Consider the following 288,358-nt stretch of genomic DNA (forward strand, 5'->3'; position numbering starts at 1 on the left):
TAACGTTTCAGCCTGATTGGACCTTGTTTTCACACAAATGGACCCAGAATGAAGTGAAATTGTGCTTCGTGCAACATAATTCTGGGTGCCATTTACAAACCATAAGTGCTAATAACTCCATTCCTTTTTGTGGTTGTAGGGGCTGTTGATTGGAGTACACTAAAACAAACCTGATATCTCTAGGACATTCAGAAGCCAAGTTATAAGCCCACAAATGTGTAACTGGACTACTTCTTTAAATTGACACCAGATCCGGTGACCTTTGGGACATGGTTTGACCCCCTTAGGAAAGTGCTATCATCATGAAACGTTCAGATCACTTACAACTCAATAGATTCTACCTTCTTGTAACGTTTCAGCCTGATTGGACCTTGTTTTCACACAAATGGACCCAGAATGATGTGAAATTGTGCTTCGTGCAACATATTTCTGGGTGCCATTTACAAACCATAAGTGCTAATGACTCCATTCCTTTTTGTGGTTGTAGGGGCTGTTGATTGGAGTACAATAAAACAAACCTGATCTCTCTAGGACATTCAGAAGCCAAGTTATAAGCCCACAAATGTGTAACTGGACTACTTCTTTAAAGTGACACCAGGCCCGGTGACCTTTGGGACATGGTTTGACCCCCTATAGGAATGTGCGATCATCATGAAACGTTCAGATCACTTACAACTCAATAGATTCTACCTTCCTGTAACGTTTCAGCCTGATTGGACCTTGTTTTCACACAAATGGACCCAGAATGATGTGAAATTGTGCTTCGTGCAACATAATTCTGGGTGCCATTTAAGAACCATAAGTGCTAATGACTCCATTCCTTTTTGTGGTTGTAGGGGCTGTTGATTGGAGTACACTAAAACAACCCTGATCTCTCTAGGACATTCAGAAGCCAAGTTATAAGCCCACAAATGTGTAACTGGACTACCTCTTTAAATTTACACCAGAACCGGTGACATTTGGGACATGGTTTGACCCCCTATAGGAATGTGCGATCATCATGAAACGTTCAGATCACTTACAACTCAATAGATTCTACCTTCTTGTAACGTTTCAGCCTGATTGGACCTTGTTTTCACACAAATGAACCCAGAATGATGTGAAATTGTGCTTCGTGCAACATAATTCTGGGTGCCATTTACAAACCATAAGTGCTAATGACTCCATTCCTTTTTGTGGTTGTAGGGGCTGTTGATTGGAGTACACTAAAACAAACCTAACCTCTCTAGGACATTCAGAAGCCAAGTTATAAGCCCACAAAGATGTAACTGGACTACTTCTTTAAAGTGACACTTGGCCCGGTGACCTTTGGGACATGGTTTTACCCCCTATAGGAATGTGCGATCATTTGAAAAGTTCAGATCACTTACAACTCAATAGATTCCACCTTCTTGTAGCGTTTCAGCCTGATTGGACCTTGTTTTCAAACAAATGGACCCAGAATGAAGTGAAATTGTGCTTCGTGCAACATAATTCTGGGTGCCATTTACAAACCATAAGTGCTAATGACTCCATTCCTTTTTGTGGTTGTAGGGGCTGTTGATTGGAGTACACTAAAACAAACCTAACTTCTCTAGGACATTCAGAAGCCAAGTTATAAGCCCACAAAGATGTAACTGGACTACTTCTTTAAAGTGACACCAGGCCCGGTGACCTTTGGGACATGGTTTTACCCCCTATAGGAATGTGCGATCATCTTGAAACATTCAGATCACTTACAACTCAATATATTGTACCTTCTTGTAGCGTCTCAGCCTGATTGGACCTTGTTTTCACACAAATGGACCCAGAATGAAGTGAAATTGTGCTTCGTGCAACATAATTCTGGGTGCCATTTAAGAACCATAAGTGCTAATGACTCCATTCCTTTTTGTGGTTGTAGGGGCTGTTGATTGGAGTACACTAAAACAACCCTGATCTCTCTAGGACATTCAGAAGCCAAGTTATAAGCCCACAAATGTGTAACTGGACTACTACTTTAAATTGACACCAGAACAGGTGACATTTGGGACATGGTTTGACCCCCTCAGGAAAATGCTACCATCATGAAACGTTCAGATCACTTACAACTCAATAGATTCTACCTTCCTGTAACGTTTCAGCCTGATTGGACCTTGTTTTCACACAAATGAACCCAGAATGATGTGAAATTTTGCTTCGTGCAACATAATTCTGGGTGCCATTTAAAAACCATAAGTGCTAATGACTCCATTCCTTTTTGTGGTTGTAGGGGCTGTTGATTGGAGTACACTAAAACAAACCTAACCTCTCTAGGACATTCAGAAGCCAAGTTATAAGCCCACAAAGATGTAACTGGACTACTTCTTTAAAGTGACACTTGACCCGGTGACCTTTTGGACATGGTTTTACCCCCTATAGGAATGTGCGATCATCTTGAAAAGTTCAGATCACTTACAACTCAATAGATTCCACCTTCTTGTAGCGTTTCAGCCTGATTGGACCTTGTTTTCACACAAATGGACCCAGAATGATGTGAAATTGTGCTTCGTGCAACATAATTCTGGGTGCCATTTACAAACCATAATTGCTAATGACTCCATTCCTTTTTGTGGTTGTAGGGGCTGTTGATTGGAGTACACTAAAACAAACCTGACCTCTCTAGGACATTCAGAAGCCAAGTTATAAGCCCACAAAGGTGTAACTGGACTACTTCTTTAAAGTGACACCAGGCCCGGTGACGTTTGTGACATGGTTTGACCCCCTTAGGAAAGTGCTATCATCATGAAAGGTTCAGATCACTTACAACTCAACAGATTCTACCTTCCTGTAACGTTTCAGCCTGATTGGACCTTGTTTTCACAAAAATGGACCCAGAATGATGTGAAATTGTGCTTCGTGCAACATAATTCTGGGTGCCATTTACAAACCATAAGTGCTAATGACTCCATTCCTTTTTGTGGTTGTAGGGGCTGTTGATTGGAGTACATTAAAACAAACCTGATTTCTCTAGGACATTCAGAAGCCAAGTTATAAGCCCACAAATGTGTAACTGGACTACTTCTTTAAATTGACACCAGATCCGGTGACCTTTGGGACATGGTTTGACCCCCTTAGGAAAGTGCTATCATCATGAAACGTTCAGATCACTTACAACTCAATAAATCCTACCTTCCTGTAACGTTTCAGCCTGATTGGACCTTGTTTTCACACAAATGAACGCAGAATGATGTGAAATTGTGCTTCGTGCAACATAATTCTGGGTGCCATTTAAAAACCATAAGTGCTAATGTCTCCATTCCTTTTTGTGGTTGTAGGGGCTGTTGATTGGAGTACACTAAAACAAACCTGACCTCTCTAGGACATTCAGAAGCCAAGGTATAAGCCCACAAATGTGTAACTGGACTACTTCTTTAAAGTGACACCAGATCCGGTGACATTTGGGACATGGTTTGACCCCCTTAGGAAAGTGCTATCATCATGAAACGTTCAGATCACTTACAACTCAATAGATTCTACCTTCCTGTAACGTTTCAGCCTGATTGGACCTTGTTTTCACACAAATGAACCCAGAATGATGTGAAATTGTGCTTCGTGCAACATAATTCTGGGTGCCATTTAAAAACCATAAGTGCTAATGTCTCCATTCATTTTTGTGGTTGTAGGGGCTGTTGATTGGAGTACACTAAAACAAACCTGATCGCTCTAGGACATTCAGAAGCCAAGTTATATGCCCACAAATGTGTAACTGGACAACTTCTTTAAATTGACACCAGATCCGGTGACCTTTGGGACATGGTTTGACCCCCATAGGAAAGTGCTATCATCATGAAACGTTCAGATCACTTACAACTCAATAGATTCTAACTTCCTGTAACGTTTCAGCCTGATTGGACCTCGTTTTCACACAAATGAACCCAGAATGATGTGAAATTGTGCTTCGTGCAACATAATTCTGGGTGCCATTTAAAAACCATAAGTGCTAATGACTCCGATCCTTTTTGTGGTTATAGGGGCTGTTTAATTGGAGTATACTAAAACAAACCTGATCTCTCTAGGACATTCAGAAGCCAAGTTATAAGCCCACAAATGTGTAACTGGACTACTTCTTTAAAGTGACACCAGATCCGATGACCTTTGGGACATGGTTTGACCCCCTTAGGAAAGTGCTATCATCACGAAACGTTCAGATCACTTACAACTCAATAAATTCTACCTTCCTGTAACGTTTCAGCCTGATTGGACCTTGTTTTCACACAAATGAACCCAGAATGAAGTGAAATTGTGATTTGTGCAACATAATTCTGGGTGCCATTTAAAAACCATCAGTTCTAATGACTCCATTCCTTTTTGTGGTTGTAGGGGCTGTTGATTGGAGTACACTAAAACAACCCTAATCGCTCCAGGACATTCAGAAGCCAAGTTATAAGCCCACAAATGTGTAACTGGACTACTTCTTTAAATTGACACAAGATCCGGTGACCTTTGGGACATGGTTTGACCCCCTTAGGAAAGTGCTATCATCAAGAAACGTTCAGATCACTTACAACTCAATAGATTCTACCTTCCTGTAACGTTTCAGCCTGATTGGACCTTGTTTTCACACAAATGAACCCAGAATGATGTGAAATTGTGCTTCGTGCAACATAATTCTGGGTGCCATTTAAAAACAATAAGTGCTAATGACTCCAATCCTTTTTGTGGTTGTAGGGGCTGTTGATTGGAGTATACTAAAACAAACCTGATCTCTCTAGGACATTCAGAAGCAAAGTTATAAGCCCACAAATGTGTAACTGGACTACTTCTTTAAAGTGACACCAGATCCGGTGACCTTTGGGACATGGTTTGACCCCCTTAGGAAATTGCTATCATCATGAAACGTTCAGATCACTTACAACTCGATAAATTCTACCTTCCTGTAACGTTTCAGCCTGATTGGACCTTGTTTTCACACAAATGAACCCAGAATGATGTGAAATTGTGCTTCGTGCAACATAATTCTGGGTGCCATTTAAAAACAATAAGTGCTAATGACTCCAATCCTTTTTGTGGTTGTAGGGGCTGTTGATTGGAGTATACTAAAACAAACCTGATCTCTCTAGGACATTCAGAAGCAAAGTTATAAGCCCACAAATGTGTAACTGGACTACATCTTTAAAGTGACACCAGGCCCGGTGACCTTTGGGACATGGTTTTACCCCCTATAGGAATGTGCGATCATCTTGAAACGTTCAGATCACTTACAACTCAATAGATTCTACCTTCCTGTAACATTTCAGCCTGATTGGACCTTGTTTTCACACAAATGGACCCAGAATGATGTGAAATAGTGCTTCGTGCAACATAATTCTGGGTGCCATTTACAAACCATAAGTGCTAATGACTCCATTCCTTTTTGTGGTTGTAGGGGCTGTTGATTGGAGTACACTAAAACAAACCTGATCTCTCTAAGACATTCAGAAGCCACGTTATAAGCCCACAAATGTGTAACTGGACTACTTCTTTAAATTGACACCAGATCCGGTGACCTTTGGGACATGGTTCGACCCCCTTAGGAAAGTGCTATCATCATGAAACGTTCAGATCACTTACAACTCAATAAATTCTACCTTCCTGTAACGTTTCAGCCTGATTGGACCTTGTTTTCACACAAATGGACCCAGAATGATGTGAAATTGTGCTTCGTGCAACATAATTCTGGGTGCCATTTAAAAACCATAAGTGCTAATGACTCCATTCCTTTTTGTGGTTGTAGGGGCTGTTGATTGGAGTACACTAAAACAAACCTGATCGCTCCAGGACATTCAGAAGCCAAGTTATAAGCCCACAAATGTGTAACTGGACAACTTCTTTAAATTGACACCAGATCCGGTGGCCTTTGGGACATGGTTTGACCCCCTTAGGAAAGTGCTATCATCATGAAACGTTCAGATCACTTACAACTCAATAGATTCTACCTTCCTGTAACATTTCAGCCTGATTGGACCTTGTTTTCACACAAATGGACCCAGAATGATGTGAAATAGTGCTTCGTGCAACATAATTATGGGTGCCATTTACAAACCATGAGTGCTAATGACTCCATTCCTTTTTGTGGTTGTAGGGGCTGTTGATTGGAGTACACTAAAACAAACCTGATCTCTCTAGGACATTCAGAAGCCAAGTTATAAGCCCACAAATGTGTAACTGGACTACTTCTTTAAATTGACACAAGATCCGGTGACCTTTGGGACATGGTTTGACCCCCTTAGGAAAGTGCTATCATCATGAAACGTTCAGATCACTTACAACTCAATAGATTCTACCTTCCTGTAACGTTTCAGCCTGATTGGACCTTGTTTTCACACAAATGGACCCAGAATGATGTGAAATAGTGCTTCGTGCAACATAATTCTGGGTGCCATTTACAAACCATAAGTGCTAATGACTCCATTCCTTTTTGTGGTTGTAGGGGCTGTTGATTGGAGTACACTAAAACAAACCTGATCTCTCTAGGACATTCAGAAGCCAAGTTATAAGCCCACAAATGTGTAACTGGACTACTTCTTTAAATTGACACCAGATCCGGTGACCTTTGGGACATTGTTTGACCCCCTTAGGAAAGTGCTATCATCATGAAACGTTCAGATCACTTACAACTCAATAGATTCTACCTTCCTGAAACGTTTCAGCCTGATTGGACCTTGTTTTCACACAAATGAACCCAGAATGATGTGAAATTGTGCTTCGTGCAACATAATTCTGGGTGCCATTTACAAACCATCAGTGCTAATAACTCCATTCCTTTTTGTGGTTGTAGGGGCTTTTGATTGGAGTACTCTAAAACAAACCTAACCTCTCTAGGACATTCAGAAGCCAAGTTATAAGCCCACAAAGGTCTAACTGGACTACATCTTTAAAGTGTCACCAGGCCCGGTGACCTTTGGGACATGGTTTTACCCCCTATAGGAATGTACGATCATCTTGAAACGTTCAGATCACTTACAACTCAATAGATTCTACCTTCTTGTAGCGTTTCAGCCTGACTGGACCTTGTTTTCACACAAATGGACCCAGAATGATGTGAAATTGTGCTTCGTGCAACATAATTCTGGGTGCTATTTACAAACCATAAGTGCTAATGACTCCATTCCTTTTTGTGGTTGTAGGGGCTGTTGATTGGAGTACACTAAAACAAACCTGATCGCTCCAGGACATTCAGAAGCCAAGTTATAAGCCCACAAATGTGTAACTGGACAACTTCTTTAAATTGACACCAGATCCGGTGGCCTTTGGGACATGGTTTGACCCCCTTAGGAAAGTGCTATCATCATGAAACGTTCAGATCACTTACAACTCAATAGATTCTACCTTCCTGTAACATTTCAGCCTGATTGGACCTTGTTTTCACACAAATGGACCCAGAATGATGTGAAATTGTGCTTCGTGCAACATAATTCTGGGTGCCATTTACAAACCATCAGTGCTAATAACTCCATTCCTTTTTGTGGTTGTAGGGGCTTTTGATTGGAGTACACTAAAACAAACCTAACCTCTCTAGGACATTCAGAAGCCAAGTTATAAGCCCACAAAGGTCTAACTGGACTACATCTTTAAAGTGACACCAGGCCCGGTGACCTTTGGGACATGGTTTTACCCCCTATAGGAATGTGCGATCATCTTGAAACGTTCAGATCACTTACAACTCAATAGATTCTACCTTCTTGTAGCGTTTCAGCCTGACTGGACCTTGTTTTCACACAAATGGACCCAGAATGATGTGAAATTGTGCTTCGTGCAACATAATTCTGGGTGCTATTTACAAACCATAAGTGCTAATGACTCCATTCCTTTTTGTGGTTATAGGGGCTGTTGATTGGAGTATAATAAAACAAACCTGATCTCTCTAAGACATTCAGAAGCCACGTTATAAGCCCACAAATGTGTAACTGGACTACTTCTTTAAATTGACACCAGATCCGGTGACCTTTGGGACATGGTTTGACCCCCTTAGGAAAGTGCTATCATCATGAAACGTTCAGATCACTTACAACTCAATAAATTCTACCTTCCTGTAACGTTTCAGCCTGATTGGACCTTGTTTTCACACAAATGAACCCAGAATGATGTGAAATTGTGCTTCGTGCAACATAATTCTGGGTGCCATTTAAAAACCATAAGTGCTAATGACTCCATTCCTTTTTGTGGTTGTAGGGGCTGTTGATTGGAGTACACTAAAACAAACCTGATCGCTCCAGGACATTCAGAAGCCAAGTTATAAGCCCACAAATGTGTAACTGGACAACTTCTTTAAATTGACACCAGATCCGGTGGCCTTTGGGACATGGTTTGACCCCCTTAGGAAAGTGCTATCATCATGAAACGTTCAGATCACTTACAACTCAATAGATTCTACCTTCCTGTAACGTTTCAGCCTGATTGGACCTTGTTTTCACACAAATGAACCCAGAATGATGTGAAATTGTGCTTCGTGCAACATAATTCTGGGTGCTATTTACAAACCATAAGTGCTAATGACTCCATTCCTTTTTGTGGTTATAGGGGCTGTTGATTGGAGTATAATAAAACAAACCTGATCTCTCTAAGACATTCAGAAGCCACGTTATAAGCCCACAAATGTGTAACTGGACTACTTCTTTAAATTGACACCAGATCCGGTGACCTTTGGGACATGGTTTGACCCCCTTAGGAAAGTGCTATCATCATGAAACATTCAGATCACTTACAACTCAATAAATTCTACCTTCCTGTAACGTTTCAGCCTGATTGGACCTTGTTTTCACACAAATGAACCCAGAATGATGTGAAATTGTGCTTCGTGCAACATAATTCTGGGTGCCATTTAAAAACCATAAGTGCTAATGACTCCATTTCTTTTTGTGGTTGTAGGGGCTGTTGATTGGAGTACACTAAAACAAACCTGATCGCTCCAGGACATTCAGAAGCCAAGTTATAAGCCCACAAATGTGTAACTGGACAACTTCTTTAAATTGACACCAGATCCGGTGGCCTTTGGGACATGGTTTGACCCCCTTAGGAAAGTGCTATCATCATGAAACGTTCAGATCACTTACAACTCAATAGATTCTACCTTCCTGTAACATTTCAGCCTGATTGGACCTTGTTTTCACACAAATGGACCCAGAATGATGTGAAATAGTGCTTCGTGCAACATAATTCTGGGTGCCATTTACAAACCATAAGTGCTAATGACTCCATTCCTTTTTGTGGTTGTAGGGGCTGTTGATTGGAATACACTAAAACAAACCTGATCTCTCTAGGACATTCAGAAGCCAAGTTATAAGCCCACAAATGTGTAACTGGACTACTTCTTTAAATTGACACCAGATCCGGTGACCTTTGGGACATGGTTTGACCCCCTTAGGAAAGTGCTATCATCATGAAACGTTCAGATCACTTACAACTCAATAGATTCTACCTTCCTGTAACGTTTCAGCCTGATTGGACCTTGTTTTCACACAAATGAACCCAGAATGATGTGAAATTGTGCTTCGTGCAACATAATTCTGGGTGCCATTTATAAACCATAAGTGCTAATGACTCCATTCCTTTTTGTGGTTGTAGGGGCTGTTGATTGGAGTACTCTAAATCAAACCTGACCTCTCTAGGACATTCAGAAGAAACGTTATAAGCCCACAAAAGTGTAACTGGACTACTTCTTTAAAGTGACACCAGGCCCGGTGACCTTTGGGACATGGTTTGACCCCTATAGGAATGTGCGATCATCATGAAACGTTCAGATCACTTACAACTCATAGATTCTACCTTCTTGTAATGTTTCAGCCTGATTGGACCTTGTTTTCACACAAATGGACCCAGAATGATGTGAAATTGTGCTTCGTGCAACATAATTCTGGGTGCCATTTACAAACCAAAAGTGCTAATGACTCCATTCCTTTTTGTGGTTGTAGGGGCTGTTGATTGGAGTACACTAAAACAAACCTGATCTCTCTAGGACATTCATAAGCCAAGTTATAAGCCCACAAATGTGTAACTGGACTACTTCTTTAAATTTACACCAGATCCGGTGACCTTTGGGACATGGTTTGACCCCCGTAGGAAAGTGCTATCATCATGAAACCTTCAGATCACTTACAACTCAATAGATTCTACTTTTCTGTGACGTTTCAGCCTGATTGGACCTTGTTTTCACATAAATGGACCCAGAATGATGTGAAATTGTGCGTTGTGCAACATAATTCTGGGTGCCGTTTACAAACCATAAGTGCTAATGACTCCATTCCTTTTTGGGGTAATTGGGGCTGTTAATTGGAGTACTCTAAAACAAACTTGACCTCTCTAGGATATTCAAAAGCCAAGTTATAAGCCCACAAAGGGTATAACTGGACTACTTCTTTAAAGTGACACCAGGCCCGGTGACCTTTGGGACATGGTTTGACCCCCTTAGGAAAGTGCTATCATCATGAAACGTTCAGATCACTTACAACTCAATAGATTCTACTTTTCTGTGACGTTTCAGCCTGATTGGACCTTGTTTTCACATAAATGGACCCAGAATGATGTGAAATTGTGCTTTGTGCAACATAATTCTGGGTGCCGTTTAAAAACCATAAGTGCTAATGACTCCATTCCTTTTTGGGGTAATTGGGGCTGTTGATTGGAGTACTCTAAATCAAACCTGACCTCTCTAGGACATTCAGAAGAAACGTTATAAGCCCACAAAAGTGTAACTGGACTACTTCTTTAAAGTGACACCAGGCCCGGTGACCTTTGGGACATGGTTTGACCCCCTATAGGAATGTGCGATCATCATGAAACGTTCAGATCACTTACAACTCAATAGATTCTACCTTCCTGTAACATTTCAGCCTGATTGGACCTTGTTTTCACACAAATGGACCCAGAATGATGTGAAATAGTGCTTCGTGCAACATAATTCTGGGTGCCATTTACAAACCATAAGTGCTAATGACTCCATTCCTTTTTGTGGTTGTAGGGGCTGTTGATTGGAGTACACTAAAACAAACCTGATCTCTCTAGGACATTCAGAAGCCAAGTTATAAGCCCACAAATGTGTAACTGGACTACTTCTTTAAATTGACACCAGATCCGGTGACCTTTGGGACATTGTTTGACCCCCTTAGGAAAGTGCTATCATCATGAAACGTTCAGATCACTTACAACTCAATAGATTCTACCTTCCTGAAACGTTTCAGCCTGATTGGACCTTGTTTTCACACAAATGAACCCATAATGATGTGAAATTGTGCTTCGTGCAACATAATTCTGGGTGCCATTTACAAACCATCAGTGCTAATGACTCCATTCCTTTTTGTGGTTGTAGGGGCTTTTGATTGGAGTACACTAAAACAAACCTAACCTCTCTAGGACATTCAGAAGCCAAGTTATTAGCCCACAAAGGTCTAACTGGACTACATCTTTAAAGTGACACCAGGCCCGGTGACCTTTGGGACATGGTTTTACCCCCTATAGGAATGTGCGATCATCTTGAAACGTTCAGATCACTTACAACTCAATAGATTCTACCTTCTTGTAGCGTTTCAGCCTGACTGGACCTTGTTTTCACACAAATGGACCCAGAATGATGTGAAATTGTGCTTCGTGCAACATAATTCTGGGTGCTATTTACAAACCATAAGTGCTAATGACTCCATTCCTTTTTGTGGTTATAGGGGCTGTTGATTGGAGTATAATAAAACAAACCTGATCTCTCTAAGACATTCAGAAGCCACGTTATAAGCCCACAAATGTGTGACTGGACTACTTCTTTAAATTGACACCAGATCCGGTGACCTTTGGGACATGGTTTGACCCCCTTAGGAAAGTGCTATCATCATGAAACGTTCAGATCACTTACAACTCAATAAATTCTACCTTCCTGTAACGTTTCAGCCTGATTGGACCTTGTTTTCACACAAATGAACCCAGAATGATGTGAAATTGTGCTTCGTGCAACATAATTCTGGGTGCCATTTAAAAACCATAAGTGCTAATGACTCCATTCCTTTTTGTGGTTGTAGGGGCTGTTGATTGGAGTACACTAAAACAAACCTGATCGCTCCAGGACATTCAGAAGCCAAGTTATAAGCCCACAAATGTGTAACTGGACAACTTCTTTAAATTGACACCAGATCCGGTGGCCTTTGGGACATGGTTTGACCCCCTTAGGAAAGTGCTATCATCATGAAACGTTCAGATCACTTACAACTCAATAGATTCTACCTTCCTGTAACATTTCAGCCTGATTGGACCTTGTTTTCACACAAATGGACCCAGAATGATGTGAAATTGTGCTTCGTGCAACATAATTCTGGGTGCCATTTACAAACCATAAGTGCTAATGACTCCATTCCTTTTTGTGGTTGTAGGGGCTGTTGATTGGAGTACACTAAAACAAACCTGATCTCTCTAGGACATTCAGAAGCCAAGTTATAAGCCCACAAATGTGTAACTGGACTACTTCTTTAAATTGACACCAGATCCGGTGACCTTTGGGACATGGTTTGACCCCCTTAGGAAAGTGCTATCATCATGAAACGTTCAGATCACTTACAACTCAATAGATTCTACCTTCCTGTAACGTTTCAGCCTGATTGGACCTTGTTTTCACACAAATGAACCCAGAATGATGTGAAATTGTGCTTCGTGCAACATAATTCTGGGTGCCATTTACAAACCATAAGTGCTAATGACTCCATTCCTTTTTGTGGTTATAGGGGCTGTTGATTGGAGTATAATAAAACAAACCTGATCTCTCTAAGACATTCAGAAGCCACGTTATAAGCCCACAAATGTGTAACTGGACTACTTCTTTAAATTGACACCAGATCCGGTGACCTTTGGGACATGGTTTGACCCCCTTAGGAAAGTGCTATCATCATGAAATGTTCAGATCACTTACAACTCAATAAATTCTACCTTCCTGTAACGTTTCAGCCTGATTGGACCTTGTTTTCACACAAATGAACCCAGAATGATGTGGAATTGTGCTTCGTGCAACATAATTCTGGGTGCCATTTAAAAACCATAAGTGCTAATGACTCCATTCCTTTTTGTGGTTGTAGGGGCTGTTGATTGGAGTACACTAAAACAAACCTGATCGCTCCAGGACATTCAGAAGCCAAGTTATAAGCCCACAAATGTGTAACTGGACAACTTCTTTAAATTGACACCAGATCCGGTGGCCTTTGGGACATGGTTTGACCCCCTTAGGAAAGTGCTATCATCATGAAACGTTCAGATCACTTACAACTCAATAGATTCTACCTTCCTGTAACATTTCAGCCTGATTGGACCTTGTTTTCACACAAATGGACCCAGAATGATGTGAAATAGTGCTTCGTGCAACATAATTCTGGGTGCCATTTACAAACCATAAGTGCTAATGACTCCATTCCTTTTTGTGGTTGTAAGGGCTTTTGATTGGAGTACACTAAAACAAACCTAACCTCTCTAGGACATTCAGAAGCCAAGTTATAAGCCCACAAAGGTGTAACTGGACTACATCTTTAAAGTGACACCAGGCCCGGTGACCTTTGGGACATGGTTTTACCCCCTATAGGAATGTGCAATCATCTTGAAACGTTCAGATCACTTACAACTCAATAGATTCTACCTTCTTGTAGCGTTTCAGCCTGATTGGACCTTGTTTTCACACAAATGGACCCAGAATGATGTGAAATTGTGCTTCGTGCAACATAATTCTGGGTGCCATTTACAAACCATAAGTGCTAATGACTCCATTCCTTTTTGTGGTTGTAGGGGCTGTTGATTGGAGTATAATAAAACAAACCTGATCTCTCTAGGACATTCAGAAGCCACGTTATAAGCCCACAAAGGTGTAACTGGACTACTTCTTTAAATTGACACCAGATCTGGTGACCTTTGGGACATGGTTTGACCCCCTTAGGAAAGTGCTATCATCATGAAACGTTCAGATCCCTTACAACTCAACAGATTCTACCTTCCTGTAACGTTTCAGATTGATTGGACCTTGTTTTCACACAAATGGACCCAGAATGATGTGAAATTGTGCTTCGTGCAACATAATTCTGGGTGCCATTTACAAACCATAAGTGCTAATGACTCCATTCCTTTTTGTGGTTGTAGGGGCTGTTGATTGGAGTACATTAAAACAAACCTGATCTCTCTAGAACATTCAGGACCCAAGTTATAAGCCCACAAATGTGTAACTGGACTACTTCTTTAAATTGACACCAGATCCGGTGACCTTTGGGACATGGTTTGACCCCCTTAGGAAAGTGCTATCATCATGAAACGTTCAGATCACTTACAACTCAATATATTCTACCTTCCTGTAACGTTTCAGCCTGATTGGACCTTGTTTTCACACAAATGGACCCAGAATGATGTGAAATTGTGCTTCGTGCAACATAATTCTGGGTGCCATTTACAAACCATAAGTGCTAATGACTCCATTCCTTTTTGTGGTTGTAGGGGCTGTTGATTGGAGTATAATAAAACAAACCTGACCTCTCTAGGACATTCAGAAGAAACGTTATAAGCCCACAAAAGTGTAACTGGACTACTTCTTTAAAGTGACACCAGGCCCGGTGACCTTTGGGACATGGTTTGACCCCTATAGGAATGTGCGATCATCATGAAACGTTCAGATCACTTACAACTCAATAGATTCTACCTTCTTGTAATGTTTCAGCCTGATTGGACCTTGTTTTCACACAAATGGACCCAGAATGATGTAAAATTGTGCTTCGTGCAACATAATTCTGGGTGCCATTTACAAACCATAAGTGCTAATGACTCCATTCCTTTTTGTGGTTGTAGGGGCTGTTGATTGGAGTACACTAAAACAAACCTGATCTCTCTAGGACATGCAGAAGCCAAGTTATAAGCCCACAAATGTGTAACTGGACTACTTCTTTAAATTTACACCAGATCCGGTGACCTTTGGGACATGGTTTGACCCCCGTAGGAAAGTGCTATCATCATGAAACCTTCAGATCACTTACAACTCAATAGATTCTACTTTTCTGTGACGTTTCAGCCTGATTGGACCTTGTTTTCACATAAATGGACCCAGAATGATGTGAAATTGTGCTTTGTGCAACATAATTCTGGGTGCCGTTTACAAACCATAAGTGCTAATGACTCCATTCCTTTTTGGGGTAATTGGGGCTGTTAATTGGAGTACTCTAAAACAAACTTGACCTCTCTAGGATATTCAAAAGCCAAGTTATAAGCCCACAAAGGTGTAACTGGACTACTTCTTTAAAGTGACACCAGGCCCGGTGACCTTTGGGACATGGTTTGACCCCCTTAGGAAAGTGCTATCATCATGAAACGTTCAGATCACTTACAACTCAATAGATTCTACTTTTCTGTGACGTTTCAGCCTCATTGGACCTTGTTTTCACATAAATGGACCCAGAATGATGTGAAATTGTGCTTTGTGCAACATAATTCTGGGTGCCGTTTAAAAACCATAAGTGCTAATGACTCCATTCCTTTTTGGGGTAATTGGGGCTGTTGATTGGAGTACTTTAAATCAAACCTGACCTCTCTAGGACATTCAGAAGAAACGTTATAAGCCCACAAAAGTGTAACTGGACTACTTCTTTAAAGTGACACCAGGCCCGGTGACCTTTGGGACATGGTTTGACCCCCTATAGGAATGTGCGATCATCATGAAACGTTCAGATCACTTACAACTCAATAGATTCTACCTTCTTGTAACGTTTCAGCCTGATTGGACCTTGTTTTCACACAAATGGACCCAGAATGATGTGAAATTGTGTTTCGTGCAACATAATTCTGGGTGCCATTTACAAACCATAAGTGCTAATGACTCCATTCCTTTTTGTGGTTGTAGGGGCTGTTGGTTGGAGTACATTAAAACAAACCTGATCTCTCTAGGACATTCAGAAGCCAAGTTATAAGCCCACAAATGTGTAACTGGACTACTCCTTTAAATTGACACCAGATCCGGTGACCTTTGGGACATGGTTTGACCCCCTTAGGAAAGTGCTATCATCATGAAACGTTCAGCTCACTTACAACTCAATAGATTCTACATTCCTGTAACGTTTCAGCCTGATTGGACCTTGTTTTCACACAAATGAACCCAGAATGATGTGAAATTGTGCTTCATGCAACATAATTCTGGGTGCCATTTACAAACCATAAGTGCTAATGACTCCATTCCTTTTTGTGGTTGTAGGGGCTGTTGATTGGAGTACACTAAAACAAACCTGATCGCTCCAGGACATTCAGAAGCCAAGTTATAAGCCCACAAATGTGTAACTGGACAACTTCTTTAAAATGACACCAGATCCGGTGGCCTTTGGGACATGGTTTGACCCCCTTAGGAAAGTGCTATCATCATGAAACGTTCAGATCACTTACAACTCAATAGATTCTTCCTTCCTGTAACATTTCAGCCTGATTGGACCTTGTTTTCACACAAATGGACCCAGAATGATGTGAAATAGTGCTTCGTGCAACATAATTCTGGGTGCCATTTACAAACCATCAGTTCTAATGACTCCATTCCTATTTGTGGTTGTAGGGGCTGTTGATTGGAGTACACTAAAACAAACCTGATCTCTCTAGGACATTCAGAAGCCAAGTTATAAGCCCACAAATGTGTAACTGGACTACTTCTTTAAATTGACACCAGATCCGGTGACCTTTGGGACATGGTTTGACCCCCTTAGGAAAGTGCTATCATCATGAAACGTTCAGATCACTTACAACTCAATAGATTCTACCTTCCTGTAACGTTTCAGCCTGATTGGACCTTGTTTTCACACAAATGAACCCAGAATGATGTGAAATTGTGCTTCGTGCAACATAATTCTGGGTGCTATTTACAAACCATAAGTGCTAATGACTCCATTCCTTTTTGTGGTTATAGGGGCTGTTGATTGGAGTATAATAAAACAAACCTGATCTCTCTAAGACATTCAGAAGCCACGTTATAAGCCCACAAATGTGTAACTGGACTACTTCTTTAAATTGACACCAGATCCGGTGGCCTTTGGGACATGGTTTGACCCCCTTAGGAAAGTGCTATCATCATGAAACGTTCAGATCACTTACAACTCAATAGATTCTACCTTCCTGTAACATTTCAGCCTGATTGGACCTTGTTTTCACACAAATGGACCCAGAATGATGTGAAATAGTGCTTCGTGCAACATAATTCTGGGTGCCATTTACAAACCATCAGTTCTAATGACTCCATTCCTTTTTGTGGTTGTAGGGGCTGTTGATTGGAGTACACTAAAACAAACCTGATCTCTCTAGGACATTCAGAAGCCAAGTTATAAGCCCACAAATGTGTAACTGGACTACTTCTTTAAATTGACACCAGATCCGGTGACCTTTGGGACATGGTTTGACGCCCTTAGGAAAGTGCTATCATCATGAAACGTTCAGATCACTTACAACTCAATAGATTCTACCTTCCTGTAACGTTTCAGCCTGATTGGACCTTGTTTTCACACAAATGAACCCAGAATGATGTGAAATTGTGCTTCGTGCAACATAATTCTGGGTGCTATTTACAAACCATAAGTGCTAATGACTCCATTCCTTTTTGTGGTTATAGGGGCTGTTGATTGGAGTATAATAAAACAAACCTGATCTCTCTAAGACATTCAGAAGCCACGTTATAAGCCCACAAATGTGTAACTGGACTACTTCTTTAAATTGACACCAGATCCGGTGGCCTTTGGGACATGGTTTGACCCCCTTAGGAAAGTGCTATCATCATGAAACGTTCAGATCACTTACAACTCAATAGATTCTACCTTCCTGTAACATTTCAGCCTGATTGGACCTTGTTTTCACACAAATGGACCCAGAATGATGTGAAATAGTGCTTCGTGCAACATAATTCTGGGTGCCATTTACAAACCATAAGTGCTAATGACTCCATTCCTTTTTGTGGTTGTAGGGGCTGTTGATTGGAGTACACTAAAACAAACCTGATCTCTCTAGGACATTCAGAAGCCAAGTTATAAGCCCACAAATGTGTAACTGGACTACTTCTTTAAATTGACACCAGATCCGGTGACCTTTGGGACATGGTTTGACCCCCTTAGGAAAGTGCTATCATCATGAAACGTTCAGATCACTTACATCTCAATAGATTCTACCTTCCTGTAACGTTTCAGCCTGATTGGACCTTGTTTTCACACAAATGAACCCAGAATGATGTGAAATTGTGCTTCGTGCAACATAATTCTGGGTGCCATTTACAAACCATAAGTGCTAATGACTCCATTCCTTTTTGTGGTTGTAAGGGCTTTGGATTGGAGTACACTAAAACAAACCTAACCTCTCTAGGACATTCAGAAGCCAAGTTATAAGCCCACAAAGGTGTAACTGGACTACATCTTTAAAGTGACACCAGGCCCGGTGACCTTTGGGACATGGTTTTACCCCCTATAGGAATGTGCAATCATCTTGAAACGTTCAGATCACTTACAACTCAATAGATTCTAACTTCTTGTAGCGTTTCAGCCTGATTGGACCTTGTTTTCACACAAATGGACCCAGAATGATGTGAAATTGTGCTTCGTGCAACATAATTCTGGGTGCCATTTACAAACCATAAGTGCTAATGACTCCATTCCTTTTTGTGGTTGTAGGGGCTGTTGATTGGAGTATAATAAAACAAACCTGATCTCTCTAGGACATTCAGAAGCCACGTTATAATCCCACAAAGGTGTAACTGGACTACTTCTTTAAATTGACACCAGATCTGGTGACCTTTGGGACATGGTTTGACCCCCTTAGGAAAGTGCTATCATCATGAAACGTTCAGATCACTTCCAACTCAACAGATTCTACCTTCCTGTAACGTTTCAGATTGATTGGACCTTGTTTTCACACAAATGGACCCAGAATGATGTGAAATTGTGCTTCGTGCAACATAATTCTGGGTGCCATTTACAAACCATAAGTGCTTATGACTCCATTCCTTTTTGTGGTTGTAGGGGCTGTTGATTGGAGTACATTAAAACAAACCTGATCTCTCTAGGACATTCAGAAGCCAAGTTATAAGCCCACAAATGTGTAACTGGACTACTTCTTTAAATTGACACCAGATCCGGTGACCTTTGGGACATGGTTTGACCCCCTTAGGAAAGTGCTATCATCATGAAACGTTCAGATCACTTACTACTCAATAGATTCTACCTTCCTGTAACGTTTCAGCCTGATTGGATCTTGTTTTCACACAAATGAACCCAGAATGATGTGAAATTGTGCTTCGTGCAACATAATTCTGGGTGCCATTTAAAAACCATAAGTGCTAATGACTCCATTCCTTTTTGTGGTTGTAGGGGCTGTTGATTGGAGTACACTAAAACAAACCTGATCTCTCTAGGACATTCAGAAGCCAAGTTATAAGCCCACAAATGTGTAACTGGACTACTTCTTTAAATTGACACCAGATCTGGTGACCTTTGGGACATGGTTTGACCCCCTTAGGAAAGTGCTATCATCATGAAACGTTCAGATCACTTACAACTCAACAGATTCTACCTTCCTGTAACGTTTCAGATTGATTGGACCTTGTTTTCACACAAATGGACCCAGAATGATGTGAAATTGTGCTTCGTGCAACATAATTCTGGGTGCCATTTACAAACCATAAGTGCTAATGACTCCATTCCTTTTTGTGGTTGTAGGGGCTGTTGATTGGAGTACACCAAAACAAACCTGATCTCTCTAGGACATTCAGAAGCCAAGTTATAAGCCCACGAATGTGTAACTGGACTACTTCTTTAAATTTACACCAGATCCGGTGACCTTTGGGACATGGTTTGACCCCCGTAGGAAAGTGCTATCATCATGAAACGTTCAGATCACTTAAAACTCAATAGATTCTACTTTTCTGTGACGTTTCAGCCTGATTGGACCTTGTTTTCACATAAATGGACCCAGAATGATGTGAAATTGTGCTTTGTGCAACATAATTCTGGGTGCCGTTTAAAAACCATAAGTGCTAAAGACTCCATTCCTTTTTGGGGTTGTAGGGGCTGTTAATTGGAGTACTCTAAATCAAACCTGACCTCTCTAGGACATTCAGAAGAAACGTTATAAGCCCACAAAAGTGTAACTGGACTACTTCTTTAAAGTGACACCAGGCCTGGTGACCTTTGGGACATGGTTTGACCCCCTATAGGAATGTGCGATCATCATGAAACGTTCAGATCACTTACAACTCAATAGATTCTACCTTCTTGTAACGTTTCAGCCTGATTGGACCTTGTTTTCACACAAATGGACCCAGAATGATGTGAAATTGTGCTTCGTGCAACATAATTCTGGGTGCCATTTACAAACCATAAGTGCTAATGACTCCATTCCTTTTTGTGGTTGTAGGGGCTGTTGGTTGGAGTACATTAAAACAAACCTGATCTCTCTAGGACATTCAGAAGCCAAGTTATAAGCCCACAAATGTGTAACTGGACTACTCCTTTAAATTGACACCAGATCCGGTGACCTTTGGGACATGGTTTGACCCCCTTAGGAAAGTGCTATCATCATGAAACGTTCAGCTCACTTACAACTCAATAGATTCTACATTCCTGTAACGTTTCAGCCTGATTGGACCTTGTTTTCACACAAATGAACCCAGAATGATGTGAAATTGTGCTTCATGCAACATAATTCTGGGTGCCATTTACAAACCATAAGTGCTAATGACTCCATTCCTTTTTGTGGTTGTAGGGGCTGTTGATTGGAGTACACTAAAACAAACCTGATCGCTCCAGGACATTCAGAAGCCAAGTTATAAGCCCACAAATGTGTAACTGGACAACTTCTTTAAAATGACACCAGATCCGGTGGCCTTTGGGACATGGTTTGACCCCCTTAGGAAAGTGCTATCATCATGAAACGTTCAGATCACTTACAACTCAATAGATTCTTCCTTCCTGTAACATTTCAGCCTGATTGGACCTTGTTTTCACACAAATGGACCCAGAATGATGTGAAATAGTGCTTCGTGCAACATAATTCTGGGTGCCATTTACAAACCATAAGTGCTAATGACTCCATTCCTTTTTGTGGTTGTAGGGGCTGTTGATTGGAGTACACTAAAACAAACCTGATCTCTCTAGGACATTCAGAAGCCAAGTTATAAGCCCACAAATGTGTAACTGGACTACTTCTTTAAATTGACACCAGATCCGGTGACCTTTGGGACATGGTTTGACCCCCTTAGGAAAGTGCTATCATCATGAAACGTTCAGATCACTTACAACTCAATAGATTCTACCTTCCTGTAACGTTTCAGCCTGATTGGACCTTGTTTTCACACAAATGAACCCAGAATGATGTGAAATTGTGCTTCGTGCAACATAATTCTGGGTGCTATTTACAAACCATAAGTGCTAATGACTCCATTCCTTTTTGTGGTTATAGGGGCTGTTGATTGGAGTATAATAAAACAAACCTGATCTCTCTAAGACATTCAGAAGCCACGTTATAAGCCCACAAATGTGTAACTGGACTACTTCTTTAAATTGACACCAGATCCGGTGGCCTTTGGGACATGGTTTGACCCCCTTAGGAAAGTGCTATCATCATGAAACGTTCAGATCACTTACAACTCAATAGATTCTACCTTCCTGTAACATTTCAGCCTGATTGGACCTTGTTTTCACACAAATGGACCCAGAATGATGTGAAATAGTGCTTCGTGCAACATAATTCTGGGTGCCATTTACAAACCATAAGTGCTAATGACTCCATTCCTTTTTGTGGTTGTAAGGGCTTTTGATTGGAGTACACTAAAACAAACCTAACCTCTCTAGGACATTCAGAAGCCAAGTTATAAGCCCACAAAGGTGTAACTGGACTACATCTTTAAAGTGACACCAGGCCCGGTGACCTTTGGGACATGGTTTTACCCCCTATAGGAATGTGCAATCATCTTGAAACGTTCAGATCACTTACAACTCAATAGATTCTACCTTCTTGTAGCGTTTCAGCCTGATTGGACCTTGTTTTCACACAAATGGACCCAGAATGATGTGAAATTGTGCTTCGTGCAACATAATTCTGGGTGCCATTTACAAACCATAAGTGCTAATGACTCCATTCCTTTTTGTGGTTGTAAGGGCTTTTGATTGGAGTACACTAAAACAAACCTAACCTCTCTAGGACATTCAGAAGCCAAGTTATAAGCCCACAAAGGTGTAACTGGACTACATCTTTAAAGTGACACCAGGCCCGGTGACCTTTGGGACATGGTTTTACCCCCTATAGGAATGTGCAATCATCTTGAAACGTTCAGATCACTTACAACTCAATAGATTCTACCTTCTTGTAGCGTTTCAGCCTGATTGGACCTTGTTTTCACACAAATGGACCCAGAATGATGTGAAATTGTGCTTCGTGCAACATAATTCTGGGTGCCATTTACAAACCATAAGTGCTAATGACTCCATTCCTTTTTGTGGTTGTAGGGGCTGTTGATTGGAGTATAATAAAACAAACCTGATCTCTCTAGGACATTCAGAAGCCACGTTATAAGCCCACAAAGGTGTAACTGGACTACTTCTTTAAATTGACACCAGATCTGGTGACCTTTGGGACATGGTTTGACCCCCTTAGGAAAGTGCTATCATCATGAAACGTTCAGATCACTTACAACTCAACAGATTCTACCTTCCTGTAACGTTTCAGATTGATTGGACCTTGTTTTCACACAAATGGACCCAGAATGATGTGAAATTGTGCTTCGTGCAACATAATTCTGGGTGCCATTTACAAACCATAAGTGCTTATGACTCCATTCCTTTTTGTGGTTGTAGGGGCTGTTGATTGGAGTACATTAAAACAAACCTGATCTCTCTAGGACATTCAGAAGCCAAGTTATAAGCCCACAAATGTGTAACTGGACTACTTCTTTAAATTTACACCAGATCCGGTGACCTTTGGGACATGGTTTGACCCCCGTAGGAAAGTGCTATCATCATGAAACCTTCAGATCACTTACAACTCAATAGATTCTACTTTTCTGTGACGTTTCAGCCTGATTGGACCTTGTTTTCACATACATGGACCCAGAATGATGTGAAATTGTGCTTTGTGCAACATAATTCTGGGTGCCGTTTACAAACCATAAGTGCTAATGACTCCATTCCTTTTTGGGGTAATTGGGGCTGTTAATTGGAGTACTCTAAAACAAACTTGACCTCTCTAGGATATTCAAAAGCCAAGTTATAAGCCCACAAATGTGTAACTGGACTACTTCTTTAAAGTGACACCAGGCCCGGTGACCTTTGGGACATGGTTTGACCCCCTTAGGAAAGTGCTATCATCATGAAACGTTCAGATCACTTACAACTCAATAGATTCTACTTTTCTGTGACGTTTCAGCCTCATTGGACCTTGTTTTCACATAAATGGACCCAGAATGATGTGAAATTGTGCTTTGTGCAACATAATTCTGGGTGCCGTTTAAAAACCATAAGTGCTAATGACTCCATTCCTTTTTGGGGTAATTGGGGCTGTTGATTGGAGTACTCTAAATCAAACCTGACCTCTCTAGGACATTCAGAAGAAACGTTATAAGCCCACAAAAGTGTAACTGGACTACTTCTTTAAAGTGACACCAGGCCCGGTGACCTTTGGGACATGGTTTGACCCCCTATAGGAATGTGCGATCATCAAGAAACGTTCAGATCACTTACAACTCAATAGATTCTACCTTCTTGTAACGTTTCAGCCTGATTGGACCTTGTTTTCACACAAATGGACCCAGAATGATGTGAAATTGTGCTTCGTGCAACATAATTCTGGGTGCCATTTACAAACCATAAGTGCTAATGACTCCTTTCCTTTTTGTGGTTGTAGGGGCTGTTGGTTGGAGTACATTAAAACAAACCTGATCTCTCTAGGACATTCAGAAGCCAAGTTATAAGCCCACAAATGTGTAACTGGACTACTTCTTTAAATTGACACCAGATCCGGTGACCTTTGGGACATGGTTTGACCCCCTTAGGAAAGTGCTATCATCATGAAATGTTCAGATCACTTACTACTCAATAGATTCTACCTTCCTGTAACGTTTCAGCCTGATTGGATCTTGTTTTCACACAAATGAACCCAGAATGATGTGAAATTGTGCTTCGTGCAACATAATTCTGGGTGCCATTTAAAAACCATAAGTGCTAATGACTCCATTCCTTTTTGTGGTTGTAGGGGCTGTTGATTGGAGTACACTAAAACAAACCTGATCTCTCTAGGACATTCAGAAGCCAAGTTATAAGCCCACGAATGTGTAACTGGACTACTTCTTTAAATTTACACCAGATCCGGTGACCTTTGGGACATGGTTTGACCCCCGTAGGAAAGTGCTATCATCATGAAACGTTCAGATCACTTAAAACTCAATAGATTCTACTTTTCTGTGACGTTTCAGCCTGATTGGACCTTGTTTTCACATAAATGGACCCAGAATGATGTGAAATTGTGCTTTGTGCAACATAATTCTGGGTGCCGTTTAAAAACCATAAGTGCTAAAGACTCCATTCCTTTTTGGGGTTGTAGGGGCTGTTAATTGGAGTACTCTAAATCAAACCTGACCTCTCTAGGACATTCAGAAGAAACGTTATAAGCCCACAAAGTGTAACTGGACTACTTCTTTAAAGTGACACCAGGCCCGGTGACCTTTGGGACATGGTTTGACCCCTATAGGAATGTGCGATCATCATGAAACGTTCAGATCACTTACAACTCAATAGATTCTACCTTCTTGTAATGTTTCAGCCTGATTGGACCTTGTTTTCACACAAATGGACCCAGAGTGATGTGAAATTGTGCTTCGTGCAACATAATTCTGGGTGCCATTTACAAACCATAAGTGCTAATGACTCCATTCCTTTTTGTGGTTGTAGGGGCTGTTGATTGGAGTACACTAAAACAAACCTGATCTCTCTAGGACATTCAGAAGCCAAGTTATAAGCCCACAAATGTGTAACTGGACTACTTCTTTAAATTTACACCAGATCCGGTGACCTTTGGGACATGGTTTGACCCCCTTAGGAAAGTGCTATCATCATGAAACCTTCAGATCACTTACAACTCAATAGATTCTACTTTTCTGTGACGTTTCAGCCTGATTGGACCTTGTTTTCACATACATGGACCCAGAATGATGTGAAATTGTGCTTTGTGCAACATAATTCTGGGTGCCGTTTACAAACCATAAGTGCTAATGACTCCATTCCTTTTTGGGGTAATTGGGGCTGTTAATTGGAGTACTCTAAAACAAACTTGACCTCTCTAGGATATTCAAAAGCCAAGTTATAAGCCCACAAATGTGTAACTGGACTACTTCTTTAAAGTGACACCAGGCCCGGTGACCTTTGGGACATGGTTTGACCCCCTTAGGAAAGTGCTATCATCATGAAACGTTCAGATCACTTACAACTCAATAGATTCTACTTTTCTGTGACGTTTCAGCCTCATTGGACCTTGTTTTCACATAAATGGACCCAGAATGATGTGAAATTGTGCTTTGTGCAACATAATTCTGGGTGCCGTTTAAAAACCATAAGTGCTAATCACTCCATTCCTTTTTGGGGTAATTGGGGCTGTTGATTGGAGTACTCTAAATCAAACCTGACCTCTCTAGGACATTCAGAAGAAACGTTATAAGCCCACAAAAGTGTAACTGGACTACTTCTTTAAAGTGACACCAGGCCCGGTGACCTTTGGGACATGGTTTTTACTCCCTATAGGAATGTGCGATCATCATGAAACGTTCAGATCAATTACAACTCAATAGATTCTACCTTCTTGTAATGTTTCAGCCTGATAGGACCTTGTTTTCACACAAATGAACCCAGAATGATGTGAAATTGTGCTTCGTGCAACATAATTCTGGGTGCCATTTACAAACCATAAGTGCTAATGACTCCATTCCTTTTTGTGGTTGTAAGGGCTTTTGATTGGAGTACACTAAAACAAACCTAACCTCTCTAGGACATTCAGAAGCCAAGTTATAAGCCAACAAAGGTGTAACTGGACTACATCTTTAAAGTGACACCTGGCCCGGTGACCTTTGGGACATGGTTTTACCCCCTATAGGAATGTGCGATCATCTTGAAACGTTCAGATCACTTACAACTCAATAGATTCTACCATCTTGTAGCGTTTCAGCCTGATTGGACCTTGTTTTCACACAAATGGACCAAGAATGATGTGAAATTGTGCTTCGTGCAACATAATTCTGGGTGCCATTTACAAACCATAAGTGCTAATGACTCCATTCCTTTTTGTGGTTGTAGGGGCTGTTGATTGGAGTATAATAAAACAAACCTGATCTCTCTAGGACATTCAGAAGCCAAGTTATAAGCCCACAAATGTGTAACTGGACTACTTCTTTAAATTGACACCAGATCTGGTGACCTTTGGGACATGGTTTGACCCCCTTAGGAAAGTGCTATCATCATGAAACGTTCAGATCACTTACAACTCAACAGATTCTACCTTCCTGTAACGTTTCAGATTGATTGGACCTTGTTTTCACACAAATGGACCCAGAATGATGTGAAATTGTGCTTTGTGCAACATAATTCTGGGTGCCATTTACAAACCATAAGTGCTAATGACTCCATTCCTTTTTGTGGTTATAGGGGCTGTTGATTGGAGTACATTAAAACAAAACTGATCTCTCTAGGACATTCAGAAGCCAAGTTATAAGCCCACAAATGTGTAACTGGACTACTTCTTTAAATTGACACCAGATCCGGTGACCTTTGGGACATGGTTTGACCCCCTTAGGAAAGTGCTATCATCATGAAACGTTCAGATCACTTAAAACTCAATAGATTCTACCTTCCTGTAACGTTTCAGCCTGATTGGATCTTGTTTTCACACAAATGAACCCAGAATGATGTGAAATTGTGCTTCGTGCAACATAATTCTGGGTGCCATTTAAAAACCATAAGTGCTAATGACTCCATTCCTTTTTGTGGTTGTAGGGGCTGTTGATTGGAGTACACTAAAACAAACCTGATCTCTCTAGGACATTCAGAAGCCAAGTTATAAGCCCACAAATGTGTAACTGGACTACTTCTTTAAATTTACACCAGATCCGGTGACCTTTGGGACATGGTTTGACCCCCATAGGAAAGTGCTATCATCATGAAACGTTCAGATCACTTACAACTCAATAGATTCTACTTTTCTGTGACGTTTCAGCCTGATTGGACCTTGTTTTCACATAAATGGACCCAGAATGATGTGAAATTGTGCTTTGTGCAACATAATTCTGGGTGCCGTTTAAAAACCATAAGTGCTAATGACTCCATTCCTTTTTGGGGTTGTAGGGGCTGTTAATTGGAGTACTCTAAATCAAACCTGACCTCTCTAGGACATTCAGAAGAAACGTTATAAGCCCACAAAAGTGTAACTGGACTACTTCTTTAAAGTGACACCAGGCCCGGTGACCTTTGGGACATGGTTTGACCCCTATAGGAATGTGCGATCATCATGAAACGTTCAAATCACTTACAACTCAATAGATTCTACCTTCTTGTAATGTTTCAGCCTGATTGGACCTTGTTTTCACACAAATGGACCCAGAATGATGTGAAATTGTGCTTCGTGCAACATAATTCTGGGTGCCATTTACAAACCAAAAGTGCTAATGACTCCATTCCTTTTTGTGGTTGTAGGGGCTGTTGATTGGAGTACACTAAAACAAACCTGATCTCTCTAGGACATTCAGAAGCCAAGTTATAAGCCCACAAATGTGTAACTGGACTACTTCTTTAAATTGACACCAGATCCGGTGACCTTTGGGACATGGTTTGACCCCCGTAGGAAAGTGCTATCATCATGAAACCTTCAGATCACTTACAACTCAATAGATTCTTCTTTTCTGTGACGTTTCAGCCTGATTGGACCTTGTTTTCACATAAATGGACGCAGAATGATGTGAAATTGTGCTTTGTGAAACATAATTCTGGGTGCCGTTTAAAAACCATAAGTGCTAATGACTCCATTCCTTTTTGGGGTTGTAGGGGCTGTTAATTGGAGTACTCTAAATCAAACCTGACCTCTCTAGGACATTCAGATGAAACGTTATAAGCCCACAAATGTGTAACTGGACTACTTCTTTAAAATGACACCAGGCCCGGTGACCTTTGGGACATGGTTTGACCACCTATAGGAATGTGCGATCATCATGAAACGTTCAGATCACTTACAACTCAATAGATTCTACCTTCTTGTAACGTTTCAGCCTGATTGGACCTTGTTTTCACACAAATGGACCCAGAATGATGTGAAATTGTGCTTTGTGCAACATAATTCTGGGTGCCGTTTAAAAACCATAAGTGCTAATGACTCCATTCCTTTTTGAGGTAATTGGGGCTGTTGATTGGAGTACTCTAAATCAAACCTGACCTCTCTAGGACATTCAGAAGAAACGTTATAAGCCCACAAAAGTGTAACTGGACTACTTCTTTAAAGTGACACCAGGCCCGGTGACCTTTGGGACATGGTTTGACCCCTATAGGAATGTGCGATCATCATGAAACGTTCAAATCACTTACAACTCAATAGATTCTACCTTCTTGTAATGTTTCAGCCTGATTGGACCTTGTTTTCACACAAATGGACCCAGAATGATGTGAAATTGTGCTTCGTGCAACATAATTCTGGGTGCCATTTACAAACCAAAAGTGCTAATGACTCCATTCCTTTTTGTGGTTGTAGGGGCTGTTGATTGGAGTACACTAAAACAAACCTGATCTCTCTAGGACATTCAGAAGCCAAGTTATAAGCCCACAAATGTGTAACTGGACTACTTCTTTAAATTGACACCAGATCCGGTGACCTTTGGGACATGGTTTGACCCCCGTAGGAAAGTGCTATCATCATGAAACCTTCAGATCACTTACAACTCAATAGATTCTACTTTTCTGTGACGTTTCAGCCTGATTGGACCTTGTTTTCACATAAATGGACGCAGAATGATGTGAAATTGTGCTTTGTGAAACATAATTCTGGGTGCCGTTTAAAAACAATAAGTGCTAATGACTCCATTCCTTTTTGGGGTTGTAGGGGCTGTTAATTGGAGTACTCTAAATCAAACCTGACCTCTCTAGGACATTCAGATGAAACGTTATAAGCCCACAAAAGTGTAACTGGACTACTTCTTTAAAGTGACACCAGGCCCGGTGACCTTTGGGACATGGTTTGACCCCCTTAGGAAAGCGCTATCATCATGAAACGTTCAGATCACTTACAACTAAATAGATTCTACTTTTCTGTGACGTTTCAGCCTGATTGGACCTTGTTTTCACATAAATGGACCCAGAATGATGTGAAATTGTGCTTTGTGCAACATAATTCTGGGTGCCGTTTAAAAACCATAAGTGCTAATGACTCCATTCCTTTTTGAGGTAATTGGGGCTGTTGATTGGAGTACTCTAAATCAAACCTGACCTCTCTAGGACATTCAGAAGAAACGTTATAAGCCCACAAAAGTGTAACTGGACTACTTTAAAGTGACACCAGGCCCGGTGACCTTTGGGACATGGTTTGACCCCTATAGGAATGTGCGATCATCATGAAACGTTCAGATCACTTACAACTCAATAGATTCTACCTTCTTGTAATGTTTCAGCCTGATTGGACCTTGTTTTCACACAAATGGACCCAGAATGATGTGAAATTGTGCTTCGTGCAACATAATTCTGGGTGCCATTTACAAACCAAAAGTGCTAATGACTCCATTCCTTTTTGTGGTTGTAGGGGCTGTTGATCGGAGTACACTAAAACAAACCTGATCTCTCTAGGACATTCAGAAGCCAAGTTATAAGCCCACAAATGTGTAACTGGACTACTTCTTTAAATTTACACCAGATCCGGTGACCTTTGGGACATGGTTTGACCCCCGTAGGAAAGTGCTATCATCATGAAACCTTAAGATCACTTACAACTCAATAGATTCTACTTTTCTGTGACGTTTCAGCCTGATTGGACCTTGTTTTCACATAAATGGACGCAGAATGATGTGAAATTGTGCTTTGTGCAACATAATTCTGGGTGCCGTTTAAAAACCATAAGTGCTAATGACTCCATTCCTTTTTGGGGTTGTAGCGGCTGTTAATTGGAGTACCCTAAATCAAACCTGACCTCTCTAGGACATTCAGAAGAAACGTTATAAGCCCACAAAAGTGTAACTGGACTACTTCTTTAAAGTGACACCAGGCCCGGTGACCTTTGGGACATGGTTTGACCCCCTATAGGAATGTGCGATCATCATGAAACGTTCAGATCACTTACAACTCAATAGATTCTACCTTCTTGTAACGTTTCAGCCTGATTGGACCTTGTTTTCACACAAATGGACCCAGAATGATGTGAAATTGTGCTTCGTGCAACATAATTCTGGGTGCCATTTACAAACCATAAGTGCTAATGACTCCATTCCTTTTTGGGGTAATTGGGGCTGTTAATTGGAGTACTCTAAAACAAACTTGACCTCTCTAGGATATTCAAAAGCCAAGTTATAAGCCCACAAAGGTGTAACTGGACTACTTCTTTAAAGTGACACCAGGCCCGGTGACCTTTGGGACATGGTTTGACCCCCTTAGGAAAGTGCTATCATCATGAAACCTTAAGATCACTTACAACTCAATAGATTCTACTTTTCTGTGACGTTTCAGCCTGATTGGACCTTGTTTTCACATAAATGGACGCAGAATGATGTGAAATTGTGCTTTGTGCAACATAATTCTGGGTGCCGTTTAAAAACCATAAGTGCTAATGACTCCATTCCTTTTTGGGGTTGTAGCGGCTGTTAATTGGAGTACCCTAAATCAAACCTGACCTCTCTAGGACATTCAGAAGAAACGTTATAAGCCCACAAAAGTGTAACTGGACTACTTCTTTAAAGTGACACCAGGCCCGGTGACCTTTGGGACATGGTTTGACCCCCTATAGGAATGTGCGATCATCATGAAACGTTCAGATCACTTACAACTCAATAGATTCTACCTTCTTGTAACGTTTCAGCCTGATTGGACCTTGTTTTCACACAAATGGACCCAGAATGATGTGAAATTGTGCTTCGTGCAACATAATTCTGGGTGCCATTTACAAACCATAAGTGCTAATGACTCCATTCCTTTTTGGGGTAATTGGGGCTGTTAATTGGAGTACTCTAAAACAAACTTGACCTCTCTAGGATATTCAAAAGCCAAGTTATAAGCCCACAAAGGTGTAACTGGACTACTTCTTTAAAGTGACACCAGGCCCGGTGACCTTTGGGACATGGTTTGACCCCCTTAGGAAAGTGCTATCATCATGAAACGTTCAGATCACTTACAACTAAATAGATTCTACTTTTCTGTGACGTTTCAGCCTGATTGGACCTTGTTTTCACATAAATGGACCCAGAATGATGTGAAATTGTGCTTTGTGCAACATAATTCTGGGTGCCGTTTAAAAACCATAAGTGCTAATGACTCCATTCCTTTTTGAGGTAATTGGGGCTGTTGATTGGAGTACTCTAAATCAAACCTGACCTCTCTAGGACATTCAGAAGTAACGTTATAAGCCCACAAAAGTGTAACTGGACTACTTCTTTAAAGTGACACCAGGCCCGGTGACCTTTGGGACATGGTTTGACCCCCTATAGGAATGTGCGATCATCATGAAACGTTCAGATCACTTACAACTCAATAGGTTCTACCTTCTTGTAACGTTTCAGCCTGATTGGACCTTGTTTTCACACAAATGAACCCAGAATGATGTGAAATTGTGCTTCGTGCAACATAATTCTGGGTGCCATTTACAAACCATAAGTGCTAAAGACTCCATTCCTTTTTGTGGTTGTAGGGGCTGTTGGTTGGAGTACATTAAAACAAACCTGATCTCTCTAGGACATTCAGAAGCCAAGTTATAAGCCCACAAATGTGTAACTGGACTACTTCTTTAAATTGACACCAGATCCGGTGACCTTTGGGACATGGTTTGACCCCCTTAGGAAAGTGCTATCATCATGAAACGTTCAGCTCACTTACAACTCAATAGATTCTACATTCCTGTAACGTTTCAGCCTGATTGGATCTTGTTTTCACACAAATGAACCCAGAATGATGTGAAATTGTGCTTCATGCAACATAATTCTGGGTGCCATTTACAAACCATAAGTGCTAATGACTCCATTCCTTTTTGTGGTTGTAGGGGCTGTTGATTGGAGTACATTAAAACAAAACTGATCTCTCTAGGACATTCAGAAGCCAAGTTATAAGCCCACAAATGTGTAACTGGACTACTTCTTTAAAGTGACACTAGGCCCGGTGACCTTTGGGACATGGTTTTTACTCCCTATAGGAATGTGCGATCATCATGAAACGTTCAGATCAATTACAACTCAATAGATTCTACCTTCTTGTAACGTTTCAGCCTGATAGGACCTTGTTTTCACACAAATGAACCCAGAATGATGTGAAATTGTGCTTCGTGCAACATAATTCTGGGTGCCATTTAAAAACCATAAGTGCTAATGACTCCATTCCTTTTAGTGGTAATGGGGGCTGTTAATTGGAGTACTCTAAAACAAACCTGATCTCTCTAGGACATTCAGAAGCCAAGTTATAAGCCCACAAATGTGTAACTGGACTACTTCTTTAAATTGACACCAGATCCGGTGAGCTTTGGGACATGGTTTAACCCCCTATAGGAATGTGCGATCATCATGAAACGTTCAGATTACTTACAACTCAATAGATTCTACCTTCTTGTAACGTTTCAGCCTGATTGGACCTTGTTTTCACAAAAAAGAACCCAGAATGATGTGAAATTGTGCTTCGTGCAACATAATTCTGGGTGCCATTTAAAAACCATAAGTGCTAATGACTCCATTCCTTTTAGTGGTAACAGGGGCTAATAATTGGAGTACTCTAAAACAAACCTGACCTCTCTAGGATATTCAGAAGCCAAGTTATAAGCCCACAAAGGTGTAACTGGACTACTTCTTTAAAGTGACACCAGGCCCGGTGACCTTTGGGACATGGTTTGACCCCCTCTAGGAATGTGCGATCATCATGAAACGTTCAGATCACTTACAACTCAATAGATTCTACCTTCTTGTAACGTTTCAGCCTGATTGGACCTTGTTTTCACACAAATGGACCCAGAATGATGAGAAATTGTGCTTCGTGCAACATAATTCTGGGTACCATTTACAAACCATAAGTGCTAATGACTCCATTCCTTTTTGTGGTTGTAGGGGCTGTTGATTGGAGTACACTAAAACAAACCTGATCTCTCTAGGACATTCAGAAGCCAAGTTATAAGCCCACAAAGGTGTAACTGGACTACTTCTTTAAATTGACACACGATCCGGTGACCTTTGGGACATTGTATGACCCCCTTAGGAAAGTGCGATCATCTTGAAACGTTCAGATCACTTACAGCTCAATAGATTCTACATTCTTGTAACGTTTCAGCCTGATTGGACCTTGTTTTCACACAAATGAACCCAGAATGATGTGAAATTGTGCTTCGTGCAACATAATTATGGATGCCATTTACAAACCATAAGTGCTAATGACTCCATTCCTTTTTGTGGTTGTAGGGGCTGTTGATTGGAGTACACTAAAACAAACCTGACCTCTCTAGGACATTCATAAGCCAAGTTATAAGCCCACAAATGTGTAACTGGACTACTTCTTTAAAGTGACAACAGGCCCGGTGACCTTTGGGACATGGTTTTACCCCCTATAGGAATGTGCGATCACCATGAAACGTTCAGATCACTTACAACTCAATAGATTCTACCTTCCTGTAACGTTTCAGCCTGATTGGACCTTGTTTTCACACAAATGAACCCAGAATGATGTGAAATTGTGCTTCGTGCAACATCATTCTGGGTGCCATTTAAAAACCATAAGTGCTAATGACTCCATTCCTTTTAGTGGTAATGGGGGCTGTTAATTGGAGTACTCTAAAACAAACCTGATCTCTCTAGGACATTCAGAAGCCAAGTTATAAGCCCACAAATGTGTAACTGGACTACTTCTTTAAAGTGACACCAGGCCTCCTTGACCTTTGGGACATGGTTTTACCCCCTATAGGAATGTGCGATCATCATGAAACGTTCAGATCACTTACAACTCAATAGATTCTACCTTCTTGTAACGTTTCAGCCTGATTGGACCTTGTTTTCACACAAATGGACCCAGAATGATGTGAAATTGTGCTTCATGCAACATAATTCTGGGTGCCATTTAAAAACCATAAGTGCTAATGACTCCATTCCTTTTAGTGGTAACGGGGGCTGTTATTTGGAGTACTCTAAAACAAACCTGACCTCTCTAGGATATTCAGAAGCCAAGTTATATGCCCACAAAGGTGTAACTGGACTACTTCTTTAAAGTGACACCAGGCCCGGTGACCTTTGGGACATGGTTTGCCCCCTATAGGAATGTGCGATCATCATGAAACGTTCAGATCACTTACAACTCAATAGATTCTACCTTCTTGTAACGTTTCAGCCTGAATAGACCTTGTTTTCACACAAATGGACCCAGAATGATGTGAAATTGTGCTTCGTGCAACATAATTCTGGTTGCCATTTACAAACAATAAGTGCTAATGACTCCATTCCTTTTTGTGGTTGTAGGGGCTGTTGATTGGAGTACACTAAAACAAACCTGATCTCTCTAGGACATTCAGAAGCCAAGTTATGAGCCCACAAAGGTGTAACTGGACTACTTCTTTAAATTGACACCAGATCCGGTGACCTTTGGGACATTGTTTGAACCCCTTAGGAAAGTGCGATCATCTTGAAACGTTCAGATCACTTGCAACTCAATAGATTCTACCTTCTCGTAACTTTTCAGCCTGATTGGACCTTGTTTTCACACAAATGGACCCAAAATGATGTGAAATTGTGCTTCGTGCAACATAATTCTGGGTGCCATTTACAAACCATAAGTGCTAATGACTCCATTCCTTTTTGGGGTTGTAGCGGCTGTTAATTGGAGTACCCTAAATCAAACCTGACCTCTCTAGGACATTCAGAAGAAACGTTATAAGCCCACAAAAGTGTAACTGGACTACTTCTTTAAAGTGACACCAGGCCCGGTGACCTTTGGGACATGGTTTGACCCCCTATAGGAATGTGCGATCATCATGAAACGTTCAGATCACTTACAACTCAATAGATTCTACCTTCTTGTAACGTTTCAGCCTGATTGGACCTTGTTTTCACACAAATGGACCCAGAATGATGTGAAATTGTGCTTCGTGCAACATAATTCTGGGTGCCATTTACAAACCATAAGTGCTAATGACTCCATTCCTTTTTGGGGTAATTGGGGCTGTTAATTGGAGTACTCTAAAACAAACTTGACCTCTCTAGGATATTCAAAAGCCAAGTTATAAGCCCACAAATGTGTAACTGGACTACTTCTTTAAAGTGACACCAGGCCCGGTGACCTTTGGGACATGGTTTGACCCCCTTAGGAAAGTGCTATCATCATGAAACGTTCAGATCACTTACAACTAAATAGATTCTACTTTTCTGTGACGTTTCAGCTTGATTGGACCTTGTTTTCACATAAATGGACCCAGAATGATGTGAAATTGTGCTTTGTGCAACATAATTCTGGGTGCCGTTTAAAAACCATAAGTGCTAATGACTCCATTCCTTTTTGAGGTAATTGGGGCTGTTGATTGGAGTACTCTAAATCAAACCTGACCTCTCTAGGACATTCAGAAGAAACGTTATAAGCCCACAAAAGTGTAACTGGACTACTTCTTTAAAGTGACACCAGGCCCGGTGACCTTTGGGACATGGTTTGACCCCCTATAGGAATGTGCGATCATCATGAAACGTTCAGATCACTTACAACTCAATAGATTCTACCTTCTTGTAACGTTTCAGCCTGATTGGACCTTGTTTTCACACAAATGAACCCAGAATGATGTGAAATTGTGCTTCGTGCAACATAATTCTGGGTGCCATTTAAAAACCATAAGTGCTAATGACTCCATTCCTTTTAGTGGTAACAGGGGCTAATAATTGGAGTACTCTAAAACAAACCTGACCTCTCTAGGATATTCAGAAGCCAAGTTATAAGCCCACAAAGGTGTAACTGGACTACTTCTTTAAAGTGACACCAGGCCCGGTGACCTTTGGGACATGGTTTGACCCCCTCTAGGAATGTGCGATCATCATGAAACGTTCAGATCACTTACAACTCAATAGATTCTACCTTCTTGTAACGTTTCAGCCTGATTGGACCTTGTTTTCACACAAATGGACCCAGAATGATGAGAAATTGTGCTTCGTGCAACATAATTCTGGGTACCATTTACAAACCATAAGTGCTAATGACTCCATTCCTTTTTGTGGTTGTAGGGGCTGTTGATTGGAGTACACTAAAACAAACCTGATCTCTCTAGGACATTCAGAAGCCAAGTTATAAGCCCACAAAGGTGTAACTGGACTACTTCTTTAAATTGACACACGATCCGGTGACCTTTGGGACATTGTATGACCCCCTTAGGAAAGTGCGATCATCTTGAAACGTTCAGATCACTTACAGCTCAATAGATTCTACCTTCTTGTAACGTTTCAGCCTGATTGGACCTTGTTTTCACACAAATGAACCCAGAATGATGTGAAATTGTGCTTCGTGCAACATAATTATGGGTGCCATTTACAAACCATAAGTGCTAATGACTCCATTCCTTTTTGTGGTTGTAGGGGCTGTTGATTGGAGTACACTAAAACAAACCTGACCTCTCTAGGACATTCAGAAGCCAAGTTATAAGCCCACAAATGTGTAACTGGACTACTTCTTTAAAGTGACAACAGGCCCGGTGACCTTTGGGACATGGTTTTACCCCCTATAGGAATGTGCGATCACCATGAAACGTTCAGATCACTTACAACTCAATAGATTCTACCTTCCTGTAACGTTTCAGCCTGATTGGACCTTGTTTTCACACAAATGAACCCAGAATGATGTGAAATTGTGCTTCGTGCAACATCATTCTGGGTGCCATTTAAAAACCATAAGTGCTAATGACTCCATTCCTTTTAGTGGTAATGGGGGCTGTTAATTGGAGTACTCTAAAACAAACCTGATCTCTCTAGGACATTCAGAAGCCAAGTTATAAGCCCACAAATGTGTAACTGGACTACTTCTTTAAAGTGACACCAGGCCTCCTTGACCTTTGGGACATGGTTTTACCCCCTATAGGAATGTGCGATCATCATGAAACGTTCAGATCACTTACAACTCAATAGATTCTACCTTCTTGTAACGTTTCAGCCTGATTGGACCTTGTTTTCACACAAATGGACCCAGAATGATGTGAAATTGTGCTTCATGCAACATAATTCTGGGTGCCATTTAAAAACCATAAGTGCTAATGACTCCATTCCTTTTAGTGGTAACGGGGGCTGTTATTTGGAGTACTCTAAAACAAACCTGACCTCTCTAGGATATTCAGAAGCCAAGTTATATGCCCACAAAGGTGTAACTGGACTACTTCTTTAAAGTGACACCAGGCCCGGTGACCTTTGGGACATGGTTTGACCCCCTATAGGAATGTGCGATCATCATGAAACGTTCAGATCACTTACAACTCAATAGATTCTACCTTCTTGTAACGTTTCAGCCTGAATAGACCTTGTTTTCACACAAATGGACCCAGAATGATGTGAAATTGTGCTTCGTGCAACATAATTCTGGTTGCCATTTACAAACAATAAGTGCTAATGACTCCATTCCTTTTTGTGGTTGTAGGGGCTGTTGATTGGAGTACACTAAAACAAACCTGATCTCTCTAGGACATTCAGAAGCCAAGTTATGAGCCCACAAAGGTGTAACTGGACTACTTCTTTAAATTGACACCAGATCCGGTGACCTTTGGGACATTGTTTGAACCCCTTAGGAAAGTGCGATCATCTTGAAACGTTCAGATCACTTGCAACTCAATAGATTCTACCTTCTCGTAACTTTTCAGCCTGATTGGACTTTGTTTTCACACAAATGGACCCAAAATGATGTGAAATTGTGCTTCGTGCAACATAATTCTGGGTGCCATTTACAAACCATAAGTGCTAATGACTCCATTCCTTTTTGGGGTTGTAGCGGCTGTTAATTGGAGTACCCTAAATCAAACCTGACCTCTCTAGGACATTCAGAAGAAACGTTATAAGCCCACAAAAGTGTAACTGGACTACTTCTTTAAAGTGACACCAGGCCCGGTGACCTTTGGGACATGGTTTGACCCCCTATAGGAATGTGCGATCATCATGAAACGTTCAGATCACTTACAACTCAATAGATTCTACCTTCTTGTAACGTTTCAGCCTGATTGGACCTTGTTTTCACACAAATGAACCCAGAATGATGTGAAATTGTGCTTCGTGCAACATAATTATGGGTGCCATTTACAAACCATAAGTGCTAATGACTCCATTCCTTTTTGTGGTTGTAGGGGCTGTTGATTGGAGTACACTAAAACAAACCTGACCTCTCTAGGACATTCAGAAGCCAAGTTATAAGCCCACAAATGTGTAACTGGACTACTTCTTTAAAGTGACAACAGGCCCGGTGACCTTTGGGACATGGTTTTACCCCCTATAGGAATGTGCGATCACCATGAAACGTTCAGATCACTTACAACTCAATAGATTCTACCTTCCTGTAACGTTTCAGCCTGATTGGACCTTGTTTTCACACAAATGAACCCAGAATGATGTGAAATTGTGCTTCGTGCAACATCATTCTGGGTGCCATTTAAAAACCATAAGTGCTAATGACTCCATTCCTTTTAGTGGTAATGGGGGCTGTTAATTGGAGTACTCTAAAACAAACCTGATCTCTCTAGGACATTCAGAAGCCAAGTTATAAGCCCACAAATGTGTAACTGGACTACTTCTTTAAAGTGACACCAGGCCTCCTTGACCTTTGGGACATGGTTTTACCCCCTATAGGAATGTGCGATCATCATGAAACGTTCAGATCACTTACAACTCAATAGATTCTACCTTCTTGTAACGTTTCAGCCTGATTGGACCTTGTTTTCACACAAATGGACAAAGAATGATGTGAAATTGTGCTTCATGCAACATAATTCTGGGTGCCATTTAAAAACCATAAGTGCTAATGACTCCATTCCTTTTAGTGGTAACGGGGGCTGTTATTTGGAGTACTCTAAAACAAACCTGACCTCTCTAGGATATTCAGAAGCCAAGTTATATGCCCACAAAGGTGTAACTGGACTACTTCTTTAAAGTGACACCAGGCCCGGTGACCTTTGGGACATGGTTTGACCCCCTATAGGAATGTGCGATCATCATGAAACGTTCAGATCACTTACAACTCAATAGATTCTACCTTCTTGTAACGTTTCAGCCTGAATAGACCTTGTTTTCACACAAATGGACCCAGAATGATGTGAAATTGTGCTTCGTGCAACATAATTCTGGTTGCCATTTACAAACAATAAGTGCTAATGACTCCATTCCTTTTTGTGGTTGTAGGGGCTGTTGATTGGAGTACACTAAAACAAACCTGATCTCTCTAGGACATTCAGAAGCCAAGTTATGAGCCCACAAAGGTGTAACTGGACTACTTCTTTAAATTGACACCAGATCCGGTGACCTTTGGGACATTGTTTGAACCCCTTAGGAAAGTGCGATCATCTTGAAACGTTCAGATCACTTGCAACTCAATAGATTCTACCTTCTCGTAACTTTTCAGCCTGATTGGACTTTGTTTTCACACAAATGGACCCAAAATGATGTGAAATTGTGCTTCGTGCAACATAATTCTGGGTGCCATTTACAAACCATAAGTGCTAATGACTCCATTCCTTTTTGGGGTTGTAGCGGCTGTTAATTGGAGTACCCTAAATCAAACCTGACCTCTCTAGGACATTCAGAAGAAACGTTATAAGCCCACAAAAGTGTAACTGGACTACTTCTTTAAAGTGACACCAGGCCCGGTGACCTTTGGGACATGGTTTGACCCCCTATAGGAATGTGCGATCATCATGAAACGTTCAGATCACTTACAACTCAATAGATTCTACCTTCTTGTAACGTTTCAGCCTGATTGGACCTTGTTTTCACACAAATGGACCCAGAATGATGTGAAATTGTGCTTCGTGCAACATAATTCTGGGTGCCATTTACAAACCATAAGTGCTAATGACTCCATTCCTTTTTGGGGTAATTGGGGCTGTTAATTGGAGTACTCTAAAACAAACTTGACCTCTCTAGGATATTCAAAAGCCAAGTTATAAGCCCACAAATGTGTAACTGGACTACTTCTTTAAAGTGACACCAGGCCCGGTGACCTTTGGGACATGGTTTGACCCCCTTAGGAAAGTGCTATCATCATGAAACGTTCAGATCACTTACAACTAAATAGATTCTACTTTTCTGTGACGTTTCAGCTTGATTGGACCTTGTTTTCACATAAATGGACCCAGAATGATGTGAAATTGTGCTTTGTGCAACATAATTCTGGGTGCCGTTTAAAAACCATAAGTGCTAATGACTCCATTCCTTTTTGAGGTAATTGGGGCTGTTGATTGGAGTACTCTAAATCAAACCTGACCTCTCTAGGACATTCAGAAGAAACGTTATAAGCCCACAAAAGTGTAACTGGACTACTTCTTTAAAGTGACACCAGGCCCGGTGACCTTTGGGACATGGTTTGACCCCCTATAGGAATGTGCGATCATCATGAAACGTTCAGATCACTTACAACTCAATAGATTCTACCTTCTTGTAACGTTTCAGCCTGATTGGACCTTGTTTTCACACAAATGAACCCAGAATGATGTGAAATTGTGCTTCGTGCAACATAATTCTGGGTGCCATTTACAAACCATAAGTGCTAAAGACTCCATTCCTTTTTGTGGTTGTAGGGGCTGTTGGTTGGAGTACATTAAAACAAACCTGATCTCTCTAGGACATTCAGAAGCCAAGTTATGAGCCCACAAATGTGTAACTGGACTACTTCTTTAAATTGACACCAGATCCGGTGACCTTTGGGACATGGTTTGACCCCCTTAGGAAAGTGCTATCATCATGAAACGTTCAGCTCACTTACAACTCAATAGATTCTACATTCCTGTAACGTTTCAGCCTGATTGGATCTTGTTTTCACACAAATGAACCCAGAATGATGTGAAATTGTGCTTCATGCAACATAATTCTGGGTGCCATTTACAAACCATAAGTGCTAATGACTCTATTCCTTTTTGTGGTTGTAGGGGCTGTTGATTGGAGTACATTAAAACAAAACTGATCTCTCTAGGACATTCAGAAGCCAAGTTATAAGCCCACAAATGTGTAACTGGACTACTTCTTTAAAGTGACACTAGGCCCGGTGACCTTTGGGACATGGTTTTTACTCCCTATAGGAATGTGCGATCATCATGAAACGTTCAGATCAATTACAACTCAATAGATTCTACCTTCTTGTAACGTTTCAGCCTGATAGGACCTTGTTTTCACACAAATGAACCCAGAATGATGTGAAATTGTGCTTCGTGCAACATAATTCTGGGTGCCATTTAAAAACCATAAGTGCTAATGACTCCATTCCTTTTAGTGGTAATGGGGGCTGTTAATTGGAGTACTCTAAAATAAACCTGATCTCTCTAGGACATTCAGAAGCCAAGTTATAAGCCCACAAATGTGTAACTGGACTACTTCTTTAAATTGACACCAGATCCGGTGAGCTTTGGGACATGGTTTTACCCCCTATAGGAATGTGCGATCATCATGAAACGTTCAGATTACTTACAACTCAATAGATTCTACCTTCTTGTAACGTTTCAGCCTGATTGGACCTTGTTTTCACAAAAATGAACCCAGAATGATGTGAAATTGTGCTTCGTGCAACATAATTCTGGGTGCCATTTAAAAACCATAAGTGCTAATGACTCCATTCCTTTTAGTGGTAACAGGGGCTGTTAATTGGAGTACTCTAAAACAAACCTGACCTCTCTAGGATATTCAGAAGCCAAGTTATAAGCCCACAAAGGTGTAACTGGACTACTTCTTTAAAGTGACACCAGGCCCGGTGACCTTTGGGACATGGTTTGACCCCCTCTAGGAATGTGCGATCATCATGAAACGTTCAGATCACTTACAACTCAATAGATTCTACCTTCTTGTAACGTTTCAGCCTGATTGGACCTTGTTTTCACACAAATGGACCCAGAATGATGAGAAATTGTGCTTCGTGCAACATAATTCTGGGTACCATTTACAAACCATAAGTGCTAATGACTCCATTCCTTTTTGTGGTTGTAGGGGCTGTTGATTGGAGTACACTAAAACAAACCTGATCTCTCTAGGACATTCAGAAGCCAAGTTATAAGCCCACAAAGGTGTAACTGGACTACTTCTTTAAATTGACACACGATCCGGTGAACTTTTGGACATGGTTTTACCCCCTATAGGAATGTGCGATCATCTTGAAAAGTTCAGATCACTTACAACTCAATAGATTCCACCTTCTTGTAGCGTTTCAGCCTGATTGGACCTTGTTTTCACACAAATGGACCCAGAATGATGTGAAATTGTGCTTCGTGCAACATAATTCTGGGTGCCATTTACAAACCATAAGTGCTAATGACTCCATTCCTTTTTCTGGTTGTAGGGGCTGTTGATTGGAGTACACTAAAACAAACCTGACCTCTCTAGGACATTCAGAAGCCAAGTTATAAGCCCACAAATGTGTAACTGGACTACTTCTTTAAAGTGACACCAGGCCCGGTGACCTTTGGGACATGGTTTTACCCCCTATAGGAATGTGCGATCATCATGAAACGTTCAGATCACTTACAACTCAATAGATTCTACCTTCTTGTAACGTTTCAGCCTGATTGGACCTTGTTTTCACACAAATGAACCCAGAATGATGTGAAATTGTGCTTCGTGCAACATAATTCTGGGTGCCATTTAAAAACCATAAGTGCTAATGACTCCATTCCTTTTAGTGGTAATGGGGGCTGTTAATTGGAGTACTCTAAAACAAACCTGATCTCTCTAGGACATTCAGAAGCCAAGTTATAAGCCCACAAATGTGTAACTGGACTACTTCTTTAAAGTGACACCAGGCCCGGTGACCTTTGGGACATGGTTTTACCCCCTATAGGAATGTGCGATCATCATGATATGTTCAGATCACTTACAACTCAATAGATTCTACCTTCCTGTAACGTTTCAGCCTGATTGGACCTTGTTTTCACACAAATGAACCCAGAATGATGTGAAATTGTGCTTCGTGCAACATAATTCTGGGTGCCATTTACAAACCAGAAGTGCTAATGACTCCATTCCTTTTAGTGGTAACGGGGGCAGTTAATTGGAGTACTCTAAAACAAACCTGACCTCTCTAGGATATTCAGATGCCAAGTTATAAGCCCACAAAGGTGTAACTGGACTACTTCTTTAAAGTGACACCAGGCCCGGTGACCTTTGGGACATGGTTTGACCCCCTATAGGAATGTGCGATCATCATGAAACGTTCAGATCACTTACAACTCAATAGATTCTACCTTCTTGTAACGTTTCAGCCTGATTGGACCTTGTTTTCACACAAATGGACCCAGAATGATGTGAAATTGTGCTTCGTGCAACATAATTCTGGGTGCCATTTACAAACCATAAGTGCTAATGACTCCATTCCTTTTTGTGGTTGTAGGGGCTGTTGATTGGAGTACACTAAAACAAACCTGATCTCTCTAGGACATTCAGAAGCCAAGTTATAAGCCCACAAAGGTGTAACTGGACTACTTCTTTAAAGTGACACCAGGCCCGGTGACCTTTGGGACATGGTTTGACCCCCTATAGGAATGTGCGATCATCATGAAACGTTCAGATCACTTACAACTCAATAGATTCTACCTTCTTGTAACGTTTCAGCCTGATTGGACCTTGTTTTCACACAAATGGGCCCAGAATGATGTGAAATTGTGCTTCGTGCAACATAATTCTGGGTGCCATTTACAAACCATAAGTGCTAATGACTCCATTCCTTTTTCTGGTTGTAGGGGCTGTTGATTGGAGTACACTAAAACAAACCTGACCTCTCTAGGACATTCAGAAGCCAAGTTATAAGCCCACAAATGTGTAACTGGACTACTTCTTTAAAGTGACACCAGGCCCGGTGACCTTTGGGACATGGTTTTACCCCCTATAGGAATGTGCGATCATCATGAAACGTTCAGATCACTTACAACTCAATAGATTCTACCTTCTTGTAACGTTTCAGCCTGATTGGACCTTGTTTTCACACAAATGAACCCAGAATGATGTGAAATTGTGCTTCGTGCAACATAATTCTGGGTGCCATTTAAAAACCATAAGTGCTAATGACTCCATTCCTTTTAGTGGTAATGGGGGCTGTTAATTGGAGTACTCTAAAACAAACTTGACCTCTCTAGGATATTCAAAAGCCAAGTTATAAGCCCACAAAGGTGTAACTGGACTACTTCTTTAAAGTGACACCAGGCCCGGTGACCTTTGGGACATGGTTTGACCCCCTTAGGAAAGTGCTATCATCTTGAAACGTTCAGATCACTTACAACTCAATAGATTCTACCTTCCTGTAACGTTTCAGCCTGATTGGACCTTGTTTTCACACAAATGAACCCAGAATGATGTGAAATTGTGCTTCGTGCAACATAATTCTTGGTGCCATTTAAAAACCATAAGCGCTAATGACTCCATTCCTTTTTGTTGTTGTAGGGGCTGTTGATTGGAGTATACTAAAACAAACCTGATCTCTCTAGGACATTCAGAAGCCAAGTTATAAGCCCACAAAGGTGTAACTGGACTGCTTCTTTAAAGTGACACCAGGCCCGGTGACCTTTCGGACATGGTTTGACCCCCTATAGGAATGTGCGATCATCATGAAACGTTCAGATCACTTACAACTCAATAGATTCTACCTTCTTGTAACGTTTCAGCCTGATTGGACCTTGTTTTCACACAAATGGACCCAGAATGATGTGAAATTGTGCTTCGTGCAACATAATTCTGGGTGCCATTTACAAACCATAAGTGCTAATGACTCCATTCCTTTTTGTGGTTGTAGGGGCTGTTGATTGGAGTACACTAAAACAAACCTGATCTCTCTAGGACATTCAGAAGCCAAGTTATAAGCCCACAAAGGTGTAACTGGACTACTTATTTAAAGTGACACCAGGCCCGGTGACCTTTGGGACATGGTTTGACCCCCTATAGGAATGTGCGATCATCATGAAACGTTCAGATCACTTACAACTCAATAGATTCTACCTTCTTGTAACGTTTCAGCCTGATTGGACCTTGTTTTCACACAAATGAACCCAGAATGATGTGAAATTGTGCTTCGTGCAACATAATTCTGGGTGCCATTTAAAAACCATAAGTGCTAATGACTCCATTCCTTTTAGTGGTAATGGGGGCTGTTAATTGGAGTACTCTAAAACAAACCTGATATCTCTAGGACATTCAGAATCCAAGTTATAAGCCCTCAAAGGTGTAACTGGACTACTTCTTTAAATTGACACCAGATCCGGTGACCTTTGGGACATGGTTTTACCCCCTATAGGAATGTGCGATCATCATGAAACGTTCAGATCACTTACAACTCAATAGATTCTACCTTCTTGTAACGTTTCAGCCTGATTGGACCTTGTTTTCCCACAAATAAACCCAGAATGATGTGAAATTGTGCTTCGTGCAACATAATTCTGGGTGCCATTTAAAAACCATAAGTGCTAATGACTCCATTCCTTTTAGTGGTAACGGGGGCTGTTAATTGGAGTACTCTAAAACAAACCTGACCTCTCTAGGATATTCAGAAGCCAAGTTATAAGCCCACAAAGGTGTAACTGGACTACTTCTTTAAAGTGACACCAGGCCCGGTGACCTTTGGGACATGGTTTGACCCCCAATAGGAATGTGCGATCATCATGAAACGTTCAGATCACTTACAACTCAATAGATTCTACCTTCTTGTAACATTTCAGCCTGATTGGACCTTGTTTTCACACAAATGGACCCAGAATGATGTGAAATTGTGCTTCGTGCAACATAATTCTGGGTGCCATTTACAAACCAGAAGTGCTAATGACTCCATTCCTTTTTGTGGTTGTAGGGGCTGTTGATTGGAGTACACTAAAACAAACCTGATCTCTCTAGGACATTCAGAAGCCAAGTTATAAGCCCACAAAGGTGTAACTGGACTACTTCTTTAAATTGACACCAGATCCGGTGACCTTTGGGACATTGTTTGACCCCCTTAGGAAAGTGCGATCATCTTGAAACGTTCAGATCACTTACAACTCAATAGATTCTACCTTCTTGTAATGTTTCAGCCTGATTGGACCTTGTTTTCACACAAATGGACCCAGAATGATGTGAAATTGTGCTTAGTGCAACATAAATCTGGGTGCCATTTAAAAACCATAAGTGCTAATGACTCCACTCCTTTTTGTGGTTGTAGGGGCTGTTGATTGGAGTATACTAAAACAAACCTGATCTCTCTAGGACATTCAGAAGCCAAGTTATAAGCCCTCAAATGTGTAAATGGACTACTTCTTTAAAGTGACACCAGGCCAGGTGACCTTTGGGAAATGGTTTGACCCCCTATAGGAATGTGCGATCATCATGAAACATTCAGATCACTTACAACTCAATAGATTCTTCCTTCTTGTAGCGTTTCAGCCTGATTGGACCTTGTTTTCACACAAATGGACCCAGAATTATGTGAAATTGTGCTTTTGCAACATAATTCTGGGTGCCATTTAAAAACCATAAGTGCTAATGACTCCATTCCTTTTTGAGGTAATTGGGGCTGTTGATTGGAGTACTCTAAAACAAACTTGACCTCTCTAGGATATTCAAAAGCCAAGTTATAAGCCCACAAAGGTGTAACTGGACTACTTCTTTAAAGTGACACCAGGCCCGGTGACCTTTGGGACATGGTTTGACCCCCTTAGGAAAGTGCTATCATCTTGAAACGTTCAGATCACTTACAACTCAATAGATTCTACCTTCCTGTAACGTTTCAGCCTGATTGGACCTTGTTTTCACACAAATGAACCCAGAATGATGTGAAATTGTGCTTCGTGCAACCTAATTCTGGGTGCCATTTACAAACCATAAATGCTAATGACTCCATTCCTTTTTGTGGTTGTAGGGGCTGTTGATTGGAGAACACTAAAACAAACCTAACCTCTCTAGGACATTCAGAAGCCAAGTTACAAGCCCTCAAAGGTGTAACTGGACTCCTTCTTTAAAGTGACACCAGGCCCGGTTACCTTTGGGACATGGTTTGACCCCCTATAGGAATGTGCGATCATCTTGAAACGTTCAGATCACTTACAACTCAATAGATTCTACCTTCCTGTAACGTTTCAGCCTGATTGGACCTTGTTTTCACACAAATGAACCCAGAATGATGTGAAATTGTGCTTCGTGCAACATAATTCTTGGTGCCATTTAAAAACCATAAGCGCTAATGTCTCCATTCCTTTTTGTTGTTGTAGGGGCTGTTGATTGGAGTATACTAAAACAAACCTGATCTCTCTAGGACATTCAGAAGCCAAGTTATAAGCCCACAAAGGTGTAACTGGACTGCTTCTTTAAAGTGACACCAGGCCCGGTGACCTTTCGGACATGGTTTGACCCCCTATAGGAATGTGCGATCATCTTGAAACGTTCAGATCACTTACATCTCAATAGATTCTACCTTCCTGTAACGTTTCAGCCTGATTGGACCTTGTTTTCACACAAATGAACCCAGAATGATGTGAAATTGTGCTTCGTGCAACATAATTCTGGGTGCCATTTAAAAACCATAAGCGCTAATGACTCCATTCCTTTTTGTGGTTGTAGGGGCTGTTGATTGGAGTATACTAAAACAAACCTGATCTCTCTAGGAGATTCAGAAGCCAAGTTATAAGCCCACAAAGGTGTAACTGGACTACTTCTTTAAATTGACACCAGATCTGGTGACCTTTGGGACATGGTTTGACCCCCTTAGGAAAGGGCTATCATCATGAAACGTTCAGATCACTTACAACTCAATAGATTCTACCTTCCTGTAACGTTTCAGCCTGATTGGACCTTGTTTTCACACAAATGAACCCAGAATGATGTGAAATTGTGCTTCGTGCAACATAATTCTGGGTGCCATTTACAAACCGTAAGTGCTAATGACTCCATTCCTTTTTGAGGTTGTAGGGGCTGTTGATTGGAGTACACTAAAACAAACCTGATCTCTCTACGATATTCAGAAGCCAAGTTATAAGCCCTCAAAGGTGTAACTGGACTACTTCTTTAAAGTGACACCAGGCCCGGTGACCTTTGGGACATGGTTTTACCCCCTATAGGAATGTGCGATCATCATGAAACGTTCAGATCACTTACAACTCAATAGATTCTACCTTCTTGTAACGTTTCAGCCTGAATGGACCTTGTTTTCCCACAAATGAACCCAGAATGATGTGAAATTGTGCTTCGTGCAACATAATTCTGGGTGCCATTTAAAAACCATAAGTGCTAATGACTCCATTCCTTTTAGTGGTAACGGGGGCTGTTAATTGGCGTACTCTAAAACAAACCTGACCTCTCTAGGATATTCAGAAGCCAAGTTATAAGCCCACAAAGGTGTAACTGGACTACTTCTTTAAAGTGACACCAGGCCCGGTGACCTTTGGGACATGGTTTGACCCCCAATAGGAATGTGCGATCATCATGAAACGTTCAGATCACTTACAACTCAATAGATTCTACCTTCTTGTAACATTTCAGCCTGATTGGACCTTGTTTTCACACAAATGAACCCAGAATGATGTGAAATTGTGCTTCGTGCAACATAATTCTGGGTGCCATTTACAAACCAGAAGTGCTAATGACTCCATTCCTTTTTGTGGTTGCAGGGGCTGTTGATTGGAGTACACTAAAACAAACCTGATCTCTCTAGGACATTCAGAAGCCAAGTTATAAGCCCACAAAGGTGTAACTGGACTACTTCTTTAAATTGACACCAGATCCGGTGACCTTTGGGACATTGTTTGACCCCCTTAGGAAAGTGCGATCATCTTGAAACGTTCAGATCACTTACAACTCAATAGATTCTACCTTCTTGTAATGTTTCAGCCTGATTGGACCTTGTTTTCATACAAATGGACCCAGAATGATGTGAAATTGTGCTTAGTGCAACATAATTCTGGGTGCCATTTAAAAACCATAAGTGCTAATGACTCCACTCCTTTTTGTGGTTGTAGGGGCTGTTGATTGGAGTATACTAAAACAAACCTGATCTCTCTAGGACATTCAGAAGCCAAGTTATAAGCCCACAAAGGTGTAACTCGACTGCTTCTTTAAAGTGACACCAGGCCCGGTGACCTTTCGGACATGGTTTGACCCCCTATAGGAATGTGCGATCATCTTGAAACGTTCAGATCACTTACATCTCAATAGATTCTACCTTCCTGTAACGTTTCAGCCTGATTGGACCTTGTTTTCACACAAATGAACCCAGAATGATGTGAAATTGTGCTTCGTGCAACATAATTCTGGGTGCCATTTAAAAACCATAAGCGCTAATGACTCCATTCCTTTTTGTGGTTGTAGGGGCTGTTGATTGGAGTATACTAAAACAAACCTGATCTCTCTAGGAGATTCAGAAGCCAAGTTATAAGCCCACAAAGGTGTAACTGGACTACTTCTTTAAATTGACACCAGATCTGGTGACCTTTGGGACATGGTTTGACCCCCTTAGGAAAGGGCTATCATCATGAAACGTTCAGATCACTTACAACTCAATAGATTCTACCTTCCTGTAACGTTTCAGCCTGATTGGACCTTGTTTTCACACAAATGAACCCAGAATGATGTGAAATTGTGCTTCGTGCAACATAATTCTGGGTGCCATTTACAAACCGTAAGTGCTAATGACTCCATTCCTTTTTGAGGTTGTAGGGGCTGTTGATTGGAGTACACTAAAACAAACCTGATCTCTCTACGATATTCAGAAGCCAAGTTATAAGCCCTCAAAGGTGTAACTGGACTACTTCTTTAAAGTGACACCAGGCCCGGTGACCTTTGGGACATGGTTTTACCCCCTATAGGAATGTGCGATCATCATGAAACGTTCAGATCACTTACAACTCAATAGATTCTACCTTCTTGTAACGTTTCAGCCTGAATGGACCTTGTTTTCCCACAAATGAACCCAGAATGATGTGAAATTGTGCTTCGTGCAACATAATTCTGGGTGCCATTTAAAAACCATAAGTGCTAATGACTCCATTCCTTTTAGTGGTAACGGGGGCTGTTAATTGGCGTACTCTAAAACAAACCTGACCTCTCTAGGATATTCAGAAGCCAAGTTATAAGCCCACAAAGGTGTAACTGGACTACTTCTTTAAAGTGACACCAGGCCCGGTGACCTTTGGGACATGGTTTGACCCCCAATAGGAATGTGCGATCATCATGAAACGTTCAGATCACTTACAACTCAATAGATTCTACCTTCTTGTAACATTTCAGCCTGATTGGACCTTGTTTTCACACAAATGAACCCAGAATGATGTGAAATTGTGCTTCGTGCAACATAATTCTGGGTGCCATTTACAAACCAGAAGTGCTAATGACTCCATTCCTTTTTGTGGTTGCAGGGGCTGTTGATTGGAGTACACTAAAACAAACCTGATCTCTCTAGGACATTCAGAAGCCAAGTTATAAGCCCACAAAGGTGTAACTGGACTACTTCTTTAAATTGACACCAGATCCGGTGACCTTTGGGACATTGTTTGACCCCCTTAGGAAAGTGCGATCATCTTGAAACGTTCAGATCACTTACAACTCAATAGATTCTACCTTCTTGTAATGTTTCAGCCTGATTGGACCTTGTTTTCATACAAATGGACCCAGAATGATGTGAAATTGTGCTTAGTGCAACATAATTCTGGGTGCCATTTAAAAACCATAAGTGCTAATGACTCCACTCCTTTTTGTGGTTGTAGGGGCTGTTGATTGGAGTATACTAAAACAAACCTGATCTCTCTAGGACATTCAGAAGCCAAGTTATAAGCCCACAAAGGTGTAACTCGACTGCTTCTTTAAAGTGACACCAGGCCCGGTGACCTTTCGGACATGGTTTGACCCCCTATAGGAATGTGCGATCATCTTGAAACGTTCAGATCACTTACATCTCAATAGATTCTACCTTCCTGTAACGTTTCAGCCTGATTGGACCTTGTTTTCACACAAATGAACCCAGAATGATGTGAAATTGTGCTTCGTGCAACATAATTCTGGGTGCCATTTAAAAACCATAAGCGCTAATGACTCCATTCCTTTTTGTGGTTGTAGGGGCTGTTGATTGGAGTATACTAAAACAAACCTGATCTCTCTAGGAGATTCAGAAGCCAAGTTATAAGCCCACAAAGGTGTAACTGGACTACTTCTTTAAATTGACACCAGATCCGGTGACCTTTGGGACATGGTTTGACCCCCTTAGGAAAGGGCTATCATCATGAAACGTTCAGATCACTTACAACTCAATAGATTCTACCTTCCTGTAACGTTTCAGCCTGATTGGACCTTGTTTTCACACAAATGAACCCAGAATGATGTGAAATTGTGCTTCGTGCAACATCATTCTGGGTGCCATTTACAAACCATAAGTGCTAATGACTCCATTCCTTTTTGAGGTTGTAGGGGCTGTTGATTGGAGTACACTAAAACAAACCTGATCTCTCTACGATATTCAGAAGCCAAGTTATAAGCCCTCAAAGGTGTAACTGGACTACTTCTTTAAAGTGATACCAGGCCCGGTGACCTTTGGGACATGGTTTTACCCCCTATAGGAATGTGCGATCATCATGAAACGTTCAGATCACTTACAACTCAATAGATTCTACCTTCTTGTAACGTTTCAGCCTGAATGGACCTTGTTTTCCCACAAATGAACCCAGAATGATGTGAAATTGTGCTTCGTGCAACATAATTCTGGGTGCCATTTAAAAACCATAAGTGCTAATGACTCCATTCCTTTTAGTGGTAACGGGGGCTGTTAATTGGAGTACTCTAAAACAAACCTGACCTCTCTAGGATATTCAGAAGCCAAGTTATAAGCCCACAAAGGTGTAACTGGACTACTTCTTTAAAGTGACACCAGGCCCGGTGACCTTTGGGACATGGTTTGACCCCCAATAGGAATGTGCGATCATCATGAAACGTTCAGATCACTTACAACTCAATAGATTCTACCTTCTTGTAACATTTCAGCCTGATTGGACCTTGTTTTCACACAAATGAACCCAGAATGATGTGAAATTGTGCTTCGTGCAACATAATTCTGGGTGCCATTTACAAACCAGAAGTGCTAATGACTCCATTCCTTTTTGTGGTTGTAGGGGCTGTTGATTGGAGTACACTAAAACAAACCTGATCTCTCTAGGACATTCAGAAGCCAAGTTATAAGCCCACAAAGGTGTAACTGGACTACTTCTTTAAATTGACACCAGATCCGGTGACCTTTGGGACATTGTTTGACCCCCTTAGGAAAGTGCGATCATCTTGAAACGTTCAGATCACTTACAACTCAATAGATTCTACCTTCTTGTAATGTTTCAGCCTGATTGGACCTTGTTTTCATACAAATGGACCCAGAATGATGTGAAATTGTGCTTAGTGCAACATAATTCTGGGTGCCATTTAAAAACCATAAGTGCTAATGACTCCACTCCTTTTTGTGGTTGTAGGGGCTGTTGATTGGAGTATACTAAAACAAACCTGATCTCTCTAGGACATTCAGAAGCCAAGTTATAAGCCCTCAAATGTGTAAATGGACTACTTCTTTAAAGTGACACCAGGCCAGGTGACCTTTGGGAAATTGTTTGACCCCCTATAGGAATGTGCGATCATCATGAAACGTTCAGATCACTTACAACTCAATAGATTCTTCCTTCTTGTAGCGTTTCAGCCTGATTGGACCTTGTTTTCACACAAATGGACCCAGAATGATGTGAAATTGTGCTTTTGCAAAATAATTCTGGGTGCCATTTACAAACCATAAGTGCTAATGACTCCATTCCTTTTTGTGGTTTTAGGGGCTGTTGATTGGAGTACATTAAAACAAACCTGATCTCTCTAGGACATTCAGAAGCCAAGTTATAAGTCCACAAATGTGTAACTGGACTACTTCTTTAAATTGACACCAGATCCGGTGACCTTTGGGACATGGTTTGACCCCCTTAGGAAAGTGCTATCGTCATGAAACGTTCAGATCAATTACAACTCAATACATTCTACCTTCCTGTAACGTTTCAGCCTGATTGGACCTTGTTTTCACACAAATGAACCCAGAATGATGTGAAATTGTGCTTCGTGCAACATAATTCTGGGTGCCTTTTACAAACCATAAGTGCTAATGACTCCATTCCTTTTTGTGGTTGTAGGGGCTGTTGACTGGAGAACACTAAAACAAACCTAACCTCTCTAGGACATTCAGAAGCCAAGTTATAAGCCCACAAAGGTGTAACTGGACTGCTTCTTTAAAGTGACACCAGGCCCGGTGACCTTTGGGACATGGTTTGACCCCCTATAGGAATGTGCGATCATCTTGAAACGTTCAGATCACTTACAACTCAATAGATTCTACCTTCCTGTAACGTTTCAGCCTGATTGGACCTTGTTTTCACACAAATGAACCCAGAATGATGTGAAATTGTGCTTCGTGCAACATAATTCTGGGTGCCATTTACAAACCAGAAGTGCTAATGACTCCATTCCTTTTTGTGGTTGTAGGGGCTGTTGATTGGAGTACACTAAAACAAACCTGATCTCTCTAGGACATTCAGAAGCCAAGTTATAAGCCCACAAAGGTGTAACTGGACTACTTCTTTAAATTGACACCAGATCCGGTGACCTTTGGGACATTGTTTGACCCCCTTAGGAAAGTGCGATCATCTTGAAACGTTCAGATCACTTACAACTCAATAGATTCTACCTTCTTGTAATGTTTCAGCCTGATTGGACCTTGTTTTCACACAAATGGACCCAGAATGATGTGAAATTGTGCTTAGTGCAACATAAATCTGGGTGCCATTTAAAAACCATAAGTGCTAATGACTCCACTCCTTTTTGTGGTTGTAGGGGCTGTTGATTGGAGTATACTAAAACAAACCTGATCTCTCTAGGACATTCAGAAGCCAAGTTATAAGCCCTCAAATGTGTAAATGGACTACTTCTTTAAAGTGACACCAGGCCAGGTGACCTTTGGGAAATGGTTTGACCCCCTATAGGAATGTGCGATCATCATGAAACATTCAGATCACTTACAACTCAATAGATTCTTCCTTCTTGTAGCGTTTCAGCCTGATTGGGCCTTGTTTTCACACAAATGGACCCAGAATTATGTGAAATTGTGCTTTTGCAACATAATTCTGGGTGCCATTTAAAAACCATAAGTGCTAATGACTCCATTCCTTTTTGAGGTAATTGGGGCTGTTGATTGGAGTACTCTAAAACAAACTTGACCTCTCTAGGATATTCAAAAGCCAAGTTATAAGCCCACAAAGGTGTAACTGGACTACTTCTTTAAAGTGACACCAGGCCCGGTGACCTTTGGGACATGGTTTGACCCCCTTAGGAAAGTGCTATCATCTTGAAACGTTCAGATCACTTACAACTCAATAGATTCTACCCAGAATGATGTGAAATTGTGCTTCGTGCAACCTAATTCTGGGTGCCATTTACAAACCATAAATGCTAATGACTCCATTCCTTTTTGTGGTTGTAGGGGCTGTTGATTGGAGAACACTAAAACAAACCTAACCTCTCTAGGACATTCAGAAGCCAAGTTACAGCTCCTCCAGGAGAGAGGCCCAAGCAAGACGCGCCCAGAGGAGTGTCTTGCCACGTGTCACCACTGGGTCTGATTGAGCACCTCCAGGAGAGAGGCCCCAGCAAGACGCGCCCCGAGGAGCGTCTTGCCTTATGTCAGCACTCGGTCTGACTGAGCGCCTCCAGGAGATAGGCCCAAGCAAGACGCGCCCCGAGGAGCGTCTTGCCAAATGTCACTACTCGGTCTGACTGAGCGCCTCCAGGAGGGAGGTCCAAGCAAGACGCGCCCCGAGGAGCGTCTTGCCACATGTCACTACTCGGTCTGACTGAGCGCCTCCAGGAGAGAGGCCCAAGCAAGACGTTCCCAGAGGAGCGTCTTGCCACATGTCAACACTGGGTCTGACTGAGCGCCTCCAGGAGAGAGGCCCAAGCAAGACACGCCCCGAGGAGCGTCTTGACACATGTCAACACTGGGTCGGACTGAGGGCCTCCTTGAGAGAAGCCCAAGCAAGACGCGCCCCGAGGAGCGTCTTGCCACATGTCAACAATGGGTTTGACTGAGGGCCTCCAGGATAGGGCCCAAGCAAGATGCGCCCGGAGGAGCGTCTTGCCACATGTCAACACTGGGTCTGACAGAGGGCCTCCAGGAGATAGGCCCAAGCAAGATGCGCCCGGAGGAGCGTCTTGCCACATGTCAACACTGGGTCTGACAGAGGGCCTCCAGGAGAGAGGCCCAAGCAAGACGCGCCCCGAGGAGCGTCTTGCCACATGTCACCTCTGGTTCTGACTGAGCGCCTCCAGGAGAGAGGCCCAAGCAAGACGCTTCCCGAGGAGCGTCTTGTCACATGTCAACACTGGGTCTGTCTGAGCACCTCCAGGAGAGAAGCCCAAGCAAGATGCGCCCCAAGGAGCGTCTTGACACATGTCAACACTGGGTCTGACAGAGGGCCTCCAGGAGAGAGTCCCAAGCAAGATGCGCCCGGAGGAGCGTCTTGCCACATGTCAACACTGGGTCTGACAGAGGGCCTCCAGGAGAGAGGCCCAAGCAAGACGCGCCCCGAGGAGCGTCTTGCCACATGTCACCTCTGGTTCTGACTGAGCGCCTCCAGGAGAGATGCCCAAGCAAGACGCTTCCCGAGGAGCGTCTTGTCACATGTCAACACTGGGTCTGTCTGAGCGCCTCCAGGAGAGAAGCCCAAGCAAGATGCGCCCCAAGGAGCGTCTTGACACATGTCAACACTGGGTCTGACAGAGGGCCTCCACGAGAGAGGCCCAAGCAAGACGCGCCCCGAGGAGTGTCGTGCCACATGTCAGCACTGGGTCTGACTGAGCGCCTCCAGGAGAGAGGCCCAAGCAAGACGTGCCCCGAGGATCGTCAGGCCACATGTCACTACTCAGTCTGACTGAGCGCCTCCAGGAGAGAGGCCCAAGCAAGACGCGCCCCGAGGAGCGTCTTGCCACATGACAACAATGGGTCTGACTGAGGGCCTCCAGGAGAGAAGCCCAAGCAACACGCGGCCCGAGGAGCGTCTTGCCACATGTCAGCACTCGGTCTGACTGAGCGCCTCCAGGAGAGAGGCCCAAGCAACACGCGCCCCGAGGAGCGTCAGGCCACATGTCACTACTCAGTCTGACTGAGCGCCTCCAGGAGAGAGGCCCAAGCAAGACGCGCCCCGAGGAGCGTCTTGCCACATGTCAACAATGGGTCTTACTGAGGGTCTCCAGGAGAGAAGCCCAAGCAAGACGCGCCCCGAGGAGCTTCTTGCCACATGTCAGCACTCGGTCTGACTGAGCGCCTCCAGGAGAGAGACCAAAGCAAGACGCGCCCCGAGGAGCGTCTTGACACATGTCAACACTGGGTCTGACAGAGGGCCTCCATGAGAGAGGCCCAAGCAAGACGCGCCCCGAGGAGTGTCTTGCCACATGTCAACACTGGGTCTGACAGAGGGCCTCCAGGAGAGAGGCCCAAGCAAGATGCGCCCCGAGGATTGTCTTGCCACATGTCACCACTTGGTCTGACTGAGCGCCTCCAGGAGAGAGGCCCAAGCAACACGCGCCCCGAGGAGCGTCAGGCCACATGTCACTACTCAGTCTGACTGAGCGCCTCCAGGAGAGAGGCCCAAGCAAGACGCGCCCCGAGGAGCGTCTTGCCACGTGTCAACACTGGGTCTGATTGAGGGCCTTCTGGAGAGAGGCCCAAGCAAGACGCGTCCCGAGGAGCGTCTTGCCACATGTCAACAATGGTTCTTACTGAGGGCCTCCGGGAGAGAAGTCCAAGCAAGACGCGCCCCGAGGAGCTTCTTGCCACATGTCAGCACTCGGTCTGACTGAGTGCCTCCAGGAGAGAGGCCAAAGCAAGACGCCCCCCGAGGAGCGTCTCTCCACATGTCAACACTGGGTCTGACTGAGTGCCTCCATGAGAGAGGCCCAAGCAAGAAGCTCCCCGAGGAGCGTCTTGCCAAATGTCACTACTCGGTCTTACTGAGCGCCTCAGGGAGAGAGGTCCAAGCAAGACACGCCCCGAGGAGCGTCTCTCCACATGTCAACACTGGGTCTGACTGAGTGCCTCCATGAGAGAAGCCCCAGCAAGACGCGCCCAGAGGAGCGTCTTGCCACATGTCACTACTCGGTCTGTTTGAGCGCCTCCAGGAGAGAGGCCCAAGCAAGACGTGCCCCGAGGAGCGTCTTGCCACATGTCAACAATGGGTCTGACTGAGGGCCTCCAGGAGAGAAGCCCAAGCAAGACGCACCCCGAGGAGCGTCTTGCCACATGTCAACACTGGGTCTGACTGAGCCCCTCCAGGAGAGAGGCCCAAGCAAGACACGCCCCGAGGAGCGTCTTGACACATGTCAACACTGGGTCTGACTGAGGGCCTCCATGAGAGAAGCCCAAGCAAGACGCGCCCCGAGGAGAGTCTTGCCACATGTCAACACTCGGTCTGACAGAGGGCATCCAGGAGAGAGGCCCAAGCAATATGCGCCCCGAGGAGCGTCTTGCCACTTAAACCCACAACCTAGCTCTGAGGACAGAGGGACTTTATTTAAATTAGTACTTAATGGAAACGATACATAATGATACATAAGAGCCATGTCACACATTCAGCCTAGGAATAGTAGCATTCTGCACTATTAAAAATATACACATCAATTGCTCGAATCCCATTGTTGCAAAGTAAAACTCTAATAAAACTCTAGTCTGACATTAACAGAGAAGACTTAGTGTATGTACTACAAATACAGCATTAGGATTTAGAGTGGACCGTGCACCTTGTGAACCATCAGAGGCTTATGACGCAACATATCTTCCAGTTGCTATTAGACAAGTTATAATTCTCGACCATTTTTCGGAACTGGTTTCTTGGGTCCGTGAGTAAATGCCATTAGTCCTTAATGGAAACGATACATAATGATACATAAGAGCCATGTCGTACATTCAGCCTAGGAATAGTAGCATTGTGCACTATTAAAAATATACACATCAATTGCTCGAATCCGACTGAGGGCCTCCAGGAGAGAGGCCCAAGCAAGATGCGCCCGGAGGAGCGTCTTGCCACATGTCAACACTGGGTCTGACATAGGGCCTCCAGGAGAGAGGCCCAAGCAAGACGCGCCCCGAGGAGCGTCTTTCCACATGTCAGCACTCGGTCTGACTGAGCGCCTCCAGGAGAGAGGCCCAAGCAAGACGCGCCCAAAGGAGCGTCTTGCAACATGTCAACAATGGGTCTGACTGAGCGCCTCCAGGAGAGAGGCCCAAGCAACACGCGCCCCGAGGAGCGTCAGGCCACATGTCACTACTCAGTCTGACTGAGCATCTCCAGGAGAGAGGCAAAAGCAAGACGCGCCCCGAGGAGCGTCTTGCCACGTGTCAACACTGGGTCTGATTGAGGGCCTTCTGGAGAGAGGCCCAAGCAAGACGCGCCCCGAGGAGCGTCTTGCCACATGTCAACAATGGGTCTTACTGAGGGCCTCCAGGAGAGAAGCCCAAGCAACACGCGCCCCGAGGAACTTCTTGCCACATGTCAGCACTCGGTCTGACAGAGCGCCTCCAGGAGAGAGGCCAAAGCAAGACGCGCCCCGAGGAGCGTCTTGACACATGTCAACACTGGGTCTGACAGAGGGCCTCCATGAGAGAGGCCCAAGCAAGACGCGCCCCGAGGAGTGTCTTGCCACATGTCAACACTGGGTCTGAATGAGCGGCTCCAGGAGAGAGGCCCAAGCAAGACGCGCCCCGAGGAGCGTCTTGCCACGTGTCAACACTGGGTCTGACTGAGCGCCTCCAGGAGAGAGGCCCAAGCAAGATGCGCCCCGAGGAGCGTCTTGCCACATGTCACCACTGGGTCTGACTGAGCGCCTCCAGGAGAGAGGCCCAAGCAAGACGCACCCCGAGGAGCGTCTTGCCACATGTCACTACTCGGTCTGACTGAGCTCCTCCAGGAGAGAGGCCCAAGCAAGACGTGCCCCGAGGAGCGTCTTGCCACATGTCAACAATGGGTCTAACTGAGGGCCTCCATTAGAGAAGCCCAAGCAAGACGCGCCCCGAGGAGCGTCAGGCCACATGTCAACACTGGGTCTTACTGAGGCTCTCCAGGAGAGAGGCACAAGCAAGACGCGCCCCGAGGAGCGTCTTGCCACATGTCAGCACTCGGTCTGACTGAGCGCCTCCAGGAGAGAGGCCCAAGCAAGAAGCGCCCCGAGGAGCTTCTTGCCACATGTCAACAATGGGTCTCACTGAGGGCCTCCAGGAGAGAAGCCCAAGCAAGACGCGCCCCGAGGAGCGTCTTGCCACATGTCACTACTCGGTCTGACTGAGCGCCTCCAGGAGAGAGGTCCAAGCAACACGTGCCCCGAGGAGCGTCTTGCCACAGGTCAACAATGGGTCTGACTGAGGGCCTCCAGGAGAGAAGCCCAAGCAAGAAGCGCCCCGGGGAGCGTCTTGCCACATGTCAACACTGGGTCTGACTGAGCGCCTCCAGGAGAGAGGCCCAAGCAAGACACGCCCCGAGGAGCGTCTTGACACATGTCAACACTGGGTCTGACTGAGGGCCTCCATGAGAGAAGCCCAAGCAAGACGCGCCCCGAGGAGAGTCTTGCCACATGTCAACACTGGGTCTGACAGAGGGCATCCAGGAGAGAGGCCCAAGCAATACGCGCCCCGAGGAGCGTCTTGCCACATGTCAACAATGGGTCTGACTGAGGGCCTCCAGGAGAGAAGCCAAAGCAAGACGCGCCCCGAGGAGCTTCTTTCCACATGTCAACAATGGGTCTTACTGAGGGCCTCCATGAGAGAAGCCCAAGCAAGACGCGCCCCGAGGAGTGTCTTGCCACATGTCAACACTGTGTCTGACTGAGCGCCTCCAGGAGAGAATCCCAAGCAAGACGCGCCCCGAGGAGCGTCTTGCCACGTGTCAAGACTGGGTCTGAATTAGCGCCTCCAGGAGAGAGGCCCAAGCAAGATGCGCCTCGAGGAGCGTCTTGCCACGTGTCACCACTGGGTCTGACTGAGCTCCTCCAGGAGAGAGGCCCAAGCAAGACGCGCCCAGAGGAGCGTCTTGCCACGTGTCACCACTGGGTCTGATTGAGCACCTCCAGGAGAGAGGCCCCAGCAAGACGCGCCCCGAGGAGCGTCTTGCCTTATGTCAGCACTCGGTCTGACTGAGCGCCTCCAGGAGATAGGCCCAAGCAAGACGCGCCCCGAGGAGCGTCTTGCCAAATGTCACTACTCGGTCTGACTGAGCGCCTCCAGGAGGGAGGTCCAAGCAAGACGCGCCCCGAGGAGCGTCTTGCCACATGTCACTACTCGGTCTGACTGAGCGCCTCCAGGAGAGAGGCCCAAGCAAGACGTTCCCCGAGGAGCGTCTTGCCACATGTCAACAATGGGTCTGACTGAGGGCCTCCAGGAGAGAAGCCCAAGCAAGACGCGCCCAGAGGAGCGTCTTGCCACATGTCAACACTGGGTCTGACTGAGCGCCTCCAGGAGAGAGGCCCAAGCAAGACACGCCCCGAGGAGCGTCCTGCCACATGTCAACAATGGGTCTTACTGAGGGTCTCCAGGAGAGAAGCCCAAGCAAGACGCGCCCCGAGGAGCTTCTTGCCACATGTCAGCACTCGGTCTGACTGAGCGCCTCCAGGAGAGAGACCAAAGCAAGACGCGCCCCGAGGAGCGTCTTGACACATGTCAACACTGGGTCTGACAGAGGGCCTCCATGAGAGAGGCCCAAGCAAGACGCGCCCCGAGGAGTGTCTTGCCACATGTCAACACTGGGTCTGACAGAGGGCCTCCAGGAGAGAGGCCCAAGCAAGATGCGCCCCGAGGATTGTCTTGCCACATGTCACCACTTGGTCTGACTGAGCGCCTCCAGGAGAGAGGCCCAAGCAACACGCGCCCCGAGGAGCGTCAGGCCACATGTCACTACTCAGTCTGACTGAGCGCCTCCAGGAGAGAGGCCCAAGCAAGACGCGCCCCGAGGAGCGTCTTGCCACGTGTCAACACTGGGTCTGATTGAGGGCCTTCTGGAGAGAGGCCCAAGCAAGACGCGTCCCGAGGAGCGTCTTGCCACATGTCAACAATGGTTCTTACTGAGGGCCTCCGGGAGAGAAGTCCAAGCAAGACGCGCCCCGAGGAGCTTCTTGCCACATGTCAGCACTCGGTCTGACTGAGTGCCTCCAGGAGAGAGGCCAAAGCAAGACGCCCCCCGAGGAGCGTCTCTCCACATGTCAACACTGGGTCTGACTGAGTGCCTCCATGAGAGAGGCCCAAGCAAGAAGCTCCCCGAGGAGCGTCTTGCCAAATGTCACTACTCGGTCTTACTGAGCGCCTCAGGGAGAGAGGTCCAAGCAAGACACGCCCCGAGGAGCGTCTCTCCACATGTCAACACTGGGTCTGACTGAGTGCCTCCATGAGAGAAGCCCCAGCAAGACGCGCCCAGAGGAGCGTCTTGCCACGTGTCACTACTCGGTCTGTTTGAGCGCCTCCAGGAGAGAGGCCCAAGCAAGACGTGCCCCGAGGAGCGTCTTGCCACATGTCAACAATGGGTCTGACTGAGGGCCTCCAGGAGAGAAGCCCAAGCAAGACGCACCCCGAGGAGCGTCTTGCCACATGTCAACACTGGGTCTGACTGAGCCCCTCCAGGAGAGAGGCCCAAGCAAGACACGCCCCGAGGAGCGTCTTGACACATGTCAACACTGGGTCTGACTGAGGGCCTCCATGAGAGAAGCCCAAGCAAGACGCGCCCCGAGGAGAGTCTTGCCACATGTCAACACTCGGTCTGACAGAGGGCATCCAGGAGAGAGGCCCAAGCAATATGCGCCCCGAGGAGCGTCTTGCCACTTAAACCCACAACCTAGCTCTGAGGACAGAGGGACTTTATTTAAATTAGTACTTAATGGAAACGATACATAATGATACATAAGAGCCATGTCACACATTCAGCCTAGGAATAGTAGCATTGTGCACTATTAAAAATATACACATCAATTGCTCGAATCCCATTGTTGCAAAGTAAAACTCTAATAAAACTCTAGTCTGACATTAACAGAGAAGACTTAGTGTATGTACTACAAATACAGCATTAGGATTTAGAGTGGACCGTGCACCTTGTGAACCATCAGAGGCTTATGACGCAACATATCTTCCAGTTGCTATTAGACAAGTTATAATTCTCGACCATTTTTCGGAACTGGTTTCTTGGGTCCGTGAGTAAATGCCATTAGTCCTTAATGGAAACGATACATAATGATACATAAGAGCCATGTCGTACATTCAGCCTAGGAATAGTAGCATTGTGCACTATTAAAAATATACACATCAATTGCTCGAATCCGACTGAGGGCCTCCAGGAGAGAGGCCCAAGCAAGATGCGCCCGGAGGAGCGTCTTGCCACATGTCAACACTGGGTCTGACATAGGGCCTCCAGGAGAGAGGCCCAAGCAAGACGCGCCCCGAGGAGCGTCTTTCCACATGTCAGCACTCGGTCTGACTGAGCGCCTCCAGGAGAGAGGCCCAAGCAAGACGCGCCCAAAGGAGCGTCTTGCAACATGTCAACAATGGGTCTGACTGAGCGCCTCCAGGAGAGAGGCCCAAGCAACACGCGCCCCGAGGAGCGTCAGGCCACATGTCACTACTCAGTCTGACTGAGCATCTCCAGGAGAGAGGCAAAAGCAAGACGCGCCCCGAGGAGCGTCTTGCCACGTGTCAACACTGGGTCTGATTGAGGGCCTTCTGGAGAGAGGCCCAAGCAAGACGCGCCCCGAGGAGCGTCTTGCCACATGTCAACAATGGGTCTTACTGAGGGCCTCCAGGAGAGAAGCCCAAGCAACACGCGCCCCGAGGAACTTCTTGCCACATGTCAGCACTCGGTCTGACAGAGCGCCTCCAGGAGAGAGGCCAAAGCAAGACGCGCCCCGAGGAGCGTCTTGACACATGTCAACACTGGGTCTGACAGAGGGCCTCCATGAGAGAGGCCCAAGCAAGACGCGCCCCGAGGAGTGTCTTGCCACATGTCAACACTGGGTCTGAATGAGCGGCTCCAGGAGAGAGGCCCAAGCAAGACGCGCCCCGAGGAGCGTCTTGCCACGTGTCAACACTGGGTCTGACTGAGCGCCTCCAGGAGAGAGGCCCAAGCAAGATGCGCCCCGAGGAGCGTCTTGCCACATGTCACCACTGGGTCTGACTGAGCGCCTCCAGGAGAGAGGCCCAAGCAAGACGCACCCCGAGGAGCGTCTTGCCACATGTCACTACTCGGTCTGACTGAGCTCCTCCAGGAGAGAGGCCCAAGCAAGACGTGCCCCGAGGAGCGTCTTGCCACATGTCAACAATGGGTCTGACTGAGGGCCTCCATTAGAGAAGCCCAAGCAAGACGCGCCCCGAGGAGCGTCAGGCCACATGTCAACACTGGGTCTTACTGAGCGCCTCCAGGAGAGAGGCACAAGCAAGACGCGCCCCGAGGAGCGTCTTGCCACATGTCAGCACTCGGTCTGACTGAGCGCCTCCAGGAGAGAGGCCCAAGCAAGAAGCGCCCCGAGGAGCTTCTTGCCACATGTCAACAATGGGTCTCACTGAGGGCCTCCAGGAGAGAAGCCCAAGCAAGACGCGCCCCGAGGAGCGTCTTGCCACATGTCACTACTCGGTCTGACTGAGCGCCTCCAGGAGAGAGGTCCAAGCAACACGTGCCCCGAGGAGCGTCTTGCCACAGGTCAACAATGGGTCTGACTGAGGGCCTCCAGGAGAGAAGCCCAAGCAAGAAGCGCCCCGGGGAGCGTCTTGCCACATGTCAACACTGGGTCTGACTGAGCGCCTCCAGGAGAGAGGCCCAAGCAAGACACGCCCCGAGGAGCGTCTTGACACATGTCAACACTGGGTCTGACTGAGGGCCTCCATGAGAGAAGCCCAAGCAAGACGCGCCCCGAGGAGAGTCTTGCCACATGTCAACACTGGGTCTGACAGAGGGCATCCAGGAGAGAGGCCCAAGCAATACGCGCCCCGAGGAGCGTCTTGCCACATGTCAACAATGGGTCTGACTGAGGGCCTCCAGGAGAGAAGCCAAAGCAAGACGCGCCCCGAGGAGCTTCTTTCCACATGTCAACAATGGGTCTTACTGAGGGCCTCCATGAGAGAAGCCCAAGCAAGACGCGCCCCGAGGAGTGTCTTGCCACATGTCAACACTGTGTCTGACTGAGCGCCTCCAGGAGAGAGGCCCAAGCAAGACGCGCCCCGAGGAGCGTCTTGCCACGTGTCAAGACTGGGTCTGAATTAGCGCCTCCAGGAGAGAGGCCCAAGCAAGATGCGCCTCGAGGAGCGTCTTGCCACGTGTCACCACTGGGTCTGACTGAGCTCCTCCAGGAGAGAGGCCCAAGCAAGACGCGCCCAGAGGAGCGTCTTGCCACGTGTCACCACTGGGTCTGATTGAGCACCTCCAGGAGAGAGGCCCCAGCAAGACGCGCCCCGAGGAGCGTCTTGCCTTATGTCAGCACTCGGTCTGACTGAGCGCCTCCAGGAGATAGGCCCAAGCAAGACGCGCCCCGAGGAGCGTCTTGCCAAATGTCACTACTCGGTCTGACTGAGCGCCTCCAGGAGGGAGGTCCAAGCAAGACGCGCCCCGAGGAGCGTCTTGCCACATGTCACTACTCGGTCTGACTGAGCGCCTCCAGGAGAGAGGCCCAAGCAAGACGTTCCCCGAGGAGCGTCTTGCCACATGTCAACAATGGGTCTGACTGAGGGCCTCCAGGAGAGAAGCCCAAGCAAGACGCGCCCAGAGGAGCGTCTTGCCACATGTCAACACTGGGTCTGACTGAGCGCCTCCAGGAGAGAGGCCCAAGCAAGACACGCCCCGAGGAGCGTCTTGCCACATGTCAACAATGGGTCTTACTGAGGGTCTCCAGGAGAGAAGCCCAAGCAAGACGCGCCCCGAGGAGCTTCTTGCCACATGTCAGCACTCGGTCTGACTGAGCGCCTCCAGGAGAGAGACCAAAGCAAGACGCGCCCCGAGGAGCGTCTTGACACATGTCAACACTGGGTCTGACAGAGGGCCTCCATGAGAGAGGCCCAAGCAAGACGCGCCCCGAGGAGTGTCTTGCCACATGTCAACACTGGGTCTGACAGAGGGCCTCCAGGAGAGAGGCCCAAGCAAGATGCGCCCCGAGGATTGTCTTGCCACATGTCACCACTTGGTCTGACTGAGCGCCTCCAGGAGAGAGGCCCAAGCAACACGCGCCCCGAGGAGCGTCAGGCCACATGTCACTACTCAGTCTGACTGAGCGCCTCCAGGAGAGAGGCCCAAGCAAGACGCGCCCCGAGGAGCGTCTTGCCACGTGTCAACACTGGGTCTGATTGAGGGCCTTCTGGAGAGAGGCCCAAGCAAGACGCGTCCCGAGGAGCGTCTTGCCACATGTCAACAATGGTTCTTACTGAGGGCCTCCGGGAGAGAAGTCCAAGCAAGACGCGCCCCGAGGAGCTTCTTGCCACATGTCAGCACTCGGTCTGACTGAGTGCCTCCAGGAGAGAGGCCAAAGCAAGACGCCCCCCGAGGAGCGTCTCTCCACATGTCAACACTGGGTCTGACTGAGTGCCTCCATGAGAGAGGCCCAAGCAAGAAGCTCCCCGAGGAGCGTCTTGCCAAATGTCACTACTCGGTCTTACTGAGCGCCTCAGGGAGAGAGGTCCAAGCAAGACACGCCCCGAGGAGCGTCTCTCCACATGTCAACACTGGGTCTGACTGAGTGCCTCCATGAGAGAAGCCCCAGCAAGACGCGCCCAGAGGAGCGTCTTGCCACATGTCACTACTCGGTCTGTTTGAGCGCCTCCAGGAGAGAGGCCCAAGCAAGACGTGCCCCGAGGAGCGTCTTGCCACATGTCAACAATGGGTCTGACTGAGGGCCTCCAGGAGAGAAGCCCAAGCAAGACGCACCCCGAGGAGCGTCTTGCCACATGTCAACACTGGGTCTGACTGAGCCCCTCCAGGAGAGAGGCCCAAGCAAGACACGCCCCGAGGAGCGTCTTGACACATGTCAACACTGGGTCTGACTGAGGGCCTCCATGAGAGAAGCCCAAGCAAGACGCGCCCCGAGGAGAGTCTTGCCACATGTCAACACTCGGTCTGACAGAGGGCATCCAGGAGAGAGGCCCAAGCAATATGCGCCCCGAGGAGCGTCTTGCCACTTAAACCCACAACCTAGCTCTGAGGACAGAGGGACTTTATTTAAATTAGTACTTAATGGAAACGATACATAATGATACATAAGAGCCATGTCACACATTCAGCCTAGGAATAGTAGCATTGTGCACTATTAAAAATATACACATCAATTGCTCGAATCCCATTGTTGCAAAGTAAAACTCTAATAAAACTCTAGTCTGACATTAACAGAGAAGACTTAGTGTATGTACTACAAATACAGCATTAGGATTTAGAGTGGACCGTGCACCTTGTGAACCATCAGAGGCTTATGACGCAACATATCTTCCAGTTGCTATTAGACAAGTTATAATTCTCGACCATTTTTCGGAACTGGTTTCTTGGGTCCGTGAGTAAATGCCATTAGTCCTTAATGGAAACGATACATAATGATACATAAGAGCCATGTCGTACATTCAGCCTAGGAATAGTAGCATTGTGCACTATTAAAAATATACACATCAATTGCTCGAATCCGACTGAGGGCCTCCAGGAGAGAGGCCCAAGCAAGATGCGCCCGGAGGAGCGTCTTGCCACATGTCAACACTGGGTCTGACATAGGGCCTCCAGGAGAGAGGCCCAAGCAAGACGCGCCCCGAGGAGCGTCTTTCCACATGTCAGCACTCGGTCTGACTGAGCGCCTCCAGGAGAGAGGCCCAAGCAAGACGCGCCCAAAGGAGCGTCTTGCAACATGTCAACAATGGGTCTGACTGAGCGCCTCCAGGAGAGAGGCCCAAGCAACACGCGCCCCGAGGAGCGTCAGGCCACATGTCACTACTCAGTCTGACTGAGCATCTCCAGGAGAGAGGCAAAAGCAAGACGCGCCCCGAGGAGCGTCTTGCCACGTGTCAACACTGGGTCTGATTGAGGGCCTTCTGGAGAGAGGCCCAAGCAAGACGCGCCCCGAGGAGCGTCTTGCCACATGTCAACAATGGGTCTTACTGAGGGCCTCCAGGAGAGAAGCCCAAGCAACACGCGCCCCGAGGAACTTCTTGCCACATGTCAGCACTCGGTCTGACAGAGCGCCTCCAGGAGAGAGGCCAAAGCAAGACGCGCCCCGAGGAGCGTCTTGACACATGTCAACACTGGGTCTGACAGAGGGCCTCCATGAGAGAGGCCCAAGCAAGACGCGCCCCGAGGAGTGTCTTGCCACATGTCAACACTGGGTCTGAATGAGCGGCTCCAGGAGAGAGGCCCAAGCAAGACGCGCCCCGAGGAGCGTCTTGCCACGTGTCAACACTGGGTCTGACTGAGCGCCTCCAGGAGAGAGGCCCAAGCAAGATGCGCCCCGAGGAGCGTCTTGCCACATGTCACCACTGGGTCTGACTGAGCGCCTCCAGGAGAGAGGCCCAAGCAAGACGCACCCCGAGGAGCGTCTTGCCACATGTCACTACTCGGTCTGACTGAGCTCCTCCAGGAGAGAGGCCCAAGCAAGACGTGCCCCGAGGAGCGTCTTGCCACATGTCAACAATGGGTCTGACTGAGGGCCTCCATTAGAGAAGCCCAAGCAAGACGCGCCCCGAGGAGCGTCAGGCCACATGTCAACACTGGGTCTTACTGAGCGCCTCCAGGAGAGAGGCACAAGCAAGACGCGCCCCGAGGAGCGTCTTGCCACATGTCAGCACTCGGTCTGACTGAGCGCCTCCAGGAGAGAGGCCCAAGCAAGAAGCGCCCCGAGGAGCTTCTTGCCACATGTCAACAATGGGTCTCACTGAGGGCCTCCAGGAGAGAAGCCCAAGCAAGACGCGCCCCGAGGAGCGTCTTGCCACATGTCACTACTCGGTCTGACTGAGCGCCTCCAGGAGAGAGGTCCAAGCAACACGTGCCCCGAGGAGCGTCTTGCCACAGGTCAACAATGGGTCTGACTGAGGGCCTCCAGGAGAGAAGCCCAAGCAAGAAGCGCCCCGGGGAGCGTCTTGCCACATGTCAACACTGGGTCTGACTGAGCGCCTCCAGGAGAGAGGCCCAAGCAAGACACGCCCCGAGGAGCGTCTTGACACATGTCAACACTGGGTCTGACTGAGGGCCTCCATGAGAGAAGCCCAAGCAAGACGCGCCCCGAGGAGAGTCTTGCCACATGTCAACACTGGGTCTGACAGAGGGCATCCAGGAGAGAGGCCCAAGCAATACGCGCCCCGAGGAGCGTCTTGCCACATGTCAACAATGGGTCTGACTGAGGGCCTCCAGGAGAGAAGCCAAAGCAAGACGCGCCCCGAGGAGCTTCTTTCCACATGTCAACAATGGGTCTTACTGAGGGCCTCCATGAGAGAAGCCCAAGCAAGACGCGCCCCGAGGAGTGTCTTGCCACATGTCAACACTGTGTCTGACTGAGCGCCTCCAGGAGAGAGGCCCAAGCAAGACGCGCCCCGAGGAGCGTCTTGCCACGTGTCAAGACTGGGTCTGAATTAGCGCCTCCAGGAGAGAGGCCCAAGCAAGATGCGCCTCGAGGAGCGTCTTGCCACGTGTCACCACTGGGTCTGACTGAGCTCCTCCAGGAGAGAGGCCCAAGCAAGACGCGCCCAGAGGAGCGTCTTGCCACGTGTCACCACTGGGTCTGATTGAGCACCTCCAGGAGAGAGGCCCCAGCAAGACGCGCCCCGAGGAGCGTCTTGCCTTATGTCAGCACTCGGTCTGACTGAGCGCCTCCAGGAGATAGGCCCAAGCAAGACGCGCCCCGAGGAGCGTCTTGCCAAATGTCACTACTCGGTCTGACTGAGCGCCTCCAGGAGGGAGGTCCAAGCAAGACGCGCCCCGAGGAGCGTCTTGCCACATGTCACTACTCGGTCTGACTGAGCGCCTCCAGGAGAGAGGCCCAAGCAAGACGTTCCCCGAGGAGCGTCTTGCCACATGTCAACAATGGGTCTGACTGAGGGCCTCCAGGAGAGAAGCCCAAGCAAGACGCGCCCAGAGGAGCGTCTTGCCACATGTCAACACTGGGTCTGACTGAGCGCCTCCAGGAGAGAGGCCCAAGCAAGACACGCCCCGAGGAGCGTCTTGACACATGTCAACACTGGGTCGGACTGAGGGCCTCCTTGAGAGAAGCCCAAGCAAGACGCGCCCCGAGGAGAGTCTTGCCACATGTCAACACTCGGTCTGACAGAGGGCATTCAGGAGAGAGGCCCAAGCAATGAGCGCCCCGAGGAGCGTCTTGCCTTATGTCAGCACTCGGTCTTACTGAGCGCCTCCAGGAGAGAGGCCCAAGCAAGACGCGCCCCGAGGAGCGTCTTGCCACATGTCAACAATGGGTTTGACTGAGGGCCTCCAGGATAGGGCCCAAGCAAGATGCGCCCGGAGGAGCGTCTTGCCACATGTCAACACTGGGTCTGACAGAGGGCCTCCAGGAGAGAGGCCCAAGCAAGATGCGCCCCGAGGAGCGTCTTGCCACATGTCACCTCTGGTTCTGACTGAGCGCCTCCAGGAGAGAGGCCCAAGCAAGACGCGCCCCGAGGAGCGTCTTGTCACATGTCAACACTGGGTCTGTCTGAGCGCCTCCAGGAGAGAAGCCCAAGCAAGACGCGCCCCGAGGAGCGTCTTGCCACATGTCAACAATGGGTCTGACTGAGGGCCTCCAGGAGAGAAGCCCAAGCAAGACGCGCCCCGAGGAGCGTCTTGACACATGTCAACACTGGGTCTGACAGAGGGCCTCCAGGAGAGAGGCCCAAGCATGACGCGCCCCGAGGAGTGTCTTGCCACATGTAACCACTGGGTCTGACTGAGCGCCTCCAGGAGAGAGGCCCAAGCAAGACGCGCCCCGGGGAGCATCAGGCCACATGTCACTACTCAGTCTGACTGAGCGCCTCCAGGAGAGAGGCCCAAGCAAGACGCGCCCCGAGGAGCGTCTTGCCACATGTCAGCACTGGGTCTGACTGAGCGCCTCCAGGAGAGAGGCCCCAGCAAGACGCGCCCCGAGGAGCGTCTTGCCTTATGTCAGCACTCGGTCTGACTGAGCGCCTCCAGGAGAGAGGCCCAAGCAAGACGCTCCCCGAGGAGCGTCTTGCCACATGTCAACAATGGGTCTGACTGAGGGCCTCCAGGAGAGAGTCCCAAGCAAGATGCGCCCGGAGGAGCGTCTTGCCACATGTCAACACTGGGTCTGACAGAGGGCCTCCAGGAGAGAGGCCCAAGCAAGACGCGCCCCGAGGAGCGTCTTGCCACATGTCACCTCTGGTTCTGACTGAGCGCCTCCAGGAGAGAGGCCCAAGCAAGACGTGCCCCGAGGAGCGTCTTGTCACATGTCAACACTGGGTCTTTCTGAGCGCCTCCAGGAGAGAAGCCCAAGCAAGACGCGCCCCGAGGAGTGTCTTGCCAAATGTCAGCACTCGGTCTGACTGAGCGCCTCCAGGAGAGAGGCCCAAGCAAGACGCGCCCCGAGGAGCGTCTTGCCACATGTCAACAATGGGTCTGACTGAGGGCCTCCAGGAGAGAAGCCCAAGCAACACGCGGCCCGAGGAGCGTCATGCCACATGTCAGCACTCGGTCTGACTGAGCGCCTCCAGGAGAGAGGCCAAAGCAAGACGCGCCCCGAGGAGCGTCTTGACACATGTCAACACTGGGTCTGACAGAGGGCCTCCATGAGAGAGGCCCAAGCAAGAAGCGCCCCGAGGAGTGTCTTGCCACATGTCAACACTGGGTCTGACAGAGGGCCTCCAGGAGAGAGGCCCAAGCAAGACGCGCCCCGAGAAGTGTCTTGACACATGTCACCACTTGGTCTGACTGAGCGCCTCCAGGAGAGAGGCCCAAGCAACACGCGCCCCGAGGAGCGTCAGACCACATGTCACTACTCATTCTGACTGAGCGCCTCCAGGAGAGAGGCCCAAGCAAGACGCGCCCCGAGGAGCGTCTTGCCACGTGTCAACACTGGGTCTGATTGAGGGCCTTCTGGAGAGAGGCCCAAGCAAGACGCGCCCCGAGGAGCGTCTTGCCACATGTCACCACTTGGTCTGACTGAGCGCCTCCAGGAGAGAGGCCCAAGCAACACGCGCCCCGAGGAGCGTCAGGCCACATGTCACTACTCAGTCTGACTGAGCGCCTCCTGGAGAGAGGCCCAAGCAAGACGCGCCCCGAGGAGCGTCTTGCCACATGTCAACAATGGGTCTTACTGAGGGCCTCCAGGAGAGAAGCCCAAGCAAGACGCACCCCGAGGAGCTTCTTGCCACATGTCAGCACTCGGTCTGAATGAGCGCCTCCAGGAGAGAGGCCAAAGCAAGACGCGCCCCGAGGAGCGTCTTGACACATGTCAACACTGGGTCTGACAGAGGGCCTCCATTAGAGAGGCCCAAGCAAGACGCGCCCCGAGGAGCGTCTTGCCACGTGTCAACACTGGGTCTGACTGAGCGCCTCCAGGAGAGAGGCCCAAGCAAGACGCGCCCCGAGGAGCGTCTTGCCACATGTCAACACTGGGTCTGACTGAGCGCCTCCAGGAGAGAGGCCCAAGCAAGACGCGCCCCGAGGAGCGTCTTGCCACATGTCAGCACTGGGTCTGACTGAGCGCCTCCAGGAGAGAGGCCCCAGCAAGACGCGCCCCGAGGAGCGTCTTGCCTTATGTCAGCACTCGGTCTGACTGAGCGCCTCCAGGAGAGAGGCCCAAGCAAGACGCGCCCCGAGGAGCGTCTTGCCACATGTCAACAATGGGTCTGACTGAGGGCCTCCAGGAGAGAGGCCCAAGCAAGATGCGCCCGGAGGAGCGTCTTGCCACATGTCAACACTGGGTCTGACAGAGGGCCTCCAGGAGAGAGGCCCAAGCAAGACGCGCCCCGAGGAGCGTCTTGCCACATGTCACCTCTGGTTCTGACTGAGCTTCTCCAGGAGAGAGGCCCAAGCAAGACGCGCCCCGAGGAGCGTCTTGTCATATGTCAACACTGGGTCTGTCTGAGCGCCTCCAGGAGAGAAGCCCAAGCAAGACGCGCCCCGAGTAGCGTCTTGCCACATGTCAACAATGGGTCTGACTGAGGGCCTCCAGGAGAGAAGCCCAAGCAAGACGCGCCCTGAGGAGCGTCTTGACACATGTCAACACTGGGTCTTACAGAGGGCCTCCAGGAGAGAGGCCCAAGCAAGAAGCGCCCCGAGGAGTGTCTTGCCACATGTCACCACTGGGTCTGACTGAGCGCCTCCAGGAGAGAGGCCCAAGCAAGACGCGCCCCGAGGAGCGTCAGGCCACATGTCACTACTCAGTCTGACTGAGCGCCTCCAGCAGAGAGGCCCAAGCAAGACGCGCCCCGAGGAGCGTCTTGCCACATGTCAGCACTGGGTCTGACTGAGCGCCTCCAGGAGAGAGGCCCAAGCAAGACGTGCCCCGAGGAGCGTCTTGTCACATGTCAACACTGGGTCTTTCTGAGCGCCTCCAGGAGAGAAGCCCAAGCAAGACGCGCCCCGAGGAGTGTCTTGCCAAATGTCAGCACTCGGTCTGACTGAGCGCCTCCAGGAGAGAGGCCCAAGCAAGACGCGCCCCGAGGAGCGTCTTGCCACATGTCAACAATGGGTCTGACTGAGGGCCTCCAGGAGAGAAGCCCAAGCAACACACGGCCCGAGGAGCGTCATGCCACATGTCAGCACTCGGTCTGACTGAGCGCCTCCAGGAGAGAGGCCAAAGCAAGACGCGCCCCGAGGAGCGTCTTGACACATGTCAACACTGGGTCTGACAGAGGGCCTCCATGAGAGAGGCCCAAGCAAGACGCGCCCCGAGGAGTGTCTTGCCACATGTCAACACTGGGTCTGACAGAGGGCATTCAGGAGAGAGGCCCAAGCAATGAGCGCCCCGAGGAGCGTCTTGCCTTATGTCAGCACTCGGTCTTACTGAGCGCCTCCAGGAGAGAGGCCCAAGCAAGACGCGCCCCGAGGAGCGTCTTGCCACATGTCAACAATGGGTTTGACTGAGGGCCTCCAGGAGAGAGGCCCAAGCAAGATGCGCCCCGAGGAGCGTCTTGCCACATGTCACCTCTGGTTCTGACTGAGCGCCTCCAGGAGAGAGGCCCAAGCAAGACGCGCCCCGAGGAGCGTCTTGTCACATGTCAACACTGGGTCTGTCTGAGCGCCTCCAGGAGAGAAGCCCAAGCAAGACGCGCCCCGAGGAGCGTCTTGCCACATGTCAACAATGGGTCTGACTGAGGGCCTCCAGGAGAGAAGCCCAAGCAAGACGCGCCCCGAGGAGCGTCTTGACACATGTCAACACTGGGTCTGACAGAGGGCCTCCAGGAGAGAGGCCCAAGCATGACGCGCCCCGAGGAGTGTCTTGCCACATGTAACCACTGGGTCTGACTGAGCGCCTCCAGGAGAGAGGCCCAAGCAAGACGCGCCCCGGGGAGCGTCAGGCCACATGTCACTACTCAGTCTGACTGAGCGCCTCCAGGAGAGAGGCCCAAGCAAGACGCGCCCCGAGGAGCGTCTTGCCACATGTCAGCACTGGGTCTGACTGAGCGCCTCCAGGAGAGAGGCCCCAGCAAGACGCGCCCCGAGGAGCGTCTTGCCTTATGTCAGCACTCGGTCTGACTGAGCGCCTCCAGGAGAGAGGCCCAAGCAAGACGCTCCCCGAGGAGCGTCTTGCCACATGTCAACAATGGGTCTGACTGAGGGCCTCCAGGAGAGAGTCCCAAGCAAGATGCGCCCGGAGGAGCGTCTTGCCACATGTCAACACTGGGTCTGACAGAGGGCCTCCAGGAGAGAGGCCCAAGCAAGACGCGCCCCGAGGAGCGTCTTGCCACATGTCACCTCTGGTTCTGACTGAGCGCCTCCAGGAGAGAGGCCCAAGCAAGACGTGCCCCGAGGAGCGTCTTGTCACATGTCAACACTGGGTCTTTCTGAGCGCCTCCAGGAGAGAAGCCCAAGCAAGACGCGCCCCGAGGAGTGTCTTGCCAAATGTCAGCACTCGGTCTGACTGAGCGCCTCCAGGAGAGAGGCCCAAGCAAGACGCGCCCCGAGGAGCGTCTTGCCACATGTCAACAATGGGTCTGACAGAGGGCCTCCATGAGAGAGGCCCAAGCAAGACGCGCCCCGAGGAGTGTCTTGCCACATGTCAACACTGGGTCTGACAGAGGGCCTCCAGGAGAGAGGCCCAAGCAAGACGCGCCCCGAGAAGTGTCTTGACACATGTCACCACTTGGTCTGACTGAGCGCCTCCAGGAGAGAGGCCCAAGCAACACGCGCCCCGAGGAGCGTCAGACCACATGTCACTACTCATTCTGACTGAGCGCCTCCAGGAGAGAGGCCCAAGCAAGACGCGCCCCGAGGAGCGTCTTGCCACGTGTCAACACTGGGTCTGATTGAGGGCCTTCTGGAGAGAGGCCCAAGCAAGACGCGCCCCGAGGAGCGTCTTGCCACATGTCACCACTTGGTCTGACTGAGCGCCTCCAGGAGAGAGGCCCAAGCAACACGCGCCCCGAGGAGCGTCAGGCCACATGTCACTACTCAGTCTGACTGAGCGCCTCCTGGAGAGAGGCCCAAGCAAGACGCGCCCCGAGGAGCGTCTTGCCACATGTCAACAATGGGTCTTACTGAGGGCCTCCAGGAGAGAAGCCCAAGCAAGACGCACCCCGAGGAGCTTCTTGCCACATGTCAGCACTCGGTCTGAATGAGCGCCTCCAGGAGAGAGGCCAAAGCAAGACGCGCCCCGAGGAGCGTCTTGACACATGTCAACACTGGGTCTGACAGAGGGCCTCCATGAGAGAGGCCCAAGCAAGACGCGCCCCGAGGAGCGTCTTGCCACGTGTCAACACTGGGTCTGACTGAGCGCCTCCAGGAGAGAGGCCCAAGCAAGACGCGCCCCGAGGAGCGTCTTGCCACATGTCAACACTGGGTCTGACTGAGCGCCTCCAGGAGAGAGGCCCAAGCAAGACGCGCCCCGAGGAGCGTCTTGCCACATGTCAGCACTGGGTCTGACTGAGCGCCTCCAGGAGAGAGGCCCCAGCAAGACGCGCCCCGAGGAGCGTCTTGCCTTATGTCAGCACTCGGTCTGACTGAGCGCCTCCAGGAGAGAGGCCCAAGCAAGACGCGCCCCGAGGAGCGTCTTGCCACATGTCAACAATGGGTCTGACTGAGGGCCTCCAGGAGAGAGGCCCAAGCAAGATGCGCCCGGAGGAGCGTCTTGCCACATGTCAACACTGGGTCTGACAGAGGGCCTCCAGGAGAGAGGCCCAAGCAAGACGCGCCCCGAGGAGCGTCTTGCCACATGTCACCTCTGGTTCTGACTGAGCTTCTCCAGGAGAGAGGCCCAAGCAAGACGCGCCCCGAGGAGCGTCTTGTCATATGTCAACACTGGGTCTGTCTGAGCGCCTCCAGGAGAGAAGCCCAAGCAAGATGCGCCCCGAGGAGCGTCTTGCCACATGTCACCACTGGGTCTGACTGAGCGCCTCCAGGAGAGAGGCCCAAGCAAGACGCACCCCGAGGAGCGTCTTGCCACATGTCACTACTCGGTCTGACTGAGCTCCTCCAGGAGAGAGGCCCAAGCAAGACGTGCCCCGAGGAGCGTCTTGCCACATGTCAACAATGGGTCTGACTGAGGGCCTCCATTAGAGAAGCCCAAGCAAGACGCGCCCCGAGGAGCGTCAGGCCACATGTCAACACTGGGTCTTACTGAGCGCCTCCAGGAGAGAGGCACAAGCAAGACGCGCCCCGAGGAGCGTCTTGCCACATGTCAGCACTCGGTCTGACTGAGCGCCTCCAGGAGAGAGGCCCAAGCAAGAAGCGCCCCGAGGAGCTTCTTGCCACATGTCAACAATGGGTCTCACTGAGGGCCTCCAGGAGAGAAGCCCAAGCAAGACGCGCCCCGAGGAGCGTCTTGCCACATGTCACTACTCGGTCTGACTGAGCGCCTCCAGGAGAGAGGTCCAAGCAACACGTGCCCCGAGGAGCGTCTTGCCACAGGTCAACAATGGGTCTGACTGAGGGCCTCCAGGAGAGAAGCCCAAGCAAGAAGCGCCCCGGGGAGCGTCTTGCCACATGTCAACACTGGGTCTGACTGAGCGCCTCCAGGAGAGAGGCCCAAGCAAGACACGCCCCGAGGAGCGTCTTGACACATGTCAACACTGGGTCTGACTGAGGGCCTCCATGAGAGAAGCCCAAGCAAGACGCGCCCCGAGGAGAGTCTTGCCACATGTCAACACTGGGTCTGACAGAGGGCATCCAGGAGAGAGGCCCAAGCAATACGCGCCCCGAGGAGCGTCTTGCCACATGTCAACAATGGGTCTGACTGAGGGCCTCCAGGAGAGAAGCCAAAGCAAGACGCGCCCCGAGGAGCTTCTTTCCACATGTCAACAATGGGTCTTACTGAGGGCCTCCATGAGAGAAGCCCAAGCAAGACGCGCCCCGAGGAGTGTCTTGCCACATGTCAACACTGTGTCTGACTGAGCGCCTCCAGGAGAGAGGCCCAAGCAAGACGCGCCCCGAGGAGCGTCTTGCCACGTGTCAAGACTGGGTCTGAATTAGCGCCTCCAGGAGAGAGGCCCAAGCAAGATGCGCCTCGAGGAGCGTCTTGCCACGTGTCACCACTGGGTCTGACTGAGCTCCTCCAGGAGAGAGGCCCAAGCAAGACGCGCCCAGAGGAGCGTCTTGCCACGTGTCACCACTGGGTCTGATTGAGCACCTCCAGGAGAGAGGCCCCAGCAAGACGCGCCCCGAGGAGCGTCTTGCCTTATGTCAGCACTCGGTCTGACTGAGCGCCTCCAGGAGATAGGCCCAAGCAAGACGCGCCCCGAGGAGCGTCTTGCCAAATGTCACTACTCGGTCTGACTGAGCGCCTCCAGGAGGGAGGTCCAAGCAAGACGCGCCCCGAGGAGCGTCTTGCCACATGTCACTACTCGGTCTGACTGAGCGCCTCCAGGAGAGAGGCCCAAGCAAGACGTTCCCCGAGGAGCGTCTTGCCACATGTCAACAATGGGTCTGACTGAGGGCCTCCAGGAGAGAAGCCCAAGCAAGACGCGCCCAGAGGAGCGTCTTGCCACATGTCAACACTGGGTCTGACTGAGCGCCTCCAGGAGAGAGGCCCAAGCAAGACACGCCCCGAGGAGCGTCTTGACACATGTCAACACTGGGTCGGACTGAGGGCCTCCTTGAGAGAAGCCCAAGCAAGACGCGCCCCGAGGAGAGTCTTGCCACATGTCAACACTCGGTCTGACAGAGGGCATTCAGGAGAGAGGCCCAAGCAATGAGCGCCCCGAGGAGCGTCTTGCCTTATGTCAGCACTCGGTCTTACTGAGCGCCTCCAGGAGAGAGGCCCAAGCAAGACGCGCCCCGAGGAGCGTCTTGCCACATGTCAACAATGGGTTTGACTGAGGGCCTCCAGGATAGGGCCCAAGCAAGATGCGCCCGGAGGAGCGTCTTGCCACATGTCAACACTGGGTCTGACAGAGGGCCTCCAGGAGAGAGGCCCAAGCAAGATGCGCCCCGAGGAGCGTCTTGCCACATGTCACCTCTGGTTCTGACTGAGCGCCTCCAGGAGAGAGGCCCAAGCAAGACGCGCCCCGAGGAGCGTCTTGTCACATGTCAACACTGGGTCTGTCTGAGCGCCTCCAGGAGAGAAGCCCAAGCAAGACGCGCCCCGAGGAGCGTCTTGCCACATGTCAACAATGGGTCTGACTGAGGGCCTCCAGGAGAGAAGCCCAAGCAAGACGCGCCCCGAGGAGCGTCTTGACACATGTCAACACTGGGTCTGACAGAGGGCCTCCAGGAGAGAGGCCCAAGCATGATGCGCCCCGAGGAGTGTCTTGCCACATGTAACCACTGGGTCTGACTGAGCGCCTCCAGGAGAGAGGCCCAAGCAAGACGCGCCCCGGGGAGCGTCAGGCCACATGTCACTACTCAGTCTGACTGAGCGCCTCCAGGAGAGAGGCCCAAGCAAGACGCGCCCCGAGGAGCGTCTTGCCACATGTCAGCACTGGGTCTGACTGAGCGCCTCCAGGAGAGAGGCCCCAGCAAGACGCGCCCCGAGGAGCGTCTTGCCTTATGTCAGCACTCGGTCTGACTGAGCGCCTCCAGGAGAGAGGCCCAAGCAAGACGCTCCCCGAGGAGCGTCTTGCCACATGTCAACAATGGGTCTGACTGAGGGCCTCCAGGAGAGAGTCCCAAGCAAGATGCGCCCGGAGGAGCGTCTTGCCACATGTCAACACTGGGTCTGACAGAGGGCCTCCAGGAGAGAGGCCCAAGCAAGACGCGCCCCGAGGAGCGTCTTGCCACATGTCACCTCTGGTTCTGACTGAGCGCCTCCAGGAGAGAGGCCCAAGCAAGACGTGCCCCGAGGAGCGTCTTGTCACATGTCAACACTGGGTCTTTCTGAGCGCCTCCAGGAGAGAAGCCCAAGCAAGACGCGCCCCGAGGAGTGTCTTGCCAAATGTCAGCACTCGGTCTGACTGAGCGCCTCCAGGAGAGAGGCCCAAGCAAGACGCGCCCCGAGGAGCGTCTTGCCACATGTCAACAATGGGTCTGACTGAGGGCCTCCAGGAGAGAAGCCCAAGCAACACGCGGCCCGAGGAGCGTCATGCCACATGTCAGCACTCGGTCTGACTGAGCGCCTCCAGGAGAGAGGCCAAAGCAAGACACGCCCCGAGAAGTGTCTTGACACATGTCACCACTTGGTCTGACTGAGCGCCTCCAGGAGAGAGGCCCAAGCAACACGCGCCCCGAGGAGCGTCAGACCACATGTCACTACTCATTCTGACTGAGCGCCTCCAGGAGAGAGGCCCAAGCAAGACGCGCCCCGAGGAGCGTCTTGCCACGTGTCAACACTGGGTCTGATTGAGGGCCTTCTGGAGAGAGGCCCAAGCAAGACGCGCCCCGAGGAGCGTCTTGCCACATGTCACCACTTGGTCTGACTGAGCGCCTCCAGGAGAGAGGCCCAAGCAACACGCGCCCCGAGGAGCGTCAGGCCACATGTCACTACTCAGTCTGACTGAGCGCCTCCTGGAGAGAGGCCCAAGCAAGACGCGCCCCGAGGAGCGTCTTGCCACATGTCAACAATGGGTCTTACTGAGGGCCTCCAGGAGAGAAGCCCAAGCAAGACGCACCCCGAGGAGCTTCTTGCCACATGTCAGCACTCGGTCTGAATGAGCGCCTCCAGGAGAGAGGCCAAAGCAAGACGCGCCCCGAGGAGCGTCTTGACACATGTCAACACTGGGTCTGACAGAGGGCCTCCATTAGAGAGGCCCAAGCAAGACGCGCCCCGAGGAGCGTCTTGCCACGTGTCAACACTGGGTCTGACTGAGCGCCTCCAGGAGAGAGGCCCAAGCAAGACGCGCCCCGAGGAGCGTCTTGCCACATGTCAACACTGGGTCTGACTGAGCGCCTCCAGGAGAGAGGCCCAAGCAAGACGCGCCCCGAGGAGCGTCTTGCCACATGTCAGCACTGGGTCTGACTGAGCGCCTCCAGGAGAGAGGCCCCAGCAAGACGCGCCCCGAGGAGCGTCTTGCCTTATGTCAGCACTCGGTCTGACTGAGCGCCTCCAGGAGAGAGGCCCAAGCAAGACGCGCCCCGAGGAGCGTCTTGCCACATGTCAACAATGGGTCTGACTGAGGGCCTCCAGGAGAGAGGCCCAAGCAAGATGCGCCCGGAGGAGCGTCTTGCCACATGTCAACACTGGGTCTGACAGAGGGCCTCCAGGAGAGAGGCCCAAGCAAGACGCGCCCCGAGGAGCGTCTTGCCACATGTCACCTCTGGTTCTGACTGAGCTTCTCCAGGAGAGAGGCCCAAGCAAGACGCGCCCCGAGGAGCGTCTTGTCATATGTCAACACTGGGTCTGTCTGAGCGCCTCCAGGAGAGAAGCCCAAGCAAGACGCGCCCCGAGTAGCGTCTTGCCACATGTCAACAATGGGTCTGACTGAGGGCCTCCAGGAGAGAAGCCCAAGCAAGACGCGCCCTGAGGAGCGTCTTGACACATGTCAACACTGGGTCTGACAGAGGGCCTCCAGGAGAGAGGCCCAAGCAAGAAGCGCCCCGAGGAGTGTCTTGCCACATGTCACCACTGGGTCTGACTGAGCGCCTCCAGGAGAGAGGCCCAAGCAAGACGCGCCCCGAGGAGCGTCAGGCCACATGTCACTACTCAGTCTGACTGAGCGCCTCCAGCAGAGAGGCCCAAGCAAGACGCGCCCCGAGGAGCGTCTTGCCACATGTCAGCACTGGGTCTGACTGAGCGCCTCCAGGAGAGAGGCCCAAGCAAGACGTGCCCCGAGGAGCGTCTTGTCACATGTCAACACTGGGTCTTTCTGAGCGCCTCCAGGAGAGAAGCCCAAGCAAGACGCGCCCCGAGGAGTGTCTTGCCAAATGTCAGCACTCGGTCTGACTGAGCGCCTCCAGGAGAGAGGCCCAAGCAAGACGCGCCCCGAGGAGCGTCTTGCCACATGTCAACAATGGGTCTGACTGAGGGCCTCCAGGAGAGAAGCCCAAGCAACACGCGGCCCGAGGAGCGTCATGCCACATGTCAGCACTCGGTCTGACTGAGCGCCTCCAGGAGAGAGGCCAAAGCAAGACGCGCCCCGAGGAGCGTCTTGACACATGTCAACACTGGGTCTGACAGAGGGCCTCCATGAGAGAGGCCCAAGCAAGACGCGCCCCGAGGAGTGTCTTGCCACATGTCAACACTGGGTCTGACAGAGGGCCTCCAGGAGAGAGGCCCAAGCAAGACGCGCCCCGAGAAGTGTCTTGACACATGTCACCACTTGGTCTGACTGAGCGCCTCCAGGAGAGAGGCCCAAGCAACACGCGCCCCGAGGAGCGTCAGACCACATGTCACTACTCATTCTGACTGAGCGCCTCCAGGAGAGAGGCCCAAGCAAGACGCGCCCCGAGGAGCGTCTTGCCACGTGTCAACACTGGGTCTGATTGAGGGCCTTCTGGAGAGAGGCCCAAGCAAGACGCGCCCCGAGGAGCGTCTTGCCACATGTCACCACTTGGTCTGACTGAGCGCCTCCAGGAGAGAGGCCCAAGCAACACGCGCCCCGAGGAGCGTCAGGCCACATGTCACTACTCAGTCTGACTGAGCGCCTCCTGGAGAGAGGCCCAAGCAAGACGCGCCCCGAGGAGCGTCTTGCCACATGTCAACAATGGGTCTTACTGAGGGCCTCCAGGAGAGAAGCCCAAGCAAGACGCACCCCGAGGAGCTTCTTGCCACATGTCAGCACTCGGTCTGAATGAGCGCCTCCAGGAGAGAGGCCAAAGCAAGACGCGCCCCGAGGAGCGTCTTGACACATGTCAACACTGGGTCTGACAGAGGGCCTCCATGAGAGAGGCCCAAGCAAGACGCGCCCCGAGGAGCGTCTTGCCACGTGTCAACACTGGGTCTGACTGAGCGCCTCCAGGAGAGAGGCCCAAGCAAGACGCGCCCCGAGGAGCGTCTTGCCACATGTCAACACTGGGTCTGACTGAGCGCCTCCAGGAGAGAGGCCCAAGCAAGACGCGCCCCGAGGAGCGTCTTGCCACATGTCAGCACTGGGTCTGACTGAGCGCCTCCAGCAGAGAGGCCCCAGCAAGACGCGCCCCGAGGAGCGTCTTGCCTTATGTCAGCACTCGGTCTGACTGAGCGCCTCCAGGAGAGAGGCCCAAGCAAGACGCGCCCCGAGGAGCGTCTTGCCACATGTCAACAATGGGTCTGACTGAGGGCCTCCAGGAGAGAGGCCCAAGCAAGATGCGCCCGGAGGAGCGTCTTGCCACATGTCAACACTGGGTCTGACAGAGGGCCTCCAGGAGAGAGGCCCAAGCAAGACGCGCCCCGAGGAGCGTCTTGCCACATGTCACCTCTGGTTCTGACTGAGCTTCTCCAGGAGAGAGGCCCAAGCAAGACGCGCCCCGAGGAGCGTCTTGTCATATGTCAACACTGGGTCTGTCTGAGCGCCTCCAGGAGAGAAGCCCAAGCAAGACGCGCCCCGAGTAGCGTCTTGCCACATGTCAACAATGGGTCTGACTGAGGGCCTCCAGGAGAGAAGCCCAAGCAAGACGCGCCCCGAGGAGCGTCTTGACACATGTCAACACTGGGTCTGACAGAGGGCCTCCAGGAGAGAGGCCCAAGCAAGAAGCGCCCCGAGGAGTGTCTTACCACATGTCACCACTGGGTCTGACTGAGCGCCTCCAGGAGAGAGGCCCAAGCAAGACGCGCCCCGAGGAGCGTCAGGCCACATGTCACTACTCAGTCTGACTGAGCGCCTCCAGCAGAGAGGCCCAAGCAAGACGCGCCCCGAGGAGCGTCTTGCCACATGTCAGCACTGGGTCTGACTGAGCGCCTCCAGGAGAGAGGCCCCAGCAAGACGCGCCCCGAGGAGAGTCTTGCCACATGTCAACACTCGGTCTGACAGAGGGCATTCAGGAGAGAGGCCCAAGCAAGACACGCCCCGAGGAGCGTCTTGACACATGTCAACACTGGGTCGGACTGAGGGCCTCCATGAGAGAATTCCAAGCAAGACGCGCCCCAAGGAGAGTCTTGCCATGTATATGGGCGGTTGCGGCGGTTTGCGCATTTTCTATCTACCCTCCGCTAATATGACTCTGTGGTCTGTCTCCTGAGATGGTGCGGTTGGAACTTGCGAGAGTGCACTATCGACGGTCGGCGTTTCCATTTCGTCAACTGCCATTTTCAGCCGCTGGCAAACGGCCGTCGACGGTCGATGCGAGACACCAACATAACGTTAGACCGCGACCCTCATGCCAGTTTTCTGTAGTACTGGTTGTAGTTTCTGGTGCATACTCGAAACGCCATTACGATCACAATTACGTTGATTAATAAATCCAGTGTTGTAGCGACTGCAGCCAGCGCCGTCGCGCAACTTGTGTCGGTGTTGTCTCTCGATACTTTCATTCGTATCCGAGCGTATGCAGAATCTACGGATCTGGTGAAGTTGCTTGTCACTAGCTTGCGCACGTTTGATATGGCACTTTGCGCGAGACTCGCACAACCTGCAGTGGCGACCGTCGCGTCAGTGCAAAGTTTTTACAATATATCGCTCGCAACATCGTTTGTCTTTTGCTGTACACTGCGCACACTGGCCGCGAGGTCGCGGAGAGGGTCTTCGTTACGAGCTACTCTGGTAGCTCCGTGGTTGATGAGGACGATCATCTTTAGCAATAGTTCATCTCGAAGCGCAACGATGGTGAGGGCGACGGGTTGATCGGTTCCGCCTTCAGGCCACACGGTTGCCGCTAGATTGCCCAATGCCACACACGCAGACGAACCCTGTACACACTCAATGACCCGTGTGCGATCGTTGATTTCTGCTAGTACGTTTGCTAGGTCTACGTGCTTCCACGGATCGGGCGTGGGCACGCGCTTGTTTTTAGAGGCGTTTTCGCGCAGCCTCTACCCTGCACGACCGCTCGTGGCCGCACTAGCTATATTTATCTTTATTTGTTTCACACACACACACACACACACACACACACACACACACACACACACACACACACACACACACACACACACACAGGCCCTTGCGTGCAAACCCCGGTCAGGCCTGCAGTGTACACATCAGAGACATGATGTGCTTTCACAGAACTGAGGTTGTTCATTACTAAATGACTTTTACAGGAATATTGTTATTATACTATTCAACAGGTTGATCATAATAATGTGTATTAAACCCACAACCTAGCACTGAGGACAGAGGGACTTTATTTAAATTAGTACTTAATGGAAACGATACATAATGATACATAAGAGCCATGTCATACATTCAGCCTAGGAATAGTAGCATTGTGCATTATTAAAAATATACAGATCAATTGCTCGAATCCCATTGTTGCAAAGTAAAACTCTAATAAAACTCTAGTCTGACATCAACAGAGAAGACTTAGTGTATGTACTACAAATACAGCATTAGGATTTCGAGTGGACCGTGCACCTTGTGAACCATCAGAGGCTTATGACGCAACATATCTTCCAGTTGCTATTAGACAAGTTATAATTCTCGACCATTTTTCGGAACTGGTTTCTTGGGTCCGTGAGTAAATGCCAAATGAGATGATAGTCCTTAAGTAAGTTCCTGGCGATCCCATGTCACGCTCTTGCCCATCAGCCGGTGAATGCTGAGACGGAACTCGATGAGAGTGATGTATTTTTTAAGTGCTCCGAATGTACTTCTAACAAGCGTGCGATTCACTTCGTGAGTAAACCGCAGCTGCAGCTGATTCAAACAGTCGAGCCAACTTTCTACATCACAATATGCATTTTGTAGTTAGTCGAGTTACCTTTTGTGTGGCGCATGCACGGGTCGTTAGCGTCCAGCTCCCAGCTTAGAGAGTCCTGTATTGACACAGACGTCAATACATCTCGATGTCATGCAACACACAAAGTCTGTCGCATACAGGTGGGTTAACACATGTACGATACCTTTTGTTTGGCGCATGCACGGGTCGTTAGCGTCCAGCTCCTGGCTTATAGAGAGTCCTGTTTTGACACAGACGTCAATACATCTCGATGTCATGCAACACACAAAGTCTGTCGCATACAGGTGGGTTAACACACATGTACGATGTGTGCGATGGCGCGCCCGTTTACAATGGGACACGACGATGATCATTGTTAACCAAACTCTTGTTTCTCACGACAGGTGGTAGCGTTGTCTCCTGCACCTGGTCTTCGTGCACAGAGGGTGTTGTAATGTGCTCGTCATAGTCGCGATCGTTGTCACTCGAATCCGTTGTTCTCACGACAGGTGGTAGCGTTGTCTCCTGCATGTTGTCTTCGCGTGCGGCAAGCGTTGTGCTGTGCTCGTTATAATGGTTGTCTTCGTACAAAGGGGGTGTTGAATACTCCTTCGCGAGTAGTCTAGGAGGTGGTGTGATGGAACGTATCTCAGAGGCGTTATGTGAGCGTACCACCATGGCCTGAGCAACTGCGACTACTGAGAGTACACCCAGTACAGACAGCGAGATCAATTTTTTTTCTTGGGTGTTGTACGTGTGGGTACAGCCGCTTTAATGGCAGTGAGAGCAAGTGGGCAAATGTATTTATAGGTCACTAGCAGAAACTAAGGCACGTGGTCAGAGTGTAATCGTAACCACCTAAAGTAGCTCTTGTCATAATTTAATATACATAGAAATCAGAAACGGGTATGTCAGGATAGACATCGCGAGTGATAATGCGGCCAGTATCTGTGCGCGCTTGAGAGCACCTTGTTGTTCTACTGTGGTGCCCACGCCGCCGGGTCTGTAAATGTCATCGACCTTCTTTATATACGCATACGCTAAAGACCGTATATTCTCTATGGATTTGAACACGTCCTTTGTTTCGCGTAACGCTTGAGCTGTCTCGAGCGTGATGTTGTGAGTGTACACCAGTGTTTCGCGTGCACCAAGGTCCGAAAAGGCGTGCGCTACAACTATTAACCTTGGTTTGGGAGTGTGGTGAAACGCTCGCTCCGCTGTAATGGGCAGATGCAATGTTATCACCTGGTACGTTTCGTTAGTCGGGTCGTAACACACCGGTCCGTCACACGGACCGTCACATTGTATGGGGCTTATACTATTCAACAGGTTGATCATAATAATGTGTATTAAACCCACAACCTAGCACTGAGGACAGAGGGACTTTATTTAAATTAGTACTTAATGGAAACGATACATAATGATACATAAGAGCCATGTCATACATTCAGCCTAGGAATAGTAGCATTGTGCACTATTAAAAATATACACATCAATTGCTCGAATCCCATTGTTGCAAAGTAAAACTCTAATAAAACTCTAGTCTGACATCAACAGAGAAGACTTAGTGTATGTACTACAAATACAGCATTAGGATTTCGAGTGGACCGTGCACCTGGTGAACCATCAGAGGCTTATGACGCAACATATCTTCCAGTTCTGACTGAGCGCCTCCAGGAGAGAGGCCCAAGCAAGACCCGCCCCGAGGAGCGTCTTGCCACATGTCACTACTCAGTCTGACTGAGCGCCTCCAGGAGAGAGGCCCAAGCAAGACGTGCCCCGAGGAGCGTCTTGCCACATGTCAACAATGGGTCTGACTGAGGGCCTCCAGGAGAGAAGCCCAAGCAAGACGCGCCCCGAGGAGCGTCTTGCCACATGTCACTACTCGGTCTAACTGAGCGCCTCCAGGAGAGAGGTCCAAGCAAGACACGCCCCGAGGAGCGTCTTGCCACATGTCATTACTCGGTCTGACTGAGCGCCTCCAGGAGGGAGGTCCAAGCAAGACGCGCCCCGAGGAGCGTCTTGCCACATGTCACTACTCAGTCTGACTGAGCGCCTCCAGGAGAGAGGCCCAAGCAAGACGTGCCCCGAGGAGCGTCTTGCCACATGTCAACAATGGGTCTGACTGAGGGCCTCCAGGAGAGAAGCCCAAGCAAGACGCGCCCCGAGGAGCGTCTTGCCACATGTCAACACTGGGTCTGACTGAGGGCCCCGAGGAGAGAGGCCCAAATAAGACGCGCCCCGAGGAGCGTTTTGCCACATGTCAACACTGGGTCTGACTGAGGGCCTCCAGGAGAGAAGCCCAAGCAAGATGCGCCCCGAGGAGCGTCTTGCCACATGTCAGCACTCGGTCTGACTGAGCACCTCCAGGAAGTAGGCCCAAGCAAGACACGCCCCGAGGAGCGTCTTGCCACATGTAAACACTGGGTCTGACTGAGCGCCTCCAGGAGAGAGGCCCAAGCAAGACGCGCCCGGAGGAGCGTCTTGCAACATGTCAGCACTCGGTCTGACTGAGCGCCTCCTGGATAGAGGCCCAAGCAAGACGCTCCCCGAGGAGCGTCTTGACACATGTCTCCTCTGGGTCTGACTGAGCGCCTCCAGGAGAGAGGCCCAAGCAAGACGTGCCCTGAGGAGCATCTTGCCACATGTCAACACTGGGTCTGACTGAGTGCCTCCATGAGAGAAGCCCCAGCCAGACGCGCCCCGAGGAGCGTCTTGCCACATGTCAACACTGGGTCTGACTGAGCACCTCCAGGAGAGAGGCCCAAGCAAGACGCGCCCCGAGGAGCGTCTTGCCAACTGTCAACACTGTGTCTGACTGAGCGCCTCCAGGAGAGAGGCCCGAGGAGCGTCTTGCCACATGTCACCTCTGGGTCTGACTGAGCGCCTCCAGGAGAGAGGCGCAAGCAAGAAACGCCCGAGGAGCATCTTGACACATGTCAACACTGGGTCTGACTGAGCGCCTCCAGGAGAGAGGTCCCAGCAAGACGCGCCCCGAGGAGCGTCTTGCCACATGTAACTACTCGGTCTGACTGAGCGCCTCCAGGAGAGAGGTCCAAGCAACATGCGCCCCGAGGAGCGTCTTGCCACATGTCAACACTGGGTCTGACTGAGGGCCTCCAGGAGAGAAGCCCAAGCAAGAAGCGCCCCGAGGAGCGTCTTGCCACATGTCAACACTGGGTCTGACTGAGCGCCTCCAGGAGAGAGGCCCAAGCAAGACACGCCCCCAGGAGCGTCTTGACACATGTCAACACTGGGTCTGACTGAGGGCCTCCATGAGAGAGGCCCAAGCAATACGCGCCCCGAGGAGCATCTTGCCACATGTCAACAATGGGTCTGACTGAGGGCCTCCAGGAGAGAAGCCAAAGCAAGACGCGCCCCGAGGAGCTTCTTTCCAGATGTCAACAATGGGTCTTACTGTGGGCCTCCATGAGAGAAGCCCAAGCAAGACGCGCCCCGAGGAGTGTCTTGCCACATGTCAACACTGTGTCTGACTGAGCGCCTCCAGGAGAGAGGCCCAAGCAAGACGCGCCCCGAGGAGCGTCTTGCCACGTGTCAACACTGGGTCTGACTTAGCGCCTCCAGGAGAGAGGCCCAAGCAAGATGCACCCCGAGGAGCGTCTTGCCACGTGTCACCACTGGGTCTGACTGAGCTCCTCCAGGAGAGAGGCCCAAGCAAGACGCGCCCAGAGGAGCGTCTTGCCACGTGTCACCACTGGGTCTGATTGAGCACCTCCAGGAGAGAGGCCCCAGCAAGACGCGCCCCGAGGAGCGTCTTGCCTTATGTCAGCACTCGGTCTGACTGAGCGCCTCCAGGAGAGAGGCCCAAGCAAGACGCGCCCCGAGGAGCGTCTTGCCAAATGTCACTACTCGGTCTGACTGAGCGCCTCCAGGAGGGAGGTCCAAGCAAGACGCGCCCCGAGGAGCGTCTAACCACATGTCACTACTCGGTCTGACTGAGCGCCTCCAGGAGAGAGGCCCAAGCAAGACGTGCCCCGAGGAGCGTCTTGCCACATGTCAACAATGGGTCTGACTGAGGGCCTCCAGGAGAGAAGCCCAAGCAAGACGCGCCCAGAGGAGCGTCTTGCCACATGTCAACACTGGGTCTGACTGAGCGCCTCCAGGAGAGAGGCCCAAGCAAGACACGCCCCGAGGAGCGTCTTGACACATGTCAACACTGGGTCGGACTGAGGGCCTCCATGAGAGAAGCCCAAGCAAGACGCGCCCCGAGGAGAGTCTTGCCACATGTCAACACTCGGTCTGACAGAGGGCATTCAGGAGAGAGGCCCAAGCAATACGCGCCCCGAGGAGCGTCTTGCCACATGTCACCACTGGGTCTGAATGAGCGCCTCCAGGAGAGAGGCCCAACCAAGACGCGCCCCGAGGAGTGTCTTGCCACATGCCAACACTGGGTCTGACTGAGCGCCTCCAGGAGAGCGGCCCAAGCAAGACGCGCCCCGAGGAGCGTCTTGCCACGTGTCAACACTGGGTCTGACTGAGCGCCTCCAGGAGAGAGGCCCAAGCAAGACGTGCCCCGAGGAGCGTCTTTCCACGTGTCACCACTGGGTCTGACTGAGCACCTCCAGGAGAGAGGCCCAAGCAAGACGCGCCCCGAGGAGCGTCTTGCCACATGTCAACACTGGGTCTGACTGAGCGCCTCCAGGAGAGAGGCCCAAGCAAGACGCGCCCCGAGGAGCTTCTTGCCACATGTCAACACTGGGTCTGACTGAGCGCCTCCAGGAGAGAGGCCCAAGCAAGACGCGCCCCGAGGAGCGTCTTGCCACATGTCAACAATGGGTCTGACTGAGGGCCTCCAGGAGAGAGGCCCAAGCAAGACGCGCCCCGAGGAGCGTCTTGTCACATGTCAACACTGGGTCTGTCTGAGCGCCTCCAGGAGAGAAGCCCAAGCAAGACGCGCCCCGAGGAGCGTCTTGCCACATGTCAACAATGGGTCTGACTGAGGGCCTCCAGGAGAGAAGCCCAAGCAAGACGCGCCCCGAGGAGCGTCTTGACACATGTCAACACTGGGTCTGACAGAGGGCCTCCACGAGAGAGGCCCAAGCAAGACGCGCCCCGAGGAGTGTCTTGCCACATGTCACCACTGGGTCTGACTGAGCGCCTCCAGGAGAGAGGCCCAAGCAAGACGTGCCCCGAGGATCGTCAGGCCACATGTCACTACTCAGTCTGACTGAGCGCCTCCAGGAGAGAGGCCCAAGCAAGACGCGCCCCGAGGAGCGTCTTGCCACATGTCAGCACTCGGTCTGACTGAGCGCCTCCAGGAGAGAGGCCCAAGCAAGACGCGCCCCGAGGAGCGTCTTGCCACATGTCAACAATGGGTCTGACTGAGGGCCTCCAGGAGAGAAGCCAAAGCAAAACGCGGCCCGAGGAGCGTCTTGCCACATGTCAGCACTCGGTCTGACTGAGCGCCTCCAGAAGAGAGGCCCAAGCAAGACGCGCCCCGAGGAGCGTCTTGCCACATGCCAACAATGGGTCTGACTGAGGGCCTCCAGGAGAGAAGCCCAAGCAAGACGCGCCCCGAGGAGCTTCTTGCCACATGTCAGCACTCGGTCTGACTGAGCGCCTCCAGGAGAGAGGCCAAAGCAAGACGCGCCCCGAGGAGCGTCTTGACACATGTCAACACTGGGTCTGACAGAGGGCCTCCATGAGAGAGGCCCAAGCAAGACGCGCCCCGAGGAGTGTCTTGCCACATGTCAACACTGGGTCTGACAGAGGGCCTCCAGGAGAGAGGCCCAAGCAAGACACGCCCCGAGGGTTGTCTTGCCACATGTCACCACTTGGTCTGACTGAGCGCCTCCAGGAGAGAGGCCCAAGCAACACGCGCCCCGAGGAGCGTCAGGCCACATGTCTGACTGAGCGCCTCCAGGAGAGAGGCCCAAGCAACACGCGCCCCGAGGAGCGTCAGGCCACATGTCACTACTCAGTCTGACTGAGCGCCTCCAGGAGAGAGGCCCAAGCAAGACGCGCCCCGAGGAGCGTCTTGCCACGTGTCAACACTGGGTCTGATTGAGGGCCTTCTGGAGAGAGGCCCAAGCAAGACGCGCCCCGAGGAGCGTCTTGCCACATGTCAACAATGGTTCTTACTGAGGGCCTCCGGGAGAGAAGTCCAAGCAAGACGCGCCCCGAGGAGCTTCTTGCCACATGTCAGCACTCGGTCTGACTGAGTGCCTCCAGGAGAGAGGCCAAAGCAAGACGCCCCCCGAGGAGCGTCTTGACACATGTCAACACTGGGTCTGACAGAGGGCCTCCATGAGAGAGGCCCAAGCAAGACGCGCCCCGAGGAGCGTCTTGCCACATGTCACTACTCGGTCTTACTGAGCGCCTCAGGGAGAGAGGTCCAAGCAAGACGCGCCCCGAGGAGCGTCTTGCCACATGTCAACACTGGGTCTGACTGAGTGTCTCCATGAGAGAAGCCCCAGCAAGACGCGCCCCGAGGAGCGTCTTGCCACATGTCACTACTCGGTCTGTTTGAGCGCCTCCAGGAGAGAGGCCCAAGCAAGACGTGCCCTGAGGAGCGTCTTGCCACATGTCAACAATGGGTCTGACTGAGGGCCTCCAGGAGAGAAGCCCAAGCAAGACGCGCCCCGAGGAGCGTCTTGCCACGTGTCAACACTGGGTCTGATTGAGGGCCTTCTGGAGAGAGGCCCAAGCAAGACACGCCCCGAGGAGCGTCTTGACACATGTCAACACTGGGTCTGACTGAGGGCCTCCTTGAGAGAAGCCCAAGCAAGAAGCGCCCCGAGGAGAGTCTTGCCACATGTCAACACTCGGTCTGACAGAGGGCATCCAGGAGAGAGGCCCAAGCAATATGCGCCCCGAGGAGCGTCTTGCCACTTAAACCCACAACCTAGCACTGAGGACAGAGGGACTTTATTTAAATTAGTACTTAATGGAAACGATACATAATGATACATAAGAGCCATGTCACACATTCAGCCTAGGAATAGTAGCATTGTGCACTATTAAAAATATACACATCAATTGCTCGAATCCCATTGTTGCAAAGTAAAACTCTAATAAAACTCTAGTCTGACATCAACAGAGAAGACTTAGTGTATGTACTACAAATACAGCATTAGGATTTCGAGTGGACCGTGCACCTTGTGAACCATCAGAGGCTTATGACGCAACATATCTTCCAGTTGCTATTAGACAAGTTATAATTCTCGACCATTTTTCGGAACTGGTTTCTTGGGTCCGTGAGTAAATGCCATTAGTACTTAATGGAAACGATACATAATGATACATAAGAGCCATGTCACACATTCAGCCTAGGAATAGTAGCATTGTGCACTATTAAAAATATACACATCAATTGCTCGAATCCCATTGTTGCAAAGTAAAACTCTAATAAAACTCTAGTCTGACATCAACAGAGAAGACTTAGTGTATGTACTACAAATACAGCATTAGGATTTCGAGTGGACCGTGCACCTTGTGAACCATCAGAGGCTTATGACGCAACATATCTTCCAGTTGCTATTAGACAAGTTATAATTCTCGACCATTTTTCGGAACTGGTTTCTTGGGTCCGTGAGTAAATGCCATTAGTACTTAATGGAAACGATACATAATGATACATAAGAGCCATGTCACACATTCAGCCTAGGAATAGTAGCATTGTGCACTATTAAAAATATACACATCAATTGCTCGAATCCCATTGTTGCAAAGTAAAACTCTAATAAAACTCTAGTCTGACATCAACAGAGAAGACTTAGTGTATGTACTACAAATACAGCATTAGGATTTCGAGTGGACCGTGCACCTTGTGAACCATCAGAGGCTTATGACGCAACATGTCTTCCAGTTGCTATTAGACAAGTTATAATTCTCGACCATTTTTCGGAACTGGTTTCTTGGGTCCGTGAGTAAATGCCAAATGAGATGATAGTCCTTAAGTAAGTTCCTGGCGATCCCATGTCACGCTCTTGCCCATCAGCCGGTGAACGCTGAGACGGAACTCGATGAGAGTGATGTATTTTTTAAGTGCTCCGAATGTACTTCTAACAAGCGTGCGATTCACTTCGTGAGTAAACCGCAGCTGCAGCTGATTCAAACAGTCGAGCCAACTTTCTACATCACAATATTCGTTTTGTAGTTAGTCGAGTTACCTTTTGTGTGGCGCATGCACGGGTCATTAGCATCCAGCTCCCAGCTTAGAGAGTCCTGTATTGACACAGACGTCAATACATCTCGATGTCAAGCAACACACAAAGTCTTGGCTTCTGAATGTCCTAGAGAGATCAGGTTTGTTTTAATGTACTCCAATCAACAGCCCCTACAACCACAAAAAGGAATGGAGTCATTAGCACTTATGGTTTGTAAATGGCACCCAGAATTATGTTGCACGAAGCACAATTTCACATCATTCTGGGTTCATTTGTGTGAAAACAAGGTCCAATCTGGCTGAAACGTTACAGGAAGTTAGAATCTATTGAGTTGTAAGTGATCTGAACGTTTCAAGATGATCGCACATTCCTATAGGGGGTAAAACCATGTCCCAAAGGTCACCGGGCCAAGTGTCACTTTAAAGAAGTAGTCCAGTTACATCTTTGTGGGCTTATAACTTGGCTTCTGAATGTCCTAGAGAGGTTAGGTTTGTTTTAGTGTACTCCAATCAACAGCCCCTACAACCACAAAAAGGAATGGAGTCATTAGCACTTATGGTTTGTAAATGGCACCCAGAATTATGTTGCACGAAGCACAATTTCACATCATTCTGGGTTCATTTGTGTGAAAACAAGGTCCAATCAGGCTGAAACGTTACAGGAAGGTAGAATCTATTGAGTTGTAAGTGATCTGAACGTTTCATGATGATCGCACATTCCTATAGGGGGTCAAACCATGTCCCAAAGGTCACCGGGCCTGGTGTCACTTTAAAGAAGTAGTCCAGTTACACATTTGTGGGCTTATAACTTGGCTTCTGAATGTCCTAGAGAGATCAGGTTTGTTTTAGTGTACTCCAATCAACAGCCCCTACAACCACAAAAAGGAATGGAGTCATTAGCACTTATGGTTTGTAAATGGCACCCAGAATTATGTTGCACGAAGCACAATTTCACATCATTCTGGGTCCATTTGTGTGAAAACAAGGTCCAATCAGGCTGAAACGTTACAAGAAGGTAGAATCTATTGAGTTGTAAGTGATCTGAACGTTTCATGATGATAGCACTTTCCTAAGGGGGTCAAACCATGTCCCAAAGGTCACCGGATCTGGTGTCAATTTAAAGAAGTAGTCCAGTTACACATTTGTGGGCTTATAACTTGGCTTCTGAATGTCCTAGAGATATCAGGTTTGTTTTAGTGTACTCCAATCAACAGCCCCTACAACCACAAAAAGGAATGGAGTTATTAGCACTCATGGTTTGTAAATGGCACCCAGAATTATGTTGCACGAAGCACAATTTCACTTCATTCTGGGTCCATTTGTGTGAAAACAAGGTCCAATCAGGCTGAAACGTTACAAGAAGGTAGAATCTATTGAGTTGTAAGTGATCTGAACGTTTCATGATGATCGCACATTCCTATAGGGGGTCAAACCATGTCCCAAAGGTCACCGGGCCTGGTGTCACTTTAAAGAAGTAGTCCAGTTACACATTTGTGGGCTTATAACTTGGCTTCTGAATGTCCTAGAGAGATCAGGTTTGTTTTAGTGTACTCCAATCTACAGCCCCTACAACCACAAAAAGGAATGGAGTCATTAGCACTTATGGTTTGTAAATGGCACCCAGAATTATGTTGAACGAAGCACAATTTCACATCATTCTGGGTCCATTTGTGTGAAAACAAGGTCCAATCAGGCTGAAACGTTACAAGAAGGTAGAATCTCTTGAGTTGTAAGTGATCTGAACGTTTCATGATGATCGCACATTCCTATAGGGGGTCAAACCATGTCCCAAACGTCACCGGGCCTGGTGTCACTTTAAAGAAGTAGTCCAGTTACACCTTTGTGGGCTTATAACTTGGCTTCTGAATGTCCTAGAGAGGTCAGGTTTGTTTTAGTGTACTCCAATCAACAGCCCCTACAACCACAAAAAAGAATGGAGTCATTAGCACTTATGGTTTGTAAATGGCACCCAGAATTATGTTGCACGAAGCACGATTTCACATCATTCTGGGTCCATTTGTGTGAAAACAAGGTCCAATCAGGCTGAAACGCTACAAGAAGGTAGAATCTATTGAGTTGTAAGTGATCTGAACGTTTCAAGATGATCGCACATTCCTATAGGGGGTCAAACCATGTCCCAAAGGTCACCGGGCCTGGTGTCACTTTAAAGAAGTAGTCCAGTTACATCTTTGTGGGCTTATAACTTGGCTTCTGAATGTCCTAGAGAGATCAGGTTTGTTTTAATGTACTCCAATCAACAGCCCCTACAACCACAAAAAGGAATGGAGTCATTAGCACTTATGGTTTGTAAATGGCACCCAGAATTATGTTGCACGAAGCACAATTTCACATCATTCTTGGTTCATTTGTGTGAAAACAAGGTCCAATCAGGCTGAAACGTTACAGGAAGGTAGAATCTATTGAGTTGTAAGTGATCTGAACGTTTCATGATGATAGCACTTTCCTAAGGGGGTCAAACCATGTCCAAAGGTCACCGGATCTGGTGTCAATTTAAAGAAGTAGTCCAGTTACACATTTGTGGGCTTATAACTTGGCTTCTGAATGTCCTAGAGAGGTTAGGTTTGTTTTAGTGTACTCCAATCAACAGCCCCTACAACCACAAAAAGGAATGGAGTCATTAGCACTTATGGTTTGTAAATGGCACCCAGAATTATGTTGCACGAAGCACAATTTCACTTCATTCTGGGTCCATTTGTTTGAAAACAAGGTCCAATCAGGCTGAAACGCTACAAGAAGGTGGAATCTATTGAGTTGTAAGTGATCTGAACTTTTCAAGATGATCGCACATTCCTATAGGGGGTAAAACCATGTCCCAAAGGTCACCGGGCCTGGTGTCACTTTAAAGAAGTAGTCCAGTTACATCTTTGTGGGCTTATAACTTGGCTTCTGAATGTCCTAGAGAGGTTAGGTTTGTGTTAGTGTACTCCAATCAACAGCCCCTACAACCACAAAAAGGAATGGAGTCATTAGCACTTATGGTTTGTAAATGGCACCCAGAATTATGTTGCACGAAGCACAATTTCACATCATTCTGGGTTCACTTGTGTGAAAACAAGGTCCAATCAGGCAGAAACGTTACAGGAAGGTAGAATCTATTGAGTTGTAAGTTATCTGAACATTTCATGATGATAGCACTTTCCTAAGGGGGTCAAACCATGTCCCAAAGGTCACCGGATCTGGTGTCAATTTAAAGAAGTAGTCCAGTTACACATTTGTGGGCTTATAACTTGGCTTCTGAATGTCCTAGAGAGATCAGGTTTGTTTTAGTATACTCCAATCAACAGCCCCTACAACCACAAAAAGGAATGGAGTCATTAGCACTTATGGTTTTTAAATGGCACCCAGAATTATGTTGCACGAAGCACAATTTCACATCATTCTGGGTTCATTTGTGTGAAAACAAGGTCCAATCAGGCTGAAACGTTACAGGAAGGTAGAATCTATTGAGTTGTAAGTGATCTGAACGTTTCATGATGATCGCACATTCCTATAGGGGGTCAAACCATGTCCCAAAGGTCACCGGGCCTGGTGTCACTTTAAAGAAGTAGTCCAGTTACACATTTGTGGGCTTATAACTTGGCTTCTGAATGTCCTAGAGAGATCAGGTTTGTTTTAGTGTACTCCAATCAACAGCCCCTACAACCACAAAAAGGAATGGAGTCATTAGCACTTATGGTTTGTAAATGGCACCCAGAATTATGTTGCACGAAGCACAATTTCACATCATTCTGGGTCCATTTGTGTGAAAACAAGGTCCAATCAGGCTGAAACGTTACAAGAAGGTAGAATCTATTGAGTTGTAAGTGATCTGAACGTTTCATGATGATAGCACTTTCCTAAGGGGGTCAAACCATGTCCCAAAGGTCACCGGATCTGGTGTCAATTTAAAGAAGTAGTCCAGTTACACATTTGTGGGCTTATAACTTGGCTTCTGAATGTCCTAGAGATATCAGGTTTGTTTTAGTGTACTCCAATCAACAGCCCCTACAACCACAAAAAGGAATGGAGTTATTAGCACTTATGGTTTGTAAATGGCACCCAGAATTATGTTGCACGAAGCACAATTTCACTTCATTCTGGGTCCATTTGTGTGAAAACAAGGTCCATTCAGGCTGAAACGTTACAAGAAGGTAGAATCTATTGAGTTGTAAGTGATCTGAACGTTTCATGATGATCGCACATTCCTATAGGGGGTCAAACCATGTCCCAAAGGTCACCGGGCCTGGTGTCACTTTAAAGAAGTAGTCCAGTTACACATTTGTGGGCTTATAACTTGGCTTCTGAATGTCCTAGAGAGATCAGGTTTGTTTTAGTGTACTCCAATCAACAGCCCCTACAACCACAAAAAGGAATGGAGTCATTAGCACTTATGGTTTGTAAATGGCACCCAGAATTATGTTGCACGAAGCACAATTTCACTTCATTCTGGGTCCATTTGTGTGAAAACAAGGTCCAATCAGGCTGAAACGTTACAAGAAGGTAGAATCTCTTGAGTTGTAAGTGATCTGAACGTTTCATGATGATCGCACATTCCTATAGGGGGTCAAACCATGTCCCAAACGTCACCGGGCCTGGTGTCACTTTAAAGAAGTAGTCCAGTTACACCTTTGTGGGCTTATAACTTGGCTTCTGAATGTCCTAGAGAGGTCAGGTTTGTTTTAGTGTACTCCAATCAACAGCCCCTACAACCACAAAAAGGAATGGAGTCATTAGCACTTATGGTTTGTAAATGGCACCCAGAATTATGTTGCACGAAGCACAATTTCACATCATTCTGGGTCCATTTGTGTGAAAACAAGGTCCAATCAGGCTGAAACGCTACAAGAAGGTAGAATCTATTGAGTTGTAAGTGATCTGAACGTTTCAAGATGATCGCACATTCCTATAGGGGGTCAAACCATGTCCCAAAGGTCACCGGGCCTGGTGTCACTTTAAAGAAGTAGTCCAGTTACATCTTTGTGGGCTTATAACTTGGCTTCTGAATGTCCTAGAGAGATCAGGTTTGTTTTAATGTACTCCAATCAACAGCCCCTACAACCACAAAAAGGAATGGAGTCATTAGCACTTATGGTTTGTAAATGGCACCCAGAATTATGTTGCACGAAGCACAATTTCACATCATTCTTGGTTCATTTGTGTGAAAACAAGGTCCAATCAGGCTGAAACGTTACAGGAAGGTAGAATCTATTGAGTTGTAAGTGATCTGAACGTTTCATGATGATAGCACTTTCCTAAGGGGGTCAAACCATGTCCAAAGGTCACCGGATCTGGTGTCAATTTAAAGAAGTAGTCCAGTTACACCTTTGTGGGCTTATAACTTGGCTTCTGAATGTCCTAGAGAGGTTAGGTTTGTTTTAGTGTACTCCAATCAACAGCCCCTACAACCACAAAAAGGAATGGAGTCATTAGCACTTATGGTTTGTAAATGGCACCCAGAATTATGTTGCACGAAGCACAATTTCACTTCATTCTGGGTCCATTTGTTTGAAAACAAGGTCCAATCAGGCTGAAACGCTACAAGAAGGTGGAATCTATTGAGTTGTAAGTGATCTGAACTTTTCAAGATGATCGCACATTCCTATAGGGGGTAAAACCATGTCCCAAAGGTCACCGGGCCAAGTGTCACTTTAAAGAAGTAGTCCAGTTACATCTTTGTGGGCTTATAACTTGGCTTCTGAATGTCCTAGAGAGGTTAGGTTTGTTTTAGTGTACTCCAATCAACAGCTCCTACAACCACAAAAAGGAATGGAGTCATTAGCACTTATGGTTTGTAAATGGCACCCAGAATTATGTTGCACGAAGCACAATTTCACATCATTCTGGGTTCACTTGTGTGAAAACAAGGTCCAATCAGGCAGAAACGTTACAGGAAGGTAGAATCTATTGAGTTGTAAGTGATCTGAACTTTTCAAGATGATCGCACATTCCTATAGGGGGTAAAACCATGTCCCAAAGGTCACCGGGCCTGGTGTCACTTTAAAGAAGTAGTCCAGTTACATCTTTGTGGGCTTATAACTTGGCTTCTGAATGTCCTAGAGAGATCAGGTTTGTTTTAGTATACTCCAATCAACAGCCCCTACAACCACAAAAAGGAATGGAGTCATTAGCACTTATGGTTTTTAAATGGCACCCAGAATTATGTTGCACGAAGCACAATTTCACATCATTCTGGGTTCATTTGTGTGAAAACAAGGTCCAATCAGGCTGAAACGTTACAGGAAGGTAGAATCTATTGAGTTGTAAGTGATCTGAACGTTTCATGATGATAGCATTTTCCTAAGGGGGTCAAACCATGTCCCAAATGTCACCGGTTCTGGTGTCAATTTAAAGTAGTAGTCCAGTTACACATTTGTGGGCTTATAACTTGGCTTCTGAATGTCCTAGAGAGATCAGGTTTGTTTTAGTGTACTCCAATCAACAGCCCCTACAACCACAAAAAGGAATGGAGTCATTAACACTTATGGTTCTTAAATGGCACCCAGAATTATGTTGCACGAAGCACAATTTCACTTCATTCTGGGTCCATTTGTGTGAAAACAAGGTCCAATCAGGCTGAGACGCTACAAGAAGGTACAATCTATTGAGTTGTAAGTGATCTGAATGTTTCAAGATGATCGCACATTCCTATAGGGGGTAAAACCATGTCCCAAAGGTCACCGGGCCTGGTGTCACTTTAAAGAAGTAGTCCAGTTACATCTTTGTGGGATTATAACTTGGCTTCTGATTGTCCTAGAGAGGTTAGGTTTGTTTTAGTGTACTCCAATCAACAGCCCCTACAACCACAAAAAGGAATGGAGTCATTAGCACTTATGGTTTGTAAATGGCACCCAGAATTATGTTGCACGAAGCACAATTTCACTTCATTCTGGGTCCATTTGTTTGAAAACAAGGTCCAATCAGGCTGAAACGCTACAAGAAGGTGGAATCTATTGAGTTGTAAGTGATCTGAACTTTTCAAGATGATCGCACATTCCTATAGGGGGTAAAAACATGTCCCAAAGGTCACCGGGCCAAGTGTCACTTTAAAGAAGTAGTCCAGTTACATCTTTGTGGGCTTATAACTTGGCTTCTGAATGTCCTAGAGAGGTTAGGTTTGTTTTAGTGTACTCCAATCAACAGCCCCTACAACCACAAAAAGGAATGGAGTCATTAGCACTCATGGTTTGTAAATGGCACCCAAAATTATGTTGCACGAAGCACAATTTCACATCATTCTGGGTTCATTTGTGTGAAAACAAGGTCCAATCAGGCAGAAACGTTACAGGAAGGTAGAATCTATTGAGTTGTAAGTTATCTGAACATTTCTTGATGATAGCACTTTCCTAAGGGGGTCAAACCATGTCCCAAAGGTCACCGGATCTGGTGTCAATTTAAAGAAGTAGTCCAGTTACACATTTGTGGGCTTATAACTTGGCTTCTGAATGTCCTAGAGAGATCAGGTTTGTTTTAGTATACTCCAATCAACAGCCCCTACAACCACAAAAAGGAATGGAGTCATTAGCACTTATGGTTTTTAAATGGCACCCAGAATTATGTTGCATGAAGCACAATTTCACATCATTCTGGGTTCATTTGTGTGAAAACAAGGTCCAATCATGCTGAAACGTTACAGGAAGGTAGAATCTATTGAGTTGTAAGTGATCTGAACGTTTCATGATGATAGCATTTTCCTAAGGGGGTCAAACCATGTCCCAAATGTCACCGGTTCCGGTGTCAATATAAAGTAGTAGTCCAGTTACACATTTGTGGGCTTATAACTTGGCTTCTGAATGTCCTATAGAGGTCAGGTTTGTTTTAGTGTACTCCAATCAACAGCCCCTACAACCACAAAAAGGAATGGAGTCATTAGCACTTATGGTTTGTAAATGGCACCCAGAATTATGTTGCACGAAGCACAATTTCACTTCATTCTGGGTCCATTTGTTTGAAAACAAGGTCCAATCAGGCTGAAACGCTACAAGAAGGTGGAATCTATTGAGTTGTAAGTGATCTGAACTTTTCAAGATGATCGCACATTCCTATAGGGGGTAAAACCATGTCCCAAAGGTCACCGGGCCAAGTGTCACTTTAAAGAAGTACTCCAGTTACATCTTTGTGGGCTTATAACTTGGCTTCTGAATGTCCTAGAGAGGTTAGGTTTGTTTTAGTGTACTCCAATCAACAGCCCCTACAACCACAAAAAGGAATGGAGTCATTAGCACTTATGGTTTGTAAATGGCACCCAGAATTATGTTGCACGAAGCACAATTTCACATCATTCTGGGTTCATTTGTGTGAAAACAAGGTCCAATCAGGCTGAAACGTTACAAGAAGGTAGAATCTATTGAGTTGTAAGTGATCTGAACGTTTCAAGATGATCGCACATTCCTATAGGGGGTCAAACCATGTCCCAAATGTCACCGGTTCTGGTGTCAATTTAAAGTAGTAGTCCAGTTACACATTTGTGGGCTTATAACTTGGCTTCTGAATGTCCTAGAGAGATCAGGTTTGTTTTAGTGTACTCCAATCAACAGCCCCTACAACCACAAAAAGGAATGGAGTCATTAGCACTTATGGTTTTTAAATGGCACCCAGAATTATGTTGCACGAAGCACAATTTCACATCATTCTGGGTCCATTTGTGTGAAATCAAGGTCCAATCAGGCTGAAACGTTACAAGAAGGTAGAATCTATTGAGTTGTAAGTGATCTGAACGTTTCATGATGATAGCACTTTCCTAAGGGGGTCAAACCATGTCGCAAAGGTCACCGGATCTGGTGTCAATTTAAAGAAGTAGTCCAGTTACACATTTGTGGGCTTATAACTTGGCTTCTGAATGTCCTAGAGAGATCAGGTTCGTTTTAGTGTACTCCAATCAACAGCCCCTACAACCACAAAAAGGAATGGAGTCATTAGCACTTATGGTTTGTAAATGTTACCCAGAATTATGTTGCACGAAGCACAATTTCACTTCATTCTGGGTACATTTGTGTGAAAACAAGGTCCAATCAGGCTGAAACGCTATAAGAAGGTAGAATCTATTGAGTTGTAAGTTATCTGAACGTTTCAAGATGATCGCACATTCCTATAGGGGGTAAAACCATGTCCCAAAGGTCACCGGGCCTGGTGTCACTTTAAAGAAGTAGTCCAGTTACATCTTTGTGGGCTTATAACTTGGCTTCTGAATGTCCTAGAGAGGTTAGGTTTGTTTTAGTGTACTCCAATCAACAGCCCCTACAACCACAAAAAGGAATGGAGTCATTAGCACTTATGGTTTGTAAATGGCACCCAGAATTATGTTGCACGAAGCACTATTTCACATCATTCTGGGTTCATTTGTGTGAAAACAAGGTCCAATCAGGCTGAAACGTTACAAGAAGGTAGAATCTATTGAGTTGTAAGTGATCTGAACAATTCATGATGATCGCACATTCCTATAGGGGGTCAAACCATGTCCCAAAGGTCACCGGGCCTGGTGTCACTTTAAAGAAGTAGTCCAGTTACACATTTGTGGGCTTATAACTTGGCTTCTGAATGTCCTAGAGAGATCAGGTTTGTTTTAGTGTACTCCAATCAACAGCCCCTACAATCACAAAAAGGAATGGAGTCATTAGCACTTATGGTTTGTAAATGGCACCCAGAATTATGTTGCACGAAGCACAATTTCACATCATTCTGGGTCCATTTGTGTGAAAACAAGGTCCAATCAGGCTGAAAGGTTACAAGACGGTAGAATCTATTGAGTTGTAAGTGATCTGAACGTTTCATGATGATAGCATTTTCCTAAGGGGGTCAAACCATGTCCCAAAGGTCACAGGATCTGGTGTCAATTTAAAGAAGTAGTCCAGTTACACATTTGTGGGCTTATAACTTGGCTTCTGAATGTCCTAGAGAGATCAGGTTTGTTTTAGTGTACTCCAATCAACAGCCCCTACAACCACAAAAACGAATGGAGTCATTAGCACTTATGGTTTGTAAATGGCACCCAGAATTATGTTGCACGAAGCACAATTTCACTTCAATCTGGGTCCATTTGTGTGAAAACAAGGTCCAATCAGGCTGAAACGTTACAAGAAGGTAGAATCTATTGAGTTGTAAGTGATCTGAACGTTTCATGATGATCGCACATTCCTATAGGGGGTCAAACCATGTCCCAAAGGTCACCGGGCCTGGTGTCACTTTAAAGAAGTAGTCCAGTTACACATTTGTGAGCTTATAACTTGGCTTCTGAATATCCTAGAGAGGTCAGGTTTGTTTGAGAGTACTCCAGTTAACAGCCCCCATTACCCCAAAGAGGAATGGAGTCATTAGCACTTATGGTTTTTAAATGGCACCCAAAATTATGTTGCACGAAGCACACTTTCACATCATTCTGGGTTCATTTGTGTGAAAACAAGGTCCAATCAGGCTGAAACGTTACAGGAAGGTAGAATCTATTGAGTTGTAAGTGATCTGAACGTTTCATGATGATAGCACTTTCCTAAGGGGGTCAAACCATGTCCCAAAGGTCACCGGATCCGGTGTCAATTTAAATAAGTAGTCCAGTTACACATTTGTGGGCTTATAACTTGGCTTCTGAATGTCCTAGAGAGATCAGGTTTATTTTATTGTACTCCAATCAACAGCCCCTACAACCACAAAAAGGAATGGAGTCATTAGCACTTATGGTTTGTAAATGGCACCCAGAATTATGTTGCACGAAGCACTATTTCACATCATTCTGGGTCCATTTGTGTGAAAACAAGGTCCAATCAGGCTGAAACGTTACAGGAAGGCAGAATCTATTGAGTTGTAAGTGATCTGAACGTTTCATGATGATAGCACTTTCCTAAGGGGGTCAAACCATGTCGTAAAGGTCACCGGATCTGGTGTCAATTTAAAGAAGTAGTCCAGTTACACATGTGTGGGCTTATAACTTGGCTTCTGAAAGTCCTAGAGAGATCAAGTTTATTTTAGTGTACTCCAATCAACAGCCCCTACAACCACAAAAAGGAATGGAGTCATTAGCACTTATGGTTTGTAAATGGCACCCAGAATTATGTTGCACGAAGCACTATTTCACATCATTCTGGGTCCATTTGAGTGAAAACAAGGTCCAATCAGGCTGAAACGTTACAAGAAGGTAGAATCTATTGAGTTGTAAGTGATCTGAACATTTCATGATGATAGCACTTTCCTAAGGGGGTCAAACCATGTCCCAAAGGTCACTGGATCTGGTGTCAATTTAAAGAAGTAGTCCAGTTACACCTTTGTGGGCTTATAACTTGGCTTCTGAATGTCCTAGAGAGGTTAGGTTTGTTTTAGTGTACTCCAATCTAAAGCCCCTACAACCACAAAAAGGAATGGAGTCATTAGCACTTATGGTTTGTAAATGGCACCCAGAATTATGTTGCACGAAGCATAAATTTAACATCATTCTGGGTTCATTTGTGTGAAAACAAGGTCCAATCAGGCTGAAACGTTACAGGAAGGTAGAATCTATTGAGTTGTAAGTGATCTGAACGTTTAATGATGATAGCACTTTCCTAAGGGGGTCAAACCATGTCCCAAAGGTCACCGGATCTGGTGTCAATTTAAAGAAGTAGTCCAGTTACACATTTGTGGGATTATAACTTGGCTTCTGAATGTCCTAGAGAGATCAGGTTTGTTTTACTGTACTCCAATCAACAGCCCCTACAACCACAAAAAGGAATGGAGTCATTAGCACTTATCGTTTGTAAATGGCACCCAGAATTATGTTGCACGAAGCACTATTTCACATCATTCTGGGTCCATTTGTGTGAAAACAAGGTCCAATCAGGCTGAAACATTACAGGAAGGTATAATCTATTGAGTTGTAAGTGATCTGAACGTTTCATGATGATAGCACTTTCCTAAGGGGGTCAAACCATGTCCCAAAGGTCACCGGATCTGGTGTCAATTTAAAGAAGTAGTCCAGTTACACATTTGTGGGCTTATAACTTGGCTTCTGAATGTCCTAGAGAGATCAGGTTTGTTTTAGTGTTCTCCAATCAACAGCCCCTACAACCACAAAAAGGAATGGAGTCATTAGCACTTATGGTTTGTAAATGGCACCCAGAATTATGTTGCACGAAGCACAATTTCACATCATTCTGGGTCCATTTGTGTGAAAACAAGGTCCAATCAGGCTGAAACATTACAGGAAGGTAGAATCTATTGAGTTGTAAGTGATCTGAATGTTTCATGATGATAGCAATTCCCTAAGGGGGTCAAACCATGTCCCAAAGGTCACCGGATCTGGTGTCTAAAGAAGTAGTCCAGTTACACATTTGTGGGCTTATAACTTGGCTTCTGAATGTCCTAGAGAGATCAGGTTTGTTTTAGTATACTCCAATCAACAGCCCCTACAACCACAAAAAGGAATGGAGTCATTAGCACTTATGGTTTTTAAATGGCACCCTGAATTATGTTGCACGAAGCACAATTTCACATCATTCTGGGTTCATTTGTCTGAAAACAAGGTCCAATCAGGCTGAAACGTTACAGGAAGGTAGAATCTATTGAGTTGTAAGTGATCTGAACGTTTCATGATGATAGCAGTTTCCTAAGGGGGTCAAACCATGTCCCAAAGGTCACAGGATCTGGTGTCATTTTAAAGAAGTAGTCCAGTTACACATTTGTGGGCTTATAACTTGGCTTCTGAATGTCCTAAAGCGATCAGGTTTGCTTTAGTGTACTCCAATCAACAGCCCCTACATCCACAAAAAGAATGGAGACATTAGCACTTATGGTTTTTAAATGGCACCCAGAATTATGTTGCATGAAGCACAATTTCACATCATTCTGGGTTCATTTGTGTGAAAACAAGGTCCAATCAGGCTGAAACAATACAGGAAGGTAGAATCTATTGAGTTGTAAGTGATCTGAACGTTTCATGATGATCACACTTTCCTAAGGGGGTCAAACCATGTCCCAAAGGTCACCGGATCTGGTGTCACTTTAAAGAAGTAGTCCAGTTACACATTTGTGGGCTTATAACTTGGCTTCTGAATGTCCTAGAGAGGTCAGGGTTGTTTTAGTGTACTCCAATCAACAGCCCCTACAACCACAAAAAGGAATGGAGTCATTAGCACTTATGGTTTTTAAATGGCACCCAGAATTATGTTGCACGAAGCACAATTTCACATCATTCTGGGTTCATTTGTGTGAAAACAAGGTCCAATCAGGCTGAAACGTTACAGGAAGGTAGAATCTACTGAGTTGTAAGTGATCTGAACGTTTCATGATGATAGCACTTTCCTAAGGGGGTCAAACCATGTCCCAAAGATCACCGGATCTGGTGTCAATTTAAAGAAGTAGTCCAATTACACATTTGTGGGCTTATAACTTTGCTTCTGAATGTCCTAGAGAGATCAGGTTTGTTTTAGTGTACTCCAATCAACAGCCCCTACAACCACAAAAAGGAATGGAGTCATTAGCACTTATGGTTTGTAAATGGCACCCAGAATTATGTTGCACGAAGCACAATTTCACATCATTCTGGGTCCATTTGTGTGAAAACAAGGTCCAATCAGGCTGAAACGCTACAAGAAGGTAGAATCTATTGAGTTGTAAGTGATCTGAACATTTCAAGATGATCGCACATTCCTATAGGGGGTAAAACCATGTCCCAAAGGTCACCGGGCCTGGTATCACTTTAAAGAAGTAGTCCAGTTACACCTTTGTGGGCTTATAACTTGGCTTCTGAATGTCCTAGAGAGGTTAGGTTTGTTTTAGTGTACTCCAATCAACAGCCCCTACAACCACAAAAAGTAATGGAGTCATTAGCACTTATGGTTTGTAAATGGCACCCAGAATTATGTTGCACGAAGCACAATTTCACATCATTCTGGGTCCATTTGTGTGAAAACAAGGTCCAGTCAGGCTGAAACGTTACAGGAAGGTAGAATCTATTGAGTTGTAAGTGATCTGAACATTTCATGATGATCGCACACTCCTATAGGGGGTCAAACCATGTCCCAAAGGTCACCGGGCCTGGTGTCACTTTAAAGAAGTAGTCCAGTTACACCTTTGTGGGCTTATAACTTGGCTTCTGAATGTCCTAGAGAGATCAGGGTTGTTTTAGTGTACTCCAATCAACAGCCCCTACAACCACAAAAAGGAATGGAGTCATTAGCACTTATGGTTCTTAAATGGCACCCAGAATTATGTTGCACGAAGCACAATTTCACATCATTCTGGGTCCATTTGTGTGAAAACAAGGTCCAATCAGGCTGAAACGTTACAGGAAGGTATAATCTATTGAGTTGTAAGTGATCTGAACGTTTCAAGATGATCGCACATTCCTATAGGGGGTAAAACCATGTCCCAAAGGTCACCGGGCCTGGTGTCACTTTAAAGAAGTAGTCCAGTTACATCTTTGTAGGCTTATAACTTGGCTTCTGAATGTCCTAGAGAGATCAGGTTTGTTTTAATGTACTCCAATCAACAGCCCCTACAACCACAAAAACGAATGGAGTCATTAGCACTTATGGTTTGTAAATGGCACCCAGAATTATGTTGCACGAAGCACAATTTCACATCATTCTGGGTTCATTTGTGTGAAAACAAGGTCCAATAAGGCAGAAACGTTACAGGAAGGTAGAATCTATTGAGTTGTAAGTGATCTGAACGTTTCAGGATGATAGCACTTTCCCAAGGGGGTCAAACCATGTCCCAAAGGTCACCGGATCTGGTGTCACTTTAAAGAATTAGTCCAGTTACACATTTGTGGGCTTATAACTTGGCTTCTGAATGTCCTAGAGAGATCAGGTTTGTTTTAGTGTACTCCAATCAACAGCCCCTACAACCACAAAAAGGAATGGAGTCATTAGCACTTATGGTTTGTAAATGGCACCCAGAATTATGTTGCACGAAGCACAATTTCACATCATTCTGGGTCCATTTGTGTGAAAACAAGGTCCAATCAGGCTGAAACGCTACAAGAAGGTAGAATCTATTGAGTTGTAAGTGATCTGAACATTTCAAGATGATAGCACATTCCTATAGGGGGTAAAACCATGTCCCAAAGGTCACCGGGCCTGGTGTCACTTTAAAGAAGTAGTCCAGTTACACCTTTGTGGGCTTATAACTTGGCTTCTGAATGTCCTAGAGAGGTTAGGTTTGTTTTAGTGTACTCCAATCAACAGCCCCTACAACCACAAAAAGGAATGGAGTCATTAGCACTTATGGTTTGTAAATGGCACCCAGAATTATGTTGCACGAAGCACAATTTCACATCATTCTGGGTCCATTTGTGTGAAAACAAGGTCCAGTCAGGCTGAAACGTTACAGGAAGGTAGAATCTATTGAGTTGTAAGTGATCTGAACATTTCATGATGATCGCACACTCCTATAGGGGGTCAAACCATGTCCCAAAGGTCACCGGGCCTGGTGTCACTTTAAAGAAGTAGTCCAGTTACACCTTTGTGGGCTTATAACTTGGCTTCTGAATGTCCTAGAGAGATCAGGGTTGTTTTAGTGTACTCCAATCAACAGCCCCTACAACCACAAAAAGGAATGGAGTCATTAGCACTTATGGTTCTTAAATGGCACCCAGAATTATGTTGCACGAAGCACAATTTCACATCATTCTGGGTCCATTTGTGTGAAAACAAGGTCCAATCAGGCTGAAACGTTACAGGAAGGTAGAATCTATTGAGTTGTAAGTGATCTGAACGTTTCAAGATGATCGCACATTCCTATAGGGGGTAAAACCATGTCCCAAAGGTCACCGGGCCTGGTGTCACTTTAAAGAAGTAGTCCAGTTACATCATTGTAGGCTTATAACTTGGCTTCTGAATGTCCTAGAGAGATCAGGTTTGTTTTAATGTACTCCAATCAACTGCCCCTACAACCACAAAAACGAATGGAGTCATTAGCACTTATGGTTTGTAAATGGCACCCAGAATTATGTTGCACGAAGCACAATTTCACATCATTCTGGGTTCATTTGTGTGAAAACAAGGTCCAATCAGGCTGAAACGCTACAAGAAGGTAGAATCTATTGAGTTGTAAGTGATCTGAACATTTCAAGATGATAGCACTTTCCTAAGGGGGTCAAACCATGTCGCAAAGGTCACCAGATCTGGTGTCACTTTAAAGAATGAGTCCAGTTACACATTTGTGGGCTTATAACTTGGCTTCTGAATGTCCTAGAGAGATCAGGTTTGTTTTAGTGTACTCCAATCAACAGCCCCTACAACCACAAAAAGGAATGGAGTCATTAGCACTTATGGTTTGCAAATGGCACCCAGAATTATGTTGCACGAAGCACAATTTCACATCATTCTGGGTCCATTTGTGTGAAAACAAGGTCCAATCAGGCTGAAACGTTACAAGAAGGTAGAATCTATTGAGTTGTAAGTGATCTGAACGTTTCATGATGATAGCACTTTCCTAAGGGTTTCAAACCATGTCCCAAAGGTCACCGGATCTGGTGTCAATTTAAAGAAGTAGTCCAGTTACACATTTGTGGGCTTATAACTTGGCTTCTGAATGTCCTAGAGAGATCAGGTTTGTTTTAGTGTACTCCAATCAACAGCCCCTACAACCACAAAAAGGAATGGAGTCATTAGCACTTGTGGTTTGTAAATGGCACCCAGAATTATGTTGCACGAAGCACAATTTCACTTCATTCTGGGTCCATTTGTGTGAAAACAAGGTCCAATCAGGCTGAAACGCTACAAGAAGGTAGAATCTATTGAGTTGTAAGTGATCTGAACGTTTCAAGATGATCGCACATTCCTATAGGGGGAAAAACCATGTCCCAAAGGTCACCGGGCCTGGTGTCACTTTAAAGAAGTAGTCCAGTTACATCTTTGTGGGCTTATAACTTGGCTTCTGAAAGTCCTAGAGAGGTTAGGTTTGTTTTAGTGTACTCCAATCAACAGCCCCTACAACCACAAAAAGGAATGGAGTCATTAGCACTTATGGTTTGTAAATGGCACCCAGAATTATGTTGCACGAAGCACAATTTCACATCATTCTGGGTCCATTTGTGTGAAAACAAGGTCCAATCAGGCTGAAATGTTACAAGAAGGTAGAATCTATTGAGTTGTAAGTGATCTGAACGTTTCATGATGATAGCACTTTCCTGAGGGGGTCAAACCATGTCCCAAAGGTCACCGGATCTGGTGTCAATTTAAAGAAGTAGTCCAGTTACACATTTGTGGGCTTATAACTTGGCTTCTGAATGTCCTAGAGATATCAGGTTTGTTTTAGTGTACTCCAATCAACAGCCCCTACAACCACAAAAAGGAATGGAGTTATTAGCACTTATGGTTTGTAAATGGCACCCAGAGTTATGTTGCACGAAGCACTATTTCACTTCATTCTGGGTCCATTTGTGTGAAAACAAGGTCCAATCAGGCTGAAACGTTACAAGAAGGTAGAATCTATTGAGTTGTAAGTGATCTGAACGTTTCATGATGATCGCACATTCCTATAGGGGGTCAAACCATGTCCCAAAGGTCACCGGGCCTGGTGTCACTTTAAAGAAGTAGTCCAGTTACACATTTGTGGGCTTATAACTTGGCTTCTGAATGTCCTAGAGAGATCAGGTTTGTTTTAGTGTACTCCAATCAACAGCCCCTACAACCACAAAAAGGAATGGAGTCATTAGCACTTATGGTTTGTAAATGGCACCCAGAATTATGTTGCACGAAGCACAATTTCACATCATTCTGGGTCCATTTGTGTGAAAACAAGGTCCAATCAGGCTGAAACGTTACAAGAAGGTAGAATCTATTGAGTTTTAAGTCATCTGAACGTTTCATGATGATCGCACATTCCTATAGGGGGTCAAACCATGTCCCAAAGGTCACCGGGCCTGGTGTCACTTTAAAGAAGTAGTCCAGTTACACCTTTGTGGGCTTATAACTTGGCTTCTGAATGTCCTAGAGAGGTCAGGTTTGTTTTAGTGTACTCCAATCAACAACCCCTACAACCACAAAAAGGAATGGAGTCATTAGCACTTATGGTTTGTAAATGGCACCCAGAATTATGTTGCACGAATCACAATTTCACATCATTCTGGGTCCATTTGTGTGAAAACAAGGTCCAATCAGGCTGAAACGCTACAAGAAGGTAGAATCTATTGAGTTGTAAGTGATCTGAACGTTTCAAGATGATCGCACATTCCTATAGGGGGTCAAACCATGTCCCAAAGGTCACCGGGCCTGGTGTCACTTTAAAGAAGTAGTCCAGTTACACATTTGTGGGCTTATAACTTGGCTTCTGAATGTCCTAGAGAGATCAGGTTTGTTTTAATGTACTCCAATCAACAGCCCCTACAACCACAAAAAGGAATGGAGTCATTAGCACTTATGGTTTGTAAATGGCACCCAGAATTATGTTGCACGAAGCACAATTTCACATCATTCTTGGTTCATTTGTGTGAAAACAAGGTCCAATCAGGCTGAAACGTTACAGGAAGGTAGAATCTATTGAGTTGTAAGTGATCTGAACGTTTCATGATGATAGCACTTTTCTAAGGGGGTCAAACCATGTCCCAAAGGTCACCGGATCTGGTGTCAATTTAAAGAAGTAGTCCAGTTACACATTTGTGGGCTTATAACTTGGCTTCTGAATGTCCTAGAGAGATCAGGTTTGTTTTAGTGTACTCCAATCAACAGCCCCTACAACCACAAAAAGGAATGGAGTCATTAGCACTTATGGTTTGTAAATGGCACCCAGAATTATGTTGCACGAAGCACAATTTCACTTCATTCTGGGTCCATTTGTGTGAAAACAAGATCCAATCAGGCTGAGACGCTACAAGAAGGTAGAATCTATTGAGTTGTAAGTGATCTGAATGTTTCAAGATGATCGCACATTCCTATAGGGGGTAAAACCATGTCCCAAAGGTCACCGGGCCTGGTGTCACTTTAAAGAAGTAGTCCAGTTACATCTTTGTGGGCTTATAACTTGGCTTCTGAATGTCCTAGAGAGGTTAGGTTATTTTTAGTGTACTCCAATCAACAGCCCCTACAACCACAAAAAGGAATGGAGTCATTAGCACTTATGGTTTGTAAATGGCACCCAGAATTATGTTGCACGAAGCACAATTTCACTTCATTCTGGGTCCATTTGTGTGAAAACAAGGTCCAATCAGGCTGAAACGCTACAAGAAGGTGGAATCTATTGAGTTGTAAGTGATCTGAACGTTTCAAGATGATCGCACATTCCTATAGGGGGTGAACCCATGTCCCAAAGGTCACCGGGCCTGGTGTCACTTTAAAGAAGTAGTATAGTTACATCTTTGTGGGCTTATAACTTGGCTTCTGAATGTCCTAGAGAGGTTAGGTTTGTTTTAGTGTACTCCAATCAACAGCCCCTACAACCACAAAAAGGAATGGAGTCATTAGCACTTATGGTTTGTAAATGGCACCCAGAATTATGTTGCACGAAGCACAATTTCACATCATTCTGGGTTCATTTGTGTGAAAACAAGGTCCAATCAGGCTGAAACGTTACAAGAAGGTAGAATCTATTGAGTTGTAAGTGATCTGAACGTTTCATGATGATCGCACATTCCTATAGGGGGTCAAACCATGTCCCAAAGGTCACCGGGCCTGGTGTCACATTAAAGAAGTAGTCCAGTTACACCTTTGTGGGCTTATAACTTGGCTTCTGAATGTCCTAGAGAGGTCAGGTTTGTTTTAGTGTACTCCAATCAACAGCCCCTACAACCACAAAAAGGAATGGAGTCATTAGCACTTATGGTTTGTAAATGGCACCCAGAATTATTTAGCACGAAGCACAGTTTCACATCATTCTGGGTTCATTTGTGTGAAAACAAGGTCCAATCAGGCAGAAACGTTACAGGAAGGTAGAATCTATTGAGTTGTAAGTGATCTGAACATTTCATGATGATAGCACTTTCCTAAGGGTGTCAAACCATGTCCCAAAGGTCACCGGATCTGGTGTCAATTTAAAGAAGTAGTCCAGTTACACATTTGTGGGCTTATAACTTGGCTTCTGAATGTCCTAGAGAGATCAGGTTTGTTTTAGTATACTCCAATCAACAGCCCCTACAACCACAAAAAGGAATGGAGTCATTAGCACTTATGGTTTTTAAATGGCACCTAGAATTATGTTGCACGAAGCACAATTTCACATCATTCTGGGTTCATTTGTGTGAAAACAAGGTGCAATCAGGCTGAAACGTTACAGGAAGGTAGAATCTATTGAGTTGTAAGTGATCTGAACGTTTCATGATGATAGCATTTTCCTAAGGGGGTCAAACCATGTCCCAAATGTCACCGGATCTGGTGTCAATTTAAAGTAGTAGTCCAGTTACACATTTGTGGGCTTATAACTTGGCTTCTGAATGTCCTAGAGAGATCAGGTTTGTTTTAATGTACTCCAATCAACAGCCCCTACAACCACAAAAAGGAATGGAGTCATTAGCACTTATGGTTTGTAAATGGCACCCAGAATTATGTTGCACGAAGCACAATTTCACATCATTCTGGGTTCATTTGTGTGAAAACAAGGTCCAATCAGGCAGAAACGTTACAGGAAGGTAGAATCTATTGAGTTGTAAGTGATCTGAACGTTTCATGATGATAGCACTGTCCTATAGGGGGTCAAACCATGTCCCAAAGGTCACTGGGCCTGGTGTCACTTTCAAGAAGTAGTCCAGTTACACCTTTGTGGGCTTATAACTTGGCTTCTGAATGTCCTAGAGAGATCAGGGTTGTTTTAGTGTACTCCAATCAACAGCCCCTACAACCACAAAAAGGAATGGAGTCATTAGCACTTATGGTTCTTAAATGGCACCCAGAATTATGTTGCACGAAGCACAATTTCACATCATTCTGGGTCCATTTGTGTGAAAACAAGGTCCAATCTGGCTGAAACGTTACAGGAAGTTAGAATCTATTGAGTTGTAAGTGATCTGAACGTTTCAAGATGATCGCACATTCCTATAGGGGGTAAAACCATGTCCCAAAGGTCACCGGGCCTGGTGTCACTTTAAAGAAGTAGTCCAGTTACATCTTTGTAGGCTTATAACTTGGCTTCTGAATGTCCTAGAGAGATCAGGTTTGTTTTAATGTACTCCAATCAACAGCCCCTACAACCACAAAAAGGATTGGAGTCATTAGCACTTATGGTTTGTAAATGGCACCCAGAATTATGTTGCACGAAGCACAATTTCACATCATTCTGGGTTCATTTGTGTGAAAACAAGGTCCAATCAGGCAGAAACGTTACAGGAAGGTAGAATCTATTGAGTTGTAAGTTATCTGAACGTTTCATGATGATCGCGCTTTCCTAAGGGGGTCAAACCATGTCGCAATGGTCACCGGATCTGGTGTCACTTTAAAGAATTAGTCCAGTTACACATTTGTGGGCTTATAACTTGGCTTCTGAATGTCCTAGAGAGATCAGGTTTGTTTTAGTGTACTCCAATCAACAGCCCCTACAACCACAAAAAGGAATGGAGTCATTAGCACTTATGGTTTTTAAATGGCACCCAGAATTATGTTGCACGAAGCACAATTTCAAATCATTCTGGGTTCATTTGTGTGAAAACAAAGTCCAATCAGGCTGAAACGTTACAGGAAGGTAGAATCTACTGAGTTGTAAGTGATCTGAACGTTTCATGATGATAGCACTTTCCTAAGGGGGTCAAACCATGTCCCAAAGATCACCGGATCTGGTGTCAATTTAAAGAAGTAGTCCAGTTACACCTTTGTGGGCTTATAACTTGGCTTCTGAATATCCTAGAGAGGTCAGGTTTGTTTTAGAGTACTCCAGTTAACAGCCCCCATTACCCCAAAGAGGAATGGAGTCATTAGCACTTATGGTTTTTAAATGGCACCCAGAATTATGTTGCACGAAGCACACTTTCACATCATTCTGGGTTCATTTGTGTGAAAACAAGGTCCAATCAGGCTGAAACGTTACAGGAAGTTGGAATCTATTGAGTTGTAAGTGATCTGAACATTTCATGATGATAGCACTTTCCTAAGGGGGTCAAACCATGTCCCAAAGGTCACCGGATCTGGTGTCAATTTAAAGAAGTAGTCCAGTTACACATTTGTGGGCTTAAAACGTGGCTTCTGAATGTCCTAGAGAGATCAGGTTTGTTTTAGTATACTCCAATCAACAGCCCCTACAACCACAAAAAGGAATGGAGTCATTAGCACTTATGGTTTTTAAATGGCACCCAGAATTATGTTGCACGAAGCACAATTTCACATCATTCTGGGTTCATTTGTGTGAAAACAATGTCCAATCAGGCTGAAACGTTACAGGAAGGTAGAATCTACTGAGTTGTAAGTGATCTGAACGTTTCATGATGATAGCACTTTCCTAAGGGGGTCAAACCATGTCCCAAAGATCACCGGATCTGGTGTCAATTTAAAGAAGTAGTCCAGTTACACATTTGTGGGCTTATAACTTGGCTTCTGAATGTCCTAGAGAGATCAGGTTTGTTTTAGTGTACTCCAATCAACAGCCCCTACAACCACAAAAAGGAATGGAGTCATTAGCACTTATGGTTTGTAAATGGCACCCAGAATTATGTTGCACGAAGCACAATTTCACATCATTCTGGGTTCATTTGTGTGAAAACAAGGTCCAATCAGGCTGAAACGTTACAGGACGTTAGAATCTATTGAGTTGTAAGTGATCTGAACGTTTCATGATGATAGCACTTTCCTAAGGGGGTCAAACCATGTCCCAAAGATCACCGGATCTGGTGTCAATTTAAAGAAGTAGTCCAGTTACACCTTTGTGGGCTTATAACTTGGCTTCTGAATATCCTAGAGAGGTCAGGTTTGTTTTAGAGTACTCCAGTTAACAGCCCCCATTACCCCAAAGAGTAATGGAGTCATTAGCACTTATGGTTTTTAAATGGCACCCAGAATTATGTTGCACGAAGCACACTTTCTCATCATTCTGGGTTCATTTGTGTGAAAACAAGGTCCAATCAGGCTGAAACGTTACAGGAAGTTAGAATCTATTGAGTTGTAAGTGATCTGAACATTTCATGATGATAGCACTTTCCTAAGGGGGTCAAACCATGTCCCAAAGGTCACCGGATCTGGTGTCAATTTAAAGAAGTAGTCCAGTTACACATTTGTGGGCTTATAACGTGGCTTCTGAATGTCCTAGAGAGATCAGGTTTGTTTTAGTATACTCCAATCAACAGCCCCTACAACCACAAAAACGAATGGAGTCATTAGCACTTATGGTTTTTAAATGGCACCCAGAATTATGTTGCACGAAACACAATTTCACATCATTCTGGGTTCATTTGTGTGAAAACAAGGTCCAATCAGGCTGAAACGTTACAGGAAGGTAGAATCTATTGAGTTGTAAGTGATCTGAACGTTTAATGATGATAGCACTTTCCTAAGGGGGTCAAACCATGTCCCAAAGGTCACCGGATCTGGTGTCAATTTAAAGAAGTAGTCCAGTTACACATTTGTGGGCTTATAACTTGGCTTCTGAATGTCCTAGAGAGATCAGGTTTATTGTAGTGTACTCCAATCAACAGCCCCTACAACCACAAAAAGGAATGGAGTCATTAGCACTTATGGTTTGTAAATGGCACCCAGAATTAGGTTGCACGAAGCACTATTTCACATCATTCTGGGTCCATTTGTGTGAAAACAAGGTCCAATCAGGCTGAAACGTTACAGGAAGGTAGAATCTATTGAGTTGTAAGTGATCTGAACGTTTCATGATGATAGCACTTTCCTAAGGGGGTCAAACCATGTCCCAAAGGTCACCGGATCTGGTGTCTAAAAAAGTAGTCCAGTTGCACATTTGTGGGCTTATAACTTGGCTTCTGAATGTCCTAGAGAGATCAGGTTTGTTTTAGTATACTCCAATCAACAGCCCCTACAACCACAAAAAGGAATGGAGTCATTAGCACTTATGGTTTTTAAATGGCACCCAGAATTATGTTGCACGAAGCACAATTTCACATCATTCTGGGTTCATTTGTGTGAAAACAAGGTCCAATCAGGCTGAAACGTTACAGGAAGGTAGAATATATTGAGTTGTAAGTGATCTGAACGTTTCATGATGATAGCACTTTCCTAAGGGGGTCAAACCATGTCCCAAAGGTCACCGGATCTGGTGTGAATTTAAAGAAGTAGTCCAGTTACACATTTGTGGGCTTATAACTTGGCTTCTGAATGTCCTAGAGAGATCAGGTTTGTTTTAGTGTACTCCAATCAACAGCCCCTACAACCACAAAAAGGAATGGAGTCATTAGCACTTATGGTTTGTAAATGGCACCCAGAATTATGTTGCACGAAGCACAATTTCACATCATTCTGGGTCCATTTGTGTGAAAACAAGGTCCAATCAGGCTGAAACATTACAGGAAGGTAGAATCTATTAAGTTGTAAGGGATCTGAACGTTTCATGATGATAGCACTTCCCTAAGGGGGTCAAACCATGTCCCAAATGTCATTGGATCTGGTGTCTAAAGTAGTCCAGTTACACATTTGTGGGCTTATAACTTGGCTTCTGAATGTCCTAGAGAGATCAGGTTTGTTTTAGTATACTCCAATCAACAGCCCCTACAACCACAAAAAGGAATGGAGTCATTAGCACTTATGGTTTTTAAATGGCACCCAGAATTATGTTGCACGAAGCACAATTTCACATCATTCTGGGTTCATTTGTGTGAAAACAAGGTACAATCAGGCTGAAACATTACGGGAAGGTAGAATCTATTGAGTTGTAAGTGATCTGAACATTTCATGATGATAGCACTTTCCTAAGGGGGTCAAACCATGTCCCAAAGATCACCGGATCTGGTGTCAATTTAAAGAAGTAGTCCAGTTACACCTTTGTGGGCTTATAACTTGGCTTCTGAATATCCTAGAGAGGTCAGGTTTGTTTTAGAGTACTCCAGTTAACAGCCCCCATTACCCCAAAGAGTAATGGAGTCATTAGCACTTATGGTTTTTAAATGGCACCCAGAATTATGTTGCACGAAGCACACTTTCTCATCATTCTGGGTTCATTTGTGTGAAAACAAGGTCCAATCAGGCTGAAACGTTACAGATAGTTAGAATCTATTGAGTTGTAAGTGATCTGAACATTTCATGATGATAGCACTTTCCTAAGGGGGTCAAACCATGTCCCAAAGGTCACCGGATCTGGTGTCAATTTAAAGAAGTAGTCCAGTTACACATTTGTGGGCTTATAACGTGGCTTCTGAATGTCCTAGAGAGATCAGGTTTGTTTTAGTATACTCCAATCAACAGCCCCTACAACCACAAAAAGGAATGGAGTCATTAGCACTTATGGTTTTTAAATGGCACCCAGAATTATGTTGCACGAAACACAATTTCACATCATTCTGGGTTCATTTGTGTGAAAACAAGGTCCAATCAGGCTGAAACGTTACAGGAAGGTAGAATCTATTGAGTTGTAAGTGATCTGAACGTTTAATGATGATAGCACTTTCCTAAGGGGGTCAAACCATGTCCCAAAGGTCACCGGATCTGGTGTCAATTTAAAAAAGTAGTCCAGTTACACATTTGTGGGCTTATTACTTGGCTTCTGAATGTCCTAGAGAGATAAGGTTTATTGTAGTGTACTCCAATCAACAGCCCCTACAACCACAAAAAGGAATGGAGTCATTAGCACTTATGGTTTGTAAATGGCACCCAGAATTATGTTGCACGAAGCACTATTTCACATCATTCTGGGTCCATTTGTGTGAAAACAAGGTCCAATCAGGCTGAAACGTTACAGGAAGGTAGAATCTATTGAGTTGTAAGTGATCTGAACGTTTCATGATGATAGCACTTTCCTAAGGGGGTCAAACCATGTCCCAAAGGTCACCGGATCTGGTGTCAATTTAAAGAAGTAGTCCAGTTACACATTTGTGGGCTTATAACTTGGCTTCTGAATGTCCTAGAGTGATCAGGTTTGTTTTAGTGTACTCCAATCAATAGCCCCTAGAACCACAAAAAGGAATGGAGACATTAGCACTTATGGTTTTTAAATGGCACCCAGAATTATGTTGCACGAAGCACAATTTCACATCATTCTGGGTTCATTTGTGTGAAAACAAGGTCCAGTCAGGCTGAAATATTACAGGAAGGTAGAATCTATTGAGTTTTAAGTGATCTGAACGTTTCATGATGATAGCACTTTCCTAAGGGGGTCAAACCATGTCCCAAAGGTCACCGGATCTGGTGTCTAAAAAAGTAGTCCAGTTACACATTTGTGGGCTTATAACTTGGCTTCTGAATGTCCTAGAGAGATCAGGTTTGTTTTAGTATACTCCAATCAACAGCCCCTACAACCACAAAACGGAATGGAGTCATTAGCACTTATGGTTTTTAAATGGCACCCAGAATTATGTTGCACGAAGCACAATTTCACATCATTCTGGGTTCATTTGTGTGAAAACAAGGTCCAATCAGGCTGAAACGTTACAGGAAGGTAGAATATATTGAGTTGTAAGTGATCTGAACGTTTCATGATGATAGCACTTTCCTAAGGGGGTCAAACCATGTCCCAAAGGTCACCGGATCTGGTGTGAATTTAAAGAAGTAGTCCAGTTACACATTTGTGGGCTTATAACTTGGCTTCTGAATGTCCTAGAGAGATCAGGTTTGATTTAGTGTACTCCAATCAACAGCCCCTACAACCACAAAAAGGAATGGAGTCATTAGCACTTATGGTTTGTAAATGGCACCCAGAATTATGTTGCACGAAGCACAATTTCACATCATTCTGGGTCCATTTGTGTGAAAACAAGGTCCAATCAGGCTGAAACATTACAGGAAGGTAGAATCTATTAAGTTGTAAGTGATCTGAACGTTTCATGATGATAGCACTTCCCTAAGGGGGTCAAACCATGTCCCAAAGGTCATTGGATCTGGTGTCTAAAGAAGTAGTCCAGTTACACATTTGTGGGCTTATAACTTGGCTTCTGAATGTCCTAGAGAGATCAGGTTTGTTTTAGTGTACTCCAATCAACAGCCCCTACAACCACAAAAAGGAATGGAGTCATTAGCACTTATGGTTTGTAAATGGCACCCAGAATTATGTTGCACGAAGCACAATTTCACTTCATTCTGGGTCCATTTGTGTGAAAACAAGGTCCAATCAGGCTGAAACGCTACAAGAAGGTAGAATCTATTGAGTTGTAAGTGATCTGAACGTTTCAAGATGATCGCACATTCCTATAGGGGGAAAAACCATGTCCCAAAGGTCACCGGGCCTGGTGTCACTTTAAAGAAGTAGTCCAGTTACATCTTTGTGGGCTTATAACTTGGCTTCTGAAAGTCCTAGAGAGGTTAGGTTTGTTTTAGTGTACTCCAATCAACAGCCCCTACAACCACAAAAAGGAATGGAGTCATTAGCACTTATGGTTTGTAAATGGCACCCAGAATTATGTTGCACGAAGCACAATTTCACATCATTCTGGGTCCATTTGTGTGAAAACAAGGTCCAATCAGGCTGAAATGTTACAAGAAGGTAGAATCTATTGAGTTGTAAGTGATCTGAACGTTTCATGATGATAGCACTTTCCTGAGGGGGTCAAACCATGTCCCAAAGGTCACCGGATCTGGTGTCGATTTAAAGAAGTAGTCCAGTTACACATTTGTGGGCTTATAACTTGGCTTCTGAATGTCCTAGAGATATCAGGTTTGTTTTAGTGTACTCCAATCAACAGCCCCTACAACCACAAAAAGGAATGGAGTTATTAGCACTTATGGTTTGTAAATGGCACCCAGAGTTATGTTGCACGAAGCACAATTTCACTTCATTCTGGGTCCATTTGTGTGAAAACAAGGTCCAATCAGGCTGAAACGTTAGAAGAAGGTAGAATCTATTGAGTTGTAAGTGATCTGAACGTTTCATGATGATCGCACATTCCTATAGGGGGTCAAACCATGTCCCAAAGGTCACCGGGCCTGGTGTCACTTTAAAGAAGTAGTCCAGTTACACATTTGTGGGCTTATAACTTGGCTTCTGAATGTCCTAGAGAGATCAGGTTTGTTTTAGTGTACTCCAATCAACAGCCCCTACAACCACAAAAAGGAATGGAGTCATTAGCACTTATGGTTTGTAAATGGCACCCAGAATTATGTTGCACGAAGCACAATTTCACATCATTCTGGGTCCATTTGTGTGAAAACAAGGTCCAATCAGGCTGAAACGTTACAAGAAGGTAGAATCTATTGAGTTTTAAGTCATCTGAACGTTTCATGATGATCGCACATTCCTATAGGGGGTCAAACCATGTCCCAAAGGTCACCGGGCCTGGTGTCACTTTAAAGAAGTAGTCCAGTTACACCTTTGTGGGCTTATAACTTGGCTTCTGAATGTCCTAGAGAGGTCAGGTTTGTTTTAGTGTACTCCAATCAACAACCCCTACAACCACAAAAAGGAATGGAGTCATTAGCACTTATGGTTTGTAAATGGCACCCAGAATTATGTTGCACGAATCACAATTTCACATCATTCTGGGTCCATTTGTGTGAAAACAAGGTCCAATCAGGCTGAAACGCTACAAGAAGGTAGAATCTATTGAGTTGTAAGTGATCTGAACGTTTCAAGATGATCGCACATTCCTATAGGGGGTCAAACCATGTCCCAAAGGTCACCGGGCCTGGTGTCACTTTAAAGAAGTAGTCCAGTTACACATTTGTGGGCTTATAACTTGGCTTCTGAATGTCCTAGAGAGATCAGGTTTGTTTTAATGTACTCCAATCAACAGCCCCTACAACCACAAAAAGGAATGGAGTCATTAGCACTTATGGTTTGTAAATGGCACCCAGAATTATGTTGCACGAAGCACTATTTCACATCATTCTGGGTCCATTTGTGTGAAAACAAGGTCCAATCAGGCTGAAACGTTACAGGAAGGTAGAATCTATTGAGTTGTAAGTGATCTGAACGTTTCATGATGATAGCACTTTCCTAAGGGGGTCAAACCATGTCCCAAAGGTCACCGGATCTGGTGTCTAAAAAAGTAGTCCAGTTACACATTTGTGGGCTTATAACTTGGCTTCTGAATGTCCTAGAGAGATCAGGTTTGTTTTAGTATACTCCAATCAACAGCCCCTACAACCACAAAAAGGAATGGAGTCATTAGCACTTATGGTTTTTAAATGGCACCCAGAATTATGTTGCACGAAGCACAATTTCACATCATTCTGGGTTCATTTGTGTGAAAACAAGGTCCAATCAGGCTGAAACGTTACAGGAAGGTAGAATATATTGAGTTGTAAGTGATCTGAACGTTTCATGATGATAGCACTTTCCTAAGGGGGTCAAACCATGTCCCAAAGGTCACCGGATCTGGTGTGAATTTAAAGAAGTAGTCCAGTTACACATTTGTGGGCTTATAACTTGGCTTCTGAATGTCCTAGAGAGATCAGGTTTGTTTTAGTGTACTCCAATCAACAGCCCCTACAACCACAAAAAGGAATGGAGTCATTAGCACTTATGGTTTGTAAATGGCACCCAGAATTATGTTGCACGAAGCACAATTTCACATCATTCTGGGTCCATTTGTGTGAAAACAAGGTCCAATCAGGCTGAAACATTACAGGAAGGTAGAATCTATTAAGTTGTAAGGGATCTGAACGTTTCATGATGATAGCACTTCCCTAAGGGGGTCAAACCATGTCCCAAATGTCATTGGATCTGGTGTCTAAAGTAGTCCAGTTACACATTTGTGGGCTTATAACTTGGCTTCTGAATGTCCTAGAGAGATCAGGTTTGTTTTAGTATACTCCAATCAACAGCCCCTACAACCACAAAAAGGAATGGAGTCATTAGCACTTATGGTTTTTAAATGGCACCCAGAATTATGTTGCACGAAGCACAATTTCACATCATTCTGGGTTCATTTGTGTGAAAACAAGGTACAATCAGGCTGAAACATTACAGGAAGGTAGAATCTATTGAGTTGTAAGTGATCTGAACATTTCATGATGATAGCACTTTCCTAAGGGGGTCAAACCATGTCCCAAAGATCACCGGATCTGGTGTCAATTTAAAGAAGTAGTCCAGTTACACCTTTGTGGGCTTATAACTTGGCTTCTGAATATCCTAGAGAGGTCAGGTTTGTTTTAGAGTACTCCAGTTAACAGCCCCCATTACCCCAAAGAGTAATGGAGTCATTAGCACTTATGGTTTTTAAATGGCACCCAGAATTATGTTGCACGAAGCACACTTTCTCATCATTCTGGGTTCATTTGTGTGAAAACAAGGTCCAATCAGGCTGAAACGTTACAGATAGTTAGAATCTATTGAGTTGTAAGTGATCTGAACATTTCATGATGATAGCACTTTCCTAAGGGGGTCAAACCATGTCCCAAAGGTCACCGGATCTGGTGTCAATTTAAAGAAGTAGTCCAGTTACACATTTGTGGGCTTATAACGTGGCTTCTGAATGTCCTAGAGAGATCAGGTTTGTTTTAGTATACTCCAATCAACAGCCCCTACAACCACAAAAAGGAATGGAGTCATTAGCACTTATGGTTTTTAAATGGCACCCAGAATTATGTTGCACGAAACACAATTTCACATCATTCTGGGTTCATTTGTGTGAAAACAAGGTCCAATCAGGCTGAAACGTTACAGGAAGGTAGAATCTATTGAGTTGTAAGTGATCTGAACGTTTAATGATGATAGCACTTTCCTAAGGGGGTCAAACCATGTCCCAAAGGTCACCGGATCTGGTGTCAATTTAAAAAAGTAGTCCAGTTACACATTTGTGGGCTTATTACTTGGCTTCTGAATGTCCTAGAGAGATAAGGTTTATTGTAGTGTACTACAATCAACAGCCCCTACAACCACAAAAAGGAATGGAGTCATTAGCACTTATGGTTTGTAAATGGCACCCAGAATTATGTTGCACGAAGCACTATTTCACATCATTCTGGGTCCATTTGTGTGAAAACAAGGTCCAATCAGGCTGAAACGTTACAGGAAGGTAGAATCTATTGAGTTGTAAGTGATCTGAACGTTTCATGATGATAGCACTTTCCTAAGGGGGTCAAACCATGTCCCAAAGGTCACCGGATCTGGTGTCAATTTAAAGAAGTAGTCCAGTTACACATTTGTGGGCTTATAACTTGGCTTCTGAATGTCCTAGAGTGATCAGGTTTGTTTTAGTGTACTCCAATCAATAGCCCCTAGAACCACAAAAAGGAATGGAGACATTAGCACTTATGGTTTTTAAATGGCACCCAGAATTATGTTGCACGAAGCACAATTTCACATCATTCTGGGTTCATTTGTGTGAAAACAAGGTCCAGTCAGGCTGAAATATTACAGGAAGGTAGAATCTATTGAGTTTTAAGTGATCTGAACGTTTCATGATGATAGCACTTTCCTAAGGGGGTCAAACCATGTCCCAAAGGTCACCGGATCTGGTGTCTAAAAAAGTAGTCCAGTTACACATTTGTGGGCTTATAACTTGGCTTCTGAATGTCCTAGAGAGATCAGGTTTGTTTTAGTATACTCCAATCAACAGCCCCTACAACCACAAAACGGAATGGAGTCATTAGCACTTATGGTTTTTAAATGGCACCCAGAATTATGTTGCACGAAGCACAATTTCACATCATTCTGGGTTCATTTGTGTGAAAACAAGGTCCAATCAGGCTGAAACGTTACAGGAAGGTAGAATATATTGAGTTGTAAGTGATCTGAACGTTTCATGATGATAGCACTTTCCTAAGGGGGTCAAACCATGTCCCAAAGGTCACCGGATCTGGTGTGAATTTAAAGAAGTAGTCCAGTTACACATTTGTGGGCTTATAACTTGGCTTCTGAATGTCCTAGAGAGATCAGGTTTGTTTTAGTGTACTCCAATCAACAGCCCCTACAACCACAAAAAGGAATGGAGTCATTAGCACTTATGGTTTGTAAATGGCACCCAGAATTATGTTGCACGAAGCACAATTTCACATCATTCTGGGTCCATTTGTGTGAAAACAAGGTCCAATCAGGCTGAAACATTACAGGAAGGTAGAATCTATTAAGTTGTAAGTGATCTGAACGTTTCATGATGATAGCACTTCCCTAAGGGGGTCAAACCATGTCCCAAAGGTCATTGGATCTGGTGTCTAAAGAAGTAGTCCAGTTACACATTTGTGGGCTTATAACTTGGCTTCTGAATGTCCTAGAGAGATCAGGTTTGTTTTAGTGTACTCCAATCAACAGCCCCTACAACCACAAAAAGGAATGGAGTCATTAGCACTTATGGTTTGTAAATGGCACCCAGAATTATGTTGCACGAAGCACAATTTCACTTCATTCTGGGTCCATTTGTGTGAAAACAAGGTCCAATCAGGCTGAAACGCTACAAGAAGGTAGAATCTATTGAGTTGTAAGTGATCTGAACGTTTCAAGATGATCGCACCTTCCTATAGGGGGAAAAACCATGTCCCAAAGGTCACCGGGCCTGGTGTCACTTTAAAGAAGTAGTCCAGTTACATCTTTGTGGGCTTATAACTTGGCTTCTGAAAGTCCTAGAGAGGTTAGGTTTGTTTTAGTGTACTCCAATCAACAGCCCCTACAACCACAAAAAGGAATGGAGTCATTAGCACTTATGGTTTGTAAATGGCACCCAGAATTATGTTGCACGAAGCACAATTTCACATCATTCTGGGTCCATTTGTGTGAAAACAAGGTCCAATCAGGCTGAAATGTTACAAGAAGGTAGAATCTATTGAGTTGTAAGTGATCTGAACGTTTCATGATGATAGCACTTTCCTGAGGGGGTCAAACCATGTCCCAAAGGTCACCGGATCTGGTGTCAATTTAAAGAAGTAGTCCAGTTACACATTTGTGGGCTTATAACTTGGCTTCTGAATGTCCTAGAGATATCAGGTTTGTTTTAGTGTACTCCAATCAACAGCCCCTACAACCACAAAAAGGAATGGAGTTATTAGCACTTATGGTTTGTAAATGGCACCCAGAGTTATGTTGCACGAAGCACAATTTCACTTCATTCTGGGTCCATTTGTGTGAAAACAAGGTCCAATCAGGCTGAAACGTTACAAGAAGGTAGAATCTATTGAGTTGTAAGTGATCTGAACGTTTCATGATGATCGCACATTCCTATAGGGGGTCAAACCATGTCCCAAAGGTCACCGGGCCTGGTGTCACTTTAAAGAAGTAGTCCAGTTACACATTTGTGGGCTTATAACTTGGCTTCTGAATGTCCTAGAGAGATCAGGTTTGTTTTAGTGTACTCCAATCAACAGCCCCTACAACCACAAAAAGGAATGGAGTCATTAGCACTTATGGTTTGTAAATGGCACCCAGAATTATGTTGCACGAAGCACAATTTCACATCATTCTGGGTCCATTTGTGTGAAAACAAGGTCCAATCAGGCTGAAACGTTACAAGAAGGTAGAATCTATTGAGTTTTAAGTCATCTGAACGTTTCATGATGATCGCACATTCCTATAGGGGGTCAAACCATGTCCCAAAGGTCACCGGGCCTGGTGTCACTTTAAAGAAGTAGTCCAGTTACACCTTTGTGGGCTTATAACTTGGCTTCTGAATGTCCTAGAGAGGTCAGGTTTGTTTTAGTGTACTCCAATCAACAACCCCTACAACCACAAAAAGGAATGGAGTCATTAGCACTTATGGTTTGTAAATGGCACCCAGAATTATGTTGCACGAATCACAATTTCACATCATTCTGGGTCCATTTGTGTGAAAACAAGGTCCAATCAGGCTGAAACGCTACAAGAAGGTAGAATCTATTGAGTTGTAAGTGATCTGAACGTTTCAAGATGATCGCACATTCCTATAGGGGGTCAAACCATGTCCCAAAGGTCACCGGGCCTGGTGTCACTTTAAAGAAGTAGTCCAGTTACACATTTGTGGGCTTATAACTTGGCTTCTGAATGTCCTAGAGAGATCAGGTTTGTTTTAATGTACTCCAATCAACAGCCCCTACAACCACAAAAAGGAATGGAGTCATTAGCACTTATGGTTTGTAAATGGCACCCAGAATTATGTTGCACGAAGCACAATTTCACTTCATTCTGGGTCCATTTGTGTGAAAACAAGATCCAATCAGGCTGAGACGCTACAAGAAGGTAGAATCTATTGAGTTGTAAGTGATCTGAATGTTTCAAGATGATCGCACATTCCTATAGGGGGTAAAACCATGTCCCAAAGGTCACCGGGCCTGGTGTCACTTTAAAGAAGTAGTCCAGTTACATCTTTGTGGGCTTATAACTTGGCTTCTGAATGTCCTAGAGAGGTTAGGTTTGTTTTAGTGTACTCCAATCAACAGCCCCTACAACCACAAAAAGGAATGAAGTCATTAGCACTTATGGTTTGTAAATGGCACCCAGAATTATGTTGCACGAAGCACAATTTCACTTCATTCTGGGTCCATTTGTGTGAAAACAAGGTCCAATCAGGCTGAAACGCTACAAGAAGGTGGAATCTATTGAGTTGTAAGTGATCTGAACGTTTCAAGATGATCGCACATTCCTATAGGGGGTGAACCCATGTCCCAAAGGTCACCGGGCCTGGTGTCACTTTAAAGAAGTAGTATAGTTACATCTTTGTGGGCTTATAACTTGGCTTCTGAATGTCCTAGAGAGGTTAGGTTTGTTTTAGTGTACTCCAATCAACAGCCCCTACAACCACAAAAAGGAATGGAGTCATTAGCACTTATGGTTTGTAAATGGCACCCAGAATTATGTTGCACGAAGCACAATTTCACATCATTCTGGGTTCATTTGTGTGAAAACAAGGTCCAATCAGGCTGAAACGTTACAAGAAGGTAGAATCTATTGAGTTGTAAGTGATCTGAACGTTTCATGATGATCGCACATTCCTATAGGGGGTCAAACCATGTCCCAAAGGTCACCGGGCCTGGTGTCACATTAAAGAAGTAGTCCAGTTACACCTTTGTGGGCTTATAACTTGGCTTCTGAATGTCCTAGAGAGGTCAGGTTTGTTTTAGTGTACTCCAATCAACAGCCCCTACAACCACAAAAAGGAATGGAGTCATTAGCACTTATGGTTTGTAAATGGCACCCAGAATTATGTTGCACGAAGCACAGTTTCACATCATTCTGGGTTCATTTGTGTGAAAACAAGGTCCAATCAGGCAGAAACGTTACAGGAAGGTAGAATCTATTGAGTTGTAAGTGATCTGAACATTTCATGATGATAGCACTTTCCTAAGGGTGTCAAACCATGTCCCAAAGGTCACCGGATCTGGTGTCAATTTAAAGAAGTAGTCCAGTTACACATTTGTGGGCTTATAACTTGGCTTCTGAATGTCCTAGAGAGATCAGGTTTGTTTTAGTATACTCCAATCAACAGCCCCTACAACCACAAAAAGGAATGGAGTCATTAGCACTTATGGTTTTTAAATGGCACCTAGAATTATGTTGCACGAAGCACAATTTCACATCATTCTGGGTTCATTTGTGTGAAAACAAGGTGCAATCAGGCTGAAACGTTACAGGAAGGTAGAATCTATTGAGTTGTAAGTGATCTGAACGTTTCATGATGATAGCATTTTTCTAAGGGGGTCAAACCATGTCCCAAATGTCACCGGATCTGGTGTCAATTTAAAGTAGTAGTCCAGTTACACATTTGTGGGCTTATAACTTGGCTTCTGAATGTCCTAGAGAGATCAGGTTTGTTTTACTGTACTCCAATCAACAGCCCCTACAACCACAAAAAGGAATGGAGTCATTAGCACTTATGGTTTGTAAATGGCACCCAGAATTATGTTGCACGAAGCACAATTTCACATCATTCTGGGTTCATTTGTGTGAAAACAAGGTCCAATCAGGCAGAAACGTTACAGGAAGGTAGAATCTATTGAGTTGTAAGTGATCTGAACGTTTCATGATGATAGCACTGTCCTATAGGGGGTCAAACCATGTCCCAAAGGTCACTGGGCCTGGTGTCACTTTCAAGAAGTAGTCCAGTTACACCTTTGTGGGCTTATAACTTGGCTTCTGAATGTCCTAGAGAGATCAGGGTTGTTTTAGTGTACTCCAATCAACAGCCCCTACAACCACAAAAAGGAATGGAGTCATTAGCACTTATGGTTCTTAAATGACACCCAGAATTATGTTGCACGAAGCACAATTTCACATCATTCTGGGTCCATTTGTGTGAAAACAAGGTCCAATCTGGCTGAAACGTTACAGGAAGTTAGAATCTATTGAGTTGTAAGTGATCTGAACGTTTCAAGATGATCGCACATTCCTATAGGGGGTAAAACCATGTCCCAAAGGTCACCGGGCCTGTTGTCACTTTAAAGAAGTAGTCCAGTTACATCTTTGTAGGCTTATAACTTGGCTTCTGAATGTCCTAGAGAGATCAGGTTTGTTTTAATGTACTCCAATCAACAGCCCCTACAACCACAAAAAGGATTGGAGTCATTAGCACTTATGGTTTGTAAATGGCACCCAGAATTATGTTGCACGAAGCACAATTTCACATCATTCTGGGTTCATTTGTGTGAAAACAAGGTCCAATCAGGCAGAAACGTTACAGGAAGGTAGAATCTATTGAGTTGTAAGTGATCTGAACGTTTCATGATGATCGCACTTTCCTAAGGGGGTCAAACCATGTCGCAATGGTCACCGGATCTGGTGTCACTTTAAAGAATTAGTCCAGTTACACATTAGTGGGCTTATAACTTGGCTTCTGAATGTCCTAGAGAGATCAGGTTTGTTTTAGTGTACTCCAATCAACAGCCCCTACAACCACAAAAAGGAATGGAGTCATTAGCACTTATGGTTTTTAAATGGCACCCAGAATTATGTTGCACAAAGCACAATTTCACATCATTCTGGGTTCATTTGTGTGAAAACAAAGTCCAATCAGGCTGAAACGTTACAGGAAGGTAGAATCTACTGAGTTGTAAGTGATCTGAACGTTTCATGATGATAGCACTTTCCTAAGGGGGTCAAACCATGTCCCAAAGATCACCGGATCTGGTGTCAATTTAAAGAAGTAGTCCAGTTACACCTTTGTGGGCTTATAACTTGGCTTCTGAATATCCTAGAGAGGTCAGGTTTGTTTTAGAGTACTCCAGTTAACAGCCCCCATTACCCCAAAGAGGAATGGAGTCATTAGCACTTATGGTTTTTAAATGGCACCCAGAATTATGTTGCACGAAGCACACTTTCACATCATTCTGGGTTCATTTGTGTGAAAACAAGGTCCAATCAGGCTGAAACGTTACAGGAAGTTGGAATCTATTCAGTTGTAAGTGATCTGAACATTTCATGATGATAGCACTTTCCTAAGGGGGTCAAACCATGTCCCAAAGGTCACCGGATCTGGTGTCAATTTAAAGAAGTAGTCCAGTTACACATTTGTGGGCTTAAAACGTGGCTTCTGAATGTCCTAGAGAGATCAGGTTTGTTTTAGTATACTCCAATCAACAGCCCCTACAACCACAAAAAGGAATGGAGTCATTAGCACTTATGGTTTTTAAATGGCACCCAGAATTATGTTGCACGAAGCACAATTTCACATCATTCTGGGTTCATTTGTGTGAAAACAATGTCCAATCAGGCTGAAACGTTACAGGAAGGTAGAATCTACTGAGTTGTAAGTGATCTGAACGTTTCATGATGATAGCACTTTCCTAAGGGGGTCAAAACATGTCCCAAAGATCACCGGATCTGGTGTCAATTTAAAGAAGTAGTCCAGTTACACATTTGTGGGCTTATAACTTGGCTTCTGAATGTCCTAGAGAGATCAGGTTTGTTTTAGTGTACTCCAATCAACAGCCCCTACAACCACAAAAAGGAATGGAGTCATTAGCACTTATGGTTTGTAAATGGCACCCAGAATTATGTTGCACGAAGCACAATTTCACATCATTCTGGGTTCATTTGTGTGAAAACAAGGTCCAATCAGGCTGAAACGTTACAGGACGTTAGAATCTATTGAGTTGTAAGTGATCTGAACGTTTCATGATGATAGCACTTTCCTAAGGGGGTCAAACCATGTCCCAAAGATCACCGGATCTGGTGTCAATTTAAAGAAGTAGTCCAGTTACACCTTTGTGGGCTTATAACTTGGCTTCTGAATATCCTAGAGAGGTCAGGTTTGTTTTAGAGTACTCCAGTTAACAGCCCCCATTACCCCAAAGAGTAATGGAGTCATTAGCACTTATGGTTTTTAAATGGCACCCAGAATTATGTTGCACGAAGCACATTTTCTCATCATTCTGGGTTCATTTGTGTGAAAACAAGGTCCAATCAGGCTGAAACGTTACAGGAAGTTAGAATCTATTGAGTTGTAAGTGATTTGAACATTTCATGATGATAGCACTTTCCTAAGGGGGTCTAACCATGTCCCAAAGGTCACCGGATCTGGTGTCAATTTAAAGAAGTAGTCCAGTTACACATTTGTGGGCTTATAACGTGGCTTCTGAATGTCCTAGAGAGATCAGGTTTGTTTTAGTATACTCCAATCAACAGCCCCTACAACCACAAAAAGGAATGGAGTCATTAGCACTTATGGTTTTTAAATGGCACCCAGAATTATGTTGCACGAAACACAATCTCACATCATTCTGGGTTCATTTGTGTGAAAACAAGGTCCAATCAGGCTGAAACGTTACAGGAAGGTAGAATCTATTGAGTTGTAAGTGATCTGAACGTTTAATGATGATAGCACTTTCCTAAGGGGGTCAAACCATGTCCCAAAGGTCACCGGATCTGGTGTCAATTTAAAGAAGTAGTCCAGTTACACATTTGTGGGCTTATAACTTGGCTTCTGAATGTCCTAGAGAGATCAGGTTTATTGTAGTGTACTCCAATCAACAGCCCCTACAACCACAAAAAGGAATGGAGTCATTAGCACTTATGGTTTGTAAATGGCACCCAGAATTATGTTGCACGAAGCACTATTTCACATCATTCTGGGTCCATTTGTGTGAAAACAAGGTCCAATCAGGCTGAAACGTTACAGGAAGGTAGAATCTATTGAGTTGTAAGTGATCTGAACGTTTCATGATGATAGCACTTTCCTAAGGGGGTCAAACCATGTCCCAAAGGTCACCGGATCTGGTGTCAATTTAAAGAAGTAGTCCAGTTACACATTTGTGGGCTTATAACTTGGCTTCTGAATGTCCTAGAGTGATCAGGTTTGTTTTAGTGTACTCCAATCAACAGCCCCTAGAACCACAAAAAGGAATGGAGACATTAGCACTTATGGTTTTTAAATGGCACCCAGAATTATGTTGCACGAAGCACAATTTCACATCATTCTGGGTTCATTTGTATTAAAACAAGGTCCAATCAGGCTGAAATATTACAGGAAGGTAGAATCTATTGAGTTTTAAGAGATCTGAACGTTTCATGATGATAGCACTTTCCTAAGGGGGTCAAACCATGTCCCAAAGGTCACCGGATCTGGTGTCTAAAAAAGTAGTCCAGTTACACATTTGTGGGCTTATAACTTGGCTTCTGAATGTCCTAGAGAGATCAGGTTTGTTTTAGTATACTCCAATCAACAGCCCCTACAACCACAAAAAGGAATGGAGTCATTAGCACTTATGGTTTTTAAATGGCACCCAGAATTATGTTGCACGAAGCACAATTTCACATCATTCTGGGTTCATTTGTGTGAAAACAAGGTCCAATCAGGCTGAAACGTTACAGGAAGGTAGAATATATTGAGTTGTAAGTGATCTGAACGTTTCATGATGATAGCACTTTCCTAAGGGGGTCAAACCATGTCCCAAAGGTCACCGGATCTGGTGTGAATTTAAAGAAGTAGTCCAGTTACACATTTGTGGGCTTATAACTTGGCTTCTGAATGTCCTAGAGAGATCAGGTTTGTTTTAGTGTACTCCAATCAACAGCCCCTACAACCACAAAAAGGAATGGAGTCATTAGCACTTATGGTTTGTAAATGGCACCCAGAATTATGTTGCACGAAGCACAATTTCACATCATTCTGGGTCCATTTGTGTGAAAACAAGGTCCAATCAGGCTGAAACATTACAGGAAGGTAGAATCTATTAAGTTGTAAGTGATCTGAACGTTTCATGATGATAGCACTTCCCTAAGGGGGTCAAACCATGTCCCAAAGGTCATTGGATCTGGTGTCTAAAGAAGTAGTCCAGTTACACATTTGTGGGCTTATAACTTGGCTTCTGAATGTCCTAGAGAGATCAGGTTTGTTTTAGTATACTCCAATCAACAGCCCCTACAACCACAAAAAGGAATGGAGTCATTAGCACTTATGGTTTTTAAATGGCACCCAGAATTATGTTGCACGAAGCACAATTTCACATCATTCTGGGTTCATTTGTGTGAAAACAAGGTACAATCAGGCTGAAACATTACAGGAAGGTAGAATCTATTGAGTTGTAAGTGATCTGAACATTTCATGATGATAGCACTTTCCTAAGGGGGTCAAACCATGTCCCAAAGATCACCGGATCTGGTGTCAATTTAAAGAAGTAGTCCAGTTACACCTTTGTGGGCTTATAACTTGGCTTCTGAATATCCTAGAGAGGTCAGGTTTGTTTTAGAGTACTCCAGTTAACAGCCCCCATTACCCCAAAGAGTAATGGAGTCATTAGCACTTATGGTTTTTAAATGGCACCCAGAATTATGTTGCACGAAGCACACTTTCTCATCATTCTGGGTTCATTTGTGTGAAAACAAGGTCCAATCAGGCTGAAACGTTACAGGAAGTTAGAATCTATTGAGTTGTAAGTGATCTGAACATTTCATGATGATAGCACTTTCCTAAGGGGGTCAAACCATGTCCCAAAGGTCACCGGATCTGGTGTCAATTTAAAGAAGTAGTCCAGTTACACATTTGTGGGCTTATAACGTGGCTTCTGAATGTCCTAGAGAGATCAGGTTTGTTTTAGTATACTCCAATCAACAGCCCCTACAACCACAAAAAGGAATGGAGTCATTAGCACTTATGGTTTTTAAATGGCACCCAGAATTATGTTGCACGAAACACAATTTCACATCATTCTGGGTTCATTTGTGTGAAAACAAGGTCCAATCAGGCTGAAACGTTACAGGAAGGTAGAATCTATTGAGTTGTAAGTGATCTGAACATTTAATGATGATAGCACTTTCCTAAGGGGGTCAAACCATGTCCCAAAGGTCACCGGATCTGGTGTCAATTTAAAAAAGTAGTCCAGTTACACATTTGTGGGCTTATAACTTGGCTTCTGAATGTCCTAGAGAGATAAGGTTTATTGTAGTGTACTCCAATCAACAGCCCCTACAACCACAAAAAGGAATGGAGTCATTAGCACTTATGGTTTGTAAATGGCACCCAGAATTATGTTGCACGAAGCACTATTTCACATCATTCTGGGTCCATTTGTGTGAAAACAAGGTCCAATCAGGCTGAAACGTTACAGGAAGGTAGAATCTATTGAGTTGTAAGTGATCTGAACGTTTCATGATGATAGCACTTTCCTAAGGGGGTCAAACCATGTCCCAAAGGTCACCGGATCTGGTGTCAATTTAAAGAAGTAGTCCAGTTACACATTTGTGGGCTTATAACTTGGCTTCTGAATGTCCTAGAGTGATCAGGTTTGTTTTAGTGTACTCCAATCAACAGCCCCTAGAACCACAAAAAGGAATGGAGACATTAGCACTTATGGTTTTTAAATGGCACCCAGAATTATGTTGCACGAAGCACAATTTCACATCATTCTGGGTTCATTTGTGTGAAAACAAGGTCCAATCAGGCTGAAATATTACAGGAAGGTAGAATCTATTGAGTTTTAAGTGATCTGAACGTTTCATGATGATAGCACTTTCCTAAGGGGGTCAAACCATGTCCCAAAGGTCACCGGATCTGGTGTCTAAAAAAGTAGTCCAGTTACACATTTGTGGGCTTATAACTTGGCTTCTGAATGTCCTAGAGAGATCAGGTTTGTTTTAGTATACTCCAATCAACAGCCCCTACAACCACAAAAAGGAATGGAGTCATTAGCACTTATGGTTTTTAAATGGCGCCCAGAATTATGTTGCACGAAGCACAATTTCACATCATTCTGGGTTCATTTGTGTGAAAACAAGGTCCAATCAGGCTGAAACGTTATAGGAAGGTAGAATATATTGAGTTGTAAGTGATCTGAACGTTTCAAGATGATAGCACTTTCCTAAGGGGGTCAAACCATGTCCCAAAGGTCACCGGATCTGGTGTGAATTTAAAGAAGTAGTCCAGTTACACATTTGTGGGCTTATAACTTGGCTTCTGAATGTCCTAGAGAGATCAGGTTTGTTTTAGTGTATTCCAATCAATAGCCCCTACAACCACAAAAAGGAATGGAGTCATTAGCACTTATGGTTTGTAAATGGCACCCAGAATTATGTTGCACGAAGCACAATTTCACATCATTCTGGGTCCATTTGTGTGAAAACAAGGTCCAATCAGGCTGAAACATTACAGGAAGGTAGAATCTATTAAGTTGTAAGTGATCTGAACGTTTCATGATGATAGCACTTCCCTAAGGGGGTCAAACCATGTCCCAAAGGTCATTGGATCTGGTGTCTAAAGAAGTAGTCCAGTTACACATCCTCCAGGAGAGAGACCCAAGCAAGACACGCCCCGAGGAGCGTCTTGACATATGTCAACACTGGGTCGGACTGAGGGCCTCCATGAGAGAAGCCCAAGCAAGACGCGCCCCGAGGAGAGTCTTGCCACATGTCAACACTCGGTCTGACAGAGGGCATTCAGGAGAGAGGCCCAAGCAATACGCGCCCCGAGGAGCGTCTTGCCACATGTCACCACTGGGTCTGAATGAGCGCCTCCAGGAGAGAGGCCCAAGCAAGACGCGCCCCGAGGAGCGTCTTGCCACATGTCAACACTGGGTCTGACTGAGCGCCTCCAGGAGAGAGGCCCAAGCAAGACGCGCCCCGAGGAGCGTCTTGCCACATGTCAACACTGGGTCTGACTGAGCGCCTCCAGGAGAGAGGCCCAAGCAAGATGCGCCCCGAGGAGCGTCTTGCCACATGTCAACAATGGGTCTGACTGAGGGCCTCCAGGAGAGAGGCCCATGCAAGATGCGCCCGAAGGAGCGTCTTGCCACATGTCAACACTGGGTCTGACAGAGGGCCTCCAGGAGAGAGGACCAATCAAGACGCGCCCCGAGGAGCGTCTTGCCACATGTCACCTCTGGTTCTGACTGAGCGCCTCCAGGAGAGAGGCCCAAGCAAGACGCGCCCCGAGGAGCATCTTGTCACATGTCAACACTGGGTCTGTCTGAGCGCCTCCAGGAGAGAAGCCCAAGCAAGACGCGCCCCGAGGAGCGTCTTGCCACATGTCAACAATGGGTCTGACAGAGGGCCTCCACGAGAGAGGCCCAAGCAAGACGTGCCCCGAGGATCGTCAGGCCACATGTCACTACTCAGTCTGACTGAGCGCCTCCAGGAGAGAGGCCCAAGCAAGACGCGCCCCGAGGAGCGTCTTGCCACATGTCAGCACTCGGTCTGACTGAGCGCCTCCAGGAGAGAGGCCCAAGCAAGACGCGCCCCGAGGAGCGTCTTGCCACATGTCAACAATGGGTCTGACTGAGGGCCTCCAGGAGAGAAGCCCAAGCAACACGCGGCCCGAGGAGCGTCTTGCCACATGTCAGCACTCGGTCTGACTGAGCGCCTCCAGGAGAGAGGCCCAAGCAAGACGCGCCCCGAGGTGCGTCTTGCCACATGCCAACAATGGGTCTGACTGAGGGCCTCCAGGAGAGAAGCCCAAGCAAGACGCGCCCCGAGGAGCGTCTTGACACATGTCAACACTGGGTATGACAGAGGGCCTCCAGGAGAGAGGCCCAAGCAAGACGCGCCCCGAGGAGTGTCTTGCCACATGTCACCACTTGGTCTGACTGAGCCCCTCCAGGAGAGAGGCCCAAGCAACACGCGCCCCGAGGAGCGTCAGGCCACATGTCACTACTCAGTCTGACTGAGCGCCTCCAGGAGAGAGGCCCAAGCAAGACGCGCCCCGAGGAGCGTCTTGCCACATGTCAACAATGGGTCTTACTGAGGGCCTCCAGGAGAGAAGCCCAAGCAAGATGCGCCCCGAGGAGCTTCTTGCCACCTGTCAGCACTCGGTCTGACTGAGCGCCTCCAGGAGAGAGGCCAAAGCAAGACGCGCCCCGAGGAGCGTCTTGACACATGTCAACACTGGGTCTGACAGAGGGCCTCCATGAGAGAGGCACAAGCAAGACGCGCCCCGAGGAGTTTCTTGCCACATGTCAACACTGGGTCTGACAGAGGGCCTCCAGGAGAGAGGCCCAAGCAAGATGCGCCCCGAGGATTGTCTTGCCAGATGTCACCACTTGGTCTGACTGAGCGCCTCCAGGAGAGAGGCCCAAGCAACACGCGCCCCGAGGAGCGTCAGGCCACATGTCACTACTCAGTCTGACTGAGCGCCTCCAGGAGAGAGGCCCAAGCAAGACGCGCCCCGAGGAGCGTCTTGCCACGTGTCAACACTGGGTCTGATTGAGGGCCTTCTGGAGAGAGGCCCAAGCAAGACGCGCCCCGAGGAGCTTCTTGCCACATGTCAGCACTCGGTCTGACTGAGTGCTTCCAGGAGAGAGGCCAAAGCAAGACGCCCCCCGAGGAGCGTCTTGACACATGTCAACACTGGGTCTGACAGAGGGCCTCCATGAGAGAGGCCCAAGCAAGACGCGCCCCGAGGAGCGTCTTGCCACATGTCACTACTCGGTCATACTGAGCGCCTCAGGGAGAGAGGTCCAAGCAAGACGTGCCCCGAGGAGCGTCTTGCCACATGTCAACAATGGGTCTGACTGAGGGCCTCCAGGAGAGAAGCCCAAGCAAGACGCGCCCCGAGGAGCGTCTTGCCACATGTCAACACTGGGTCTGACTGAGCGCCTCCAGGAGAGAGGCCGAAGCAAGACACGCCCCGACGAGCGTCTTGACACATGTCAACACTGGGTCTGACTGACGGCCTCCATGAGAGAAGCCCAAGCAAGACGCGCCCCGAGGAGAGTCTTGCCACATGTCAACACTCGGTCTGACAGAGGGCATCCAGGAGAGAGGCCCAAGCAATATGCGCCCCGAGGAGCGTCTTGCCACTTAAACCCACAACCTAGCACTGAGGACAGAGGGACTTTATTTAAATTAGTACTTAATGGAAACGATACATAATGATACATAAGAGCCATGTCACACATTCAGCCTAGGAATAGTAGCATTGTGCACTATTAAAAATATACACATCAATTGCTCGAATCCCATTGTTGCAAAGTAAAACTCTAATAAAACTCTAGTCTGACATCAACAGAGAAGACTTAGTGTATGTACTACAAATACAGCATTAGGATTTAGAGTGGACCGTGCACCTTGTGAACCATCAGAGGCTTATGACGCAACATATCTTCCAGTTGCTATTAGACAAGTTATAATTCTCGACCATTTTTCGGAACTGGTTTCTTGGGTCCGTGAGTAAATGCCATTAGTACTTAATGGAAACGATACATAATGATACATAAGAGCCATGTCGTACATTCAGCCTAGGAATAGTAGCATTGTGCACTATTAAAAATATACACATCAATTGCTCGAATCCCATTGTTGCAAAGTAAAACTCTAATAAAACTCTAGTCCGACATCAACAGAGAAGACTTAGTGTATGTACTACAAATACAGCATTAGGATTTCGAGTGGACCGTGCACCTTGTGAACCATCAGAGGCTTATGACGCAACATATCTTCCAGTTGCTATTAGACAAGTTATAATTCTCGACCATTTTTCGGAACTGGTTTCTTGGGTCCGTGAGTAAATGCCAAATGAGATGATAGTCCTTAAGTAAGTTCCTGGCGATCCCATGTCACGCTCTTGCCCATCAGCCGGTGAACGCTGAGACGGAACTCGATGAGAGCAATGTATTTTTTAAGTGCTCCGAATGTACTTCTAACAAGCGTGCGATTCACTTTGTGAGTAAACCGCAGCTGCAGCTGATTCAAACAGTCGAGCCAACTTTCTACATCACAATATGCGTTTTGTAGTTAGTCGAGTTACCTTTTGTGTGGCGCATGCACGGGTCGTTATCGTCCAGCTCCCAGCTTAGAGAGTCCTGTATTGACACAGACGTCAATTCATCTCGATGTCATGCAACACACAAAGTCTGTCGCATACAGGTGGGTTAACACATGTACGATACCTTTTTGTGTGGCGCATGCACGGGTTGTTAGCGTCCAGCTCCCAGCTTAGAGAGTCCTGTATTGACACAGACGTCAATACATCTCGATGTCATGCAACACACAAAGTCTGTCGCATACAGGTGGGTTAGCACATGTACGATACCTTTTGTGTGGCGCATGCACGGGTCGTTAGCGTCCAGCTCCCGGCTTATAGAGAGTCCTGTATTGACACAGACGTCAATACATCTCGATGTCATGCAACACACAAAGTCTGTCGCATACAGGTGGGTTAACACACATGTACGATGTGTGCGATGGCACGCCCAGTTTACAATGGGACACGACGATGATCATTGTTAACCAAACTCTTGTTTCTCACGACAGGTGGTAGCGTTGTCTCCTGCACCTGGTCTTCGTGCACAGAGGGTGCTGTAATGTGCTCGTCATAGTCGCGATCGTTGTCACTCGAATCCGTTGTTCTCACGACAGGTGGTAGCGTTGTCTCCTGCATGTTGTCTTCACGTGCGGCAAGCGTTGTGCTGTGCTCGTTATAATGGTTGTCTTCGTACAAAGGGGGTGTTGAATACTCCTTCGCGAGTAGTGTAGGAGGTGGTGTGATGGGACGGTTCTCAGAGGCGTTATGTGAGCGTACCACCATGGCCTGAGCAACTGCGACTACTGAGAGTACACCCAGTACAGACAGCGAGATCTTTTTTTTTCTTGGGTGTTGTACGTGTGGGTACAGCCGCTTTAATGGCAGTGAGAGCAAGTGGGCAAATGTATTTATAGGTCACTAGCAGAAACTAAGGCACGTGGTCAGAGTGTAATCGTAACCACCGTAGCTCTTGTCATAATTTAATATACATAGAAATCAGAAACGGGCATGTCAGGATAGACATCGCGAGTGATAATGCGGCCAGTATCTGTGTGCGCTTGAGAGCACCTTGTTGTTCTACTGTGGTGCCCACGCCGCCAGGTATGTAAATGTCATCGACCTCCTTTATATACGCATACGCTAAAGACCGTATATTCTCTATGGATTTGAACACGTCCTTTGTTTCGCGTAACGCTTGAGCTGTGTCGAGCGTGATGTTGTGAGTGTACGCCAGTGTTTCACGTGCACCGAGGTCCGAAAGGGCGTGCGCTACAACTATTAACCTTGGTTTGGGAGTGTGGCGAAACGCTCGCTCCGCTGTAATGGGCGGATGCAATGTTATCACCTGGTACGTTTCGTTAGTCGGGTCGTAACACACCGGTCCGTCACACGGACCGTCACATTGTATGGGCCACAGTAAGGACAACACGCCGCCGACCGTGACTTCGCACTCGACCGCGGTGGTGTTATCGATTTGCAAAGGATCACATACGCCTCTCCAGTCGCAATGAGGCACATTGTAGTCGACGCGACCGTCGGTCACCATAGCTTTCGTCAGCCAACACACTCGATTGCCCTTCGAAACATCGGCGATCAACGTGAGCTTAGAGGTCGACGTCGCTTTACTGTACGCCAGGATATCCGTGTGTGAGTGCACGCTCGACGTCGATTGACAACCGGTCATGTCAGACCTGATCAGACCTTCTGAACACATGACCATTAGTTGTTGTGCGGCCGAGAGTATCGCGATCATACCGTTGAGATGTGTAGAAATCGCGTACATGCCAGCCTTCCACGTTTCCAAAATTTCCAGCAGTCTAGAGGGACTTGTCTTAGCGCGCACGGCTGTGCTGAATTTGCGTTGGGTAGACACAACGGCTTCTACCTCGCTTAGGATCTGTGGGCTCATGTACTCGTGGTAGGCCAAGACGTGTATAGTCGAGCGCGGTGACGCCCCGAACACTTGACCCGGTTTTGTTGTGGCGATATGCGTGTCCAGTAACGGGGCAAAGTCCGCATGTCTAGCGTGTATTGATTTTACAGCTCGCTCATACCCCAACAGTACGGTCCGTAGAAGTTTGTTCACTTGTTTCCATGCGCTCGTAGAACACAGGACATCGCAACCTCTGTGATACTCAAGTAAAGCGTCAAACACCAGCTGCTTGCACGTTGGAAATACAATCGGTAGTAACTTCTTACTCTACTCTATGTTGAACTCGTATAGTATGTATATGGGCGGTTGCGGCGGTTTGCGCATTTTCTATCTACCCTCCGCTAATATGACTCTGTGGTCTGTTGAGATGGTGCGGTTGGAACTTGCGAGAGTGCACTATCGACGGTCGGCGTTTCCATTTCGTCAACTGCCATTTTCAGCCGCTGGCAAACGGCCGTCGACGGTCGATGCGAGACACCAACATAACGTTAGACCGCGACCCTCATGCCAGTTTTCTGTAGTACTGGTTGTAGTTTCTGGTGCACACTCGAAACGCCATTACGATCACAATTACGTTGATTAATAAATCCAGTGTTGTAGCGACTGCAGCCAGCGCCGTCGCGCAACTTGTGTCGGTGTTATCTCTCGATACTTTCATTCCTATCCGAGCGTATGCAGAATCTACGGATCTGGTGAAGTTGCTTGTCACTAGCTTGTGCACGTTTGATATGGCACTTTGCGTGAGACTCGCACAACCTGCAGTGGCGACTGTCGCGTCAGTGCAAAGTTTTTCCGATATATCGCTCGCAACATCGTTTGTCATTTGCTGTACACTGCGCACACTGGCCGCGAGGTCGCGGAGAGGGTCTTCGTTACGAGTTGTTTAATATCCGCTGACTTGCCGATTCAATTCTGGTGGCGCTGACCCAAACGAGAACGCTTTTAAGGCGCATGTCGTGGTAACTCTGGTAGCGCCGTGGTTGAAGAGGACGATCATCTTTAGCAATAGTTCATCTCGAAGCACAACGATGGTGAGGGCGACGGGTTGGCCGGTTCCGCCTTCAGGCCACTCGGTTGCCGCTAGATTGCCCAATGCCACACACGCAGACGAACCCTGTACACACTCAATGACCCGTGTGCGATCGTTGATTTCTGCTAGTACGTTTGCTAGTTCTAAGTGCTTCCACGGATCGGGCGTGGGCACGCGCTTGTTTTAGAGGCGTTTTCGCGCAGCCTCTACCCTGCACGACCGCTCGTGGCCGCACTAGCTATATTTATCTTTATTTGTTTCACACACACACACACACACACACACACACACACACACACACACACACACACACACACACACACACACACACACACACACACACACACACACAGGCCCTTGCGTGCAAACCCCGGTCAGGTCTGCAGTGTACACATCAGAGACATGATGTGCTTTCACAGAACTGAGGTTGTTCATTACTAAATGACTTTTACAGGAATATTGTTATTATACTATTCAACAGGTTGATCATAATAATGGGTATTAAACCCACAACCTAGCACTGAGGACAGTTGTGATGTAGAAAGTTGGCTCGACTGTTTGAATCAGCTGCAGCTGCGGTTTACTCACGAAGTGAATCGCACGCTTGTTAGAAGTACATTCGGAGCACTTAAAAAATACATCGCTCTCATCAAGTTCCGTCTCAGCATTCACCGGCTGATGGGCAAGAGCGTGACATGGGATCGCCAGGAACTTACTTAAGGACTATCATCTCATTTGGCATTTACTCACGGACCCAAGAAACCAGTTCCGAAAAATGGTCGAGAATTATAACTTGTCTAATAGCAACTGGAAGATATGTTGCGTCATAAGCCTCTGATGGTTCACAAGGTGCACGGTCCACTCTAAATCCTAATGCTGTATTTGTAGTACATACACTAAGTCTTCTCTGTTGATGTCAGACTAGAGTTTTATTAGAGTTCTACTTTGCAACAATGGGATTCGAGCAATTGATGTGTATATTTTTAATAGTGCACAATGCTACTATTCCTAGGCTGAATGTGTGACATGGCTCTTATGTATCATTATGTATCGTTTCCATTAAGTACTAATTTAAATAAAGTCCCTCTGTCCTCAGTGCTAGGTTGTGGGTTTAAGTGGCAAGACGCTCCTCGGGGCGCATATTGCTTGGGCCTCTCTCCTGGATGCCCTCTGTCAGACCGAGTGTTGACATGTGGCAAGACTCTCCTCGGGGCGCGTCTTGCTTGGGCTTCTCTCATGGAGGCCGTCAGTCAGACCCAGTGTTGACATGTGTCAAGACGCTCCTCGGGGCGTGTCTTGCTTCGGCCTCTCTCCTGGAGGCGCTCAGTCAGACCCAGTGTTGACATGTGGCAAGACGCTCCTCGGGGCGCGTCTTGCTTGGGCTTCTCTCCTGGAGGCCCTCAGTCAGACCCATTGTTGACATGTGGCAAGACGCTCCTCGGGGCACGTCTTGCTTGGACCTCTCTCCCTGAGGCGCTCAGTATGACCGAGTAGTGACATGTGGCAAGACGCTCCTCGGGGCGCGTCTTGCTTGGGCCTCTCTCATGGAGGCCCTCTGTCAGACCCAGTGTTGACATGTGTCAAGACGCTCCTCGGGGGGCGTCTTGCTTTGGCCTCTCTCCTGGAAGCACTCAGTCAGACCGAGTGCTGACATGTGGCAAGAAGCTCCTCGGGGCGCGTCTTGCTTGGGCCTCTCTCCAGAAGGCCCTCAATCAGACCCAGTGTTGACACGTGGCAAGACGCTCCTCGGGGCGCGTCTTGCTTGGGCCTCTCTCCTGGAGGCGCTCAGTCAGACTGAGTAGTGACATGTGGCCTGACGCTCCTCGGGGCGCGTGTTGCTTGGGCCTCTCTCCTGGAGACGCTCAGTCAGACCAAGTGGTGACATGTGGCAAGACAATCCTCGGGGCGCATCTTGCTTGGGCCTCTCTCCTGGAGGCCCTCTGTCAGACCCAGTGTTGACATGTGGCAAGAAACTCCTCGGGGCGCGTCTTGCTTGGGCCTCTCTCATGGAGGCCCTCTGTCAGACCCAGTGTTGACATGTGTCAAGACGCTCCTCGGGGCGCGTCTTGCTTTGGCCTCTCTCCTGGAGGCGCTCAGTCAGACCGAGTGCTGACAGGTGGCAAGAAGCTCCTCGGGGCGCATCTTGCTTGGGCTTCTCTCCTGGAGGCCCTCAGTAAGACCCATTGTTGACATGTGGCAAGACGCTCCTCGGGGCGCGTCTTGCTTGGGCCTCTCTCCTGGAGGCGCTCAGTCAGACTGAGTAGTGACATGTGGCCTGACGCTCCTCGGGGCGCGTGTTGCTTGGGCCTCTCTCCTGGAGGGGCTCAGTCAGACCAAGTGGTGACATGTGGCAAGACACTCCTCGGGGCGCGTCTTGCTTGGGCCTCTCTCCTGGAGGCCCGCTGTCATACCCAGTGTTGACATGTGTCAAGACGCTCCTCGGGGCGCGTCTTGCTTGGGCTTCTCTCCTGGAGGCCCTCAGTCAGACCCATTGTTGGCATGTGGCAAGACGCACCTCGGGGCGCGTCTTGCTTGGGCCTCTCTCCTGGAGGCGCTCAGTCAGACCGAGTGCTGACATGTGGCAAGACGCTCCTCGGGCCGCGTGTTGCTTGGGCTTCTCTCCTGGAGGCCCTCAGTCAGACCCATTGTTGACATGTGGCAAGACGCTCCTCGGGGCGCGTCTTGCTTGGGCCTCTCTCCTGGAGGCGCTCAGTCAGACCGAGTGCTGACATGTGGCAAGACGCTCCTCGGGGCGCGTCTTGCTTGGGCCTCTCTCCTGGAGGCGCTCAGTCAGACTGAGTAGTGACATGTGGCCTGACGATCCTCGGGGCACGTCTTGCTTGGGCCTCTCTCGTGGAGGCCCTCTGTCAGACCCATTGTTGACATGTGGCAAGACGCTCCTCGGGGCGCGTCTTGCTTGGGCTTCTCTCCTGGAGGCGCTCAGACAGACCCAGTGTTGACATGTGACAAGATGCTCCTCGGGGCGCGTCTTGCTTGGGCCTCTCTCCTGGAGGCGCTCAGTCAGAACCAGAGGTGACATGTGGCAAGACGCTCCTCGGGGCAAGACGCTCCTTCGGGCGCATCTTGCTTGGGCCGCTCTCCTGGAGGCCCTCAGTCAGACCCATTGTTGACATGTGGCAAGACGCTCCTCGGGGCGCATCTTGCTTGGGCCTCTCTCCTGGAGGCGCTCAGTCAGACCCAGTGTTGACATGTGGCAAGACGCTCCTCGGGGCGCGTCTTGCTTGGGCCTCTCTCCTGGAGGCGCTCAGTCAGACCCAGTGTTGACATGTGGCAAGACGCTCCTCGGGGCGCGTCTTGCTTGGGCCTCTCTCCTGGAGGCGCTCATTCAGACCCAGTGGTGACATGTGGCAAGACGCTCCTCGGGGCGCGTATTGCTTGGGCCTCTCTCCTGAATGCCCTCTGTCAGACCGAGTGTTGACATGTGGCAAGACTCTCCTCGGGGCGCGTCTTGCTTGGGCTTCTCTCATGGAGGCCCTCAGTCCGACCCAGTGTTGACATATGTCAAGACGCTCCTCGGGGCGTGTCTTGCTTGGGTCTCTCTCCTGGAGGCGCTCAGTCAGACCCAGTGTTGACATGTGGCAAGACGCTCCTCTGGGCGCATCTTGCTTGGGCTTCTCTCCTGGAGGCCCTCAGTCAGACCCATTGTTGACATGTGGCAAGACGCTCCTCGGGGCACGTCTTGCTTGGGCCTCTCTCCTGGAGGCGCTCAGTCAGACCGAGTAGTGACATGTGGCAAGACGCTCCTCGGGGCGCGTCTTGCTTGGACCTCCCTCCTGGAGGCGCTCAGTCAGACCGAGTAGTGACATTTGGCAAGACGCTCCTCGGGGCGCGTCTTGCTTGGACCTCTCTCCTGGAGGCGCTCAGTTAGACCGAGTAGTGACATGTGGCAAGACGCTCCTCGGGGCGCGTCTTGCTTGGGCCTCTCTCCTGGAGGCGCTCAGTCAGACCGAGTGCTGACATAAGGCAAGACGCTCCTCGGGGCGCGTCTTGCTGGGACCTCTCTCCTGGAGGTGCTCAATCAGACCCAGTGGTGACACGTGGCAAGACGCTCCTCTGGGCGCGTCTTGCTTGGGCCTCTCTCCTGGAGGAGCTCAGTCAGACCCAGTGTTGACATGTGGCAAGAAACTCCTCGGGGCGCGTCTTGCTTGGGCCTCTCTCATGGAGGCCCTCTGTCAGACCCAGTGTTGACATGTGTCAAGACGCTCCTCGGGGCGCGTCTTGCTTTGGCCTCTCTCCTGGAGGCGCTCAGTCAGACCGAGTGCTGACAGGTGGCAAGAAGCTCCTCGGGGCGCATCTTGCTTGGGCTTCTCTCCTGGAGGCCCTCAGTAAGACCCATTGTTGACATGTGGCAAGACGCTCCTCGGGGCGCGTCTTGCTTGGGCCTCTCTCCTGGAGGCGCTCAGTCAGACAGAGTAGTGACATGTGGCCTGACGCTCCTCGGGGCGCGTGTTGCTTGGGCCTCTCTCCTGGAGGGGCTCAGTCAGACCAAGTGGTGACATGTGGCAAGACACTCCTCGGGGCGCGTCTTGCTTGGGCCTCTCTCCTGGAGGCCCTCTGTCATACCCAGTGTTGACATGTGTCAAGACGCTCCTCGGGGCGCGTCTTGCTTGGGCTTCTCTCCTGGAGGCCCTCAGTCAGACCCATTGTTGGCATGTGGCAAGACGCACCTCGGGGCGCGTCTTGCTTGGGCCTCTCTCCTGGAGGCGCTCAGTCAGACCGAGTGCTGACATGTGGCAAGACGCTCCTCGGGCCGCGTGTTGCTTGGGCTTCTCTCCTGGAGGCCCTCAGTCAGACCCATTGTTGACATGTGGCAAGACGCTCCTCGGGGCGCGTCTTGCTTGGGCCTCTCTCCTGGAGGCGCTCAGTCAGACCGAGTGCTGACATGTGGCAAGACGCTCCTCGGGGCGCGTCTTGCTTGGGCCTCTCTCCTGGAGGCGCTCAGTCAGACTGAGTAGTGACATGTGGCCTGACGATCCTCGGGGCACGTCTTGCTTGGGCCTCTCTCGTGGAGGCCCTCTGTCAGACCCAGTGTTGACATGTGGCAAGACGCTCCTTCGGGCGCATCTTGCTTGGGCCTCTCTCCTGGAGGCCCTCAGTCAGACCCATTGTTGACATGTGGCAAGACGCTCCTCGGGGCGCATCTTGCTTGGGCCTCTCTCCTGGAGGCGCTCAGTCAGACCCAGTGTTGACATGTGGCAAGACGCTCCTCGGGGCGCGTCTTGCTTGGGCCTCTCTCCTGGAGGCGCTCAGTCAGACCCAGTGTTGACATGTGGCAAGACGCTCCTCGGGGCGCGTCTTGCTTGGGCCTCTCTCCTGGAGGCGCTCATTCAGACCCAGTGGTGACATGTGGCAAGACGCTCCTCGGGGCGCGTATTGCTTGGGCCTCTCTCCTGAATGCCCTCTGTCAGACCGAGTGTTGACATGTGGCAAGACTCTCCTCGGGGCGCGTCTTGCTTGGGCTTCTCTCATGGAGGCCCTCAGTCCGACCCAGTGTTGACATATGTCAAGACGCTCCTCGGGGCGTGTCTTGCTTGGGTCTCTCTCCTGGAGGCGCTCAGTCAGACCCAGTGTTGACATGTGGCAAGACGCTCCTCTGGGCGCATCTTGCTTGGGCTTCTCTCCTGGAGGCCCTCAGTCAGACCCATTGTTGACATGTGGCAAGACGCTCCTCGGGGCACGTCTTGCTTGGGCCTCTCTCCTGGAGGCGCTCAGTCAGACCGAGTAGTGACATGTGGCAAGACGCTCCTCGGGGCGCGTCTTGCTTGGACCTCCCTCCTGGAGGCGCTCAGTCAGACCGAGTAGTGACATTTGGCAAGACGCTCCTCGGGGCGCGTCTTGCTTGGACCTCTCTCCTGGAGGCGCTCAGTTAGACCGAGTAGTGACATGTGGCAAGACGCTCCTCGGGGCGCGTCTTGCTTGGGCCTCTCTCCTGGAGGCGCTCAGTCAGACCGAGTGCTGACATAAGGCAAGACGCTCCTCGGGGCGCGTCTTGCTGGGACCTCTCTCCTGGAGGTGCTCAATCAGACCCAGTGGTGACACGTGGCAAGACGCTCCTCTGGGCGCGTCTTGCTTGGGCCTCTCTCCTGGAGGAGCTCAGTCAGACCCAGTGGTGACACGTGGCAAGACGCTCCTCGGGGCGCATCTTGCTTGGGCCTCTCTCCTGGAGGCGCTAAGTCAGACCCAGTGTTGACACGTGGCAAGACGCTCCTCGGGGCGCGTCCTGCTTGGGCCTCTCTCCTGGAGGCGCTCAGTCAGACACAGTGTTGACATGTGGCAAGACACTCCTCGGGGCGCGTCTTGCTTGGGCTTCTCTCATGGAGGCCCTCAGTAAGACCCATTGTTGACATGTGGAAAGAAGCTCCTCGGGGCGCGTATTGCTTGGGCCTCTCTCCTGGATGCCCTCTGTCTGACCCAGTGTTGACATGTGGCAAGACTCTCCTCGGGGCACGTCTTGCTTGGACCTCTCTCCTGGAGGCGCTCAGTCAGTCCGAGTAGTGACATGTGGCAAGACGCTCCTCGGGGCGCGTCTTGCTTGGGCCTCTCTCCTGGAGGCGCTCAATTAGACCCAGTGTTGACATGTGGCAAGACGCTCCTCGGGGCGCGTCTTGCTTGGGCTTCTCTCCTGGAGGCCATCAGTCAGACCCATTGTTGACATGTGGCAAGACGCTCCTCGGGGCGCGTCTTTGCTGGGGCCTCTCTCCTGGAGGCGCTCAGTCAGACCCAGTGTTGACATGTGTCAAGACGCTCCTCGGGCGTTTCTTGCTTGCGCCTCTCACCTGGTGGCGCTCAGTAAGACCCAGAGGTGACATGTGGCAAGACGCTCCTCAGGCCTCTCTCCTGGAGGCGCTCAGTCAGACCCAGTGTTGACATGTGGCAAGACGCTCCTCGGGGAGCTTCTTGCTTGGGCCTCTCTCCTGGAGGTGCTCAGTCAGACCCAGTGTTGACATGTGGCAAGACGCTCCTCGGGGCGCGTCTTGCTGGGGCTTCTCTCATGGAGGCACTCAGTCAGACCCAGTGTTGACATGTGGCAAAATGCTCGTCGGGGCACGTCTTGCTTGGGCCTCTCTCCTGGAGGCGCTCAGTCAGACCCAGAGGAGACATGTGTCAAGACGCTCCTCGGGGCGCGTCTTGCTTGGGCCTCTCTCCTGGAGGCGCTCAGTCAGACCGAGTGCTGACATGTTGCAAGACGCTCCTCCGGGCACGTCTTGCTTGGGCCTCTCTCCTGGAGGCGCTCAGTCAGACCCAGTGTTCAGCTGTGGCAAGACGCTCCTCGGGGCGCGTCTTGCTTGGGCCTCTCTCCTGGAGGCGCTCAGTCAGACCCAGTGTTGACACGTGGCAAGACGCTCCTCGGGGCGCGTCTTGCTTGGGCCTCTCTCCTGGAGGCACTCAGTCAGACCCAGTGTTGGCATGTGGCAAGACACTCCTCGGGGCGCGTCTTGGTTGGGCCTCTCTCCTGGAGGCGCTCATTCAGACCCAGTGGTGACATGTGGCAAGACGCTCCTCGGGGCGCGTATTGCTTGGGCCTCTCTCCTGAATGCCCTCTGTCAGACCGAGTGTTGACATGTAGCAAGACTCTCCTCGGGGCGCGTCTTGCTTGGGCTTCTCTCATGGAGTTCCTCAGTCCGACCCAGTGTTGACATGTGGCAAGACGCTCCTCTGGGCGCGTCTTGCTTGGGCTTCTCTCCTGGAGGCCCTCAGTCAGACCCATTGTTGACATGTGGCAAGACGCTCCTCGGGGCACGTCTTGCTTGGGCCTCTCTCCTGGAGGCGCTCAGTCAGACCGAGTAGTGACATGTGGCAAGATGCTCCTCGGGGCGCGTCTTGCTTGGACCTCCCTCCTGGAGGCGCTCAGTCAGACCGAGTAGTGACATTTGGCAAGGCGCTCCTCGGGGCGCGTCTTGCTTGGACCTCTCTCCTGGAGGCGCTCAGTTAGACCGAGTAGTGACATGTGGCAAGACGCTCCTCGGGGCACGTCTTGCTTGGGCCTCTCTAATGGAGGCGCTCAGTCAGACCGAGTGCTGACATAAGGCAAGACGCTCCTCGGGGCGCGTCTTGCTGGGGCCTCTCTCCTGGAGGAGCTCAGTCAGACCCAGTGGTGACACGTGGCAAGACGCCCCTCGGGGCGCACCTTGCTTGGGCCTCTCTCCTGGAGGCGCTAAGTCAGACCCAGTGTTGACACGTGGCAAGACGCTCCTCGGGGCGCGTCTTGCTTGGGCCTCTCTCCTGGAGGCGCTCAGTCAGACCCAGTGTTGACATGTGGCAAGACTCTCCTCGGGGCGCGTCTTGCATGGACCTCTCTCCTGGAGGCGCTCAGTCAGACCGAGTAATGACATGTGGCAAGACGCTCCTCGGGGCGCGTCTTGCTTGGGCATCTCTCCTGGAGGCGCTCAATTAGACCCAGTGTTGACATGTGGCAAGACGCTCCTCGGGGCGCTTCTTGCTTTGGCCTCTCTCCTGGAGGCGCTCAGTCTGACCGAGTGCTGACATGTGCCCCGGAGGCACTCAGTCAGACCGAGTAGTGACATGTGGCAAGACGCTCCTCGGGGCGCATCTTGCTTGGGCCTCTCTCCAGAAGGCCCTCAATCAGACCCAGTGTTGACACGTGGCAAGACGCTCCTCGGGGCGCGTCTTGCCTTATGTCAGCACTCGGTCTGACTGAGCGCCTCCATTAGAGAGGCCCAAGCAAGACGCACCCCGAGCAGTGTCTTGCCACATGTCAACAATGGGTCTGACTGAGGGCCTCCAGGAGAGAAGCCCAAGCAAGACGCGCCCAGAGGAGCGTCTTGCCACATGTCAACACTGGGTCGGACTGAGGAACTCCATGAGAGAAGCCCAAGCAAGACGCGCCCCGAGGAGAGTCTTGCCACATGTCAACACTCGGTCTGACAGAGGGCATTCAGGAGAGAGGCCCAAGCAATACGCGCCCCGAGGAGCGTCTTGCCACATGTCACCACTGGGTCTGAATGAGCGCCTCCAGGAGAGAGGCCCAACCAAGACGCGCCCCGAGGAGTGTCTTGCCACATGCCAACACTGGGTCTGACTGAGCGCCTCCAGGAGAGAGGCCCAAGCAAGATGCGCCCCGAGGAGCGTCTTGCCACGTGTCAACACTGGGTCTGACTGAGCGCCTCCAGTAGAGAGGCCCAAGCAAGACGAGCCCCGAGGAGCGTCTTGCCAAATGTGAACACTGGGTCTGACTGAGCGTCTCCAGGAGAGAGGCCCAAGCAAGACGTGCCCGGAGGAGCGTCTTGCAACATGTCAGCACTCGGTCTGACTGAGCGCCTCCAGGAGAGAGGCCCAAGCAAGACGCGCCCCGAGGAGCGTCTTGACACATGTCTCCTCTGGGTCTGAATGAGCACCTCCAGGAGAGAGGCCCAAGCAAGAAGCGCCCCGAGGAGCGTCTTGCCACATGTCAACACTGGGTCTGACTGAGCGCCTCCAGGAGAGAGGCCCAAGGAGCGTCTTGCCACATGTCACCTCTGGGTCTGACTGAGCGCCTCCAGGAGAGAGGCGCAAGCAAGAAACGCCCGAGGAGCGTCTTGACACATGTCAACACTGGGTCTGACTGAGCGCCTCCAGGAGAGAGGCCCCAGCAAGACGCGCCCCGAGGAGCGTCTTGCCACATGTCAGAACTCTGTCTGACTGAGCGCCTCCAGGAGAGAGGCCCAAGCAAGAAGCGCCCCGAGGAGCGTCTTGCCACATGTCAACAATGGGTCTGACTGAGGGCCTCCAGGAGAGAAGCCCAAGCAAGACGCGCCCCGAGGAGCGTCTTGCCACATGTCACTACTCGGTTCGACTGAGCGCCTCCAGGAGAGAGGTCCAAGCAAGACGCACCCCGAGGAGAGTCTTGCCACACGTCAACACTGGGTCTGACAGAGGGCATCCAGGAGAGAGGCCCAAGCAATACGCGCCCCGAGGAGCCTCTTGCCACATGTCAACAATGGGTCTGACTGAGGGCCTCCAGGAGAGAAGCCAAAGCAAGACGCGCCCCGAGGAGCTTCTTTCCACATGTCAACAATGGGTCTTACTGAGGGCCTCCATGAGAGAAGCCCAAGCAAGACGCGCCCCGAGGAGTGTCTTGCCACATGTCAACACTGTGTCTGACTGAGCGCCTCCAGGAGAGAGGCCCAAGCAAGATGCGCCCCGAGGAGCGTCTTGCCACGTGTCACCACTGGGTCTGACTGAGCTCCTCCAGGAGAGAGGCCCAAGCAAGACGTGCCCAGAGGAGCGTCTTGCCACGTGTCACCACTGGGTCTGATTGAGCACCTCCAGGAGAGAGGCCCCAGCACGACACGCCCCGAGGAGCGTCTTGCCTTATTTCAGCACTCGGTCTGACTGAGCGCCTCCAGGAGAGAGGCCCAAGCAAGACGCGCCCAGAGGAGCGTCTTGCCACATGTCAACACTGGGTCTGACTGAGCGCCTCCAGGAGAGAGGCCCAAGCAAGACACGCCCCGAGGAGCGTCTTGACACATGTCAACACTGGGTCGGACTGAGGGCCTCCATGAGAGAAGCCCAAGCAAGACGCGCCCCGAGGAGAGTCTTGCCATCAGACCCAGAGGTGACATGTGGCAAGACGCTCCTCGGGCCTCTCTCCTGGAGGCGCTCAGTCAGACCCAGTGTTGACATGTGGCAAGATGCTCGTCGGGGCACGTCTTGCTTGGGCCTCTCTCCTGGAGGCGCTCAGTCAGACCCAGAGGAGACATGTGTCAAGACGCTCCTCGGGGCGCGTCTTGCTTGGGCCTCTCTCCTGGAGGCGCTCAGTCAGACCGAGTGCTGACATGTTGCAAGACGCTCCTCCGGGCGCGTCTTGCTTGGGCCTCTCTCCTGGAGGCGCTCAGTCAGACCCAGTGTTCACATGTGGCAAGACGCTCCTCGGGGCGCGTCTTGCCTTGGGCCTCTCTCCTGGAGGCGCTCAGTCAGACCCAGTGTTGACACGTGGCAAGACGCTCCTCGGGGCGCGTCTTGCTTGGGCCTCTCTCCTGGAGGCGCTCAGTCAGACCCAGTGTTAGCATGTGGCAAGACACTCCTCGGGGCGCGTCTTGGTTGGGCCTCTCTCCTGGAGGCGCTCATTCTGACCCAGTGGTGACATGTGGCAAGACGCTCCTCGGGGCGCGTATTGCTTGGACCTCTCTCCTGAATGCCCTCTGTCAGACCGAGTGTTGACATGTGGCAAGACTCTCCTCGGGGCGCGTCTTGCTGGGGCGTCTCTCCTGGAGGCGCTCAGTCAGACCCAGTGCTGACATGTGGCAAGACGCTCCTCGGGGCGCGTCTTGCTTGGGCCTCTCTCCTGGAGGCGCTCAGTCAGACTGAGTAGTGACATGTGGCCTGACGCTCCTCGGGGCGCGTCTTGCTTGGGCCTCTCTCCTGGAGGCGCTCAGTCAGACCCAGTGGTGACATGTGGCAAGACACTCCTCGGGGCGCGTCTTGCTTGGGCCTCTCTCCTGGAGGCCCTCTGTCAGACCCAGTGTTGACATGTGTCAAGACGCTCCTCGGGGCGCGTCTTGCTTGGGCTTCTCTCCTGGAGGCCCTCAGTCAGACCCATTGTTGACATGTGGCAAGACGCTCCTCGGGGCGCGTCTTGCTTGGGCTTCTCTCCTGGAGGCGCTCAGACAGACCCAGTGTTGACATATGACAAGACGCTCCTCGGGGCGCGTCTTGCTTGGGCCTCTCTCCTGGAGGCGCTCAGTCAGAACCAGAGGTGACATGTGGCAAGACGCTCTTCGGGGCGCGTCTTGCTTGGGCCTCTCTCCTGGAGGCCCTCTGTCAGACCCAGTGTTGACATGTGGCAAGACGCTCCTCAGGCCTCTCTCCTGGAGACGCTCAGTCAGACCCTGTGTTGACATGTGGCAAGATGCTCGTCGGGGCACGTCTTGCTTGGGCCTCTCTCCTGGAGGCCCTCTGTCAGACCGAGTGCTGACATAAGGCAAGACGCGCCCCGAGGAGCGTCTTGCCACGTGTCAACACTGGGTCTGATTGAGGGCCTTCTGGAGAGAGGCCCAAGCAAGACGCGCCCCGAGGAGCGTCTTGCCACATGTCACTACTCGGTCTGACTGAGTGCCTCCGGGGCACATGTCAGCACTCGGTCGGACTGAGCGCCTCCAGGAGAGAGGCCAAAGCAAGACGCGCCCCGAGGAGCGTCTTGACACATGTCAACACTGGGTCTGACAGAGGGTATTCAGGAGAGAGGCCCAAGCAATACGCGCCCCGAGGAGCATCTTGCCACATGTCACCACTGGGTCTGAATGAGCGCCTCCAGGAGAGAAGCCCAAGCAAAACGCGCCCCGAGGAGCGTCTTGCCACATGTCAACACTGGGTCTAATTGAGCGCCTCCAGGAGAGAGGCCCAAGCAAGACGCGCCCCGAGGAGCGTCTTGCCACATGTCATTACTCGGTCTGACTGAGCGCCTCCAGGAGAGAGGTCCAAGCAAGACGCGCACCGAGGAGAGTCTTGCCACATGTCAACACTGGGTCTGACTGAGCGCCTCCAGGAGAGAGGCCCAAGCACGACGCGCCCCGAGGAGTGTCTTGCCACGTGTCAACACTGGGTCTGACTTAGCGCCTCCAGGAGAGAGGCCCAAGCAAGGTGCGCCCCGAGGGGCGTCTTGCCACGTGACACCACTGGGTCTGACTGAGCTCCTCCAGGAGAGAGGCCCCAGCAAGACGCGCCCCGAGGAGCGTCTCGCCTTATGTCAGCACTCGGTCTGACTGAGCGCCTCCATTAGAGAGGCCCAAGCAAGACGTGCCCCGAGGAGCGTCTTGCCACATGTCACTACTCGGTCTAACTGAGCGCCTCCAGGAGAGAGGTCCAAGCAAGAAGCGCCCCGAGGAGCGTCTTGCCAAATGTCACTACTCGGTCTGACTGTGCGCCTCCAGGAGGGAGGTCCAAGCAAGACGCGCCCCGTGGAGCATCTTGCCACATGTCACTACTCGGTCTGACTGAGTGCCTCCAGGAGAGAGGCCCAAGCAAGACGTGCCCCGAGGAGCGTCTTGCCACATGTCAACAATGGGTCTGACTGAGGGCCTCCAGGAGAGAAGCCCAAGCAAGACGCGCCCAGAGGAGCGTCTTGCCACATGTCAACACTGGGTCGGACTGAGGAACTCCATGAGAGAAGCCCAAGCAAGACGCGCCCCGAGGAGATTCTTGCCACATGTCAACACTCGGTCTGACAGAGGGCATTCAGGAGAGAGGCCCAAGCAATACGTGCCCCGAGGAGCGTCTTGCCACATGTTACCACTGGGTCTGACTGAGCGCCTCCAGGAGAGAGGCCCAAGCAAGACGCGCCCCGAGGAGCTTCTTGCCACGTGTCAACACTGGGTCTGACTGAGCGCCTCCAAGAGAGAGGCCCAAGCAAGACGCGCCCCGAGGAGCTTCTTTCCACATGTCAACAATGGGTCTTACTGAGGGCCTCCATGAGAGAAGCCCAAGCAAGACGCGCCCCGAGGAGTGTCTTGCCACATGTCAACACTGTGTCTGACTGAGCGCCTCCAGGAGAGAGGCCCAAGCAAGATGCGCCCGGAGGAGCGTCTTGCCACATGTCAACACTGGGTCTGACAGAGGGCCTCCAGGAGAGAGGCCCAAGCAAGACGTGCCCCGAGGAGCGTCTTGTCACATGTCAACACTGGGTCTTTCTGAGCGCCTCCAGGAGAGAAGCCCAAGCAAGACGCGCCCCGAGGAGCGTCTTGCCAAATGTCAGCACTCGGTCTGACTGAGCGCCTCCAGGAGAGAGGCCCAAGCAAGACACGCCCCGAGGAGCGTCTTGCCACATGTCAACAATGGGTCTGACTGAGGGCCTCCAGGAGAGAAGCCCAAGCAACACACGGCCCGAGGAGCGTCATGCCACATGTCAGCACTCGGTCTGACTGAGCGCCTCCAGGAGACAGGCCAATGCAAGACGCGCCCCGAGGAGCGTCTTGACACATGTCAACACTGGGTCTGACAGAGGGGCTCCATGAGAGAGGCCCAAGCAAGACGCGCCCCGAGGAGTGTCTTGCCACATGTCAACACTGGGTCTGACAGAGGGCCTCCAGGAGAGAGGCCCAAGCAAGACGCGCCCCGAGAAGTGTCTTGACACATGTCACCACTTGGTCTGACTGAGCGCCTCCAGGAGAGAGGCCCAAGCAACACGCGCCCCGAGGAGCGTCAGACCACATGTCACTACTCATTCTGACTGAGCGCCTCCAGGAGAGAGGCCCAAGCAAGACGCGCCCCGAGGAGCGTCTTGCCACGTGTCAACACTGGGTCTGATTGAGGGCCTTCTGGAGACAGGCCCAAGCAAGACGCGCCCCGAGGAGCGTCTTGCCACATGTCAGCACTCGGTCTGACTGAGCGCCTCCAGGAGACAGGCCAATGCAAGACGCGCCCCGAGGAGCGTCTTGACACATGTCAACACTGGGTCTGACAGAGGGGCTCCATGAGAGAGGCCCAAGCAAGACGCGCCCCGAGGAGTGTCTTGCCACATGTCAACACTGGGTCTGACAGAGGGCCTCCAGGAGAGAGGCCCAAGCAAGACGCGCCCCGAGAAGTGTCTTGACACATGTCACCACTTGGTCTGACTGAGCGCCTCCAGGAGAGAGGCCCAAGCAACACGCGCCCCGAGGAGCGTCAGACCACATGTCACTACTCATTCTGACTGAGCGCCTCCAGGAGAGAGGCCCAAGCAAGACGCGCCCCGAGGAGCGTCTTGCCACGTGTCAACACTGGGTCTGATTGAGGGCCTTCTGGAGACAGGCCCAAGCAAGACGCGCCCCGAGGAGCGTCTTGCCACATGTCACCACTTGGTCTGACTGAGCGCCTCCAGGAGAGAGGCCCAAGCAACACGCGCCCCGAGGAGCGTCAGGCCACATGTCACTACTCAGTCTGACTGAGCGCCTCCTGGAGAGAGGCCCAAGCAAGACGCGCCCCGAGGAGCGTCTTGCCACATGTCAACAATGGGTCTTACTGAGGGCCTCCAGGAGAGAAGCCCAAGCAAGACGCGCCCCGAGGAGCTTCTTGCCACATGTCAACACTGGGTCTGACAGAGGGCCTCCATGAGAGAGGCCCAAGCAAGAGACGCCCCGAGGAGTGTCTTGCCACATGTCAACACTGGGTCTGACAGAGGGCCTCCAGGAGAGAGGCCCAAGCAAGACGCGCCCCGAGGAGTGTCTTGCCACATGTCACCACTTGGTCTGTCTGAGCGCCTCCAGGAGAGAGGCCCAAGCAAGACGCGCCCCGAGGAGCGTCTTGCCACGTGTCAACACTGGGTCTGATTGAGGGCCTTCTGGAGAGAGGCCCAAGCAAGACGCGCCCCGAGGAGCGTCTTGCCACATGTCAACAATGGTTCTTACTGACGGCCTCCAGGTGAGAAGCCCAAGCAAGACGCGCCCCGAGGAGCTTCTTGCCACATGTCAGCACTCGGTCTGACTGAGCGCCTCCAGGAGAGTGGCCAAAGCAAGACGCCCCCCGAGGAGCTTCTTGACACATGTCAACACTGGGTCTGACAGAGGGCCTCCATGAGAGAGGCCCAAGCAAGACGCGCCCCGAGGAGTGTCTTGCCAAATGTCAACACTGGGTCTGACTGAGCGCCTCAGGGAGAGAGGTCCAAGCAAGACGCGCCCCGAGGAGCGTCTTGCCACATGTCACTACTCGGTCTGACTGAGCGCCTCAGGGAGAGAGGTCCAAGCAAGACGCGCCCCGAGGAGCGTCTTGCCACATGTCAACACTGGGTCTGATTGAGGGCCTTCTGGAGAGAGGCCCAAGCAAGACGCGCCCCGAGGAGCGTCTTGCCACATGTCAACAATGGGTCTTACTGAGGGCCTCCAGGAGAGAGGCCCAAGCAAGATGCGCCCGGAGGAGCGTCTTGCCACATGTCAACACTGGGTCTGATTGAGGGCCTTCTGGAGAGAGGCCCAAGCAAGACGCGCCCCGAGGAGCGTCTTGCCACATGTCAACAATGGGTCTTACTGAGGGCCTCCAGGAGAGAGGGCCAAGCAAGATGTGCCCGGAGGAGCGTTTTGCCACATGTCAACACTGGGTCTGACCTCTCCTGATCTCTCCTGGAGGCGCTCAGTCAGACCGAGTGCTGACATGTAGCATGACGCTCCTCGGGCCGTGTGTTGCTTGGGCTTCTCTCCTGGAGGCCCTCAGTCAGACCCATTGTTGACATGTGGCAAGACGCTCCTCGGGGCGTGTCTTGCTTGGGCCTCTCTCCTGGAGGCGCTCAGTCAGACCGAGTGCTGACATTTGGCAAGACGCTCCTCGGGGCGCGTCTTGCTTGGGCTTCTCTCCTGGAGGCGCTCAGAAAGACCCAGTGTTGACATGTGACAAGACGCTCCTCGGGGCACGTCTTGCTTGGGCCTCTCTCCTGGAGGCCCTCTGTCAGACCCAGTGTTGACATGTGGCAAGACGCTCCTCCGGGCGCATCTTGCTTGGGCCTCTCTCCTGGAGGCGCTCAGTCAGACACAGTGTTGACATGTGGCAAGACACTCCTCGGGGCGCGTCTTGCTTGGGCTTCTCTCATGGAGGCCCTCAGTAAGACCCATTGTTGACATGTGGAAAGAAGCTCCTCGGGGCGCGTTTTGCTTGGGCCTCTCTCTTGGAGGCGCTCAGTCAGACCCAGTGTTGACACGTGGCAAGAAGCTCCTCGGGGCGCGTCTTGCTTGGGCCTCTCTCCTGGAGGCGCTCAGTCAGACCCAGTGGTAACATGTGGCAAGACGCTCCTCGGGGCGCGTATTGCTTGGGCCTCTCTCCTGAATGCCCTCTGTCAGACCGAGTGTTGACATGTGGCAAGACTCTCCTCGGGGCGCGTCTTGCTTGGGCTTCTCTCATGGAGTTCCTCAGTCCGACCCAGTGTTGACATGTGGCAAGACGCTCCTTTGGGCGCGTCTTGCTTGGGCTTCTCTCCTGGAGGCCCTCAGTCAGACCCATTGTTGACATGTGGCAAGACGCTCCTCGGGGCACGTCTTGCTTGGGCCTCTCTCCTGGAGGCACTCAGTCAGACCGAGTAGTGACATGTGGCAAGATGCTCCTCGGGGCACGTCTTGCTTAGACCTCCCTCCTGGAGGCGCACAGTCAGACCGAGTAGTGACATTTGGCAAGACGCTCCTCGGGGCGCTTCTTGCTTGGACCTCTCTCCTGGAGGCGCTCAGTTAGACCGAGTAGTGACATGTGGCAAGACGCTCCTCGGGGCACGTCTTGCTTGGGCCTCTCTAATGGAGGCGCTCAGTCAGACCGAGTGCTGACATAAGGCGAGACGCTCCTCGGGGCGCGTCTTGCTGGGGCCTCTCTCCTGGAGGAGCTCAGTCAGACCCAGTGGTGTCACTTGGCAAGACGCCCCTCGGGGCGCACCTTGCTTGGGCCTCTCTCCTGGAGGCGCTAAGTCAGACCCAGTGTTGACACGTGGCAAGACACTCCTCGGGGCGCGTCGTGCTTGGGCCTCTCTCCTGGAGGCGCTCAGTCAGACCCAGTGGTGACACGTGGCAAGACGCTCCTCGAGGCGCATCTTGCTTGGGCCTCTCTCCTGGAGGCGCTAATTCAGACCCAGTCTTGACACGTGGCAAGACGCTCCTCGGGGCGCGTCTTGCTTGGGCCTCTCTCCTGGAGGCGCTCAGTCAGACACAGTGTTGACATGTGGCAAGACACTCCTCGGGGCGCGTCTTGCTTGGGCTTCTCTCATGGAGGCCCTCAGTAAGACCCATTGTTGACATGTGGAAAGAAGCTCCTCGGGACGCGTCTTGCTTTGGCTTCTCTCCTGGAGGCCCTCAGTCAGACCCATTGTTGACATGTGGCAAGACGCTCCTCGGGGCGCGTATTGCTTGGGCCTCTCTCCTGGATGCCCTCTGTCAGACCCAGTGTTGACATGTGGCAAGACTCTCCTCGGGGCGCGTCTTGCTTGGGCTTCTCTCATGGAGGCCCTCAGTCAGACCCAGTGTTGACATGTGTCAAGACGCTCCTCGGGGCGTGTCTTGCTTGGGCCTCTCTCCTGGAGGCGCTCAGTCAGACCCAGTGTTGACATGTGGCAAGACGCTCCCCGGGGCGCTTCTTGCTTGGGCTTCTCTCCTGGAGGCCCTCAGTCAGACCCATTGTTGACCTGTGGCAAGACGCTCCTCGGGGCACGTGTTGCTTGGACCTCTCTCCTGGAGGCGCTCAGTCAGACCGAGTAGTGACATGTGGCAAGACGCTCCTCGGGGCGCGTCTTGCTTGGGCTTCTCTCCTGGAGGCCCTCAGTGAGACCCATTGTTGACATGTGGCAAGAAGCTCCTCGGGGCGCTTCTTGCTTGGGCCTCTCTCCTGGAGGCGCTCAGTCAGACCGAGTGCTGACATGTGGCAAGACGCTCCTCGGGGCGTGTCTTGCTTGTGCCTCTCTCCTGGAGGCGCTCAGTAAGACCCAGTGTTGACATGTGGCCTGACGCTCCTCGGGGCGCGTCTTGCTTGGGCTTCTCTAATGGAGGCCCTCAGTCAGACCCATTGTTGACATGTGGCAAGACGCTCCTCGGGGCACGTCTTGCTTGGGCCTCTCTCCTGGAGGAGCTCAGTCAGACCGAGTAGTGACATGTGGCAAGACGCTCCTCGGGGTGCGTCTTGCTTGGGCCTCTCTCCTGGAGGCGCTCAGTCAGACCCAGTGGTGACATGTGGCAAGACGCTCCTCGGGGCGCATCTTGCTTGGGCCTCTCTCCTGGAGGCGCTCAGTCAGACCCAGTGTTGACACGTGGCAAGACGCTCCTCGGGGCGCGTCTTGCTTGGGCCTCTCTCCTGGAGCCGCTCATTCAGACCCAGTGTTGACATGTGGCAAGACACTCCTCGGGGCGCGTCTTGCTTGGGCCTCTCTCATGGAGGCCCTCTGTCAGACCCAGTGTTGACATGTGTCAAGACGCTCCTCGGGGCGCGTCTTGCTTTGGCCTCTCTCCTGGAGGCGCTCTGTCAGACCGAGTGCTGACATGTGGCAAGAAGTTCCTCGGGGCGCGTGTTGCTTGGGCTTCTCTCCTGGAGGCCCTCAGTAAGACCCATTGTTGACATGTGGCAAGACGCTCCTCGGGGCGCGTCTTGCTTGGGCCTCTCTCCAGAAGGCCCTCAATCAGACCCAGTGTTGACACGTGGCAAGACGCTCCTCGGGGCGCGTCTTGCTTTTGCCTCTCTCCTGGAGATGCTCAGTCAGACTGAGTAGTGACATGTGGCCTGACGCTCCTCGAGGCGCGTGTTGCTTGGGCCTCTCTCCTGGAGGCGCTCAGTCAGACCCATTGTTGACATGTTGCAAGACGCTCCTTTGGGCGCGTCTTGCTTGGGCCTCTCTCCTGGAGGCGCTCAGTCAGACCGAGTGCTGACATGTGGAAAGACGCTCCTCGGGGCGCGTCTTGCTTGGGCCTCTCTCCTGGAGGCCCTATGTCAGACCCAGTGTTGACATGTGGCAAGACGCTCCTCCGGGCGCATCTTGCTTGGGCCTCTCTCCTGGAGGCCCTCAGTCGGATTCGAGCAATTGATGTGTATATTTTTAATAGTGCACAATGCTACTATTCCTAGGCTGAATGTACGACATGGCTCTTATGTATCATTATGTATCGTTTCCATTAAGGACTAATGGCATTTACTCACGGACCCAAGAAACCAGTTCCGAAAAATGGTCGAGAATTATAACTTGTCTAATAGCAACTGGAAGATATGTTGCGTCATAAGCCTCTGATGGTTCACAAGGTGCACGGTCCACTCTAAATCCTAATGCTGTATTTGTAGTACATACACTAAGTCTTCTCTGTTAATGTCAGACTAGAGTTTTATTAGAGTTTTACTTTGCAACAATGGGATTCGAGCAATTGATGTGTATATTTTTAATAGTGCACAATGCTACTATTCCTAGGCTGAATGTGTGACATGGCTCTTATGTATCATTATGTATCGTTTCCATTAAGTACTAATTTAAATAAAGTCCCTCTGTCCTCAGAGCTAGGTTGTGGGTTTAAGTGGCAAGACGCTCCTCGGGGCGCATATTGCTTGGGCCTCTCTCCTGGATGCCCTCTGTCAGACCGAGTGTTGACATGTGGCAAGACTCTCCTCGGGGCGCGTCTTGCTTGGGCTTCTCTCATGGAGGCCCTCAGTCAGACCCAGTGTTGACATGTGTCAAGACGCTCCTCGGGGCGTGTCTTGCTTGGGCCTCTCTCCTGGAGGGGCTCAGTCAGACCCAGTGTTGACATGTGGCAAGACGCTCCTCGGGGTGCGTCTTGCTTGGGCTTCTCTCCTGGAGGCCCTCAGTCAGACCCATTGTTGACATGTGGCAAGACGCTCCTCGGGGCACGTCTTGCTTGGGCCTCTCTCCTGGAGGCGCTCAAACAGACCGAGTAGTGACATGTGGCAAGACGCTCCTCTGGGCGCGTCTTGCTGGGGCTTCTCTCATGGAGGCACTCAGTCAGACCCAGTGTTGACATGTGGAGAGACGCTCCTCGGGGCGTGTCTTGCTTGGACCTCTCTCCCTGAGGCGCTCAGTAAGACCGAGTAGTGACATTTGGCAAGACGCTCCTCGGGGAGCTTCTTGCTTGGGCCTCTCTCATGGAGGCACTCAGTCAGACCCAGTGTTGACATGTGGAGAGACGCTCCTCGGGGGGCGTCTTGCTTTGGCCTCTCTCCTGGAGGCACTCAGTCAGACCGAGTGCTGACATGTGGCAAGAAGCTCCTCGGGGCGCGTCTTGCTTGGACTTCTCTCCCGGAGGCCCTCAGTAAGAACCATTGTTGACATGTGGCAAGACGCTCCTCGGGACGCGTCTTGCTTGGGCCTCTCTCCAGACGGCCCTCAATCAGACCCAGTGTTGACACGTGGCAAGACGCTCCTCGGGGCGCGTCTTGCTTGGGCCTCTCTCCTGGAGGCGCTCAGTCAGACTGAGTAGTGACATGTGGCCTGACGCTCCTCGGGGCGCGTGTTGCTTGGGCCTCTCTCCTGGAGGCGCTCAGTCAGACCAAGTGGTGACATGTGGCAAGACAATCCTCGGGGCGCATCTTGCTTGGGCCTCTCTCCTGGAGGCCCTCTGTCAGACCCAGTGTTGACATGTGGCAAGACACTCCTCGGGGCGCGTCTTGCTTGGGCCTCTCTCATGGAGGCCCTCTGTCAGACCCAGTGTTGACATGTGTCAAGACGCTCCTCGGGGCGCGTCTTGCTTTGGTCTCTCTCCTGGAGGCGCTCAGTCAGACCGAGTGCTGACATGTGGCAAGAAGCTCCTCGGGGCGCGTCTTGCTTGGGCTTCTCTCCTGGAGACCCTCAGTAAGACCCATTGTTGACATGTGGCAAGACGCTCCTCGGGGCGCGTCTTGCTTGGGCCTCTCTCCTGGAGGCGCTCAGTCAGACTGAGTAGTGACATGTGGCCTGACGCTCCTCGGGGCGCGTGTTGCTTGGGCCTCTCTCCTGGAGGCGCTCAGTCAGACCGAGTGCTGACATGTGGCAAGACGCTCCTCGGGCCGCGTGTTGCTTGGGCTTCTCTCCTGGAGGCCCTCAGTCAGACCCATTGTTGTCATGTGGCAAGACGCTCCTCGGGGCGCGTCTTGCTTGGGCCTCTCTCCTGGAGGCGCTCAGTCAGACTGAGTAGTGACATGTGGCCTGACGATCCTCGGGGCACGTCTTGCTTGGGCCTCTCTCCTGGAGGCGCTCAGTCAGACCCAGTGCTGACATGTGGCACGACACTCCTCGGGGCGCGTCTTGCTTGGGCCTCTCTCGTGGAGGCCCTCTGTCAGACCCAGTGTTGACATGTGTCAAGACGCTCCTTGGGGCGCATCTTGCTTGGGCTTCTCTCCTGGAGGCGCTCAGACAGACCCAGTGTTGACATGTGACAAGACGCTCCTCGGGAAGCGTCTTGCTTGGGCCTCTCTCCTGGAGGCGCTCAGTCAGAACCAGAGGTGACATGTGGCAAGACGCTCCTCGGGGCGCGTCTTGCTTGGGCCTCTCTCCTGGAGGCCCTCTGTCAGACCCAGTGTTGACATGTGGCAAGACGCTCCTCCGGGCGCATCTTGCTTGGGACTCTCTCCTGGAGGCCCTCAGTCAGACCCATTGTTGACATGTGGCAAGACGCTCCTCGGGGAGCGTCTTGCTTGGGCCTCTCTCCTGGAGGCGCTCAGTCAGACCGAGTGCTGACATAAGGCAAGACGCTCCTCGGGGCGCGTCTTGCTGGGGCCTCTCTCCTGGAGGCGCTCAGTCAGACCCAGTGCTGACATGTGGCAAGACGCTCCTCGGGGCGCGTCTTGCTTGGGCCTCTCTCCTGGAGGCGCTCAGTCAGACTGAGTAGTGACATGTGGCCTGACGCTCCCCGGGGCGCGTCTTGCTTGGGCCTCTCTCCTGGAGGCGCTCAGTCAGACCCAGTGGTTACATGTGGCAAGACACTCCTCGGGGCGCGTCTTGCTTGGGCCTCTCTCCTGGAGGCCCTCTGTCAGACCCAGTGTCTACATGTGTCAAGACGCTCCTCGGGGCGCGTCTTGCTTGGGCTTCTCTCCTGGAGGCCCTCAGTCAGACCCATTGTTGACATGTGGCAAGACGCTCCTCGGGGCGCGTCTTGCTTGGGCTTCTCTCCTGGAGGCGCTCAGACAGACCCAGTGTTGACATGTGACAAGACGCTCCTCGGGGCGCGTCTTGCTTGGGCCTCTCTCCTGGAGGCGCTCAGTCAGAACCAGAGGTGACATGTGGCAAGACGCTCTTCGGGGCGCATCTTGCTTGGGCCTCTCTCCTGGAGGCCCTCTGTCAGACCCAGTGTTGACATGTGGCAAGACGCTCCTCCGGGCGCATCTTGCTTGGGCCCTATCCTGGAGGCCCTCAGTCAAACCCATTGTTGACATGTGGCAAGACGCTCCTCGGGGCGCGTCTTGCTTGGGCCTCTCTCCTGGAGGCGCTCAGTAAGACCGAGTGCTGACATAAGGCAAGACGCTCCTCGGGGCGCTCATTGCTTGGGCCTCTCTCCTGAATGCCCTCTGTCAGACCGAGTGTTGACATGTGGCAAGACTCTCCTCGGGGCGCGTCTTGCTTGGGCTTCTCTCAAGGAGGCCCTCAGTCCGACCCAGTGTTGACATGTGTCAAGACGCTCCTCGGGGCGTGTCTTGCTTGGGCCTCTCTCCTGGAGGCGCTCAGTCAGACCCAGTGTTGACATGTGGCAAGACGCTCCGCTGGGCGCGTCTTGCTTGGGCTTCTCTCCTGGAGGCCCTCAGTCAGACCCATTGTTGACATGTGGCAAGACGCTCCTCGGGGCACGTCTTGCTTGGGCCTCTCTCCTGGAGGCGCTCAGTCAGACCGAGTAGTGACATTTGGCAAGACGCTCCTCGGGGCGCGTCTTGCTTGGGCCTCTCTCCTGGAGGCGCTCAGTCAGACCCAGTGGTGACATGTGGCAAGACGCTCCTCGGGGCGCGTCTTGCTGGGGCCTCTCTCCTGGAGGTGCTCAATCAGACCCAGTGGTGACACGTGGCAAGACGCTCCTCTGGGCGCGTCTTGCTTGGGCCTCTCTCCTGGAGGAGCTCAGTCAGACCCAGTGGTGACACGTGGCAAGACGCTCCTCGAGGCGCATCTTAATTGGGCCTCTCTCCTGGAGGCGCTAAGTCAGACCCAGTGTTGACACGTGGCAAGCCACTCCTCGGGGCGCTACTTGCTTGGGCTTCTCTAATGGAGGCCCTCAGTAAGACCCACTGTTGACATGTGGAAAGAAGCTCCTCGGGGCGCGTCTTGCTTTGGCTTCTCTCCTGGAGGCCCTCAGTCAGACCCATTGTTGACATGTGGCAAGACGCTCCTCGGGGCGCGTATTGCTTGGGCCACTCTCCTGGATGCCCTCTGTCAGACCCAGTGTTGACATGTGGCAAGACTCTCCTCGGGGCGCGTCTTGCTTGGGCTTCTCTCATGGAGGCCCTCAGTCAGACCCAGTGTTGACATGTGTCAAGACGCTCCTCGGGGCGTGTCTTGCTTGGGCCTCTCTCCTGGAGGCGCTCAGTCAGACCCAGTGTTGACATGTGGCAGGACGCTCCTCGGGGCGCTTCTTGCTTGGGCTTCTCTCCTGGAGGCCCTCAGTCAGACCCATTGTTGACATGTGGCAAGACGCTCCTCGGGGCACGTGTTGCTTGGACCTCTCTCCTGGAGGCGCTCAGTCAGACCGAGTTAGTGACATGTGGCAAGACGCTCCTCGGGGTATGTCTTGCTTGGGCCCCTCTCCTGGAGGCGCTCAATTAGACCCAGTGTTGACATGTGGCAAGACGCTCCTCGGGGCGCGTCTTGCTTGGGCTTCTCTCCTGGAGGCCCTCAGTGAGACCCATTGTTGACACGTGGCAAGACGCTCCTCGAGGCGCATCTTGCTTGGGCCTCTCTCCTGGAGGCGCTAAGTCAGACCCAGTGTTGACACGTTGCAAGACGCTCCTCGGGGCGCGTCTTGCTTGGGCCTCTCTCCTGGAGGCGCTCAGTCAGACACAGTGTTGACATGTGGCAAGACACTCCTCGGGGCGCGTCTTGCTTGGGCTTCTCTCATGGAGGCCCTCAGTAAGACCCATTGTTGACATGTGGCAAGAAGCTCCTCGGGGCGCTTCTTGCTTGGGCCTCTCTCCTGGAGGCGCTCAGTCAGACCGAGTGCTGACATGTGGCAAGACGCTCCTCGGGGCGCGTCTTGCTGGGGCCTCTCTCCTGGAGGGGCTCAGTCAGACCCAGTGTTGACATGTGGCCTGACGCTCCTCGGGGCGCGTCTTGCTTGGGCTTCTCTCCTGGAGGCCCTCAGTCAGACCCATTGTTGACATGTGGCAAGACGCTCCTCGGGGCACGTCTTGCTTGGGCCTCTCTCCTGGAGGCGCTCAGTCAGACCGAGTAGTGACATGTGGCAAGACGCTCCTCGGGGTGCGTCTTGCTTGGACCTCTCTCCTGTAGGCGCTCAGTTAGACCGAGTAGTGACATGTCGCAAGTCGCTCCTCGGGGCGCATCTTGCTTGGGCCTCTCTCCTGGAGGCGCTCAGTCAGACCTACTGCTGACATAAGGCAAGACGCTCCTCGGGGCGCGTCTTGCTTGGCCCTCTCTCCTGGAGGCGCTCAGTCAGACCCAGTGGTGACATGTGGCAAGACGCTCCTCGGGGCGCATCTTGCTTGGGCCTCTCTCCTGGAGGCGCTCAGTCAGACCCAGTCTTGACACGTAGCAAGACGCTCCTCAGGGCGCGTCTTGCTTGGGCCTCTCTCCTGGAGCCGCTCAGTCAGACCCAGTGTTGACATGTGGCAAGACACTCCTCGGGGCGCGTCTTGCTTGGGCCTCTCTCATGGAGGCCCTCTGTCAGACCCAGTGTTGACATGTGTCAAGACGCTCCTCGGGGCGCGTCTTGCTTTGGCCTCTCTCCTGGAGGCGCTCAGTCAGACCGAGTGCTGACATGTGGCAAGAAGCTCCTCGGGGCGCGTGTTGCTTGGGCTTCTCTCCTGGAGGCCCTCAGTAAGACCCATTGTTGACATGTGGCAAGACACTCCTCGGGGCGCGTCTTGCTTGGGCCTCTCTCCAGAAGGCCCTCAATCAGACCCAGTGTTGACACGTGGCAAGACGCTCCTCGGGGCGCGTCTTGCTTGGGCCTCTCTCCTGGAGGCGCTCAGTCAGACTGAGTAGTAACATGTGGCCTGACGCTCCTCGGGGCGCGTGTTGCTTGGGCCTCTCTCCTGGAGGCGCTCAGTCAGACCCATTGTTGACATGTTGCAAGACGCTCCTTTGGGCGCGTCTTGCTTGGGCCTCTCTCCTGGAGGCGCTCAGTCAGACCGAGTGCTGACCTGTGGAAAGACGCTCCTCGGGGCGCGTCTTGCTTGGGCCTCTCTCCTGGAGGCCCTCTGTCAGACCCAGTGTTGACATGTGGCAAGACGCTCCTCCGGGCGCATCTTGCTTGGGCCTCTCTCCTGGAGGCCCTCAGTCATACCCAGTGTTGACATGTGTCAAGACGCTCTTCGGGGCGCGTCTTGCTTGGGCCTCTCTCCTGGAGGCCCTCAGTCAGACCCATTGTTGACATGTGGCAAGACGCTCCTCGGGGCGCGTCTTGCTTGGGCTTCTCTCCTGGAGGCGCTCAGACAGACCCAGTGTTGACATGTGACAAGACGCTCCTCGGGGCACGTCTTGCTTGGGCCTCTCTCCTGGAGGCGCTCAGTCAGAACCAGAGGTGACATGTGGCAAGACGCTCCTTGGGGCGCGTCTTGCTTGGGCCTCTCTCCTGGAGGCCCTCTGTCAGACCCAGTGTTGACATGTGGCAAGACGCTCCTTCGGGCGCATCTTGCTTGTTCCTCTCTCCTGGAGGCCCTCAGTCAGACACATTGTTGACATGTGGCAAGACGCTCCTTAGGGCGCGTCTTGCTTGGGCCTCTCCTGGAGGCGCTCAGTCAGACCCAGTGTTGACATGTGGCAAGACGCTCCTCGGGGCGTGTCTTGCTTGGGCCTCTCTCCTGGAGGCGATCAGTCAGACCCAGTGTTGACATATGGCAAGACGCTCCTCGGGTCTGACTGAGGGCCTCCAGGAGAGAGGCCCAAGCAAGACGTGCCCCGAGGAGCGTCTTGCCACGTGTCACCACTGGGTCTGACTTAGCTCCTCCAGGAAAGAGGCCCAAGCAAGACGCGCCCAGAGGAGCGTCTTGCCACGTGTCACCACTGGGTCTGATTGAGCACCTCCAGGAGAGAGGCCCCAGCAAGACGCGCCCCGAGGAGCGTCTTGCCTTATGTCAGCACTCGGTCTGACTGAGCGCCTCCAGGAGAGAGGCCCAAGCAATACGCGCCCCGAGGAGCGTCTTGCCACATGTCACTACTCGGTCTAACTGAGCGCCTCCAGGAGAGAGGTCCAAGCAAGACGCGCCCCGAGGAGCGTCTTGCCATATGTCACTACTCGGTCTGACTGAGCGCCTCCAGGAGGGAGGTCCAAGCAAGACGCGCCCCGAGGAGCGTCTTGCCACATGTCACTACTCGGTCTGACTGAGCGCCTCCAGGAGAGAGGCCCAAGCAATACGCGCCCCGAGGAGCGTCTTGCCACATGTCACTACTCGGTCTGACTGAGCGCCTCCAGGAGAGAGGCCCAAGCAAGACGCGCCCCGAGGAGCGTCTTGCCACATGTCAACAATGGGTCTGACTGAGGGCCTCCAGGAGAGAAGCCCAAGCAAGACGCGCCCAGAGGAGCGTCTTGCCACATGTCAACACTGGGTCTGACTGAGCGCCTCCAGAAGAGAGGCCCAAGCAAGACACGCCCCGAGGAGCATCTTGACACATGTCAACACTGGGTCGGACTGAGGGCCTCCATGAGAGAAGCCCAAGCAAGACGCGCCCCGAGGAGAGTCTTGCCACATGTCAACACTCGGTCTGACAGAGGGCATTCAGGAGAGAGGCCCAAGCAAGACGCGCCCCGAGGAGTGTCTTGCCACATGTCACCACTGGGTCTGAATGAGCGCCTCCAGGAGAGAGGCCCAACCAAGACGCGCCCCGAGGAGTGTCTTGCCACATGCCAACACTGGGTCTGACTGAGCGCCTCCAGGAGAGAGGCCCAAGCAAGACGCGCCCCGAGGAGCGTCTTGCCACGTGTCAACACTGGGTCTGACTGAGCGCCTCCAGGAGAGAGGCCCAAGCAAGACGCGCCCCGAGGAGCATCTTTCCACGTGTCACCACTGGGTCTGACTGAGCGCCTCCAGGAGAGAGGCCCAAGCAAGACGCGCCCCGAGGAGCGTCTTGCCACATGTCAACACTGGGTCTGACTGAGCGCCTCCAGGAGAGAGGCCCAAGCAAGACGCGCCCCGAGGAGCGTCTTGCCACATGTCAACACTGGGTCTGAATGAGCGCCTCCAGGAGAGAGGCCCAAGCAAGACGCGCCCCGAGCAGCGTCTTGCCACATGTCAACAATGGGTCTGACTGAGGGCCTCCAGGAGAGAGGCCCAAGCAAGATGCACCCGAAGGACCGTCTTGCCACATGTCACCACTGGGTCTGACTGAGCGCCTCCAGGAGAGAGGCCCAAGCAAGACGTGCCCCGAGGATTGTCAGGCCACATGTCACTACTCAGTCTGACTGAGCGCCTCCAGGAGAGAGGCCCAAGGAAGACGCGCCCCAAGGAGCGTCTTGCCACATGTCAGCACTCGGTCTGACTGAGCGCCTACAGGAGAGAGGCCCAAGCAAGACGCGCCCCGAGGAGCGTCTTGCCACATGCCAACAATGGATCTGACTGAGGGCCTCCAGGAGAGAAGCCCAAGCAAGACGCGCCCCGAGGAGCGTCTTGACACATGTCAACACTGGGTATGACAGAGGGCCTCCAGGAGAGAGGCCCAAGCAAGACGCGCCCCGAGGAGTGTCTTGCCACATGTCACCACTTGGTCTGACTGAGCGCCTCCAGGAGAGAGGCCCAAGCAACACGCGCCCCGAGGAGCGTCAGGCCACATGTCACTACTCAGTCTGACTGAGCGCCTCCAGGAGAGAGGCCCAAGCAAGACGCGCCCCGAGGAGCGTCTTGCTACATGTCAACAATGGGTCTTACTGAGGGCCTCCAGGAGAGAAGCCCAAGCAAGACACGCCCCGAGGAGCTTCTTGCCACATGTCAGCACTCGGTCTGACTGAGCGCCTCCAGGAGAGAGGCCAAAGCAAGACGCGCCCCGAGGAGCGTCTTGACACATGTCAACACTGGGTCTGACAGAGGGCCTCCATGAGAGAGGCCCAAGCAAGACGCGCCCCGAGGAGTGTCTTGCCACATGTCAACACTGGGTCTAACAGAGGGCCTCCAGGAGAGAGGCCCAAGCAAGATGCGCCCCGAGGATAGTCTTGCCACATGTCACCACTTGGTCTGACTGAGCGCCTCCAGGAGAGAGGCCCAAGCAACACGCGCCCCGAGGAGCGTCAGGCCACATGTCACTACTCAGTCTGACTGAGTGCCTCCAGGAGAGAGGCCCAAGCAAGACGCGCCCCGAGGAGCGTCTTGCCACGTGTCAACACTGGGTCTGATTGAGGGCCTTCTGGAGAGAGGCCCAAGCAAGACGCGTCCCGAGGAGCGTCTTGCCACATGTCAACAATGGTTCTTACTGAGGGCCTCCGGGAGAGAAGTCCAAGCAAGACGCGCCCCGAGGAGCTTCTTGCCACATGTCAGCACTCGGTCTGACTGAGTGCCTCCAGGAGAGAGGCCAAAGCAAGACGCCCCCCGAGGAGCGTCTTGACACATGTCAACACTGGGTCTGACAGAGGGCCTCCATGAGAGAGGCCCAAGCAAGAAGCGCCCCGAGGAGCGTCTTGCCACATGTCACTACTCGGTCTTACTGAGCGCCTCAGGGAGAGAGGTCCAAGCAAGACGCGCCCCGAGGAGCGTCTTGCCACATGTCAACACTGGGTCTGACTGAGTGCCTCCATGAGAGAAGCCCCAGCAAGACGCGCCCAGAGGAGCGTCTTGCCACATGTCACTACTCGGTCTGTTTGAGCGCCTCCAGGAGAGAGGCCCAAGCAAGACGTGCCCCGAGGAGCGTCTTGCCACATGTCAACAATGGGTCTGACTGAGGGCCTCCAGGAGAGAAGCCCAAGCAAGACGCGCCCCGAGGAGCGTCTTGCCACATGTCAACACTGGGTCTGACTGAGCGCCTCCAGGAGAGAGGCCCAAGCAAGACACGCCCCGAGGAGCGTCTTGACACATGTCAACACTGGGTCTGACTGAGGGCCTCCATGAGAGAAGCCCAAGCAAGACGCGCCCCGAGGAGAGTCTTGCCACATGTCAACACTCGGTCTGACAGAGGGCATCCAGGAGAGAGGCCCAAGCAATATGCGCCCCGAGGAGCGTCTTGCCACTTAAACCCACAACCTAGCACTGAGGACAGAGGGACTTTATTTAAATTAGTACTTAATGGAAACGATACATAATGATACATAAGAGCCATGTCACACATTCAGCCTAGGAATAGTAGCATTGTGCACTATTAAAAATATACACATCAATTGCTCGAATCCCATTGTTGCAAAGTAAAACTCTAATAAAACTCTAGTCTGACATCAACAGAGAAGACTTAGTGTATGTACTACAAATACAGCATTAGGATTTAGAGTGGACCGTGCACCTTGTGAACCATCAGAGGCTTATGACGCAACATATCTTCCAGTTGCTATTAGACAAGTTATAATTCTCGACCATTTTTCGGAACTGGTTTCTTGGGTCCGTGAGTAAATGCCATTAGTACTTAATGGAAACGATACATAATGATACATAAGAGCCATGTCGTACATTCAGCCTAGGAATAGTAGCATTGTGCACTATTAAAAATATACACATCAATTGCTCGAATCCCATTGTTGCAAAGTAAAACTCTAATAAAACTCTAGTCCGACATCAACAGAGAAGACTTAGTGTATGTACTACAAATACAGCATTAGGATTTCGAGTGGACCGTGCACCTTGTGAACCATCAGAGGCTTATGACGCAACATATCTTCCAGTTGCTATTAGACAAGTTATAATTCTCGACCATTTTTCGGAACTGGTTTCTTGGGTCCGTGAGTAAATGCCAAATGAGATGATAGTCCTTAAGTAAGTTCCTGGCGATCCCATGTCACGCTCTTGCCCATCAGCCGGTGAACGCTGAGACGGAACTCGATGAGAGCGATGTATTTTTAAGTGTTCCGAATGTACTTCTAACAAGCGTGCGATTCACTTTGTGAGTAAACCGCAGCTGCAGCTGATTCAAACAGTCGAGCCAACTTTCTACATCACAATATGCGTTTTGTAGTTAGTCGAGTTACCTTTTGTGTGGCGCATGCACGGGTCGTTATCGTCCAGCTCCCAGCTTAGAGAGTCCTGTATTGACACAGACGTCAATACATCTCGATGTCATGCAACACACAAAGTCTGTCGCATACAGGTGGGTTAACACATGTACGATACCTTTTGTGTGGCGCATGCACGGGTTGTTAGCGTCCAGCTCCCAGCTTAGAGAGTCCTGTATTGACACAGACGTCAATACATCTCGATGTCATGCAACACACAAAGTCTGTCGCATACAGGTGGGTTAGCACATGTACGATACCTTTTGTGTGGCGCATGCACGGGTCGTTAGCGTCCAGCTCCCGGCTTATAGAGAGTCCTGTATTGACACAGACGTCAATACATCTCGATGTCATGCAACACACAAAGTCTGTCGCATACAGGTGGGTTAACCCACATGTACGATGTGTGCGATGGCACGCCCAGTTTACAATGGGACACGACGATGATCATTGTTAACCAAACTCTTGTTTCTCACGACAGGTGGTAGCGTTGTCTCCTGCACCTGGTCTTCGTGCACAGAGGGTGCTGTAATGTGCTCGTCATAGTCGCGATCGTTGTCACTCGAATCCGTTGTTCTCACGACAGGTGGTAGCGTTGTCTCCTGCATGTTGTCTTCACGTGCGGCAAGCGTTGTGCTGTGCTCGTTATAATGGTTGTCTTCGTACAAAGGGGGTGTTGAATACTCCTTCGCGAGTAGTGTAGGAGGTGGTGTGATGGGACGTATCTCAGAGGCGTTATGTGAGCGTACCACCATGGCCTGAGCAACTGCGACTACTGAGAGTACACCCAGTACAGACAGCGAGATCTTTTTTTTTTCTTGGGTGTTGTACGTGTGGGTACAGCCGCTTTAATGGCAGTGAGAGCAAGTGGGCAAATGTATTTATAGGTCACTAGCAGAAACTAAGGCACGTGGTCAGAGTGTAATCGTAACCACCGTAGCTCTTGTCATAATTTAATATACATAGAAATCAGAAACGGGCATGTCAGGATAGACATCGCGAGTGATAATGCGGCCAGTATCTGTGTGCGCTTGAGAGCACCTTGTTGTTCTACTGTGGTGCCCACGCCGCCAGGTCTGTAAATGTCATCGACCTCCTTTATATACGCATACGCTAAAGACCATATATTCTCTATGGAATTGAACACGTCCTTTGTTTCGCGTAACGCTTGAGCTGTCTCGAGCGTGATGTTGTGAGTGTACGCCAGTGTTTTACGTGCACCGAGGTCCGAAAGGGCGTGCGCTACAACTATTAACCTTGGTTTGGGAGTGTGGCGAAACGCTCGCTCCGCTGTAATGGGCGGATGCAATGTTATCACCTGGTACGTTTCGTTAGTCGGGTCGTAACACACCGGTCCGTGAAACGGACCGTCACATTGTATGGGGCACAGTAAGGACAACACGCCGCCGACCGTGACTTCGCACTCGACCGCGGTGGTGTTATCGATTTGCAAAGGATCACATACGCCTCTCCAGTCGCAATGAGGCACATTGTAGTCGACGCGACCGTCGGTCACCATAGCTTTCGTCAGCCAACACACTCGATTGCCCTTCGAAACATCGGCGATCAACGTGAGCTTAGAGGTCGACGTCGCTTTACTGTACGCCAGGATATCCGTGTGTGAGTGCACGCTCGACGTCGATTGACAACCGGTCATGTCAGACCTGATCAGACCTTCCGAACACATGACCATTAGTTGTTGTGCGGCCGAGAGTATCGCGATCATACCGTTGAGATGTGTAGAAAGCGCGTACACGCCAGCCTTCCACGTTTCCAAAATTTCCAGCAGTCTAGAGGGACTTGTCTTAGCGCGCACGGCTGTGCTGAATTTGCATTGGGTAGACACAACGGCTTCTACCTCGCTTAGGATCTGTGGGCTCATGTACTCGTGGTAGGCCAAGACGTGTATAGTCGAGTGCGGTGACGCCCCGAACACTTTACCCGGTTTTGTTGTGGCGATATGCGTGTCCAGTAACGCGGCAAAGTCCGCGTGTCTAGCGTGTATTGATTTTACAGCTCTCTCATACCCCAACAGTACGGTCGGTAGAAGTTCGTTCACTTGTTTCCATGCGCTCGTGGAACACAGGACATCGCAACCTCTGTGATACTCAAGTAAAGCGTCAAACACCAGCTGCTTGCACGTTGGAAATACAATCGGTAGTAACTTCTTACTCCACTCTATGTTGAACTCGTATAGTATGTATATGGGCGGTTGCGGCGGTTTGCGCATTTTCTATCTACCCTCCGCTAATATGACTCTGTGGTCTGTCTCCTGAGATGGTGCGGTTGGAACTTGCGAGAGTGCACTATCGACGGTCGGCGTTTCCATTTCGTCAACTGCCATTTTCAGCCGCTGGCAAACGGCCGTCGACGGTCGATGCGAGACACCAACATAATGTTAGACCGCGACCCTCATGCCAGTTTTCTGTAGTACTGGTTGTAGTTTCTGGTGCACACTCGAAACGCCATTACGATCACAATTACGTTGATTAATAAATCCAGTGTTGTAGCGACTGCAGCCAGCGCCGTCGCGCAACTTGTGTCGGTGTTGTCTCTCGATACTTTCATTCGTATCCGAGCGTATGCAGAATCTACGGATCTGGTGAAGTTGCTTGTCACTAGCTTGCGCACGTTTGATATGGCACTTTGCGCGAGACTCGCACAACCTGCAGTGGCGACCGTCGCGTCAGTGCAAAGTTTTTACAATATATCGCTCGCAACATCGTTTGTCTTTTGCTGTACACTGCGCACACTGGCCGCGAGGTCGCGGAGAGGGTCTTCGTTACGAGCTACTCTGGTAGCTCCGTGGTTGATGAGGACGATCATCTTTAGCAATAGTTCATCTCGAAGCGCAACGATGGTGAGGGCGACGGGTTGATCGGTTCCGCCTTCAGGCCACACGGTTGCCGCTAGATTGCCCAATGCCACACACGCAGACGAACCCTGTACACACTCAATGACCCGTGTGCGATCGTTGATTTCTGCTAGTACGTTTGCTAGGTCTACGTGCTTCCACGGATCGGGCGTGGGCACGCGCTTGTTTTTAGAGGCGTTTTCGCGCAGCCTCTACCCTGCACGACCGCTCGTGGCCGCACTAGCTATATTTATCTTTATTTGTTTCACACACACACACACACACACACACACACACACACACACACACACACACACACACACACACACACACACACACACACACACACACACACAGGCCCTTGCGTGCAAACCCCGGTCAGGCCTGCAGTGTACACATCAGAGACATGATGTGCTTTCACAGAACTGAGGTTATTCATTACTAAATGACTTTTACAGGAATATTGTTATTATACTATTCAACAGGTTGATCATAATAATGTGTATTAAACCCACAACCTAGCACTGAGGACAGAGGGACTTTATTTAAATTAGTACTTTAAATTAGTACTTAATGTCTCTGATGTGTACACTGCAGGCCTGACCGGTCTTGCTGGGGCCTCTCTCCTGGAGGCGCTCAATCAGACCCAGTGGTGACACGTGGCAAGACGCTCCTCGGGGCGCGTCTTGCTTGGGCCTCTCTCCTGGAGGCGCTCAGTCAGACTCAGTGGTGACACGTGGCAAGAAGCTCCTCGGGGCGCGTCTTGCTTTGGCTTCTCTCCTGGAGGCGCTCAGTCAGACCGAGTGCTGACATGTGGCAAGAAGCTCCTCGGGGCGCGTCTTGCTTGGGCTTCTCTCCTGGAGGCCCTCAGTAAGACCCATTGTTGACATGTGGCAAGACGCTCCTCGTGGTGCGTCTTGCTTGGGCCTCTCTCCAGAAGGCCCTCAATCAGACCTAGTGTTGACACGTGGCAAGACGCTCCTCAGGGCGCGTCTTGCTTGGGCCTCTCTCCTGGAGGCGCTCAGTCAGACTGAGTAGTGACATGTGGCCTGACGCTCCTCGGGGCGCGTCTTGCTTGGGCCTCTCTCCCGGAGGCGCTCAGTCAGACCCATTGGTGACATGTGGCAAGACACTCCTCGGGGCGCGTCTTGCTTGGGCCCCTCTCCTGGAGGCCCTCTGTCAGACCCAGTGTTGACATGTGTCAAGACGCTCCACGGGGCGCGTCTTGCTTGGGCTTCTCTCCTGGAGGCCCTCAGTCAGACCCATTGTTGACATGTGGCAAGACACTCCTCGGGGCGCGTCTTGCTTGGGCCTCTCTCCTGGAGGCGCTCAGTCAGAACCAGAGGTGACATGTGGCAAGACGCTCCTCGGGGCGCGTCTTGCTTGGGCCTCTCTCCTGGAGGCCCTCTGTCAGACCCAGTGTTGACATGTGGCAAGACGCTCCTCCGGGCGCATCTTGCTTGGGCCTCTCTCCTGGAGGCCCTCAGTAAGACCCATTGTTGACATGTGGCAAGACACTCCTCGGGGCGCGTATTGCTTGGGCCTCTCTCCAGAAGGCCCTCAATAAGACCCAGTGTTGACATGTGGCAAGACGCTCCACGAAGCCCGTCTTGCTTGGGCTTCTCTCCTGGAGGCCCTCAGTCAGACCCATTGTTGACATGTGGCAAGACGCTCCTCGGGGCGCGTCTTGCTTGGGCCTCTCTCCTGGAGGCGCTCAGTCAGACCCAGTGTTGACATGTGGCAAGACGCTCCACGGGGCGCGTCTTGCTTGGGCTTCTCTCCTGGAGGCCCTCAGTCAGACCCATTGTTGACATGTGGCAAGACGCTCCTCGGGGCACGTCTTGCTTGGGCCTCTATCCTGGAGGCGCTCAGTCAGACCGAGTAGTGACATGTGGCAAGACGCTCCTCAGGGCGCGTCTTGCTTGGACCTCTCTCCTGGATTCGCTCAGTTAGACCGAGTAGTGACATGTCGCAAGACGCTCCTCGGGGCGCGTCTTGCTTGGGCCTCTCTCATGGAGGCCCTCTGTCAGACCCAGTGTTGACATGTGGCAAGACGCTCCTCGGGGCGCGTCTTGCTTGGGCCTCTCTCCTGGAGGCGCTCAGTCAGAACCAGAGGTGACATGTGGCAAGACGCTCCTCGGGGTGCGTCTTGCTTGGGCCTCTCTCCTGGAGGCCCTCTGTCAGACCCAGTGTTGACATATGGCAAAACGCTCCTCCGGGCACATCTTGCTTGGGCCTCTCTCCTGGAGGCCCTCAGTAAGACCCATTGTTGACATTTGGCAAGACGCTCCTCGGGGCGCGTCTTGCTTGGGCCTCTCTCCAGAAGGCCCTCAATCAGACCCAGTGTTGACATGTGGCAAGACGCTCCTCGGGGCGCGTCTTGCTTGGGCTTCTCTCATGGAGGCCCTCAGTCAGACCCAGTGTTGACATGTGTCAAGACGCTCCTCGGGGCGTGTCTTGCTTGGGCCTCTCTCCTGGAGGCGCTCAAACAGACCGAGTAGTGACATGTGGCAACACGCTCCTCGGGGCGCGTCTTGCTGGGGCTTCTCTCATGGAGGCACTCAGTCAGATCCAGTGTTGACATGTGGCAAGACGCTCCTCGGGGCGCGTCTTGCTTGGACCTCTCTCCCTGAGGCGCTCAGTCAGACCGAGTAGTGACATGTGGCAAGACGCACCTCGGGGCGCGTCTTGCTTGGACCTCTCTCCCTGAGGCGCTCAGTCAGACCCAGTGTTGACATTTGGCAAGACACTCCTCGGGGCGCGTCTTGCTTGGGCCTCTCTCATGGAGGCCCTCTGTCAGACCCAGTGTTGACATGTGTCAAGAAGCTCCTCGGGGGGCGTCTTGCTTTGGCCTCTCTCCTGGAGGCGCTCAGTCAGACCGAGTGCTGACATGTGGCAAGAAGCTCCTCGGGGCGCGTCTTGCTTGGGCCTCTCTCCTGGAGGCGCTCAGTCAGACCAAGTGGTGACATGTGGCAAGACACTCCTCGGGGCGCGTCTTGCTTGGGCCTCTCTCCTGGAGGCCCTCTGTCAGACCCAGTGTTGACATGTGGCAAGACACTCCTCGGGGCGCGTCTTGCTTGGGCCTCTCTCATGGAGGCCCTCTGTCAGACCCAGTGTTGACATGTGGCAAGACACTCCTCGGGGCGCGTCTTGCTTGGGCCTCTCTCATGGAGGCCCTCTGTCAGACCCAGTGTTGACATGTGTCAAGACGCTCCTCGGGGCGCGTGTTGCTTTGGCCTCTCTCCTGGAGGCGCTCATTCAGACCGAGTGCTGACATGTGGCAAGAAGCTCCTCGGGGCGCGTCTTGCTTGGGCTTCTCTCCTGGAGGCCCTCAGTAAGACCCAGTGTTGACATGTGGCAAGACACTCCTCGGGGCGCGTCTTGCTTGGGCCTCTCTCATGGAGGCCCTCTGTCAGACCCAGTGTTGACATGTGTCAAGACGCTCCTCGGGGCGCGTCTCACTTTGGCCTCTCTCCTGGAGGCGCTCAGTCAGACCGAGTGCTGACATGTGGCATGACGCTCCTCGGGCCGCGTGTTGCTTGGGCTTCTCTCCTGGAGGCCCTCAGTCAGACCCATTGTCGACATGTGGCAAGACGCTCCTCGGGGCGCGTCTTGCTTGGGCCTCTCTCCTGGAGGCGCTCAGTCAGACCGAGTGCTGACATTTGGCAAGACGCTCCTCGGGGCGCGTCTTGCTTGAGCTTCTCTCCTGGAGGCGCTCAGAAAGACCCAGTGTTGACATGTGACAAGACGCTCCTCGGGGCACGTCTTGCTTGGGCCTCTCTCCTGGAGGGCCTCTGTCAGACCCAGTGTTGACATGTGGCAAGACGCTCCTCCGGGCACATCTTGCTTGGGCCTCTCTCCTGGAGGCCCTCAGTCAGACCCATTGTTGACATGTGGCAAGACGCTCCTCGGGGCGCGTCTTGCTTGGGCCTCTCTCCTGGAGGCGCTCAGTCAGACCGAGTGCTGACATAAGGCAAGACGCTCCTCGGGGCGCGTCTTGCTGGGGCCTCTCTCCTGGAGGCGCTCAGTCAGACCCAGTGCTGACATGTGGCAAGACGCTCCTCGGGGCGCGTCTTGCTTGGGCCTCTCTCCTGGAGGCGCTCAGTCAGACTGAGTAGTGACATGTGGCCTGAAGCTCCTCGGGGCGCGTCTTGCTTGGGCCTCTCTCCTGGAGGCGCTCAGTCAGACCCAGTGGTGACATGTGGCAAGACACTCCTCGGGGCGCGTCTTGCTTGGGCCTCTCTCCTGGAGGCCCTCTGTCAGACCCAGTGTTGACATGTGTCAAGACGCTCCTCGGGGCGCGTCTTGCTTGGGCTTCTCTCCTGGAGGCCCTCAGTCAGACCCATTGTTGACATGTGGCAAGACACTCCTCGGGGCGCGTCTTGCTTGGGCTTCTCTCCTGGAGGCGCTCAGACAGACCCAGTGTTGACATGTGACAAGACGCTCCTCGGGGCGCCTCTTGCTTGGGCCTCTCTCCTGGAGGCGCTCAGTCAGAACCAGAGGTGACATGTGGCAAGACGCTCCTCGGGGCGCGTCTTGCTTGGGCCTCTCTCCTGGAGGCCCTCTGTCAGACCCAGTGTTGACATGTGGCAAGACGCTCCTCCGTGCGCATCTTGCTTGGGCCTCTCTCCTGGAGGCCCTCAGTCAGACCCATTGTTGACATGTGGCAAGACGCTCCTCGGGGCGCGTCTTGCTTGGGCCTCTCTCCTGGAGGCGCTCAGTAAGACCGAGTGCTGACATAAGGCAAGACGCTCCTCGGGGCGCTCATTGCTTGGGCCTCTCTCCTGAATGCCCTCTGTCAGACCGAGTGTTGACATGGGGCAAGACTCTCCTCGGGGCGCGTCTTGCTTGGGCTTCTCTCATGGAGGCCCTCAGTCCGACCCAGTGTTGACATGTGTCAAGACGCTCCTCGGGGCGTGTCTTGCTTGGGCCTCTCTCCTGGAGGCGCTCTGTCAGACCCAGTGTTGACATGTGGCAAGACACTCCTCTGGGCGCGTCTTGCTTGGGCTTCTCTCCTGGAGGCCCTCAGTCAGACCCATTGTTGACATGTGGCAAGACGCTCCTCGGGGCACGTCTTGCTTGGGCCTCTCTCCTGGAGGCGCTCAGTCAGACCGAGTAGTGACATGTGGCAAGACGCTCCTCGGGGCGCGTCTTGCTTGGACCTCCCTCCTGGAGGCGCTCAGTCAGACCGAGTGCTGACATAAGGCAAGACGCTCCTCGGGGCGCGTCTTGCTGGGGCCTCTCTCCTGGAGGTGCTCAATCAGACCCAGTGGTGACACGTGGCAAGACGCTCCTCTGGGCGCGTCTTGCTTGGGCCTCTCTCCTGGAGGAGCTCAGTCAGACCCAGTGGTGACACGTGGCAAGACGCTCCTCGAGGCGCATCTTGCTTGGGCCTCTCTCCTGGAGGCGCTAAGTCAGACCCAGTGTTGACACGTGGCAAGACGCTCCTCGGGGCGCGTCTTGCTTGGCCCTCTCCTGGAGGCGCTCAGTCAGACACAGTGTTGACATGTGGCAAGACACACCTCGGGGCGCGTCTTGCTTGGGCTTCTCTCATGGAGGCCCTCAGTAAGACCCATTGTTGACATGTGGAAAGAAGCTCCTCGGGGCGCGTCTTGCTATGGCTTCTCTCCTGGAGGCCCTCAGTCAGACCCATTGTTGACATGTGGAAAGACGCTCCTCGGGGCGCGTATTGCTTGGGCCTCTCTCCTGGATGCCCTCTGTCAGACCCAGTGTTGACATGTGGCAAGACTCTCCTCTGGGCGCGTCTTGCTTGGGCTTCTCTCATGGAGGCCCTCAGTCAGACCCAGTGTTGACATGTGTCAAGACGCTCCTCGGGGCGTGTTTTGCTTGGGCCTCTCTCCTGGAGGCGCTCAGTCAGACCCAGTGTTGACATGTGGCAAGACGCTCCTCGGGGCGCTTCTTGCTTCGGCTTCTCTCCTGGAGGCCCTCAGTCAGACCCATTGTTGACCTGTGGCAAGACGCTCCTCGGGGCACGTGTTGCTTGGACCTCTCTCCTGGAGGCGCTCAGTCAGACCGAGTAGTGACATGTGGCAAGACGCTCCTCGGGGTATGTCTTGCTTGGGCGTCTCTCCTGGAGGCGCTCAATTAGACCCAGTGTTGACATGTGGCAAGACGCTCCTCGGGGCGCGTCTTGCTTGGGCTTCTCTCCTGGAGGCCCTCAGTAAGACCCATTGTTGACATGTGGCAAGACGCTCCTCGTGGTGCGTCTTGCTTGGGCCTCTCTCCAGAAGGCCCTCAATCAGACCCAGTGTTGACACGTGGCAAGACGCTCCTCGGGGCGCGTCTTGCTTGGGCCTCTCTCCTGGAGGCGCTCAGTCAGACTGAGTAGTGACATGTGGCCTGACGCTCCTCGGGGCGCATCTTGCTTGGGCCTCTCTCCTGGAGGCGCTCAGTCAGACCCATTGGTGACATGTGGCAAGACACTCCTCGGGGCGCGTCTTGCTTGGGCCCCTCTCCTGGAGGCCCTCTGTCAGACCCAGTGTTGACATGTGTCAAGACGCTCCACAGGGCGCGTCTTGCTTGGGTTTCTCTCCTGGAGGCCCTCAGTCAGACCCATTGTTGACATGTGGCAAGACGCTCCTCGGGGCGCGTCTTGCTTGTGCCTCTCTCCTGGAGGCGCTCAGTCAGAACCAGAGGTGACATGTGGAAAGACGCTCCTCGGGGCGCATCTTGCTTGGGCCTCTCTCCTGGAGGCCCTCTGTCAGACCCAGTGTTGACATGTGGCAAGACGCTCCTCCGGGCGCATCTTGCTTGGGCCTCTCTCCTGGAGGCCCTCAGTAAGACCCATTGTTGACATGTGGCAAGACGCTCCTCGGGGCGCGTATTGCTTGGGCCTCTCTCCAGAAGGCCCTCAATAAGACCCAGTGTTGACATGTGGCAAGACGCTCCACGGGGCGCGTCTTGCTTGGGCTTCTCTCCTGGAGGCCCTCAGTCAGACCCATTGTTGACATGTGGCAAGACGCTCCTCGGGGCGCGTCTTGCTTGGGCCTCTCTCCTGGAGGCGCTCAGTCAGACCCAGTGTTGACATGTGGCAAGACGCTCCACGGGGCGCGTCTTGCTTGGGCTTCTCTCCTGGAGGCCCTCAGTCAGACCCATTGTTGACATGTGGCAAGACGCTCCTCGGGGCGCGTCTTGCTTGGACCTCTCTCCTGGAGGCGCTCAGTTAGACCGAGTAGTGACATGTCGCAAGACGCGCCTCGGGGCGCTCATTGCTTGGGCCTCTCTCCTGAATGCCCTCCTTCAGACCAAGTGTTGACATGTGGCAAGACTCTCCTCGGGGCGCGTCTTGCTTGGGCTTCTCTCATGGAGGCCCTCAGTCCGACCCAGTGTTGACATGTGTCAAGACGCTCCTCGGGGCGTGTCTTGCTTGCGCCTCTCTCCTGGAGGCGCTCAGTCAGACCCAGTGTTGACATGTGGCAAGACGCTCCTCTGGGCGCGTCTTGCTTGGGCCTCTCTCCTGGAGGCCCTCAGTCAGACCCATTGTTGACATGTGGCAAGACGCTCCTCGGGGCACGTCTTGCTTGGGCCTCTCTCCTGGAGGCGCTCAGTCAGACCGAGTAGTGACATGTGGCAAGACGCTCCTCGGGGCGCGTCTTGCTTGGACCTCCCTCCTGGAGGCGCTCAGTCAGACCGAGTAGTGACATTTGGCAAGACGCTCCTCGGGGCGCGTCTTGCTTGGGCCTCTCTCCATGAGGCGCTAAGTCAGACCCAGTGTTGACACGTGGCAAGACGCTCCTCGGGGCGCGTCTTGCTTGGCCCTCTCCTGGAGGCGCTCAGTCAGACACAGTGTTGACATGTGGCAAGACACTCCTCGGGGCGCGTCTTGCTTGGGCTTCTCTCATGGAGGCCCTCAGTAAGACCCATTGTTGACATGTGGAAAGAAGCTCCTCGGGGCGCGTCTTGCTATGGCTTCTCTCCTGGAGGCCCTCAGTCAGACCCATTGTTGACATGTGGAAAGACGCTCCTCGGGGCGCGTATTGCTTGGGCCTCTCTCCTGGATGCCCTCTGTCAGACCCAGTGTTGACATGTGGCAAGACTCTCCTCTGGGCGCGTCTTGCTTGGGCTTCTCTCATGGAGGCCCTCAGTCAGACCCAGTGTTGACATGTGTCAAGACGCTCCTCGGGGCGTGTTTTGCTTGGGCCTCTCTCCTGGAGGCGCTCAGTCAGACCCAGTGTTGACATGTGGCAAGACGCTCCTCGGGGCGCTTCTTGCTTCGGCTTCTCTCCTGGAGGCCCTCAGTCAGACCCATTGTTGACCTGTGGCAAGACGCTCCTCGGGGCACGTGTTGCTTGGACCTCTCTCCTGGAGGCGCTCAGTCAGACCGAGTAGTGACATGTGGCAAGACGCTCCTCGGGGTATGTCTTGCTTGGGCGTCTCTCCTGGAGGCGCTCAATTAGACCCAGTGTTGACAAGTGGCAAGACGCTCCTCGGGGCGCGTCTTGCTTGGGCTTCTCTCCTGGAGGCCCTCAGTAAGACCCATTGTTGACATGTGGCAAGACGCTCCTCGTGGTGCGTCTTGCTTGGGCCTCTCTCCAGAAGGCCCTCAATCAGACCCAGTGTTGACACGTGGCAAGACGCTCCTCGGGGCGCGTCTTGCTTGGGCCTCTCTCCTGGAGGCGCTCAGTCAGACTGAGTAGTGACATGTGGCCTGACGCTCCTCGGGGCGCATCTTGCTTGGGCCTCTCTCCTGGAGGCGCTCAGTCAGACCCATTGGTGACATGTGGCAAGACACTCCTCGGGGCGCGTCTTGCTTGGGCCCCTCTCCTGGAGGCCCTCTGTCAGACCCAGTGTTGACATGTGTCAAGACGCTCCACGGGGCGCGTCTTGCTTGCGTTTCTCTCCTGGAGGCCCTCAGTCAGACCCATTGTTGACATGTGGCAAGACGCTCCTCGGGGCGCGTCTTGCTTGTGCCTCTCTCCTGGAGGCGCTCAGTCAGAACCAGAGGTGACATGTGGAAAGACGCTCCTCGGGGCGCGTCTTGCTTGGGCCTCTCTCCTGGAGGCCCTCTGTCAGACCCAGTGTTGACATGTGGCAAGACGCTCCTCCGGGCGCCTCTTGCTTGGGCCTCTCTCCTGGAGGCCCTCAGTAAGACCCATTGTTGACATGTGGCAAGACGCTCCTCGGGGCGCGTATTGCTTGGGCCTCTCTCCAGAAGGCCCTCAATAAGACCCAGTGTTGACATGTGGCAAGACGCTCCACGGGGCGCGTCTTGCTTGGGCTTCTCTCCTGGAGGCCCTCAGTCAGACCCATTGTTGACATGTGGCAAGACGCTCCTCGGGGCGCGTCTTGCTTGGGCCTCTCTCCTGGAGGCGCTCAGTCAGACCCAGTGTTGACATGTGGCAAGACGCTCCACGGGGCGCGTCTTGCTTGGGCTTCTCTCCTGGAGGCCCTCAGTCAGACCCATTGTTGACATGTGGCAAGACGCTCCTCGGGGCGCGTCTTGCTTGGACCTCTCTCCTGGAGGCGCTCAGTTAGACCGAGTAGTGACATGTCGCAAGACGCGCCACGGGGCGCTCATTGCTTGGGCCTCTCTCCTGAATGCCCTCCTTCAGACCAAGTGTTGACATGTGGCAAGACTCTCCTCGGGGCGCGTCTTGCTTGGGCTTCTCTCATGGAGGCCCTCAGTCCGACCCAGTGTTGACATGTGTCAAGACGCTCCTCGGGGCGTGTCTTGCTTGGGCCTCTCTCCTGGAGGCGCTCAGTCAGACCCAGTGTTGACATGTGGCAAGACGCTCCTCTGGGCGCGTCTTGCTTGGGCTTCTCTCCTGGAGGCCCTCAGTCAGACCCATTGTTGACATGTGGCAAGACGCTCCTCGGGGCACGTCTTGCTTGGGCCTCTCTCCTGGAGGCGCTCAGTCAGACCGAGTAGTGACATGTGGCAAGACGCTCCTCGGGGCGCGTCTTGCTTGGACCTCCCTCCTGGAGGCGCTCAGTCAGACCGAGTAGTGACATTTGGCAAGACGCTCCTCGGGGCGCGTCTTGCTTGGGCCTCTCTCCTGGAGGCGCTCAGTCAGACCGAGTGCTGACATAAGGCAAGACGCTCCTCGGGGCGCGTCTTGCTGGGGCCTCTCTCCTGGAGGTGCTCAATCAGACCCAGTGGTGACACGTGGCAAGACGCTCCTCTGGGCGCGTCTTGCTTGGGCCTCTCTCCTGGAGGAGCTCAGTCAGACCCAGTGGTGACACGTGGCAAGACGCTCCTCGAGGCGCATCTTGCTTGGGCCTCTCTCCTGGAGGCGCTAAGTCAGACCCAGTGTTGACACGTGGCAAGACGCTCCTCGGGGCGCGTCTTGCTTGGGCCTCTCTCCTGGAGGCGCTCAGTCAGACACAGTGTTGACATGTGGCAAGACACACCTCGGGGAGCGTCTTGCTTGGGCTTCTCTCATGGAGGCCCTCAGTAAGACCCATTGTTGACATGTGGAAAGAAGCTCCTCGGGGCGCGTCTTGCTTTGGCTTCTCTCTTGGAGGCCCTCAGTCAGACCCATTGTTGACATGTGGCAAGACGCTCCTCGGGGCGCGTATTGCTTGGGCCTCTCTCCTGGATGCCCTCTGTCAGACCCAGTGTTGACATGTGGCAAGACTCTCCTCTGGGCGCGTCTTGCTTGGGCTTCTCTCATGGAGGCCCTCAGTCAGACCCAGTGTTGACATGTGTCAAGACGCTCCTCGGGGCGTGTTTTGCTTGGGCCTCTCTCCTGGAGGCGCTCAGTCAGACCCAGTGTTGACATGTGGCAAGACGCTCCTCGGGGCGCTTCTTGCTTCGGCTTATCTCCTGGAGGCCCTCAGTCAGACCCATTGTTGACCTGTGGCAAGAAGCTCCTCGGGGCACGTGTTGCTTGGACCTCTCTCCTGGAGGCGCTCAGTCAGACCGAGTAGTAACATGTGGCAAGACGCTCCTCGGGGTATGTCTTGCTTGGGCGTCTCTCCTGGAGGCGCTCAATTAGACCCAGTGTTGACATGTGGCAAGACGCTCCTCGGGGCGCGTCTTGCTTGGGCTTCTCTCCTGGAGGCCCTCAGTAAGACCCATTGTTGACATGTGGCAAGACGCTCCTCGTTGTGCGTCTTGCTTGGGCCTCTCTCCAGAAGGCCCTCAATCAGACCCAGTGTTGACACGTGGCAAGACGCTCCTCGGGGCGCGTCTTGCTTGGGCCTCTCTCCTGGAGGCGCTCAGTCAGACTGAGTAGTGACATGTGGCCTGACGCTCCTCGGGGCGCGTCTTGCTTGGGCCTCTCTCCTGGAGGCGCTCAGTCAGACCCATTGGTGACATGTGGCAAGACACTCCTCGGGGCGCGTCTTGCTTGGGCCCCTCTCCTGGAGGCCCTCTGTCAGACCCAGTGTTGACATGTGTCAGGACGCTCCACGGGGCGCGTCTTGCTTGGGCTTCTCTCCTGGAGGCCCTCAGTCAGACCCATTGTTGACATGTGGCAAGACGCTCCTCGGGGCGCGTCTTGCTTGTGCCTCTCTCCTGGAGGCGCTCAGTCAGAACCAGAGGTGACATGTGGCAAGACGCTCCTCGGGGCGCGTCTTGCTTGGGCCTCTCTCCTGGAGGCCCTCTGTCAGAGCCAGTGTTGACATGTGGCAAGACGCTCCTCCGGGCGCATCTTGCTTGGGCCTCTCTCCTGGAGGCCCTCAGTAAGACCCATTGTTGACATGTGGCAAGACGCTCCTCGGGGCGCGTATTGCTTGGGCCTCTCTCCAGAAGGCCCTCAATAAGACCCAGTGTTGACATGTGGCAAGACGCTCCACGGGGCGCGTCTTGCTTGGGCTTCTCTCCTGGAGGCCCTCAGTCAGACCCATTGTTGACATGTGGCAAGACGCTCCTCGGGGCGCGTCTTGCTTGGGCCTCTCTCCTGGAGGCGCTCAGTCAGACCCAGTGTTGACATGTGGCAAGACGCTCCACGGGGCGCGTCTTGCTTGGGCTTCTCTCCTGGAGGCCCTCAGTCAGACCCATTGTTGACATGTGGCAAGACGCTCCTCGGGGCACGTCTTGCTTGGGCCTCTCTCCTGGAGGCGCTCAGTCAGACCGAGTAGTGACATGTGGCAAGACGCTCCTCGGGGCGCGTCTTGCTTGGACCTCTCTCCTGGAGGCGCTCAGTTAGACCGAGTAGTGACATGTCGCAAGACGCTCCTCGGGGCGCGTCTTGCTTGGGCCTCTCTCATGGAGGCCCTCTGTCAGACCCAGTGTTGACATGTGGCAAGACGCTCCTCGGGGCGCGTCTTGCTTGGGCCTCTCTCCTGGAGGCGCTCAGTCAGAACCAGAGGTGACATGTGGCAAGATGCTCCTCGGGGTGCGTCTTGCTTTGGCCTCTCTCCTGGAGGCCCTCTGTCAGACCCAGTGTTGACATGTGGCAAAACGCTCCTCCGGGCGCATCTTGCTTGGGCCTCTCTCCTGGAGGCCCTCAGTAAGACCCATTGTTGACATGTGGCAAGACGCTCCTCGGGGCGCGTCTTGCTTGGGCCTCTCTCCAGAAGGCCCTCAATCAGACCCAGTGTTGACATGTGGCAAGACGCTCCTCGGGGCGCGTCTTGCTTGGACCTCTCTCCCTGAGGCGCTCAGTCAGACCGAGTAGTGACATGTGGCAAGACGCTCCTCGGGGCGCGTCTTGCTTGGACCTCTCTCCCTGAGGCGCTCAGTCAGACCCAGTGTTGACATTTGGCAAGACACTCCTCGGGGCGCGTCTTGCTTGGGCCTCTCTCATGGAGGCCCTCTGTCAGACCCAGTGTTGACATGTGTCAAGAAGCTCCTCGGGGGGCGTCTTGCTTTGGCCACTCTCCTGGTGGCGCTCAGTCAGACCGAGTGCTGACATGTGGCAAGAAGCTCCTCGGGGCGCGTCTTGCTTGGGCTTCTCACCTGGAGGCCGTCAGTAAGAACCATTGTTGACATGTGGCAAGACGCTCCTCGGGGCGCGTCTTGCTTGGGCCTCTCTCCAGAAGGCCCTCAATCAGACCCAGTGTTGACACGTGGCAAGACGCTCCTCGGGGCGCGTCTTGCTTGGGCCTCTCTCCTGGAGGCGCTCAGTCAGACCAAGTGGTGACATGTGGCAAGACACTCCTCGGGGCGCGTCTTGCTTGGGCCTCTCTCCTGGAGGCCCTCTGTCAGACCCAGTGTTGACATGTGGCAAGACACTCCTCGGGGCGCGTCTTGCTTGGGCCTCTCTCATGGAGGCCCTCTGTCAGACCCAGTGTTGACATGTGTCAAGACGCTCCTCGGGGCGCGTCTTGCTTTGGCCTCTCTCCTGGAGGCGCTCATTCAGACCGAGTGCTGACATGTGGCAAGAAGCTCCTCGGGGCGCGTCTTGCTTGGGCTTCTCTCCTGGAGGCCCTCAGTAAGACCCATTGTTGACATGTGGCAAGACGCTCCTCGGGGCGCGTCTTGCTTGGGCCTCTCTCCAGGAGGCGCTCAGTCAGACTGAGTAGTGACATGTGGCCTGACGCTCCTCGGGGCGCGTGTTGCTTGGGCCTCTCTCCTGGAGGCGCTCAGTCAGACCAAGTGGTGACATGTGGCAAGACGCTCCTCGGGGCGCGTCTTGCTTGGGCCTGTCTCCAGAAGGCCCTCAATCAGACCCAGTGTTGACACGTGGCAAGACGCTCCTCGGGGCGCGTCTTGCTTGGGCCTCTCTCCTGGAGGCGCTCAGTCAGAATGAGTAGTGACATGTGGTCTGACGCTCCTCGGGGCGCGTGTTGCTTGGGCCTCTTTCCTGGAGGCGCTCAGTCAGACCAAGTGGTGACATGTGTCAAGACACTTCTCGGGGCGCGTCTTGCTTGGGCCTCTCTCCTGGAGGCCCTCTGTCAGACCCAGTGTTGACATTTGGCAAGACACTCCTCGGGGCGCGTCTTGCTTGGGCCTCTCTCATGGAGGCCCTCTGTCAGACCCAGTGTTGACATGTGTCAAGAAGCTCCTCGGGGGGCGTCTTGCTTTGGCCACTCTCCTGGAGGTGCTCAGTCAGACCGAGTGCTGACATGTGGCAAGAAGCTCCTCGGGGCGCGTCTTGCTTGGGCTTCTCACCTGGAGGCCGTCAGTAAGAACCATTGTTGACATGTGGCAAGACGCTCCTCGGGGCGCGTCTTGCTTGGGCCTCTCTCCAGAAGGCCCTCAATCAGACCCAGTGTTGACACGTGGCAAGACGCTCCTCGGGGCGCGTCTTGCTTGGGCCTCTCTCCTGGAGGCGCTCAGTCAGACCAAGTGGTGACATGTGGCAAGACACTCCTCGGGGCGCGTCTTGCTTGGGCCTCTCTCCTGGAGGCCCTCTGTCAGACCCAGTGTTGACATGTGGCAAGACACTCCTCGGGGCGCGTCTTGCTTGGGCCTCTCTCATGGAGGCCCTCTGTCAGACCCAGTGTTGACATGTGTCAAGACGCTCCTCGGGGCGCGTCTTGCTTTGGCCTCTCTCCTGGAGGCGCTCATTCAGACCGAGTGCTGACATGTGGCAAGAAGCTCCTCGGGGCGCGTCTTGCTTGGGCTTCTCTCCTGGAGGCCCTCAGTAAGACCCATTGTTGACATGTGGCAAGACGCTCCTCGGGGCGCGTCTTGCTTGGGCCTCTCTCCAGGAGGCGCTCAGTCAGACTGAGTAGTGACATGTGGCCTGACGCTCCTCGGGGCGCGTGTTGCTTGGGCCTCTCTCCTGGAGGCGCTCAGTCAGACCAAGTGGTGACATGTGGCAAGACGCTCCTCGGGGCGCGTCTTGCTTGGGCCTGTCTCCAGAAGGCCCTCAATCAGACCCAGTGTTGACACGTGGCAAGACGCTCCTCGGGGCGCGTCTTGCTTGGGCCTCTCTCCTGGAGGCGCTCAGTCAGAATGAGTAGTGACATGTGGTCTGACGCTCCTCGGGGCGCGTGTTGCTTGGGCCTCTCTCCTGGAGGCGCTCAGTCAGACCAAGTGGTGACATGTGTCAAGACACTTCTCGGGGCGCGTCTTGCTTGGGCCTCTCTCCTGGAGGCCCTCTGTCAGACCCAGTGTTGACATGTGGCAAGACACTCCTCGGGGCGCGTCTTGCTTGGGCCTCTCTCATGGAGCCCCTCTGTCAGACCCAGTGTTGACATGTGTCAAGACGCTCCTCGGGGCGCGTCTTGCTTTGGCCTCTCTCCTGGAGGCGCTCAGTCAGACCGAGTGCTGACATGTGGCATGACGCTCCTCGGGCCGTGTGTTGCTTGGGCTTCTCTCCTGGAGGCCCTCAGTCAGACCCATTGTTGACATGTGGCAAGACGCTCCTCGGGGCGTGTCTTGCTTGGGCCTCTCTCCTGGAGGCGCTCAGTCAGACCGAGTGCTGACATTTGGCAAGACGCTCCTCGGGGCGCGTCTTGCTTGGGCTTCTCTCCTGGAGGCGCTCAGAAAGACCCAGTGTTGACATGTGACAAGACGCTCCTCGGGGCACGTCTTGCTTGGGCCTCTCTCCTGGAGGCCCTCTGTCAGACCCAGTGTTGACATGTGGCAAGACGCTCCTCCGGGCGCATCTTGCTTGGGCCTCTCTCCTGGAGGCGCTCAGTCAGACACAGTGTTGACATGTGGCAAGACACTCCTCGGGGCGCGTCTTGCTTGGGCTTCTCTCATGGAGGCCCTCAGTAAGACCCATTGTTGACATGTGGAAAGAAGCTCCTCGGGGCGCGTCTTGCTTGGGCCTCTCTCTTGGAGGCGCTCAGTCAGACCCAGTGTTGACACGTGGCAAGAAGCTCCTCGGGGCGCGTCTTGCTTGGGCCTCTCTCCTGGAGGCGCTCAGTCAGACCCAGTGGTAACATGTGGCAAGACGCTCCTCGGGGCGCGTATTGCTTGGGCCTCTCTCCTGAATGCCCTCTGTCAGACCGAGTGTTGACATGTGGCAAGACTCTCCTCGGGGCGCGTCTTGCTTGGGCTTCTCTCATGGAGTTCCTCAGTCCGACCCAGTGTTGACATGTGGCAAGACGCTCCTCTGGGCGCGTCTTGCTTGGGCTTCTCTCCTGGAGGCCCTCAGTCAGACCCATTGTTGACATGTGGCAAGACGCTCCTCGGGGCACGTCTTGCTTGGGCCTCTCTCCTGGAGGCACTCAGTCAGACCGAGTAGTGACATGTGGCAAGATGCTCCTCGGGGCGCGTCTTGCTTGGACCTCCCTCCTGGAGGCGCACAGTCAGACCGAGTAGTGACATTTGGCAAGACGCTCCTCGGGGCGCTTCTTGCTTGGACCTCTCTCCTGGAGGCGCTCAGTTAGACCGAGTAGTGACATGTGGCAAGACGCTCCTCGGGGCACGTCTTGCTTGGGCCTCTCTAATGGAGGCGCTCAGTCAGACCGAGTGCTGACATAAGGCGAGACGCTCCTCGGGGCGCGTCTTGCTGGGGCCTCTCTCCTGGAGGAGCTCAGTCAGACCCAGTGGTGTCACGTGGCAAGACGCCCCTCAGGGCGCACCTTGCTTGGGCCTCTCTCCTGGAGGCGCTAAGTCAGACCCAGTGTTGACACGTGGCAAGACACTCCTCGGGGCGCGTCGTGCTTGGGCCTCTCTCCTGGAGGCGCTCAGTCAGACCCAGTGTTGACATGTGGCAAGACTCTCCTCGGGGCGCGTCTTGCTTGGACCTCTCTCCTGGAGGCGCTCAGTCAGACCGAGTAATGACATGTGGCAAGACGCTCCTCGGGGCACGTCTTGCTTGGGCCTCTCTCCTGGAGGCCCTCTGTCAGACCCAGTGTTGACATGTGGCAAGACGCTCCTCCGGGCGCATCTTGCTTGGGCCTCTCTCCTGGAGGCGCTCAGTCAGACACAGTGTTGACATGTGGCAAGACACTCCTCGGGGCGCGTCTTGCTTGGGCTTCTCTCATGGAGGCCCTCAGTAAGACCCATTGTTGACATGTGGAAAGAAGCTCCTCGGGGCGCGTCTTGCTTGGGCCTCTCTCTTGGAGGCGCTCAGTCAGACCCAGTGTTGACACGTGGCAAGAAGCTCCTCGGGGCGCGTCTTGCTTGGGCCTCTCTCCTGGAGGCGCTCAGTCAGACCCAGTGGTAACATGTGGCAAGACGCTCCTCGGGGCGCGTATTGCTTGGGCCTCTCTCCTGAATGCCCTCTGTCAGACCGAGTGTTGACATGTGGCAAGACTCTCCTCGGGGCGCGTCTTGCTTGGGCTTCTCTCATGGAGTTCCTCAGTCCGACCCAGTGTTGACATGTGGCAAGACGCTCCTCTGGGCGCGTCTTGCTTGGGCTTCTCTCCTGGAGGCCCTCAGTCAGACCCATTGTTGACATGTGGCAAGACGCTCCTCGGGGCACGTCTTGCTTGGGCCTCTCTCCTGGAGGCACTCAGTCAGACCGAGTAGTGACATGTGGCAAGATGCTCCTCGGGGCGCGTCTTGCTTGGACCTCCCTCCTGGAGGCGCACAGTCAGACCGAGTAGTGACATTTGGCAAGACGCTCCTCGGGGCGCTTCTTGCTTGGACCTCTCTCCTGGAGGCGCTCAGTTAGACCGAGTAGTGACATGTGGCAAGACGCTCCTCGGGGCACGTCTTGCTTGGGCCTCTCTAATGGAGGCGCTCAGTCAGACCGAGTGCTGACATAAGGCGAGACGCTCCTCGGGGCGCGTCTTGCTGGGGCCTCTCTCCTGGAGGAGCTCAGTCAGACCCAGTGGTGTCACGTGGCAAGACGCCCCTCAGGGCGCACCTTGCTTGGGCCTCTCTCCTGGAGGCGCTAAGTCAGACCCAGTGTTGACACGTGGCAAGACACTCCTCGGGGCGCGTCGTGCTTGGGCCTCTCTCCTGGAGGCGCTCAGTCAGACCCAGTGTTGACATGTGGCAAGACTCTCCTCGGGGCGCGTCTTGCTTGGACCTCTCTCCTGGAGGCGCTCAGTCAGACCGAGTAATGACATGTGGCAAGACGCTCCTCGGGGCGCGTCTTGCTTGGGCCTCTCTCCTGGAGGCGCTCAATTAGACCCAGTGTTGACATGTGGCAAGACGCTCCTCGGGGCGCGTTTTGCTTGGGCTTCTCTCCTGGAGGCGCTCATTCAGACCCAGTGGTGACATGTGGCAAGATGCTCCTCGGGGCGCGTATTGCTTGGGCCTCTCTCCTGAATACCCTCTGTCAGACCCAGTGTTGACATGTGTCAAGACGCTCCTCGGGGCGCGTCTTGCTTTGGCCTCTCTCCTGGAGGCGCTCAGTCCGACCGAGTGCTGACATGTGCCCCGGAGGCACTCAGTCAGACCGAGTAGTGACATGTGGCAAGACGCTCCTCGGGGCGCGTCTTGCTTGGGCCTCTCTCCAGAAGGCCCTCAATCAGACCCAGTGTTGACACGTGGCAAGACGCTCCTCGGGGCGCGTCTTGCCTTATGTCAGCACTCGGTCTGACAGAGGGCCTCCAGGAGAGAGGCCCAAGCAAGACGTGCCCCGACGAGCATCTTGCCACATGTCAACACAGGGTCTGACTGAGCGTCTCCAGGAGAGAGGCCTGAGGAGCGTCTTGCCACATGTCAACACTGGGTCTGACAGAGGGCCTCCAGGAGAGAGGCCCAAGCAAGACGCGCCCCGAAGAGCGTCTTGCCACATGTCACCTCTGGTTCTGACTGAGCGCCTCCAGGAGAGAGGCCCAAGCAAGACGCGCCCCGAGGAGCGTCTTGTCATATGTCAACACTGGGTCTGTCTGAGCGCCTCCAGGAGAGAAGCCCAAGCAAGACGCGCCCCGAGGAGCGTCTTGCCACATGTCAACAATGGGTCTGACTGAGGGCCTCCAGGAGAGAAGCCCAAGCAAGACGCGCCCCGAGGAGCGTCTTGACACATGTCAACACTGGGTCTGACAGAGGGCCTCCAGGAGAGAGGCCCAAGCAAGACGCGCCCCGAGGAGTGTCTTGCCACATGTCACCACTGGGTCTGACTGAGCGCCTCCAGGAGAGAGGCCCAAGCAAGACGCGCCCCGAGGAGCGTCAGGCCACATGTCACTACTCAGTCTGACTGAGCGCCTCCAGGAGAGAGGCCCAAGCAAGACGCGCCCCGAGGAGCGTCTTGCCACATGTCAGCACTGGGTCTGACTGAGCGCCTCCAGGAGAGACGCCCCAGCAAGACGCGCCCCGAGGAGAGTCTTGCCACATGTCAACACTCGGTCTGACAGAGGGCATTCAGGAGAGAGGTCCAAGCAATACGCGCCCCGAGGAGCGTCTTGCCACATGTCACCACTGGGTCTGAATGAGCGCCTCCAGGAGAGAGGCCCAACCAAGACGCGCCCCGAGGAGTGTCTTGCCACATGCTAACACTGGGTCTGACTGAGCGCCTCCAGGAGAGAGGCCCAAGCAAGACGCGCCCCGAGGAGCGTCTTGCCACGTGTCAACACTGGGTCTGACTGAGCGCCTCCAGGAGAGAGGCCCAAGGCAAGACGCGCCCCGAGGAGCGTCTTGCCACATGTGAACACTGGGTCTGACTGAGCGCCTCCAGGAGAGAGGCCCAAGCAAGACGCGCCCGGAGGAGCGTCTTGCAACATGTCAGCACTCGGTCTGACTGAGCGCCTCCAGGAGAGAGGCCCAAGCAAGACGCGCCCCGAGGAGCGTCTTGACACATGTCTCCTCTGGGTCTGACTGAGCGCCTCCAGGAGAGAGGCCCAAGCAAGACGTGCCCCGACGAGCATCTTGCCACATGTCAACACAGGGTCTGACTGAGTGCCTCCATGAGAGAAGCCCCAGCAAGACGCGCCCCGAGGAGCGTCTTGCCACATGTCAACACTGGGTCTGACTGAGCACCTCCAGGAGAGAGGCCCAAGCAAGAAGCGCCCCGAGGAGCGTCTTGCCACATGTCAACACTGGGTCTGACTGAGCGCCTCCAGGAGAGAGGCCCGAGGAGCGTCTTGCCACATGTCACCTCTGGGTCTGATGGCAAGACTCTCCTCGGGGCGCGTCTTGCTTGGGCTTCTCTCATGGAGGCCCTCAGTCCGACCCAGTGTTGACATGTGTCAAGACGCTCCTCGGGGCGTGTCTTGCTTGGGCCTCTCTCCTGGAGGCGCTCAGTCAGACCCAGTGTTGACATGTGGCAAGACGCTCCTCTGGGCGCGTCTTGCTTGGGCCTCTCTCCTGGAGGCGCTCAGTCAGACCGAGTGCTGAAATAAGGCAAGACGCTCCTCGGGGCGCGTCTTGCTGGGGCCTCTCTCCTGGAGGTGCTCAATCAGACCCAGTGGTGACACGTGGCAAGACGCTCCTCTGGGCACGTCTTGCTTGGGCCTCTCTCCTGGAGGAGCTCAGTCAGACCCAGTGGTGACACGTGGCAAGACGCTCCTCGGGGCGCATCTTGCTTGGGCCTCTCTCCTGGAGGCGCTCAGTCAGACACAGTGTTGACATGTGGCAAGACACTCCTCGGGGCGCGTCTTGCTTGGGCTTCTCTCATGGAGGCCCTCAGTAAGACCCATTGTTGACATGTGGAAAGAAGCTCCTCGGGGCGCGTCTTGCTTTGGCTTCTCTCCTGGAGGCCCTCAGTCAGACCCATTGTTGACATGTGGCAAGAGGCTCCTCGGGGCGCGTATTGCTTGGGCCTCTCTCCTGGATGCCCTCTGTCAGACCCAGTGTTGACGTGTGGCAAGACTCTCCTCGGGGTGCGTCTTGCTTGGACCTCTCTCCTGGAGGCGCTCAGTCGAACCGAGTAGTGACATGTGGCAAGACGCTCCTCGGGGCGCGTCTTGCTTGGGCTTCTCTCCTGGAGGCCCTCAGTCAGACCCATTGTTGACATGTGGCAAGACGCTCCTCGGGGCGCTTCTTGCTTGGGCCTCTCTCCTGGAGGCGCTCAGTCAGACAGAGTTCTGACATGTGGCAAGACGCTCCTCGGGGCGCGTCTTGCTGGGGCCTCTCTCCTGGAGGCGCTCAGTCAGACCCAGTGTTGACATGTGTCAAGACGCTCCTCGGGCGTTTCTTGCTTGCGCCTCTCTCCTGGAGGCGCTCAGTCAGACCCAGAGGTGACATGTGGCAAGACGCTCCTTGGGCCTCTCTCCTGGAGGTGCTCAGTCAGACCCAGTGTTGACATGTGGCAAGACGCTCCTCGGGGCGCTTCTTGCTTGGGCCTCTCTCCTGGAGGTGCTCAGTCAGACCCAGAGGAGACATGTGTCAAGACGCTCCTCGGGGCGCGTCTTGCTTGGGCCTCTCTCCTGGAGGCGCTCAGTCAGACCGAGTGCTGACATGTTGCAAGACGCTCCTCCGGGCGCGTCTTGCTTGGGCCTCTCTCCTGGAGACGCTCAGTCAGACCCAGTGTTCACATTTGGCAAGACGCTCCTCGGGGCTCGTCTTGCTTGGGCCTCTCTCCTGGAGGCGCTCAGTCAGACCCAGTGTTGACACGTGGCAAGACGCTCCTCGGGGCGCATCTTGCTTGGGCCTCTCTCCTGGAGGCGCTCAGTCAGACCCAGTGTTGGCATGTGGCAAGACACTCCTCGGGGCGCGTCTTGGTTGGGCCTCTCTCCTGGAGGCGCTCATTCAGACCCAGTGGTGACATGTGGCAAGACGCTCCTCGGGGCGCGTATTGCTTGGGCCTCTCTCCTGAATGCCCTCTGTCAGACCGAGTGTTGACATGTGGCAAGACTCTCCTCGGGGCGCGTCTTGCTTGGGCTTCTCTCATGGAGTTCCTCAGTCCGACCCAGTGTTGACATGTGGCAAGACGCTCCTCTGGGCGCGTCTTGCTTGGGCTTCTCTCCTGGAGGCCCTCAGTCAGACCCATTGTTGACATGTGGCAAGACACTGCTCGGGGCGCGTCTTGCTTGGGCCTCTCTAATGGAGGCGCTCAGTCAGACCGAGTGCTGACATAAGGCAAGACGCGCCCCGAGGAGCGTCTTGCCACGTGTCAACACTGGGTCTGATTGAGGGCCTTCTGGAGAGAGGCCCAAGCAAGATGCGCCCCGAGGAGCGTCTTGCCACATGTCACTACTCGGTCTGACTGAGTGCCTCCGGGGCACATGTCAGCACTCGGTCGGACTGAGCGCCTCCAGGAGAGAGGCCAAAGCAAGAAGCGCCCCGAGGAGCGTCTTGCCACATGTCAACACTGGGTCTAATTGAGCGCCTCCAGGAGAGATGCCCAAGCAAGACGCGCCCCGAGGAGCGTCTTGCCACATGTCATTACTCGGTCTGACTGAGCGCCTCCAGGAGAGAGGTCCATGCAAGACGCGCCCCGAGGAGAGTCTTGCCACATGTCAACACTGGGTCTGACTGAGCGCCTCCAGGAGAGAGGCCCAAGCAAGACGCGCCCCGAGGAGCGTCTTGCCACGTGTCAACACTGGGTCTGACTTAGCGCCTCCAGGAGAGAGGCCCAAGCAAGGTGCGCCCCGAGGGGCGTCTTGCCACGTGTCACCACTGGGTCTGACTGAGCTCCTCCAGGAGAGAGGCCCCAGCAAGACGCGCCCCGAGGAGCGTCTTGCCTTATGTCAGCACTCGGTCTGACTGAGCGCCTCCATTAGAGAGGCCCAAGCAAGACGTGCCCCGAGGAGCGTCTTGCCACATGTCACTACTCGGTCTAACTGAGCGCCTCCAGGAGAGAGGTCCAAGCAAGACGCGCCCCGAGGAGCGCCTTGCCAAATGTCACTACTCGGTCTGACTGAGCGCCTCCAGGAGGGAGGTCCAAGCAAGACGCGCCCCGAGGAGCATCTTGCCACATGTCACTACTCGGTCTGACTGAGCGCCTCCAGGAGAGAGGCCCAAGCAAGACGTGCCCCGAGGAGCGTCTTGCCACATGTCAACAATGGGTCTGACTGAGGGCCTCCAGGAGAGAAGCCCAAGCAAGACGCGCCCAGAGGAGCGTCTTGCCACATGTCAACACTGGGTCGGACTGAGGAACTCCATGAGAGAAGCCCAAGCAAGACGCGCCCCGAGGAGAGTCTTGCTACATGTCAACACTCGGTCTGACAGAGGGCATTCAGGAGAGAGGCCCAAGCAAGAAGCTCCCCGAGGAGCGTCTTGCCACATGTCAACACTGGGTCTGACTGAGCGCCTCCATGAGAGAGGCCTGAGGAGCGTCTTGCCACATGTCACCTCTGGGTCTTACTGAGCGCCACCAGGTGAGAGGCGCAAGCAAGAAACGCCCGAGGAGCGTCTTGACACATGTCAACACTGGGTCTGACTGAGCGCCTCCAGGAGAGAGGCCCCAGCAAAGACGCGCCCCGAGGAGCGTCTTGCCACATGTCAACAATGGGTCTGACTGATGGCCTCCAGGAGAGAAGCCCAAGCAAGACGCGCCCCGAGGAGCGTCTTGCCACATGTCAACACTGGGTCTAATTGAGCGCCTCCAGGAGAGAGGCCCAAGCAAGACGCGCCCCGAGGAGCGTCTTGCCACATGTCACTACTCGGACTGACTGAGCGCCTCCAGGAGAGAGGTCCAAGCAAGACGTGCCCCGAGGAGAGTCTTGCCACATGTCAACACTGGGTCTGACAGAGGGCATCCAGGAGAGAGGCCCAAGCAATACGCGCCCCGAGGAGCTTCTTTCCACATGTCAACAATGGGTCTTACTGAGGGCCTCCATGAGAGAAGCCCAAGCAAGACGCGCCCCGAGGAGTGTCTTGCCACATGTCAACACTGTGTCTGACTGAGCGCCTCCAGGAGAGAGGCCCAAGCAGGACGCGCCCCGAGGAGCGTCTTGCCACGTGTCAACACTGGGTCTGACTTAGCGCCTCCAGGAGAGAGGCCCAAGCAAGATGCGCCCCGAGGAGCGTCTTGCCACGTGTCACCACTGGGTCTGACTGAGCTCCTCCAGGAGAGAGGCCCAAGCAAGACGCGCCCAGAGGAGCGTCTTGCCACGTGTCACCACTGGGTCTGATTGAGCACCTCCAGGAGAGAGGTCCCAGCAAGACGTGCCCCGAGGAGCGTCTTGCCTTATGTCAGCACTCGGTCTGACTGAGCGCCTCCAGGAGAGAGGCCCAAGCAAGACGCGCCCCGAGGAGCGTCTTGCCACATGTCATTACTCGGTCTAACTGAGCGCCTCCAGGAGAGAGGTCCAAGCAAGACGCGCCCCGAGGAGCGTCTTGCCAAATGTCACTACTCGGTCTGACTGAGCGCCTCCAGGAGGGAGGTCCAAGCAAGACGCGCCCCGAGGAGCGTCTTGCCACATGTCACTACTCGGTCTGACTGAGCGCCTCCAGGAGAGAGGCCCAAGCAAGACGTGCCCCGAGGAGCGTCTTGCCACATGTCAACAATGGGTCTGACATAGGGCCTCCAGGAGAGAAGCCCAAGCAAGATGCGCCCAGAGGAGCGTCTTGCCACATGTCAACACTGGGTCTGACTGAGCGCCTCCAGGAGAGAGACCCAAGCAAGACACGCCCCGAGGAGCGTCTTGACATATGTCAACACTGGGTCGGACTGAGGGCCTCCATGAGAGAAGCCCAAGCAAGACGCGCCCCGAGGAGAGTCTTGCCACATGTCAACACTCGGTCTGACAGAGGGCATTCAGGAGAGAGGCCCAAGCAATACGCGCCCCGAGGAGCGTCTTGCCACATGTCACCACTGGGTCTGAATGAGCGCCTCCAGGAGAGAGGCCCAAGCAAGACGCGCCCCGAGGAGCGTCTTGCCACATGTCAACACTGGGTCTGACTGAGCGCCTCCAGGAGAGAGGCCCAAGCAAGACGCGCCCCGAGGAGCGTCTTGCCACATGTCAACACTGGGTCTGACTGAGCGCCTCCAGGAGAGAGGCCCAAGCAAGATGCGCCCCAAGGAGCGTCTTGCCACATGTCAACAATGGGTCTGACTGAGGGCCTCCAGGAGAGAGGCCCAAGCAAGATGCGCCCGAAGGAGCGTCTTGCCACATGTCAACACTGGGTCTGACAGAGGGCCTCCAGGAGAGAGGACCAATCAAGACGCGCCCCGAGGAGCGTCTTGCCACATGTCACCTCTGGTTCTGACTGAGCGCCTCCAGGAGAGAGGCCCAAGCAAGACGCGCCCCGAGGAGCATCTTGTCACATGTCAACACTGGGTCTGTCGGAGCGCCTCCAGGAGAGAAGCCCAAGCAAGACGCGCCCCGAGGAGCGTCTTGCCACATGTCAACAATGGGTCTGACAGAGGGCCTCCACGAGAGAGGCCCAAGCAAGACGTGCCCCGAGGATCGTCAGGCCACATGTCACTACTCAGTCTGACTTAGCGCCTCCAGGAGAGAGGCCCAAGCAAGACGCGCCCCGAGGAGCATCTTGTCACATGTCAACACTGGGTCTGTCGGAGCGCCTCCAGGAGAGAAGCCCAAGCAAGACGCGCCCCGAGGAGCGTCTTGCCACATGTCAACAATGGGTCTGACTGAGCGCCTCCAGGAGAGAGGCCCAAGCAGGACGCGCCCCGAGGAGCGTCTTGCCACGTGTCAACACTGGGTCTGACTTAGCGCCTCCAGGAGAGAGGCCCAAGCAAGATGCGCCCCGAGGAGCGTCTTGCCACGTGTCACCACTGGGTCTGACTGAGCTCCTCCAGGAGAGAGGCCCAAGCAAGACGCGCCCAGAGGAGCGTCTTGCCACGTGTCACCACTGGGTCTGATTGAGCACCTCCAGGAGAGAGGTCCCAGCAAGACGTGCCCCGAGGAGCGTCTTGCCTTATGTCAGCACTCGGTCTGACTGAGCGCCTCCAGGAGAGAGGCCCAAGCAAGACGCGCCCCGAGGAGCGTCTTGCCACATGTCATTACTCGGTCTAACTGAGCGCCTCCAGGAGAGAGGTCCAAGCAAGACGCGCCCCGAGGAGCGTCTTGCCAAATGTCACTACTCGGTCTGACTGAGCGCCTCCAGGAGGGAGGTCCAAGCAAGACGCGCCCCGAGGAGCGTCTTGCCACATGTCACTACTCGGTCTGACTGAGCGCCTCCAGGAGAGAGGCCCAAGCAAGACATGCCCCGAGGAGCGTCTTGCCACATGTCAACAATGGGTCTGACATAGGGCCTCCAGGAGAGAAGCCCAAGCAAGATGCGCCCAGAGGAGCGTCTTGCCACATGTCAACACTGGGTCTGACTGAGCGCCTCCAGGAGAGAGACCCAAGCAAGACACGCCCCGAGGAGCGTCTTGACATATGTCAACACTGGGTCGGACTGAGGGCCTCCATGAGAGAAGGCCAAGCAAGACGCGCCCCGAGGAGAGTCTTGCCACATGTCAACACTCGGTCTGACAGAGGGCATTCAGGAGAGAGGCCCAAGCAATACGCGCCCCGAGGAGCGTCTTGCCACATGTCACCACTGGGTCTGAATGAGCGCCTCCAGGAGAGAGGCCCAAGCAAGACGCGCCCCGAGGAGCGTCTTGCCACATGTCAACACTGGGTCTGACTGAGCGCCTCCAGGAGAGAGGCCCAAGCAAGATGCGCCCCAAGGAGCGTCTTGCCACATGTCAACAATGGGTCTGACTGAGGGCCTCCAGGAGAGAGGCCCAAGCAAGATGCGCCCGAAGGAGCGTCTTGCCACATGTCAACACTGGGTCTGACAGAGGGCCTCCAGGAGAGAGGACCAATCAAGACGCGCCCCGAGGAGCGTCTTGCCACATGTCACCTCTGGTTCTGACTGAGCGCCTCCAGGAGAGAGGCCCAAGCAAGACGCGCCCCGAGGAGCATCTTGTCACATGTCAACACTGGGTCTGTCGGAGCGCCTCCAGGAGAGAAGCCCAAGCAAGACGCGCCCCGAGGAGCGTCTTGCCACATGTCAACAATGGGTCTGACAGAGGGCCTCCACGAGAGAGGCCCAAGCAAGACGTGCCCCGAGGATCGTCAGGCCACATGTCACTACTCAGTCTGACTGAGCGCCTCCAGGAGAGAGGCCCAAGCAAGACGCGCCCCGAGGAGCGTCTTGCCACATGTCAGCACTCGGTCTGACTGAGCGCCTCCAGGAGAGAGGCTTAAGCAAGACGCGCCCCGAGGAGCGTCTTGCCACATGTCAACAATGGGTCTGACTGAGGGCCTCCAGGAGAGAAGCCCAAGCAACACGCGGCCCGAGGAGCGTCTTGCAACATGTCAGCACTCGGTCTGACTGAGCGCCTCCAGGAGAGAGGCCCAAGCAAGACGCGCCCCGAGGTGCGTCTTGCCACATGCCAACAATGGGTCTGACTGAGGGCCTCCAGGAGAGAAGCCCAAGCAAGACGCGCCCCGAGGAGCGTCTTGACACATGTCAACACTGGGTATGACAGAGGGCCTCCAGGAGAGAGGCCCAAGCAAGACGCGCCCCGAGGAGTGTCTTGCCACATGTCACCACTTGGTCTGACTGAGCCCCTCCAGGAGAGAGGCCCAAGCAACACGCGCCCCGAGGAGCGTCAGGCCACATGTCACTACTCAGTCTGACTGAGCGCCTCCAGGAGAGAGGCCCAAGCAAGACGCGCCCCGAGGAGCGTCTTGCCACATGTCAACACTGGGTCTGATTGAGGGCCTTCTGGAGAGAGGCCCAAGCAAGAAGCTCCCCGAGGAGCGTCTTGCCACATGTCAACACTGGGTCTGACTGAGCGCCTCCAGGAGAGAGGCCTGAGGAGCGTCTTGCCACATGTCACCTCTGGGTCTTACTGAGCGCCACCAGGTGAGAGGCGCAAGCAAGAAACGCCCGAGGAGCGTCTTGACACATGTCAACACTGGGTCTGACTGAGCGCCTCCAGGAGAGAGGCCCCAGCAAAGACGCGCCCCGAGGAGCGTCTTGCCACATGTCAACAATGGGTCTGACTGATGGCCTCCAGGAGAGAAGCCCAAGCAAGACGCGCCCCGAGGAGCGTCTTGCCACATGTCAACACTGGGTCTAATTGAGCGCCTCCAGGAGAGAGGCCCAAGCAAGACGCGCCCCGAGGAGCGTCTTGCCACATGTCACTACTCGGACTGACTGAGCGCCTCCAGGAGAGAGGTCCAAGCAAGACGTGCCCCGAGGAGAGTCTTGCCACATGTCAACACTGGGTCTGACAGAGGGCATCCAGGAGAGAGGCCCAAGCAATACGCGCCCCGAGGAGCTTCTTTCCACATGTCAACAATGGGTCTTACTGAGGGCCTCCATGAGAGAAGCCCAAGCAAGACGCGCCCCGAGGAGTGTCTTGCCACATGTCAACACTGTGTCTGACTGAGCGCCTCCAGGAGAGAGGCCCAAGCAGGACGCGCCCCGAGGAGCGTCTTGCCACGTGTCAACACTGGGTCTGACTTAGCGCCTCCAGGAGAGAGGCCCAAGCAAGATGCGCCCCGAGGAGCGTCTTGCCACGTGTCACCACTGGGTCTGACTGAGCTCCTCCAGGAGAGAGGCCCAAGCAAGACGCGCCCAGAGGAGCGTCTTGCCACGTGTCACCACTGGGTCTGATTGAGCACCTCCAGGAGAGAGGTCCCAGCAAGACGTGCCCCGAGGAGCGTCTTGCCTTATGTCAGCACTCGGTCTGACTGAGCGCCTCCAGGAGAGAGGCCCAAGCAAGACGCGCCCCGAGGAGCGTCTTGCCACATGTCATTACTCGGTCTAACTGAGCGCCTCCAGGAGAGAGGTCCAAGCAAGACGCGCCCCGAGGAGCGTCTTGCCAAATGTCACTACTCGGTCTGACTGAGCGCCTCCAGGAGGGAGGTCCAAGCAAGACGCGCCCCGAGGAGCGTCTTGCCACATGTCACTACTCGGTCTGACTGAGCGCCTCCAGGAGAGAGGCCCAAGCAAGACGTGCCCCGAGGAGCGTCTTGCCACATGTCAACAATGGGTCTGACATAGGGCCTCCAGGAGAGAAGCCCAAGCAAGATGCGCCCAGAGGAGCGTCTTGCCACATGTCAACACTGGGTCTGACTGAGCGCCTCCAGGAGAGAGACCCAAGCAAGACACGCCCCGAGGAGCGTCTTGACATATGTCAACACTGGGTCGGACTGAGGGCCTCCATGAGAGAAGCCCAAGCAAGACGCGCCCCGAGGAGAGTCTTGCCACATGTCAACACTCGGTCTGACAGAGGGCATTCAGGAGAGAGGCCCAAGCAATACGCGCCCCGAGGAGCGTCTTGCCACATGTCACCACTGGGTCTGAATGAGCGCCTCCAGGAGAGAGGCCCAAGCAAGACGCGCCCCGAGGAGCGTCTTGCCACATGTCAACACTGGGTCTGACTGAGCGCCTCCAGGAGAGAGGCCCAAGCAAGACGCGCCCCGAGGAGCGTCTTGCCACATGTCAACACTGGGTCTGACTGAGCGCCTCCAGGAGAGAGGCCCAAGCAAGATGCGCCCCAAGGAGCGTCTTGCCACATGTCAACAATGGGTCTGACTGAGGGCCTCCAGGAGAGAGGCCCAAGCAAGATGCGCCCGAAGGAGCGTCTTGCCACATGTCAACACTGGGTCTGACAGAGGGCCTCCAGGAGAGAGGACCAATCAAGACGCGCCCCGAGGAGCGTCTTGCCACATGTCACCTCTGGTTCTGACTGAGCGCCTCCAGGAGAGAGGCCCAAGCAAGACGCGCCCCGAGGAGCATCTTGTCACATGTCAACACTGGGTCTGTCGGAGCGCCTCCAGGAGAGAAGCCCAAGCAAGACGCGCCCCGAGGAGCGTCTTGCCACATGTCAACAATGGGTCTGACAGAGGGCCTCCACGAGAGAGGCCCAAGCAAGACGTGCCCCGAGGATCGTCAGGCCACATGTCACTACTCAGTCTGACTTAGCGCCTCCAGGAGAGAGGCCCAAGCAAGACGCGCCCCGAGGAGCATCTTGTCACATGTCAACACTGGGTCTGTCGGAGCGCCTCCAGGAGAGAAGCCCAAGCAAGACGCGCCCCGAGGAGCGTCTTGCCACATGTCAACAATGGGTCTGACTGAGCGCCTCCAGGAGAGAGGCCCAAGCAGGACGCGCCCCGAGGAGCGTCTTGCCACGTGTCAACACTGGGTCTGACTTAGCGCCTCCAGGAGAGAGGCCCAAGCAAGATGCGCCCCGAGGAGCGTCTTGCCACGTGTCACCACTGGGTCTGACTGAGCTCCTCCAGGAGAGAGGCCCAAGCAAGACGCGCCCAGAGGAGCGTCTTGCCACGTGTCACCACTGGGTCTGATTGAGCACCTCCAGGAGAGAGGTCCCAGCAAGACGTGCCCCGAGGAGCGTCTTGCCTTATGTCAGCACTCGGTCTGACTGAGCGCCTCCAGGAGAGAGGCCCAAGCAAGACGCGCCCCGAGGAGCGTCTTGCCACATGTCATTACTCGGTCTAACTGAGCGCCTCCAGGAGAGAGGTCCAAGCAAGACGCGCCCCGAGGAGCGTCTTGCCAAATGTCACTACTCGGTCTGACTGAGCGCCTCCAGGAGGGAGGTCCAAGCAAGACGCGCCCCGAGGAGCGTCTTGCCACATGTCACTACTCGGTCTGACTGAGCGCCTCCAGGAGAGAGGCCCAAGCAAGACATGCCCCGAGGAGCGTCTTGCCACATGTCAACAATGGGTCTGACATAGGGCCTCCAGGAGAGAAGCCCAAGCAAGATGCGCCCAGAGGAGCGTCTTGCCACATGTCAACACTGGGTCTGACTGAGCGCCTCCAGGAGAGAGACCCAAGCAAGACACGCCCCGAGGAGCGTCTTGACATATGTCAACACTGGGTCGGACTGAGGGCCTCCATGAGAGAAGCCCAAGCAAGACGCGCCCCGAGGAGAGTCTTGCCACATGTCAACACTCGGTCTGACAGAGGGCATTCAGGAGAGAGGCCCAAGCAATACGCGCCCCGAGGAGCGTCTTGCCACATGTCACCACTGGGTCTGAATGAGCGCCTCCAGGAGAGAGGCCCAAGCAAGACGCGCCCCGAGGAGCGTCTTGCCACATGTCAACACTGGGTCTGACTGAGCGCCTCCAGGAGAGAGGCCCAAGCAAGATGCGCCCCAAGGAGCGTCTTGCCACATGTCAACAATGGGTCTGACTGAGGGCCTCCAGGAGAGAGGCCCAAGCAAGATGCGCCCGAAGGAGCGTCTTGCCACATGTCAACACTGGGTCTGACAGAGGGCCTCCAGGAGAGAGGACCAATCAAGACGCGCCCCGAGGAGCGTCTTGCCACATGTCACCTCTGGTTCTGACTGAGCGCCTCCAGGAGAGAGGCCCAAGCAAGACGCGCCCCGAGGAGCATCTTGTCACATGTCAACACTGGGTCTGTCGGAGCGCCTCCAGGAGAGAAGCCCAAGCAAGACGCGCCCCGAGGAGCGTCTTGCCACATGTCAACAATGGGTCTGACAGAGGGCCTCCACGAGAGAGGCCCAAGCAAGACGTGCCCCGAGGATCGTCAGGCCACATGTCACTACTCAGTCTGACTGAGCGCCTCCAGGAGAGAGGCCCAAGCAAGACGCGCCCCGAGGAGCGTCTTGCCACATGTCAGCACTCGGTCTGACTGAGCGCCTCCAGGAGAGAGGCCCAAGCAAGACGCGCCCCGAGGAGCGTCTTGCCACATGTCAACAATGGGTCTGACTGAGGGCCTCCAGGAGAGAAGCCCAAGCAACACGCGGCCCGAGGAGCGTCTTGCAACATGTCAGCACTCGGTCTGACTGAGCGCCTCCAGGAGAGAGGCCCAAGCAAGACGCGCCCCGAGGTGCGTCTTGCCACATGCCAACAATGGGTCTGACTGAGGGCCTCCAGGAGAGAAGCCCAAGCAAGACGCGCCCCGAGGAGCGTCTTGACACATGTCAACACTGGGTATGACAGAGGGCCTCCAGGAGAGAGGCCCAAGCAAGACGCGCCCCGAGGAGTGTCTTGCCACATGTCACCACTTGGTCTGACTGAGCCCCTCCAGGAGAGAGGCCCAAGCAACACGCGCCCCGAGGAGCGTCAGGCCACATGTCACTACTCAGTCTGACTGAGCGCCTCCAGGAGAGAGGCCCAAGCAAGACGCGCCCCGAGGAGCGTCTTGCCACATGTCAACACTGGGTCTGATTGAGGGCCTTCTGGAGAGAGGCCCAAGCAAGACGCGCCCCGAGGAGCTTCTTGCCACATGTCAGCACTCGGTCTGACTGAGTGCTTCCAGGAGAGAGGCCAAAGCAAGACGCCCCCCGAGGAGCGTCTTGACACATGTCAACACTGGGTCTGACAGAGGGCCTCCATGAGAGAGGCCCAAGCAAGACGCGCCCCGAGGAGCGTCTTGCCACATGTCACTACTCGGTCATACTGAGCGCCTCAGGGAGAGAGGTCCAAGCAAGACGTGCCCCGAGGAGCGTCTTGCCACATGTCAACAATGGGTCTGACTGAGGGCCTCCAGGAGAGAAGCCCAAGCAAGACGCGCCCCGAGGAGCGTCTTGCCACATGTCAACACTGGGTCTGACTGACGGCCTCCATGAGAGAAGCCCAAGCAAGACGCGCCCCGAGGAGAGTCTTGCCACATGTCAACACTCGGTCTGACAGAGGGCATCCAGGAGAGAGGCCCAAGCAATATGCGCCCCGAGGAGCGTCTTGCCACTTAAACCCACAACCTAGCACTGAGGACAGAGGGACTTTATTTAAATTAGTACTTAATGGAAACGATACATAATGATACATAAGAGCCATGTCACACATTCAGCCTAGGAATAGTAGCATTGTGCACTATTAAAAATATACACATCAATTGCTCGAATCCCATTGTTGCAAAGTAAAACTCTAATAAAACTCTAGTCTGACATCAACAGAGAAGACTTCGTGTATGTACTACAAATACAGCATTAGGATTTAGAGTGGACCGTGCACCTTGTGAACCATCAGAGGCTTATGACGCAACATATCTTCCAGTTGCTATTAGACAAGTTATAATTCTCGACCATTTTTCGGAACTGGTTTCTTGGGTCCGTGAGTAAATGCCATTAGTACTTAATGGAAACGATACATAATGATACATAAGAGCCATGTCGTACATTCAGCCTAGGAATAGTAGCATTGTGCACTATTAAAAATATACACATCAATTGCTCGAATCCCATTGTTGCAAAGTAAAACTCTAATAAAACTCTAGTCCGACATCAACAGAGAAGACTTAGTGTATGTACTACAAATACAGCATTAGGATTTCGAGTGGACCGTGCACCTTGTGAACCATCAGAGGCTTATGACGCAACATATCTTCCAGTTGCTATTAGACAAGTTATAATTCTCGACCATTTTTCGGAACTGGTTTCTTGGGTCCGTGAGTAAATGCCAAATGAGATGATAGTCCTTAAGTAAGTTCCTGGCGATCCCATGTCACGCTCTTGCCCATCAGCCGGTGAACGCTGAGACGGAACTCGATGAGAGCAATGTATTTTTTAAGTGCTCCGAATGTACTTCTAACAAGCGTGCGATTCACTTTGTGAGTAAACCGCAGCTGCAGCTGATTCAAACAGTCGAGCCAACTTTCTACATCACAATATGCGTTTTGTAGTTAGTCGAGTTACCTTTTGTGTGGCGCATGCACGGGTCGTTATCGTCCAGCTCCCAGCTTAGAGAGTCCTGTATTGACACAGACGTCAATTCATCTCGATGTCATGCAACACACAAAGTCTGTCGCATACAGGTGGGTTAACACATGTACGATACCTTTTTGTGTGGCGCATGCACGGGTTGTTAGCGTCCAGCTCCCAGCTTAGAGAGTCCTGTATTGACACAGACGTCAATACATCTCGATGTCATGCAACACACAAAGTCTGTCGCATACAGGTGGGTTAGCACATGTACGATACCTTTTGTGTGGCGCATGCACGGGTCGTTAGCGTCCAGCTCCCGGCTTATAGAGAGTCCTGTATTGACACAGACGTCAATACATCTCGATGTCATGCAACACACAAAGTCTGTCGCATACAGGTGGGTTAACACACATGTACGATGTGTGCGATGGCACGCCCAGTTTACAATGGGACACGACGATGATCATTGTTAACCAAACTCTTGTTTCTCACGACAGGTGGTAGCGTTGTCTCCTGCACCTGGTCTTCGTGCACAGAGGGTGCTGTAATGTGCTCGTCATAGTCGCGATCGTTGTCACTCGAATCCGTTGTTCTCACGACAGGTGGTAGCGTTGTCTCCTGCATGTTGTCTTCACGTGCGGCAAGCGTTGTGCTGTGCTCGTTATAATGGTTGTCTTCGTACAAAGGGGGTGTTGAATACTCCTTCGCGAGTAGTGTAGGAGGTGGTGTGATGGGACGGTTCTCAGAGGCGTTATGTGAGCGTACCACCATGGCCTGAGCAACTGCGACTACTGAGAGTACACCCAGTACAGACAGCGAGATCTTTTTTTTTCTTGGGTGTTGTACGTGTGGGTACAGCCGCTTTAATGGCAGTGAGAGCAAGTGGGCAAATGTATTTATAGGTCACTAGCAGAAACTAAGGCACGTGGTCAGAGTGTAATCGTAACCACCGTAGCTCTTGTCATAATTTAATATACATAGAAATCAGAAACGGGCATGTCAGGATAGACATCGCGAGTGATAATGCGGCCAGTATCTGTGTGCGCTTGAGAGCACCTTGTTGTTCTACTGTGGTGCCCACGCCGCCAGGTATGTAAATGTCATCGACCTCCTTTATATACGCATACGCTAAAGACCGTATATTCTCTATGGATTTGAACACGTCCTTTGTTTCGCGTAACGCTTGAGCTGTGTCGAGCGTGATGTTGTGAGTGTACGCCAGTGTTTCACGTGCACCGAGGTCCGAAAGGGCGTGCGCTACAACTATTAACCTTGGTTTGGGAGTGTGGCGAAACGCTCGCTCCGCTGTAATGGGCGGATGCAATGTTATCACCTGGTGCGTTTCTTTAGTCGGGTCGTAACACACCGGTCCGTCACACGGACCGTCACATTGTATGGGCCACAGTAAGGACAACACGCCGCCGACCGTGACTTCGCACTCGACCGCGGTGGTGTTATCGATTTGCAAAGGATCACATACGCCTCTCCAGTCGCAATGAGGCACATTGTAGTCGACGCGACCGTCGGTCACCATAGCTTTCGTCAGCCAACACACTCGATTGCCCTTCGAAACATCGGCGATCAACGTGAGCTTAGAGGTCGACGTCGCTTTACTGTACGCCAGGATATCCGTGTGTGAGTGCACGCTCGACGTCGATTGACAACCGGTCATGTCAGACCTGATCAGACCTTCTGAACACATGACCATTAGTTGTTGTGCGGCCGAGAGTATCGCGATCATACCGTTGAGATGTGTAGAAATCGCGTACATGCCAGCCTTCCACGTTTCCAAAATTTCCAGCAGTCTAGAGGGACTTGTCTTAGCGCGCACGGCTGTGCTGAATTTGCGTTGGGTAGACACAACGGCTTCTACCTCGCTTAGGATCTGTGGGCTCATGTACTCGTGGTAGGCCAAGACGTGTATAGTCGAGCGCGGTGACGCCCCGAACACTTGACCCGGTTTTGTTGTGGCGATATGCGTGTCCAGTAACGGGGCAAAGTCCGCATGTCTAGCGTGTATTGATTTTACAGCTTGCTCATACCCCAACAGTACGGTCCGTAGAAGTTTGTTCACTTGTTTCCATGCGCTCGTAGAACACAGGACATCGCAACCTCTGTGATACTCAAGTAAAGCGTCAAACACCAGCTGCTTGCACGTTGGAAATACAATCGGTAGTAACTTCTTACTCCACTCTATGTTGAACTCGTATAGTATGTATATGGGCGGTTGCGGCGGTTTGCGCATTTTCTATCTACCCTCCGCTAATATGACTCTGTGGTCTGTCTCCTGAGATGGTGCGGTTGGAACTTGCGAGAGTGCACTATCGACGGTCGGCGTTTCCATTTCGTCAACTGCCATTTTCAGCCGCTGGCAAACGGCCGTCGACGGTCGATGCGAGACACCAACATAACGTTAGACCGCGACCCTCATGCCAGTTTTCTGTAGTACTGGTTGTAGTTTCTGGTGCACACTCGAAACGCCATTACGATCACAATTACGTTGATTAATAAATCCAGTGTTGTAGCGACTGCAGCCAGCGCCGTCGCGCAACTTGTGTCGGTGTTATCTCTCGATACTTTCATTCCTATCCGAGCGTATGCAGAATCTACGGATCTGGTGAAGTTGCTTGTCACTAGCTTGTGCACGTTTGATATGGCACTTTGCGTGAGACTCGCACAACCTGCAGTGGCGACTGTCGCGTCAGTGCAAAGTTTTTCCGATATATCGCTCGCAACATCGTTTGTCATTTGCTGTACACTGCGCACACTGGCCGCGAGGTCGCGGAGAGGGTCTTCGTTACGAGTTGTTTAATATCCGCTGACTTGCCGATTCAATTCTGGTGGCGCTGACCCAAACGAGAACGCTTTTAAGGCGCATGTCGGGGTAACTCTGGTAGCGCCGTGGTTGAAGAGGACGATCATCTTTAGCAATAGTTCATCTCGAAGCACAACGATGGTGAGGGCGACGGGTTGGCCGGTTCCGCCTTCAGGCCACTCGGTTGCCGCTAGATTGCCCAATGCCACACACGCAGACGAACCCTGTACACACTCAATGACCCGTGTGCGATCGTTGATTTCTGCTAGTACGTTTGCTAGTTCTAAGTGCTTCCACGGATCGGGCGTGGGCACGCGCTTGTTTTAGAGGCGTTTTCGCGCAGCCTCTACCCTGCACGACCGCTCGTGGCCGCACTAGCTATATTTATCTTTATTTGTTTCACACACACACACACACACACACACACACACACACACACACACACACACACACACACAGGCCCTTGCGTGCAAACCCCGGTCAGGTCTGCAGTGTACACATCAGAGACATGATGTGCTTTCACAGAACTGAGGTTGTTCATTACTAAATGACTTTTACAGGAATATTGTTAATATACTATTCAACAGGTTGATCATAATAATGGGTATTAAACCCACAACCTAGCACTGAGGACAGAGGGACTTTATTTAAATTAGTACTTAATGGAAACGATACATAATGATACATAAGAGCCATGTCATACATTCAGCCTAGGAATAGTAGCATTGTGCATTATTAAAAATATACAGATCAATTGCTCGAATCCCATTGTCGCAAAGTAAAACTCTAATAAAACTCTAGTCTGACATCAACAGAGAAGACTTAGTGTATGTACTACAAATACAGCATTAGGATTTCGAGTGGACCGTGCACCTTGTGAACCATCAGAGGCTTATGACGCAACATATCTTCCAGTTGCTATTAGACAAGTTATAATTCTCGACCATTTTTCGGAACTGGTTTCTTGGGTCCGTGAGTAAATGCCAAATGAGATGATAGTCCTTAAGTAAGTTCCTGGCGATCCCATGTCACGCTCTTGCCCATCAGCCGGTGAATGCTGAGACGGAACTTGATGAGAGCGATGTATTTTTTAAGTGCTCCGAATGTACTTCTAACAAGCGTGCGATTCACTTCGTGAGTAAACCGCAGCTGCAGCTGATTCAAACAGTCGAGCCAACTTTCTACATCACAATATGCGTTTTGTAGTTAGTCAAGTTACCTTTTGTGTGGCGCATGCACGGGTCGTTAGCGTCCAGCTCCCAGCTTAGAGAGTCCTGTATTGACACAGACGTCAATACATCTCGATGTCATGCAACACACAAAGTCTGTCACATACAGGTGGGTTAACACATGTACGATACCTTTTGTGTGGCGCATGCACGGGTCGTTAGCGTCCAGCTCCTGGCTTATAGAGAGTCCTGTATTGACACAGACGTCAATACATCTCGATGTCATGCAACACACAAAGTCTGTCGCATACAGGTGGGTTACCACACATGTACGATGTGTGCGATGGCGCGCCCGTTTACAATGGGACACGACGATGATCATTGTTAACCAAACTCTTGTTTCTCACGACAGGTGGTAGCGTTGTCTCCTGCACCTGGTCTTCGTGCACAGAGGGTGTTGTAATGTGCTCGTCATAGTCGCGATCGTTGTCACTCGAATCCGTTTTTCTCACGACAGGTGGTAGCGTTGTCTCCTGCATGTTGTCTTCGCGTGCGGCAAGCGTTGTGCTGTGCTCGTTATAATGGTTGTCTTCGTACAAAGGGGGTGTTGAATACTCCTTCGCGAGTAGTCTAGGAGGTGGTGTGATGGAACGTATCTCAGAGGCGTTATGTGAGCGTACCACCATGGCCTGAGCAACTGCGACTACTGAGAGTACACCCAGTACAGACTTCGAGATAAATTTTTTTTCTTGGGTGTTGTACGTGTGGGTACAGCCGCTTTAATGGCAGTGAGAGCAAGTGGGCAAATGTATTTATAGGTCACTAGCAGAAACTAAGGCACGTGGTCAGAGTGTAATCGTAACCACCTAAAGTAGCTCTTGTCATAATTTAATATACATAGAAATCAGAAACGGGTATGTCAGGATAGACATCGCGAGTGATAATGCGGCCAGTATCTGTGTGCGCTTGAGAGCACCTTGTTGTTCTACTGTGGTGCCCACGCCGCCGGGTCTGTAAATGTCATCGACCTTCTTTATATACGCATACGCTAAAGACCGTATATTCTCTATGGATTTGAACACGTCCTTTGTTTCGCGTAACGCTTGAGCTGTCTCGAGCGTGATGTTGTGAGTGTACACCAGTGTTTCGCGTGCACCGAGGTCCGAAAGGGCGTGCGCTACAACTATTAACCTTGGTTTGGGAGTGTGGCGAAACGCTCGCTCCGCTGTAATGGGCAGATGCAATGTTATCACCTGGTACGTTTCGTTAGTCGGGTCGTAACACACCGGTCCGTCACACGGACCGTCACATTGTATGGGGCTTCTACTATTCAACAGGTTGATCATAATAATGTGTATTAAAACCACAACCTAGCACTGAGGACAGAGGGACTTTATTTAAATTAGTACTTAATAGAAACGATACATAATGATACATAAGAGCCATGTCATACATTCAGCCTAGGAATAGTAGCATTGTGCACTATTAAAAATATACACATCAATTGCTCGAATCCCATTGTTGCAAAGTAAAACTCTAATAAAACTCTAGTCTGACATCAACAGAGAAGACTTAGTGTATGTACTACAAATACAGCATTAGGATTTCGAGTGGACCGTGCACCTGGTGAACCATCAGAGGCTTATGACGCAACATATCTTCCAGTTCTGACTGAGCGCCTCCAGGAGAGAGGCCCAAGCAAGACCCGCCCCGAGGAGCGTCTTGCCACATGTCACTACTCGGTCTAACTGAGCGCCTCCAGGAGAGAGGTCCAAGCAAGACACGCCCCGAGGAGCGTCTTGCCACATGTCACTACTCGGTCTGACTGAGCGCCTCCAGGAGGGAGGTCCAAGCAAGACGCGCCCCGAGGAGCGTCTTGCCACATGTCACTACTCGGTCTGACTGAGCACCTCCAGGAGAGAGGCCCAAGCAAGACGTGCCCCGAGGAGCGTCTTGCCAAATGTCAACAATGGGTCTGACTGAGGGCCTCCAGGAGAGAAGCCCAAGCAAGACGCGCCCCGAGGAGCGTCTTGCCACATGTCAACACTGGGTCTGACTGAGGGCCTCCAGGAGAGAAGCCCAAGCAAGATGTGCCCCGAGGAGCGTCTTGCCACATGTCAGCACTCGGTCTGACTGAGCGCCTCCAGGAGAGAGGCCCAAGCAAGACGCGCCCCGAGGAGCGTCTTGCCACATGTCAACACTGGGTCTGACTGAGCGCCTCCAGGAGAGAGGCCCAAGCAAGACGCGCCCCGAGGAGCGTCTTGCCACATGTGAACACTGGGTCTGACTGAGCGCCTCCAGGAGAGAGGCCCAAGCAAGACGCGCCCGGAGGAGCGTCTTGCAACATGTCAGCACTCGGTCTGACTGAGCGCCTCCAGGAGAGAGGCCCAAGCAAGACGCGCCCCGAGGAGCGTCTTGCCACATGTCAACACTGGGTCTGACTGAGCGCCTCCAGGAGAGAGGCCCGAGGAGCGTATTGCCACATGTCACCTCTGGGTCTGACTGAGCGCCTCCAGGAGAGAGGCGCAAGCAAGAAACGCCCGAGGAGCGTCTTGACACATGTCAACACTGGGTCTGACTGAGCGCCTCCAGGAGAGAGGCCCCAGCAAGACGCGCCCCGAGGAGCGTCTTGCCACATGTCACTACTCGGTCTGACTGAGCGCCTCCAGGAGAGAGGTCCAAGCAACACGCGCCCCGAGGAGCGTCTTGCCACATGTCAACACTGGGTCTGACTGAGTGCCTCCATGAGAGAAGCCCCAGCAAGATGCGCCCCGAGGAGCATCTTGCCACATGTCACTACTCGGTCTGACTGAGCGCCTCCAGGAGAGAGGCCCAAGCAAGACGTGCCCCGAGGAGCGTCTTGCCACATGTCAACAATGGGTCTGACTGAGGGCCTCCAGGAGAGAAGCCCAAGCAAGAAGCGCCCCGAGGAGCGTCTTGCCACATGTCAACACTGGGTCTGACTGAGCGCTTCCAGGAGAGAGGCCCAAGCAAGACACGGCCCGAGAAGCGTCTTGACACATGTCAACACTGGGTCTGACTGAGGGCCTCCATGAGAGAAGCCCAAGCAAGACGCGCCCCGAGGAGAGTCTTGCCACATGTCAACACTGGGTCTGACAGAGGGCATCCAGGAGAGAGGCCCAAGCAATACGCGCCCCGAGGAGCGTCTTGCCACATGTCAACAATGGGTCTGACTGAGGGCCTCCAGGAGAGAAGCCAAAGCAAGACGCGCCCCGAGGAGCTTCTTTCCACATGTCAACAATGGGTCTTACTGTGGGCCTCCATGAGAGAAGCCCAGGCAAGACGCGCCCCGAGGAGTGTCTTGCCACATGTCAACACTGTGTCTGACTGAGCGCCTCCAGGAGAGAGGCCCAAGCAAGACTCGCCCCGAGGAGCGTCTTGCCACGTGTCAACACTGGGTCTGACAGCGCCTCCAGGAGAGAGGCCCAAGCAAGATGCGCCCCGAGGAGCGTCTTGCCACGTGTCACCACTGGGTCTGACTGAGCTCCTCCAGGAGAGAGGCCCAAGCAAGACGCGCCCAGAGGAGCGTCTTGCCACGTGTCACCACTGGGTCTGATTGAGCACCTCCAGGAGAGAGGCCCCAGCAAGACGCGCCCCGAGGAGCGTCTTGCCTTATGTCAGCACTCGGTCTGACTGAGCGCTTCCAGGAGAGAGGCCCAAGCAAGACGCGCCCCGAGGAGCGTCTTGCCACATGTCACTACTCGGTCTAACTGAGTGCCTCCAGGAGAGAGGTCCAAGCAAGACGCGCCCCGAGGAGCGTCTTGCCAAATGTCACTACTCGGTCTGACTGAGCGCCTCCAGGAGGGAGGTCCAAGCAAGACGCGCCCCGAGGAGCGTCTTGCAACATGTCACTACTCGGTCTGACTGAGCGCCTCCAGGAGAGAGGCCCAAGCAAGACGTGCCCCGAGGAGCGTCTTGCCACATGTCAACAATGGGTCTGACTGAGGGCCTCCAGGAGAGAAGCCCAAGCAAGATGCGTCTTGCTTGGGCCTCTCTCCTGGAGGCGCTCAGTCAGACCGAGTAGTGACATGTGGCAAGATGCTCCTCTGGGCGCATCTTGCTTGGGCTTCTCTCCTGGAGGCCCTCAGTCAGACCCATTGTTGACATGTGGCAAGACGCTCCTCGGGGCACGTCTTGCTTGGGCCTCTCTCCTGGAGGCGCTCAGTCAGACCGAGTAGTGACATGTGGCAAGACGCTCCTCGGGGCGCGTCTTGCTTGGACCTCCCTCCTGGAGGCGCTCAGTCAGACCGAGTAGTGACATTTGGCAAGACGCTCCTCGGGGCGCGTCTTGCTTGGACCTCTCTCCTGGAGGCGCTCAGTTAGACCGAGTAGTGACATGTGGCAAGACGCTCCTCGGGGCGCGTCTTGCTTGGGCCTCTCTCCTGGAAGCGCTCAGTCAGACCGAGTGCCGACATAAGGCAAGACGCTCCTCGGGGCGCGTCTTGCTGGGGCCTCTCTCCTGGAGGTGCTCAATCAGACCCAGTGGTGACACGTGGCAAGACGCTCCTCTGGGCGCGTCTTGCTTGGGCCTCTCTCCTGGAGGAGCTCAGTCAGACCCAGTGGTGACACTTGGCAAGACGCTCCTCGGGGCGCATCTTGCTTGGGCCTCTCTCCTGGAGGCGCTAAGTCAGACCCAGTGTTGACACGTGGCAAGACGCTCCTCGGGGCGCGTCTTGCTTGGGCCTCTCTCCTGGAGGCGCTCAGTCAGACACAGTGTTGACATGTGGCAAGACACTCCTCGGGGCGCGTCTTGCTTGGGCTTCTCTCATGGAGGCCCACAGTAAGACCCATTTTTGACATCTGGAAAGAAGCTCCTCGGGGCGCGTCTTGCTTTGGCTTCTCTCCTGGAGGCCCTCAGTCAGACCCATTGTTGACATGTGGCAAGACGCTCCTCGGGGCGCGTATTGCTTGGGCCTCTCTCATGGAGGCCCTCAGTCAGACCCAGTGTTGACATGTGTCAAGACGCTCCTCGGGGCGTGTCTTGCTTGGGACTCTCTCCTGGAGGCGCTCAGTCAGACCCAGTGTTGACATGTGACAAGACGCTCCTCGGGGCGCTTCTTGCTTGGGCTTCTCTCCTGGAGGCCCTCAGTCAGACCCATTGTTGACATGTGGCAAGACGCTCCTCGGGGCACGTCTTGCTTGGGCCTCTCTCCTGGAGGCGCTCAGTCAGACCGAGTAGTGACATGTGGCAAGAAGCTCCTCGAGGCGCGTCTTGCTGGGCCTTCTCTCATGGAGGCACTCAGTCAGACCCAGTGTTGACATGTGGCAAGACGCTCCTCGGGGCGCGTGTTGCTTGGACCTCTCTCCTGGAGGCGCTCAGTCAGACCGAGTAGTGACATGTGGCAAGACGCTCCTCGGGGCGCGTCTTGCTGGGGCCTCTCTCCTGGAGGCGCTCAGTCAGACCCAGTGTTGACATGTGTCAAGACGCTCCTCGGGCGTTTCTTGCTTGCGCCTCTCTCCTGGAGGCGCTCAGTCAGACCCAGAGGTGACATGTGGCAAGACGCTCCTCTGGCCTCTCTCCTGAAGGCGCTCAGTCAGACCCAGTGTTGACATGTGGCAAGACGCTCCTCGGGGCGCGTCTTGCTGGGGCTTCTCTCATGGAGGCAATCAGTCAGACCCAGTGTTGACATGTGGCAAGATGCTCCTCGGGGCACGTCTTGCTTGGGCCTCTCTCCTGGAGGCGCTCAGTCAGACCCAGAGGAGACATGTGTCAAGACGCTCCTCGGGGAGCGTCTTGCTTGGGCCTCTCTCCTGGAGGCGCTCAGTCAGACCCAGTGTTCACATGTGGCAAGACGCTCCTCGGGGCGCGTCTTGCTTGGGCCTCTCTCCTGGAGGCGCTCAGTCAGACCCAGTGTTGACATGTGGCAAGACGCTCCTCGGGGCGCGTCTTGCTTGGGCCTCCTTCCTGGAGGCGCTCAGTCAGACCGAGTGCTGACATGTGGCAAGACGCTCCTCGGGGCACATCTTGCTTGGGCTTCTCTCCTGGAGGCCCTCAGTCAGACCCAGTGTTGACATGTGGCAAAACACTCCTCGGGGCGCGTCTTATTTGGGCCTCTCTCCTGGGGGCCCTCAGTCAGACCCAGTGTTGACATGTGGCAAGACGCTCCTCGGGGCGCGTCTTGCTTGGGCTTCTCTCCTGGAGGCCCTCAGTCAGACCCATTGTTGACATGTGGCAAGACGCTCCTCGGGGCACGTCTTGCTTGGGCCTCTCTCCTGGAGGCACTCAGTCAGACCGAGTAGTGACATGTGGCAAGACGCTCCTCGGGGCGCGTCTTGCTTGGACCTCCCTCCTGGAGGCGCTCAGTCAGACCGAGTAGTGACATGTGGCAAGACGCACCTCGGGGCGTGTCTTGCTTGGACCTCTCTCCTGGAGGCGCTCAGTTAGACCGAGTAGTGACATGTGGCAAGACGCTCCTCGGGGCGGGTCTTGCTTGGGCCTCTCTCCTGGAGGCGCTCAGTCAGAACTGGAAGATATGTTGCGTCATAAGCCTCTGATGGTTCACCAGGTGCACGGTCCACTCGAAATCCTAATGCTGTATTTGTAGTACATACACTAAGTCTTCTCTGTTGATGTCAGACTAGAGTTTTATTAGAGTTTTACTTTGCAACAATGGGATTCGAGCAATTGATGTGTATATTTTTAATAGTGCACAATGCTACTATTCCTAGGCTGAATGTATGACATGGCTCTTATGTATCATTATGCATCGTTTCCATTAAGTACTAATTTAAATAAAGTCCCTCTGTCCTCAGTGCTAGGTTGTGGGTTTAATACACATTATTATGATCAACCTGTTGAATAGTATAAGCCCCATACAATGTGACGGTCCGTGTGACGGACTGGTGTGTTACGACCCGACTAACGAAACGTACCAGGTGATAACATTGCATCTGCCCATTACAGCGGAGCGAGCGTTTCGCCACACTCCCAAACCAAGGTTAATAGTTGTAGCGCACGCCTTTTCGGACCTCGGTGCACGCGAAACACTGGTGTACACTCACAACATCACGCTCGAGACAGCTCAAGCGTTACGCGAAACAAAGGACGTGTTCAAATCCATAGAGAATATACGGTCTTTAGCGTATGCGTATATAAAGAAGGTCGATGACATTTACAGACCCGGCGGCGTGGGCACCACAGTAGAACAACAAGGTGCTCTCAAGCGCACACAGATACTGGCCGCATTATCACTCGCGATGTCTATCCTGACATACCCGTTTTTGATTTCTATGTATATTAAATTATGACAAGAGCTACTTTAGGTGGTTACGATTACACTCTGACCACGTGCCTTAGTTTCTGCTAGTGACCTATAAATACATTTGCCCACTTGCTCTCACTGCCATTAAAGCGGCTGTACCCACACGTACAACACCCAAGAAAAAAAATTGATCTCGCTGTCTGTACTGGGTGTACTCTCAGTAGTCGCAGTTGCTCAGGCCATGGTGGTACGCTCACATAACGCCTCTGAGATACGTTCCATCACACCACCTCCTAGACTACTCGCGAAGGAGTATTCAACACCCCCTTTGTACGAAGATAACCATTATAACGAGCACAGCACAACGCTTGCCGCACGCGAAGACAACATGCAGGAGACAACGCTACCACCTGTCGTGAGAACAATGGATTCGAGTGACAACGATCGCGACTATGACGAGCACATTACAACACCCTCTGTGCACGAAGACCAAGTGCAGGAGACAACGCTACCACCTGTCGTGAGAAACAAGAGTTTGGTTAACAATGATCATCGTCGTGTCCCATTGTAAACGGGCGCGCCATCACACACATCGTACATGTGTGTTAACCCACCTGTATGCGACAGACTTTGTGTGTTGCATGACATCGAGATGTATTGACGTCTGTGTCAATACAGGACTCTCTATAAGCCAGGAGCTGGACGCTAACGACCCGTGCATGCGCCACACAAAAGGTATCGTACATGTGTTAACCCACCTGTATGCGACAGACTTTGTGTGTTGCATGACATCGAGATGTATTGACGTCTGTGTCAATACAGGACTCTCTAAGCTGGGAGCTGGACGCTAACGACCCGTGCATACGCCACACAAAAGGTAACTCGACTAACTACAAAACGCATATTGTGATGTAGAATGTTGGCTCGACTGTTTGAATCAGCTGCAGCTGCGGTTTACTCACGAAGTGAATCGCACGCTTGTTAGAAGTACATTCGGAGCACTTAAAAAATACATCGCTCTCATCGAGTTCCGTCTCAGCATTCACCGGCTGATGGGCAAGAGCGTGACATGGGATCGCCAGGAACTTACTTAAGGACTATCATCTCATTTGGCATTTACTCACGGACCCAAGAAACCAGTTCCGAAAAATGGTCGAGAATTATAACTTGTCTAATAGCAACTGGAAGATATGTTGCGTCATAAGCCTCTGATGGTTCACAAGGTGCACGGTCCACTCGAAATCCTAATGCTGTATTTGTAGTACATACACTAAGTCTTCTCTGTTGATGTCAGACTAGAGTTTTATTAGAGTTTTACTTTGCAACAATGGGATTCGAGCAATTCATCTGTATATTTTTAATAATGCACAATGCTACTATTCCTAGGCTGAATGTATGACATGGCTCTTATGTATCATTATGTATCGTTTCCATTAAGTACTAATTTAAATAAAGTCCCTCTGTCCTCAGTGCTAGGTTGTGGGTTTAATACACATTATTATGATCAACCTGTTGAATAGTATAATAACAATATTCCTGTAAAAGTCATTTAGTAATGAACAACCTCAGTTCTGTGAAAGCACATCATGTCTCTGATGTGTACACTGCAGGCCTGACCGGTCTTGCTGGGGCCTCTCTCCTGGAGGCGCTCAATCAGACCCAGTGGTGACACGTGGCAAGACGCTCCTCGGGGCGCGTCTTGCTTGGGCCTCTCTCCTGGAGGCGCTCAGTCAGACTCAGTGGTGACACGTGGCAAGAAGCTCCTCGGGGCGCGTCTTGCTTGGGCCTCTCTCCTGGAGGCTCTCAGTCAGACCCAGTAATGACATGTGGAAAGACACTCCTCGGGGCGCGTCTTGCTTGGGCCTCTCTCATGGAGGCCCTCTGTCAGACCCAGTGTTGACATGTGTCAAGACGCTCCTCGGGGCGCGTCTTGCTTTGGCTTCTCTCCTGGAGGCGCTCAGTCAGACCGAGTGCTGACATGTGGCAAGAAGCTCCTCGGGGCGCGTCTTGCTTGGGCTTCTCTCCTGGAGGCCCTCAGTCAGACTGAGTAGTGACATGTCGCCTGACGCTCCTCGGGGCGCGTCTTGCTTGGGCCTCTCTCCTGGAGGCGCTCAGTCAGACCCATTGGTGACATGTGGCAAGACACTCCTCGGGGCGCGTCTTGCTTGGGCCCCTCTCCTGGAGGCCCTCTGTCAGACCCAGTGTTGACATGTGTCAAGACGCTCCACGGGGCGCGTCTTGCTTGGGCTTCTCTCCTGGAGGCCCTCAGTCAGACCCATTGTTGACATGTGGCAAGACGCTCCTCGGGGCGCGTCTTGCTTGGGCCTCTCTCCTGGAGGCGCTCAGTCAGAACCAGAGGTGACATGTTGCAAGACGCTCCTCGGGGCGCGTCTTGCTTGGGCCTCTCTCCTGGAGGCCCTCTGTCAGACCCAGTGTTGACATGTGGCAAGACGCTCCTCCGGGCGCATCTTGCTTGGGCCTCTCTCCTGGAGGCCCTCAGTAAGACCCATTGTTGACATGTGGCAAGACGCTCCTCGGGGCGCGTATTGCTTGGGCCTCTCTCCAGAAGGCCCTCAATAAGACCCAGTGTTGACATGTGGCAAGACGCTCCACGGGGCGCGTCTTGCTTGGGCTTCTCTCCTGGAGGCCCTCAGTCAGACCCATTGTTGACATGTGGCAAGACGCTCCTCGGGGCGCGTCTTGCTTGGGCCTCTCTCCTGGAGGCGCTCAGTCAGACCCAGTGTTGACATGTGGCAAGACGCTCCACGGGGCGCGTCTTGCTTGGGCTTCTCTCCTGGAGGCCCTCAGTCGGACCCATTGTTGACATGTGGCAAGACGCTCCTCAGGGCACGTCTTGCTTGGGCCTCTCTCCTGGAGGCGCTCAGTCAGACCGAGTAGTGACATGTGGCAAGACGCTCCTCGGGGCGCGTCTTGACTGGACCTCTCTCATGGAGGCGCTAAGTTAGACCGAGTAGTGACATGTCGGAAGACGCTCCTCGGGGTGCGTCTTGCTTGGGCCTCTCTCATGGAGGCCCTCTGTCAGACCCAGTGTTGACATGTGGCAAGACGCTCCTCGGGGCGCGTCTTGCTTGGGCCTCTCTCCTGGAGGCGCTCAGTCAGAACCAGAGGTGACATGTGGCAAGACGCTCCTCGGGGTGCGTCTTGCTTGGGCCTCTCTCCTGGAGGCCCTCTGTCGACCCAGTGTTGACATGTGGCAAAACGCTCCTCCGGGCACATCTTGCTTGGGCCTCTCTCCTGGAGGCCCTCAGTAAGACCCATTGTTGACATGTGGCAAGACGCTCCTCGGGGCGCGTCTTGCTTGGGCCTCTCTCCAGAAGGCCCTCAATCAGACCCAGTGTTGACATGTGGCAAGACGCTCCTCGGGGCGCGTCTTGCTGGGGCTTCTCTCATGGAGGCACTCAGTCAGATCCAGTGTTGACATGTGGCAAGACGCTCCTCGGGGCGCGTCTTGCTTGGACCTCTCTCCCTGAGGCGCTCAGTCAGACCGAGTAGTGACATGTGGCAAGAGGCTCCTCGGGGCGTGTCTTGCTTGGACCTCTCTCCCTGAGGCGCTCAGTCAGACCCAGTGTTGACATTTGGCAAGACACTCCTCGGGGCGCGTCTTGCTTGGGCCTCTCTCATGGAGGCCCTCTGTCAGACCCAGTGTTGACATGTGTCAAGAAGCTCCTCGGGGGGCGTCTTGCTTTGGCCTCTCTCCTGGAGGCGCTCAGTCAGACCAAGTGGTGACATGTGGCAAGACACTCCTCGGGGCGCGTCTTGCTTGGGCCTCTCTCCTCGAGGCCCTCTGTCAGACCCAGTGTTGACATGTGGCAAGACACTCCTCGGGGCGCGTCTTGCTTGGGCCTCTCTCATGGAGGCCCTCTGTCAGACCCAGTGTTGACATGTGGCAAGACACTCCTCGGGGCGCGTCTTGCTTGGGCCTCTCTCATGGAGGCCCTCTGTCAGACCCAGTGTTGACATGTGTCAAGACACTCCTCGGGGCGCGTCTTGCTTTGGCCTCTCTCCTGGAGGCGCTCATTCAGACTGAGTGCTGACATGTGGCAAGAAGCTCCTCGGGGCGCGTCTTGCTTGGGCTTCTCTCCTGGAGGCCCTCAGTAAGACCCATTGTTGACATGTGGCAAGACGCTCCTCGGGGCGCGTCTTGCTTGGGCCTCTCTCCAGGAGGCGCTCAGTCAGACTGAGTAGTGACATGTGGCCTGACGCTCCTCGGGGCGCGTGTTGCTTGGGCCTCTCTCCTGGAGGCGCTCAGTCAGACCAAGTGGTGACATGTGGCAAGACGCTCCTCGGGGCGCGTCTTGCTTGGGCCTCTCTCCAGAAGGCCCTCAATCAGACCCAGTGTTGACACGTGGCAAGACGCTCCTCGGGGCGCGTCTTGCTTGGGCCTCTCTCCTGGAGGCGCTCAGTCAGAATGAGTAGTGACATGTGGTCTGACGCTCCTCGGGGCGCGTGTTGCTTGGGCCTCTCTCCTGGAGGCGCTCAGTCAGACCAAGTGGTGACATGTGTCAAGACACTTCTCGGGGCGCGTCTTGCTTGGGCCTCTCTCCTGGAGGCCCTCTGTCAGACCCAGTGTTGACATGTGGCAAGACACTCCTCGGGGCGCGTCTTGCTTGGGCCTCTCTCATGGAGGCCCTCTGTCAGACCCAGTGTTGATATGTGTCAAGACGCTCCTCGGGGCGCGTCTTGCTTTGGCCTCTCTCCTGGAGGCGCTCAGTCAGACCGAGTGCTGACATTTGGCAAGACGCTCCTCGGGGCGCGTCTTGCTTGGGCTTCTCTCCTGGAGGCGCTCAGAAAGACCCAGTGTTGACATGTGACAAGACGCTCCTCGGGGCACGTCTTGCTTGGGCCTCTCTCCTGGAGGGCCTCTGTCAGACCCAGTGTTGACATGTGGCAAGACGCTCCTCCGGGCGCATCTTGCTTGGGCCTCTCTCCTGGAGGCCCTCAGTCAGACCCATTGTTGACATGTGGCAAGACGCTCCTCGGGGCGCGTCTTGCTGGGGCCTCTCTCCTGGAGGCGCTCAGTCAGACCCAGTGCTGACATGTGGCAAGACGCTCCTCGGGGCGCGTCTTGCTTGGGCCTCTCTCCTGGAGGCGCTCAGTCAGACTGAGTAGTGACATGTGGCCTGACGCTCCTCGGGGCGCGTCTTGCTTGGGCCTCTCTCCTGGAGGCGCTCAGTCAGACCCAGTGGTGACATGTGGCAAGACACTCCTCGGGTCGCGTCTTGCTTGGGCCTCTCTCCTGGAGGCCCTCTGTCAGACCCAGTGTTGACATGTGTCAAGACGCTCCTCGGGGCGCGTCTTGCTTGGGCTTCTCTCCTGGAGGCCCTCAGTCAGACCCATTTTTGACATGTGGCAAGACACTCCTCGGGGCGCGTCTTGCTTGGGCTTCTCTCCTGGAGGCGCTCAGACAGACCCAGTGTTGACATGTGACAAGACGCTCCTCGGGGCGCGTCTTGCTTGGGCCTCTCTCCTGGAGGCGCTCAGTCAGAACCAGAGATGACATGTGGCAAGACGCTCCTCGGGGCGCGTCTTGCTTGGGCCTCTCTCCTGGAGGCCCTCTGTCAGACCCAGTGTTGACATGTGGCAAGACGCTCCTCCGGGCGCATCTTGCTTGGGCCTCTCTCCTGGAGGCCCTCTGTCAGAACCATTGTTGACATGTGGCAAGACGCTCCTCGGGGCGCGTCTTGCTTGGGCCTCTCTCCTGGAGGCGCTCAGTAAGACCAAGTGCTGACATAAGGCAAGACGCTCCTCGGGGCGCTCATTGCTTGGGCCTCTCTCCTGAATGCCCTCTGTAAGACCGAGTGTTGACATGTGGCAAGACTCTCCTCGGGGCGCGTCTTGCTTGGGCTTCTCTCATGGAGGCCCTTAGTCCGACCCATTGTTGACATGTGTCAAGACGCTCCTCGGGGCGTGTCTTGCTTGGGCCTCTCTCCTGGAGGCGCTCAGTCAGACCCAGTGTTGACATGTGGCAAGACGCTCCTCTGGGCGCGTCTTGCTTGGGCTTCTCTCCTTGAGGCCCTCAGTCAGACCCATTGTTGACATGTGGCAAGACGCTCCTCGGGGCACGTCTTGCTTGGGCCTCTCTCCTGGAGGCGCTCAGTCAGACCGAGTAGTGACATGTGGCAAGACGCTCCTCGGGGCGCGTCTTGCTTGGACCTCCCTCCTGGAGGCGCTCAGTCAGACCGAGTAGTGACATTTGGCAAGACGCTCCTCGGGGCGCGTCTTGCTTGTGCCTCTCTCCTGGAGGCGCTCAGTCAGACCGAGTGCTGACATAAGGCAAGACGCTCCTCGGGGCGCGTCTTGCTGGGGCCTCTCTCCTGGAGGAGCTCAGTCAGACCCAGTGGTGACACGTGGCAAGACGCTCCTCGAGGCGCATCTTGCTTGGGCCTCTCTCCTGGAGGCGCTAAGTCAGACCCAGTGTTGACACGTGGCAAGACGCTCCTCGGGGCGCGTCTTGCTTGGGCCTCTCTCCTGGAGGCGCTCAGTCAGACCGAGTAGTGACATGTGGCAAGACGCTCCTCGGGGTATGTCTTGCTTGGGCGTCTCTCCTGGAGGCGCTCAATTAGACCCAGTGTTGACATGTGGCAAGACGCTCCTCGGGGCGCGTCTTGCTTGGGCTTCTCTCCTGGAGGCCCTCAGTAAGACCCATTGTTGACATGTGGCAAGACGCTCCTCGTGGTGCGTCTTGCTTGGGCCTCTCTCCAGAAGGCCCTCAATCAGACCCAGTGTTGACACGTGGCAAGACGCTCCTCGGGGCGCGTCTTGCTTGGGCCTCTCTCCTGGAGGCGCTCAGTCAGACTGAGTAGTGACATGTGGCCTGACGCTCCTCGGGGCGCGTCTTGCTTGGGCCTCTCTCCTGGAGGCGCTCAGTCAGACCCATTGGTGACATGTGGCAAGACACTCCTCGGGGCGCGTCTTGCTTGGGCCCCTCTCCTGGAGGCCCTCTGTCAGACCCAGTGTTGACATGTGTCAAGACGCTCCACGGGGCGCGTCTTGCTTGGGCTTCTCTCCTGGAGGCCCTCAGTCAGACCCATTGTTGACATGTGGCAAGACGCTCCTCGGGGCGCGTCTTGCTTGTGCCTCTCTCCTGGAGGCGCTCAGTCAGAACCAGAGGTGACATGTGGCAAGACGCTCCTCGGGGCGCGTCTTGCTTGGGCCTCTCTCCTGGAGGCCCTCTGTCAGACCCAGTGTTGACATGTGGCAAGACGCTCCTCCGGGCGCATCTTGCTTGGGCCTCTCTCCTGGAGGCCCTCAGTAAGACCCATTGTTGACATGTGGCAAGACGCTCCTCGGGGCGCGTATTGCTTGGGCCTCTCTCCAGAAGGCCCTCAATAAGACCCAGTGTTGACATGTGGCAAGACGCTCCACGGGGCGCGTCTTGCTTGGGCTTCTCTCCTGGAGGCCCTCAGTCAGACCCATTGTTGACATGTGGCAAGACGCTCCTCGGGGCGCGTCTTGCTTGGGCCTCTCTCCTGGAGGCGCTCAGTCAGACCCAGTGTTGACATGTGGCAAGACGCTCCACGGGGCGCGTCTTGCTTGGGCTTCTCTCCTGGAGGCCCTCAGTCAGACCCATTGTTGACATGTGGCAAGACGCTCCTCGGGGCACGTCTTGCTTGGGCCTCTCACCTGGAGGCGCTCAGTCAGACCGAGTAGTGACATGTGGCAAGACGCTCCTCGGGGCGCGTCTTGCTTGGACCTCTCTCCTGGAGGCGCTCAGTTAGACCGAGTAGTGACATGTCGCAAGACGCTCCTCGGGGCACGTCTTGCTTGGGCCTCTCTCATGGAGGCCCTCTGTCAGACCCAGTGTTGACATGTGGCAAGACGCTCCTCGGGGCGCGTCTTGCTTGGGCCTCTCTACAGAAGGCCCTCAATCAGACCCAGTTTTGACATGTGGCAAAACGCTCCTCCGGGCGCATCTTGCTTGGGCCTCTCTCCTGGAGGCCCTCAGTAAGACCCATTGTTGACATGTGGCAAGACGCTCCTCGGGGCGCGTCTTGCTTGGGCCTCTCTCCAGAAGGCCCTCAATCAGACCCAGTTTTGACATGTGGCAAGACGCTCCTCGGGGCGCGTCTTGCTTGGGCTTCTCTCATGGAGGCCCTCAGTCAGACCCAGTGTTGACATGTGTCAAGACGCTCCTCGGGGCGTGTCTTGTTTGGGCCTCTCTCCTGGAGGCGCTCAAACAGACCGAGTAGTGACATGTGGCAACACGCTCCTCGGGGCGCGTCTTGCTTGGACCTCTCTCCCTGAGGCGCTCAGTCAGACCCAGTGTTGACATTTGGCAAGACACTCCTCGGGGCGCGTCTTGCTTGGGCCTCTCTCATGGAGGCCCTCTGTCAGACCCAGTGTTGACATGTGTCAAGAAGCTCCTCGGGGGGTGTCTTGCTTTGGCCTCTCTCCTGGAGGCGCTCAGTCAGACCGAGTGCTGACATGTGGCAAGAAGCTCCTCGGGGTGCGTCTTGCTTGGGCTTCTCACCTGGAGGCCGTCAGTAAGAACCATTGTTGACATGTGGCAAGACGCTCCTCGGGGCGCGTCTTGCTTGGGCCTCTCTCCAGAAGGCCCTCAATCAGACCCAGTGTTGACACGTGGCAAGACGCTCCTCGGGGCGCGTCTTGCTTGGGCCTCTCTCCTGGAGGCGCTCAGTCAGACCAAGTGGTGACATGTGGCAAGACACTCCTCGGGGCGCGTCTTGCTTGGGCCTCTCTCCTGGAGGCCCTCTGTCAGACCCAGTGTTGACATGTGGCAAGACACTCCTCGGGGCGCGTCTTGCTTGGGCCTCTCTCATGGAGGCCCTCTGTCAGACCCAGTGTTGACATGTGTCAAGACGCTCCTCGGGGCGCGTCTTGCTTTGGCCTCTCTCCTGGAGGCGCTCATTCAGACCGAGTGCTGACATGTGGCAAGAAGCTCCTCGGGGCGCGTCTTGCTTGGGCTTCTCTCCTGGAGGCCCTCAGTAAGACCCATTGTTGACATGTGGCAAGACGCTCCTCGGGGCGCGTCTTGCTTGGGCCTCTCTCCAGGAGGCGCTCAGTCAGACTGAGTATGACATGTGGCCTGACGCTCCTCGGGGCGCGTGTTGCTTGGGCCTCTCTCCTGGAGGCGCTCAGTCAGACCAAGTGGTGACATGTGGCAAGACGCTCCTCGGGGCGCGTCTTGCTTGGCCCTCTCTCCAGAAGGCCCTCAATCAGACCCAGTGTTGACACGTGGCAAGACGCTCCTCGGGGCGCGTCTTGCTTGGGCCTCTCTCCTGGAGGCGCTCAGTCAGAATGAGTAGTGACATGTGGTCTGACGCTCCTCGGGCGCGTGGTGCTTGGGCCTCTCTCCTGGAGGCGCTCAGTCAGACCAAGTGGTGACATGTGTCAAGACACTTCTCGGGGCACGTCTTGCTTGGGCCTCTCTCCTGGAGGCCCTCTGTCAGACCCAGTGTTGACATGTGGCAAGACACTCCTCGGGGCGCGTCTTGCTTGGGCCTCTCTCATGGAGGCCCTCTGTCAGACCCAGTGTTGACATGTGTCAAGACGCTCCTCGGGGCGCGTCTTGCTTTGGCCTCTCTCCTGGAGGCGCTCAGTCAGACCGAGTGCTGACATGTGGCATGACGCTCCTCGGGCCGTGTGTTGCTTGGGCTTCTCTCCTGGAGGCCCTCAGTCAGACCCATTGTTGACATGTGGCAAGACGCTCCTCGGGGCGCGTCTTGCTTGGGCCTCTCTCCTGGAGGCGCTCATTCAGACCGAGTGCTGACATGTGGCAAGAAGCTCCTCGGGGCGCGTCTTGCTTGGGCTTCTCTCCTGGAGGCCCTCAGTAAGACCCATTGTTGACATGTGGCAAGACGCTCCTCGGGGCGCGTCTTGCTTGGGCCTCTCTCCAGGAGGCGCTCAGTCAGACTGAGTATGACATGTGGCCTGACGCTCCTCGGGGCGCGTGTTGCTTGGGCCTCTCTCCTGGAGGCGCTCAGTCAGACCAAGTGGTGACATGTGGCAAGACGCTCCTCGGGGCGCGTCTTGCTTGGGCCTCTCTCCAGAAGGCCCTCAATCAGACCCAGTGTTGACACGTGGCAAGACGCTCCTCGGGGCGCGTCTTGCTTGGGCCTCTCTCCTGGAGGCGCTCAGTCAGAATGAGTAGTGACATGTGGTCTGACGCTCCTCGGGCGCGTGGTGCTTGGGCCTCTCTCCTGGAGGCGCTCAGTCAGACCAAGTGGTGACATGTGTCAAGACACTTCTCGGGGCGCGTCTTGCTTGGGCCTCTCTCCTGGAGGCCCTCTGTCAGACCCAGTGTTGACATGTGGCAAGACACTCCTCGGGGCGCGTCTTGCTTGGGCCTCTCTCATGGAGGCCCTCTGTCAGACCCAGTGTTGACATGTGTCAAGACGCTCCTCGGGGCGCGTCTTGCTTTGGCCTCTCTCCTGGAGGCGCTCAGTCAGACCGAGTGCTGACATGTGGCATGACGCTCCTCGGGCCGTGTGTTGCTTGGGCTTCTCTCCTGGAGGCCCTCAGTCAGACCCATTGTTGACATGTGGCAAGACGCTCCTCGGGGCGCGTCTTGCTTGGGCCTCTCTCCTGGAGGCGCTCAGTCAGACCGAGTGCTGACATTTGGCAAGACGCTCCTCGGGGCGCGTCTTGCTTGGGCTTCTCTCCTGGAGGCGCTCAGAAAGACCCAGTGTTGACATGTGACAAGACGCTCCTCGGGGCACGTCTTGCTTGGGCCTCTCTCCTGGAGGCCCTCTGTCAGACCGAGTGTTGACATGTGGCAAGACTCTCCTCGGGGCGCGTCTTGCTTGGGCTTCTCTCATGGAGTTCCTCAGTCCGACCCAGTGTTGACATGTGGCAAGACGCTCCTCTGGGCGCGTCTTGCTTGGGCTTCTCTCCTGGAGGCCCTCAGTCAGACCCATTGTTGACATGTGGCAAGACGCTCCTCGGGGCACGTCTTGCTTGGGCCTCTCTCCTGGAGGCACTCAGTCAGACCGAGTAGTGACATGTGGCAAGATGCTCCTCGGGGCGCGTCTTGCTTGGACCTCCCTCCTGGAGGCGCACAGTCAGACCGAGTAGTGACATTTGGCAAGACGCTCCTCGGGGCGCTTCTTGCTTGGACCTCTCTCCTGGAGGCGCTCAGTTAGACCGAGTAGTGACATGTGGCAAGACGCTCCTAGGGGCACGTCTTGCTTGGGCCTCTCTAATGGAGGCGCTCAGTCAGACCGAGTGCTGACATAAGGCAAGACGCTCCTCGGGGCGCGTCTTGCTGGGGCCTCTCTCCTGGAGGAGCTCAGTCAGACCCAGTGGTGTCACGTGGCAAGACGCCCCTCGGGGCGCACCTTTCTTGGGCCTCTCTCCTGGAGGCGCTAAGTCAGACCCAGTGTTGACACGTGGCAAGACGCTCCTCGGGGCGCGTCGTGCTTGGGCCTCTCTCCTGGAGGCGCTCAGTCAGACCCAGTGTTGACATGTGGCAAGACTCTCCTCGGGGCGCGTCTTGCTTGGACCTCTCTCCTGGAGGCGCTCAGTCAGACCGAGTAATGACATGTGGCAAGACGCTCCTCGGGGCGCGTCTTGCTTGGGCCTCTCTCCTGGAGCCGCTCAATCAGACCCAGTGGTGACACGTGGAAAGACGCTCCTCGGGGCGCGTCTTGCTTGGGCCTCTCTCCTGGAGGCGCTCAGTCAGACCCAGTGTTGACACGTGGCAAGACGCTCCTCGGGGCGCGTCTTGCTTGGGCCTCTCTCCTGGAGGCGCTCAGTCAGACTCAGTGTTGGCATGTGGCGAGACACTCCTCGGGGCGCGTCTTGGTTGGGCCTCTCTCCTGGAGGCGCTCATTCAGACCCAGTGGTGACATGTGGCAAGACGCTCCTCGGGGCGCTCATTGCTTGGGCCTCTCTCCTGAATGCCCTCTGTCAGACCGAGTGTTGACATGTGGCAAGACTCTCCTCGGGGCGCGTCTTGCTTGGGCTTCTCTCATGGAGGCCCTCAGTCCGACCCAGTGTTGACATGTGTCAAGACGCTCCTCGGGGCGTGTCTTGCTTGGGCCTCTCTCCTGGAGGCGCTCAGTCAGACCCAGTGTTGACATGTGGCAAGACGCTCCTCTGGGCGCGTCTTGCTTGGGCCTCTCTCCTGGAGGCGCTCAGTCAGACCGAGTAGTGACATTTGGCAAGACGCTCCTCGGGGCGCGTCTTGCTTGGGCCTCTCTCCTGGAGGCGCTCAGTCAGACCGAGTGCTGACATAAGGCAAGACGCTCCTCGGGGCGCGTCTTGCTGGGGCCTCTCTCCTTGAGGTGCTTAATCAGACCCAGTGGTGACACGTGGCAAGACGCTCCTCTGGGCGGGTCTTGCTTGGGCCTCTCTCCTGGAGGAGCTCAGTCAGACCCAGTGGTGACACGTGGCAAGACGCTCCTCGAGGCGCATCTTGCTTGGGCCTCTCTCCTGGAGGCGCTAAGTCAGACCCAGTGCTGACACGTGGCAAGACGCTCCTCGGGGCGCGTCTTGCTTGGGCCTCTCTCCTGGAGGCGCTCAGTCAGACACAGTGTTGACATGTGGCAAGACACTCCTCGGGGCGCGTCTTGATTGGGCTTCTCTCATGGAGGCCCTCAGTAAGACCCATTGTTGACATGTGGAAAGAAGCTCCTCGGGGAGCGTCTTGCTTTGGCTTCTCTCCTGGAGGCCCTCAGTCAGACCCATTGTTGACATGTGGCAAGACGCTCCTCGAGGCGCGTATTGCTTGGGCCTCTCTCCTGGATGCCCTCTGTCAGACCCAGTTTTGACATGTGGCAAGACTCTCCTCGGGGCGCGTCTTGCTTGGGCTTCTCTCATGGAGGCCCTCAGTCAGACCCAGTGTTGACATGTGTCAAGACGCTCCTCGGGGCGTGTATTGCTTGGGCTTCTCTCCTGGAGGCCCTCAGTCAGACCCATTGTTGACATGTGGCAAGACGCTCCTCGGGGTACGTCTTGCTTGGGCCTCTCTCCTGGAGGCGCTCAGTCAGACCGAGTAGTGACATGTGGCAAGATGCTCCTCGGGGCGCGTCTTGCTGGGGCCTCTCTCCTGGAGGCGCTCAGTCAAACCCAGTGTTGACATGTGGCAAGACGCTCCTCGGGGCGCGTGTTGCTTGGACCTTTCTCCTGGAGGCGCTCAGTCAGACCGAGTAGTGACATGTGGCAAGACGCTCCTCGGGGTGCGTCTTGCTTGGGCCTCTCTCCTGGAGGCGCTCAATTAGACCCAGTGTTGACATGTGGCAAGACGCTCCTCGGGGCGCGTCTTGCTTGGGCTTCTCTCCTGGAGGCCGTCAGTCAGACCCATTGTTGACATGTGGCAAGAAGCTCCTCGGGGCGCTTCTTGCTTGGGCCTCTCTCATGGAGGCCCTCAGTCAGACCCATTGTTGACATGTGGCAAGACGCTCCACGGGGCACGTCTTGCTTGGGCCTCTCTCCTGGAGGCGCTCAGTCAGACCGAGTAGTGACATGTGGCAAGACGCTCCTCGGGGCGCGTCACAGCGTCAACACTGAGTCTGACTGAGCGCCTCCAGGAAAGAAGCCCAAGCAAGACGCGCCCTGAGGAGCTTCTTGCCACATGTCAGCACTCGGTCTGACTGAGCGCCTCCAGGAGAGAGGCCCAAGCAAGACGCGCCCCGAGGAGTGTCTTGCCACATGTCAACACTGGGTCTGACAGAGGGCCTCCAGGAGAGAGGCCCAAGCAAGACGCGCCCCGAGGATTGTCTTGCCACATGTCACCACTTGGTCTGACTGAGCGCCTCCAGGAGAGAGGCCCAAGCAACACGCGCCCCGAGGAGAATGAGGCCACATATCACTACTCAGTCTGACTGAGCGCCTCCAGGAGAGAGGCCCAAGCAAGACGCGCCCCGAGGAGCGTCTTGCCACGTGTCAACACTGGGTCTGATTGAGGGCCTTCTGGAGAGAGGCCCAAGCAAGACGCGCCCCGAGGAGCGTCTTGCCACATGTCAACAATGGTTCTTACTGAGGGCCTCCGGGAGAGAAGTCCAAGCAAGACGCGCCCCGAGGAGCTTCTTGCCACATGTCAGCACTCGGTCTGACTGAGTGCCTCCAGGAGAGAGGCCAAAGCAAGACGCCCCCCGAGGAGCGTCTTGACACATGTCAACACTGGGTCTGACAGAGGGCCTCCATGAGAGAGGCCCAAGCAAGACGCGCCCCGAGGAGCGTCTTGCCACATGTCAACAATGGGTCTGACTGAGGGCCTCCAGGAGAGAAGCCAAAGCAAGACGCGCCCCGAGGAGCTTCTTTCCAGATGTCAACAATGGGTCTTACTGTGGGCCTCCATGAGAGAAGCCCAAGCAAGACGCGCCCCGAGGAGTGTCTTGCCACATGTCAACACTGTGTCTGACTGAGCGCCTCCAGGAGAGAGGCCCAAGCAAGACGCGCCCCGAGGAGCGTCTTGCCACGTGTCAACACTGGGTCTGACTTAGCGCCTCCAGGAGAGAGGCCCAAGCAAGATGATACCCACACGTACAACACCCAAGAAAAAAAAAGATCTCGCTGTCTGTACTGGGTGTACTCTCAGTAGTCGCAGTTGCTCAGGCCATGGTGGTACGCTCACATAACGCCTCTGAGATACGTCCCATCACACCACCTCCTACACTACTCGCGAAGGAGTATTCAACACCCCCTTTGTTCGAAGACAACCATTATAACGAGCACAGCACAACGCTTGCCGCACGCGAAGACAACATGCAGGAGACAACGCTACCACCGGTCGTGAGAACAACGGATTCGAGTGACAACAATCGCGACTATGACAAGCACATTACAGCACCCTCTGTGCACGAAGACCAGGTGCAGGAGACAACGCTACCACCTGTCGTGAGAAACAAGAGTTTGGTTAACAATGATCATAGTCGTGTCCCATTGTAAACTGGGCGTGCCATCGCACACATCGTACATGTGTGTTAACCCACCTGTATGCGACAGACTTTGTGTGTTGCATGACATCGAGATGTATTGACGTTTGTGTCAATACAGGACTCTCTAAGCTGGGAGCTGGACGATAACGACCCGTGCATGCGCCACACAAAAGGTAACTCGACTAACTACAAAACGCATATTGTGATGTAGAAAGTTGGCTCGACTGTTTGAATCAGCTGCAGCTGCGGTTTACTCACAAAGTGAATCGCACGCTTGTTAGAAGTACATTCGGAGCACTTAAAAAATACATTGCTCTCATCGAGTTCCGTCTCAGCGTTCACCGGCTGATGAGCAAGAGCGTGACATGGGATCGCCAGGAACTTACTTAAGGACTATCATCTCATTTGGCATTTACTCACGGACCCAAGAAACCAGTTCCGAAAAATGGTCGAGAATTATAACTTGTCTAATAGCAACTGGAAGATATGTTGCGTCATAAGCCTCTGATGGTTCACAAGGTGCACGGTCCACTCGAAATCCTAATGCTGTATTTGTAGTACATACACTAAGTCTTCTCTGTTGATGTCAGACTAGAGTTTTATTAGAGTTTTACTTTGCAACAATGGGATTCGAGCAATTGATGTGTATATTTTTAATAGTGCACAATGCTACTATTCCTAGGCTGAATGTACGACATGGCTCTTATGTATCATTATGTATCGTTTCCATTAAGTACAAATTTAAATAAAGTCCCTCTGTCCTCAGTGCTAGGTTGTGGGTTTAATACACATTATTATGATCAACCTGTTGAACAGTATAATAACAATATTCCTGTAAAAGTCATTTAGTAATGAACAACCTCAGTTCTGTGAAAGAACATCATGTCTCTGATGTGTACACTGCAGGCCTGACCGGGGTTTGCACGCAAGGGCCTGTGTGTGTGTGTGTGTGTGTGTGTGTGTGTGTGTGTGTGTGTGTGTGTGTGTGTGTGTGTGTGTGTGTGTGTGTGTGAAACAAATAAAGATAAATATAGCTAGTGCGGCCACGAGCGGTCGTGCAGGGTAGAGGCTGCGCGAAAACGCCTCTAAAAACAAGCGCGTGCCCACGCCCGATCCGTGGAAGCACGTAGATCTAGCAAACGTACTAGCAGAAATCAACGATCGCACACGGGTCATTGAGTGTGTACAGGGTTCGTCTGCGTGTGTGGCATTGGGCAATCTAGCGGCAACTGTGTGGCCTGAAGGCGGAACCGGCCAACCCGTCGCCCTCACCATCGTTGCGCTTCGAGATGAACTATTGCTAAAGATGATCGTCCTCATCAACCACGGCGCTACCAGAGTAGCTCGTAACGAAGACCCTCTCCGCGACCTCGCGGCCAGTGTGCGCAGTGTACAGCAAATGACAAACGATGTTGCGAGCGATATATTGGAAAAACTTTGCACTGACGCGACGGTCGCCACTGCAGGTTGTGCGAGTCTCGCGCAAAGTGCCATATCAAACGTGCGCAAGCTAGTGACAAGCAACTTCACCAGATCCGTAGATTCTGCATACGCTCGGATACGAATGAAAGTATCGAGAGATAACACCGACACAAGTTGCGCGACGGCGCTGGCTGCAGTCGCTACAACACTGGATTTATTAATCAACGTAATTGTGATCGTAATGGCGTTTCGAGTGTGCACCAGAAACTACAACCAGTACTACAGAAAACTGGCATGAGGGTCGCGGTCTAACGTTATGTTGGTGTCTCGCATCGACCGTCGACGGCCGTTTGCCAGCGGCTGAAAATGGCAGTTGACGAAATGGAAACGCCGACCGTCGATAGTGCACTCTCGCAAGTTCCAACCGCACCATCTCAGGAGACAGACCACAGAGTCATATTAGCGGAGGGTAGATAGAAAATGCGCAAACCGCCGCAACCGCCCATATACATACTATACGAGTTCAACATAGAGTGGAGTAAGAAGTTACTACCGATTGTATTTCCAACGTGCAAGCAGCTGGTGTTTGACGCTTTACTTGAGTATCACAGAGGTTGCGATGTCCTGTGTTCCACGAGCGCATGGAAACAAGTGAACGAACTTCTACCGACCGTACTGTTGGGGTATGAGCGAGCTGTAAAATCAATACACGCTAGACACGCGGACTTTGCCGCGTTACTGGACACGCATATCGCCACAACAAAACCGGGTCAAGTGTTCGGGGCATCACCGCGCTCGACTATACACGTCTTGGCCTACCACGAGTACATGAGCCCACAGATCCTAAGCGAGGTAGAAGCCGTTGTGTCTACCCAACGCAAATTCAGCACAGCCGTGCGCGCTAAGACAAGTCCCTCTAGACTGCTGGAAATTTTGGAAACGTGGAAGGCTGGCGTGTACGCGCTTTCTACACATCTCAACGGTATGATCGCGATACTCTCGGCCGCACAACAAGTAATGGTCATGTGTTCGGAAGGTCTGATCAGGTCTGACATGACCGGTTGTCAATCGACGTCGAGCGTGCACTCACACACGGATATCCTGGCGTACAGTAAAGCGACGTCGACCTCTAAGCTCACGTTGATCGCCGATGTTTCGAAGGGCAATCGAGTGTGTTGGCTGACGAAAGCTATGGTGACCGACGGTCGCGTCGACTACAATGTGCCTCATTGCGACTGGAGAGGCGTATGTGATCCTTTGCAAATCGATAACACCACCGCGGTCGAGTGCGAAGTCACGGTCGGCGGCGTGTTGTCCTTACTGTTTCCCATACAATGTGACGGTCCGTTTCACGGACCGGTGTGTTACGACCCGACTAACGAAACGTACCAGGTGATAACATTGCATCTGCCCTTTACAGCGGAGCGAGCGTTTTGCCACACTCCCAAACCAAGGTTAATAGTTGTAGCGCACGCCCTTTCGGACCTCGGTGCACGTGAAACACTGGCGTACACTCACAACATCACGCTCGAGACAGCTCAAGCGTTACGCGAAACAAAGGACGTGTTCAAATCCATAGAGAATATACGGTCTTTAGCGTATGCGTATATAAAGGAGGTCGATGACATTTACAGACCTGGCGGCGTGGGCACCACAGTAGAACAACAAGGTGCTCTCAAGCGCACACAGATACTGGCCGCATTATCACTCGCGATGTCTATCCTGACATGCCCGTTTCTGATTTCTATGTATATTAAATTATGACAAGAGCTACGGTGGTTACGATTACACTCTGACCACGTGCCTTAGTTTCTGCTAGTGACCTATAAATACATTTGCCCACTTGCTCTCACTGCCATTAAAGCGGCTGTACCCACACGTACAACACCCAAGAAAAAAAAAGATCTCGCTGTCTGTACTGGGTGTACTCTCAGTAGTCGCAGTTGCTCAGGCCATGGTGGTACGCTCACATAACGCCTCTGAGATACGTCCCATCACACCACCTCCTACACTACTCGCGAAGGAGTATTCAACACCCCCTTTGTACGAAGACAACCATTATAACGAGCACAGCACAACGCTTGCCGCACGTGAAGACAACATGCAGGAGACAACGCTACCACCTGTCGTGAGAACAACGGATTCGAGTGACAACGATCGCGACTATGACGAGCACATTACAGCACCCTCTGTGCACGAAGACCAGGTGCAGGAGACAATGCTAACACCTGTGTTTGAGAAACAAGAGTTTGGTTAACAATGATCATCGTCGTGTCCCATTGTAAACTGGGCGTGCCATCGCACACATCGTACATGTGTGTTAACCCACCTGTATGCGACAGACTTTGTGTGTTGCATGACATCGAGATGTATTGACGTCTGTGTCAATACAGGACTCTCTATAAGCCGGGAGCTGGACGCTAACGACCCGTGCATGCGCCACACAAAAGGTATCATACATGTGCTAACCCACCTGTATGCGACAGACTTTGTGTGTTGCATGACATCGAGATGTATTGACGTCTGTGTCAATACAGGACTCTCTAAGCTGGGAGCTGGACGCTAACAACCCGTGCATGCACCACACAAAAGGTATCGTACATGTGTTAACCCACCTGTATGCGACAGACTTTGTGTGTTGCATGACATCGAGATGTATTGACGTCTGTGTCAATACAGGACTCTCTAAGCTGAGAGCTGGACGATAACGACCCGTGCATGCGCCACACAAAAGGTAACTCGACTAACTACAAAACGTATATTGTGATGTAGAAAGTTGGCTCGACTGTTTGAATCAGCTGCAGCTTCGGTTTACTCACAAAGTGAATCGCACGCTTGTTAGAAGTACATTCGGAGCACTTAAAAATACATCGCTCTCATCGAGTTCCGTCTCAGCGTTCACCGGCTGATGGGCAAGAGCGTGACATGGGATCGCCAGGAACTTACTTAAGGACTATCATCTCATTTGGCATTTACTCACGGACCCAAGAAACCAGTTCCGAAAAATCGTCAAGAATTATAACTTGTCTAATAGCAACTGGAAGATATGTTGCGTCATAAGCCTCTGATGGTTCACAAGGTTCACTGTCCACTCGAAATCCTAATGCTGTATTTGTAGTACATACACTAAGTCTTCTCTGTTGATGTCGGACTAGAGTTTTATTAGAGTTTTACTTTGCAACAATGGGATTCGAGCAATTGATGTGTATATTTTTAATAGTGCACAATGCTGCTATTCCTAGGCTGAATGTACGACATGGCTCTTATGTATCATTATGTATCGTTTCCATTAAGTACTAATGGCATTTACTCACGGACCCAAGAAACCAGTTCCGAAAAATGGTCGAGAATTATAACTTGTCTAATAGCAACTGGAAGATATGTTGCCTCATAAGCCTCTGATGGTTCACAAGGTGCACGGTCCACTCTAAATCCTAATGCTGTATTTGTAGTACATACACTAAGTCTTCTCTGTTAATGTCAGACTAGAGTTTTATTAGAGTTTTACTTTGCAACAATGGGATTCGAGCAATTGATGTGTATATTTTTAATAGTGCACAATGCTACTATTCCTAGGCTGAATGTGTGACATGGCTCTTATGTATCATTATGTATCGTTTCCATTAAGTACTAATTTAAATAAAGTCCCTCTGTCCTCAGTGCTAGGTTGTGGGTTTAAGTGGCAAGACGCTCCTCGGGGCGCATATTGCTTGGGCCTCTCTCCTGGATGCCCTCTGTCAGACCGAGTGTTGACATGTGGCAAGACTCTCCTCGGGGCGCGTCTTGCTTGGGCTTCTCTCATGGAGGCCGTCAGTCAGACCCAGTGTTGACATGTGTCAAGACGCTCCTCGGGGCGTGTCTTGCGTGGGCCTCTCTCCTGGAGGCGCTCAGTCAGACCCAGTGTTGACATGTGGCAAGACGCTCCTCGGGGCGCGTCTTGCTTGGGCTTCTCTCCTGGAGGCCCTCAGTCAGACCCATTGTTGACATGTGGCAAGACGCTCCTCGGGGCACGTCTTGCTTGGGCCTCTCTCCTGGAGGCGCTCAAACAGACCGAGTAGTGACATGTGGCAAGACGCTCCGCTGGGCGCGTCTTGCTGGGGCTTCTCTCATGGAGGCACTCAGTCAGACCCAGTGTTGACATGTGGCAAGACGCTCCTCGGGGCGCGTCTTGCTTGGACCTCTCTCCCTGAGGCGCTCAGTAAGACCGAGTAGTGACATGTGGCAAGACGCTCCACGGGGCGCGTCTTGCTTGGGCCTCTCTCATGGAGGCCCTCTGTCAGACCCAGTGTTGACATGTGTCAAGACGCTCCTCGGGGGGCGTCTTGCTTTGTCCTCTCTCCTGGAGGCACTCAGTCAGACCGAGTGCTGACATGTGGCAAGAAGCTCCTCGTGGCGCGTCTTGCTTGGACTTCTCTCCCGGAGGCCCTCAGTAAGAACCATTGTTGACATGTGGCAAGACGCTCCTCGGGACGCTTCTTGCTTGGGCCTCTCTCCAGAAGGCCCTCAATCAGACCCAGTGTTGACACGTGGCAAGACGCTCCTCGGGGCGCGTCTTGCTTGGGCCTCTCTCCTGGAGGCGCTCAGTCAGACTGAGTAGTGACATGTGGCCTGACGCTCCTCGGGGCGCGTGTTGCTTGGGCCTCTCTCCTGAAGGCGCTCAGTCAGACCAAGTGGTGACATGTGGCAAGACAATCCTCGGGGCGCATCTTGCTTGGGCCTCTCTCCTGGAGGCCCTCTGTCAGACCCAGTGTTGACATGTGGCAAGACACTCCTCGGGGCGCGTCTTGCTTGGGCCTCTCTCATGGAGGCCCTCTGTCAGACCCAGTGTTGACATGTGTCAAGACGCTCCTCGGGGCACGTCTTGCTTTGGCCTCTCTCCTGGAGGCGCTCAGTCAGACCGAGTGCTGACATGTGGCAAGAAGCTCCTCGGGGCGCGTCTTGCTTGGGCGTCTCTCCTGGAGGCCCTCAGTAATTCCCATTGTTGACATGTGGCAAGACGCTCCTCGGGGCGCGTCTTGCTTGGGCCTCTCTCCTGGAGGCGCTCAGTCAGACTGAGTAGTGACATGTGGCCTGACGCTCCTCGGGGTGCGTGTTGCTTGGGACTCTCTCCTGGAGGCGCTCAGTCAGACCAAGTGGTGACATGTGGCAAGACACTCCTCGGGGCGCGTCTTGCTTGGGCCTCTCTCCTGGAGGCCCTCTGTCATACCCAGTGTTGACATGTGTCAAGACGCTCCTCGGGGCGCTTCTTGCTTGGGCTTCTCTCCTGGAGGCCCTCAGTCAGACCCATATTTGGCATGTGGCAAGACGCTCCTCGGGGCGCGTCTTGCTTGGGCCTCTCTCCTGGAGGCGCTCAGTCAGACCGAGTGCTGACATGTGGCAAGACGCTCCTCGGGGCGCGTGTTGCTTGGGCTTCTCTCCTGGAGGCCCTCAGTCAGACCCATTGTTGACATGTGGCAAGACGCTCCTCGGGGCGCGTCTTGCTTGGGCCTCTCTCCTGGAGGCGCTCAGTCAGACCGAGTGCTGACAAGTCGCAAGACACTCCTCGGGGCGCGTCTTGCTTGGGCTTCTCTCCTGGAGGCCCTCAGTCAGACCCATTGTTGACATGTGGCAAGACGCTCCTCGGGGCGCGTCTTGCTTGGGCCTCTCTCCTGGAGGCCCTCTGTCAGACCCAGTGTTGACATGTGGCAAGTCACTCCTCGGGGCGCGTCTTGCTTGGGCCTCTCTCATGGAGGCCCTCTGTCAGACCCAGTGTTGACATGTGTCAAGACGCTCCTCGGGGCACGTCTTGCTTGGGCCTCTCTCGTGGAGGCCCTCTGTCAGACCCAGTGTTGACATGTGTCAAGAAGCTCCTCGGGGCGCGTCTTGCTTGGGCTTCTCTCCTGGAGGCCCTCAGTAATTCCCATTGTTGACATGTGGCAAGACGCTCCTCGGGGCGCGTCTTGCTTGGGCCTCTCTCCTGGAGGCGCTCAGTCAGACTGAGTAGTGACATGTGGCCTGACTATCCTCGGGGCACGTCTTGCTTGGGCCTCTCTCCTGGAGGCGCTCAGTCAGAACCAGTGGTGACATGTGGCAAGACACTCCTCGGGGCGCGTCTTGCTTGGGCCTCTCTCGTGGAGGCCCTCTGTCAGACCCAGTGTTGACATGTGTCAAGAAGCTCCTCGGGGCGCGTCTTGCTTGGGCTTCTCTCCTGGAGGCCCACAGTCAGACCCAGTGTTGGCATGTGGCAAGACGCTCCTCAGGGCGCGTCTTGGTTGGGCCTCTCTCCTGGAGGCGCTCAGTCAGACCCAGTGGTGACATGTGGCAAGACGCTCCTCGGGGCGCGTATTGCTTGGGCCTCTCTCCTGGATGCTCTCTGTCAGACCGAGTGTTGACATGTGGCAAGACTCTCCTCGGGGCGCGTCTCTCTTGGGCTTCTCTCATGGAGGCCCTCAGTCAGACCCAGTGTTGACATGTGTCAAGACGCTCCTCGGGGCGTGTCTTGCTTGGGCCTCTCTCCGAGAGGCGCTCAGTCAGACCCAGTGTTGACATGTGGCAAGACGCTCCTCGGGGCGCGTCTTGCTTGGGCTTCTCTCCTGGAGGCCCTCAGTCAGACCCATTGTTGACATGTGGCAAGACGCTCCTCGGGGCACGTCTTGCTTGGGCTTCTCTCCTGGAGGCGCTCAAACAGACCGAGTAGTGACATGTGGCAAGACGCTCCTCGGGGCGCGTCTTGCTGGGGCTTCTCTCATGGAGGCACTCAGTCAGACCCAGTGTTGACATGTGGCAAGACACTCCTCGGGGCGCGTCTTGCTTGGACCTCTCTCATGGAGGCCCTCTGTCAGACCCAGTGTTGACATGTGTCAAGACGCTCCTCGGGGTGCGTCTTGCTTTGGCCTCTCTCCTGGAGGCCCTCTGTCAGACCCAGTGTTGACATGTTTCAAGACGCTCCTCGGGGCGCGTCTTGCTTGGGCTTCTCTCCTGGAGGCCCTCAGTCATACCCATTGTTGACATGTGGCAAGACGCTCCTCGGTAAGCGTCTTGCTTTGGCCTCTCTCCTGGAGGCGCTCAGTCAGACCGAGTGCTGAAATGTGGCAAGACGCTCCTCGGGCCGCGTGTTGCTTGGGCTTCTCTCCTGGAGGCCCTCAGTCAGACCCATTGTTGACATGTTGCAAGACGCTCCTTTGGGCGCGTCTTGCTTTGGCCTCTCTCCTGGAGGCCCTCTGTCAGACCCAGTGTTGACATGTTTCAAGACGCTCCTCTCTCCTGGAGGCGCTCAGTGAGACCGAGTGCTGACATGTGGAAAGACGCTCCTCGGGGCGCGTCTTGCTTGGGCTTCTCTCCTGGAGGCGCTCAGAAAGACCCAGTGTTGACATGTGACAAGACGCTCCTCGGGGCACGTCTTGCTTGGGCCTCTCTCCTGGAGGCGCTCAGTCAGACCCAGTGGTGACATGTGACAAGACACTCCTCGGGGCGCGTCTTGCTTGGGCCTCTCTCGTGGAGGCCCTCTGTCAGACCCAGTGTTGACATGTGTCAAGAAGCTCCTCGGGGCGCGTCTTGCTTGGGCTTCTCTCCTGGAGGCCCTCAGTAATTCCCATTGTTGACATGTGGCAAGACGCTCCTCGGGGCGCGTCTTGCTTGGGCCTCTCTCCTGGAGGCGCTCAGTCAGACTGAGTAGTGACATGTGGCCTGACTATCCTCGGGGCACGTCTTGCTTGGGCCTCTCTCCTGGAGGCGCTCAGTCAGACCCAGTGGTGACATGTGGCAAGACACTCCTCGGGGCGCGTCTTGCTTGGGCCTCTCTCGTGGAGGCCCTCTGTCAGACCCAGTGTTGACATGTGTCAAGAAGCTCCTCGGGGCGCGTCTTGCTTGGGCTTCTCTCCTGGAAGCCCACAGTCAGACCCAGTGTTGGCATGTGGCAAGACGCTCCTCAGGGCGCGTCTTGGTTGGGCCTCTCTCCTGGAGGCGCTCAGTCAGACCCAGTGGTGACATGTGGCAAGACGCTCCTCGGGGCGCGTATTGCTTGGGCCTCTCTCCTGGATGCTCTCTGTCAGACCGAGTGTTGACATGTGGCAAGACTCTCCTCGGGGCGCGTCTCTCTTGGGCTTCTCTCATGGAGGCCCTCAGTCAGACCCAGTGTTGACATGTGTCAAGACGCTCCTCGGGGCGTGTCTTGCTTGGGCCTCTCTCCGAGAGGCGCTCAGTCAGACCCAGTGTTGACATGTGGCAAGACGCTCCTCGGGGCGCGTCTTGCTGGGGCTTCTCTCATGGAGGCACTCAGTCAGACCCAGTGTTGACATGTGGCAAGACACTCCTCGGGGCGCGTCTTGCTTGGACCTCTCTCATGGAGGCCCTCTGTCAGAGCCAGTGTTGACATGTGTCAAGACGCTCCTCGGGGCGCGTCTTGCTTTGGCCTCTCTCCTGGAGGCCCTCTGTCAGACCCAGTGTTGACATGTTTCAAGACGCTCCTCGGGGCGCGTCTTGCTTGGGCTTCTCTCCTGGAGGCCCTCAGTCATACCCATTGTTGACATGTGGCAAGACGCTCCTCGGTAAGCGTCTTGCTTTGGCCTCTCTCCTGGAGGCGCTCAGTCAGACCGAGTGCTGAAATGTGGCAAGACGCTCCTCGGGCCGCGTGTTGCTTGGGCTTCTCTCCTGGAGGCCCTCAGTCAGACCCATTGTTGACATGTTGCAAGACGCTCCTTTGGGCGCGTCTTGCTTTGGCCTCTCTCCTGGAGGCCCTCTGTCAGACCCAGTGTTGACATGTTTCAAGACGCTCCTCTCTCCTGGAGGCGCTCAGTCAGACCGAGTGCTGACATGTGGAAAGACGCTCCTCGGGGCGCGTCTTGCTTGGGCTTCTCTCCTGGAGGCGCTCAGAAAGACCCAGTGTTGACATGTGACAAGACGCTCCTCGGGGCGCGTCTTGCTTGGGCCTCTCTCCTGGAGGCGCTCAGTCAGACCCAGTGGTGACATGTGGCAAGACACTCCTCGGGGCGCGTATTGCTTGGGCCTCTCTCCTGGATGCTCTCTGTCAGACCGAGTGTTGACATGTGGCAAGACTCTCCTCGGGGCGCGTCTCTCTTGGGCTTCTCTCATGGAGGCCCTCAGTCAGACCCAGTGTTGACATGATTCAAGACGCTCCTCGGGGCGTGTCTTGCTTGGGCCTCTCTCCTAGAGGCGCTCAGTCAGACCCAGTGTTGACATGTGGCAAGACGCTCCTCGGGGCACGTCTTGCTTGGGCTTCTCTCCTGGAGGCCCTCAGTCAGACCCATTGTTGACATGTGGCAAGACGCTCCTCGGGGCACGTCTTGCTTGGGCTTCTCTCCTGGAGGCGCTCAAACAGACCGAGTAGTGACATGTGGCAAGACGCTCCTCGGGGCGCGTCTTGCTGGGGCTTCTCTCATGGAGGCACTCAGTCAGACCCAGTGTTGACATGTGGCAAGACACTCCTCGGGGCGCGTCTTGCTTGGACCTCTCTCCCTGAGGCGCTCTGTCAGACCTAGTGTTGACATTTGGCAAGACACTCCTCGGGGCGCGTCTTGCTTGGGCCTCTCTCATGGAGGCCCTCTGTCAGACCCAGTGTTGACATGTGGCAAGACGCTCCTCTGGGCGCGTCTTGCTTGGGCCTCTCTCCTGGAGGCGCTCAGTCAGACCGAGTGCTGAAATAAGGCAAGACGCTCCTCGGGGCGCGTCTTGCTGGGGCCTCTCTCCTGGAGGTGCTCAATCAGACCCAGTGGTGACACGTGGCAAGACGCTCCTCTGGGCGCGTCTTGCTTGGGCCTCTCTCCTGGAGGCGCTCAGTCAGACACAGTGTTGACATGTGGCAAGACACTCCTCGGGGCGCGTCTTGCTTGGGCTTCTCTCATGGAGGGCCTCAGTAAGACCCATTGTTGACATGTGGAAAGAAGCTCCTCGGGGCGCGTCTTGCTTTGGCTTCTCTCCTGGAGGCCCTCAGTCAGACCCATTGTTGACATGTGGCAAGAGGCTCCTCGGGGCGCGTATTGCTTGGGCCTCTCTCCTGGATGCCCTCTGTCAGACCCAGTGTTGACATGTGGCAAGACTCTCCTCGGGGTGCGTCTTGCTTGGACCTCTCTCCTGGAGGCGCTCAGTCGAACCGAGTAGTGACATGTGGCAAGACGCTCCTCGGGGCGCGTCTTGCTTGGGCTTCTCTCCTGGAGGCCCTCAGTCGGACCCATTGTTGACATGAGGCAAGACGCTCCTCGGGGCGCGTCTTGATTGGGCCTCTCTCCTGGAGGCGCTCAGTCAGACCGAGTGCTGACATGTGGCAAGACGCTCCTCGGGGCGCGTCTTGCTGGGGCCTCTCTCCTGGAGGCGCTCAGTCAGACCCAGTGTTGACATGTGTCAAGACGCTCCTCGGGCGTTTCTTGCTTGCACCTCTCTCCTGGAGGCGCTCAGTCAGACCCAGAGGTGACATGTGGCAAGACGCTCCTTGGGCCTCTCTCCTGGAGGCGCTCAGTCAGACCCAGTGTTGACATGTGGCAAGACGCTCCTCGGGGCGCTTCTTGCTTGGGCCTCTCTCCTGGAGGTGCTCAGTCAGACCCAGTGTTGACATGTGGCAAGACGCTCCTCGGGGCGCGTCTTGCTTGGGCCTCTCTCCTGGAGGTGCTCAGTCAGACCCAGAGGAGACATGTGTCAAGACGCTCCTCGGGGCGCGTCTTGCTTGGGCCTCTCTCCTGGAGGCGCTCAGTCAGACCGAGTGCTGACATGTTGCAAGACGCTCCTCCGGGCGCGTCTTGCTTGGGCCTCTCTCCTGGAGACGCTCAGTCAGACCCAGTGTTCACATGTGGCAAGACGCTCCTCGGGGCTCGTCTTGCTTGGGCCTCTCTCCTGGAGGCGCTCAGTCAGACCCAGTGTTGACACGTGGCAAGACGCTCCTCGGGGCGCATCTTGCTTGGGCCTCTCTCCTGGAGGCGCTCAGTCAGACCCAGTGTTGGCATGTGGCAAGACACTCCTCGGGGCGCGTCTTGGTTGGGCCTCTCTCCTGGAGGCGCTCATTCAGACCCAGTGGTGACATGTGGCAAGACGCTCCTCGGGGCGCGTATTGCTTGGGCCTCTCTCCTGAATGCCCTCTGTCAGACCGAATGTTGACATGTGGCAAGACTCTCCTCGGGGCGCGTCTTGCTTGGGCTTCTCTCATGGAGGCCCTCAGTCAGACCCATTGTTGACATGTGGCAAGACACTCCTCGGGGGGCGTCTTGCTTGGGCCTCTCTAATGGAGGCGCTCAGTCAGACCGAGTGCTGACATAAGGCAAGACGCGCCCCGAGGAGCGTCTTGCCACGTGTCAACACTGGGTCTGATTGAGGGCCTTCTGGAGAGAGGCCCAAGCAAGATGCGCCCCGAGGAGCATCTTGCCACATGTCACTACTCGGTCTGACTGAGTGCCTCCGGGGCACATGTCAGCACTCGGTCGGACTGAGCGCCTCCAGGAGAGAGGCCAAAGCAAGACGCGCCCCGAGGAGCGTCTTGACACATTTCATTACTCGGACACGTGGCAAGCCTCCTCAGGGCGCGTCTTGGTTGGGCCTCTCTCCTGGAGGCGCTCAGTCAGAACCAGAGGTCACATGTGGCAAGACGCTCCTCGGGGTGCGTCTTGCTTGGGCCTCTCTCCTGGAGGCCATCTGTCAGACCCAGTGTTGACATGTGGCAAGACGCTCGTCGGGGCGCGTCTTGCTTGGGCCTCTCTCCTGGAGGCTCTCAGTCAGACCGAGTGCTGACATGTGTCAAGATGCTCCTCGGGGCGCGTCTTGCTTTGGCCTCTCTCCTGGAGGCGCTCAGTCAGACCGAGTGCTGACATGTGGCAAGACGCTCCTCGGGCCGCGTGTTGCTTGGGCTTCTCTCCTGGAGGCCCTCAGTCAGACCCATTGTTGACATGTGTCAAGACTCTCGTCGGGGCGCGTCTTGCTTGGGCCTCTCTCCTGGAGGCGCTCAGTCAGACCGAGTGCTGACATGTGTCAAGATGCTCCTCGGGGCGCGTCTTGCTTGGGCTTCTCTCCTGGAGGCGCTCAGAAAGACCCAGTGTTGACATGTGACAAGACGCTCCTCGGGGCGAGTCTTGCTTTGGCCTCTCTCCTGGAGGCGCTCAGTCAGACCAAGTGCTGATATGTGGCAAGACGCTCCTCGGGGCGCGTCTTGCTTGGGCCTCTCTCCTGGAGGCGCTCAGTCAGAACCAGAGGTGACATGTGGCAAGACGCTCCTCGGGGCGTGTCTTGCTTGGGCCTCTCTCCTGGAGGCCCTCTGTCAGACCCAGTGTTGACATGTGGCAAGACGCTCCACGGGGCGCGTCTTGCTTGGGCTTCTCTCCTGGAGGCCCTCAGTCAGACCCATTGTTGACATGTGGCAATACGCTCCTCGGGGCACGTCTTGCTTGGGCCTCTCTCCTGGAGGCGCTCAGTCAGACCGAGTAGTGACATGTGGCAAGACGCTCCTCGGGGCGCGTCTTGCTTGGACCTCTCTCCTGGAGGCGCTCAGTTAGACCGAGTAGTGACATGTCGCAAGACGCTCCTCGGGGCGCGTCTTGCTTGGGCCTCTCTCATGGAGGCCCTCTGTCAGACCCAGTGTTGACATGTGGCAAGACGCTCCTCGGGGCGCATGTTGCTTGGGCCTCTCTCCTGGAGGCGCTCAGTCAGAACCAGAGGTCACATGTGGCAAGACGCTCCTCGGGGTGCGTCTTGCTTGGGCCTCTCTCCTGGAGGCCCTCTGTCAGACCCAGTGTTGACATGTGGCAAAACGCTCCTCCGGGCGCATCTTGCTTGGGCCTCCCTCCTGGAGGCCCTCAGTAAGACCCATTGTTGATATGTGGCAAGACGCTCCTCGGGGCGCATCTTGCTTGGGCCTCTCTCCAGAAGGCCCTCAATCAGACCCAGTGTTGACATGTGGCAAGACGCTCCTCGGGGCGCGTCTTGCTTGGGCCTCTCTCCTGGAGGCGCTCAGTCAGACTGAGTAGTGACATGTGGCCTGACACTGCTCGGGGCGCGTCTTGCTTGGGCCTCTCTCCTGGAGGCGCTCAGTGAGACCCAGTGTTGACATGTGGCAAGACGCTCCACGGGGCGCGTCTTGCTTGGGCTTCTCTCCTGGAGGCCCTCAGTCAGACCCATTGTTGACATGTGGCAAGACGCTCCTCGGGGCACGTCTTGCTTGGGCCTCTCTCCTGGAGGCGCTCAGTCAGACCGAGTAGTGACATGTGGCAAGACGCTCCTCGGGGCGCGTCTTGCTTGGGCCTCTCTCCTGGAGGCACTCAGTTAGACCGAGTAGTGACATGTCGCAAGATGCTCCTCGGGGCGCGTCTTGCTTGGGCCTCTCTCATGGAGGCCCTCTGTCAGACCCAGTGTTGACATGTGGCAAGACGCTCCTCGGGGCGCATGTTGCTTGGGCCTCTCTCCTGGAGGCGCTCAGTCAGAACCAGAGGTCACATGTGGCAACACGCTCCTCGGGGTGCGTCTTGCTTGGGCCTCTCTCCTGGAGGCCCTCTGTCAGACCCAGTGTTGACATGTGGCAAAACGCTCCTCCGGGCGCATCTTGCTTGGGCCTCTCTCCTGGAGGCCCTCAGTAAGACCCATTGTTGACATGTGGCAAGACGCTCCTCGGGGCGCATCTTGCTTGGGCCTCTCTCCAGAAGGCACTCAATCAGACCCAGTGTTGACATGTGGCAAGACGCTCCTCGGGGCGCGTCTTGCTTGGGCCTCTCTCCTGGAGGCGCTCAGTCAGACTGAGTAGTGACATGTGGCCTGACGCTCCTCGGGGCGCGTCTTGCTTGGGCCTCTCTCCTGGAGGCGCTCAGTCAGACCCAGTGTTGACATGTGGCAAGACGCTCCACGGGGCGCGTCTTGCTTGGGCTTCTCTCCTGGAGGCCCTCAGTCAGACCCATTGTTGACATGTGGCAAGACGCTCCTCGGGGCACGTCTTGCTTGGGCCTCTCTCCTGGAGGCGCTCAGTCAGACCGAGTAGTGACATGTGGCAAGACGCTCCTCGGGGTGCGTCTTGCTTGGACCTCTCTCCTGGAGGCGCTCAGTTAGACCGAGTAGTGACATGTCGCAAGACGCTCCTCGGGGCGCGTCTTGCTTGGGCCTCTCTCCTGGAGGCGCTCAGTCAGACTGAGTGCTGACATAAGGCAAGATGCTCCTCGGGGCGCGTCTTGCTTGGGCCTCTCTCCTGGAGGCGCTCAGTCAGACCCAGTGGTGACATGTGGCAAGACGCTCCTCGGGGCGCATCTTTCTTGGGCCTCTCTCCTGGAGGCGCTCAGTCAGACCCAGTGTTGACACGTGGCAAGACGCTCCTCGGGGTGCGTCTTGCTTGGGCCTCTCTCCTGGAACCGCTCAGTCAGACCCAGTGTTGACATGTGGCAAGACACTCCTCGCGGCGCGTCTTGCTTGGGCCTCTCTCATGGAGGCCCCCTGTCAGACCCAGTGTTGACATGTGTCAAGACGCTCCTCGGGGCGCGTCTTGCTTTGGCCTCTCTCCTGGAGGCGCTCAGTCAGACCGGGTGCTGACATGTGGCAAGAAGCTCCTCGGGGCGCGTGTTGCTTGGGCTTCTCTCCTGGAGGCCCTCAGTAAGACCCATTGTTGACATGTGGCAAGACGCTCCTCGGGGCGCGTCTTGCCTGGGCCTCTCTCCAGAAGGCCCTCAATCAGACCCAGTGTTGACACGTAGCAAGACGCTCCTCGGGGCGCGTCTTGCTTGGGCCTCTCTCCTGGAGGCGCTCAGTCAGACTGAGTAGTGACATGTGGCCTGATGCTCCTCGGGGAGCATCTTGCTTGGGCCTCTCTCCTGGAGGCGCTCAGTCAGACCGAGTGCTGACATGTGGAAAGACGCTCCTCGGGGCGCGTCTTGCTTGGGCTTCTCTCCTGGAGGCGCTCAGAAAGACCCAGTGTTGACATGTGACAAGACGCTCCTCGGGGCGCGTCTTGCTTGGGCCTCTCTCCTGGAGGCGCTCAGTCAGACCCAGTGGTGACCTGTGGCAAGACACTCCTCGGAGCGCGTCTTGCTTGGGCCTCTCTCCTGGAGGCCCTCTGTCAGACCCAGTGTTGGCATGTGGCAAGACGCTCCTCAGGGCGCGTCTTGGTTGGGCCTCTCTCCTGGAGGCGCTCAGTCAGACCCAGTGGTGACATGTGGCAAGACGCTCCTCGGGGCGCGTATTGCTTGGGCCTCTCTCCTGGAGGCGCTCATTCAGACCCAGTGGTGACATGTGGCAAGACGCTCCTCGGGGCGCTCATTGCTTGGGCCTCTCTCCTGAATGCCCTCTGTCAGACCGAGTGTTGACATGTGGCAAGACTCTCCTCGGGGCGCGTCTTGCTTGGGCCTCTCTCCTGGAGGCGCTCAGTCAGACCGAGTAGTGACATGTGGCAAGACGCTCCTCGGGGCGCGTCTTGCTGGGGCCTCTCTCCTGGAGGCGCTCAGTCAAACCCAGTGTTGACATGTGGCAAGACGCTCCTCGGGGCGCGTGTTGCTTGGACCTCTCTCCTGGAGGCGCTCAGTCAGACCGAGTAGTGACATGTGGCAAGACGCTCCTCGGGGTGCGTCTTGCTTGGGCCTCTCTCCTGGAGGCGCTCAATTAGACCCAGTGTTGACATGTGGCAAGACGCTCCTCGGGGCGCGTCTTGCTTGGGCTTCTCTCCTGGAGGCCGTCAGTCAGACCCATTGTTGACATGTGGCAAGAAGCTCCTCGGGGCGCTTCTTGCTTGGGCCTCTCTCCTGGAGGCGCTCAGTCAGACCGAGTGCTGACATGTGGCAAGACGCTCCTTGGGGCGCGTCTTGCTGGGGCCTCTCTCCTGGAGGCGCTCAGTCAGACCCAGTGTTGACATGTGGCAAGACTCTCCTCGGGGCGCGTCTTGCTTGGGCTTCTCTCATGGAGGCCCTCAGTCAGACCCATTGTTGACATGTGGCAAGACGCTCCACGGGGCACGTCTTGCTTGGGCCTCTCTCCTGGAGGCGCTCAGTCAGACCGAGTAGTGACATGTGGCAAGACGCTCCTCGGGGCGCGTCACAGCGTCAACACTGAGTCTGACTGAGCGCCTCCAGGAGAGAAGCCCAAGCAAGACGCGCCCTGAGGAGCTTCTTGCCACATGTCAGCACTCGGTCTGACTGAGCGCCTCCAGGAGAGAGGCCAAAGTAAGACGCGCCCCGAGGAGCGTCTTGACACATGTCAACACTGGGTCTGACAGAGGGCCTCCATGAGAGAGGCCCAAGCAAGACGCGCCCCGAGGAGTGTCTTGCCACATGTCAACACTGGGTCTGACAGAGGGCCTCCAGGAGAGAGGCCCAAGCAAGACGCGCCCCGAGGATTGTCTTGCCACATGTCACCACTTGGTCTGACTGAGCGCCTCCAGGAGAGAGGCCCAAGCAACACGCGCCCCGAGGAGCGTCAGGCCACATGTCACTACTCAGTCTGACTGAGCGCCTCCAGGAGAGAGGCCCAAGCAAGACGCGCCCCGAGGAGCGTCTTGCCACGTGTCAACACTGGGTCTGATTGAGGGCCTTCTGGAGAGAGGCCCAAGCAAGACGCGCCCCGAGGAGCGTCTTGCCACATGTCAACAATGGTTCTTACTGAGGGCCTCCGGGAGAGAAGTCCAAGCAAGACGCGCCCCGAGGAGCTTCTTGCCACATGTCAGCACTCGGTCTGACTGAGTGCCTCCAGGAGAGAGGCCAAAGCAAGAAGCCCCCCGAGGAGCGTCTTGACACATGTCAACACTGGGTCTGACAGAGGGCCTCCATGAGAGAGGCCCAAGCAAGACGCGCCCCGAGGAGCGTCTTGCCACATGTCAACAATGGGTCTGACTGAGGGCCTCCAGGAGAGAAGCCAAAGCAAGACGCGCCCCGAGGAGCTTCTTTCCAGATGTCAACAATGGGTCTTACTGTGGGCCTCCATGAGAGAAGTCCAAGCAAGACGCGCCCCGAGGAGTGTCTTGCCACATGTCAACACTGTGTCTGACTGAGCGCCTCCAGGAGAGAGGCCCAAGCAAGACGCGCCCCGAGGAGCATCTTGCCACGTGTCAACACTGGGTCTGACTTAGCGCCTCCAGGAGAGAGGCCCAAGCAAGATGATACCCACACGTACAACACCCAAGAAAAAAAAAGATCTCGCTGTCTGTACTGGGTGTACTCTCAGTAGTCGCAGTTGCTCAGGCCATGGTGGTACGCTCACATAACGCCTCTGAGATACGTCCCATCACACCACCTCCTACACTACTCGCGAAGGAGTATTCAACACCCCCTTTGTTCGAAGACAACCATTATAACGAGCACAGCACAACGCTTGCCGCACGCGAAGACAACATGCAGGAGACAAAGCTACCACCTGTCGTGAGAACAACGGATTCGAGTGACAACGATCGCGACTATGACAAGCACATTACAGCACCCTCTGTGCACGAAGACCAGGTGCAGGAGACAACGCTACCACCTGTCGTGAGAAACAAGAGTTTGGTTAACAATGATCATCGTCGTGTCCCATTGTAAACTGGGCGTGCCATCGCACACATCGTACATGTGTGTTAACCCACCTGTATGCGACAGACTTTGTGTGTTGCATGACATTGAGATGTATTGACGTTTGTGTCAATACAGGACTCTCTAAGCTGGGAGCTGGACGATAACGACCCGTGCATGCGCCACACAAAAGGTAACTCGACTAACTACAAAACGCATATTGTGATGTAGAAAGTTGGCTCGACTGTTTGAATCAGCTGCAGCTGCGGTTTACTCACAAAGTGAATCGCACGCTTGTTAGAAGTACATTCGGAGCACTTAAAAAATACATTGCTCTCATCGAGTTCCGTCTCAGCGTTCACCGGCTGATGGGCAAGAGCGTGACATGGGATCGCCAGGAACTTACTTAAGGACTATCATCTCATTTGGCATTTACTCACGGACCCAAGAAACCAGTTCCGAAAAATGGTCGAGAATTATAACTTGTCTAATAGCAACTGGAAGATATGTTGCGTCATAAGCCTCTGATGGTTCACAAGGTGCACGGTCCACTCGAAATCCTAATGCTGTATTTGTAGTACATACACTAAGTCTTCTCTGTTGATGTCAGACTAGAGTTTTATTAGAGTTTTACTTTGCAACAATGGGATTCGAGCAATTGATGTGTATATTTTTAATAGTGCACATTGCTACTATTCCTAGGCTGAATGTACGACATGGCTCTTATGTATCATTATGTATCGTTTCCATTAAGTACAAATTTAAATAAAGTCCCTCTGTCCTCAGTGCTAGGTTGTGGGTTTAATACACATTATTATGATCAACCTGTTGAACAGTATAATAACAATATTCCTGTAAAAGTCATTTAGTAATGAACAACCTCAGTTCTGTGAAAGAACATCATGTCTCTGATGTGTACACTGCAGGCCTGACCGGGGTTTGCACGCAAGGGCCTGTGTGTGTGTGTGTGTGTGTGTGTGTGTGTGTGTGTGTGTGAAACAAATAAAGATAAATATAGCTAGTGCGGCCACGAGCGGTCGTGCAGGGTAGAGGCTGCGCGAAAACGCCTCTAAAAACAAGCGCGTGCCCACGCCCGATCCGTGGAAGCACGTAGATCTAGCAAACGTACTAGCAGAAATCAACGATCGCACACGGGTCATTGAGTGTGTACAGGGTTCGTCTGCGTGTGTGGCATTGGGCAATCTAGCGGCAACTGTGTGGCCTGAAGGCGGAACCGGCCAACCCGTCGCCCTCACCATCGTTGCGCTTCGAGATGAACTATTGCTAAAGATGATCGTCCTCATCAACCACGGCGCTACCAGAGTAGCTCGTAAAGAAGACCCTCTCCGCGACCTCGCGGCCAGTGTGCGCAGTGTACAGCAAATGACAAACGATGTTGCGAGCGATATATTGGAAAAACTTTGCACTGACGCGACGGTCGCCACTGCAGGTTGTGCGAGTCTCGCGCAAAGTGCCATATCAAACGTGCGCAAGCTAGTGACAAGCAACTTCACCAGATCCGTAGATTCTGCATACGCTCGGATACGAATGAAAGTATCGAGAGATAACACCGACACAAGTTGCGCGACGGCGCTGGCTGCAGTCGCTACAACACTGGATTTATTAATCAACGTAATTGTGATCGTAATGGCGTTTCGAGTGTGCACCAGAAACTACAACCAGTACTACAGAAAACTGGCATGAGGGTCGCGGTCTAACGTTATGTTGGTGTCTCGCATCGACCGTCGACGGCCGTTTGCCAGCGGCTGAAAATGGCAGTTGACGAAATGGAAACGCCAACCGTCGATAGTGCACTCTCGCAAGTTCCAACCGCACCATCTCAGGAGACAGACCACAGAGTCATATTAGCGGAGGGTAGATAGAAAATGCGCAAACCGCCGCAACCGCCCATATACATACTATACGAGTTCAACATAGAGTGGAGTAAGAAGTTACTACCGATTGTATTTCCAACGTGCAAGCAGCTGGTGTTTGACGCTTTACTTGAGTATCACAGAGGTTGCGATGTCCTGTGTTCCACGAGCGCATGGAAACAAGTGAACGAACTTCTACGGACCGTACTGTTGGGGTATGAGCGAGCTGTAAAATCAATACACGCTAGACACGCGGACTTTGCCGCGTTACTGGACACGCATATCGCCACAACAAAACCGGGTCAAGTGTTCGGGGCATCACCGCGCTCGACTATACACGTCTTGGCCTACCACGAGTACATGAGCCCACAGATCCTAAGCGAGGTAGAAGCCGTTGTGTCTACCCAACGCAAATTCAGCACAGCCGTGCGCGCTAAGACAAGTCCCTCTAGACTGCTGGAAATTTTGGAAACGTGGAAGGCTGGCGTGTACGCGCTTTCTACACATCTCAACGGTATGATCGCGATAATCTCGGCCGCACAACAAGTAATGGTCATGTGTTCAGAAGGTCTGATCAGGTCTGACATGACCGGTTGTCAATCGACGTCGAGCGTGCACTCACACACGGATATCCTGGCGTACAGTAAAGCGACGTCGACCTCTAAGCTCACGTTGATCGCCGATGTTTCGAAGGGCAATCGAGTGTGTTGGCTGACGAAAGCTATGGTGACCGACGGTCGCGTCGACTACAATGTGCCTCATTGCGACTGGAGAGGCGTATGTGATCCTTTGCAAATCGATAACACCACCGCGGTCGAGTGCGAAGTCACGGTCGGCGGCGTGTTGTCCTTACTGTGCCCCATACAATGTGACGGTCCGTTTCACGGACCGGTGTGTTACGACCCGACTAACGAAACGTACCAGGTGATAACATTGCATCCGCCCATTACAGCGGAGCGAGCGTTTTGCCACACTCCCAAACCAAGGTTAATAGTTGTAGCGCACGCCCTTTCGGACCTCGGTGCACGTGAAACACTGGCGTACACTCACAACATCACGCTCGAGACAGCTCAAGCGTTACACGAAACAAAGGACGTGTTCAAATCCATAGAGAATATACGGTCTTTAGCGTATGCGTATATAAAGGAGGTCGATGACATTTACAGACCTGGCGGCGTGGGCACCACAGTAGAACAACAAGGTGCTCACAAGCGCACACAGATACTGGCCGCATTATCACTCGCGATGTCTATCCTGACATGCCCGTTTCTGATTTCTATGTATATTAAATTATGACAAGAGCTACGGTGGTTACGATTACACTCTGACCACGTGCCTTAGTTTCTGCTAGTGACCTATAAATACATTTGCCCACTTGCTCTCACTGCCATTAAAGCGGCTGTACCCACACGTACAACACCCAAGAAAAAAAAAGATCTCGCTGTCTGTACTGGGTGTACTCTCAGTAGTCGCAGTTGCTCAGGCCATGGTGGTACGCTCACATAACGCCTCTGAGATACGTCCCATCACACCACCTCCTACACTACTCGCGAAGGAGTATTCAACACCCCCTTTGTACGAAGACAACCATTATAACGAGCACAGCACAACGCTTGCCGCACGTGAAGACAACATGCAGGAGACAACGCTACCACCTGTCATGAGAACAACGGATTCGAGTGACAACGATCGCGACAATGACGAGCACATTACAGCACCCTCTGTGCACGAAGACCAGGTGCAGGAGACAACGCTACCACCTGTGGTGAGAAACAAGAGTTTGGTTACAATGATCATCGTCGTGTCCCATTGTAAACTGGGCGTGCCATCGCACACATCGTACATGTGTGTTAACCCACCTGTATGCGACAGACTTTGTGTGTTGCATGACATCGAGATGTATTGACGTCTGTGTCAATACAGGACTCTCTATAAGCCGGGAGCTGGACGCTAACGACCCGTGCATGCGCCACACAAAAGGTATCGTACATGTGCTAACCCACCTGTATGCGACAGACTTTGTGTGTTGCATGACATCGAGATGTATTGACGTCTGTGTCAATACAGGACTCTCTAAGCTGGGAGCTGGACGCTAACAACCCGTGCATGCGCCACACAAAAGGTATCGTACATGTGTTAACCCACCTGTATGCGACAGACTTTGTGTGTTGCATGACATCGAGATGTATTGACGTCTGTGTCAATACAGGACTCTCTAAGCTGAGAGCTGGACGATAACGACCCGTGCATGCACCACACAAAAGGTAACTCGACTAACTACAAAACGCATATTGTGATGTAGAAAGTTGGCTCGACTGTTTGAATCAGCTGCAGCTTCGGTTTACTCACAAAGTGAATCGCACGCTTGTTAGAAGTACATTCGGAGCACTTAAAAAATACATCGCTCTCATCGAGTTCCGTCTCAGCGTTCACCGGCTGATGGGCAAGAGCGTGACATGAGATCGCCAGGAACTTACTTAAGGACTATCATCTCATTTGGCATTTACTCACGGACCCAAGAAACCAGTTCCGAAAAATGGTCAAGAATTATAACTTGTCTAACAGCAACTGGAAGATATGTTGCGTCATAAGCCTCTGATGGTTCACAAGGTTCACGGTCCACTCGAAATCCTAATGCTGTATTTGTAGTACATACTCTAAGTCTTCTCTGTTGATGTCGGACTAGAGTTTTATTAGAGTTTTACTTTGCAACAATGGGATTCGAGCAATTGATGTGTATATTTTTAATAGTGCACAATGCTGCTATTCCTAGGCTGAATGTACGACATGGCTCTTATGTATCATTATGTATCGTTTCCATTAAGTACTAATGGCATTTACTCACGGACCCAAGAAACCAGTTCCGAAAAATGGTCGAGAATTATAACTTGTCTAATAGCAACTGGAAGATATGTTGCCTCATAAGCCTCTGATTGTTCACAAGGTGCACGGTCCACTCTAAATCCTAATGCTGTATTTGTAGTACATACACTAAGTCTTCTCTGTTGATGTCAGACTAGAGTTTTATTAGAGTTTTACTTTGCAACAATGGGATTCGAGCAATTGATGTGTATATTTTTAATAGTGCACAATGCTACTATTCCTAGGCTGAATGTGTGACATGGCTCTTATGTATCATTATGTATCGTTTCCATTAAGTACTAATTTAAATAAAGTCCCTCTGTCCTCAGTGCTAGGTTGTGGGTTTAAGTGGCAAGACGCTCCGCGGGGCGCATATTGCTTGGGCCTCTCTCCTGGATGCCCTCTGTCAGACCGAGTGTTGACATGTGGCAAGACTCTCCTCGGGGCGCGTCTTGCTTGGGCTTCTCTCATGGAGGCCGTCAGTCAGACCCAGTGTTGACATGTGTCAAGACGCTCCTCGGGGCGTGTCTTGCTTGGGCCTCTCTCCTGGAGGCGCTCAGTCAGACCCAGTGTTGACATGTGGCAAGACGCTCCTCGGGGCGCGTCTTGCTTGGGCTTCTCTCCTGGAGGCCCTCAGTCAGACCCATTGTTGACATGTGGCAAGACTCTCCTCGGGGCACGTCTTGCTTGGGCCTCTCTCCTGGAGGCGCTCAAACAGACCGAGTAGTGACATGTGGCAAGACGCTCCGCTGGGCGCGTCTTGCTGGGGCTTCTCTCATGGAGGCTCTCAGTCAGACCCAGTGTTGACATGTGGCAAGACGCTCCTCGGGGCGCGTCTTGCTTGGACCTCTCTCCCTGAGGCGCTCAGTAAGACCGAGTAGTGACATGTGGCAAGACGCTCCTCGGGGCGCGTCTTGCTTGGGCCTCTCTCATGGAGGCCCTCTGTCAGACCCAGTGTTGACATGTGTCAAGACGCTCCTCGGGGGGCGTCTTGCTTTGTCCTCTCTCCTGGAGGCACTCAGTCAGACCGAGTGCTGACATGTGGCAAGAAGCTCCTCGTGGCGCGTCTTGCTTGGACTTCTCTCCCGGAGGCCCTCAGTAAGAACCATTGTTGACATGTGGCAAGACGCTCCTCGGGACGCGTCTTGCTTGGGCCTCTCTCCAGAAGGCCCTCAATCAGACCCAGTGTTGACAAGTGGCAAGACGCTCCTCGGGGCGCGTCTTGCTTGGGCCTCTCTCCTGGAGGCGCTCAGTCAGACTGAGTAGTGACATGTGGCCTGACGCTCCTCGGGGCGCGTGTTGCTTGGGCCTCTCTCCTGGAGGCGCTCAGTCAGACCAAGTGGTGACATGTGGCAAGACAATCCTCGGGGCGCATCTTGCTTGGGCCTCTCTCCTGGAGGCCCTCTGTCAGACCCAGTGTTGACATGTGGCAAGACACTCCTCGGGGCGCGTCTTGCTTGGGCCTCTCTCATGGAGGCCCTCTGTCAGACCCAGTGTTGACATGTGTCAAGACGCTCCTCGGGGCGCGTCTTGCTTGGGCTTCTCTCCTGGAGGCCCACAGTCAGACCCAGTGTTTGCATGTGGCAAGACGCTCCTCAGGGCGCGTCTTGGTTGGGCCTCTCTCCTGGAGGCCCTCAGTCAGACCCAGTGGTGACATGTGGCAAGACGCTCCTCGGGGCGCGTATTGCTTGGGCCTCTCTCCTGGATGCTCTCTGTCAGACCTAGTGTTGACATGTGGCAAGACTCTCCTCGGGGCGCGTCTCTCTTGGGCTTCTCTCATGGAGGCCCTCAGTCAGACCCAGTGTTGACATGTGTCAAGACGCTCCTCGGGGCGTGTCTTGCTTGGGCCTCTCTCCGAGAGGCGCTCAGTCAGACCCAGTGTTGACATGTGGCAAGACGCTCCTCGGGGCGCGTCTTGCTTGGGCTTCTCTCCTGGAGGCCCTCAGTCAGACCCATTGTTGACATGTGGCAAGACGCTCCTCGGGGCACGTCTTGCTTGGGCTTCTCTCCTGGAGGCGCTCAAACAGACCGAGTAGTGACATGTGGCAAGACGCTCCTCGGGGCGCGTCTTGCTGGGGCTTCTCTCATGGAGGCACTCAGTCAGACCCAGTGTTGACATGTGGCAAGACACTCCTCGGGGCGCGTCTTGCTTGGACCTCTCTCATGGAGGCCCTCTGTCAGACCCAGTGTTGACATGTGTCAAGACGCTCCTCGGGGCGCGTCTTGCTTTGGTCTCTCTCCTGGAGGCCCTCTGTCAGACCCAGTGTTGACATGTTTCAAGACGCTCCTCGGGGCGCGTCTTGCTTGGGCTTCTCTCCTGGAGGCCCTCAGTCATACCCATTGTTGACATGTGGCAAGACGCTCCTCGGGAAGCGTCTTGCTTTGGCCTCTCTCCTGGAGGCGCTCAGTCAGACCGAGTGCTGAAATGTGGCAAGACGCTCCTCGGGCCGCGTGTTGCTTGGGCTTCTCTCCTGGAGGCCCTCAGTCAGACCCATTGTTGAAATGTTGCAAGACGCTCCTTTGGGCGCGTCTTACTTGGGCCTCTCTCCTGGAGGTGCTCAGTCAGACCGAGTGCTGACATGTGGAATGACGCTCCTCGGGGCGCGTCTTGCTTGGGCTTCTCTCCTGGAGGCGCTCAGAAAGACCCAGTGTTGACATGTGACAAGACGCTCCTCGGGGCGCGTCTTGCTTGGGCCTCTCTCCTGGAGGCGCTCAAACAGACCGAGTAGTGACATGTGGCAAGACGCTCCTCGGGGCGCGTCTTGCTGGGGCTTCTCTCATGGAGGCACTCAGTCAGACCCAGTGTTGACATGTGGCAAGACACTCCTCGGGGCGCGTCTTGCTTGGACCTCTCTCATGGAGGCCCTCTGTCAGACCCAGTGTTGACATGTGTCAAGACGCTCCTCGGGGCGCGTCTTGCTTTGGTCTCTCTCCTGGAGGCCCTCTGTCAGACCCAGTGTTGACATGTTTCAAGACGCTCCTCGGGGCGCGTCTTGCTTGGGCTTCTCTCCTGGAGGCCCTCAGTCATACCCATTGTTGACATGTGGCAAGACGCTCCTCGGGAAGCGTCTTGCTTTGGCCTCTCTCCTGGAGGCGCTCAGTCAGACCGAGTGCTGAAATGTGGCAAGACGCTCCTCGGGCCGCGTGTTGCTTGGGCTTCTCTCCTGGAGGCCCTCAGTCAGACCCATTGTTGAAATGTTGCAAGACGCTCCTTTGGGCGCGTCTTACTTGGGCCTCTCTCCTGGAGGTGCTCAGTCAGACCGAGTGCTGACATGTGGAATGACGCTCCTCGGGGCGCGTCTTGCTTGGGCTTCTCTCCTGGAGGCGCTCAGAAAGACCCAGTGTTGACATGTGACAAGACGCTCCTCGGGGCGCGTCTTGCTTGGGCCTCTCTCCTGGAGGCGCTCAAACAGACCGAGTAGTGACATGTGGCAAGACGCTCCTCGGGGCGCGTCTTGCTGGGGCTTCTCTCATGGAGGCACTCAGTCAGACCCAGTGTTGACATGTGGCAAGACACTCCTCGGGGCGCGTCTTGCTTGGACCTCTCTCCCTGAGGCGCTCTGTCAGACCTAGTGTTGACATTTGGCAAGACACTCCTCGGGGCGCGTCTTGCTTGGGCCTCTCTCCTGGAGGCCCTCTGTCAGACCCAGTGTTGACATGTGGCAAGACACTCCTCGGGGCGCGTCTTGCTTGGGCCTCTCTCATGGAGGCCCTCTGTCAGACCCAGTGTTGACATGTGTCAAGACGCTCCTCGGGGCGCGTCTTGCTTGGGCTTCTCTCCTGGAGGCGCTCAGTCAGACTGAGTAGTGACATGTGGCCTGACGCTCCTCGGGGCGCGTGTTGCTTGGGCCTCTCTCCTGGAGGCGCTCAGTCAGACCAAGTGGTGACATGTGGCAAGACACTCCTCGGGGCGCGTCTTGCTTGGGCCTCTCTCCTGGAGGCCCTCTGTCAGACCCAGTGTTGACATGTGGCAAGACACTCCTCGGGGCGCGTCTTGCTTGGGCCTCTCTCATGGAGGCCCTCTGTCAGACCCAGTGTTGACATGTGTCAAGACGCTCCTCGGGGCGCGTCTTGCTTGGGCTTCTCTCCTGGAGGCCCACAGTCAGACCCAGTGTTGGCATGTGGCAAGACGCTCCTCAGGGCGCGTCTTGGTTGGGCCTCTCTCCTGGAGGCCCTCTGTCAGACCCAGTGTTGACATGTGGCAAGACGCTCCTCGGGGCGTGTCTTGCTTGGGCCTCTCTCCTGGAGGCGCTCAGTCAGACCCAGTGTTGACATGTTTCAAGACGCTCCTCGGGGCGCGTCTTGCTTGGGCTTCTCTCCTGGAGGCCCTCAGTCATACCCATTGTTGACATGTGGCAAGACGCTCCTCGGGAAGCGTCTTGCTTTGGCCTCTCTCCTGGAGGCGCTCAGTCAGACCGAGTGCTGAAATGTGGCAAGACGCTCCTCGGGCCGCGTGTTGCTTGGGCTTCTCTCCTGGAGGCCCTCAGTCAGACCCATTGTTGACATGTTGCAAGATGCTCCTTTGGGCGCGTCTTACTTGGGCCTCTCTCCTGGAGGCGCTCAGTCAGACCGAGTGCTGACATGTGGAAAGACGCTCCTCGGGGCGCGTCTTGCTTGGGCTTCTCTCCTGGAGGCGCTCAGAAAGACCCAGTGTTGACATGTGACAAGACGCTCCTCGGGGCGCGTCTTGCTTGGGCCTCTCTCCTGGAGGCGCTCAAACAGACCGAGTAGTGACATGTGGCAAGACGCTCCTCGGGGCGCGTCTTGCTGGGGCTTCTCTCATGGAGGCACTCAGTCAGACCCAGTGTTGACATGTGGCAAGACACTCCTCGGGGCGCGTCTTGCTTGGACCTCTCTCCCTGAGGCGCTCTGTCAGACCTAGTGTTGACATTTGGCAAGACACTCCTCGGGGCGCGTCTTGCTTGGGCCTCTCTCATGGAGGCCCTCTGTCAGACCCAGTGTTGACATGTGTCAAGACGCTCCTCGGGGGGCGTCTTGCTTTGGCCTCTCTCCTGGAGGCGCTCAGTCAGACCGAGTGCTGACAAGTGGCAAGAAGCTCCTCGGGGCGCGTCTTGCTTGGGCTTCTCTGCTGGAGGCCCTCAGTAAGAACCATTGTTGACATGTGGCAAGACGCTCCTCGGGGCGCGTCTTGCTTGGGCCTCTCTCCAGAAGGCCCTCAATCAGACCCAGTGTTGACACGTGGCAAGACGCTCCTCGGGGCGCGTCTTGCTTGGGCCTCTCTCCTGGAGGCGCTCAGTTAGACTGAGTAGTGACATGTGGCCTGACGCTCCTCGGGGCGCGTGTTGCTTGGGCCTCTCTCCTGGAGGCGCTCAGTCAGACCAAGTGGTGACATGTGGCAAGACACTCCTCGGGGCGCGTCTTGCTTGGGCCTCTCTCCTGGAGGCCCTCTGTCAGACCCAGTGTTGACATGTGGCAAGACACTCCTCGGGGCGCGTTTTGCTTGGGCCTCTCTCATGGAGGCCCTCTGTCAGACCCAGTGTTGACATGTGTCAAGACGCTCCTCGGGGCGCGTCTTGCTTTGGCCTCTCTCCTGGAGGCGCTCAGTCAGACCGAGTGCTGACATGTGGCAAGAAGCTCCTCGGGGCGCGTCTTGCTTGGGCTTCTCTCCTGGAGGCCCTCAGTAAGACCCATTGTTGACATGTGGCAAGACGCTCCTCGGGGCGCGTCTTGCTTGGGCCTCTCTCCTGGAGGCGCTCAGTCAGACTGAGTAGTGACATGTGGCCTGACGCTCCTCGGGGCGCGTGTTGCTTGGGCCTCTCTCCTGGAGGCGCTCAGTCAGACCCAGTGGTGACATGTGGCAAGACACTCCTCGGGGCACGTCTTGCTTGGGCCTCTCTCCTGGAGGCCCTCTGTCAGACCCAGTGTTGACATGTGTCAAGACGCTCCTCGGGGCGCGTCTTGCTTGGGCTTCTCTCCTGGAGGCCCTCAGTCAGACCCATTATTGACATGTGGCAAGACGCTCCTCGGGGCGCGTCTTGCTTGGGCCTCTCTCCTGGAGGCGCTCAGTCAGAACCAGAGGTGACATGTGGCAAGACGCTCCTCGGGGTGCGTCTTGCTTGGGCTTCTCTCCTGGAGGCCCTCAGTTAGACCCAGTGTTGACATGTGGCAAGACGCTCCTCGGGGCGCGTCTTGCTTGGGCTTCTCTCCTGGAGGCCCTCAGTCCGACCCATTGTTGACATGTGGCAAGACGCTCCTCGGGGCACGTCTTGCTTGGGCCTCTCTCCTGGAGGCGCTACGTCTGACCGAGTAGTGACATGTGGCAAGACGCTCCTCGGGGCGCGTCTTGCTTGGACCTCTCTCCTGGAGGCGCTCAGTCAGACCGAGTGCTGACATAAGGCAAGACGCTCCTCGGGGCGCGTCTTGCTGGGGCCTCTCTCCTGGAGGTGCTCAATCAGACCCAGTGGTGACACGTGGAAAGACGCTCCTCGGGGCGCGTCTTGCTTGGGCCTCTCTCCTGGAGGAGCTCAGTCAGACCCAGTGGTGACACGTGGCAAGACGCTCCTCGGGGCGCGTCTTGCTTGGGCCTCTCTCCTGGAGGCGCTCAGTCAGACCCAGTGTTGACATGTGGCAAGACACTCCTCTGGGCGCGTCTTGCTTGGGCCTCTCTCATGGAGGCCCTCTGTCAGACCCAGTGTTGACATGTGTCAAGACGCTCCTCGAGGCGCGTCTTGCTTGGGCCTCTCTCCTGGAGGCGCTCAGTCAGACCGAGTGCTGACATGTGGCAAGAAGCTCCTCGGGGCGCGTCTTGCTTGGGATTCTCTCCTGGAGGCCCTCAGTCAGACCCATTGTTGACATGTGGCAAGACGCTCCTCGGGGCGAGTCTTGCTTGGGCCTCTCTCCTGGATGCCCTCTGTCAGACCCAGTGTTGACATGTGGCAAGACTCTCCTCGGGGCGCGTCTTGCTTGGGCTTCTCTCATGGAGGCCCTCAGTCAGACCCAGTGTTGACGTGTCAAGACGCTCCTCGGGGCGTGTCTTGCTTGGGCCTCTCTCCTGGAGGCGCTCAGTCAGACCGAGTAGTGACATGTGACAAGACGCTCCTCGGGGCGCGTCTTGCTTGGGCCTCTCTCCTGGAGGCACTCAGTCAGACCCAGTGTTGACAAGTGGCAAGACGCTCCTCGGGGCACGTCTTGCTTGGGCCTCTCTCCTGGAGGCGCTCAGTCAGACCAAGTGGTGACATGTGGCAAGACACTCCTCGGGGCGCGTCTTGCTTGGGCCTCTCTCGTGGAGGCCCTCTGTCAGACCCAGTGTTGACATGTGGCAAGACACTCCTCGGGGCGCGTTTTGCTTGGGCCTCTCTCATGGAGGCCCTCTGTCAGACCCAGTGTTGACATGTGTCAAGACGCTCCTCGGGGCGCGTCTTGCTTTGGCCTCTCTCCTGGAGGCGCTCAGTCAGACCGAGTGCTGACATGTGGCAAGAAGCTCCTCGGGGCGCGTCTTGCTTGGGCTTCTCTCCTGGAGGCCCTCAGTAAGACCCATTGTTGACATGTGGCAAGACGCTCCTCGGGGCGCGTCTTGCTTGGGCCTCTCTCCTGGAGGCGCTCAGTCAGACTGAGTAGTGACATGTGGCCTGACGCTCCTCGGGGCGCGTGTTGCTTGGGCCTCTCTCCTGGAGGCGCTCAGTCAGACCCAGTGGTGACATGTGGCAAGACACTCCTCGGGGCACGTCTTGCTTGGGCCTCTCTCCTGGAGGCCCTCTGTCAGACCCAGTGTTGACATGTGTCAAGACGCTCCTCGGGGCGCGTCTTGCTTGGGCTTCTCTCCTGGAGGCCCTCAGTCAGACCCATTATTGACATGTGGCAAGACGCTCCTCGGGGCGCGTCTTGCTTGGGCCTCTCTCCTGGAGGCGCTCAGTCAGAACCAGAGGTGACATGTGGCAAGACGCTCCTCGGGGTGCGTCTTGCTTGGGCTTCTCTCCTGGAGGCCCTCAGTTAGACCCAGTGTTGACATGTGGCAAGACGCTCCTCGGGGCGCGTCTTGCTTGGGCTTCTCTCCTGGAGGCCCTCAGTCCGACCCATTGTTGACATGTGGCAAGACGCTCCTCGGGGCACGTCTTGCTTGGGCCTCTCTCCTGGAGGCGCTCAGTCTGACCGAGTAGTGACATGTGGCAAGACGCTCCTCGGGGCGCGTCTTGCTTGGACCTCTCTCCTGGAGGCGCTCAGTCAGACCGAGTGCTGACATAAGGCAAGACGCTCCTCGGGGCGCGTCTTGCTGGGGCCTCTCTCCTGGAGGTGCTCAATCAGACCCAGTGGTGACACGTGGAAAGACGCTCCTCGGGGCGCGTCTTGCTTGGGCCTCTCTCCTGGAGGAGCTCAGTCAGACCCAGTGGTGACACGTGGCAAGACGCTCCTCGGGGCGCGTCTTGCTTGGGCCTCTCTCCTGGAGGCGCTCAGTCAGACCCAGTGTTGACATGTGGCAAGACACTCCTCTGGGCGCGTCTTGCTTGGGCCTCTCTCATGGAGGCCCTCTGTCAGACCCAGTGTTGACATGTGTCAAGACGCTCCTCGGGGCGCGTCTTGCTTGGGCCTCTCTCCTGGAGGCGCTCAGTCAGACCGAGTGCTGACATGTGGCAAGAAGCTCCTCGGGGCGCGTCTTGCTTGGGATTCTCTCCTGGAGGCCCTCAGTCAGACCCATTGTTGACATGTGGCAAGACGCTCCTCGGGGCGAGTCTTGCTTGGGCCTCGATCCTGGATGCCCTCTGTCAGACCCAGTGTTGACATGTGGCAAGACTCTCCTCGGGGCGCGTCTTGCTTGGGCTTCTCTCATGGAGGCCCTCAGTCAGACCCAGTGTTGACGTGTCAAGACGCTCCTCGGGGCGTGTCTTGCTTGGGCCTCTCTCCTGGAGGCGCTCAGTCAGACCGAGTAGTGACATGTGACAAGACGCTCCTCGGGGCGCGTCTTGCTTGGGCCTCTCTCCTGGAGGCACTCAGTCAGACCCAGTGTTGACAAGTGGCAAGACGCTCCTCGGGGCACGTCTTGCTTGGGCCTCTCTCCTGGAGGTTCTCAGTCAGACCCAGTGTTGACATGTGGCAAGATGCTCCTCGGGGCGCGTCTTGCTGGGGCCTCTCTCCTGGAGGCCCTCTGTCAGACCCAGTGTTGACATGTGTCAAGACGCTCCTCGGGGCGCGTCTTGCTTGGGCTTCTCTCCTGGAGGCCCTCAGTCAGACCCATTATTGACATGTGGCAAGACGCTCCTCGGGGCGCGTCTTGCTTGGGCCTCTCTCCTGGAGGCGCTCAGTCAGAACCAGAGGTGACATGTGGCAAGACGCTCCTCGGGGTGCGTCTTGCTTGGGCTTCTCTCCTGGAGGCCCTCAGTTAGACCCAGTGTTGACATGTGGCAAGACGCTCCTCGGGGCGCGTCTTGCTTGGGCTTCTCTCCTGGAGGCCCTCAGTCCGACCCATTGTTGACATGTGGCAAGACGCTCCTCGGGGCACGTCTTGCTTGGGCCTCTCTCCTGGAGGCGCTCAGTCTGACCGAGTAGTGACATGTGGCAAGACGCTCCTCGGGGCGCGTCTTGCTTGGACCTCTCTCCTGGAGGCGCTCAGTCAGACCGAGTGCTGACATAAGGCAAGACGCTCCTCGGGGCGCGTCTTGCTGGGGCCTCTCTCCTGGAGGTGCTCAATCAGACCCAGTGGTGACACGTGGAAAGACGCTCCTCGGGGCGCGTCTTGCTTGGGCCTCTCTCCTGGAGGAGCTCAGTCAGACCCAGTGGTGACACGTGGCAAGACGCTCCTCGGGGCGCGTCTTGCTTGGGCCTCTCTCCTGGAGGCGCTCAGTCAGACCCAGTGTTGACATGTGGCAAGACACTCCTCTGGGCGCGTCTTGCTTGGGCCTCTCTCATGGAGGCCCTCTGTCAGACCCAGTGTTGACATGTGTCAAGACGCTCCTCGGGGCGCGTCTTGCTTGGGCCTCTCTCCTGGAGGCGCTCAGTCAGACCGAGTGCTGACATGTGGCAAGAAGCTCCTCGGGGCGCGTCTTGCTTGGGATTCTCTCCTGGAGGCCCTCAGTCAGACCCATTGTTGACATGTGGCAAGACGCTCCTCGGGGCGAGTCTTGATTGGGCCTCTCTCCTGGATGCCCTCTGTCAGACCCAGTGTTGACATGTGGCAAGACTCTCCTCGGGGCGCGTCTTGCTTGGGCTTCTCTCATGGAGGCCCTCAGTCAGACCCAGTGTTGACGTGTCAAGACGCTCCTCGGGGCGTGTCTTGCTTGGGCCTCTCTCCTGGAGGCGCTCAGTCAGACCGAGTAGTGACATGTGACAAGACGCTCCTCGGGGCGCGTCTTGCTTGGGCCTCTCTCCTGGAGGCACTCAGTCAGACCCAGTGTTGACAAGTGGCAAGACGCTCCTCGGGGCACGTCTTGCTTGGGCCTCTCTCCTGGAGGCGCTCAGTCAGACCAAGTGGTGACATGTGGCAAGACACTCCTCGGGGCGCGTCTTGCTTGGGCCTCTCTCCTGGAGGCCCTCTGTCAGACCCAGTGTTGACATGTGGCAAGACACTCCTCGGGGCGCGTTTTGCTTGGGCCTCTCTCATGGAGGCCCTCTGTCAGACCCAGTGTTGACATGTGTCAAGACGCTCCTCGGGGCGCGTCTTGCTTTGGCCTCTCTCCTGGAGGCGCTCAGTCAGACCGAGTGCTGACATGTGGCAAGAAGCTCCTCGGGGCGCGTCTTGCTTGGGCTTCTCTCCTGGAGGCCCTCAGTAAGACCCATTGTTGACATGTGGCAAGACGCTCCTCGGGGCGCGTCTTGCTTGGGCCTCTCTCCTGGAGGCGCTCAGTCAGACTGAGTAGTGACATGTGGCCTGACGCTCCTCGGGGCGCGTGTTGCTTGGGCCTCTCTCCTGGAGGCGCTCAGTCAGACCCAGTGGTGACATGTGGCAAGACACTCCTCGGGGCACGTCTTTCTTGGGCCTCTCTCCTGGAGGCCCTCTGTCAGACCCAGTGTTGACATGTGTCAAGACGCTCCTCGGGGCGCGTCTTGCTTGGGCTTCTCTCCTGGAGGCCCTCAGTCAGACCCATTATTGACATGTGGCAAGACGCTCCTCGGGGCGCGTCTTGCTTGGGCCTCTCTCCTGGAGGCGCTCAGTCAGAACCAGAGGTGACATGTGGCAAGACGCTCCTCGGGGTGCGTCTTGCTTGGGCTTCTCTCCTGGAGGCCCTCAGTTAGACCCAGTGTTGACATGTGGCAAGACGCTCCTCGGGGCGCGTCTTGCTTGGGCTTCTCTCCTGGAGGCCCTCAGTCCGACCCATTGTTGACATGTGGCAAGACGCTCCTCGGGGCACGTCTTGCTTGGGCCTCTCTCCTGGAGGCGCTCAGTCTGACCGAGTAGTGACATGTGGCAAGACGCTCCTCGGGGCGCGTCTTGCTTGGACCTCTCTCCTGGAGGCGCTCAGTCAGACCGAGTGCTGACATAAGGCAAGACGCTCCTCGGGGCGCGTCTTGCTGGGGCCTCTCTCCTGGAGGTGCTCAATCAGACCCAGTGGTGACACGTGGAAAGACGCTCCTCGGGGCGCGTCTTGCTTGGGCCTCTCTCCTGGAGGAGCTCAGTCAGACCCAGTGGTGACACGTGGCAAGACGCTCCTCGGGGCGCGTCTTGCTTGGGCCTCTCTCCTGGAGGCGCTCAGTCAGACCCAGTGTTGACATGTGGCAAGACACTCCTCTGGGCGCGTCTTGCTTGGGCCTCTCTCATGGAGGCCCTCTGTCAGACCCAGTGTTGACATGTGTCAAGACGCTCCTCGGGGCGCGTCTTGCTTGGGCCTCTCTCCTGGAGGCGCTCAGTCAGACCGAGTGCTGACATGTGGCAAGAAGCTCCTCGGGGCGCGTCTTGCTTGGGATTCTCTCCTGGAGGCCCTCAGTCAGACCCATTGTTGACATGTGGCAAGACGCTCCTCGGGGCGAGTCTTGCTTGGGCCTCTCTCCTGGATGCCCTCTGTCAGACCCAGTGTTGACATGTGGCAAGACTCTCCTCGGGGCGCGTCTTGCTTGGGCTTCTCTCATGGAGGCCCTCAGTCAGACCCAGTGTTGACGTGTCAAGACGCTCCTCGGGGCGTGTCTTGCTTGGGCCTCTCTCCTGGAGGCGCTCAGTCAGACCGAGTAGTGACATGTGACAAGACGCTCCTCGGGGCGCGTCTTGCTTGGGCCTCTCTCCTGGAGGCACTCAGTCAGACCCAGTGTTGACAAGTGGCAAGACGCTCCTCGGGGCACGTCTTGCTTGGGCCTCTCTCCTGGAGGTTCTCAGTCAGACCCAGTGTTGACATGTGGCAAGATGCTCCTCGGGGCGCGTCTTGCTGGGGCTTCTCTCATGGAGGCACTCAGTCAGACCCAGTGTTGACATGTGGCAAGACGCTCCTCGGGGCACGTCTTGCTTGGGCCTCTCTCCTGGAGGCGCTCAGTCAGACCCAGAGGAGACATGTGTCAAGATGCTCCTCGGGGCGCGTCTTGCTTGGGCCTCTCTCATGGAGGCGCTCAGTCAGACCGAGTGCTGACATGTGGCAAGACGCTCCTCCGGGCGCGTCTTGCTTGGGCCTCTCTCCTGGAGGCGCTCAGTCAGACCCAGTGTTCACATGTGGCAAGACGCTCCTCGGGGTGCGTCTTGCTTGGGCCTCTCTCCTGGAGGTGCTCAGTCAGACCCAGTGGTGACACGTGGAAAGACGCTCCTCGGGGCGCGTATTGCTTGGGCCTCTCTCCTGAATGCCCTCTGTCAGACCGAGTGTTGACATGTGGCAAGACTCTCCTCGGGGCGCGTTTTGCTTGGGCTTCTCTCATGGAGGCCCTCAGTCTGACCCAGTGTTGACATGTGTCAAGACGCTCCTCGGGGCGTGTCCTGCTTGGGCCTCTCTCCTGGAGGCGCTCAGTCAGACCCAGTGCTGACATGTGGAAAGACGCTCCTCCAGGCGCGTCTTGCTTGGGCCTCTCTCCTGGAGGCGCTCAGTCAGACCCAGTGTTCACATGTGGCAAGACTCTCCTCGGGGCGCGTCTTGCTTGGGCCTCTCTTCTGGAGGCGCTCAGTCAGACCGAGTGCTGACATGTGGCAAGACGCTCCTCGGGGCGCGTATTGCTTGGGCCTCTATCCTGGATGCCCTCTGTCAGACCCAGTGTTGACATGTGGCAAGACTCTCCTCGGGGCGCGTCTTGCTTGGGCTTCTCTCATGGAGGCTCTCAGTCAGACCCAGTGTTTACATGTGTCACGACGCTCCTCGGGGCGTGTCTTGCTTGGGCCTCTCTCCTGGAGGCGCTCAGTCAGACCCAGTGTTGACATGTGGCAAGACGCTCCTCGGGGCGCTTCTTGCTTGGGCTTCTCTCCTGGAGGCCCTCAGTCAGACCCATTGTTGACATGTGGCAAGACGCTCCTCGGGGCACGTCTTGCTTGGGCCTCTCTCCTGGAGGTGCTCCGTCAGACCGAGTAGTGACATGTGACAAGACGCTCCTCGGGGCGCGTCTTGCTTGGGCCTCTCTCCTGGAGGCGCTCAGTCAGACCCAGTGTTGACATGTTGCAAGACGCTCCTCGGGGCGCGTCTTGCTTGGGCCTCTCTCCTGGAGGTTCTCAGTCAGACCCAGTGTTGACATGTGGCAAGATGCTCCTCGGGGCGCGTCTTGCTGGGGCTTCTCTCATGGAGGCACTCAGTCAGACCCAGTGTTGACATGTGGCAAGACGCTCCTCGGGGCACGTCTTGCTTGGGCCTCTCTCCTGGAGGCGCTCAGTCAGACCCAGTGTTCACATGTGGCAAGACGCTCCTCCGGGCGCGTCTTGCTTGGGCCTCTCTCCTGGAGGCGCTCAGTCAGACCCAGTGTTCACATGTGGCAAGACGCTCCTCGGGGTGCGTCTTGCTTGGGCCTCTCTCCTGGAGGCGCTCAGTCAGACCCAGTGGTGACACGTGGAAAGACGCTCCTCGGGGCGCGTATTGCTTGGGCCTCTCTCCTGAATGCCCTCTGTCAGACCGAGTGTTGACATGTGGAAAGACTCTCCTCGGGGCGCGTTTTGCTTGGGCTTCTCTCATGGAGGCCCTCAGTCCGACCCAGTGTTGACATGTGTCAAGACGCTCCTCGGGGCGTGTCCTGCTTGGGCCTCTCTCCTGGAGGCGCTCAGTCAGACCCAGTGCTGACATGTGGAAAGACGCTCCTCCAGGCGCGTCTTGCTTGGGCCTCTCTCCTGGAGGCGCTCAGTCAGACCCAGTGTTCACATGTGGCAAGACTCTCCTCGGGGCGCGTCTTGCTTGGGCCTCTCTCCTGGAGGCGCTCAGTCAGACCGAGTGCTGACATGTGGCAAGACGCTCCTCGGGGCGCGTATTGCTTGGGCCTCTATCCTGGATGCCCTCTGTCAGACCCAGTGTTGACATGTGGCAAGACTCTCCTCGGGGCGCGTCTTGCTTGGGCTTCTCTCTTGGAGGCCCTCAGTCAGACCCAGTGTTTACATGTGTCACGACGCTCCTCGGGGCATGTCTTGCTTGGGCCTCTCTCCTGGAGGCGCTCAGTCAGACCCAGTGTTGACATGTGGCAAGACGCTCCTCGAGGCGCTTCTTGCTTGGGCTTCTCTCCTGGAGGCCCATAGTCACACCCATTGTTGACATGTGGCAAGACGCTCCTCGGGGCACATCTTGCTTGGGCCCCGAGGAGCGTCTTGCCACATGTCAGCACTCGGTCTGACTGAGCGCCTCCAGGAGAGAGGCCCAAGCAAGACGCGCCCCGAGGAGAGTCTTGCCACATGTGAACACTGGGTCTGACTGAGCGCCTCCAGGAGAGAGGCCCAAGCAAGACGCACCTGGAGGAGCGTCCTACCACATGTCAGCACTGGGTCTGACTGAGCGCCTCCAGGAGAGAGGCCCAAGCAGGACACGCCCCGAGGAGCGTCTTGACACATGTCAACACTGGGTCGGACTGAGGGCCTCCATGAGAGAAGCCCAAGCAAGACGCGCCCCGAGGAGCGTCTTGCCACGTGTCAACACTGGGTCTGACTGAGCGCCTCCAGGAGAGAGGGCCAAGCAAGACGCGCCCCGAGGAGCGTCTTCCCATGTGTCACCACTGGGTCTGACTGAGCGCCTCCAGGAGAGAGGCCCAAGCAAGACGCGCCCCGAGGAGCGTCTTGACACATGTCAACACTGGGTCTGACAGAGGGCCTCCAGGAGAGAGGCCCAAGCAAGACGCGCCCCGAGGAGTGTCTTGCCACATGTCACCACTGGGTCTGACTGAGCGCCTCCAGGAGAGAGGCTCAAGCAAGACGCGCCCCGAGGAGCGTCAGGCCACATGTCACTACTCAGTCTGACTGAGCGCCTCCAGGAGAGAGGCCAAAGCAAGACGCGCCCCGAGGAGCGTCTTGCCACATGTCAGCACTGGGTCTGACTGAGCGCCTCCAGGAGAGAGGCCCCAGCAAGACGCGCCCCGAGGAGCGTCTTGCCTTATGTCAGCACTCGGTCTGACTGAGCGCCTCCAGGAGAGAGGCCCAAGCAAGACGCGCCCCGAGGAGCGTCTTGCCACATGTCAACAATGGGTCTGACAGAGGGCCTCCAGGAGAGAGGCCCAAGCAAGTTGAGCCCGGAGGAGCGTCTTGCCACATGTCAACACTGGGTCTGAAAGAGGGCCTCCAGGAGAGAGGCCCAAGCAAGACGCGCCCCGAGGAGCGTCTTGCCACATGTCACCTCTGGTTCTGACTGAGCGCCTCCAGGAGAGAGGCCCAAGCAAGACGCGCCCCGAGGAGCGTCTTGCCACATGTCAATAATGGGTCTGACTGAGGGCCTCCAGGAGAGAAGCCCAAGCAAGACGCGCCCCGAGGAGCGTCTTGACACATGTCAACACTGGGTCTGACAGAGGGCCTCCAGGAGAGAGGCCCAAGCAAGACGTGCCCCGAGGAGTGTCTTGCCACATGTCACCACTGGGTCTGACTGAGCGCCTCCAGGAGAGAGGCCCAAGCAACACGCGCCCCGAGGAGCGTCAGGCCACATGTCACTACTCAGTCTGACTGAGCGCCTCCAGGAGAGAGGCCCAAGCAAGACGCGCCCCGAGGAGCGTCTTGCCACATGTCAACAATGGGTCTTACTGAGGGCCTCCAGGAGAGAAGCCCAAGCAAGACGCGCCCCGAGGAGCTTCTTGCCACATGTCAACAATGGTTCTTACTGAGGGCCTCCAGCAGAGAAGCCCAAGCAAGACGCGCCCCGAGGAGCTTCTTTCCACATGTCAGCACTCGGTCTGACTGAGCGCCTCCAGGAGAGAGGCCAAAGCAAGACGCCCCCCGAGGAGCGTCTTGACACATGTCAACACTGGGTCTGACAGAGGGCCTCCATGAGAGAGGCCCAAGCAAGACGCGCCCCGAGGAGTGTCTTGCCAAATGTCAACACTAGGTCTGACAGAGCGCTTCAGGGAGAGAGGTCCAAGCAAGACGCGCCCCGAGGAGTGTCTTGCCACATGTCAACACTGGGTCTGACTGAGTGCCTCCATGAGAGAAGCCCCAGCAAGACGCGCCCCGAGGAGCGTCTTGCCACATGTCACTACTCGGTCTGTTTGAGCGCCTCCAGGAGAGAAGCCCAAGCAAGACGTGCCCCGAGGAGCGTCTTGCCACATGTCAACAATGGGTCTGACTGAGGGCCTCCAGGAGAGAAGCCCAAGCAAGACGTGCCCCGAGGAGCGTCTTGCCACATGTCAACACTGGGTCTGACTGAGCGCCTCTAGGAGAGAGGCCCAAGCAAGACACGCCCCGAGGAGCGTCTTGAATCATGTCAACACTGGGTCTGACTGAGGGCCTCCATGAGAGAAGCCCAAGAGAGACGCGCCCCGAGGAGAGTCTTGCCACATGTCAACACTCGGTCTGACAGAGAGCATCCAGGAGAGAGGCCCAAGCAATACGCGCCCCGAGGAGTGTCTTGCCACATGTCACCACTGGGTCTGACTGAGCGCCTCCAGGAGAGAGGCCCAAGCAAGACGCGCCCAGAGGAGCGTCTTGTCACATGTCAACACTGGGTCTTTCTGAGCGCCTCCAGGAGAGAAGCCCAAGCAAGACGCGCCCCGAGGAGCGTCTTTCCACATGTCAGCACTCGGTCTGACTGAGCGCCTCCAGGAGAGAGGAGCGTCTTGAAACATGTCAACACTGGGTCTGACAGAGGGCCTCCAGGAGAGAGTCCAAAGCAAGACGCGCCCAAAGGAGCGTCTTGCAACATGTCAACAATGGGTCTGACTGAGGGCCTCCAGGAGAGAAGCCCAAGCAACACGCGGCCCGAGGAGCGTCTTGCCACATTTCAGCACTCGGTCTGACTGAGCGCCTCCAGGAGAGAGGCCAAAGCAAGACGCTTACCGAGGAGCGTCTTGCCACATGTCAACAATGGGTATGACTGAGGGCCTCCAGGAGAGAAGCCCAAGCAAGACGCGCCCCGAGGAGCGTCTTGAAACATGTCAACACTGGGTCTGACAGAGGGCCTCCAGGAGAGAGGCCAAAGCAAGACGCGCCCCGAGGAGCGTCTTGACACATGTCAACACTGGCTCTGACAGAGGGCCTCCATGAGAGAGGTCCAAGCAAGACGCGCCCCGAGGAGTGTCTTGCCACATGTCAACACTGGGTCTGACTGAGTGCCTCCATGAGAGAAGCCCCAGCAAGACGCGCCCCGAGGAGCGTCTTGCCACATGTCAACACTGGGTCTGACTGAGCGCCTCTCGGAGAGAGGCCCAAGCAAGACACGCCCCGAGGAGCGTCTTGACAAATGTCAACACTGGGTCTGACTGAGGGCCTCCATGAGAGAAGCCCAAGAGAGACGCGCCCCGAGGAGAGTCTTGCCACATGTCAACACTCGGTCTGACAGAGAGCATCCAGGAGAGAGGCCCAAGCAATACGCGCCCCGAGGAGCGTCTTGCCACATGTCACCACTGGGTCTGACTGAGCGCCTCCAGGAGAGAGGCCCAACCAAGACGCGCCCTGAGGAGCGTCTTGCCACATGCCAACACTGGGTCTGACTGTGGGCCTCCAGGAGAGAAGCCCAAGCAAGACGCGCCCCGAGGAGCTTCTTGACACATGTCAACACTGGGTCTGACAGAGGGCCTCCACGAGAGAGGCCCAAGCAAGACGCGCCCCGAGGAGTGTCTTGCCACATGTCACCACTGGGTCTGACTGAGCGCCTCCAGGAGAGAGGCCCAAGCAAGACGTGCCCCAAGGATAGTCAGGCCACATGTCACTACTCAGTCTGACTGAGCGCCTCCAGGAGAGAGGCCCAAGCAAGACGCGCCCCGAGGAGCGTCTTGCCACATGTCAACAATGGGAATTACTGAGGGCCTCCAGGAGAGAAGCCCAAGCAAGACGCGCCCCGAGGAGCTTCTTGACACATGTCAACACTGGGTCTGACAGAGGGCCTCCACGAGAGAGGCCCAAGCAAGACGCGCCCCGAGGAGTGTCTTGCCACATGTCACCACTGGGTCTGACTGAGCGCCTCCAGGAGAGAGGCCCAAGCAAGACGCGCCCCGAGGAGCGTCTTGTCACATGTCAACACTGGGTCTTTCTGAGCGCCTCCAGGAGAGAAGCCCAAGCAAGACGCGCCCCGAGGAGCGTCTTTCCACATGTCAGCACTCGGTCTGACTGAGCGCCTCCAGGAGAGAGGAGCGTCTTGAAACATGTCAACACTGGGTCTGACAGAGGGCCTCCAGGAGAGAGGCCAAAGCAAGACGCGCCCAAAGGAGCGTCTTGCAACATGTCAACAATGGGTCTGACTGAGGGCCTCCAGGAGAGAAGCCCAAGCAACACGCGGCCCGAGGAGCGTCTTGCCACATTTCAGCACTCGGTCTGACTGAGCGCCTCCAGGAGAGAGGCCAAAGCAAGACGCTTACCGAGGAGCGTCTTGCCACATGTCAACAATGGGTATGACTGAGGGCCTCCAGGAGAGAAGCCCAAGCAAGACGCGCCCCGAGGAGCGTCTTGAAACATGTCAACACTGGGTCTGACAGAGGGCCTCCAGGAGAGAGGCCAAAGCAAGACGCACCCCGAGGAGCGTCTTGACACATGTCAACACTGGGTCTGACAGAGGGCCTCCATGAGAGAGGTCCAAGCAAGACGCGCCCCGAGGAGTGTCTTGCCACATGTCAACACTGGGTCTGACTGAGTGCCTCCATGAGAGAAGCCCCAGCAAGACGCGCCCCGAGGAGCGTCTTGCCACATGTCACTACTCGGTCTGTTTGAGCGCCTCCAGGAGAGAAGCCCAAGCAAGACGTGCCCCGAGGAGCGTCTTGCCACATGTCAACAATGGGTCTGACTGAGGGCCTCCAGGAGAGAAGCCCAAGCAAGACGCGCCCCGAGGAGCGTCTTGCCACATGTCAACACCGGGTCTGACTGAGCGCCTCTCGGAGAGAGGCCCAAGCAAGACACGCCCCGAGGAGCGTCTTGACACATCTCAACACTGGGTGTGACTGAGGGCCTCCATGAGAGAAGCCCAAGAGAGACGCGCCCCGAGGAGAGTCTTGCCACATGTCAACACTCGGTCTGACAGAGAGCATCCAGGAGAGAGGCCCAAGCAATACGCGCCCCGAGGAGCGTCTTGCCACATGTCACCACTGGGTCTGACTGAGCGCCTCCAGGAGAGAGGCCCAACCAAGACGCGCCCTGAGGAGCGTCTTGCCACATGCCAACACTGGGTCTGACTGTGGGCCTCCAGGAGAGAAGCCCAAGCAAGACGCGCCCCGAGGAGCTTCTTGACACATGTCAACACTGGGTCTGACAGAGGGCCTCCACGAGAGAGGCCCAAGCAAGACGCGCCCCGAGGAGTGTCTTGCCACATGTCACCACTGGGTCTGACTGAGCGCCTCCAGGAGAGAGGCCCAAGCAAGACGTGCCCCGAGGATAGTCAGGCCACATGTCACTACTCAGTCTGACTGAGCGCCTCCAGGAGAGAGGCCCAAGCAAGACGCGCCCCGAGGAGCGTCTTGCCACATGTCAACAATGGGAATTACTGAGGGCCTCCAGGAGAGAAGCCCAAGCAAGACGCGCCCCGAGGAGCTTCTTGACACATGTCAACACTGGGTCTGACAGAGGGCCTCCACGAGAGAGGCCCAAGCAAGACGTGCCCCGAGGAGCGTCTTGACACATGTCAACACTGGGTCTGACAGAGGGCCTCCATGAGAGAGGCCCAAGCAAGACGCGCCCCGAGGAGTGACTTGCCACATGTCAACACTGGGTCTGACAGAGGGCCTCCAGGAGAGAGGCCCAAGCAAGACGCGCCCCGAGGAGCGTCTTGCCACATGTCAACAATGGGTCTGACTGAGGGCCTCCAGGAGAGAAGCCCAAGCAAGACGCGCCCCGAGGAGTGTCTTGCCACTTGTCAGCACTCGGTCTGACTGAGCGCCTCCAGGAGAGAGGCCCAAGCAAGACGCGCCCCGAGGAGCGTCTTGCCACATGTCAACAATGGGTCTGACTGTGGGCCTCCAGGAGAGAAGCCCAAGCAACACGCGCCCCGAGGAGCGTCTTGCCACATGTCAGCACTCGGTCTGACTGAGCGCCTCCAGGAGAGAGGCCCAAGCAAGACGCGCCCCGAGGAGCGTCTTGCCACATGCCAAATATGGGTCTGACTGAGGGCCTCCAGGAGAGAAGCCCAAGCAAGAAGCGCCCCGAGGAGCGTCTTGACACATGTCAACACTGGGTATGACAGAGGGCCTCCAGGAGAGAGGCCCAAGCAAGACGCGCCCCGAGGAGTGTCTTGCCACATGTCACCACTTGGTCTGACTGAGCGCCTCCAGGAGAGAGTCCCAAGCAACACGCACCCCGAGGAGCGTCAGGCCACATGTCACTACTCAGTCTGACTGAGCGCCTCCAGGAGAGAGGCCCAAGCAAGACGCGCCCCGAGGAGCGTCTTGCCACATGTCAACAATGGGAATTACTGAGGGCCTCCAGGAGAGACGCCCAAGCAAGACGCGCCCCGAGGAGCTTCTTGCCACATGTCAGCACTCGGTCTGACTGAGCGCCTCCAGGAGAGAGGCCAAAGCAAGACGTGCCCCGAGGAGCGTCTTGACACATGTCAACACTGGGTCTGACAGAGGGCCTCCATGAGAGAGGCCCAAGCAAGACGCGCCCCGAGGAGTGTCTTGCCACATGTCAACACTGGGTCTGACAGAGGGCCTCCAGGAGAGAGGCCCAAGCAAGATGCGCCCTGAGGATTGTCTTGCCACATGTCACCACTTGGTCTGACTGAGCGCCTTCAGGAGAGAGGCCCAAGCAACACGCGCCCCGAGGAGCGTCAGGCCACATGTCACTACTCAGTCTGACTGAGCGCCTCCAGGAGAGAGGCCCAAGCAAGACGCGCCCCGAGGAGCGTCTTGCCACGTGTCAACACTGGGTCTGATTGAGGGCCTTCTGGAGAGAGGCCCAAGCAAGAAGCGTCCCGAGGAGCGTCTTGCCACATGTCAACAATGGTTCTTACTGAGGGCCTCCGGGAGAGAAGTCCAAGCAAGACGCGCCACGAGGAGCTTCTTGCCACATGTCAGCACTCGGTCTGACTGAGTGCCTCCAGGAGAGAGGACAAAGCAAGACGCCCCCCGAGGAGCGTCTTGACACATGTCAACACTGGGTCTGACAGAGGGCCTCCATGAGAGAGGCCCAAGCAAGACGCGCCCCGTGGAGCGTCTTGCCACATGTCACTACTCGGTCTTACTGAGCGCCTCAGGGAGAGAGGTCCAAGCAAGACGCGCCCCGAGGAGCGTCTTGCCACATGTCAACACTGGGTCTGACTGAGTGCCTCCATGAGAGAAGCCCCAGCAAGACGCGCCCAGCGGAGCGTCTTGCCACATGTCACTACTCGGTCTGTTTGAGCGCCTCCAGGAGAGAGGCCCAAGCAAGACGTGCCCCGAGGAGCGTCTTGCCACATGTCAACAATGGGTCTGACTGAGGGCCTCCAGGAGAGAAGCCCAAGCAAGACGCGCCCCGAGGAGCGTCTTGCCACATGTCAACACTGGGTCTGACTGAGCGCCTCCAGGAGAGAGGCCCACGCAAGACACGCCCCGAGGAGCGTCTTGACACATGTCAACACTGGGTCTGACTGACGGCCTCCATGAGAGAAGCCCAAGCAAGACGCGCCCCGAGGAGAGTCTTGCCACATGTCAACACTCGGTCTGACAGAGGGCATCCAGGAGAGAGGCCCAAGCAATATGCGCCCCGAGGAGCGTCTTGCCACTTAAACCCACAACCTAGCACTGAGGACAGAGGGACTTTATTTAAATTAGTACTTAATGGAAACGATACATAATGATACATAAGAGCCATGTCACACATTCAGCCTAGGAATAGTAGCATTGTGCACTATTAAAAATATACACATCAATTGCTCGAATCCCATTGTTGCAAAGTAAAACTCTAATAAAACTCTAGTCTGACATTAACAGAGAAGACTTAGTGTATGTACTACAAATACAGCATTAGGATTTAGAGTGGACCGTGCACCTTGTGAACCATCAGAGGCTTATGAGGCAACATATCTTCCAGTTGCTATTAGACAAGTTATAATTCTCGACCATTTTTCGGAACTGGTTTCTTGGGTCCGTGAGTAAATGCCATTAGTACTTAATGGAAACGATACATAATGATACATAAGAGCCATGTCGTACATTCAGCCTAGGAATAGCAGCATTGTGCACTATTAAAAATATACACATCAATTGCTCGAATCCCATTGTTGCAAAGTAAAACTCTAATAAAACTCTAGTCCGACATCAACAGAGAAGACTTAGAGTATGTACTACAAATACAGCATTAGGATTTCGAGTGGACAGTGAACCTTGTGAACCATCAGAGGCTTATGACGCAACATATCTTCCAGTTGCTATTAGACAAGTTATAATTCTTGACGATTTTTCGGAACTGGTGTCTTGGGTCCGTGAGTAAATGCCAAATGAGATGATAGTCCTTAAGTAAGTTCCTGGCGATCCCATGTCACGCTCTTGCCCATCAGCCGGTGAACGCTGAGACGGAACTCGATGAGAGCGATGTATTTTTTAAGTGCTCCGAATGTACTTCTAACAAGCGTGCGATTCACTTTGTGAGTAAACCGAAGCTGCAGCTGATTCAAACAGTCGAGCCAACTTTCTACATCACAATATACGTTTTGTAGTTAGTCGAGTTACCTTTTGTGTGGCGCATGCACGGGTCGTTATCGTCCAGCTCTCAGCTTAGAGAGTCCTGTATTGACACAGACGTCAATACATCTCGATGTCATGCAACACACAAAGTCTGTCGCATACAGGTGGGTTAACACATGTACGATACCTTTTGTGTGGCGCATGCACGGGTTGTTAGCGTCCAGCTCCCAGCTTAGAGAGTCCTGTATTGACACAGACGTCAATACATCTCGATGTCATGCAACACACAAAGTCTGTCGCATACAGGTGGGTTAGCACATGTATGATACCTTTTGTGTGGCGCATGCACGGGTCGTTAGCGTCCAGCTCCCGGCTTATAGAGAGTCCTGTATTGACACAGACGTCAATACATCTCGATGTCATGCAACACACAAAGTCTGTCGCATACAGGTGGGTTAACACACATGTACGATGTGTGCGATGGCACGCCCAGTTTACAATGGGACACGACGATGATCATTGTTAACCAAACTCTTGTTTCTCAAACACAGGTGTTAGCATTGTCTCCTGCACCTGGTCTTCGTGCACAGAGGGTGCTGTAATGTGCTCGTCATAGTCGCGATCGTTGTCACTCGAATCCGTTGTTCTCACGACAGGTGGTAGCGTTGTCTCCTGCATGTTGTCTTCACGTGCGGCAAGCGTTGTGCTGTGCTCGTTATAATGGTTGTCTTCGTACAAAGGGGGTGTTGAATACTCCTTCGCGAGTAGTGTAGGAGGTGGTGTGATGGGACGTATCTCAGAGGCGTTATGTGAGCGTACCACCATGGCCTGAGCAACTGCGACTACTGAGAGTACACCCAGTACAGACAGCGAGATCTTTTTTTTTCTTGGGTGTTGTACGTGTGGGTACAGCCGCTTTAATGGCAGTGAGAGCAAGTGGGCAAATGTATTTATAGGTCACTAGCAGAAACTAAGGCACGTGGTCAGAGTGTAATCGTAACCACCGTAGCTCTTGTCATAATTTAATATACATAGAAATCAGAAACGGGCATGTCAGGATAGACATCGCGAGTGATAATGCGGCCAGTATCTGTGTGCGCTTGAGAGCACCTTGTTGTTCTACTGTGGTGCCCACGCCGCCAGGTCTGTAAATGTCATCGACCTCCTTTATATACGCATACGCTAAAGACCGTATATTCTCTATGGATTTGAACACGTCCTTTGTTTCGCGTAACGCTTGAGCTGTCTCGAGCGTGATGTTGTGAGTGTACGCCAGTGTTTCACGTGCACCGAGGTCCGAAAGGGCGTGCGCTACAACTATTAACCTTGGTTTGGGAGTGTGGCAAAACGCTCGCTCCGCTGTAAAGGGCGGATGCAATGTTATCACCTGGTACGTTTCGTTAGTCGGGTCGTAACACACCGGTCCGTGAAACGGACCGTCACATTGTATGGGAAACAGTAAGGACAACACGCCGCCGACCGTGACTTCGCACTCGACCGCGGTGGTGTTATCGATTTGCAAAGGATCACATACGCCTCTCCAGTCGCAATGAGGCACATTGTAGTCGACGCGACCGTCGGTCACCATAGCTTTCGTCAGCCAACACACTCGATTGCCCTTCGAAACATCGGCGATCAACGTGAGCTTAGAGGTCGACGTCGCTTTACTGTACGCCAGGATATCCGTGTGTGAGTGCACGCTCGACGTCGATTGACAACCGGTCATGTCAGACCTGATCAGACCTTCCGAACACATGACCATTACTTGTTGTGCGGCCGAGAGTATCGCAATCATACCGTTGAGATGTGTAGAAAGCGCGTACACGCCAGCCTTCCACGTTTCCAAAATTTCCAGCAGTCTAGAGGGACTTGTCTTAGCGCGCACGGCTGTGCTGAATTTGCGTTGGGTAGACACAACGGCTTCTACCTCGCTTAGGATCTGTGGGCTCATGTACTCGTGGTAGGCCAAGACGTGTATAGTCGAGCGCGGTGATGCCCCGAACACTTGACCCGGTTTTGTTGTGGCGATATGCGTGTCCAGTAACGCGGCAAAGTCCGCGTGTCTAGCGTGTATTGATTTTACAGCTCGCTCATACCCCAACAGTACGGTCGGTAGAAGTTCGTTCACTTGTTTCCATGCGCTCGTGGAACACAGGACATCGCAACCTCTGTGATACTCAAGTAAAGCGTCAAACACCAGCTGCTTGCACGTTGGAAATACAATCGGTAGTAACTTCTTACTCCACTCTATGTTGAACTCGTATAGTATGTATATGGGCGGTTGCGGCGGTTTGCGCATTTTCTATCTACCCTCCGCTAATATGACTCTGTGGTCTGTCTCCTGAGATGGTGCGGTTGGAACTTGCGAGAGTGCACTATCGACGGTCGGCGTTTCCATTTCGTCAACTGCCATTTTCAGCCGCTGGCAAACGGCCGTCGACGGTCGATGCGAGACACCAACATAACGTTAGACCGCGACCCTCATGCCAGTTTTCTGTAGTACTGGTTGTAGTTTCTGGTGCACACTCGAAACGCCATTACGATCACAATTACGTTGATTAATAAATCCAGTGTTGTAGCGACTGCAGCCAGCGCCGTCGCGCAACTTGTGTCGGTGTTATCTCTCGATACTTTCATTCGTATCCGAGCGTATGCAGAATCTACGGATCTGGTGAAGTTGCTTGTCACTAGCTTGCGCACGTTTGATATGGCACTTTGCGCGAGACTCGCACAACCTGCAGTGGCGACCGTCGCGTCAGTGCAAAGTTTTTCCAATATATCGCTCGCAACATCGTTTGTCATTTGCTGTACACTGCGCACACTGGCCGCGAGGTCGCGGAGAGGGTCTTCGTTACGAGCTACTCTGGTAGCGCCGTGGTTGATGAGGACGATCATCTTTAGCAATAGTTCATCTCGAAGCGCAACGATGGTGAGGGCGACGGGTTGGCCGGTTCCGCCTTCAGGCCACACAGTTGCCGCTAGATTGCCCAATGCCACACACGCAGACGAACCCTGTACACACTCAATGACCCGTGTGCGATCGTTGATTTCTGCTAGTACGTTTGCTAGATCTACGTGCTTCCACGGATCGGGAGTGGGCACGCGCTTGTTTTTAGAGGCGTTTTCGCGCAGCCTCTACCCTGCACGACCGCTCGTGGCCGCACTAGCTATATTTATCTTTATTTGTTTCACACACACACACACACACACACACACACACACACACACACACACACACACACACACACACACACACACACACACACACACACACACACACACAGGCCCTTGCGTGCAAACCCCGGTCAGGCCTGCAGTGTACACATCAGAGACATGATGTTCTTTCACAGAACTGAGGTTGTTCATTACTAAATGACTTTTACAGGAATATTGTTATTATACTGTTCAACAGGTTGATCATAATAATGTGTATTAAACCCACAACCTAGCACTGAGGACAGAGGGACTTTATTTAAATTTGTACTTAATGGAAACGATACATAATGATACATAAGAGCCATGTCGTACATTCAGCCTAGGAATAGTAGCATTGTGCACTATTAAAAATATACACATCAATTGCTCGAATCCCATTGTTGCAAAGTAAAACTCTAATAAAACTCTAGTCTGACATCAACAGAGAAGACTTAGTGTATGTACTACAAATACAGCATTAGGATTTCGAGTGGACCGTGCACCTTGTGAACCATCAGAGGCTTATGACGCAACATATCTTCCAGTTGCTATTAGACAAGTTATAATTCTCGACCATTTTTCGGAACTGGTTTTTTGGGTCCGTGAGTAAATGCCAAATGAGATGATAGTCCTTAAGTAAGTTCCTGGCGATCCCATGTCACGCTCTTGCTCATCAGCCGGTGAACGCTGAGACGGAACTCGATGAGAGCAATGTATTTTTTAAGTGCTCCGAATGTACTTCTAACAAGCGTGCGATTCACTTTGTGAGTAAACCGCAGCTGCAGCTGATTCAAACAGTCGAGCCAACTTTCTACATCACAATATGCGTTTTGTAGTTAGTCGAGTTACCTTTTGTGTGGCGCATGCACGGGTCGTTAACATCCAGCTCCCAGCTTAGAGAGTCCTGTATTGACACAAACGTCAATACATCTCGATGTCATGCAACACACAAAGTCTGTCGCATACAGGTGGGTTAACACACATGTACGATGTGTGCTTTGGCACGCCCAGTTTACAATGGGACACGACTATGATCATTGTTAACCAAACTCTTGTTTCTCACGACAGGTGGTAGCGTTGTCTCCTGCACCTGGTCTTCGTGCACAGAGGGTGCTGTAATGTGCTTGTCATAGTCGCGATTGTTGTCACTCGAATCCGTTGTTCTCACGACCGGTGGTAGCGTTGTCTCCTGCATGTTGTCTTCGCGTGCGGCAAGCGTTGTGCTGTGCTCGTTATAATGGTTGTCTTCGAACAAAGGGGGTGTTGAATACTCCTTCGCGAGTAGTGTCGGAGGTGGTGTGATGGGACGTATCTCAGAGGCGTTATGTGAGCGTACCACCATGGCCTGAGCAACTGCGACTACTGAGAGTACACCCAGTACAGACAGCGAGATCTTTTTTTTTCTTGGGTGTTGTACGTGTGGGTATCATCTTGCTTGGGCCTCTCTCCTGGAGGCGCTAAGTCAGACCCAGTGTTGACACGTGGCAAGACGCTCCTCGGGGCGCGTCTTGCTTGGGCCTCTCTCCTGGAGGCGCTCAGTCAGACACAGTGTTGACATGTGGCAAGACACTCCTCGGGGCGCGTCTTGCTTGGGCTTCTCTCATGGAGGCCCACAGTAAGACCCATTGTTGACATCTGGAAAGAAGCTCCTCGGGGCGCGTCTTGCTTTGGCTTCTCTCCTGGAGGCCCTCAGTCAGACCCATTGTTGACATGTGGCAAGACGCTCCTCGGGGCGCGTCTTGCTTGGGCCTCTCTCATGGAGGCCCTCTGTCAGACCCAGTGTTGACATGTGTCAAGACGCTCCTCGGGGGGCGTCTTGCTTTGGCCTCTCTCCTGGAGGCACTCAGTCAGACCCAGTGCTGACATGTGGCAAGAAGCTCCTCGGGGCGCGTCTTGCTTGGACTTCTCTCCCGGAGGCCCTCAGTAAGAACCATTGTTGACATGTGGCAAGACGCTCCTCGGGGCGCGTCTTGCTTGGGCCTCTCTCCAGAAGGCCCTCAATCAGACCCAGTGTTGACACGTGGCAAGACGCTCCTCGGGGCGCGTCTTGCTTGGGCCTCTCTCCTGGAGGCGCTCAGTCAGACTGAGTAGTGACATGTGGCCTGACGCTCCTCGGGGCGCGTGTTGCTTGGGCCTCTCTCCTGGAGGCGCTCAGTCAGACCAAGTGGTGACATGTGGCAAGACAATCCTCGGGGCGCGTCTTGCTTGGGCCTCTCTCCTGGAGGCCCTCTGTCAGACCCAGTGTTGACATGTGGCAAGACACTCCTCGGGGCGCGTCTTGCTTGGGCCTCTCTCATGGAGGCCCTCTGTCAGACCCAGTGTTGACATGTGTCAAGACGCTCCTCGGGGCGCGTCTTGCTTTGGCCTCTCTCCTGGAGGCGCTCAGTCAGACCGAGTGCTGACATGTGGCAAGAAGCTCCTCAGGGCGCGTCTTGCTTGGGCTTCTTTCCTGGAGGCGCTCAGTCAGACTCAGTGTTGACGCTGTGACGCGCCCCGAGGAGCGTCTTGCCACATGTCACTACTCGGTCTGACTGAGCGCCTCCAGGAGAGAGGCCCAAGCAAGACGTGCCCCGTGGAGCGTCTTGCCACATGTCAACAATGGGTCTGACTGAGGGCCTCCATGAGAGAGGCCCAAGCAAGAAGCGCCCCGAGGAGCTTCTTGCCACATGTCAACAATGGGTCTGACTGACGGCCTCCAGGAGAGAAGCCCAAGCAAGACGCGCCCCGAGGAGCGTCTTGCCACATGTCAACACTGGGTCTAATTGAGCGCCTCCAGGAGAGAGGCCCAAGCAAGACGCACCCCGAGGAGCGTCTTGCCACATGTCACTACTCGGTCTGACTGAGCGCCTCCAGGAGAAAGGTCCAAGCAACACGCGCCCCGAGGAGCGTCTTGCCACATGTCAACACTGGGTTTGACTGAGCGCCTCCAGGAGAGAGGCCCCAGCAAGACGCGCCCCGAGGAGCATCTTGCCACATGTCACTACTCGGTCTGACTGAGCGCCTCCAGGAGAGAGGCCCAAGCAAGACGTACCCCGAGGAGCGTCTTGCCACATGTCAACAATGGGTCTGACTGAGGGCCTCCAGGAGAGAAGCCCAAGCAATACACGCCCCGAGGAGCGTCTTGACACATGTCAACACTGGGTCTGACTGAGGGCCTCCATGAGAGAAGCCCAAGCAAGACGCGCCCCGAGGAGAGTCTTGCCACATGTCAAAACTGGGTCTGACAGAGGGCATCCAGGAGAGAGGCCCAAGCAATACGCGCCTCGAGGAGCGTCTTGCCACATGTCAACAATGGGTCTGACTGAGGGCCTCCAGGAGAGAAGCCAAAGCAAGACGCTCCCCGAGGAGCTTCTTTCCACATGTCAACAATGGGTCTTACTGAGGGCCTCCATGAGAGAAGCCCAATCAAGACGCGCCCCGAGGAGTGTCTTGCCACATGTCAACACTGGGTCTGACTTAGCGCCTCCAGGAGAGAGGCCCAAGCAAGATGCGCCTCGAGGAGCGTCTTGCCACGTGTCACCACTGGGTCTGACTGAGCTCCTCCAGGAGAGAGGCCCAAGCAAGACCCGCCCAGAGGAGCGTCTTGCCACGTGTCACCACTGGGTCTGATTAAGCACCTCAAGGAGAGAGGCCCCAGCAAGACGCGCCCCGAGGAGCGTCTTGCCTTATGTCAGCACTCGGTCTGACTGAGCGCCTCCAGGAGAGAGGCCCAAGCAAGACGCGCCCCGAGGAGCGTCTTTCCAAATGTCACTACTCGGTCTGACTGAGCGCCTCCAGGAGAGAGGCCCAAGCAAGACGCGCCCAGAGGAGCGTCTTGCCACATGTCAACACTGGGTCTGACTGAGCGCCTCCAGGAGAGAGGCCCAAGCAAGACACGCCCCGAGGAGCGTCTTGACACATGTCAACACTGGGTCGGACTGAGGGCCTCCATGAGAGAAGCCCAAGCAAGACGCGCCCCGAGGAGAGTCTTGCCACATGTCAACACTCGGTCTGACAGAGGGCATTCAGGAGAGAGGCCCAAGCAATGAGCGCCCCGAGGA

The sequence above is a fragment of the Nothobranchius furzeri genome, chromosome 4 (assembly GCF_043380555.1).
Source record: "Nothobranchius furzeri strain GRZ-AD chromosome 4, NfurGRZ-RIMD1, whole genome shotgun sequence".
NCBI lineage: Eukaryota > Metazoa > Chordata > Actinopteri > Cyprinodontiformes > Nothobranchiidae > Nothobranchius > Nothobranchius furzeri.